The 272,587-nt window shown below is 38.0% G+C and overlaps 10 protein-coding genes across 18 annotated transcripts; 3 read left to right on the forward strand and 7 right to left on the reverse strand.

Annotated features, from left to right (window-relative positions):
* Window positions 1–20,785: 20,785 nt before the first annotated feature.
* H4C16 (H4 histone 16) lies at window positions 20,786–24,631 on the reverse strand. Its single transcript, XM_088790099.1, is given in 4 exon segments — window positions 20,786–20,957; window positions 20,959–21,160; window positions 24,332–24,459; window positions 24,576–24,631. Coding segments are annotated over 4 exon segments (510 nt in total). The 3' UTR covers window positions 20,786–20,833.
* H2AJ (H2A.J histone) lies at window positions 23,627–25,643 on the forward strand. The gene has a single exon (XM_019744804.3). The coding sequence runs from the start codon at window positions 25,082–25,084 to the stop codon at window positions 25,469–25,471; it is 390 nt and encodes a 129-aa protein (XP_019600363.1). The 5' UTR covers window positions 23,627–25,081; the 3' UTR covers window positions 25,472–25,643.
* A 10,497-nt stretch (window positions 25,644–36,140) lies between these two features.
* On the reverse strand, window positions 36,141–51,057 carry WBP11 (WW domain binding protein 11). Of its 2 annotated transcripts, none has more exons than XM_019744775.3 (12): window positions 50,917–51,057; window positions 50,376–50,523; window positions 49,835–49,866; window positions 48,588–48,681; window positions 44,465–44,661; window positions 43,423–43,556; window positions 43,006–43,205; window positions 42,269–42,460; window positions 40,230–40,331; window positions 39,532–39,819; window positions 38,337–38,519; window positions 36,141–37,157 (listed from the first exon to the last, which is right to left on the reverse strand). In XM_019744775.3, the coding sequence occupies exons 2-12, from the start codon at window positions 50,437–50,439 to the stop codon at window positions 36,724–36,726; spliced, it is 1,920 nt and encodes a 639-aa protein (XP_019600334.3). In that variant the 5' UTR covers window positions 50,440–50,523; window positions 50,917–51,057; the 3' UTR covers window positions 36,141–36,723. The 2 variants fall into 2 exon arrangements, with proteins under 2 accessions (XP_019600334.3, XP_074182083.2); XM_074325982.2 differs by having other exon boundaries at window positions 50,376–50,460; window positions 50,917–51,056.
* A 1,053-nt stretch (window positions 51,058–52,110) lies between these two features.
* C1H12orf60 (chromosome 1 C12orf60 homolog) lies at window positions 52,111–68,326 on the forward strand. Its single transcript, XM_088798120.1, is given in 7 exon segments — window positions 52,111–52,174; window positions 56,649–56,723; window positions 65,070–66,685; window positions 66,688–66,938; window positions 66,940–67,001; window positions 67,003–67,053; window positions 67,055–68,326. Coding segments are annotated over 5 exon segments (747 nt in total). The 5' UTR covers window positions 52,111–52,174; window positions 56,649–56,723; window positions 65,070–66,612; the 3' UTR covers window positions 67,365–68,326.
* PDE6H (phosphodiesterase 6H) lies at window positions 52,111–202,045 on the forward strand. 5 transcript variants are annotated; one of them, XM_088798136.1, is made up of 10 exons: window positions 52,111–52,174; window positions 56,649–56,723; window positions 107,430–107,559; window positions 140,353–140,462; window positions 140,806–140,990; window positions 142,394–142,459; window positions 153,504–153,575; window positions 192,691–192,894; window positions 193,921–193,961; window positions 196,354–196,855. In XM_088798136.1, the coding sequence occupies exons 8-10, from the start codon at window positions 192,761–192,763 to the stop codon at window positions 196,428–196,430; spliced, it is 252 nt and encodes an 83-aa protein (XP_088654262.1). In that variant the 5' UTR covers window positions 52,111–52,174; window positions 56,649–56,723; window positions 107,430–107,559; window positions 140,353–140,462; window positions 140,806–140,990; window positions 142,394–142,459; window positions 153,504–153,575; window positions 192,691–192,760; the 3' UTR covers window positions 196,431–196,855. The 5 variants fall into 5 exon arrangements, with proteins under 5 accessions (XP_088654262.1, XP_088654256.1, XP_088654258.1 ...); XM_088798130.1 differs by lacking the exons at window positions 52,111–52,174; window positions 56,649–56,723; window positions 107,430–107,559; ... (3 more) ...; window positions 153,504–153,575; window positions 196,354–196,855 and adding exons at window positions 165,149–165,278; window positions 200,792–202,045; XM_088798132.1 differs by lacking the exons at window positions 52,111–52,174; window positions 56,649–56,723; window positions 107,430–107,559; ... (3 more) ...; window positions 153,504–153,575; window positions 196,354–196,855 and adding exons at window positions 177,654–178,436; window positions 200,792–202,045.
* SMCO3 (single-pass membrane protein with coiled-coil domains 3) lies at window positions 52,168–64,163 on the reverse strand. Of its 2 annotated transcripts, none has more exons than XM_019744748.3 (2): window positions 61,480–64,163; window positions 52,168–54,922 (listed from the first exon to the last, which is right to left on the reverse strand). In XM_019744748.3, exon 2 carries the CDS (start codon window positions 54,904–54,906, stop codon window positions 54,229–54,231), a length of 678 nt encoding a protein of 225 aa, XP_019600307.2. In that variant the 5' UTR covers window positions 54,907–54,922; window positions 61,480–64,163; the 3' UTR covers window positions 52,168–54,228. The 2 variants fall into 2 exon arrangements, with proteins under 2 accessions (XP_019600307.2, XP_019600308.2); XM_019744749.3 differs by lacking the exon at window positions 61,480–64,163 and adding an exon at window positions 57,719–57,886.
* Window positions 72,385–86,511, reverse strand: ART4 (ADP-ribosyltransferase 4 (inactive) (Dombrock blood group)). The gene is made up of 3 exons (XM_019744744.3): window positions 85,811–86,511; window positions 81,273–81,978; window positions 72,385–72,993 (listed from the first exon to the last, which is right to left on the reverse strand). The coding sequence occupies exons 1-3, from the start codon at window positions 85,979–85,981 to the stop codon at window positions 72,902–72,904; spliced, it is 969 nt and encodes a 322-aa protein (XP_019600303.2). The 5' UTR covers window positions 85,982–86,511; the 3' UTR covers window positions 72,385–72,901.
* Window positions 116,877–120,224, reverse strand: MGP (matrix Gla protein). The gene is made up of 4 exons (XM_019744752.3): window positions 120,067–120,224; window positions 118,581–118,613; window positions 117,664–117,739; window positions 116,877–117,249 (listed from the first exon to the last, which is right to left on the reverse strand). The coding sequence occupies exons 1-4, from the start codon at window positions 120,125–120,127 to the stop codon at window positions 117,108–117,110; spliced, it is 312 nt and encodes a 103-aa protein (XP_019600311.1). The 5' UTR covers window positions 120,128–120,224; the 3' UTR covers window positions 116,877–117,107.
* ERP27 (endoplasmic reticulum protein 27) lies at window positions 143,804–162,770 on the reverse strand. Of its 2 annotated transcripts, XM_019744746.3 has the most exons (7): window positions 162,387–162,756; window positions 161,857–161,957; window positions 159,960–160,097; window positions 150,723–150,839; window positions 146,982–147,107; window positions 144,895–145,092; window positions 143,804–144,499 (listed from the first exon to the last, which is right to left on the reverse strand). In XM_019744746.3, exons 1-7 carry the CDS (start codon window positions 162,478–162,480, stop codon window positions 144,452–144,454), a joined length of 822 nt encoding a protein of 273 aa, XP_019600305.3. In that variant the 5' UTR covers window positions 162,481–162,756; the 3' UTR covers window positions 143,804–144,451. The 2 variants fall into 2 exon arrangements, with proteins under 2 accessions (XP_019600305.3, XP_074182084.2); XM_074325983.2 differs by lacking the exon at window positions 150,723–150,839 and having other exon boundaries at window positions 162,387–162,770.
* Window positions 163,520–179,888, reverse strand: ARHGDIB (Rho GDP dissociation inhibitor beta). 2 transcript variants are annotated; one of them, XM_019744750.3, is made up of 6 exons: window positions 179,731–179,888; window positions 170,886–171,069; window positions 170,138–170,221; window positions 167,992–168,068; window positions 164,826–164,889; window positions 163,520–164,199 (listed from the first exon to the last, which is right to left on the reverse strand). In XM_019744750.3, the coding sequence occupies exons 2-6, from the start codon at window positions 171,061–171,063 to the stop codon at window positions 164,000–164,002; spliced, it is 603 nt and encodes a 200-aa protein (XP_019600309.1). In that variant the 5' UTR covers window positions 171,064–171,069; window positions 179,731–179,888; the 3' UTR covers window positions 163,520–163,999. The 2 variants fall into 2 exon arrangements, with proteins under 2 accessions (XP_019600309.1, XP_019600310.1); XM_019744751.3 differs by lacking the exon at window positions 179,731–179,888 and adding an exon at window positions 179,382–179,526.
* Window positions 202,046–272,587: the final 70,542 nt, after the last annotated feature.

Below are 272,587 nucleotides of genomic sequence, written 5' to 3' on the forward strand. Positions count from 1 at the left end.
ACATGCTCCATCACATAAAGGAGCGGGGAGAGTGTTCCCCACTTCGTCAAAGATTGACACCGTGCTCTGGCATGGTGAGGGTCCTCCATGGTGGTGTCACGGGCAGCTGGAACTGTGGCAGCACCTGGGGGGGTGTGAGGGTGGGACTTCAATGTATTAAGAAATTGCACCTGCCCGGGGGTAGAACCTGCTGAAGATCCTCATGCTCAGTGGGCCCATAGCAATTCCCAGGAAAAACAAGCTTAATGGACAACATTCAAGACATGCCAAGCAACTTCTAGAAATATGTATCCATAGGAGCGACAAGTGAAAATGAAGTTACTACTGTTGTTGTGACTTTTGCAGTTTCCCATGTGGCGAAGTTTGGGTTAATTAAAATAGCAAATTGTAGTATAAAGTTCTTGGCACCTACGCAGTGCTTAACAACTCTTAGTTATTGTTATTCCCTGGTGCCATCCTCTAAACAGCAGCATCGAGTACTCCTTCCTCTGTGCCACTTACGGCATAGTAGGTATGTCTTCTCTAACTTTATTGGAGAATTTATTTCATTGAAATTAATTTAATTGAAAATTTTAAGTACATGCCCACTTTACTATTTTAGAAAAGATTGGTAGTGGGAAGAAATTTCAGATGTATTCAAGAAATAATTTTTAAAGTACCCCTAAAACAAATATTTGGAATCTACCACAGGAACAAGAATTTAAACTACATTTATTTGGATATGCTTTTTATTATCTGAACTATATTTATACAGTGAGCTAGCAGGATATATTTGAAAGAAAGAACAGAAGTTCTGAAATGTACAGTGATAGATATTTCTTTTCACGTTATGTATACTTTAGGAAAAATTAATTTTTCAAATGTTTAAAACTTGGCAAAATTATTTGAAGGATGAACAATTGCCTAATAAAAGAGGATTAGTTTTAAGAAGACCAACGGGGAGGAAAGCCTTCTTAATCCTTCAAGATTGTAAAAACTGTTTACCCAAAGACACATCATATTAAATGTATTAAATGGAACCACATTCCACACATATCATTCTTCTTTTAAAAATTGAAAGGAGTTTTATAGTTTTGCTATTGGAATATTATATCCATTTTGACGTTGCAGTTGTCTTTTTGTATTTTGGAACCAAGACTTTTTTCTTTTAGGTTTCGAAAGTCTTTATAGGCTTTTAAACTCTGAGACCTAGACAGTGATGGGATGACCTGATAAGTAAGGATGTAAAACAGACAGTAAGAGGCCAAGCCCATTCATAGCTGGCACACACCACATCCCTGTGAAATAAAAACCAATAGGATTTACATTGAAGTGTTTGCCAGAGAAGTGGAAGCTAAGAGTCAACAAAACAAAGTACAAAGCTGTAAATTCATCAGGAAAGAAAATACAATTACAGTGAAGATGTGAATGTGGAGGCTAGTGAGAATTCTCGGCAAAAATTTAGAGAGAACGCTGCAAGGGTGGGTTGAAACATAAACATGAAATTAGCAGGAATGATAACAATGATGTTTGCATTTTATCATGAGAGAAAGAAGAAAGTCAGAGCAAGAAATTTCTTGTGTCAATTTCCCTGTGTATTATTGCTGTATAACTGCCATCCAGGGTGAATGGTGCTATTGATGGGACTGTCTGCAGGACCCCTATGGAAAAACTGGAGGCTTAAAAAAAACAAGAGATTATGAATCTGATGTTGAAAGAAGAATGGTAGCAATAACAAAATAGTTTTGCAGTTTAATGCTTTTGAGTTTAACTTCAGGAAGGGAGGAAAAGATGACAGTAGTTGAGATACAAATTTAAGTTCTCCCCGGTCCAATTGAAGGGCTCCTAGAAACAGTGTACTCAGATGCAGAGTGTCAACAACCTAAAAACATCCAAACCTATAGAGACTTTTTATAAGAGTTTATTTGAGCCACACTAGACGACATGCTGGGAAGTAAGATCTCAAAAATGTTTTCTAGAATGACAGTTTTGCAGTTTGGAACTGACTTTTTTTTATATTCGTACACCTGGAATTAAGGAGGGAAAGTAAGAAAGATTACATGAACTGGGAGAAAACAAGGCAGAGCAATCTCTGTGATTGGATTACAGGATAATTAATAAGATGATGTGCTCTCTTGACGGTGAGTACCCTTCTGAGGGAGGTGGGGACGTGAGTCTAAAATAATTTTCCCTCTACCCTGCTGAATTTTTAGCTGAAACGCCGTCATAAAAGACAGATTAACAAGAGAAAGACAAACGGAAGTTTATTAACATGTACACTGTATGTATACACCGGAGATACCCAGAGACAAATGAGTAATTTTTGAGGCTTTGAATTCACAATTAAATACCATCTTAACAGGGAAGGGAGAGGGGGGATGTAGCCCACTTAGGGAGGAGTAAATGATTTTTTAGGAAAGATGAGTGGGCCCTAGGAAGAGCAGGTGGGACATAGTGCTAATTGTGGTGTTGACCTCTAGTCTCCTCTCCTGTGGTAAGAGTCAATCTTCTCTACTTGATGAAACTCCCAGGGAGGGGATTTATGACAATTGAGTTCTTTTTGGAAAATCTGTCTTTAGGCAGATAAGGGGAGTTCAGAGAGAGCTTCTCCCTGCGTTTGCTGTTTTTCAAGTGCCTAGAGCTCACAATAATCAATATATCAAAGCAGCATGTTTTGGGGAGGTATATTCTTTTTTATTTATTTATTATTTATTTACTTACTTATTTATTTATTTTTATTTTTATTTTTTTAAATTTATTGGGGGGGTGACAATTGTTAGTAAAATTACATAGATTTCAGGTGTATAATTCTGTATTACATCATCTATAAATCCTATTGTGAGTTCACCACCCAGAGTCAGTTCTCCTTCCATCACCATATATTTGATCCCCCTTACCCTCATCTCCCACCCCCCACCCCCCTTACCCTCTGGTAACCACTAAACTATTATCTGTGTCTATGAGTTTTTGTTTCTCATTTGTTTGTCTTGTTCTTTTGCTGTTTTTGGTTTATATACCACATATCAGTGAAATCATATGGGGAGGTGTATTCTGTTACTCATCACTGTCTACACTTTCTTCCTGGATCTCATCCATGGTTAATATCTTCAACCCTGACCTCTGCCTGAACTCAGATTCTAAAATCCAACAATCGTAATATTCCCATTGGGATACAGACCAGAAGTCTCAGATATAGCATGTCTACAACAGAGCTTGGATTACATCCCCGTAGCTTGCTCTTCTTCCAGCCTTCTCCCCCCCCAGGAAATGGAGTTCTTATCTTCCCTGTTATTCAATCAAAATCTTAAGAGTCATCTTTGATTCTTTTCTTTCCCTCACTGTCCACATCCAATAGGTAGGCAAATCCTAACAGCTTTGCTGCTACAACATTTCTAAAAAAAGGTGCACTCTATCCATCTCCATTATTACCACCCTAATCCAAACCATCATCTCTTGCCTCAGATACTATCAGAGACTCCTAACTGGTCTCTCTGCTTCAGCTTCTGTCGTCTTACAATCTGTTTCCTACACAAGAGCCAACAGATTACTTTTTAAAATACTAAATCAGATGATGTACTACTCCTTCCTAAAATTCTCAGTGGCTTGCCAGTATGTTTATAATAATGATAATAAACACATATAGCCAAACATAATCTACGTTACCAAAGGCCAAACATAATCTAAGTACTTTACATAAAGTCAATATTATAAAAATCTATGATGTCAGTTTCACTATTATCCCTATTTTTCATATGGGGAAACTAAGGCAAGCACTCTTAAATAATTTGTCTAAGGTCATAAATATATTGAGTGTGAGTTCTGGGATTCAAACCTAAGCTGTAGTCTTAAGCAGTACACTTACACCATCTCTTAGTAGAACCTGAGTTCATAACTTTACATCAGCAGTTCTTAAACTTTTGGATCTCAGGATCCCTTCTTTAAAATTACTGAGGACCCCAAGAGCTTTTGTTTAAGTGGGTTTTAACTATTGATATTTACTGCATTAAAAATAAAATAGAAAATTAAAAACATTTATTTGTTAATTCATCTTACATAACATTAAGCCCATTCATTACATGTTAACATAAATATATTTTTATGAAAAACAGCTTTATTTTCTAAAACAAAAAGTGTTGATGGGAAGAATGGCATAGTTTTACATTTTTGCAAATCCTGATGTCTTTTAAATACAAGACAGCTGGATTCTCTTTTTTTTTTTTAAGACAGCTGGATTCTTATACCTACTTGTGCATTCAATCTGTTTTAATTTATTATTTTGGGTGAAGTACATGAAGAAAACCTGTCCTCATATAGATATGTACCTGAAAAAAGGGAGGAGTATTTTAATAGCCTTTTCAGATATAGGCAAATGTTCTTTGCTTCTATACCCAAACTTGACAAGTGGTAGTTTCTTAAAGATTAGTTGCAATTTGAAATCTGCAACCATCTAAAGGAACTTTCATACTCTGATATAGTAAAAATCTATTGGACTTGGAATGAATCTTTCCCACATGCATGATTTTTAATATTATGCATTGGTAAATTTTGAATATATTGTTTCACTGAGTTATGGAGATCTTTCAAATGTTAACACATTTCATTATATGATATCAAAATACCACATTTGTCATATCACCATTGATCTCATTGGAAAAGGTTCTAAGTCAGGAAGATTTTAAGTTCATGCAGATCCAAAACATAATTTTCACTTGTATGCTTGAATTTTATCATTGGTAACAAATACTGTCAGGAGTGAAATGAAAACCTCACTAGGTTTACTTTTTTGAGAAAATACCTGCCAAACACCCAAGTCTGAATAACCATAATTTGTCTTTCGAGTGAAAATAGTTTCCTTACAAAGGTGATGAGTTCAGCTTGCAACTCAATCATACAAACGATATTTGGTGAGTGAAGAAAACAATGACTAGTATAGTTTGGCACCACTGCCTTGGTTTGTACCGAGGTTATAGTAGTTTTACTCACCATTGCTTTTAAACTATTAACACTCATGCCAACAGATGCAAAGGCAAACAGTTTACTATTCTTATGAAAATAGTTTGACTTTGCTGACTCCTTGAAGTGTCTTGAGGACCTCGCATTGAAAACTACTACTCTACATGATAATCATCTTGTCACATTGAAGGTCATATCTCCTATCACTCTCTGCCTTGCTCACACAGTTCCACCCACGTAAGGGCATTTGCCTCAGCTGTTCTCTCAGCCTGCAACTCTGCCACTTTATGACTTTATTGTTATGAGATTTCAGCTCAAATGGCACCTCCTACAGGCATTTCTTGTAATCATGCACTTTAGAGAACACCTCTTTCCCCTAGTCATTATGTTAGATTACCCTGCTTTATTTTTTTATAAAAGTTATCATTTGATATTATCTTGTGTATTAATTAATTTGCCTCCCCCAATTAGAATTTAAGCTCTATGATTTCAAGGAATTGAACTCTTATTCATTTCTGTATCTCCATCTCCTACTCGTAGAACAATGCACTCAAAATTCAATAAATAGTTATTGAATAAATACATTTGTAAAAGGACCTTGAGGGATTAGAAGAAAAGGTGGATGTGGCAGTAATTTGAAAAATACAAAGATTTATATAATTTTCAATATTAATCTCCCAATGATGACCATTAGTTCCTGACTATTATTTTCCCATTTTTCACCTTATTATAATGAGACTTTAATATTCTCACCACAATAATATAGACTCTGTATTCTTCTATTTTCCCCTTCTTGTTATTACACTTGGATGGAGTGCAAAATGTTTTAAGATATAGATGAAGAAGCTAGAAAGGCAGTTAATGTTATCCTCCTTACTTGTAAAAAAATAATAACTTATTATACAGCGTCTTTAGAGGACAGTGTAAAAGTTAAAACCTACGAACATGATCAATTTGGAGATAGTTGACATCTTTAGTATATTGAGCGTCTCATTCAGGAACATGGTAGGTCTGTCCCTTCATTAATGTGTATCTAAATGAAGTTTTCTATTATCTGCATAAGTATATTGTTCGTTATTTATTAAAATTACAAAAACTATATATTTATATCTATATATGTTTGTTATTGTAAGTAAACTGTAGGTTGTATTTTTAAAATCCCTTATTGTTTATGGATAGAAATTCAATATTTTTTATATTGATCTTGTATCTGGCAACCTTGCTAAACCATTTTTATTACACAGTAATAATATCTAGATAAAAGAAGTTTTCTGTAAATGAAAACATATCATTTACTAAATGATTTTTTCTTTTTTTACACTTTTTATTGTGTTATTTTAAATAGGAATGAGGACATTGTGCATCTTAGTTTGCCTAGGTGGAAGGTAAGACAATTTTTGTATTCTTATTTCTTCTCCTTTCTTATCCACTATTTGCACCTAACAGTATATATCTTTTGTTTCTTATTTTAAAGGTAATATATATTTTTTTAAATATCTCACCTTTAAGTATGATATTTACTGCTGGGATTTAGTTTTTATGTTTTTAGATTCTTTAATCATGTTTGTGATATTTTCTTCTATTTCTAGTTTTCCAAGTTTTAATCATAAAACTGTGCTTTGTGTTGTTTTTCTGCATCTATTGAGATAATCAAATGCTTTTCTTTTACTTTTAATAAGCAAATTACATCAGCATATTTTATCATGTTGAACTATTCCTGAAATACTTGCATTCCTGGAATGAACCCCATTTGGTCATAATATTTTCTTATTTATACATTGCTAGATTTGGTTTGCTGATATTTCATTTGGTTTCTTGCATTTATGTCTTGAGTGATATTGGTCTTTAATTTACCTTTATAATATAAGAAAGAACTGTCTTTGTCAGGTTTTGGTGTCAAGGTTATACTAATCTCATAACATGAGTTGGGGAATGTTATTTCTTTTTCTGTTCTTTGGAAGAGTTTGTATGAAATTGGAATTATCTGTTCTTGAATGTTTAGGGTGGGTATGTTTTTTTAAACAAACACAAAAATGTAAACATCACAAAGGGAAAGTTTTTTTCCCTCCTACATTAGAATTAAGAAGTTCTGTTCATTAAGTGCACTATACAGAGTGAAAATATAACTAAGAAATAATTGCAGTATGCATAATTGCCAAAGGACTAGTATTTGCAGATTACTTTAAAAAGTCTACAAATCATTAAGAACAATCAAATATAAAAATGATCTGCATAGGAAGGCGGTAGATCAGCCATCTTCCCTAGCTGCTGGCGTCTAGAATAAAGGACCCTATTCACCTCACCAATCCTTGTCGCTCTAGATTTTTGGACTCTTGTGCGGCAAGGGGCACCGAACCTAAGTTCGGTAACACCGGGACCAAACCTGGGTCCAGCACTGGGGCTCCCTCCCCCCTCCATGTGATAAAATGACCCCATCTTTAGGGAAAGATGGCCCTCCCCCCTCTTAAGGGGGTAGCCCTTTGTTCCCCTTGAGGGGGAGGAGGAACCCCCCTTTAGGGAGAGCTGGGGCTCCCGTCCCCACTTTGGGGCTCACTCCCGGGGCCCCGGGACTCACGTCACCCATCGGGTGTCCCTGCCAGGTAGAACCGGGGCTTTCCCGCCTTGTGTTTGGCCCAGGCACCACCCGGTGCCTGGTCCCTGGCACCCTGCCAGGACCGGTCCTTGGGACCCGCCCAGGGAGTCCTGGGCAACGGAAGTAGCTGTTCTTTGGACCGCCCGGGTGGGACCGGCCCCCTGACCCCTGCCTCCCCCCCACCCCGTCCCCCCCCACCCCGCATTCCCCCCCCACGTCTGGTCCCGTGACTTGCCTGGGTGGTCCCAGCAAGCCCAGTAGCGGGTCAGGTGTAAGGGTGAAATTTGATAGATCAATAATGTAATTTAAAAAAATGATCTATATAATTTCATTCTAATCATTGTTCTAGCTACCCTATATAGGTAATAATTTTATTAATTTCATTTTAATCATTCCAGTTTTTTAAATGCATTCCAGTTTTTTAGATGAAAATCTATTCTTACCTCACCTTCTTATCTACTGATATCACTTAATGGTAAAAATCTTAGAAATATTTCCTTATTTGTAACTACAGACCTTCTTTATTCTAGCTGCATAGCATTTAATCTTATAGATTTTTAAAATTATTTTATTTCAACAGTCTATTATTTTATGAACATGGATTTTTCCCAATTTGGGGCTATTAAAATATTGCTACAGTGAATAAACTTGTACATGTTATATTACAGCTGTATAAGTGTATCTGAGAAATAGAGTCCAGAAGGGAGATATCTGGATCAAAGAGTAAATGCAGGCTATAGTTTTAGTGGATATTACTCGATTGCCCACTTTGGCCTTTCATGTGAGGCATTGAGGCACTCCCACCTATAATGTGTAAGAATAACAGGTTCTTTATAGCCCCTCATGTGGAACGTCTTGTTAAGCTTTTAAATTTTTGGTTAAGAGGTGAGAAATCATATTTCAGTGGAGTTCTAATTACATTGCTCTTATTAAGAGTTGTATTAAGAATCTTTTTATAAGTTTAAAGACAATTTTCATTAACTATACAATTTTAGGATGATGGTACTAAAATTTTAGGATGATGGTTTAGGAAGATATATTCTGCTGTCTTCTGGCTTCCATTGTTCCTGTTAAGAAGTCATCTGTCTAATCATGATTCCTTTGTATTTTCTGTTTTTAAAAGTCGTCTTTTTGTCTTTTGGATTCTACCGCTCAACCATAAAGTTTCTAGGTTAATATTTATTTTTATTTATTCCCCTTGGGACTCACTGATAATTCTGATTATAAGCATTGGTTTCATCATTTCTCGATAGTGCCAATTACCAGTTCTTCAAATATTGCCTCATTCTCATTCTAGTCTTTCTTTTTGAAACTGCTATTAAACACAGGTATACCCTCTTACTTTATCCTCTACATTTCTTAGTATTTCTTTCATATTGTTTTATTTTTCCCTATCTTTGCTGCATTCTGGAAAATTTCTTCAGATTTATCTTTCGTCTTCCCTACTCTTTTTTCAACTGTGCCAAAGAAGATGCTTAACTTGTTCATTAAGAGTTAAAATTTAGGAGTGTATTTTTAGTTTCCGTAAGTTTATGCTTTTTTCTAATCTGCCAAATAAGTTTTGGTAGCTTATTTTTCATTATGTCTTTAAACCTCTCTTTTATTTTTTAAACATAACAAATTCACTTATTGCATGCTCTATAATTGCTAAATCTAGTATCTGCAAACTTTGTGGCCTGATTCTGCCATTTGTTTCTTCTGACACTTGTTTATGACGTTTGTTTGCTTGTGTGGTTAGTGATTTTTTATTGGTATCTTTGATTTTGGTTGGGCGTGAGGAATTTATCTTTGTGACTTTTTGAGGCTTACGTATAAAGAGTGTTAACCTAGAGATTGTTTTGCGCCTGATGTCTTTGGGGCACTACTAATCTGGAACGTTTTAAAAAATTGTTCTTACTTTATTTTTTTAAATTAGACTATTTATTTTGAGATAATTGAAGATTCACATGCAGTTGTAAGAAATGATAGAGATCCCACGTACCCTTTGCACAGTTTACCCAATGGTAATATCTTGCAAAACTATAGTACATATCACAACCAGAATATTGATACTGACACAGTCAAGATACAGAACATTTTTATCACAATAAGGATCTTATGCTGCCCTTTTATAGCCATACCCACTTCCCTCCTGCCACCTCATCCTTACCCCATGCTAACCTCTAGCAACCACTAATATGTTCTCAATTTCTATATATTTGCTATTTCAAAATTGTAATATACATGGAAATATACAGTACGTGTCCTTTGTGGACCGGCTTTTTTTCATTGTCATGGTATATAATCTTTTCAGATAATAAAAATACATGGAAAATACCTCAATGTATTTTAGTAAGATATCTTACCATATTATCAAATAAATAGATAATTTTCCCAAAACATTAACAAGTGCCTATGTGTATTCAAAATTATAGGTTAGAGGTTCTAGGGGTACATATATGAATCAGATTCTTGCTTTTAAGGAGTTCACAGACTACTCAGGGAAGACATACAAAATCAAATGTTATACAGTTGGTGAAATCCACTTCTAGCAATATGGCAAACTACACAATCTGAATGAATCTTCTAGCACAAATGCTGCATTACTGTGGTCACAAGAAAATAAGGCAAATCTTCAAAGGGCAAAAAATAAAAAAATAAAAGGACAGTAAAGTAACAACTGAGGATGAAGGGTAAGCAAGCATCAACTCTAGGGTTGCAACAGAGAATAAGTCTTGGGCCTCCTGTAAGGAGGCAAAGACGTAGAATCTGAGACTTTTTCACCAGGCTGGGCCACTCAAAAGCAGCTGAAGAGGTCACAATTTGATAACTGCTGGCCCAAGGGAGAAGCAAATGCTAATTTTCTCTGGAGGGCAGCATGCTCAGTCTAGCTCCTCAGGACTCACACAGATGATCATCAACCATATATTAGTTTAGAATAAAAATCTGCCAGATACATGAAGCCACAGTCTTCATATATGTCAACAGAAAAACGAAACTGAACACTAGATGTGGACTGCCATGAACTCACAATTGTCAGTTCATTCTGACGGCCAAATTATATTTCACCATAATTTATTCATCCACTCTCTTGTCAATGTGCTTTTGGTTTCTTTGTTTTTGCTACTGTGAACTGTTCTACCATGAGCTTTAGTGATCATGTGTCCTGGTACATAAGTGCTATAATTTCCCTTGGGCAAATACTCAGGAGTGGAATTGCTGGTTCAGCATATTTGTGAATCTATCTTCAAGCTCACAAGATAATGACAGCCTTTGTTTCAAAAACAGTTGAACCAATATATATTCATGTCAGCAATGTAAGCAATTTTGTGCAACATTTGCTAATGTCACTTTTAAATTCTTACCAATTTAGAGAGTGAAAAATTATATTTCATTGTGGTCTTGATTAGTAATTCCCTGAGGAATCAAACTGAAAATCTCTTCTTATGCTTATTGGCCATATTTTCCAACTGTCTTTTGGCTTATTTGAAGTAGGTTTCCATTTTTATCCAACTCTTTACCTAGTATTGCATTATACTTGGGCAACAGGACAAATTACAAAGCCAACACTAGGAGGTTCCCCAAACACTGGAAACTATTCTGGGATTTGTTCATTCTGTTTGTTCCCCAAGCCTGATGTGGCCTTGTCCTTCTCTAACTAGTCTTTAGCTCAGAACCAATGTTACCTGATCTTTGAAGATATCCCTAAGCCTGACAAAATCTGTTCTGTATACCAATAGCATTTCCTTCATACCATTCTAGTAGAGCAAATAACATACGTACAACTACATAGATATATTTTCCCTCCCTCTCTCTTTACTTGGAAAATAGATGCTTATTGATAGCAGGAACTGTGCTTTTTTCTGAATCTTCAAAAGTTAACAGTATTTGGACCAAAAGAGACATTAAATATTCAAAATTCAAAAGACCTGACTTTGCTACAGAATCCATAATGATTTCATCAGCCTTTTATTCACGTTGTAAAAGAGGTATTATAGAGAAGCTATAAATTAAGTTCTTTATTAACAAACTTTTGTAGTAAGGCGTTTTATTAGTCAACTTCAGAAAATATCAATTCTAATTTCAGATATTCTGTTGTGTTCTCAAATCCTGTGACTCAATTTTGGTTTGGAAAATATGATTACTTCAGGAATAGGTACTACCAGGGGACTCATAATCAGACAAAAATAAATATTTCCTTGCTCAAATAATTTGGTTATGTTTCTTAAAGAGCATCAAGCATGAACAAAAATAGCTATGCTATAAGAGTGAATATAAGTTCTGTTACACAGGTACAAAGAATTGAGGCCATTACCAAAAACACAAACAAAAAATTTTTTTAATTCCAGGTTAGTTTAATACTTAAGGAACAGACATTTTAAATTGCCATAAGAATACTTATTTCTATGTTTTATTGGGGTCCTAACCTTCATCCTTCATCCTCAATAATTTGATTTGTGCTACATTGGGGATTTAACAGGTACATTATCCACCTACTCAAATTCACACGTTCACACTCAACAAATATAAAGGCACAGAAGTGTGCCAGACTTTGCTGCTCCTTTTAAGTAACTCGTTTTTCGTTTTTATTTTTTTCCACTTGCATTAAAGAAAATTGAGCTTCTGGGACTGTCTCACTGCCCTAGAAATTTAATTAACACCAGCATCATAAATATACTTGAGTCTTTATGGAATAGGAGAAAGTACTTGGACGTAAAATGCCAGCAAATAGAGACAAGGCCCTCCATGGCAGAAGCAGTGGCACATAACGGTTAAGGTCAAAGGGCGTGGGATCCAACAGCGTTGGGTTCAAATCCTGGCTCCAGTTCTTTCAGCCCCCCATGAGTTTCCTCATCTGTAAAATGGTAATTAATAATAATCATTCACTGAGAAATCTATCCTTAGGCAATTTTGTCCTTGTGCAAACATCAGAGTGCTTACACAAACCCAGATGGTATGGCTTACTACACACCTAGGCTATATGATATAGCCTTTTTTCCTAGACTACAAGTCTATAGAGCATGTTACTGTACAAAACAACAGGAGGTTATGTTAAGCACAAGAGAAATGATGCAATCAGAAGACATCGTAAGAAAGAATACATTCTAAAATAATGATAAAAAAATTATAGTATAGTAAAAATATAAACCAGTAAGTCATTTATTATCATTATCAAGTATTATGTACTATACATAATTATATGTGCTTCCTATACTTTTATATAACTGGCAGCACAATAGGTCTATTTATGGCTGCATCACCACAGACACCTGAGTTATGCCTTGTGCTACGACCTTACCACAGCTGCATGAGATCACACCACATTTGGGGGTTCTAAGCCCCTTCCCTAACCCGCAGGTTAACAGATTAGTTAGTGACAAAGCCAGGAATAGAGCAAGGCCATCAAACTGAGTTCAGTCCTGCCTCCCCTCCCTACCATCCCCAGCCGGCCTCCACCGTAGGTGGGTCCCCGTCGCCAGCCCCTACAGTTGCCTCTGGAAAACGTCCTCAAACAGGGCGCCCCTGCGCTGCGCTTTGTCTGGTCCACAGCGGGATCACTAGGTAGGACCCCGCGACTATACAGCTCCCTGGCGCACACCATTTTCACCAAATTTACTAGAACCCAACCCGCCACCCATTGCCCTTCCACAGCCCAGCGGGTCGCTCTGTAAAGGGCCTTTACTTGGTAGCCAGGCTGAGACCAGATCACACGACAGTCTTCTGAGCAAAAGCTGGGCCTAGATGTTAGGCAGGACATTGCCCTACGCCCCTGGCCTCACAGTGGGCTACCTCCTGCATTACCACGGTCAGGGGCCCGAGCACCGCCGCCGGGTACTCTGGGATCCCGAAGCTCACCTGCTCCGCGCAGGTAGCTGTGTGTGGATGGTCCACGGATAGTGCAGGGGCCGCGAGCTTGACCCGGCCTTGGTCTTCGCCCGCACTGTGCATTGCATTCAGAATCTGAATTTGGTCACCTGTAATTCAAAACGTCAGCCAAGAAATAAAATATTCACACCCAGCAAGGCTCCAGCGCGCCACACTAGGATTGCGCTTCGCGCTTACTGTCTTCCCTGCAGTGGAGCATTCCTATACTGCACGCTGAGACATCGCCAGGTCTAGGAGGCCAGACCTGGGAGCTGCACTGGCACAGAACCACCGCCTCTGACGCAGGGCCCTCCCGTCCAATTGGAGGAGGTAAATCCTCTAGGCCTAATTTACATAGAAGCCACTCTTTGTAAAGTTCAGAGCCAGAGGCGAGGGCTGCTTAGAAGCCCTCTACCACTGCTAAATAACTTGGATTTTGTAGAGAAGCTTCCTTCTCCCAAAGTCCAAAGAAATAAGGCACCTCAGTGCTGCGTTAGCCACTCAGAGCTCGATTGCTCACACCTCTCCTCCACCCAAGTCCCAAACATTAAGCCTATAACAGGGATCCGCCCGCCGGAGTCCTTGCTGCAATGTTGAGTTTACTACATTTAATGGCATTTGGAACGCTTCATCAAAAGGACCTATCTGGATCCCGCATCTGTGGCGGTGGAAAGGCGGAAGGCATCCGCAGCTGCAGAGACGCAGGGGATTCCAAGACAGAACAGAGAACAGAGGGCAATTACAACTGCGGAGGCACACCCAGGGATCAGCAGTAGGTGGCAGACACAGATCTGGGATTTCAGCAGCTCAGAAATCTCCCGCCTGCCACACACACACACACACACACACACACACACACACACACACGCGGAAAATGTGCCCTAAGACTCAGGAGAACTAGACACAGGGCTGGTGGTGCTACTCTCAGTGTGCATAGGTGCAGGCAAGGGCAGAAACTGCACTGACTTTGTAGAAACTATCACCCAGACCCCTCAGCCTGCACGCATCTAAATCTGCAGTCCCAACGTCACTCTGGGCACCAGGTGACCGGCTCTGCCTGCACAATACACAAAGGAATCTTTGGTACAGCAGAGGACAGCCTGGAGATTACTTGGGGGGCTTAAGCCAAGACTGGCGCTGCATTTTTTGTTTGTTTGGTTGCTTTTTTTGTTTTGTTTTGTCTTTATATCTTTGATATCTTTGCCTGTGTTGAGTGTGGGTTATCGGTTGTTTTTACATGTGAATGTATTTGATTTTTCTTTGTTGTTGTTGTTGTTGTGCTTGGTGATTTGCTTTGTTCTGAAATTGCCCTACCAGGGCCCAGCTTAAGAGGCACAAGATTCAACACACCCAGAGGCCAACTCCAGACCAAACCAGAGTACTACCGGGTTTGACCTACAAGTGACACACCCAGAGGGAATTCTCTACAGGCACAAGAGCCCATAGGGGCCAAACCACATTTAAGTGGTCAACCCTCACTCAGCAGAACACCCTGCGGTGGGCAGAGCCAAGTCTCACAACTAGTCAGCCTAGGACTTAACCCCACCTACTCACAAGCGAAAAGCAATTAAGATCTTCTTTAACAGGACAATATACACAACACAAGAGTCATCTTTGGAGCACATGCAGAGGAGAAGAAGGAAGTAGTGCAAGTCAAATATAAAGGACACATACTACATAAGATAACCCAGCAAGAACTAAGAACTCTAGGGGATCTACCTAATACATCGAAGCAAACACAGAGAGTCAGCCAAAATGGGGAAACAAAGAAACATGTCCCAAATAAAAGAACAGAAGAAACCTCCAGAAATGAAACAGAGGTAACCAACCTATCAGAGACAGAGTTCAGAACACTGATGATAAGAATGTTTAAGGAGCTTAGAGATGACATAAAGAAGGATGTAGAAATCATAATGAACAACCAGTTAGAACTAAAGAACACAATTACTGAAATAAAGAACTCACTTGAAGGAATTACCAGCAGGTTAGATGAAGCAGAGGATCGAATCAGCGACTTAGAAGACAAGTTAGCAGAGATCACCCACAATGAAGATGGTTTAAGAGACCTCTGGGATAACATCAAGCGCAACAACATGCGCATCATAGGAATACCAGAAGGTGAAGAGAGGAAGCAAGGGATTGAGAATATATTTGAAGTAATAATGTCCAAAAATTTCCCTAACCTGATGAAGGAAACCAACATACAAGCCCAGGAAGTGCAGAGAGTTCCAACCAGGATAAATCCAAACAGGTCCACACCAAGATACATTATAGTTAAAATGGCAAAAGTTAAAGACAAAGAGAGAATCTTAAAAGCAGCAAGAGAAAGACAGAGGGTTACATACAAGGGAACTCCTATAAGACTATCAAATGACTTTTCTACAGAAACACTGAAGGCCAGGAGGGAGTGGCAGGAGATACTCAAAGTGATGGAAAACAAAGGCCGACAACCTAGATTGCTTTATCCAGCAAGGCTATCATTTAAAGTTGATGGAGAGATAAAGAGCTTCCCAGAAAAGAATAAGCTAAAGGAATTTATTACCACCAAGCCAGCATTGCAAGAAATACTAAAAGGACTTCTGTAAATAGAAGAAAGATGAAAACAATCTAACTACAAATTTAAAAATGGCAATAACTATGTACCTATCAATAACCACTTTAAATGTAAATGGATTAAATGCTCCAATCAAGAGACATAGGGTGGCCGAGTGGATAAGAAAGAAGACCCTTGTATATGCTGTATACAAGAGACTCACCTCAGATCAAAAGACACACACAGGCTGAAAGTGAAGGGTTGGAGTAAGATATTTCATGCAAATGGAAATGAGAAAAAAGCTGGAGTTGCAATATTTATATCTGACAAAACAGACTTTAAAATGAAGAACATATTAAAAGACAAAGATAGGCACTATATAATAGTAAAGGGATTGATCTGACAAGAGGACATAACCCTAGTAAACATCTATGCAGCCAACATAGGAGCACCTAAATATATAAAACAGATATTAACTGACATAAAGACAGAGATCAACAGTAACACTATCATAGTAGGGGACTTCAACACACCTCTGACAACAAGGGACAGGTCTTCGAGACAGAAAATCAATGTGGAAACAATGGCCTTAAATGTCACATTGGACCACTTGGATTTGATCAATATTTTTTCAGAGCATTTCACCCTAATGCTACAGAATACACGTTCTTCTCAAGCGCACATGGAACATTTTCCAAGATAGACCACATGTTAGGCCACAAAACAAGTCTTGATAAATTTAAGAAAATTGAAATCATACCAATTGTCTTCTCTGACCACAGTGCTATGAAATTAGAAGTGAACTACCGGAAAAAACCTGGAAGACACACCAATTCATGGAGGCTGAATAACATGTTACTAAATAATGAATGGGTCAACCAGGAGATCAAGGAAGAAATCAAAAGATATCTCGAGACAAACGAAAATGAAAACATGATGACCCAAAATCTATGGGATGATGCAAAAGCAGTCCTAAGAGGGAAATTCATAGCGTTGCAGGCCTACCTACAGAAACAAGAAAAATCACTAATCAACAGTTTATCTTCACACTTAAGGGATCTGGAAAAAGAAGAGCAAAATAAGCCCAAAGGGAGTACAAGGAAGGAGATAATAAAGATCAGAGCGGAAATAAATGAAATAGAAACCGGAAAAACAATACAAAAGATCAATGAATGCAAGAGTTGGTTCTTAGAGAAGATAAACAAAATCAACAAACCTTTAGCCAGACTCATTTAAAAAAAGAGAGGACCCAAATTAATAAAATCAGAAATGAAAGAGTAGAAGTGACAACAGACACCGCAGAAATACAAAAAATTTAAAGAAACTACTATGAGCAGCTATATGCCAACAAATTTGAAACACACTGTTCCCCAATATTCCCCAATAAAAAATCTGGAAGAAATGGACAATTTTCTGGAGGTGTACAACCTTCCAAGGCTAACACAAGAAGAAACAGAAAACCTGAAGAGACTGATTACCACCAGGGAAATTGAATCAGTAATCAATAATCTCCCAACAAACAAAAGCCCTGGACCAGATGGCTTTACAGGTGAATTTTACAAAACGTTCAAAAAAGAATTATCACCTATTCTCCACAAGCTCTTCCAAAAAATCCAGAAGGAGGGAAGACTCCCAAACACTTTTTACGAAGCCACTATCACCCTGATCCCACAATCAGACAAAGACACCACAAAAAAAGAAAACTACAGGGTGGCTGGATGGGTCAGTTGGTTAGAGCATGAGCTCTGAACAACAGGGTTGCCGGTTCGATTCCCACATGGGCCAGTGAGCTACGCCCCCTGCAACTAAAGATTGAAAACAGCAACTGGACTTGGAGCTGAGCTGTGCCCTCCACAACTAGATTGAAGGACAACGACTTGGAGCTGATGGGCCCTGGAGAAACACACTGTTCCCCAATATTCCCCAATAAAAAAAAAATTAAAAAAAAGAAAAGAAAACTACAGGCCAATATCTCTAATGAACATAGATGCAAAAAATACTCAACAAAATATTAGCAAACAGAATTCAGCAATACATTAAAAAGATCATACACCATGATCAAGTGGGATTCATCCCTGGTATGCAAGGGTGGTTCAACATCCACAAATCAATTAATGTGATACACCACATTAACAAAATGAAAAATAAAAATCACATGATCATATCGATAGATGCAGAAAAAGCATTTGATAAAATCCAGCAGCCGTTTATGATAAAAACCCTTAAGAAAGTGGGAATAGAGGGATCATATCTCAACATAATAGAGGCCATATATGATAAACCCACAGCTAACATCATACTCAATGGGGAAAAGCTAAAACCATTCCCCCTAAGATCAGGAACAAGGCAAGATTGCCCACTTTCTCCACTTGTATTCAACATAGTGCTGGAAGTTCTAGCCACAGCAATCAGACAAGAAAAAGAAATAAAAGGCATCCAGATCAGTAAGGACGAAGTAAAATTGTCATTATATGCAGATGACATGATACTATATATAAAGAACCCTAAAGACTCCACCAAGAAACTATTAGAGCTGATAGATGAATTTAGTAAAGTAGCAGCATACAAAATTAATATTCAGAAATCAGTTGCATTTGTATATACCAATAATAAAACATCAGAAGGAGAAATTAAAAAAAAAAAAACCGTTTACAATTGCTTCAAAGACTATAAAATACCTGGGAATAAATTTAACCAAAGAAGTAAAAGATCTGTACTCAGAAAATTATAAGATACTGAAGAAAGAAATGAAAGAAGATACAAATAGATGGAAACACATACCATGTTCATTGATAGGAAGAATTAATATAGTTAAAATGTCCATACTGCCTAAGGCAATATACATATTCAACGCAATTCCTATCAAACTACCAACGACGTTTTTCACAGAAATAGAACATATAATCCTAAAATTTATATGGGACTATAAAAGACCCCGGATAGCCTCAGCAATCTTTAGAAATAAGAACAAAGTGGGAGGTATAACAATACCTGACATCAAATTATACTACAAAGCTACAGTAATCAAAACAGCATGGTACTGGCATAAAAACAGACACATAGAGCAATGGAACAGAATAGAGAGTCCAGAAATAAATCCATGGCTATATGGCCATTTAATCTATGACAATGGAAGCAAGAATGTACGGTGGGGTAAAGACAGTCTATTCAATAAATGGTGCTGGGAGACCTGGACAGACACATGCAAAAAAATGAAGCTGGACTACCTCCTTACACCATGTACAAAAACAAATTCAAAATGTCTGAAAGACTTAAATTAAGATCTGAAACCATAAAATTCCTAGAAGAAAATATGAGAAGAAACTTCACAGACATTACCTGGAGTAAGATTTTTACTGATATATCTCCTCACGCAAGGGAAGTAAGAGAAAAAATAAACATGTGGGATTACATCAAACTAAAAAGATTTTCACAGCAAAGGAAACCATCAATAAAACAAAAAGGGATCCTACTGAATGGGAAAAGATATTTGCCAATGATATATCTGGTAAGGGGTTAATATCACAAATTTATTAAAAAACTCACTCAACTCCAAAAAAACAAACAACCCAATTAAAAAATGGGCAAAGGACATGAAGAGACATTTTTCTACAAAGAACATACAGATGGCAAACAGACATATGAAAAAATGCTCAAACTCACTAATCATTAGAGAAATGCAAATAAAAACCACAATGAGATACCACCTCACCCCAGTCAAAATGGCTATTATCAATAAATCAAAAAACAACAAGTGTTGGCGTGGATGTGTAGAAAAGGGAACCCTTGTGCACTGTTGGTGGGATTGCAGATTGGTGCAGCCACTATGGAAAACAGTATGGAGGTATCTCAAAAATCTGAAAATGGAACTACCTTATGATCCAGCAATTCCACTCCATGGTATCTATCCGGAGAAATCCAAAAGTCTAATTCAAAAAACTTTATGCACTCCTATGTTTATTGCAGCACTATACACAATAGCCAAGACATGGAAACAACCGAAATGCCCATCGGTAGATGACTGGATTAAGAAACTGTGGTACATTTATACAATGGAGTATTACACCGCCATAAAGAAGAAAGAAATCTTACCATTTGCAACAACATGGATGGACCTAGAGAACATTATGTTAAGTGAAGTCAGACAGAGAAAGACAAATACCATATGATCTCACTTATATGTGGAATCTAAAGAAAAGAATAAGTGAATGAACTAATCAGAACCTGTTTTGGAGACATAGAGGAAAAACTGAGGGTTGCTAGATGGGCGGGGGGTGAGGATAAGTGGGAAGGTGAGGGAATTAGAAAACAGCAGTAACCACAAGATGGCCACGGGGTTCTGAAAATTAATTTGGGGAATGTAATCAATAATGTAAAAATTTTTTAGGGTATCCAATGGACACTTGTCTCATTAGGGAGACCACCTCAGGGATGATGTAGATGCTTGATCACTGAACTATACACCTGAAGCTGAAGCTGAACAATAATGAATGTCAACTACAAGTTTGTATGCATATGTATGTGTGTGTGTGTGTGTGTGTGTATATATATATATATATATATATATATATATATATATATATATATATATACATATACATATATACATATATGTATGTACTTACAAGAAGCGGAGTACAGCATTAGGAATAGAGACAGTGGAAATGTAATGGCTCTGTGCGATGTCAGAGGGTTAGTGGATGGGGGAGGGGGTTCACACAATGTGAGGGATATAAAAGATAAACGTCTAAGTATTACTTTGTCTTGTGCACCTGAAACTAATTTTAAAAAAGTATATAAAAAAAGGACCTATCTGCATTTAGATCTAACATTCACACAATAAATAGTATTAACAACTCTTTTCTTGATGATTTTCGAGGATCGTTAAAAGGACCTTTTAAAATCTGGAGGTACTAAGCCGCAGGGACAGCTCAGCCGGCGAAGCCATACGGGCTCCAGCCGTGGCATTTCAGAGGATACACCACATCCATGGCCATGACCTGCTTGCGCTTGGCGTGCTCCGTGTAGGTCACCGCATCATAGATCACATTCTCCAAACACTTTGAGCACTCCTGGAGACTCCTCCTCATAGATGAGCCCAGAGATGCGCTTGACAGCACCTCCGCGGGCTAGATGGCGAATGGCAGGCTACCTAATGCCCTGGATGTTTTCCAGTAAGATCTTCCGGTCAGGCTTGGTGCCTCCCTTACTCAGCCCTTTGCCACCTTTACCTGGACCGTACAGCGTTGTGGCAGTGTCTCACCTGAACAAAATAGCAAACAGCTAGCAGCAGTTCCTGGGATTAGACCAGGGCTTGTGGTTCCTTGTAGCCGACAGGTTCTAAAACATCCAGAAATTGAGAAGAGCTCTAGGCTCTAGGCGACTTTAACCCCTTCCCTACAATAGTGAGTCAAGTGAGCAGTAATCAAAACTAGACTGATTTTTTTGTTTGTTTGCATTTTGGGGAAAATTTTTTGCTATTTTTGCCATTAAATTGAGGAAAGACTCAATAGAATTTATATTCCCATTTCTCAACGCTTAAAACAAAGTAGGCCAGATCCTTTGCGCACCTGGTTTCCCTCCCTCCTTCTTTCTCTGTGTCCTCCACCGCCCCGATCGCCCTTGACTCTACGTCAGGTGCGCTCGAATTCTAATTCTATTTTTCAAATAGAATGCTTACTCTTATAATAACCATTCCCAGGCTAATGTGAAAATCAATAGTAACTAGCAATGCTTTACATCTTGTTAGCTTTCAAAGCAATTGCTTTACAGCTTTTCACCTGCGGATCTTTTTAAGTCACTAGTGGGGAAAGAGGAAATTTTTTAATGGTTCTCTTTTGTGGCCCAGTGGAGAATTAAAATTCTTTCAAAAGGTCTAAACTTCCCCCTCTCGCCCTCTCCAGACTTTTCTCTTGCAGCTTCATCTGCATGATTGGCAGATTTTCCTGCCTCCTCTGTTCCCTCTCACACCAAGTGCCTATATGCTTTTCCATCAAATATCTATTTCTATGGTTATTTAGTTGAAATACTGTAAATTTCTCATTTCCACTGAAATCTGTCGTTTTGACTTCCACTTAAAAATTCAAAGTTCTTATAAAATAATGGGTACCATGATTGTGGCTTTAAACAGCAGTTTATACTACAAATCCCCAATGAGGAGGTTCTCTGTCATTTTCTTGAGAATCCCTGAACAAAGATGAAACTCGGTAGTGTCATGGCTCTAGAAGATAGAACTCTGTCTTCCCAAAAGGTTTTACTGAGAAAAAAAGGCAGTATTTAGAGGATGATTTAAAACTCTTTCCTAAGTACTTAACATCTTGAGTCAATTGTGCTCCCTGTCCCTACCTTTCTAGCATGAAAGCTTTATGGTAAATATTTATTATATATCTAAATGTTTATAATTTACCCATCACCGTAACACAAAAAGTATTTTTTTGTTGTTGTTGTTAAAGATGAATTTAAAAAGCCCTTGGAACACCTGATGGCTGAAAAAAAAAAAAATCCTGAATAGTCTGTAGTCACACAACAGCCTAGGCAACTGTCCCCCTGTGTCTTTCCTTAAGGAAAGAAGAGTCTGTAAGACTGTGCCTTTCTGGGACTCTGTTCCATCCTTGTGTTTACACCTTATGTCTCTCTATCTGGTCTCCAAAAGATGGTTTGCAGCCAAAGACAGGTAAGATATCTCACGGGAGATACAACCCAAGTCAGGTGGAACCAAGTCGAGACCCCCGACGTGATGCCTTAGAAAAATATGGGAAGGGGCCTTACCTCCCCTTCTCCCTGCCTAGGAAAAGCCACTGCTGGCTCTGGCTTTTCTCTCGCACCTGTTTGTGAGAGAAGTCGTGAAGACAATAAAGATCAGTTCTCTCCACTTATTTCAACGGGACTGTTACAATATGAGAGACTTGTCCCTGAGATGGTACATACCATAATTAAGACATCATGGGACCTTGTGCTTTGGCTGTTTACAGACAAAGGGTGATTTGAATAAACATTTTTCTGCTATGATGTATGAGTCTCACAGATCATGTAAGAAACAATGTTACTTGTATGAGTATCAATAAAAGCTTCCAGTCGGTCCAGTTAGGGGCTCCAGTCCTCTGAGACTGTGAGGCCCCCTGTTCTTCGGAGAGATTTAACTACATTAAGTCTGTTTGTTTCTTTCTTAAAAACTCAACCCAAAGCCACCCCTTCTCTCACCCTCACTGCACGTGTTGCACTGGACGCGACAATAGTCAAATAGTACTATATGATTTTAATTCTTGACTCAGTGAAAGAAAAAAAAGTCTATGAAATCTTGAAGAGTCAGGTGTCCTTATAATGGTAAAATAGGTTGGTTTATGTATATTTATATTTACTATAAGAAATCAAGATTTGAACACTTTCAAGTTAGAAATCTCTCTTGCTTACAAGAATAAAAAGAAAAACAGTGCCAATAATAATCTGTTAAAATTTTCCATGATATAGGCAAAAATTTAAGCTAAATTTACAGAACACTTTCCAGGAACATCTTATTAAAAACTGCAGAGATTTGTATGTCCATTTATTCAGTTTATCTAACAGTTATTGGATGCTTACTAATATATTTCATCTTCATAACACTTTGGGATAGGTATAGGGGTTAAATAACTTATCCAAGGTCAGCTGGTAAATGGTAGAGCCAGGATTTGGACCCAGCAGTCTGGATCCGGGATGACCACCTTAATCATGACAATATACTGCTTCTCAAACGACATTTATTGAGTCCCGAGTATAGACAGGTTAGTCATAATGCTAAGCAGTAAGGACCTATACATAAATGGTTGAAAACATTACTTCAGTAAAATTAAATCATTAGAATGGAGAGAGGATCAATTTGTTTTACATTTAAGTGGAAACTATAATCCATATAAAGTATTGTTTATTTTAATGAGTATTTAACATTATATCACGTAGCCATGTAATTTTATCATTATAGAAAATATTGAGGTAAATGAAATTATCTCGCTGAGTTAGTAGAAATTTCTACTTCAATAAAATTAATTTTGTTCCAAATTCTGTGGCTCTGCAAGGGAAATTGCTGCCGTTCTTTCTTCTTTTAGTCTTTTCATGACCTCTGAGCGCCACCGGAATGTCTTACAAACTTTATCCACCCCTGGGATCGTCTACAAGGCGACTCTCATAGTCTTCGTGGAGAACGTGATCCCAGACGCCCAGTGACCAACTAGGCTAAAAGCCAAGGCTAAGACGGCCTCAGCAACTGAACTCAGCCTGCCGGCTCTTCTGGAATCCAGGGCCTCTTTTCAGGCTCATAACCTCAAAGACAAAAGATGTTAAGTTTTGGCTAAGTGAGCTTATTCCTGCCCTCTGTGAAGAAAGCATTCCCGTCTAGTCTACCACTCTAGTTTCACGTCCCTTTGGAGCCAAGATTGGCAGCCTGTGAGCCGCACAGCTGTGCGGGGAGTCCAGCGTCATCTGGTCTAGGTCAAGTTCAGATCGCCAGCTCCATTGGAGAAGGCTCACTTGTTGGGTCGTCAGCAGGAGGGAGCCTCGAGGTTTGCAGGAGGCAAGGCACTTGCTAAAAATAACAGGCAACGTACTCTGTGCTGGGTAGGCAGAATTCGGTGTGAGTTTGTGATTTCGTTTGAGGAGCAGTGTTGCCCACAGGCTTGGGCTCTGGAGTTAGGTAACTACCTGGCTAGGATGCTGTAGGACGTGAAGAAATCCTCCTCCGCGACCTCAGGGGACATTGCTTCCTTGAGCTCTTCGTGTTTACGGAGACGGAGTAGCTCTTCTTCCGGATCTTTCTGTTTCTAACCACGGTTCCTTCATTCTTAAGACTTTATTTTCCTGGGACGGGTCGTGGACGTTGACACCTCAGGATCCAATAAACTCAAAGGAGTTCCAAACGCAGAGAACTGGTACCGGCAGATATGCAAATGAAAAGTAGCAGTTTGCTTTTTGATTGGAGAAAGCTGGAGAAGGCGGTGCCCCTGCCAGCGCTCTAATTGGGAGTAGAGACTGCCTATCATTGGTTACTCAGACAGAGGATGTTGCGGCGTCCAATGGGGAGGCGCTGCAAAGTGGCAGCAAAGTTGGTAGAGGCAGTTCCGGTGTGGTGCGTTGCGTTCCTATACTATACCTGAGTCCGAATCGCTGAGTTCTTTTTTTCTCGCTAGAGTTTTAGGCGAGAGGTGAACATGTCTGGTCGGGGAAAGCAGGGCGGCAAAGTGCGAGCAAAGGCCAAGTCCCGGTCCTCCCGCGCAGGCCTGCAGTTCCCGGTGGGCCGAGTGCACAGACTGTTGCGCAAAGGTAACTACGCGGAGCGAGTAGGCGCTGGGGCGCCGGTGTACCTGGCGGCGGTGTTGGAGTACCTGACCGCGGAGATCCTGGAGTTGGCTGGCAACGCAGCGCGTGACAACAAGAAGACCAGGATAATCCCTCGCCACCTGCAGCTCGCCATCCGCAACGACGAGGAGCTGAACAAGCTGCTGGGAAAAGTGACCATCGCTCAGGGCGGCGTCCTGCCCAACATCCAGGCCGTGCTGCTGCCCAAAAAGACGGAGAGTCAGAAGGCAAAGAGCAAGTGACCCTGACGCCGCCACCGGGGAGCTGGCTTCCCAAGCAAAGGCGCTTTTCATAGCCACTCCGAAGTGTTTTTGATTATGCTAGATGTCTTGGAGAGCCGGCGCGATCTAGTGGGGAGGTGGGCTGCGAGGGAGCCAGCGGGGTCGGGGGCCAATAAAGTCGGTGAAAATCGTGTGGTCGAGAGAGCTCTGTAGTCGCGGGGGTCTGTCGGAGACCTCTAGTACAGGTACTGGTGGGTCGGCTTGAACTACTTTCTGGGCTGCTTTGGTCCGCAGGTCACCCTCGAGGAGTTATGCGCCGATGAAGGAAACCATGAGGGACCCACTGGCCTGGACGTGGGCGGAGTTGGGAGCGTTCCCTGCTCGCCTTTAGGTAAAGAAGAGGCAGTAATATGTGCGGATGCGGCGGGAGGAATTATTTTTACGGCCTGTTCCCAGGGCCTTAGCTCTCCTGCCCTGTCTGGGCGGTTCAGGAACCAGTTCTAGGAAAGAGACGGTGGGATCGAGCTGGTCTCGGGCAGGAAGTTGTCTCTCCGGACGTACTTTTCAAAAGGTGGAGTAACTTTCTGTCTTGGAAGAGTGGCTCTGATGACACTGTGTCAACTTAAATTTTTCTTAGCCTAATAGCTGTTGTGTTTTCATGTTTTGGATATCAGATATTTTTATATACACACTTATGTTCACATTTCTTTAAAATGAAGGAAACACCCAGTAAATATGTGTAATACAGAAGCATGAGTCATGAGGTTGGAAATTTGTTCCAGACTTTCATGTTGCATAACAGTGCAGTGCCTTTAGTCATGAGTTACATATGAGCATGTTTATGAGCTTTTAAAATGATTTTCTCAAGTTTCTAGCGTCATAATGATCTTGTCTTCATCATAATACCCCTGTGGGAATGTAATAGATTTGATTTTACTTTATGACAACAAACAAATAACCAGCTTTAAGTCCATTATGTTCTTCCACTGGCCTGAAGTACCATAATGACCTCATTCCAACAATGTCTGTAGGGGTTACATTGCTTAATGGCACAGCAATGCTTTAATAAATATGTGAGATACGAGAAAAGGTAAGTGCAGCAAAGAACACAGTTCAGATAAGGAATCACATTTTAAAGTTGAATACTAGTAATCCTGTTCTGTCCTGGCTTGACCCTTCCACTTCACCCTTTTCCGCAAGCTTCATCTTGGCCCAAAGGGCCACCAAAAAGATCCTAGTTTAGATTTTATGTCTTTGAATTCATCTTTCCTGTGAGTCATAGTTTAAGGCTTCCTGGAAAAAAAGGAATAGGCTGTTCTTCACCCTTAATAGTTAGTGGTTGGCCCGTTTTCCCACATAGACGTTATTTCTTCTTCAGTATTTATGGAGCATCTCCATATGCCATACTCAGTAGCAGGTGATTGGTGTTGGGAATGCAGCTATGAATACGGCCAACTAGATTTCCACTCTTGGAGCTCACTTTTTTTCTTGGTGACTGAAGACAGGACAATGGACAAATAAAGTAATATCAGAGAAAAGATTCCCCTTTCGGCTTCTGTTAGTACTTGTGTGTCTGCTGCTTGTGGAATGAGTGTTGGGATTACTTTGCCCATGTGGTCATCTTTGCGGTGTACAAAGGTCAGGCCCCACCCACCTCTGTTAAGCAGATAGTTGCCCCTAGTTTCTGAAGAGAATAGATCCCAAAATTACCATGGGCAGGTTCCAGGATGTTCAGCTACTCCACTCCTCACCTTTCATCCAGAAGACTTCCTTGTATATAAAATAGTCATAATACCCCTTTTGAGGACTGAGACTGTTCATTTACTACACATATTAGATATATATTAAGCACTCAATAAATTAAAAGCAGTATCATTTCCTGCAGGATATGGCTTACCCTTATAGGTTAAGGCATAGGTGCAGCAAACAATAAATAATAGGATTTTTTTTTTTTTAAATGCCAAATTGTTAAGATAGTTCTGTGTTACTACTTCGGGGACATGGTGGGTATTGGAGCAAAAAAAAAAACCCCAAAAACTACATATCAAGTGTTGGTTTTGACATTTAAGTCTTAATTTCTTAAAAGATTTAAGGCTTATTACCAAAATGGTCAAGAAATGAGGACCAGGGCCATTAAGACATTTATAAGAAAAAAAAATTTTTTTTCTTTTCCCTCTGATAGTCACGAGAGTCTATCTGACCCTATTACCTGAATAGTAAGACAGGCAGAATACAAAAGTGACAGGCAGAATACAAAAGTGCAGTGATTGCCCCTATTACCACCCCACCTCCACAGCCACTGCCCTGGGCTTCTTAGGATCCCCTCAGATACTTCCCCTGCTGCAAGGTTCAAATAGTCCCTCACCATTTTTGTTTCTGAGGGTTTTGTTTTTTTTTTAACCTGAATAATTTGTGACAGTGAAAAATGCATCCTTCCTACAAAATCAATTTAGCCTATGATCCTTGACAGACAAACAGTCTTGTCAGTGTATGGTTCATTTAAAAGGCCAATATTTCAAGTACAAAGCCATATGGCAGAAGACAGTACAAAAACTGGTGGGACCTGAATTTTGATTTTTAATAGATTTATAATCCATAGTTGTATTTATGACACGCCTATTCTTTCCTGCAGAGATAAGCCATTGAGTGTGGCCAGCTGTCACTCGGGCAGGATTTATTCTTTGTTTTTTCTCTGCAGGGCCAGTCTTGCCTTTGTGTCTGTGAGAACTGGGCTGGTTAGTTTTGTCTGCCTGGAATGAAAAGGTTTCGTCTGGCCTCAAAATTGGTGATGACTGGCCTACTATATGCAAACTCTTCACAAATCCCCTTCCAATAGTTGAAAGGTTATGTACCATGGTGTTTAAGAACTCAGGCTCTCTAGAACCTGAGACAGGTTCAAATCCACTCTGTTCCTCACTAGTTGGGTGATTTTGGAACTGTTGCTAAAATCTCTTTCAACCTCAGTTTCATCTATTAAGTGGACACAATAATAGAGTTTACCTCAGTGGGTTTTGGGGAGGAGTCAATGAGATAATATGAATGAGGCACTAAGTTTCCTGTATAGATACATGCTCAGTGAATAGTAACTATTCTTATTTCTATGTGAAACTGGATTTAGAGCAAGTATCAGTAGTTATGGGACCTATTGAAATAGCTAAACATACGGCATTCTAAAAATCCTGTGACTTTTCTGGTAGAAAATCATAAAAACAAATTTAGTGGCTGTTTTACTAATTACAGGACATCCACAAATCTATAACAGAAAAGGGAGTAATACATTATTAATGCTTATGAACTGTAATTTGCACTTCTCCCCCAAGCCAATCTAGTTTGGAATTAATGGTTTGTTAAGTACACCCATGTAGATTAAAAATGGAACCTGTTTGTTCAGCAATTTATTGAGCATATATTATGTGTTATACCTAGATTGATAACCACTGCCAAGAAAAATGATTATAATAAAAAAGGTTATAATCTAGCAGATTACATGTAAAGAAAGAGAGATATCCTGGGTATTACGGTAACCAAATAGAGTTACCAGTGTCCCTCAGCCTGGTGGGAAGAATGGCACCTGATAGAGGTTTAGGTATAAGAGCAAACCTGAAATGACAGAATGTTCTAGGCAGAGAAGCAGCACAAACAACAGCACGGGGGTCAAAAAACAATGCCTGCAACTGGATGTGAATGAATCCAGGGGAAGAGGTCTGACCTAGAGATAAGAACTTGGGAGTCATGACTAAAAATGGTCAGAGTAGACTAAATCATCCAGAGGGAATATCCATATAAAGAACATATATATAGGTGTATAAGCGAATCTATGAGGGGTCTATGAGATCTAATCGACTGGCAGAAGAGGAGGAGGCTGTAAGGAGATGAGAAGACGGCCTGAAGGCCACCAGGAGACAGAGTGAAAATGGACAGAGATTTTTCACAATTTCATTCACTGTACTTCTTGACACCTCCTAATTTTGACACCTCCTAATATGCTTATAACTAGATAACATTCTTTACAGGTTCTTACATTTTCCCACATGTCAAGTGCTGACAAGTTGACTGACTTTACTAATGGTACTGGAATGGATGTGTATTTTTACCCTTTGCATTTTTACGTTGTTGCACCTACAGAAATTCGAGGTATATGTGGTGACAACAGAAACTTAAAAAAAAAAAAAAAAAAAGGCTGAAAAGAATGTCGGTCAAGAACCATTTTGAAACATCTTTTATCATTCATTTAATTGAATATAGTTTTTTACATATTTTAATTAACTTTAATTTTAAAGAAGTTATAGAAACTGATAGCTTATTAATTCATAAAAGCAATGTAGGTATTTTAGAATGCTTAAAACCTAAAATAGTTAACCCTAACAAACCAAATTTTTATAAATCAGATAATGTTTAGTTTCCCAAGAGAGGGAAATGGAGAGTAAGAGGAACAAAAAAGAAAAAGAAGAAGAAAATGAAATGAAGCCAGGTGGCTTCAGGTAGATATGAAATTACCACTGTAAAGCTTTATTTTGTTTCTTCTACAAAGAGAGGAAGAAAAGTTTAGGTGCTGAAAAACAGATTTTAAAATATATGTACATAAAAGAAATGGCAGCACATTTGGGTTAGTAACTTGGATCCTTGATAATTTTATCAAGCCATGCAATTAAAAAGCCAGCACTGCATAAATCCAAATTATGGAAACAAAAGAGAGATAAACCCTACATTGAACAAAATTATTTCTTTTAGACAAACGAGACAAGCAGTCTGTTCGTGAGAGCTTATTTGCTTCCTGCTTTAAAGTACTTTTCAAATGAACTATCTTGTTCACGTCAAAAGCCTAAGTGGCCACTGCAATTGCAAAATGTCCCTGATGAAATTGTGCCTATTAGAGAGGTAGGTGTACAAATTCCTGTTATAATGAGAAGACATGAAGGAAGCAGGTGTTTGGTCTGGAAGAGGTGCAATTTTAGGTTGTGACGACTAGGAGAAATACATGGTTTATGAAGATGTGTACTTTCTCATCCCCAGAACTTGGCCAAGGGCCAGTCATCACTGAGCCTGGGTCAAGGCAGGCAAAACTAAACAAACCAGTTCTCAGGGACACAAAGACAAGAGTGAGGAAGAAGTCTATCAGATTTAGAAATGGTGACCTGAAACAAAGTTTATCCTGAGGTCGTTGGTCTGATGGAAACTTCTGAACTCAGGCCTTGGGGGTCGTCTCAAAAACAGACTTGTCAGGCCTATGCCCATCCTCTCTACAGATTTTGCCTCTTATAGACAATACTAAATACTAAGCAAGCTAACAAGCAATGAAAACGGAATAGACTAAAAACAATTTTACTGAGGAATACTAATCTCATGAGACGGAAAATTCCAAGAGATCTTGTTCCTAGGGAAACATACGTACTAAACGCAACACTGCATTTTTTCAACGAAATGCAGGATCTCGGCTCAGCATATCCCAGCCCTGAGCAGGTGGTACCTCACACAGAGGGAATCACCAGGGATTTCAGGTGTTCCCATTGTTTCTGAGTTGAGAATCTCGGTCCAAGCAATGAGTGCTTTAGCTGATTGCTTTAGCCGAACCTGTAATTTTGTCTATGTCCTCTAGCCAAAGACCACCAAGAATATAGCTGTAGTTGAACAAGTTGGGTTTATTGCTCTTTGCATAAAGGGAGAATACTGTGGGGCAATGTGGTGTGTCTCAGAGGGTATTAGAAAGGATTTATTATAGGTTTTGGGTTTGTGCTCACTGACTTTGGGGCTTTGCCCAGAATTGCATGCTGTTGAGGTAAGTCTATGATTTGGGTAGCTTAATACATCTAATAAGGTACAAGGAATGGAGTGAGGCTAAAGCTGTAATGGGTCAACATGCTAATGTATCTTGGCTAGCATAGGGGGCTGTTTGGTCATTTTTCGTGGTTTGGACAACTCTGTTTTTGTATTCAGGCATGATTACAGAGTACTCTTGTTTTTGTTTTGATTTTTCATGGCCACAGAACAGCCTTGTCTGGTGTTGGTGTTCCGTGAAATTGTTTATATTCCACAAAAAACCACAGTGTGGCTATGTCAGGCCAACTCCTAGCAACACCAGGGCCTGGCTGATAGTCCAGGCCAGTTGTGAGCCGTCATGGGCTGCTTTCCCCTGTCTCCATAGTAAAGAAAAAACGTGACATGGAGAAGAGGGCTTGCTGAGCAATGGAAATAAACACATCTTAAAGCAAATGTTTTTACTGTGCAAGTACCAAGCTACTGTCTATGGGTATTTCAGTCCCACATTTATGTACTTTAAACATCTAACTCCTGCAGCAACATCCCCTTGTTTTCATGTTCATCGAGGAACTTTTTATCTTGAATTTATTTTTTGTGTGTGTGCGTCTTCACATAGTGTAAGACTGTTCTGGTTTCTTTAATATGATGATCCATGTATTTCTAATAATAAATTATGTTTTAAATTAAAATTTATATTCTATTTACATATACTAATATACCGGGGCTGCCAAAAAAATGTACACAAGTGGACACTTTGGTCAACGTTGCTCAAGCAGTAGTTCACCGTAATCATAAGTGTCTGGAGGCTGATGGTAACTGCTTTGAGCACCTCTTGTAATTGCAGAAGTCAAACGTGACTTGTATTCATCTTTTGTTATTGGTATATATCGAGTATTACAATTTTAATACAGTTTTCCTTCCTTAAAATGTGTATACATTTTTTGGCACCCCCTATATAATTTTATATATTTAAATGTACGTATTAAGTAAATACTATGACATTACTTTCTTCCCTTCTTCTATAATAATATCCATCTTCCCATTTGCCCAGCCTAAATAGAACCCAAAAGTTATCCTGATTTCAACTCATGTCAGAAAAAAAATTCAACCCAATAAAAATCTAGGCGTTGGTTTTCTCATTCATAAAATTAGGATAATAGTAACAATCCCTTATTATAGAGCAGTTAGTGACTAGTATATGATAAGAGCTCAATGAATGACTACTGTCATTATAATTTCGATTTCACTTTTCTCTTACCCTTTGTCTTCTTGTCTCTCATTCAGTGTTTATGATATTTACCCCCTACCTGCCTCCTGAGCCTCGTCTTTCATCCGCCTACTTAAGACTTCATAAAAATAACATGGCCTTTGTATTTGTGGGTGGTGTATTGTGTAAAACGAGACAAGATTTCAGAGCTATCCTAATATCTACTCTTCCCCTCTTCTTGCCTGAACTTGGGCTGTCACCTGCCTTCTTACTTTGCCTCCCTCCCCATTTTATTGGAGCCAAGGTTGCTGGGTACAGTGATAATGAATAATGTAGTTCATTCTGTTCTTCCTTGGACTCTAATTTTTCTTGCGATTCTGTGGACACAAACACTATCACATTCTAATTTTTCCTACAAATATAGTTATAAAAACCTTAAAGCACATTTATGTTTTTGCATCTTAAAGTACTTTTTAAGTCTTAACTCTCCTCTATATCAGCTATTTATCTCCTGAAAATGTGGTATAATTCTTACTAAATATGGTAAATTGCAATAGAAAACACTTAGCTTGTTTTTCGGCTTCAGATGCCTAACGAGGGGAAATACTATGAATAGGATAACTGGTCAAGGAAAAAACATGTATTTGGGGATCCATGGTCTTTTCTTTGCAAACTACTGATTTTTTAAAAACATGTTTTCTCTATTTGTTTGTAGTACCATGCAGGTAACCAGTTGTCAGTATTTTTAATCATTCAGAGAAAACATTTCCCTTTGTTTTTTTCAAACCTCTCTTTAAAGGGAACATACAAAAATTATAAAGTTGTGATGAATGTCTTCACTGTCATGTTGCATATATAGCCATCAGATTATTTATTTTCCAAATTGTTCATTAGCACAGGTTAAAAAAAATTCTTTATAAAACTTGGCATTGGTAAATACTGTATTCAAGGTATGAGACTGAAGTGATACAGGCATTGTTCGTCAGCTAAAATTTCCGTAAGGGCCACGAGAGTAGGGGCCCCATGTGGTTTTGCTCACCACTGTTTCCGTCACCCCCAGTAGGCTCTCAGTAACTGTCTGTGGAATAGTGTATTCTCTCTCACGCCTCCTCACCCTCAGTTATCTCGTTCCATCTGTTATCCTGTCCTTCTCCGGTTACCTTTCCCTCTCAGCAAAATGAGCAAGCCCGTTAAGCAGAACCCCTCTGCTCACCCAGTGCTCAGCCACCTGCCGTCTTACCTCTTTACTTTCCTTCAGAGCCAAACCATAAAGCTTCCTTGGATACAAGGGAATTGAAGTGGGACAGTCAGTTTGTTCTCACAGAAGTGCCAGTTCTGACCTTTGCCAGAAGCCCTTATTATTTCCAGGGATGTAAAGACAAATTTCCTCTCTGCTGATATACCTTCCTGAACCCAGGGCCTGGATGTGTAGAAATTATCTACAGCTCTGCTCAGTGACACCTTTGAGCTCCAGAGTCCTGCAGTGAGACCTGTCATCCAAACTGATTCTGGCTGAGGAACATTTTCAGGTATTAGACCTGCTCCAGTTTGAGTTCAGGACCAAACACAAGTGTGTGGTTCTATGCGGGGTGGTGATTGTGGCACTTTCTGTGGCCTGAAGTTTTACTTGCATGCAATACAAAATAAATACTAAACAATATCCCCAGTTACATATGAGATATTAAGATCACAAACTAGAATGTACAAAATGAGAATTGAAACTAAATAGAAGCTTGGAAGTTATCCAGGGCCTGAGCTGACCCCATGCCACGGCAGAGTATTATTGTGATCTTCAATTCCCATTTTATGGTACCGTAAGGCCAAGAAAAAAAGGAGTTTCCAAATGATTTTAAGAGGCGAATAATGTTAAGGAAATGGTAATGTTTATCCATACCTGATTGAAGATTTGTATCAAGCAGTGATTTCAGAGACCTGATCTGACCAGAAGTACTTTGATGAAACCATGACATGGCATTAGGATCACGACAGCAATGCCTACCCAGAATCAGAACTGATTCCTTTCCTGTAGATGCAGTTAACACGTGCAATGAGTCTGATTTTACCACTGAAAGGATTTTCAGAAAAGCAGTCAAATTAGAAAGTGATTTTATGATAAACTGTCAACAGCTTTCTTAATTAACATGCAATAGATATCCCAGGGGGAAAGAAACATTCAAGCAAGAACCTTAAAAACATTGCAGACCAAATACTGAATAATTGTTTATACTGAGATTAAATATTGATTTATGATGTAATTGTGTTCCATTCTTGCATTTGAACCATCAAAGATTCAATTCACCAGCTGACGTACGTTGATTACATTAAAACAAAAAAATCCAAAGTGGTCTGTAGAAGTGCTTTGGCAGGATTTACTTTAGTGTGAAATAAGTTAACTTCTAAGCAAAGGCACATACACAAAGATCTCAGAATCAAATTCTGAAAACCCATCAAAGAAATCAGCTGCAAGAAAATAAAACTTATTGTATTGTACTGTTTAGAATATCACCAACTTATGATAAAAGATTCATATGCAAGATATTTGAGATACAATGAATACGAGGTCTGACAATTAAGTTTGTGAACTTGTTGCAACAATGTTGCTAACCTTTTTTATTATCAGAGGGATTATTATGAATTTGTACCAACTGGGCAGTTAACCAAGTTTACTATTTGGAGTGCTCAAAAGGCTGCTTGAAAGACGATCTGAACTTTTCGCCAGCAGTTCATGGCTCTTGCATCACCGCAATGCTCTTGCATCACAGCTGTGAGGGAGTTTTTAGCCAGTAAATAACTGTATTGGAGCACCCTCCCTACTCACCTGATCTGGCCCTCAATGACTTCCTTTACCTGGAAATATGGAAAGGGAGATGTTTTGATGACATTTAGGACATCAAGCGTAATATGACAGCTGATGGCCATCCCAGAAAGTTCCAACATTGCATTGAAGGATGGACTAGGTGCTGGCATTGGTGCATAGCTTCCCAAGGGGAGCACTTCGAAGGTGACCATAGTGATATTCAGCAATGCAGTATGTAGCACTTTTTCTAGGATGAGTTCACAAACAATTGTCCAACCTTCATAGGTATGCCTAGCCTGAATTCAACACGTATGGTCTCATTGCGTGGGTGTGTCTTTGTGTATGAAATACACTGTTGGGCCACTGGATAAACCACAGGAGTCCTTTAGCTTCAATACTCTCGTTTATAACATGGGGAAAATATGTTAGTCATCCCCAAGATTACTGGGTAGATGAATTAGTTATTAAAGCACTTTGTAAAGTATCAATGCAAATTAACAGCGTTAGGCATTCTTATTCATTCGATGTGATTTAAAACGAAAAGCTTGTAAAACCAACAAATTCAAAAAAGAAAAAACTTTTCTGATTCTCTAATAGTTTTGAAATGGTTTAAAAGAATCTTTTGCCATTCAATTAGTATCAGTTCACAAAGCTCTGGGGAAGTCATCTTTGAGGATAAGCCTTACCATGTTCTTAGCAATAAATAAAACCTCTTACTCCCTCTGAAGTCAATATGATAACACTGAAGGAAAAGAATTATTTCTCTTCTTTATTCCTTAAATGTAAGACTTAGTTTTAACCACATTTTCAACAAGATTCTCAGTTTGTACCTTAAATGGTAGTTCCTTAAAGCCAAAGTTTTAAATACTTGCTTCTTTTTTGACCCTAAAATAGATACCATGTTTATACATGATCAAGAACACAGAGGATCTTGGTGTAGAACATTTATTTATTTATTCCACGAAACACTCAAAGTTTAGGTCAGTGGGAAATAATTTTAATCCAACAATTGTACATTGTCTTCCCACACATCTCGCTTTGTATTAGGAAATGACATTGTGATCCATTTCACTACAATATTACAAAATATTTACAAGAAAATATTAAAAATAATTCAAACACAAAAGACAAGATGGGGGTGAAATAAACTGTTTTTTTCCCCCAAAATCTCTATTCCAGTGCCCACAGCACACAAGAGAATCAAAAGAAATAAGTAACAAAGATCACCCTGATCACAAGTTTCCAAATGGAGAGGGGAAGAAATAGGATGAAAATGGTGGTATGAAAGGGAATGGATATTAGCAGCACTGCTTCAGTAACCAATTTATTCTCAGTGAAATACCCTCTCATATGCAATGAATTCTGAACAAGGCTAAACTTTAAGATATTCCCTCAACTGAAATTAAAAAATACCCTGCCAGTGAAAGTAGCTCTTTTGCCTAAGTTTCCTAAGAGCCTCTTTCTCCACGCACTAAAGACATGAATAGAAGTGTGTTCAGGCATCAAAAGTTGTCACAGTAACCCTTCCATCTCTTTCATGAAAGCTTCATACACATCATCCTTAGTTTGTACTGAGACCGGAACAGATGGACCAGATTTGGGGGCTGCTTTGGCAAGAGGCACAGCAGAATCATCCTCTGACTTTCTTTGGGGAACAGCAGAAGCCCCTTTATTCTCCCGACGGACCCTCAGTGCGGTGGGCACGAATCGAGTAATCTCTGCCTTGGGATTGGTGATCTGTGGCTTGGCACTGATGGTTGCTGTGGCTTTCTTCTCAATGGTGGCTGTGCTCGTGTCATCGGCCTTGGGTCGCTGAATCAGGTTGGGTGGAGCACTTAAAACTCCAGGGTTTGGCAAAGGAGCCGGTGGGAAAAGCCCAGGTGGGGCAGGTCCGAGTGGAGGCACCAAAGGTGGGCGCATCATGCCAGGACGAGGTGGGGGGATACCTAAGTGAAAGAGAAAACAGGCTGATGAACACCACAGGAACTAATAAAATGTAACTGCGATTAAGGATGTTAAAAACATAATTGACACGTTTTTAAAAATGGACAGTTTACATAAAATAAGCTGAAATAATGGCTGGTTGCTATTTGAAACTCAGGAATATATTCTAACAGTAAATATATTTTACTACAAAACAATATTTACCTTCAGTCTGTATTTTGTACTTATACCAGGAATGTTTTCTTCCTCTTAAATAACGTACTACTTTAAAATTGAAAGCAAAAACAACTGGTGTGAAATATGATTTCAAAATGGTCGAATTTCAAATTTGACAGCCCAAGAGTCTACTAGCTGTATAGTGCAGATGCTATCAGGGCCAAGGTTCGGGGTTTGATTCCTATGTACTATTTACTGATTTCCACCCCCTACCCCCCAAATGGTAACTCCATGAGTGGGGAGTAAGACTGTAACTAATCACAATCTGTCACCATTCCTGGAAAAGAATTCATGTCCCATTGATGGTTCAGACATATCATCATTTTACATAGAATTGCAGGTTTTCCTTCAAATGTCACTTATAAGACTGAAGATAAAATACCAAATTTCATCAAATCTAAGATGCTACTGCTTATACGAACTCATAAATATTTAATATACAACTAACAGGGAGAAAAAAATGTCCAAGCTGGGGAGCTTAAAAGACCTTCATATTAAACTGGGACATTTTATGTAGTAAACCAGAAATATACTGGCACACATAACAAAACCACAAGGAAATTTTCTCTCTCTCTCAACCCAGTATCAATTGCTTATCTAGCATTGATACTGGGTAGAGAGAGAGAGAGAAAAAAATCTCCCTTGTGATTTTAAATTTTAAGCTGGCACTTATGGAGATGCATGGAATGACTTGCCAATTACAAGTGAAGACCTATAAAAAAAATCTCAAATGGAGAATTTAATCCAAATGGTCTCTGCCTGGGAAAAGGCCCTCGATTGGCAGGCAGAATCAATGCAAATACTCTATATAAAAGAACTCAAGTTCAATCCAGGCCAATAACATTTTGAAAACGCCACTTTAAGACATTCCTTCATTTTAGGATATTGAATTGTGAAAACACGTCTTAGAGCCAATGTAATATATATAGTAGACAAACGTTCGTTATGGCAATTGAAAGCTTTACCTGGTGGTGCAGGGGGAGGTAGCCTTGGTGGGGGTCCCCGGGGAGGAGGGCCAGGAGGCAGGCCTGGAGGGGGGCCTGGGGGAGGCCCAGGGGGTCGGCCTGGCGGTGGGCCTGGAGGTAAAAGTCGGGGTAAAGGCCCTCGGAGTCCTGGCATTCCAGGTGGTCTCAGGAATGGAGGAGCTCCTGAAAAGAGAAAAATGATAAATTAATGTCAAACAAATACATATGAACTAGTAATTGTGGTAAAAATAAAGGTTAACTCAGATGTGGCTTGCTTTATCACTTTAACCTGAAATCAGATAACTTCAAAAACTGATTGAAACGTGTGGAAGCAGAATTCATCCAACAAGTATCTGAGCACCAGAGATAGGGTATTAAACCTCTTATGGATCATTTCTTTTTTCCCAGCACTGACATAAAGGATAGTCAGTCACAGCTCTCTTGGGCTGGAAACATACAAAGATGGTAAGAATTTTTAAATGGTGCCAACATGAGCTGAAAAAGGACTACAAAGTGAAGTGCTTCAATGATCTCCTGAAATTCATTAAGATACAGGACCACTGAGAATGACATAAAATAGGTCATTTTGCTTTGCACCAGTAGGAAAAGGATGAACTCAACTGAAGAAAACTTAGTTGGCTGAATGTAGAAGGAATAAAATCATAAAGAGCCAAGAAGTTCTATATGTTCCTTCAGACTGTAAATGAAATTTTTATACTTTTAAGCTCAACACTTGATTAATACCGATCGTTTTTGTCTCTAATTACTGTAAATATTACACTGACATCCAATAATCCCCAGACCAAAGGATAGGAGACAGTATTTACTGTATCCTAATCCCACTGCCTTCCAATTTAGAACTGGATCAAACTTGTCATACTAAAAAATAGTATTAAAGAAACTCCTGTTTACATACTCCAGTTTCTGCCTGCTAGAATCAGAACTAAAGAATGCTGAAAAAGGAAGAGCTTGGAAGAGAAAGATGGCTGTCAGAAGTATTATGAGTTGCAAATGGTGCTGTAAGAATAAACCAGTTGCACTTATCCTTTGAGAATCCTTGATTTCTTAGGGAACTGCAGTAGGAGGAAACAAGAAAACATCTATACTAATGATGTGTCTTTTTGGAATGACTTCATTGTAACCACACAGAACGTGGTTAGACTTAATTATTTATCCATAATAGGTAGATGCTTACCTGGAGGTGGTCCAGGAGGAAGGCCTGTAGGTGGTCCAGGTGGCCGTAAAGGTGGAGCAGGAGGTGGTCCAAGAGGAGGTGGTCCTGGCATGGGAGGTGCTTGTATCTGAGAAGGAGGAACAGACTGTGGGGGACCTTGTTGCTGTGAAGCAGATGTGCCATCAGAAAGAGATTCCTCTTTATGCTGTTTTTGTGATTGCTTTTCTGCTTCAGAATCATCAGAATCATCTTCATCATCGTCCTCTGAAAACTCCTCTACTTCCCGTCCTTCCTCAGGGATTTCCTGACCTGAAAGAAATTTTACACCATGTAAATGGAGTTGATTAATATTTTACAGCCTGTAAAAGAATGATGCCTGAAGACACATGCTCAATAAATGCTTTCTTAAAATTAACAGTCTTCTTCAGTAAAATACGTAAGATATGGAAGAATCAAATAGTATTCCCCTGATCTATGCTAGTAGCATAGCGAATGAGCCCAGGCTTTAGAAGACAGGCCTGGATTTAAATGCCGCTTCAACCACTTACTCGCTGTGCAACTTTGGGCAGCTTACCATAATGTCTTCAAACCTTACCTTTTATAAAACAAGGATTTGTTACTTACTTCAGGGTTGCTGGGATACTAAATGGGAAAACGTATGTAAAGAAACTGGCATGAGGAGTACCAAAAGCTGACTCACTATTCTTTCCCTGTCTTACCTGCCATTCGCAGCATCATAGCTTGAAGAGGAGTCAGCTCCTTCATGTTTTTCTTTTTCTTCCTTGATTTCCCAGGCATATCTGCAAATCGTACACTCAGACCTAAGAAGCCAGAGGAGGGAGAAAGAGAGGGGTGGATTGTCATCAGTAAAATTCATTAAATGCTTACTATAAAACAAATACTATAAATTACTGGACGTGATTGTTGCCTGTAAATTTCCTGTAAAACTGGGCAGAAAATAAGCGCAGAGAGTCATATTCAAGATAGTAAGTAACGTACCAATTGGTGGTAAATATACGTTGTACTGATTTAAAAGTTACAAATTTAAAAAAAGCTTCAAGAATACTAATAACATCTTTATGCCAATAAAATTGAGCACCCAGATAAAAACAACAGACAATTTTCTAGAAAAATGTTAAGTTACTAAAATTGGCCAAAAAAGTGGTAAGACCAGAATACACGAAAATGAAATGGAAGTCAAAGATCTACTCACCTGGCTGAAATAATTTTACAAGGAAATTCAGCCAAACATTAAGTTACAGAAATTTCCTATAAAGGGCACAGGAGGAGATGGAATGCTATCCAGAACTCATGAAGCTAGCATAACACTGGTACCAAAACTAACCTACTGGCCAACATAAAATACAAGCTTGAAGAGACAGTGTTCAAAAAAAAAAAAAAAAAGGGGGAACCATAACCACCTAAGGTTGGTCCCAGACATGCAAGATGGTTTAACGTTAGAAAAGCTATCAATGCAATCCATTACAATAAACAACTTAAAATAACAACATCCCCCAATAGATGCTTAAAAAGTATTTACGTATGATAAAAGCTTTTAGTAAACTAGGACTAGAAGGGAACTTCTTAACCTGACAAAGGCTATCCTCTAGACACGTTTAAACATCATGCTAAACGGTGAAATGTTAGGAGCATTCTTAGTTGGTAAACATTTACAAGAGGATAGGAATTCCACAAGAGAAGGGCTTTAGTTTTGTTAACAGCCTTAGAGTCTACAAACATGCCCTGCATGTAGTAAAAACTCAATAAATATTAGCTGAATGAATGTTCAATCAGAACAGCCATTTTAAGCCAGTGTGCACTGATGAGTACATGTTAAGAAAAACCAGTTGGCAGAAAGAGAAAAATGAGGCAAAGACCACACCGTCCCAGAAGAAATGGAGTTGCTGTGGCTCTAATGGCTTCCTACTTTCCAGTGCTAGCTCCTGTGTAAGGGCCCTCTGTAATTTTTCATTACAAGCTCTCCTTATCTACCCTTCTAAACTAACTTTCTGATTTATAACCAAACCTTTAAGAAATAGGTGAAAAATTATCACCATTACAAATACTAACAGTAGTATTACTAACACATATATACTGTGTTGTAGGCTACAAAACCAATCCCAAAGGAAGCCAACGCTATTGGGGCGTGACAGAGTATACATTTTCATATTGCTCACTACCTGTAACAATGCTTAAAATTCTTGATGAATGTCGTAACTACTTTTTAAAAGAACATGTAACTCAGTCTAAATTTATAGTAAACATGTAATACACATTATGAATATATTATGTTCCCATTAGTGATGACTCCACTTACAAGCATGCCTCCATTATAATTATGGTTCTGGTTCTTATACCATGAACACAAAATTTAAAGAGCGTCAAATGTAGATATTTAAATAGAATGATTAAAAAACAATGTGAACATGGTTTTCTCAATATAGTTATGTGGTTATTCTCCTTTCTTTCCTATACACACCCATGAGGACATCTTCATGCTGTTGAAGAGCTATTATCTTTTTCCCCAAAAGTTAACATTAGACATTTTTATTACAAATACTGCTTTTTTCTTTGCATCCATCGAGTACTTACTATGCGTCAAGAACTTTGATTCTGCTGAGATATAAAGATGAATACAGCTATGATCCCTCTTCTCAAGCTCACAACACAATTACTTTCAGAGATGCATTAATACATCAGGACCGTTGGCTGTGTGCTAATTAATAATCAATACCACAGAACTTTCATCTGTACATACCTGACTTCTTTTCTTCATTGTTTTCTCTTTCATTATCATCACGGTGCACAAATTCATCCCCTTCACTTTCTCCATCTGATCTGTCAGTGTCGCTGTCGTCAGTACTGTCATCGTGCTTATCTTGATCCATATCCTCAGGATAGCCGTCATCTTCACTGGTGCTGGAAATGTCATCATCATGACTCCGTTGAGCTTAAAAGGGGGCAGGGAACAGTAATGTGATTGACTGGATTCTCTATTACATGGTACGCCGAAACACAGAAAATTATGCTATGTAACTTACAATAATTTGTTTTTAAAATTTCTGTATATGAGCTCAGCTGTTCACATAGTCTGATAGTATTTTCATTTGGCAGCAGTTTAAAATATTCAAACTAGAAAACAAACTGCTTAGGAAGTTGTATACACATACATACACAATCAGTGTGACTGTATATAATACTCTAGTCTGATGATAATAAAGCTGAAAGGGAAACAGGAATCCAAGTCTTAGGGAATTGGTAGTAAGAGAGTGACATCTCTAAGAAAAGCCTAATTTAAAACACAACAAACATTTTATACTTCATTATGTATGATGCTTTTACTTGGGTAGATCCTATGCTGTATCAATCTTTAGTATGTACACGGTATCGTTTACATCCCAAGTTCTGAGGGGGGTGAACAGGACGTTAAACAGGGCCCACATGAAAAATGATAGTGGAAAGGTTATAAGAGCAAAAGGAACAGTCACTACTTACCAAGTTCGGGACTATATAACATGTCTTCGTCGCGCCGACGAGGGGGAAGATCTAGGGCAAAGCCCACTTTACGGCCATACATTTGTAGGACTTGAGGGGGAGGTGGACCGGGAGGAGGACCGGGAGGCTTCCTGCCAGGGGGCAAACGTGGAACACCATGTCCAAGAAGAGGAAGGATAGAAACTGCCCGAGTTGGAGGTCTGTCAAGAAAATTTCACAGTAATCACGTTAACAGTGATGAGGTCTTTACTTGTTCTTCTAAACAATTTTCAAGGGATCTCTTATTTCATATTTATTTCAAATGAGGCACTGCTTACATTCACGTTGTCTTTTATTTCCCATTACATTAATTTTGGCACTGGATAGTCAAGACGTGCTTCTACTACATGCTAGTTGATTTTGCTACCACTTCCTTACCCATAGGCTGAGGTCTTCTTAAGGATGGACGGTGGCTGGGCACCAGGAAGGGGAATGTCCTGGATCAGGATGTTGGAAGGAGCGTGTGGCATGTCTGGCAAAGGAATGCTCTCCACTTCCACATGCTGAGCATTCTGAAACACAGGGAATGGGATCTTTCAATAGGAGGATAAGAGGAACTCACACACTCAACACTAAAATTCAACGTTAGCTGTTTCATACTCTGGATCCGCTTTCCACCTAGCACAAATATCACAGACAAACAAGAACAGCAAGCCTCATCAAGATTTCTAGTCTGTCAACGAATTGAAAAAAAATCTTTATCTCCTCTAAAAAACTAAAACCTAGCTGTTTTTCTCACCCTGTTATCAACTAATACTTTTTCGTTATGGTTTGAAATAGCTGCTGTTCAGAGAAGTCCAACTATTAAAATATCTAGCACCAAAGCCATCCTATTTAATATTCCGGATGATAGGTATCAATTAACTCAGAAATAGTGTATATTCAATGGCAGAGCTTGGGCTCTAAAATTATTTCTGCCACAGATTAGCTGTATGACTGAGCAAGTTACCTTAGTTTCCTTTTCTATAAAATGGGACCCATACTGCCCACTTAACAAAAATTATAGCACTTGGTTTTTTTACATTTTCATTTTGAGGAAAAATTTACAAGGAAATGTGAAAATCCAACGAGTTTTGATAAATGCACGTATATCATACTCCCTCTCAGTCAATCCCTAACACTGTCCCAAGGCAAGGACTGTTACCAATTTTTCCCTCCATAGATTAGATTTGCTTATTTCAGAATTTCATACAAATGGAATCATAACTACAAAAGCAGCTTAGTATGTTTTTGAGATTTAAAAATACCTTGGCTGTTTCTAGTTTTTGGCTATGATTATGTTGGCAGATGGATTAATTTTTCTTGTGTATGTTTAATCTGACAAGAAATTGCCAAGAGATTCAACATGATCAATTTCTCCACTAACAATTTTTAAGAACAAATATAACATTTTAGTTTCTCTCAAAAGAAACTTGAGTACCTTGACAGCATCAAAATATTGGCTAAGTTGAGCCCTCTTCTGTTCATATTCTACTTCTAGCTTTCTCAGTTCTTTGTAAATATCGGGATTCTCTTTTTCATAGAGTCGTAGAATACGTTCAAAGGTTTCACGCAGCTTTTTACGCTTGTCTTTCAGCACCTTCTCATTTAACTGTGGCTGTTGCACTGGGTTAAACTCTGAGAGAAGAGAGCAGATTATGGAATTAAACATTAAAAGGTCACTTCATTTAGGTATCAAGACTGTCATTTAATAAAAATCTCCTTATATGCTAAAATTTTTAAAAGGGAGTTCGACACCAGATATACTCTTCAATTTCAAAAGAACTGAAATATTTATTAAAATTCCATCTTTTTAACATGGCCATGAATTTTACTGTCTCTTCTAAGAAATGTCACTTAAGTAACTGATGTTCATTATTACTGTAAAAGAAATCCACTTTCACTCCTCGATGCTAACAACCTGATATAGTGAAGCTTCAGCCAGACAGACCTGGGTTTACATACTATGCTGGCTCTGTCATTCAATTCTGAGATCTTGGACACTTTACTTGAATTCTCATGTTTAACCTCTTTATCTGGGGAAACAGGGGCATCAGCTACTTCATAACAGAGCTCTGATGATTAAATGGGATCATAAATAAAGTATCTAGTGGTGTCTGGCTCATATTACTTTTACAACAGAATGGTGTTGTCTCACTACCATATAAGCCTTTTTCTTCTCATGTGTTCAACATGGGGCTTAATTTCCGGTCTTCTGCCCCAAGAGAAATCAGCACAAGACTCCCAGGCCTGCCGTGTCCATCATACCTGCTCCTCCATCCCTCTTGCCAGTGACTGACTCAGAGATCACATGGTGTATGATCCAAATTGGGACCAGATCCTTCTCTGATTTTTTAACACAGATGTGTGAGAGAGATGCTCTCACAAGCAAGGATGAAATAAACCTTGAGCTATCAGTGGCCTTGTAGCCCAACTACCACTACCGTGTTTCCCCGAAAATAAGACCTAGCCGGACCATCAGCTCTAATGCGTCTTTTGGAGCAAAAATTAATATAAGACCCAGTCTTATTTTACTATGAGACTGGGTTTTATATAATATAATACTGGGTCTTATATTAATTTTTGCTCCAAAAGACGCATTAGAGCTGATGGTCCGGCTAGGTCTTATTTTCGGGGAAACACGGTAATTCACACACATATTCCACCTCCCATCCCAAGAAGTTCATTAACAATATGGTGAATAAAGCTAACAGACAAAAGGCCAGACAGATGGATAAATGGACAGTCTTGATAATGATATCTGCATTTTCAAGGTCAGCTTCCCTCTGGTATTTCTCAATTATGGGACTCAATGTATCTTTTTTTCTGCTTAAACTCAGTTTGTACTGAGTTTTTTTAAAGCTTTTATTTATTTTTGTTTTTCTAGGACCCATCAGCTCCAAGTCCAGTAGTTGTTTCAATCTAGTTGTGGAGGGCACAGCTCACAGTGGCCCAGTGTGGGGATCGAACTGGCAACCTTGTTAAGAGCACTGTGCTTTAACCAACAGAGCTAACTGGCTACCCCTGTACTGAGTTTTATAAATTGTAATTAGAGTGCTGATAAACAATGTTACTTTCTCCCTTTTCCTTTTTTTTTTTTTAATTTTTATTGGGGAATATTGGGGAACTATGTTTTTCCAGGACCTATCAGCTCCATGTCAAGTCGTTTTCAATCTAGTTGTGGGGGGTGCAGCTCAGCTCCAAGTGAAGTTGTTGTTTTCAATCTAGTTGTGGAAGGTGCAGCTCAGCTCCAGGTCAAGTCATTGTTTTCAATCTAATTGTGGAAGGCGCAGCTCACTGGCCCATGTGGGAATCGAACTGATGACCTTGATGTTATGAGCACTGCGCTCTAACCATTCAGGCATCTGGCCGCCCTCCTTTTTCTTAAAGAATAACCAATCTAATTATTTTCTTCTCTAAATCCTATTAGCTAGCATAGTTATTCAAAACCAGAAGGTACAGTCTTATATACCACAGTATTCCTTAGTGTGATTAAGAAAACTATTGAATGCCTCAGTTTTAATCCCAGCATTGCTACTTAACAGTGCGACCTTGAGAAAGGTAGATAATCCGTGTTGAGTTTCCTCGTCTGTAAAACAGGGACAGTACACCTACCTCCAAAAAGTTGTGAGGATTAAATGAGAACATTAAAAAAAAAAAAAAAAATGATACACAGCAAGGTAAGAGATCAACAAGCTTCAGAAGCTTCAGTTACTATTATTATCTCCTTTTAAAACTGATGAGACAGATAGAGTTAACAGGAGCAAGCTTGTGAGCTAGGAGGATGAGACGGGCAGAGTTATGAGTTAGCAGGAAGGAGCTTAAAAATTAATCGCTTGGCTCTGAATCCCCTGGCTAGCACTGTACCTGTAAGCTGACAAGCGTCTTATATCCATCATAGATGGGAACAGAACAGTTCCCAGGCGAGGCCAACTGCAATGGCAACCCCCTGCGAGCTAACAAATACCCATCATAATATCATAGATGGGAACAGAACGGTTCCCGGAAAAAGCCCCCTACAAGCTGATAAGCACCCTGCATCAATCATGGATGGGAATGGGACGGTTCCCAGAGGAGGCCAATTGTAACAGCAACCGCCTGCAAGCTGACAAGCATCCTACATCCTACATAGAAAAATATAAAACCCAGCACACAAACCCGCGGTAGCTGTTTACTCTAGACTCTGCCCCTAGCAACTTCTCTGCCATTGCTTCTGACTTCTACCCTTCTGTCTGGGCACACTCCTCTTCTCTAGACATTGCCACGGCACCCTTGCTGCCCAACTTTCAATAACCTTTTCTTGCTTTCCTCCTTTTCTGAATCTCGTGAATTCTTTCACGTTCTGTGTATGACCAGGGGTATTTCTACATCAATACAAAAATCACATAAATCAGTTTAGGGTCATTTAATCGGTAACATCCTAATACTCCAGGAACAGCAATTGTCCTTACTGAAATTTATAGCAGAGGCAACAAGTGGATCAGTTACAGCTGAACTGGGAAAGATTTGGCATCATGTAGCCTGACCCAGAACTCTTGCCAGGCTTGCTGCACAGACTGCCACATTATTTTAGTTACTATTAATACCGTAACCCCACATAACTGGATTTTTTGGAACTCCAATTAATACATCATTGAGGAGATCCACTGTTAACTCTTTCACTTATGTTTTTGGGCAAACTACTAAAACTGTTTTGGTACCTTTGTAAACAAAACTTGTAAAGACACTTTAATATGCTAAATAAAAAAAGTGGTAGGAGGCAGAAGACAGAATTGGCAAAAATTTGATAGCTAAAAGCACATAGGAATTAAGTAGACTTCTATTTTTGCATGTTTGAAAACTTCCATTAAAAAAACAAAAATTAAAAATCCCACGTTCTAACATTAAGAAATAGGTATTCGTGGGTTGGGATAAAATTTCCAGTGGCAGCATCACAGATGATTGTCAATCAACTTTAAAAGCAAGGAAAGATAACATGCATTTACCTCATGATTCCAGTTTTGACAAAGCAGTTATAATGAAGATGCATATGATGAGACTGAATTAAAATTATTCTATAAAATGTGAAAAAGGGGGGAAATCCTAATCTAGTATTTTATAAAATGTGATTTTAAGTATTTGATGATTTCTTCTATCTTCTACATCCTTACTAAGCAATCAAGTATCTTTTTAGGTTCTCATTGGAAAACATGGGAAACTGATATATTCATAGTGGCCTATTATTTAGATTTACATGGTAGCTGCCAACATTAAAAAACAAAACAAGACAAACAAAACCCCAAGGTGATTTCAAAAACCCGATTTCAGTCTTCTCTCAAAAAAATGAGCTGGCCAAAGTGAGCTTTCATTACCTCATAACAATTAGCTCTAGCTAAATAATGGCTATCCTCTTATTCTAGATGAGACTTTCAGTTTATAATAGCTCCCCACCATTTCGTCTTCCTGACACTAAAACTAAATTCAAGTGTCAAATGCCATCATGCTTTTCTTTTTCTTATGCCTGCCTGCCCATGTATCAGACTGTTATCCCTGCTATAAAATCTAGCCTTTTTATAAATTCTTACCCATTTCATCCAATTTCTCCATGTCCCGGATAATCTGTTTGGGATCCTTCATCTTCAAAACTGCAGCTCGTACCATCATGCGTTGTTTTTTGTTCTTAGAAAAAGAAAAGAGCAGTATGTCAAAAAGCTGGACACTCATGAGTTTTTCAATTTGCTTCAAAAATCTAAGTTGAAGTTGAACTTCTTGATATGATCATTTGTTTCAACTAGCAACAGCTATGTAATTTTTTACTCTCAAAAAAATGTTTCAACTTTAGACAAAAAGGTAAATGTTATTTATTAGATGTGCTTTCTGAGGCAAGTATCTAAAGCAGTTACAAAAAAAAAAAAAAAAAAAAAAAAAAAATTGCAGTTTTTTTTGTTTTAAACAGGTTTCAGCTATATTCTAAAGGTATATATTCAAGTTTTATAGGATTTATTGCTAAACAATGTAACAAGAACACACAATTGAAAACAATTAAAAATCTGAGTTTTCTTAATGTGATACTAAAAGGTAAATCCTTTCTTATTCTGGGGGAAGCACTTTGTCATCAACTCAACAGCTCTATAACCAGGAAAATGAATGCACAAAGCTAGTTAGCATCACATTTATTTACAGCCACTAATTCAGTAGCTTTTAACAAAGCAGTATGTTTTAATAACTAATAAAAAAAGAATTACTTTCAAAAGTGTATTATTTAACTCACTGGGAAAGATATTCAAATAAACAATGTTACAATAACCCATCATGAGTTTATCAGCAAGGTTATTTAGTTTTGTTTCCAAGTACAAAAGGTCCCAGACTTTCCAATATTCGGCTTACGATTTTTTTTTTTTACTTTACCATAGTGCCAAAGGCACTTGCATTCAGTAGAAATTGTACTTCAAAATTTGATCTTTTTCTCGGCTAGCCATGCAGTATGATAGTCTCTCATGATGCTGGGCAGTGGCAGAGAGATGATTTTGCCTAACTGGAGGCTAATGTCAGTGTTCTGAACACATTTAAAGTATACCAGGCTAAACTATGATGTTTGGTAGGCTAGGTGTATTAAATGCATTTTCAACTTAAGATATATTCAGCTTACAATGGGTTTTTTGGGACATAACTCCATTGTAACAAGGAGCAGCTATATGGTACTTTAGTACATTTTATGGTTCTGGCAAGTAACTGGAAATGTTATTTGGAAATCTACTAATCCCAAATGATAAAATGTGCCAAACAACACTTAATACGCTTAATAGCTGATTTGATGCATCTGAAATCATACCTTCTTTAGTTCTCTCTTCCGGGCTTCTTTTCCTAGAGAAAGAGAGAGAAAACTTTCAAACCTTGAACATTATTATAACATTTCCTCAATTTAATACAATTCTTATTGTGAGAGGCTGTCCTGCACTGTAGGACATTCAGAAGCACCCCTGGCCTCTACCTACTAGATGCTAGTAGCACCCTTCTAATTTTGTCAACCAAAATGTCTCGAGAAATTTTAAGCTTAAGGAAGAACTAGGAACCTGATGAAAAAAGATGTCATAAAATACTAAAGAACTTGCAGAACTAATTTATTCAAAATTCCAAATACAAAAATAAAGTTTTAAGCCAATTCCAAGTCAATCAAATTAGAAATATGCACACAATTTTTTTTTGCATGTTTTAAAGTTTTAATCATGTGCCCACAAGAACACTGTATAACTTTATACAACCAATTCCTAGCACTGCTAATCTTGAAATTAGGACGTCATGAAATAGATTTCCTAATGCTTGCAATTTTTACCACTCCTCTTCTTCATCATTCCACATTCATGGATACTTACGGGCTTGGTCTGTGGGGTTCATAAATTTCCCACTCTTGGTGGATGATGTAGATCTCCGTCCCATGTTGACAATCTGTGTGGTTCACTTGTTCATTAAAAAAATAAAATAAAATAACCAAAAGCTGCATCAAAGTAAGAACGTCCAAGCCTGTAGAAAATTTGTATGAGTTTATTAGAGCTTATCCGAGCCAAACTGACAACCTGCCTGTCATCAAGATCTCAAAAATGCCCTGGAGAATGAGTTTTGCAGTCCTGTTTATACTTTAGAGTGAAGGCTGGACCCTAAGGAAGATTACTTTAAGGTGGGAAAAAGCAAGGCAGGGAAATTTCTATGCCGGGATTACAGGATAGTTAACAAGATTATGTGCTCCCCTGAGGGTCATTAAGCCTCTGACAGGTCTGGGAAAAAGAGCAATTTCAAAACTATGTTAACCTAGATGCACAGAAGCAATGGACAGGGCTGGCTTAACGCAAAGATAAACCTTTTACAAGAGAAGTTATAGGCCCGAGGTAAACTTTTTAGTAGACCATACAATTATACCTTTCCTTCTTTATGAAGATCTTATCAGACAAGTTTGTTATTAGTTAATGTCTCTTTCAGCAAGTGTTCAATTGCCTTGACTTCTGCGAAATGCTTCCAAGTTGTTCCAGTGGCAACTACTTTACCCTGTCAAGGATTTCCTTCTTATAAAACCTGGGTGTGGGGGAGAAGAGGCAGAAGCAAGCAAAATTAGTACAAATACAAGCTCTCATATCTTTGATGGCCCGCATCTTTTTTGCTTTCCTCTCTCAATTACCCTCAGGCTCTTGTTTTGACCCACCTTCCCCAACCTGAAACAGAATACGAATTACAGAAAATTTTTAGAGAGGAAACTGGGGCCTTGGTCTGCGCAAACTGCCATTATGTCTTGAAACAGAAGCGACAGGGAAATCGGGCCACAAAACCGTGGGGGGACCTCTAGACAACCAAAGAAGCTCCAAGGGGACGGGGCCCGGATCCACCAAAGGCCAACAGTAGCTGCAACTGCCGAAACCATAGCGACGGTTGAACCTGACTCGAAGTACAAACATCAAACCTAAGGCTATCGACGAGCAGTCAACGTGCACAGACAGGAGGCGGCGCTAACCGACTTGGGGGAGTCAGCCGCTTAACCGCGCTGGTCGCCGCTCCGCCCCAGGCTCGGGGATCCTCCAGTCGGCTACCCGGGGGACCCAACCGCGGAGAGGAAAAACGGGGCCGAGGCCTTGTGTCCCCGAGGCAACCGCGCGTGCCCCACGAAGGAACGGGAAAGATGAAGAATCCGATTGGCACAATCCCGCACACTCACACTTCTGCTGGGCTCTAGGCCTACAAGAAGCGGGGAGAGGACGATTTTCGGCCTCTTGTACTTGGTAGGGGCCTTCACCTCTGCCTCCCGGTCAGCTATCCAGCAACCGCCATCTTGAAACCTCGCGCCCCTCCGCCATTCCTACGTCACTTCCTATCCCTGTAGGCCGACGAACTCAGGGTTTCTCCGCCCTGGAACCATAGAAAGTACCCATAGAACCATAGAAAGAACTCCAGGACCAGAGTCTCTTCCGCTCCAATACAGTACCGAATTGGTTGGTTATCGACTAAGAGCCCGCCCTCATTACGCAGCACCTTGATTGACACTTCCGTAGACCAATGGAAATAAGAAAAAGAAGCCGCTCGGATATAAGATCGGCTATAAGCCGCTCTTGGAAAGGCGGCATTCTGACCTAGTTTCCGGGAGTTTCATTTATTGCGCTGCGCGAGCCCGGCGAGTATAAGCTAGAAGGTGTGTTGTGCTCTTTCGGCCTCTTGGAGTTGTGTTAGTTCTATGACTTTCTTTTTTTTCGTGACGTAGGCTAGTGCGATCTTTTGGGAGTGTCTGTTTGAAAACGAATTCCCAAATAATAATTGCTACTGTGTTTGCGCTGTGCTAGAGTCCTGACCGTCAGAAAGCTCGGTAGTTTATAGTCACACAGAACATTTTGTAGCCCTGAGCAAATCAGTGCCCATATTACAGGGCCAGATTGCTAATCTACAGGATTAGTACTTTGAAAAGGAAATGGGATACATGTGCTGTTAGTTTTACATTTACGACGGGCGAGGTTATACTGGCTTCTGGTCTTTTCACCAGCCCAAAATCCTCTATGATGTCACTGTACATGCGGGATTATTTCCTTAGCTCCATTCTTCGTCCTTTCCTTTTCTGTCCGCTTTTTCTCTATGACACCTCCCCTGTCTTTTCACCTTGAAGGAAACTTTTTATATTTAAAAATTCTATTGTTAAAGGAGACGCTTGTTTATTTCTGATCTTAATCTGAATATCCCTGATAGGAAAATATGTTAGATATAGGCCAATTCTTAATATCAATTATAAATAGTACAAAATACTGATGCAGATACATAGTAACTTTTAGCAGAATATTTAAATGTGCACTTAACTATACATTTGTCCCTTTCCTAAACTAACCTTTGTCTTAGGAAATTCTTGATTTGATTTTAGACTGAATTTTGAGTCCCAGAAAGAACAATAAAAAGATCTTGTAGTTTAAAGCTTATAAATCAGGTAATAAAAAAGTTTAATTTTGCAGGTGAACTAAATTGTGATGTTTTGCAATGAATTTTAAAAAATAATGATAGAAAGAAAATTATTACATTTGAAAAATTCAAGTATTTCATCTAGATATTTTAATTTTTAAGATGCTGAAATTTTCAAATTTCAAGAATCAACTATAACACATTCTTGCATCAACAGCTTATTAATAATTTTACAAGTAGAATCTGAGAGCCTCAATGGGAATTAAAAGTTGGTGCAGGATTTAGGAAACAAACACGTGCATCTTCAGAAATTCAACTGAACCATTAGGCCTCCATAGCCTCTAGATTTTTCTGAAAGTAGGTAATTAATGAAATGGGCCACCTAAAGCTTTATATACAATGACAACTTCCTCCATTCTGCTAGTATTGAAAATGAAATTTCTTTTTTCTGAAAAATCATAAGGTAATAAATTATGACTTTCCTCTAAAATTCTTAAAAGTTGCTACTTCCTCTCCTGTATCCTAGATGCATTTTATGCATGTGTAGCTGGGATTTGCTTTGTTTGTTTTTTAAATGTTCCAGAGTGTTCAAACATTCACTTGAGGGATATTTAATCATCACACCACAGTTGGTCAGGTTGGTTGAAATTATAGAAACAAAACCTTTTTATCTTTTTAGTTTTAAATTTTGTCTTTTAAAAATCCATCCAAATTATAGTGTATAATTAGAAGTTTCCAGAACCATTGCCTCCTTTCATCGTTGAAGTAGATTGTTACAAGCCATATTTCAGTCTCTTCCAGTTTACAGAAAGTTGAATTTAAACTGATGGTCAAACTTATGGTAGTATTTCTATTCCTTTAGAAGGCCTGTGGTTTGTGTTCAGTCAGAAGTTACTAAGTATGTCCCCATAGAACTAAATGATGTCTGAAGTAGAAATGAAAATTTCTGCATTCAATGTAAATTTTAAGAATTTTGATAGGGAATTAAAAAAGGAAAAGGTAACCCCATACACCTCCTGCTCTATAATATCATTTACGCTAATGTTGACCTGATAGCAGAGTGAGAAGAATCTTCGGATATAATCTTCTATTTCACAGGATCTAGTACCAACTGATCCAGGCATTCATTGTTGATGCAAAACTCTCGAGTCATCTAGTTTTAGCATCTGTAATTCCTCTTTCCAGGTTGTTTACCGTACTTATGTATCTGTTGGAAGCATATGGAAAATAAACCTAATCAAAGAAACAAAGCACTGTTATTGAGAGAGAAGCAGAAAATATTCCAGTGGCAAATAAAGTGGCTATTTATTTCATTTGGTGTTCCACTGTGTTGGCGACCTCAGTAATGGCATGATGATATTTTTCTGAGGCTGACTTGAATTCCACCAGATGCTTTTCATAACTTTTGATGGCTGCTTGAAGCTGTGTTTTCTCCACTGCTCCCAGGATGGCACGGAAGATCATATCTATGCCAAGGCCAAGAACAGCAACTCCTATACTACCAAGGAGGGAAACACTAATTTGAGCTAACACAGTGACCAACTTGTTAATTATGCCACTTGTGACATTTGAGCCCACGAGTTTAACAGCCACTGCACTGGCTGCAGAAGTAGCTTCTCCCAGGATGACTGAAATAACCTTTTGTACAATTGCAATTTTCTCTGTTTCCTTTTCCTTAATATCCTGAAGTTTTCTATAAAGGGTAGGCTCTAGTTTATCTTTTAGTGCTGCATCAACCTTTTGCAATTCCTTTTGGATTTTCATCACAGCTTGGATGATGATATCACAGTTTTCTTTGATGGTGCCATCTCTTTTCATCTCAATGGAAGCCAGCCTGCACCCCAAATGCGTATTTAAAACCCCAATCAACTTATTGGTGGCATAGAAGCTGTCAGACAAGCAGTCAAGGAGCTGTTGGTGAAGATGGTTTACTTCTTCCCGCCTCCTTGGGTTGTCTGGGTAGAGTAAGTCACTGTGAGCCATATTTCAGATATGATCTCTGAAAAACAAAATGGTAAATTTTCACTAAAAATCTTGAAAAATATCTCCTGTCTGCTTAGATTTGACCAGGAAACCTTTTACTTCATGAATAGCAAAGCAGCAATGTGCTATGTAAGGAATTCCTCAGAAAACTCAATGGGTTCTTGAAAACAATTATTTTTATGAAACTTGGAGTCAGTGTGTGGAAATGTGGGCACCAGAATATAACCTATTGATGCGTTAATTAAGGCATCGTTACACTTTGTGGTGGGTGAAGTCGTAGATAGGAAATACTTGTGTTTATCAAGCATCTGATTATTAATAAATAAATGTGATTATTTCCAAGTAATGTCTAATAACATTTGAAACAGAACACAGTTGGAAATGGTGAGCTCTTGATAACCGGTGCTCCTTTATTTCTCCAACTTTTGGTCACCACACTGCAAAGAACGTCCAGATTTATTTCTCTGATACTTGGAGTTAAATTAGTAGGGCCAGAAAAATATTAAGATCTCTGAGTTTACAGGGCTATTTATATATAATTTTGTTTGAATTAATTTACAATATTAATTTGTGACTTAATTTGCAATATTTAAATCACTATATCTTTACAGGCAAATTACTTGTTCTCTAAACCTAAGGGACATTGAAAGGCAAATATAACAATAGAATCTTTACAAAAAATCCTTGTGATGAGACTATACAGTTAAGATGCCTTGGATTAAAATCTCACTTGAGAAAATGGGCATGGCGCGAGGGACAGTGCAGTCATGACTGCCTCTGATTCTCTATTTGCAAAGTTCATAAATGAAAATATTTAGAATGGTCTGTATTGCACTTGGCCATCATTAAGATAATTTAGAATTAGCCTTGGAAAGAAGATAATGCCATTTCACAGAAGTATTAAGGAATAATTAGCAAGAGTACCATAGAATGAATAAAATAAGCCTGGTAGGAGCCTTTTGAGTTTACACTTCTGGCTCAGAGTACCATGCGGAGAAAAAAGGAATAAGCATGTGCTTCTGAGTTTATTTGGGTGAAAGTTTGAGCCCAGTAAGAACAATGTTAATATGCTTATGTTGAGTAGGCTTACTATGTGCCTGGCACATTTATTTTTCCTTTAAACCCTTGGGAGAAAAGAAAGAGAAAATGGAGTTCTCTATATCTATGTGGGATCTGGCACATTCTCTCTATGAGTAAGCAATATCTTGATTAACTTGGGCTCTATCTTAGGACCATATTCTTAACCTAGATATGGGGAACCTGAGAAACATGGAATGACGGAGTGAAGGTGTTTTTCTTTCAAGAAAGTAAACATGAAAATAATCTATCCTCCAAGTCATAAAGATGTAATTTAGGAATGGAGAGGGGACCATTTTTAAAAAATGGATTAGGAACATGATCATTTAATGATGTTTAATTTAGAAAACTGCACTGATACTCCTGGTGGCATAAACTTATATCATAGTCAGAAATTCATTTTTATCTTTGATTCAGATCTAGTACACACATACACAAGTGCACACACATCCAAGCAACAGACATAAATTTCCCTAAGACAGTACTTAGAAAAATAATTCTATATAAAGACATCGTTTGTTGAGGGTCTATTAAATATTCCCCAAATTCATCATTGGGTTGCAAACTGCAATTTTATAACCACAAATTTGAACTTTGATTTCTCTTTTTTCTTCTAGGAATTTTCCATTAAACTTTTTTTTCTTTTTTTGGCTCCCACTTTTCAGATCTTCCCATGAAATGAAAACTATGGTTTCTGATTGAAATCAGATCGCCAACTACATCCCTATTTAGATATTAAGGTAAGAGGAGTCTTTCTTAGTTTGAAAAAGTGGAAAGTATTTCTAGCAGCTATCATATGCTATTATCTGAATTCATAATAAATGAACCTTCCTCCTGGATGGGAGGTTGAATGCTTCCAAGTGATCAGTTTTTTCCCAATTAATTTATTGTTTTAATACAGCTTGACAAATTAATCATAAAATATGCCTGAAAGACTGAACAGGTGAGGCTAATTATTTTTTCAGGATAAGTAATGATGGGACTTTTTCCTCCTCAAATATAAAAATACTATAAAAACACAATATTAACCACTATTGTGCAGATTTGAAAGAGTAGATGGACTCATGGAACAAAAGTCTCCCAAGCAGATCCTTCTATATATTTGATGTACTATATAATGTAGAATCTCAAATTGATGGTAATTGAAATTATTATTCCATAAATGATCCTGGCATAATGAGCTAGTTTGGGGCTTTAAAAGTTAATTTAAAATGTTATCGGCGTAATATATGTAAAAAAATAAACTAATAGCTAAAAGAAAATGGATCATTTTCAAATGTCTGTATGGAAACCAATGGAAAAAAAAGTCATATCAAAATTTGACTAACAAAAATGACCATGTAAAAAGAACTAAACACAAATTGGGGAAAATTTAAGAAAAATGAAGAAGTATGAATTTTTAAAGACTTGTTATTAATAAGGAAAATAGTAATCTAACAGCTAAATGAGCAAACAACTCTGAACAGACAGTAAAAGAAGAAATAGTAGCTAATTGATGAAAAGAAATTCAATCTTACCAGAAATCAAAGACACAGTACTTTTTAAACTACAAAAGTAATATTTTCTTTCTTTACATACTCAAGCCCTTGCACATACACTATTATACCCAGATGATCCAGACATCAACCCATAATTTTGTGCCAATAAAAAGTTTGAGTAAGAGACAGCATGATGTGCCCAGAATTATTTTTCATATCTAATGAAAAAGGACTTTTATTTTCTGACTCAGGCTTACCTTCCTAGCTCTTTTTTCCTTGGGGAAGGGTATTAGGAGGGTTCCATACGCAAATATCTTCAGCAGGCCTGCCACCTTACCTGCACCAGTACTGAATATAGTTCAAGATTGTTTCTATCCCAAGTGTGAGATAAATGCTAGAGAATGAGGTGGAGGAAAGGTAGGGTTTTAAGGTGAAACTAATGAATTATTTCTTGGACAGGTGAAATTTGAAGAGCCTGGTGAAAGAAGCAATTTAATAATTCAGTAACAATTTATCTAATGGAGTAGTGAGTGTTTTACAGTGTATAAGGTAGTTTGATAGGCTCTGTAGAGCACACAAAAATGAAAAAGGTATGGTCCTTGCTTTCATGGTATTTCTAATCTAGTTAAGAAGTTAAGATATTTAAAATTACATGTCAAGTTGAAAGTACTGTCTTTCAAAACTACAGATAGAGGTGGTGCTTGATTTGTGCAAATTCAAATTTTAAACAGCTCACACTTTTAATATATATTGACACTGGGTCCATATGGAGACATTCAGTCATCCAAGGAGGGTTAATGATTTGCACTCTTTCAATTTGTTACTCTTAAATATGTGCTTGATATTTAGAGGAGTGGTTATACACCTCTTGGAAAACCATTGTTGGTAATGTCCAGTGTCTCCACTATTGCCCATGACAATTTAGTTCTGACTCTCAAATTGCTTACTTCACTCAGCAAAATGAAAGCCTTTCAATTAATTGGAGTCACCCTTCTTAAAGACCCTAGTTGTTGCTTAGGCATGCCTAAGTGATAGCTTACTAACAGTATACAGAGGGTGCTGAAAAAAGGTATGCACATTTTAAGAAGGAAAACTGTATTAAAATTGTAATACTCAATATATGCAACAATAAAAGATGACTACAAGTCATGTTTGACTTCTGCAACTAAAGAGGTGCTCAGAGTGGTTACCATCAGCGTCCAGACACTTCTGATTACGGCGAACTACTGCTTGAGCAACGTTGACCAAAGTGTCCACTTGTATACATTTTTTTTTGCTCTCCCCCACCCCCTGGTATAGTACTATACCTATAAGGAGCTCTGGACCATATTCTTTTTCTAGCTTGTTAAATTTTCAGTTATGACATTTTAAATATTGACTTTAAAATTCAATCTTTTAAAAATCATGTTAAAGTCATTTTAAAAGTGACTTTTCAAGATTGGCACCAGCAGGTAGCTAAATGGTCTGCTTAATCTAGTTCTGATTACCTGCACCTTTTGTATGGTAAATGCGAACTTTTACATTATTTACTTTCACATGATAGTACTCCCTGTCAGTGTAAAATTCACTTTGGGACGTTACCATCCACTTCTGTACAGGAGAGTTTGTGCTGTTACTTGCATATTTTATTGCAGTGGCTCATTGAAATAGATTCTATAGAACCTTGGGGCAGCCTGATGGGGAATTTCTAGCCAGCAGGGGGAGCTATTGGTTTCTGGCACGCCTATTTCATCTCAGCCTATGCAGAAGCAGCAGTGTGCTTTCTTGTGTTGCTTTATTTGGGCTGTGGATGGGTAAAATTTGATGAGTGTTCTGCCGCTAAAACAGTTTGGAGATCACATGTATTTTGCTGTTTCATAAAATGAACAAATTTGGAGACTAGCTTCAGATGGATTCTTATTGAATCCATGTCAATTTTGTTGAGTTGAGAAGTAAACATTCAAGATTAAAGAGCATATTAGAAAAGGCAGAAATATTTTGATGATTTTATCTAAAAGTTAAGTTTTATTTAGTGATACTATACAGTTGTTTTAATTTTTCTGGAAAGGAACCATCTTACAAAATGAAAATGTATTGATTATCAAATATTCAAATAAAAAATCCTCAGGATACTTTTGTGAATAATAGTAGTACATTGACTGTCAAGTGCTGTAGAAATTTAAAGAGAGAAATTAATATTAGTGGAAGCTTCATGGACAAAGTGACATGTGATATGTGCTTTGGTAGATGGTTGAATTATAACATGAAATTAAAAGATTTGATAAAGTATTTTAAAATATAAGGTCAATAGCACTGACATATAAACACTTTAAAATATAGGAGGAAAAACACCCATAAACCTATATCTTGGTGTTTTTGTTGTTGTTCCTTTCTAAAGTTTGTTTGAATGTATAAGTATTTTCACAAAGTTTTAATGTAAATAGAATTTTCATATCACATTAATTTACTTAAACATTTACCCATATTTCTAGTTTTATAATCATTTTATTGGTTATATAAAATATTCCATAAGCTATCTTTACCATAATTTAATAAATCCCCAATTGTTTCACTATCATAATAGTCTAACGAACATTTTAATACACAGTTTTTTCCTCCCTTCAATTATCTGGATTATTTCCTCAGGAAAAATTTACAGAAAAATTATATAATTAACGGGAATAAAAACTTTTATTACTTTTGGTATGTGTTGGAAGTTGCATTCCAAAAACTTTTACATTGCCATCAAAAATACATTTTTACAGGAGGACATTGGATGTGTTTCAAAGTCAAAGATGATTCTGTTAAATATTGATTTGGGGAGCATACAGTTAAATTTCAAAAAGAAGAGTTCTTGCCTTTGTAGAAATACATACTGAAAATATTAACAACGAGATGATGCGATCTCTGAGATTTGCTTTCAAGTAACCTATAATAGAAGCGAAAGTGGAGTAGGGTTATAGAGGAAATGAGATGGACCTTGTTTTTATAACTTTTGAAACTGGGTTATGGGTACGTGGGAGTTTGTTATATTAATATCTTCACATTTGAGTGTGTTTGAACTTTTCCCATAATAACAATTTAAAAAAGGAAGAAAGAAAGAAAAATCATGACCCTGTCTAAACCTTTGATGTTTAATTTTTAGTGCTCTCTGAGGTTTTACATTTATCTCTGCTGTCACTTTTCCTCACTATCTATATTAGGTCCGGCTATCATACAAGGTTCATTTATTTGGGAGTGTGGGAACGGGATATAGGTAAACTCAGAGGTTTTTCAGGAGAAAACAACAGCTACTGACTAGTTCTGAGCCTCCTTCTTTAATTTAAATCAAAACCATGGCCTTTAATTAAAAAAAATAAAAAGCTGATCACTGTATGATCACACTTTCTGCTGTAACTTTTTCTAAAGAATACCGTGTTTCCCCGAAAATAAGATCTAACCAGGCTATCAGCTCTAATGCGTCTTTTGGAGCAAAAATTAATATAAAACCCGGTATTGTATTATATTATATTATATTTTATTATAAAAATAGTAGACAATGTTTCTTGCTCTCACGAAGGGAACAGTCTATTTGGAGACACACAGTAAATTCCCAATGATATTTAAATGTAATAACTTATGAAGGAGCATAAACACTATACATTAACAAGTATTAGATTGCACATTCATTCTTTTACAGCTACTGAGTGCTTATATTAATGTTAAAGCATAAATGGAAATTGAACAATCTTTGCAAACAATACACAGTCACACAGGTGTCATTTCATCCTTAATCCTTTCTAAAATTGATGTCTTTACTGCTTTATCTTCCTCTCTGACTTAATCAGTTATATAAGCTATCATTTTTCTATTTTCTCTGGTGTCTTCAGAGAAATAAGAAAAAAGAGCATGCCATGGGATCTTCTTAGACAAAGTTGTTTTGTTACTTTATTATGCTTAATGGCTAGGACTCAAGACTGACATGTTATTTCAAATTGCCTATAGTATTGAGAAACAAGAGTATTATATCAGTACTAATAGAAATATCCATGTTGCTTACCTTGCTGTGTTTCTGAGTTCAGTAGTCCCAGCACTTGTTTAGCAATATTGTTGACGCGCTTTTTCATCTGGTTTCATCTGGATGTTTCTGGTGGAATGTGATGACTTACAAGCTTTGCTAGTCTCTGCTGGGTCCCTCTGCCTGTCTGGTTTATAGACTATTTCTGCATGGTTTAGTTCTCAGAATTCTTCTATTTCCCTGATTAATATAAAATTAGTACAGATTAAATGATATAATTTGAAAGAGTGATAAAGTGGGAAAACTTATTTTTCTGTTCTTTAATGTTGAAAAGTGCTATAACACTGAGCTAATTGAATTTAGTAGAGAAGACGGTTCTTTGATGACAGCTCTCAGATTTGGGGATTTCATCTTGTCAGTTATTCCAGATATTGTTTCCTTTAGCTTCTGTTGCATTTGTACTTCCATCTGTTGCTGATTGCCTTGTTTAGGTTCCCAAGAGATATAAATCCAAATATATTTATAGCCAAATGTCGGTTTTTTTGTGTGCTACTGATTCCTCTGCTCTTTATCACTATCTTTCTTGTTATCTTGGTGAATTGTCTTGATAATATAAAAACCTTAAAGACCAGCTTGACTCTTTTCCCTTAAAGTTTATATCAGTCTTCCATGCTTCTTCCTCTGGATATTGTCCTAATCCCCATTGATTTCTCTACAACAAAGGCACCTCAGAAGCAGGAGAAATCACTTAGTCCAGTATAATTTTGTAGAAAGATCGCAAGCTTTAGAATTAAGATAGATCTGATTTTATGAACCCAAAGTACCACTTACTAACCATGTAACACTGGGAAAGTCACTTACTCTCTCCACATATTTTCATTGGTGTAATGTGAGTATGAATACATAATTTATGGATTGTCATAAGTATTAAATGAGATAATGCATGGAAATCACTTGCATAGTGCCGATATATGGCAAAAACTTATTAAATGGTAGCTTTTCTTTTTATTAACAGTGATAATTTCTGTTGTTATTGGGTGGGAAGAGGATACAGAACTAAGATGCTAGCTAGGAGACTTGTAAAATCTAAAGGTGCTGTCTTATTATAGTCCTAAAGAAGGGCTAAGTGGGATATTACTTTACTTTTGTCCCAGTGGGTCAATTTGCACTCAATGTATCCTAGGATCCACCATGTAGGGACATGGGAGAAAAATAAAAAAGCACATGTGGTCAATAGATCTGAACTAGGTAAGGATGGATAAGTAAGATTTCTATAGATGTGTAGGGGTTAAGGTATAGAATAGATAATATCCACAGGGAATACTGTGAACAAAGGAGCTGAACAAAAAATTGTGGAGAATGTTCAGGGGACAAAATTAGTCCTATGCTGGTGGTACAAGGTATTTGTGAGAGCTGTGAAGAGAGGGCAAGTAATGAAACACTGAGAGGAGTTTGTAGATGGTCTTAAATGCCATGCCAGGAAATTTATTTTATTCTCTAGGCAATACTGAAGCATTAAAGGTTTTTGATTGTGGGTTAACACTAGGAGGTTTAGATTTCAGACAGGTCACTTTACATAAACTGGATTAGTTGGTATGGACAATAAATATGGGTCACCGACTCCAATGCCTACAGTAGCCAGACAAGATGCATAAGTAATTGAAACATTTAGTATAAGATAAAAGGATGTAGAGGGTGAATGTCCAGTCTAAAGAGGACAACTTCAGCTCTCAGTAGTTTTTCCAACTACGAACCTGGGCTTAGTGCTGTCAGTTAATCTTTTTTCAGTAATCTATAGAAATGAAAATATCTGTCTTTCACTTTTTAAATTTGGCAACTGATATATGAATTTTGAAAACTCATATGTTAAGCAGAGCACATTTGCTGGTTGGATTTTGCCTGTGGACTGCATTTATGACCTCTGGACTAAATGTGAGACTATGAAAATTGTCTAGATGATAGGTTACTGGAATAGTAGTTATGGGACTGCCCTGGAGGGGATATAAATAGAAATAAGTTCAGAGAGAATTAACAAGTCTTAGGGACAGATTTAATATGGAGAAGAGAAAATGAAAGTGGATTTTGAGCTTCAACAATGTAGCAAATGTTAAGAGGAGAAAGTTTTTTGAGGAGACAAGTTCAGTTTTTGGATACATTGTGTAGAATATACTGGTGTAATTACCTATAGAGATGACCAACAGGTAATTGAAAATGTAAACCTGGAGATCATGAGAACTGCTGAGGCTACACGGGGAGATTTAGGAGTCATCTGTATTCAGATGGCTTCTGTGGTTATGGGGACAGCTGAGATCTCCAAGGGAGAAAGTGTAGAATATAATGAGGGCCAAAGACATGGTAAGGCTTAGGAGACTTACTGAGCTTAGGACACTGGAGAGCTATTGGTGCTACAGGGAGGAAGAGAAGCCTGTGAAAAAAATAAAGCTTAGGATACAGAAGGACCAGAGTTGTGCAACATCATGGAGGCCTCAGGAAGAGAAAATTTCAAAGTAGGAAGAGGTATTCAGTAATTTTAAGTAATGCGGAGACCTCACGATGGTTAAGGCCTGGAAATAGGCCAACAGAATTGATAATTAGAAGTTATTGGTGCCTTACAGGAAAATAATGGGGGACAGAATACGTTAAAATGATGTAAAAAATTTCTTTTTTGAGAAATTTGAGAATTAAAGGAAAGAATGAGATGGAATCATTACTTGAAGGGAAATGAAGGTCAAACTTTCTTTCTTTTCTTTTTTTTTTTTTTTTTTAAATAAATGAGTAGGGAACTGAGTGTTTATGTAGTAGTTAAAGAAAAAGGAACAATTAAGAGGGAGGGATGGAGGATGAAAGATGTAATAGTCAGTTTGGGCTGCCATAACAAAATACTATAGACTGGGTGGTTAAACAGGAAATTTATTTTCTCACAGTTCTGGAGGCTGGGAATCTAGGATCACGGTGCCAGCCCATTCAGTTTTGGGGGAGGGCTCTCTTCCTGGGTTGCAGGCAGTCATCTTACTATGTCCTCACATGGAGGAAAGAGCATGTGAGAGAGCTGTCTGGTGTTTCCTCTTACATGGTCACTAATCCTGTTGTTATCAGGGTCCTGCCCTTATGACTTCATTTAACCTTAATTACCTTCTTGTATGCCCTGTCTCCAAATACAATATACTGAGGGTTAGGATGTTAGCATATGAATTTTGGGGGACATGATTTAGTCCATAGCACAAGAGAAAGGGGAGATGATTGATAGAGCAGCATTCTCAAGGATATACAGAAAGATGGGATCATGAACATTGGTTAGTGACATGAATACTCCTCTCTATAGCAGAAGAGGAAGAGTTGTAATGAAAGTACAGAAGCACTTTTAGACAGGACAGACTCTTTGGGAGTTTGTATCAGATGATCTTAATCTTTGAAATGCTGCATTCTCTACTTCCTAGGTTTGCTGTTCTCCACCTTTCAGAGTTTTCTGATAGTTATCTGCGGTTTTTGCGTTGTTGAAATCTGCTATTTGATGTTGGAATACATTCTTAAATAAATGTGGTTATGTTATACATCATTTTAATGCACATTTCTCGCTCTATGTTTTTTGGCTAATGACTTATTACTTGCTCTTTATTTTATATATATTTTAGACTATGGAAATGATGTTAGACATAAAGCAAATTTGAGCGATTTTCTTATTTGAGTTCAAAATGGGTCGTAAAGCAGCGGAGACAACTCACAACATCAACAACACATTTGGCCCAGGAACTGCTAAAGAATGTACAGCGCAGTGGTGGTTTAAGAAGTTTTGGAAAGGAGACAAGCGCCTTGAAGATGAGGAGCGTAGTGACCGGCCATCGGAAGTTGACAACGACCAACTGAGAGCCATCATCGAAGCTGATCCTCTTACAACTACACGAGAAGTTGCCGAAGAACTCAACGTCGACCATTCTATGGTCGTTTGGCATTTGAAGCAAATTGGAAAGGTGAAAAAGCTTGACAAGTGGGTTTATCATGAGCTGACTGCAAGTAAAAATTTGTAATTTTGAAGTATCGTCTTCTCTTATTCCACACAACAACAATGAACCATTTCTCGAACAGATTGCGTGCGACGGAAAGTGGATTTTATACAACTGGCGATGACCAGCTCAGAGGGTGGACCGAGAAGAAGCTCTAAAGCACTTCCCAAAGCCACACTTGCACCAAAAAAAGGTCATGTTCACTGTTTGGTGGTCTACTGCTGGTCTGATCCACTATAGCTTTCTGAATCCTGGCAAAACCATTACATCTGAGAAGTATGCTCAGCAAATTGATGAGATGCTGTGAAAACTGCAATGCTTGCAACCAGCCTTGTCAACAGAAAGGGTCCAATTCTTCTCCACAATGCCCGACCACACATTGCACAACCAATGCTTCAAAAATTGAATGTATTGGGCTATGAAGTTTTGCCTCATCTGCCATATTCACCTGACCTCTCGCCAACCGACTACCACTTCTTCAAGCATCTCGACAACTTTTTGCAGGGAAAACACTTCCACAACCATCAGGATGCACATAATGCTTTCCAAGAGTTCGTCGAATCCTGAAGCACAGATTTGTACGCTATAGGAATAAACAAACTTATTTCTCATTGGCAAAAATGTGTTGATTGTAATGGTTCCTATTTTAATTAATAAAGATATGTTTGAGCCTAGTTCTAATGATTTGAAATTCACAGTCCAAAACCGCAATTACCTTTGCACCAACCTAACACATATTCGGTCTAGTATTTTTAGTTGTAATCAGCAGGAAAGATTCTATGGAGTGTGCTTGCTCTATTTTAACTAGAACCAGAGCTCCTTTGTGTAATTTTTAATACTTTATCCAATCTTCTCCACTAGATTGGATAGTTATTGAGGATAATACCTGAGAATAGTGTCACTCTATATATCAGCATATCCATTTCCAGATCCAGCACACAATATTTGATATGTGGTTTAAATTCAATGAAAAACCCCTATTCTACTGTTTTCATAATTTTTGGTATTATTTTTTTATTAAAGCACAAGATCATTTCTGCCTTAAAGCTTGTGTAGCTTTCCAACCATTGACAGGAGTTATCTTCACATTTAGATTATACTTTGAGTCTCTTTATGGATAACAGATATATGCATGCACTTATAGTTTTCATTTGGATTTCTGCTTTGTTTTGCAATGCTGAACATTTTTGTTATAGAAATGTCTTCAGAGTCTGAAAAGGATAAAGAGAGGCTGGTTTAAGCTGCCAAACATTCTTTCACTTGTAAGATTTTGCTTCCTTCACATACACACTTAGCAGATTGTTTAACAGCAGTATGAATACTCAGATCATCTCAATGACTATGGAAAAAGATGGTTATGTTAAGGATATCATTGAACAAATGCTCAAAATTTTTAAGGAGATGCAACCTGTAGTGGATGCAAAGGACAAAATGCAAAATAAACTTTTAGTTTCCAAAATTGCAACAGCTTTGTGTAGAGTGGTTGAGAAAAGTACCAATGCAAGTAAAGGAGTTGCATCAGTTTGCTAAAGAAGTGTTCCAAGATGTTCATGTACCAATCATTGTCTTTGCTGAATGGTGGTAACCATGTTGGGTGTTTGGAATCTTCTCTCACTCTTGATGAAGTATCCCATCATGAATCTTCAGTTACATGACTTTTATAGAAAAGACACCAAAGAGTAATCAGATGCCTGCCTCCACGTCTTAGAAAAACCCAAGTGCAGGTTCATGCAAACCACTACAGTGGACACCTTGAAAAAGTCGCAGGATGCATGAAAACCTGAGAATGCCAAGAATACCATGGAGTCCGCTGCAGATTAGTTAGAGCAAATTGTCAAAACTATGGGACCAATCTTAGACATCTGCCAAAAAGTCGCAGAGACTATAAAAACCAATATTTCTGAGTTTAAGAAAGCAAATGACTAGTAGGAGTGCAACAGAAGTGCTCATTTCTGTCAGAAAATCAATTCAAATCCTGTGAGTTTTGACAGCACTTTCTAAGACCTTTGATGTCCAACATGTGGTCTGTTGGGACCTTGGTGGAAAGGGTAGTCACTTCGCAAACCATTACCTCAAGTTTTGCTGTATTCAAATAAAAATAATCAAAGAAAGCCTGCTTGAAATGGAAGTTACTAAAAAGAATACGTATATTGTTAAAAAATCAAGGTAGTATTACATTTGAGGATGTTTCTAAACATATTTCATCTTAAAGGATAATTGAAATAGCCTTAAACTAATTTCCACTTTTAGCAATTCTGTTTCTAGTTATTACAGTGCAAAGTCCAGGTAAACGTAAACGTTATCATTAGATAATATGGCAAAAACAACTGTTCAGGGTTAGGAAACAATAAAATAACCCTTTGCATTTTTGTCACTCTTACACCAACTTCTATATACATCATAATATAGCTTATTCTATTGCCTATCATAAGCACTCAATACTTTTGATATGATTTATCCAGAAATAAAGAACAATGAATGAGGAATAATAGAATTTTCTTGCTTAAATGCATAAGACCAAAGTAGATGACTTATTCTCATTTGTTCCGTACTGAGGTCTTATAATTAGGAGATATTAGAGGCTGAAAAATTGAGTTTCTCTAACCTTTCACAGTGAAAAGACCGTAACACATGTAGAAGTAGGAGGTCTGCGACGTGCTTGTATTGGGGAAGAAAAGTTAGACAAGTCTATCTGCCTACCATAAAGTCTTTGGCTTTCATGCATTGTAAATAGTGTATGCTCTCAAGGTTGTCCTATTTCATGTGATACCTAATAGGAACTTTGTTGAAAATAAGAAAATTAATAACTGTAGTTCTTTATTGGAATTTTCCTTCTGAAAATACCCAAGTTGTTTTCCTCATTTAAATATTTTCTCATTTAAAATTTAAAATTTCACTTTTCTCCTATAAAAAGAAAAAATTTCTCTATACCTTGTTCTAAGAAAAAAGTCTGAAGCATGAGAAACTAAAAGGGAAAGACTTTGAGTGTGAGCATTTGATGGAGAGGGAGGAAGAAGATACTCCATGTATTTTTTTAGCCTGCCATGCAAGCACTTCCACCAAGGTTGCCAGATAACCTCCTTAGTCATGGCTACTTTAAAGTTGCACTTCTGTTTGCCGGAGCCAAGAGCTCAGCTCCAAAGCCAGAGCTGTCATTGTAATTACTACTGGAATCTTAACTAAGGACTCCCTTGTTCCCCAATAGTAGGACCTTCAGAAAGTCCCGTGGCAAGGCTCAAGGAGATTTTGACAATTTCCAGGGCTTAGAGGGATTGGAAAAGGCAAGAGTTTGAATACATCAACTCTGCGTTTTGTGTTAGCTCCAGTGCTGAAACCTGGCTCATTTGCAATAGCTATCCATTAATAGCTGTCTTATTTTGAGGAGAATCTTGGGCTGATCCATTTGCTCCCCTCCCCTCAAAAATACATATATATAGATGGGAGGAGGAAGTGCAGCTCTCACTTCGCTACTTTCTCTGAATCGGTATGTGTCTGGAGTTTCATGCTCTTCTCTTGGTTTTAGGATTGTGTCCCACAGTGTTTTAACAGCTGGGGGCTTCACATGGAGATGAATGGGACAAGGACCAAGAGAAATCCTGGGTCAGTCTTTCTGTGAAATGACTGAAAGAACGAGTGGTAGCAGTTCAAGGGAAGTCTCACCATAGTGCCAATGGGGATAGTGGCTGGTGTTAGAGATGGGTGGTTTTCAGATGCCGGTGGCTCTTGTGAGACTGGCCATCATTCACAGTGCCTCTCACAGACATTTTCCTGCCAGAGGGCCCCACAGGTCTGCCCCCTCTGACGACTTCTTGTCTGTTGCTGCTTCTCAGCTTGCGGAAATATTAGAGGAAAGCTGTATTCTTCTCAAACCTGTTACTCTTAAATGGTGTTTTTCTCAAATACTTCTGTTTTGAGTTCCTCTCATTTACTCTCAATTCATTCAGGTTTTAAAGAACAAAGTGGGGGAAGGTTCACTTGTTTTTATCTGATGCCTCATCTCATTCCTCCTCTAAGGCCATGAGTACAGTATGGCTCATGTTTGAATGAACACAAGTGGGGAGAAAAAAGATAACTGTCATAAAGCACCACAAAACAAAACGTATGGTCATTTACTATAAAATAGTAAAAGGAAGAAAATACAGAAAGTCCTGTAATACCCCCCCCCGACCCCCCCCCGCCCCCACTTTTTATCAGTTGCCAACGCATGCGGCCGCATCTTGGGATCCCTGAAAGCATTTACCTAAATAAATCTCTGGTGAATTTTACCAAATCAAGAACTAGTTCATTCAATGTCAGTCCATTTGATTCAAATCATTAGACAACTTAGGCCAAGCATCCTGATTCTCCAAGCAAATCAAACTCTAAAAAATTTTCTTTCACTGGATTGATTTTTTTTTTTTTTTAAGAGTAAGTAGAGAACTTCAGGACAAGCAGATAGGCATGTTAGAACATTGTATTATAAAGATGAAAATAAAGTAATAAATGGAGCCAGAGTATTGTTTTGTATACGCAAAAAGGAGAGGTGCATGCGTTACTTTAATAAACTTATTGTAGAGATAAATACTATGCAACCTTATGGGGCATTGCCGTCTCTTTTAAGAATCCATGTGAATTTATGCACATATGAGGGTCCATTTATCTTCAGAAGATATCCCAGACCAGCAAAGGAACAGAAATTACAGAGAATGTCTCATAACTGGCCTCCTAAAATTTTATGAACTTAGACTTTTAATCAGTTTAAATCAGCGGTCCACTTTATAGACTTCTTCCTCAAAAACGTGAGACTGCAAGCAGAGACCGAGGGAATGCAAAGTATGTATGTTCCTCCTTAACTAAACCCACAAATCTACTTGATTCAAGAGAATCATTTCTATCTCCAGAGATTTGTTCTGGAAATCAGCAGCAGCAGGGAGAAGAACTAAGTTATCTTTAAAAAACTTGGTTATTCCCTTAAGGATTATATCACATAAGTCAGAAGCGTGGAGGGCTTATTAAACACAGGTTTCTGGGTTGCTGACTCCACAGATTTGGGTTTTGGCCTTAGAATTTGCATTGCTAACATGGTCTTCAAGGATGCTGCTGCTGGTGATACTGGGGGCATGCTTTAAGAGTTACTGATTCAGGAGAATTGTCTTACTCAGAAAACTGATATGGAGATCTAATGCTTTAGGCTGGCTTTTTAGCTTAACTGAGTGGCTTAGCTTTCACTCCACTCCACATTACTCCTTCACTCTGGCAGACCCGGCTATTTTCTGACCCTTACATACATCAGTCATTTCTGTCTCACCTCCCTTTTCTACACAGCTCTGTTTCCCACCCATCTGAGGCCCCTCCCCCTAGCCTTTTCTCCAATAGAACGCAATATTCAACCCCAGGCCAGAGGAATCTTGTTTTTTTCTCTAAACTCAAGTGCTTGTTATATGTACTCATTTTGTAACAATGTTACTCATATAACAACATTGTTATATGTACCCCAAGCTCTTGATACATACACTGGCTTACTGTTTTTTCTCCTTCCTCTCGCCCCTTGCTCCTACCCCAATGTCCCAAGGACTCACTCGCTCAAGTGCTGCCTCCTCCTTGAAGTGTTCCTGACTTCTCTTGCCAAGAAGAAATCTCTCTTCTGAACTTTCATGAATGGAAAGCTTGATTTTCCTCTTTGTTTTGGTATTTCCTTTGTCACTTAATTTCTCCCAAGAGACGATAAATTCACGAAAGATCTGGCCTACTGTATTCAAATTTCATTCCCCAAAGTGCTTTGTAGATAGTAGTATGGCTCAATAAATGCATTTATATGGCACAGAAAAAATATGTACGAGATGTTGGGAGGCCATTCCCAGCACATTTCACCACTGCCTCACCAATAAAAATTTACTGCCAAGCTTGTTCCTGGAGCCATGCCCCCAGCACTCATTACTAGGTAGTCACTAACCTGCCAAGTTCCTGTGCAATGAAGCATAGAAATTATCTTTATGGAAATTCTGTGCTTGCCTTATTGGATGTACAGGCCGATGCAAGCTAGGTGACAGATGTGCAGTTGGCCCTGTTATTTTCAAAATCCCAATGTAAAGAAGGATAACTTTAGATGGCTGAATTCTATAGCAGGTGATTTTATGCAGTTAAGTCCCCATTGAGTCTCTTCTGTCAGGGCACAGGCCCTTTAGGAAGTTCTACTGGGGTTAGATGAGCTGATTTTCACTTTTGTTGTTTCTTATGCAAACCTCAGAGGGACTAAGTAGTGTGGACTTCGGGAAATCAAGGTTATGAAGCTAGCTATCACCTTCACTCCCTTTAGCCCAGTATTCTTTGGAGATGAGATAGAGCAGTCCACCCTCCCCCCGCCCATTGCTCCAACGATGTTGTAAAACCAGAGAGAAGAGTTGGAGAACATTCCCAGGTATGAAGTTTGATGATTTATGCTTCTTAATTGTTTGCATGTAGCAGGGACTCAATATATCTTTCATTTTTGCTTGATAATTAGATGGAGTTTTAAAAAAAATTTTATCTCCACACATCCACATGCTTTCCTAATGTATGTAAATTTGTGGCGAATACTTAAAATCCAATTTGCCACAAAATTTTCTGTAAATTAACATGAGTTTAAATTTCAACTTTTGTAATGGTTTAGGAACATTACACCCCATTACTGGCAGTGAGTGAGATTTCACTAACATCTTTCCCTTGTATTTCTCAAGTTTCCGTGTTTCCTCCCATCTGTGACTACACTAATTTGGCCTTGGATACTGATAAAAAATCTCTGATGAAAATTCACTCCTTAGTTTTATCTCTGGGGCTCAAAGCTTTTCTATTTGATGAAGAATTTGTCCTTTGCTTTCTAACTCAAGCTTCTCTGAATTTTTCCTATTGAGGACTGAATAAAATAAGGGAGTGTCCTTATAGTCATCATAACTCCTTCAACTGCTTGAGACAGAAAATTTAATTCAAATTATTTAAGCAAAAGTATAGTTTATTGATTCATGTAATGAAAAAGCCCACAGTATCCATTTTAGGCACAGCTGGATCTAGCGGTTCATGCACTCTCATCAGGAATCAGTTTCTTTTCACGTCTCAGCTCCTCCATTGTGTGAGCTCCATTCTCAGGGAGGTAGGGTCTCCCTTCCTGGCGGCAAATAGCTGCTAGAGGCTCTAGGGGCATACTCTGTTTTCATTAATCTCCACTCAAACAAACAAACAAAGCTCCCATCTCACTCCCAATCCCAGTGCCAAAAAAAGTACCCTGAAGTTATCTCACAGACTGTGATTGGGTTATTTTCTACCCCAGCATGGACCTCTGTGTTCATGGAGAAGATGGATACTGAGTTACAGGCCCTCTCATAGGCAAGTGGGCTGAGCCAGCGCTGCATCAGATGCTGGTGGGGGGCAGAGTGATTCCCCAAGGGTGTTCAGGGTGCCCTGACTGGAATAAAGCAAAAGGGTACAGGAAAAGCAAACGACAGTTTCCTTTATACCCCACTTTTAGAAGAGATGATGGCACTGATCAAAACAGAGAGAGCAGCAGTAACTACAGGAGCAGGCGTACACGTTATGCTGGAAGCTGTAAAAACAAACAAAAAAGTTAGAAATGTTTGAGCTAGCAGAGAGTTTTTTAACTACCTCATTTCTCCTTTGACTAACATTTATTAAAAATTTTTTTTTCTTAAATCTCTCTCTCTCTCTATCTCTCTCTCTCTTTTTAAGGAGGGCACAGCTCACAGTGGCCCATGTGGGGATCGAAAACGGCAACCCTGGTGTTATCAGCACCCGCTCTAACCAACTGAGCTAACCGGCTACCTCTGATTAACATTTTTTAACTTAGAAAATTTCTAATAAAAATATTTGAAGTTAGCTACTTTTAATAAAGTATTCTCTGAGATTTTTCTAACTAACAGAACTCAGCTTGCTTATTTTGCATGTGATGAAACAGGCACCAGGAGGTTAAGAGATTTACTTCAGGCTACCCAGCTAGTTGGTGGTAGAGATCCCCTGATTTTCGGTCTATATTATTATCAGTGTTATCACCACCACCATTATCTCCATCTTAATTATCATCTTCATCTCCATTATGAAAGCTAACATTGATTAAGTAATTTATTCTGTGCTAAGATCTGTTTTAAGCACTTGCTATAAATTAACTCATTTAATCCTCACTACAAACCTATGAGGAAATTATTCTCATTATCCTCAGTTTTTAGTTGATAAAACTGTGACACAGAGGTGTGAAGAAAATTGCCAAACTTCACACACCTAGTATGTAGTGCCGGCAGCATCCAAACTCACAGTCTCACCCAACTCTGTATTTTCAAGCACTATATTATCTATCCATATAGTGTATGTCCTCATAGAATTTTTCTTTTTTTTTTTTACTATAAGGTGGGCAAAAAGTATTTATACAGTCTTGCTTGGTATGTGTGTGTACTGCCTACACACAACATGCTCTTCACAGGAAGTAGGGAAAGGTTAGCATCCAGTTAGGTATGGTTGTTGGAAGCAAAACTTGAATACCAAATAATTATTGTCAGGGAATACAATGGGGTGTGGATATAGAATGCGATGGAAGATGGAAACTTTAAAAAAAAAAAATGCTCTAAATAAAGAGTGGAATCTCCTCTTCAACCAGACTTCACTGATTATTAGGATAGAAAAGATGTTTGAGGTAGGAAAACATTCCGCTCTGTGATTGCCTCAATATTTAACCATATTGTTTGATGGGATGACCAGATGATGGAGAAATATTTTCCCATTGCTTTCATGATATGTCACATGATATATAAACTTTTTGTTTCTAAAGAATTTCTATTTGGCATTATGTATCTATCTACATATCTATATCTATATCTATATATCAACAATAATTTTCACATCCCCACCCCCAGTTTTCACCAATAATAGTAGACAAGGAAAATTAATAGTACATATTTCTAAGATTTTGTCAGTTTGTGTTAAATTTGTATTATCTGAATTCTCACAGGGACCTAGGAACCAATACCACTTTAGCAGGTCACTCAGAATGATTCTCAAACTTTTGGTTTTGTTTTCTCTTCCCTGAGACTAGAGAATACAAGGCCCTCCAACCCCACCCTTTCTCACTTTCTAATGGGGTAAGATTCTACTGAATAGATAACAGAAAATACTGATCCACAGGGAGGCAATGTAGCAGAAAAAGATAGTGATTTTTGGAAGTGATTAGTCTTGGTGTTGAAGTTCTGCCCCTAACTGTTTGACTTGACCATGCTAGTTACTTTCTTTGGGTCTCAGTTTTTTCACCTGTAGAATGAGACCATCTCAAGGTTTTTGGAAATACTGTGATCACTACCACTGCTCTTCACTTTACATCACTGCTATTATGAAGATGATGCTCAAATAAGAGACAAACACATAGCCATTATTATGTTGTAATTATTCTCATCTTTCAAAACCACCTCATAAGCCCCCTTTCAGAATAAGCAGGATACTAAAAAATCTTAATTTTATTTTCTCAGGTTAAAATAACTTTTCTAACTCTTGTTACTTTTTCTCAACCTCTCTTATGGTCATTATCATTTCTACCTCTATTAATTTTTTTTTTCCACAGACAATATACCAGGCGTGCCAAAAAAAAGTACACATTTTAAGAGATGTTATCTATGTATTACTTTTCGAAGTTGAATTGTATTACGGTAGCAATGTGCAGTATGATGTTTGCTCAAAAGATGGCGTTAATCAAATGAATGTTAGCATCATTCATTGTATTACAATTTTGCTACCGGTTTTTCCTTTCTTAAAATGTGTATACATTTTTTGGGCACCCTCTGTATTTAGGAATATAAATGAAAAACAAATCTGTGAATTTAATTACAATGTACAAAATCTTTCATTTGAGAATAACTTGCATTAATCTTACTGTTGTATTTGGCTTTACTTCTCTTTTGGACTATCTGTCTAGCCAGTGCTTTTTATTTCCTCTGTACCCTAGTGCAGTGGTTTTCAAATTGGAGGTTGTAATCCATTAATGTTTGTGACATCAGTTTTGTAGGCCACGACCATCACTTTTAATAATGTAATAAAATAGAATAAAAAACACTAGAGTTACACTGCATGTGTAAAGATTAACTATTGTCTTGTTACATATACATTTGTGTGTGTGTATTTATGTATATGCGAAGTGAATTATAATGTGAATAGTGACAGTCACAGAAGACTGAAGCTAATGATGGATCTCAGTAACATTTTTGAATGGACAAATATCCTGAAAGCCATCTATAGAGGCAATTGTCCTGGACTTTTTGTTCAAAAATATGGGAAAGGGTCCTACTTTTGTCATTTATAAACTGTTTGAATAATCTTACATAAATCATTTAAACTCTCTAAATCTCAGTATTCACATTAGTATAGTGGGGTCAATAATCCAATATACAGGGTGATTGCAAGAATTAAACAGATAATGTGTGTGCAAGTCTTTTGTAAACTAAATTGCCACACAAATGTCATTTTATTGGTGTCTTATAACCTAATTTTGGTCATCTCTGCCTTCAGGTATACAGTCTGGGGAGAAATATATAATTATTACACCTTTTATTTCAGGAAGTCTAAGTCTGTAAATTATATGACTGTTCAGAAAGAAATAGTCAATCTCTTGAAAAAAAGCCAAAAAAGGTAAAACTGACATGCAGTATATGTAGTTAATTTAGTATTTTGAGACAAATGCTATCTATATAGACTCTTTCTGTTAAAATGCAGAGAGTAGTGAGCATTAATGTTTTAGAACGTTAGCTAGGAAAAAGTTGGCACTCAAAAGATGGTAAACATTATTTCTTGTGTCTCTTCCTTTGTTCTATTCTTACTGTCAATATCACTGACACACACATTTGTGCCGTTAAACTATTATTCCGCTTCCACGTACAAAGTTCTTTTCCAGAGTTTTCAGTTGTGTTTAAGAGGGCGTACACCGCTTGCTATCACAACATTCCCTCTAGGAAAGTATTATCCACATTTTATAAATGAAGAAACAGGCTCAGAGGTTGTCATTTGTATGCAAGGCCACATAGCTACTAACATATGCCCGGCTCTTACTGGCTCTGAAGTCTGTTCTCTTTCCACTGTTACGTGTTCTTCCAGATTCATTCAATTATGTGTTCCTTCTTTCATTCATTTGTGTGAGACAGAACTACTTCGAGGTGAATGTGATGCTACAAGTAGGGAAAACTGATTTGAGAAAACTGAAGCCCAGAGTAAAAGAAAACAGGAAACAGGAAGTGAAAATAAATAATGATAATAGTAGCTTAAATGTTTTGAGTACTTACTTGCATGTGTCACATACTATCCTAAGGGCTTTTACATGCATTGATTCATTTTATCCTCCCCAAATTCTTATAAGGTAGGTTTTTATTAAAAAATTATTGCTATTTTACATATAAAGAAACAGGCACAGAGAGACTAAGCCATTTGCCCATGTTCTCACTGCTACCAACTGGTAAGGTTAACATGTAAAACCAGGCTTACTACAAACAATTGGCTATATTTTTTTCTAGAAACATGCTTAAGAATTTTGATTATGTGAAACATTTTGACAAATAAATCCCTCTTCTTTGTGAATCCAGCGATACAGAACAGAGCATGTATTTGTGTGTCTACAGATTTTTGGCACAGATTATTTTGCTGGAGGAGCAACATTTAAGGGCAAATAACTAACATACTTTGAGTCTTACAATGGGCACGAAAACATCTGTTTCTATGGTAACCAGTATAGGTCATGCGAGGGGTGAGAGAAGAATTAAAAAAGGAAAGCTGTTGGTTTAGAATGTCTTAAACAATTTTTCTTTTGCAAACTCACTTCTTTAAATGTATTATATTATAATTTGACCTCTTGACTCTCTAAAGATGACAGATTCCTGAAAACTGTGAACTTGAGAACAGCAGCTATAAGTTAACAACCAATTTTGAAATAAATTGAAGGGCTAGAATACTCTTTAATCTACTGTCTCTTCATTGGGAGAATTACAGTGTTTTGGCTGGCCAGTTTTAAAGGTCTTTATGTTGTCTTTCAAATATGATGTCTGCCAGATTAAGGGAACAGGAGAGGAACCAAGGGTCACTGGCTCATAGAGACTTTTGGGGATATAGACTAGCTTGTGGCTTCTGCTAGGGAAAAAAAGTGAAAGGAAAAAAAAAAGTGAAAGGATAAGAAACAGTTTCCTGAGAGGATTCCATTTAGTGCTTCAGAATACCATGTGTGAATTCCCTAGGCTGAGGTGAGTCATACAGTCCAGATGATTGGGAGAGGTGAGGTGGAAAGTAGAAGTTATCCAGAAAATCAGGTCCGAGCAGGGTACAAGGAGAAGCAGAACATATCACCCCAAAATATGCCTCTTTGGCATGAGGATTATTTTGAGATGAAGGCAATCAAGAGCAGACTCAGGAAAAACTTTTTATCTTCCCTTTATCTGCCTAAAAAATTTTAGAAATAGGCTCTATACCAGGAAGAGTGCTACTACCAGAGATAACTTTTTCATCTGAGACACTTACCTGCATGGCAGGGCAAACATTTGTTTACCAAACGTTTGCTCTTTTCCTGTGAATTGTCTTCCTCCCCTTTGAAGCCCCAGACCCCTGTCCCTTTTCTTAGCTCAATATGGTATATAAGTCTCAATTGCCCGGCTGCCTTTGAGTATCATAATTTTATGGGGCTCTTGTATATATGAAATTAATTGTTTTCCCCTCGTCAATCTGTCTTTTTATTAGAGTAGGGAGGATCTCAGCCAAGAACCTAGAAGGGTAGAGGGAAAATTATTTTTCTTCCCCTGCAGTACATTGATCTTAGACCAGGGGTGTCCAAACTGTGGCCCATGGGCCAACTGCGGCCTGCAATCCATTTTTAATTGGCCCGCAGCAAATTCCAAAAATATATTTAGTTTACTTAAATAAACCAGGTGAGGCAATACGTACTTCACCTCGAGTGAGTGGCCCTGCTGTTTGTGTATTTTACCGCATATGGCCCTTGGTGAAAAACGTTGAAAATGTTTGGACACCCCTGTCTTAGACCATCCCATTGAAGGACTCCCAGATAAGAAAGACACATCACTTCCTTCCTCCCATTGTTCATGTATAGATCAATCCCATACTGCTCCTGGATGTTGGGATAGATAGAGTATTATTCATCAGTTCACAGAAATGACTTAAGGAAGGTTTCAGACATAGCTTACTCACTGACACAAAACATTGAAGTTAATAGCTGAGAGTATTCTGAAGCCAATCATACTTTTTTAAATTAGTAGAGCTAAGTGGTTGTTTTGTTCTGTCCATTCCAAGTCTATATAGCCCTTTGTCCTCAACTAAAGTGACTGTGCTAACAACCAGCCAATGGCAGAAGAGGCTTAGGTAAGGTGGAACCAGAGGATGAAGCAGACTTCTCTGCAACCTTCAGTCAGAGCCCAGAGTCAAACGACAAATGTCATCCTTACAGCTCAAGCTTATTGTTCTCCCTCTTACACTCTCCCAGGTAGTTTTATAGCTGTGTTGGCTGGGAAGACACTTTAATTCTAGCTCTTGGCCTATCATACAGTGTCTCTAACTAAAACATTACCCTCCAAGACCAGTGGTATTTTTATTCTGCCATTTACAATCTTGTTTCCCAAGGCTGCACAAGCTGCTAATCGGTGAATTTCTAAGAAAAATAATAGCTATGGTAACTCACTTGCAGGTGACCACATTTCAGGTCATTTACATTGTGGCTACTGCTCCTTGGTCTTGACTAGGGGTTGAGCCTTCTAGAATATTTTCTCGTTCTAGCGAATATTGGAACTGTTTTTAGTCAATTGAGTTATATGGTCACTTGACCCAAGGCCCAGCTCACTCAGAGCCATGAAAGAGAATGCTTCATTTATTGACTCACTTTTTCAACAAATATAGATTAAGCATCTCTGTCAAAGGACTAAAGTTAATAATAGTTAGCACTTATTTACCCTTTATGGTATGCTAGGGAGTGTAGAAATAATTTAGTATTTTGTTTTACTTTATCTTCACAAGAGCCCTTTGGGGTTCTATTATGATGCTCATTAAGAAACTTAGAGAGTTTAAGCAACTTGACAGAACACAGCTAAAAACTGATGGTACAAGCTGGATATGAATCCAGATAGGGTGGCTCTGGGGTCAGACTGCCCGGATTCCATGCCAGGCTCTTAAAAACTGTGTAGTCAAGTTCCCGCTCACTAAGAGCTTACAGAGCAACACACAAAATAATTGATTCCCTTAAGTATGATTCATGACTTCAACTATCCAATCAAGACCAACCAAGCTTCCAGACTCTAGTAATATGCATGGCTACCCCAGCTAAGCCTTAATTCGAAACCAAGCTGAAGTTGTGTTTGAATAATTTCACCACAGGAAAGCGAAGATCATTAGTTTGGGGCAGGGGTGTGTGTGTGGGGGTGTCTTGAAATATTTGAGTGTGACAGAACATGGGTAATTGTTTCTATTATATATTCCTCTCCCTCAGTTTCCTACCCCTTAACATAAATATTGTATGCTTTTTCACTTAATATATTTTACTGTGCTGGTTAATCTCGTTGCTTCATGATAAGAATGAAGCAACAGTGTCCTAGTCAGGTGTACTTCCGAAGAATCCCGCAACCTGACTATGGATGTTCTCATTTTTTACTAAACCTCACTGTTTCCTTCATATTCTATTCTAGTTGTTCATTCTCACAAACACCGATCTCTTGTGTCTATGGGGCAGATATGCGTTTCCCTCACACTGCTGCCTACCACTGCCAAAGAGAGGCGGATAAAATGGAATCAGCCATGTGATTTTCTAAAAAAGAGCGTAACAGTTTTCTTTTGTATTGTGGTACCTCTGATTTCTCCTGCTTCAGTTCATTTTCCACAACATCATCGTGCTGTTGCTAAAATATTGATCTTATTGATGCTCCACTCCTTAAAACATCTAATGACTTCTCCTTACCTACAGCATAAAGTTTGAAAGTCCTGAGCATGAAGTACATGAGTTTTTACAAGTGGACCCCATCAGAACCCTCCTATTCACTTTCTCCTCCTAGCCCCCTCCTACCTCCGACACATCCTACGTTCTAGCCATCGGGAATTTTGGAGATTCCCTACAGTCACTAGGCTGCTTGAAATGCATTCAGCATTTGCTGTTTTCTGCTTAAATGACGACCTTGTTTTTCTCTCCTTTCACTGAAAACCTCCATTCCTACTTCAAGTCCCATGTGATCCTCTACTGTTAGGTCTTCTCCACTTTCTGTAGCGAGAATGAGTAGCTTCCTGCCTGAGCAGCCACAACCATTGCTTAAACACTGAGTGTTTTACTTTGTACTTTAGTGTGTAGACACTTGTTCCTGTTTCTGTTTCTCATTAGTCTAAAAATCCTCTTGGATAGTAGTTTTGCTGTATTCCTTTTACATTGCCCAGGGCCCCCATCCTAATTCCCAGAACATAGAAGGCAATTGACAGATAAGAGTGAGTGACTAAATCATGCCTCCTGCTTTACTTTTAGCATTCCTTATTCATGAAATGACCATGACAGAAAATTTTGAGCGATAAGATGAAAATGCTGTATGTTATGTGCTATCTTTTCCAGTAGAGGCTTATTCTCTCTGTCTAGTATGCCCGTATATTAGTGCCATTGCAGAAATACATTTTCCTCGAGGTAGTTAAGGAGAAAGAAGAGGGGAAACCAAGAAATAAGTCAGGTTTCCTCTAATCTGTCAGTTCCTCCATTGCTGTAGGCCAATTTCCATGTTTTTGGCCTTTCCCCCCCATGCCCACTCAGAAAAATAACTTTTATAAAAGAACAGTAGTCTGTGATCCAGATATGAATTCAATTCAGATCAATAATAGTACCTTTTAGCAGCTGACAGTTATATGTGCTCAGATTTCCAGCTGACCGCAGTTGCAACCAATTTCCTCTTGGGTGGTAGCTCATGTTTACAACTTCAAACAACTCATAGGGAGGGACCAGGACCTCCTTCTTGAGAGAGAAGGTTTGCACAGGTACACCCAGGCAGGTAAATATGGTAAACAGAGTTTGGTTCCCAAACTTCTGTGCCTCTTTTCTAAGGAGGGAGAAGGATAGGAATTGGCCAAATCGAATGGTGGCGCCTGTGGAGGCTTCCAAGTAGGAATCAGCCTCATGATGCACCTCGTAACACTCAGAGACATTCTCCTTGGCAGTTCCTTTCCTCAGCAGCTGGATTGCTGAGGTCAGGTAGTAATGAAGATATTTGAAATGGAATGATTGTTCATATTGCCGTGGAGATGTGGCAGCAGTGGCCATGGCTTTAGTGAACTCAGAGTGAACGTTTTTGTTCAATGTGTAAACCAAGATGGCCACAGCATGTGTGATAGTCACATCCTTAGGGAGAGCTTCACTTCGGCTCAACCAGGTTAAGTGGGCAGAATTCCAGGCCCTGGAATAATTCCTTTGGGCTTCTACTTCTTTTGCGAAATAATTCTCTTGACTTAGCTCCTCCATGACCTGTTGGCTGCAGCCTTGGTACTGATCATCAAAGGAATGTGGTGTCAAGTCAAAGTCGATTTTAATTGCAGCCTGTAAGAAAAGAAAAATCTTGATTTTAATTGTGAAATCAGATAGCAAATGTGGGAGCAGATTTTCTGGGCTCTGCAAGGCAAGGTATCCCCTGAAACCCGAATTTGCTGAAGTAAGTTTCACTAATAATCATTACACTGCTCTAGTCCTTCCTGCATCAGTGACTTGTGTTAGAGAGTGAGGTTGGGTTGATAAATATCACTGAAAGCTCAAAAAATACTCAAATCCCCAGGGAGGAAATGACCCTTTTGTATCACCAAAATCACAGTATTTTTTATTTTTGCATATTGAGTACATTGAAGAAAACAATAACCTTAAAGTTTACCTAGAGTTTCTGTTTCCTCTATTGACCCCCTTCACATTCTCAAATGGGTGTTTGAAGGAATGTCTTTTTTATAAATACCTAAAAGCTATAGTAAACATTTGAACTTTGTTTAAGAAAATACTTAAATGATGAGTAATGTTAGGTTCTCCAAGGGGATCCCCAGTAAATAACAGCCCTCTCCTCTGCCTACGTTCTGAAAAAAAATTTAGGAAAAAATGAGCAAATATGAAGGCTAAAATATCATTTTTTTATTATTGAATATTGTCATGTTGGGGCATACATTTTCAGGTCTGACGGTGAATGGGCATGTTAAGAGTAAACCCCAGAATGAGGCAGACTTGCCCACTCAGCTACAGGCAGTACTGGATTGTGGTCTGCTCAGGTAGGGTTCTTGTCATGGAGGAACTCTGACCCCCTACCCTTTGCCATCAAGCTAGTTCCCAGGAGGAAGAAAAATAAGAGTCAAACTCAGCATATCCAGTTATTCTTCCTGATATTGCCAGTCAAGTAAATTTGCCCACCTCCAGGGAAGAGGAGTGAGTAAAGTGTTGAACAGTGGTAGGAAGTGTGCATAGAAAGTCCCTCCTCTTAAAAACCAGGAGTGGGAAAAACACATTTTCTAATGCATAGTCAATTGAATATTACTTATGGATAATATAGTGCATGTTAAACTGGAGTTAGAAATTTGAATACCAGTTCATTAAGTATCATCAGTCCGTCATATAGAGCTATATTTCAGTGATCTACATCCCAAGGTATTTCCTGCTTGGCAAAGAAATGATGCTTTTCTAACCAACAGTATTCATTAAGGAATATATTAAGAGGTAAGATTCTATCCAGTCAATGTCAAGGATGTTGTGCGTGGAACTCAAATAACTGCTAAAACCATCCAGTTGTGTATGAATTAGAACAACTTTTTAAGACTGCTTAAACAATTTTAACCAGTAACTTTCTTTTGAGTGTACAAATATGATCATTCATAAGTCAATTGTTTTATTAGAGGTGACGATAGAGTTAAAGACCAAGTTTTCCAGTTTTCTGGATAAGTACGATTTGTATAAAGTTATTCTGCAGTTGGTATGTTTGGAGCTGGCAGTTAATTTTTACTCGCGGCGCTCTGTTCCAAGTGCAATTACAATATGTGTTGTTAGTGAATGTTTTCCAAACCATTTTAAGGAAGCAACCAGCAATGCCCTCCACCCCACCCTAGAGAGAGGAGAGAGAGAGAGAGAGAGAGAGAGAGAGAGAGAGAACAGAGTTCTTCATGTTGAAATTTTTCTGGAATGTCAGATCACAACCTGGCAATTTTAGTCATTAAAATACCTCTTGAGACAGTGGAAAGGGGAAAATGAGACTCTACTGTCATATGCCCTAACCATTAACTCTTTTTCAACAGGTTTACAAATAAATTGAGAGACTCTTAAGCTAAAATAAAACAAATTCAATAATACCATGCCTTGTCAAGATGTGATAAACTCTAAAACTTTAATATATTACTAGATCTCAAATATGTAGACTATCATCTTTTAACATTAGGTTCCTTTTCATTATATAGAACTTTAAATTATAATACTTCTTTTGAGTTGGTCTATATGATACAGCCTGAAGCGAAATAGACTTGGTTTCTTAGAAGAAAACATAGGTAGTAAACCCTCAGACATTACACTTAGTAATATTTTTTATTGATATTTCTCCACGGGCAAGGGAAACAAAAGAAAAACAAATAGGACTACATCAAATGAAAAAGTTTTTGCACAGCAAAGGAAATGCATCAACAAAATGAAAAGGCATCCTATTAAATGGGAGAAGATATTTGCCAATGATACATCTATAAGGAGTTAATATCCAAAATCTATAAAAAATTCATATAGCACAACACCAAAAAAAATCCAATTAAAAAATGGGCAGAGGACCTGAATAGGCATTTCTCCAAAGAGGACTTACAGATGGCCAATAGACATGTGAGAAGATGTTCAATGTCACTAACCATCAGAGAAATGCAAATAAAAACCACAATGAGATATCACCTCACATATGTCAGGCTAGCTATCATCAATAAATCAACAAACAAGTGTTGGTGAAGATGTGGAGAAAAGGGACCACTTTTGCACTGTTGGTGGGATTACAAATTGGTGCAGCCACTACGGAAAACAGTATTAGTTTCAGGTGTACAGCATAGTGGTTAGACATTTATATAATAAGTCTAGTACCCATCTGACACTGTAGTTTTTATAATACTATTGACTATATTCCCTATACTGTACTTTATATCCCTGTGACTGTCCTGTAACTACCAACTTGTACTTCTTAATCCCTTCATCTTTCTCACCCAGCCCCCTCAATCCCCCTCCCATCTAGTAACCATCAGTCTGTTTCCTATGAGTCTGGGGTTTCCTCAAGAAATTAAAAATAGAGCTACCTTATGATCCAGCAATTCTACTCCTGGGTATTTATCCAAAGAAATTCAAAACACTAACTGGGGAGGATATATGCACCCCTATCTTCACTATTTACGATAGGCAAGATATGGAAACTATCTAAATGCCCATCAATAGACAATTGGGTAAAGAAATTGTGGTACATATATACAATAGAATATTACTCTGCTATAAAAAAGAATGAACTATTACCATTTGTCACAACATGGATGAACCTAGAGGGTATTATGCTTTAGGAAATAAGTCAGACGGAGAAAGAGAAATACCACGTGATTTCACTTGGAATCTAAAGAACAAAGTAAACGAACAAAATAGAAACAGACTCACAGGGAACAAACTGATGGTTACTAGATGGGAGGGGGGTTGGAGGGGCTGGGTGAGAAAGATGAAGGGATTAAGAAGTACAAATTGGTAGTTACAGGACAGTCACAGAGATGTAAAGTACAGTATAGGGAATATAGTCAATAGTATTGTAAAAACTACAGCGTCTGATGGGTACTAGACTTATTATATAAATGACTATCCACTATGCTGTACACCTGAAACTAATATAATATTGAATGTCAAATATAAATTTAAAAAATAGCCATGGAAATGAGTCATGCAGCATGGGGAATATAGTCAATAATGTTGTAATAACTGTTACAGTGTCGGGTGGGTGGTAGACTTGTTGGGGTTATCACTTTGTGAGTTGTGTAAATGTCTGATCACTATGTTGTTCTGTGTGCCTGAAACTAATAAAAAAATTAATTAAAAAAGCAAACAGACTTGGTTTATTTTGCATTATTTGTCCTACAAAAGCAGTGTTTCACTTAAATTTTGTAGAGAATCAAGAAAATAACGCTATACCTCCAGCTTACATAATGCCACATTTATAAACTTAAAGAATTCCACAATTTTAAGTAATTCTTTCCCACACTCTTCGCTAATATTACTTGTTAAAATAGCTGAATGAAATTAGATCCCAGGTGCCTCCAGTTCCCCGAAAGCTTGTCAGCAGGAGAACGCCCTATTGGAGCTTTGATGATAAGAGTTCACCTCCTCAATTGTGCCCCAACTCGGAACTCACCGTGGGTCTCTGCAGGCCAGAGAACAGCAGCAGGAGAGGAAGTTGCACTTGAAGGAGCCAGATTCCCCTCACAGGAGCTGCAGTGGTCCGGGGAAGAGTCTTCCTGCGTCTGTTGGTCAATGGACAGCATTTGTTTGTGTTAGAAGTATTTCTTTGCTCTTGCAGCTTCATCCTGAAAATGAGTTCTCAGAGTTCTCCTTTGGGTTTTTTTTTTGCGTGAGTCTCAGCAAGAACCTTCCTTGCTGATGTCTATCTACGTGGAGACTTCCACTACCACCACTAACTAGTAGCAGTTTTTTCTGAGGGAAGAGATCAACTCTAACTTAACTGCAAAGCCGAAATCTCTGAAATAGCCAGACTTGTGCACCAAACAAGGGGTTCTAAAGTGAACTGAAATTAGTTTCCAATTAAAAAAAAAAAATCCTTGATCTCATCTGTATGCGGAAGAATTCCAAAGGACTGATAAGAGTGAAGTTCAACAGCTCAGCCTCGACTTTCTCAGAAGGCAGGAAAAGGCACACACTATACAGTGTTTGGGGCCAAGTGGTATTATCTTGAGCGGCAGGCTTTCATTGCGAGTGATATGATTGGCCTGTGAAGGTCGCCACCTCAAGATGGGCCTTTGCCAGCCTGGTCTGGTGCTGCTAATAGGCCCTGCCAGGAAAGGGTTGTCATGAAGCAGCGCTACCTTTTAGAGTTACTGTCCAAAAGAAGGTTCTCTTTGCTGCTTTTGCACGACACCTTTGACACTCTCCAATCCAGGAATTATACCTGTTGGGGTCAGAGCTCTTCCCATCAGGGAAGGTATTGCATCCATCCATACTACTTCAGTCTGTAGTGAATCCTAACGCCTGCTGTCTAAGGCAGCCTCTGACCAGCTGACACATCAGAAACAGGCTCCAGTGTGCGAAACTATTCCAGCACTGGTATTCTGTTGAACACTCTCTCTTCAGGCGCTTCCCTTTCTAATCTGAACATCCTTCCTCTGTTCCCAACCCCTGCGATACTTGTTTTTCTTGCGGATCTTTTCCATTCACACTTCCTGATTCATTATTGTACTGTAAAGGGAAACTAAATGTGGTTGTTGGAAATTCTGGTATTTCTTTAAGCACCCTGAAATATTTTTTAATCTAAATTTTCTGATGATCATAGCAGTTCTGTCTGATTACAAAAGTTCAGAATATCTAGAAAAGTATAAAGGAGGAAACAGAATTACCCATAACCCGTAACCTGGAGAAAGGTACTATTCAGCCTTAAATTTTGGTGTTATACACACACACATAGACATTCTAGGACTGAAATAATATAACATGCAATTTTTCATACTGTTTTTCCTCTTAACATTTTAATGTATGCATGTTCCCATATAATTTAATACCTACTGAAAAGAGAATTTTTTATGGTTGCACCATAGCCCACCATGGTGCAACCATATTCTACCTTGGGTGCTACCCATGCAATGGAATCTGGCATGGATCCATGGACAAGACGGTCTCAGAAGCCGATTGATTAGTGACTCTTGAGAAAAACTTCAGTTTAATTCCTGGCTCTACTACTTCTTAATGTTTGACCTTGGGCAAAGTCCTCAATCTCTCTGTTCCTCAGTTTCCTCATATGTTAAGGGCAGATAATAATAGTACATACCTCATTGAATGCTTTGGTACATTCATAACCCTTAAAACAGCTTCTGGCACCAAGAAACTGTTCTATAAGGGCAAACAATTATCAATTTTTACCAAAGTTTATTTCAGCTTTGTCCTATTGTGAGTAATGATTTGTGAACATGTTTTGCACGTAAATCTTTGTGTGCTTGCAATTTTAAGACACATTCTAGAGATGCGACCACTAACCAATGAAATGTATATTTTTTGGACTTAATGGAAAACACTAGAGTATATGAAAATATCCCTTTAAGACTTTAAACATTTTTAACATTTCTCATTATCAACTGTTAATCTGAGATATTGAGGCGTCATGAAGAGAACTAGAATTAGAGTCTGAAAACTTGGATTATTGATCTAGTTCTATAACTTGCTGGCTGAGTTAAAAAAAATGAGTAAGCTGTGCCGAGCCTCAGTTTCCTCAACTTTAGAGTTGTCAGAAGTAAATAAGGAAATAATAATTATTGGGACTGTGCTGTGCTTCAAGGCCTTTTACTGTGTTTTCTCAACCTGTAAGGCAACTGTGAAAAGGAGATATTCGCTGGTGCATTTGCTGAGTCCCTGTGAGGTTAAATTACTTGTCAGTGATAACAGGCCCTTTCCTCTCGCCCCTGTGGCCCACGATCTCCATAAATTCAGGAGTGTAAGTGTCATTTTATTGTCTTGAATTATTTTGCTAGTTTTCCTAATGTGACTGCCATTTCCAGAGTAAGACCACGAGGGGGCAGCAGGGGCCTTTGTAATCTTTTTACACAAGGGGAGAGGGGAAGAAGGAAAGGAGATGAGACAGAGAGAAAGGGGGAGGGTGGGGAGGGAAGAGAGAGAACACCAACAATAAATGGGGGTAGGGAAAGGCCAGAGATCTGGTGTGTGAATGTGTGTACAGCTTTAAATTAAAAAAAGTTTTCTAACAGTATTTAGAGCCATTAAAAGATCACCTTTTGCCTTGAGAACTATTTTATGAAAGTTCCCTTGTGATAATTTAATTTTAGTTTTAGAGCATGGGGTTCACTCAGTTATCATTTTCTTGATGATACCCAGTTCTTCCAAATGCAATCTATTCGTGCTGTCTTGACGGGTAAAAGTGGTGTGGGTTTGGAAGTCTCACAGGACTGTGTTGACACTTTGCCTCCACATGGCTTCCTAGCTTTTGTGAATTTGAACAAGTCATGTTAGTTCTCCATCTCATGTTCTTTACATCTAAAGGTAGACATGATGACACCAATCTTGCAGGGCTATGTTAACAATGACATTGAGATGCTCTATAAAATATGGAATGGATCCATGAACTACACTGTCTTGGAAATAGATTGATTAGTGAGTAGCACATGGGCTCTTGAGAAACACACCTGATTCAATTCCTAGTTTTATCCCTTGCTTGATGTTTGACCTTGGACAAGGTAATTGCCTCTGTGCTCCTCAGTTTCCTAATGCCACTAACACTTTGTAGGTCCTCAAAGCACGTTGGCTGTCTTTATACTCAGATCTTTGAGGACCAAGAACTCAAAGAGTGTCCAACAGAGTGAAAGTTAATTTTTATTTTTTTTGTGTGTAAACAGCTGCTTAGGAAAAGATTTTTCCAGTTTTCTAGAATAAATTCTAGACATTCTAGACTAGGTTTCTCAAGCTACTTTCAGAGCGTGGGTTGAAGTAGTCACTAGAGAGGTTTGCCTAGGAGGGAATTGTGTCTTTTGTCACTAGCCTTAAGATTTGGAAATGTCTCTTAGTATTTCCTGTTTGGATCTTGTTGAACTTCTTCAGACTTATGTCAATTTAATGGGGTGTTTTACTGCCAGAGATTCTTGTAATTTAAAGGACTGTAGTTTGATAAAGATCCCAAATTTTGATAGAATGTTGTTAACATTTTAACTTGTCAGTTCTTTTCTATCTTCAGTAGGCTTACAGAAGTGAGCAAAACTGCCTCGACCATGGCATATTTTTTATAGTTTTATTTAGATAAAATTTTTAAATTTACAGAAACATTGCAAGGTGCTGTACAAGGAACATACTCGTTTATCCAAGGAACTCTCATTAGCCCTATTCACATTCATTGATTGTTCATATTTTCCCCACTTGCTCTATCATTCACTCTTTTTTTTCCAAACCACTTGAGAGTTGCAGACAACATACTCCTTGTTAAAAGATAAACTGAGGTATATTGAAAATTTTAAGAGTTTATTTGAGCAAAAATCAATTTGAATCGAGCAGTGCATTGATAACGAAGCAGCAGCAATCTGGTTGCTTTGTGGTAGCCGAGTGTAATTGATACGATTGCTTCATGGGAGTAGAAATCTCCAAAAAATTTTCCAATATATTTATTGAGAAAAGTCTGCACATAAGTAGACTTGTGCATTTGTAATTCATGTTGTTCAAGAGTTAACTGTATTTGATCAGCTATAGATTTGGTTGTCTGAGGTTTTGATTTCTTAACCTTGAGACCTTTACAGGCTTAAATTTTTGTTTGCTTATGTAGGCTGATAAGCAATTAGAACCTCTTCAGTCTAATGGCCTCCTTATTTAATTAATTTAACACCTGTAGGGACAGAACATTTTTTTATTCTTTAGGTCCTTTGGCTGGTCTAACAATCAAATCGACAGGTTAACAGAAGAAAACAAATTTAATTTTGTATGTACAGAGCCCCATAAAAATGAGACCCAAAGACAGTCAGGCAATTGACGCTATATGTCATCCCGAACTAAGGAACAGGATAGGGGTCTGGGGCTTTAGAGGGGAGGAAGACAGTTCACTGGAAGACGAGCGGGGATGTTTGGTAATCAGACATTTGCCCTGCCACGCACGTCTGTCAGACAAAAATGTTATCTCTGCTAACAGCTCTCTTTCTGGAACAGGCTCTCTATCTAAGTTCTTTTAGACAGTTAAGGAGAGGTAAAAGTTTTTCCTGAGTCTGCTGGGTCTTGATTGCCTTCAGCTCAAAATAATCCACATGCCAAAATGGCACATTTTGGGGTGGCCTGTTCTGGTCCCCTTCATGTCCTTTATGTTTACCTACGTCAGAGCTTGGCGAGCTTCCACGTCGGTGCACACAGCTACCTGTCAGGACAGAAGCTCCTGCATTCAGGACCCTTCTGGACCTGGCTCTGTGTACTTCTTCATCTGGCTGCTCATTTGTATTCTTTACAGGAACACTGGTAAATATAAGCAAATGTTCCTCTGAGTTCTGTGAGCCACTCCAGCAAACTAATCAAACCCAAGGAGGGGGGCGTGGGCACCTCTGATTAAGAGCCAGTCAGTTAGAAGTACAGGTAACAACCTGCACTGGTGATTAGCATGTGAAATGGGGGAAGTCAGCCTAGTAAGACTGAACCCTTAACCTGTGGGATCTGATCCAATCTCCATGTAGGTTGTAGGACTCCAGGTAGATTGAATTGAACTGTAGGACACCTAGCTGGTGTTGCAGAATTGCTTGAAGTGTGGAAAACCCACACATCTGGTGTCGGAAGTGAAGTTGTAGCACAATATTGAGAGTAAGGAGACACACAGGGCAGTGCTTTCCTTTACAGTCTCCACACAATGGTTGGCACTCAATAAGTGTTGGTTGAATGAATGAATGAATGAATGAATGAATGCTTTCAAACTTTCATTAACTGGGCATTCTCCACCACCCCCAGAAGTTGACACTTGTACTGGAAGTACAAATTGGAAGAGCTAGTATTTCTAACAACTTCTAGTCATTTGTTCAAGTTTATTTCTCTCAAGGGACATGGAAGAATTAAAAAATGAATAAATAAAAAGAAAACAAGAAAGGAAGAAGGAAGCAAGAAAAAATAAGAGGAAAAAAGTAATAGAAAAAAAGAAAGAAACAAACAAAAGATAACTTTAAAAAATTTACTGAGACATCTTATGAAGTTGCTACAGTTCTATCCACTTTTTCCTTTGCTGATACATGTACCTGCTTTGACTGAGGCAATATTATCTTTGAGGATGAAGCAATGTATGGAAGGAGACCTGATGACTAGGAAACTTAGAGCAGGAGGAGAAGTTAGAAAGGGCCTGGGCTGGGCAAATAGGACAGAATTACTGGTGGCTCAGAAGAGGATGTGAGACCCAGGCTCACATTAAGGCATAGGTCCAAGGACTATGGCTGGGTCTGTCCACAGCTCTGGATACACAATGGGCAGTAGAAGGTCCAACATAACTCTGGGACCATCTCAACACTTGGGGGGAATAGAGGGATTGAGAGTATTAGACAAGGGAGTAGCCATCCATCCATGCATTTGTTTATCACATTTTCTGAGCTCTGTTGAGGCCCAGGGGATTCAGCAGTAACCAACCAGATACAGTTCTAGCTTTCAAGGAACTTACACCTATATAATTGAAGTTCAGCTAATAGGTAACAGGCGCTTAACAGTTAGGAGGAGATTCAGGCAAAAAGCTCAATTTCCCTAGAGATATGAAACAAAAGATTAATTAGCTATAGGATGAAGATTACAATGGAGGTATAATCCTAAAATCATCAATTTTTAGTAGAGAATGGAAGCTATAAAATTTTCAAGGCATGGTTGGGATTGAGAGTACTGAAAGTTAATTATATTTCCAGAGAGGGGTCTGTGATCCCAGATAAATCCTGAGAGAAAGGAGCAACTGAGAGGACGTACGTCCAACACCAGGATCCGGGGCCCCTGGTCCCTTTGTGGTGCCAGCTACCTATGCAGCCATCTGGAAATGAGCAGGACTGGGCTTTTCAGAAGTGGAAGGCGTGGGCCCATCTGCGGGAAGGTGAAGATGGCAGAAATGGGAGAGGAAGCAAGAAAAGAGCTGCATTATGACATGAGAAGCCCTGCAGTTTGATTCTAGTGAGCTTTCTGACATTTCTATTTAGAGGTTTTAAAAATTGTGTGTGTGTGTGTGTGTGTGTGTGTGTGTGTGAGATAATATAACATTTGGGGGGCAAGTATTCTCCATGACACAGAGTTTTCTATTGAATGGTGTTCCTTCACTTTCTATACTTTCCCACTTTGGCCCATGTTTGGATTGAAGTCCTGATTGTGTCTTACGTACATCGAGCTTGCATGTTCAGCGCTCCATGGGTTAGCAGTTGTCGGTCACTTCCACGCTTGTGTTAACTCCCGGACTCCATTGAAATCAAGACACTTTTGTTTTGGTATAATGGTTTTCCATTCAATAGTCTTTCCATTTTGTTCATTAAGATGCAATGAGCTGGAGGGCTTTTTACCAGGTTTGTATCTGTACCCTGTGTGGTCAGCCCCTTCCTTTTATTTCCTACATGACATGTGTCTCCTCCTCAGGACTTCTAGAAAGGTATAATTCATGGAGGGTGACTCCTACTTTTCTCCTGATTGTTGTAGTGAGGTAATGCTTCCTGCGGCTCAGATGTCTACCTCTTGAGCTGTCTTGTAACCCATTAACCCCCCAGTGACACTGGCTTTTATCCTATCTCTTATTTCTTTGGGATCACAAACTACTCCCTAGAAATATAATTAACTTCCAGTACCCTCAGTCCTGACTGTGTCTTGAGAAATTTGTAGCTTCTGTGCTCTACTGAAAATTGATGGCCTTTCTCCCCCACCTAGATATTGCCTCTCTAAAAAGCGAGGTGAAGTGTGGGTTTACTGTCCATTGCTGTTCCTTGAGAGGTGGGAAGAGTGAGTTCTCTTTTCATGGAATGGTGCTGAGGACAGAGGATAATCCATGCTGTACTTATTTTTCCTCTAGGTTCTGTGACTATCTGATGTCAAATCCATTTTACCAACTTAAAGACTAATTTTCTTTGAAAAACTCTCAACTACTTGAAAAATTAATATTCAATTCAAACATAATATTGGTTTTATTCTATAAAATTTATAACCCTGGCATCATGTTGACAGAATTTTTACTCTTCCCTTGCTTGCAGACGTGTTACAAATATTCTTATATTATTTAACAATGAATGGTACAAATGAATCATAGTTCTCTAATTGTTACCTTATTTTCTTTTTCACTGACCAGAGAAAATGTTTCAGCCTATTTTACCCCAAATGTATAACTATCAAATAACACATGTTATTACATCAGTTTCGTCTAATTCCCTATTCATTCACTATTGTTTTGAATAATCTCTGATCTGTGGTAGCCAAATTTCCCCCGTTCCCCACTGTTCTTTTCTAATATTTGAAGGTACTGTTCTGTTCTTTCAAGTTTTTCCTTTCCAGACTCAACATTCTGACTCAGCTGTTCCTCAGCCTCTATCTTCTTGCCATCTTCCTTGTTCTGAATTTCAGTAAGTCAGTGACTCTTCAGAAATACGGCAACAGGGCACCACACGTGTGTCTAATCAGTGGGTCTAAATGCTTCTTTTGTTCTGAATGCTCTCCTTCTACTGTTGCAAACTAAGGTGAAGAGGCTTTTCTCTGGAAATTATGTCATTCTTTTGACTCATTGAATTTGTACCTATTAGAAATCATAAGTCATTCCACATGAACTTCTATTATTGTCAGATATCACCAATCCTATGCACCTGCAAATTTGAAGTATATTTAGCAAGCTCAATTTTAGGACCTTACATTTATGCATACTTAGCCTCTTTCTTTTAACTTGTCAATGACTTCATAAATCCTGATTCTGATATAAACTGTTATGAATATTCAGTTCAGATCAAACCATTACCTAAATAGCATTTTCAAAGTCTAGTCTTGGTAAGGGCAGAAACCATATTTTTTTTCCACTACTTTATCATCTATGCTTATAGCTCCTGTCGCTGAAATAAGTCCTCAATAAATTTTTGTTGGGTACATTTTTTTAAATATAGGTGACTAAATCTATGCTTGCCAAATACTAGGCTAAGCATTTTATAATATATTCTTACTTAATCCTGCCAATAATTTGTGAGTAGGTATTCTAATCCCTTTTTTACAGTTGGGCATATTGACACTCAGGTAGGCAATGTGCCTTGTCCAACATTTCTCAGTTAGTTCAAAGCAAACAATAGATTTAAACCAGGTCTCTGACTCCTCATTAGTGAGTATTTGCACTAAACTGCACTATGTTGGAAAGCTGAAGATGACCCTCTAAACCAGGGGTGTCCAAACTTTTTTCAACGTTTTTCACCAAGGGCCATATTCGATAAAATACACAAACAGCCGGGCCATCACTCGAGGTGAAGTACGTATTGCCTCACCTGGTTTATTTAAGTAAACTAAATATATTTTTGGAATTTGCTGTGGACCAATTAACAATGGATCATGGGCCACAGTTGGCCCGCGGGCCGCAGTTTGGACACCCCTGCTCTAAACCAACAAAACTACCACCAACATTTATTAGATATTGTCTATATACCAGATATTGTGCTAAGTACTGTATATATTTAATCTCACTTAATTCCCCTCAACCATCCTTTTAGATAATAGTATTATGATTACTCCCAATTTGCTGATGAACTGAGGCTTAAAAGTAACTAAAGGAACTTCCTTCCTATTGCTGTTTCCTCTTGTTCTCCAGTTCCTTTGTTGGGATGAAGTGTGTGGAGCGGTATGTTGTCCTTTTGTCCTCACTCTCCTGACTTGTGTTTATGACCCCTTGTACTCTAAATCTACTTTCCTGAAGTGGTGGTACAAACATGTTTTTTTCTTATCTAGAAGATTTTTCTATGTTTGATTCTTGTCCATATGAAACTATAGTACCTAGTGGCTCCTTTCTGACTCAGCATACTTCTCTGAACTTGACAGTATTTGTCAAATTCACAAACCCTGATGTGCAGAGTTTGTGATTCTCTGATACTATCTAGATGAATTCTAGACACAGTTTTAATATCTCTTGGCCAGGTTTACAGTCTTGATGTTTAAGTTCTCAATGGCATTATCTCTTTCAAGTCCTTGCATGATCAAAGGACACAGTGTTTAAGAGACAGGTGGAAGGGGGTTTCACTCCTAACTTTTTTTAGTCTAATGACAGACACTAGGCATATTATTTATCTTCTCTGAGTCTCAGATTACACGTTTGGAAAATGCAGTTAATACTGTCAACCTCAAATTGTCATTATTAGTATTGAATAAACTAAGTTTGTAGGGTTTAAGACGGTGCTCAATGAATGGCAGTTACTACTATAGCTTTTATTACTATGATTATTATTGTGTAGAAGGAAGTTGGTTAGACCCAAATTGATATCTTTGTTGTTCTTAGCACCATACGCTAGTCATCAGATCAAACAAGTCAAAATCATCTACACCTGATAGAGTCCAGACAAATGACCTCACTTTTCATATATCTATGTTTTCAGTTGTAGTCCGTTAGTTGACTGCTTAGCAAAGACCTTGGGGTGGAGGATAAAGAGATTTAAGGATCAATGAGGGGCCTTTAGTGTTCTTTTAAATGTTAAATTATATAATTCCTTTAAGTTGCAACTGCTCAACATTTTATTATTGTTCACTTTTCCTTTTTTTAAAGCAATTATGAGTGTTGTAAAGATTATTATTTTTCTCTTATAGAAAAAAATATATGTACATTTTGCAAATAGATGTTTTGTAATTTCAATGTATATTTAACATTTGATTGTAAAAGTATTAATTGATAGACATCACGTTATTATTCAAATGTAGAGAGTCATAAGAATATTTTAACTGAGATGTAACATAGGTTTTCTGGACCTGGAATACAGTTTCACTACTTAATTAATAGTATTTTTTTCCCCTTAATTAAAACAAAGAAATGTGCCTTTAAATGTTGTTTCAGGCTGGAAGATCTTAGGTAAAACCCTAATTGCCTTCAAGGAAAACATAATTTTCCAGCCAGCTTAATATAACCACACAGTTCTACATTCATGTAAATTGTGTACAAAAACAGAACTGTACTGTAATATTGAGAAGGAAAGTTTCGGTCAAGCTGGATTTTGACTACAGTTACATAAACATTGACATTTTGTGATTAATCACCAGGTAAACAGTCACATCAAAAGTTCAGTGTGAGCGTTGTTTTCTTATTGGCCTAGCAGAACAGATTGGTATGATTCTCTCGATTTGAATTGCGAGGTTCTGGAGTCAGCTAGGGCATAAGAAGTGGACAACTAAGCACGTGGCCTTTTCTACTTGCTTGCTTGTGCCTGATTTTCCTTGAACTTAATAGGGGCTTACAGGCTATAGCTGGGGAGATGTCTGAAAAGGCAATTGTCTATGGAAAGGTTGATACATGACTTTTGTGTATCAGGCTACCATGACTTGACTGCAGATTTTTTCCTCAGGGGAGATTCTGGGTTGGGGAATGGGTTGAAGAGTCTGACACAGGGTTACCTTTTACCTAGATGGAAATGGTGGTGGTGGAAGGAAGGGCAAACAAAGGGAAATGAAAGACACTGGAGAAAAACAAACCTATTTTAGGAATTTCCCTTGAGTTGGTCCTTTGTATGATGAAGAGTCTTCCATTCTCAGATTTAGGTTAGAAGTATTGAATTATTAGAAAACACAGATACATAAATCAGTATATTTTTACATTGATGTGTATAACATATAAGAAACTCCTATTTTAAAGATTAATGTTAGAAATTTTTTAAAAAGTGACTTAAGAGTTGCTAAAAAGTGGTGTTTACTAGTGTATATTTTTACAAGTTCTATATCTAGAAGTATGTAATAGTGTAGATAAAAATATCTAACCTGGGTCAACCTTTCTATGTATGTTTTCCCCTCTCATGTACTAAATATGCACTTGGCAATTCAAAAATTCTCATCATCCAACTTAATCCCTATAATAACCCATAAGGTAGGTAGAACAGATATTATTAACCTTATTTTCTAAGTAGGAAACTGTGGGTTAAATAGGCTAAATAACTTTAAGTAACACATAACTAGTAAGTGTTAGGACTAGTATAACACCCACATCTACTATCTACTGTTTTTAACCCCCAAATCATTTCTACTATATCACATGGACCATCGCAAAATAAAATGTGTAATACATATTTATATTACTTTAATTACATTTGAGATTATGAGACATGACCTACTTAGAGACTAACAGAAATTCTTTCCTTCCTTGTCAAACTCTTAATTATTACCTTTATTTGACCACATTTAATTCACAACCCAGGGCTACGGTTACGAGACCTAAAGAATTACATCAGATATTCAAAAAACAAAATCCAAGCTCCAAATATTCTCATCTAAATTATATGCATAATTTGTACACATTAACAAAGAGTCAAAAATTGGGCCTAAAATGCCAAATAGTTACTTAATTTCATTTCTGTGACCATTCACCAATCTAACAGCTCAATTATAATCATATCATTATTTACCTGTCATTACATGCTCATTCTATTCATCCTGGAATACCTCATTTCCTTCAGCTTGTTTTTTTTGCATTTTATACTGTACAATCATCTCCCTCTTCTGAATGAAATGGGGGCTAACAGCTGGTTTTATGAATATAAGTATTGGCTTAATGTATCTCTCCCCTTTGAGCATAGATAAAAATCATAGAACATTGGGAGAGAGGTTCAAGATGGCATATTATGTAAATGCTATGCCTACCGCATTAGATCACACCAAAATTACAAATAAATTATAGAACAATTTGAAGACTAGCTGAACAGAACCTGAATAGCTAAGGATATAAAGAAGAGACCACATCGAGACTGGTAGGAGGGGCAGAGATGCAAAATGGGCTGACCCCAAATGCACAGATAATGGTTGAGCACCAGGAGGGACACCTTGGTGGCAGAGGTCCCCCTGGAAGAGAGAGGGGTCCCAGCCCCACACTGGGCTCCCCAACCCAGGGGTCCTGTGCCAGGAATAGGAATTCCCACATCTGTCAGTGAGAATCAGTTAGCACTCTGTCTGCCCATCCTGGTGAAATGGAAGGTGGCTGGAAACCCAGATGCCCTCTTAACGGGCCCACCCACAGACTCACTCGCACTCACCTGGTCTCTGGTGAAGGGGCGGCAACTTGAGAAGTGCTAGAGACATACGGGGGAAGACTGAGTTGTGTGGCTTTGAAGTGAGGGCTGGAGTAGCCATTTTCCCTCTGTGGAGCCTGCCTCATGTGTAGCCTACAGGAGAGTGCCATATTTTCTATGTTGAACCCTCTCCTAAAGCGCCAAACCTGAGACCGCACTAGTCTGGTAAAATCTGCGCATGTGCACCACCTTGATGACGCTCTGGGTCCCCGCCCTGCATAGCTAGTACTATATTGCCTGGGGCACTGTCAGCTACTGAGTGGCCAGCCCCACCCCACAAACTGCAGAAGCCTTTTATAGCAGCGGACTGCTCATGGTGGCCCGAGGAACTTTTGGTTGTGGACAGTGAGCCACAGCCTCTCTTGGGTGCTGTCAGGGACCTGCAGGCCTCATGTGAGTGGTGGCTGGCTGCCGTGTTCTCAGGGCATTTTTGCACAGTGGTCACAGGCCCAGACTGATGTGAGAACCGAAATCACATTAACTTTGTAAAAAACATTGCCCACAACCCGCAGCTCCCTGGAACCCTGCCCCACCCACCTACAGCTGCATTGCCTGGGGCACTCTTAGTGTCTGAGCAGCCAGCCCTGCCCCACACACTTTGGAAGCCTTTTATAGGAGTGGACAGCCTATGGCTGTCTGAGGAACATTTGGTGGTGGACAGTGGGCCACAATTTGTTCTGCAGCCTCTCTTGGGCTACTCTCAGGGATCTGCAAACATGAGGAAAGTGGTGGCTATCTGCGTGTTCTCAGGGCATTTTGTGAAGTGGTCACAGGCCAGGCACTGGTGCAAGAACTGAACCTGCATTAACTTTATAAAAACCACTGGCCATGCCTTGTGACTCCCTGGGATCCTGCCCCACCCAGCGAAATGGAGGCAGCCAACCTACCAGAGACAGAGTTTAAAATAGTGGTTATAAGAATGCTTAAGGAACTTAGTGAGAATTTCAACAAAGAGATAGTAAGCATAAAGAAGGATATAGAAACCATAAAAAAGATTCAGTCAGAAATAAAGAGTACAATAATTGAAATGAAGAATACACTAAAAGGAATCAGTAGCAGATTAAATGAAGAAGAGAATCAAATCAGAGGTTTAGAAGACTAGGTAGCAGAAAACCCCCAATCGGAACAACAGAAAGAAAAAAAAGAATTAAAAAACAAACAAAAAACAAAGATGGTTTAAGGGACCTCTAAGACATCAAGCATAACAACATTCACATCATAGGAGTACCAGAAAGATAAGAGAGGGAGAAAGGGATCTAGTACTTATTTGAAGAAATAATGACTGAAAACTAACTTGGTGAAGGAAATAGACATATAAGCCCAGGAAGTGAAAAGAGTCCCAAACAAGATGAACCCAAACAGTCCCACCCCAAAACACATTATAAGTAGAATGGCAAAGGTTGAAAACAAAGAGAGAATCCTAAAAGCAGCAAGAGAAAGACAACCAATTACTTGTCAGGGAGGTCCCATAAGACTGTTAGCTGATTTCTCAACAGCAACTTTGCAGATCAGAGGGTGAGTGGCAGGAAATATTCAAAGTAATGAAAACCAAGGCTCTACAACTGAGACTTCTCTACCCAGCAAGGCTATCATTTAAAATTGAAGGAGAGATAAAGAGCTTCCCAGACAAGAAGAAGCTAAAGAAATACATTACCACCAAACCAGTATTATAAGAAATGTTGCTAGGACTCCTTTAAGCAGAAGAAAGGAGAAAACAAACGAAGATGAAAAATATAAATAATAAAGGTAATAACTATACCTATCAGTAATCACTTTAATTGTAAATGGATTAAATGCTCCAATCAAAAGACATAGGGTAACAAAATGGATAACAAAACAAGACCCATGCATGTGCTGTCTACAAGAGAACCACCTTTGATAAAAAAACACACATAGACTGAAAGTAAAAGATGGAAAATATATTTCACACAACTGGAAATGCAAAAAAAGCAATACTTATATCAGACAAAATAGATTTTAAACAAAGACTATAATAAGAGACAAAGAAGGGTATTACATAACAATAAAGGGATCAATCCAACAAGAGGACATCACTCTGGTAAACATTTGTGTATCCAACATAGGAGCACTTAATATATAAAGCAAATATTGACCAACATAAAGACAGAGGTCAAGAGTAACACAAATATAGTGGGGGACTTTAACACCCCACGGACATCAATGGACAGATCTCCCAGACAGAAAATGAACATGAAACATTGGCCTTAAATGACACACTAGACCAGGTGGATTTAATTGATATTTTTAGAGCATTTCCCCCCCAAAGCAGCAGGATATACATTATTTTCAAGTGCACATGGAACATTTTCCAAGATAGACCAGATGTTAGGCCACAAAACAAGTCTCAATAAATTTAAGAAGATTGAAATCATATCGGGTATCTTCTCTGACCACAATAGTATGAAACTAGAAATTAATTACAAAAACAAACAAACAAACAAACAAACAAACAAACAAAAAAACACAACCCCAGAAAGACACCCAAACACATGGAGGCTAAATAACATGCTACTAAATAATGAATGATTCAACAATGAGATCAAGGAAGAAATCAAAAGGTACCTTAGACAAACAAAAATGAAAACACAATGACCCAAAATCTATGGGACACAGCGAAAGTCCTAAGAGGGAAATTCAAAAGAAACAAGAAAAATGTCAAATAAACAGTCTAACTTTACACCTAAGGGAACTGGAAAAAGGACAGCAAACAAAGCCCAAAGTGAGTACAAGGAAGGAAATAATAAATATCAGAGCGGAAATAAATGACATAGATGCTAAAAAAAGCCCCCCAAAACCAAAATATACAAAAGATCAGTGAAACCTTTTTTTTGAAAAGATAAACAAAATTGACAAACCTTTAACCAGACTCTTCAAGAGAAAAAGAGAGAGGACCCAAATAAATAAAATCAGAATGAAAGAGAAGTGACCACCAATGCCACAGAAATACAAAAAAAAAAAATAAGAAAATACAATGAGCAACTGTAAGTCAACAGATTGGACAATCTGGATGAAATGGGTAAATTCCTAGAAGCATACAATCTTCGAAGGTTGAATCAAGTAGAAACAGAAAATCTGAACAGACTGATTACTACCAACGAAATAGAATCAGTAATCAACAAGCTCCCAACAAACAAAAGTCCTGGACCAGATATCTTCATAGGTGATATTTACCAAACATTCAAAAAAGGATTAATTCCTATTTTCCTCAAACTGTTCAAAAAAATCCAAGAGGGAGGGCTTCCAAGCTCATTTTACTAGGCCTCCATTACCCTGATTCCAAAACCAGACAAAGACATTACAAAAGAAAGGAAAATAAAACTATAGGTTGATATCCCTAATGAACACAGTTGCAGTAATCCTCAACAAAATATTCGCAAACCAAATTCAACAATACATAAAAAAGATCATACACATGATCAATTGGGATTCATTCCTGGTATGTAAGGTTGGTTCAATATCTGCAAATCAATTAACGTGATACACCACATAAACACAATGAAAAATAAAAATCATTTGGTCATATCAATAGATGCAGAAAAAGCACTTGACAAAATCCAGCATCCATTTATGGTAAAAACTCATCAAAGTGGGATTAGAGGGACCATGTCAACATAATAAAGGCCATATATGGCAAACCCACAGCTAACATACTCAGGGGGGAAGAGCTAAAACCATTCTCCTTAAGAGCAGGAGTAAGGATGCCCACATTCACCACTTTTATTTAACATAGTACTGCAAGTCCTAGGCACAGCAGTCAGAGAAGAAAAAGAAATAAAAGGCATCCAAATTGGAAAGGAAGAAGTAAAACTCATTATTTGCAGATGACATGATGCTATATATAGAAAACTCAAAAGATTCCACCAATAAACTATTAGAACTGATAAATGAATTTAGTAAAGTAGCAGGACACAAAATTAGTATTCAGAAATCAATTGCATTTTTATACACCAATATTGAACTACCAGCAAGAGAACTACCAGCAAGAAGAAAACAGTCCCATTTACAATTGAATAAAAAAATAAAATTCTTAGGAATAAATTTAACCAAGGAAGTATTAGGTTGATGCAAAAGTAGTTGCAGTTTTTGCAATTATTTTTAACCTTTTAAACCACAATTAGTTTTGCACCAACCTAATAAAACACCTGTACTCAGAAAATTATAAGACATTGAAGAAAGAAATTAAAAAAGATACAAATAAATGGAAACATATACCATGCTCATGGATAAGAAGAATTAATATAGTTTAAATGTCCATACTACACAAAGCAATATATATATATATATATATATATATATATATATATATATATATATATATATTCCATGCAATCACTATCAAAATGACAATCGTATTCTTCACAGAACTAGAACAAATAATACTAAAATATATATGGAACTATGAATGACCTCGAATAACCATGGCGATCCTAAGAAAGAACAAATCTAGGGCTTATACTACCTGAGTATATCAAATTATACTAGAAGGCTATAGTAATCAAAACAGCATGCTATTGGCATAAAAACAGACACATAGATCAATGGAACAGAATAGAAAGCCCAGAAATAAACCTATGCTTATATGGGCAAGTAATCTATGACAAAGGAAACAAGAATTTACATTGGGATAAAGACCGTCTATTCAATAAGTGGTGCTGGGAAAACTGGACAGACACATGCAAAAAAATGAAACCGGACCACCTTCTTACTCCATATACAAGTTTAAACTCAAAATGGACTAAAGACTTCAATGTAAGACCCGAAAACATAAAACTCCTACAAGAAAATACAGGAATAAACCCTCAGACATTACCCTTAGTAATATTTTTGCTCGTATATCTCCTCAGGCAAGGGATACAAAAGGCAAAATAACAAATGAGACTATATCAAACTAAAAAGTTTTTTTCACAGCAAAGGAAAACATTAACAAAACTGAAAAGACAGCCCACTGAATGGGAGACGATATTTGCCAATAATATATCTGATAAGGGCTAATCTCCAAAATTTATATAAAAAAAATTACAACTCAACACCAAAAAAACCAAACAATCCAATTAAAAAATGGGCAGAGGACCTGGATAGACATTTCTCCAAAGAAACATACAGATGGCCAACAGATATATGAAAAGATGCTCAATGCCACTAATCATTAGAGAAATGAAAATAAAAACCACAATGTGATACCACCTCAACTATGGTCAGAATGGCTATCATCAATAAATCAAGAAAGAAGTGCTGGTGAGGATGTGGAGAAAAGGGAACCCATGTGCACTGTTGGTGGGATTGTGGGTTGGTGCAGCCACTATGAAAAACAGTATGGAGTTTCCTCAAAAAATTAAAAATAGAACTACTTTATGACCTGACAATTACACTCCTGGGTATTTATCAAAAGAAATCCAAAACACTAATTTGAAAAAATACATGCACCTGTATGTTCACTGCAGTGCTAGTCACAATAGCCAAGATATGGAAACAACCAAAATGCCCATCAATAGATGATTGGATAAAGAAATGGAGGTACATTTACACAATGGAGTATTACTCTGCCATAAAGAAATGAAACCTTACCATTTGCAACAATATGGCTAGATCTAGAGGGTATTATGCTAAGTGAAATAAGTCATACTGAGTAAGACGAATATCATATGATCTCACTTATATGTGGAATATAAAGAACAGAATAAACTAACAAACAAAACATAGACTCATAGATACAGAGAACAAACTGATGGTTGCTAGATGGGAAGGGGGTTGAGGGGATAGGTGAGAAAGGTGAAGGGCATTAGGAAGTTCAAATTAGTAGTTACAAAATAGTCACAGGGATGTGAAATACAGTATGGGGAATATAGTTAATAATGTTTTAAAAACTGAAAAACTAAAATCATAGAATATTAAGGTTTGAAGTTTCATCTGGTCTATCTGACAATCTATTCCAGGGATCTCCTTTGTCCCCGTCAAGTGGTGTTATCCCCATACTTAAATATATCCCATGATGAGAAAAGGGCTAACTTCACAGCTCTTTTCAAATTTGAACTTGTCTCTTAGATTTTGCATTCATTGAAACAAAATGTTCTCCCTGTGTTTTTCACCCTTTGTTCATAGTATTATACTACCCTCAGGATAACATATAAATGGTTTTTCTTCCCTTCGTGTTATATCTTTGCATGTTTGAACCTAGAGGTTATACATACATCCCTGCTCAAACCCAAATAATGCTCAATTTCTTCAACCATTGGTCATATTAGCTTGGTTTTAAATCCCTTTCCTTTTCATGTTCATTCTCCTCTAGCAATAGTGCCTTGATCTCCAGAGCCCATCTTTGGGCTATAAAATAGAGCCATAAAATGATCCAGGGTAAAGACAACCATTCTGAGCTTTCTAACAGGGAGGGGTGTGTCATGTGAGATTATGGCATGAGGAGAGGTCAAACAAAGGAGGGGGCTGCTCTTCTAATTTTAGCTGACTTGGTTCTAGTTACTGGGACACAAGAGGACATGGAGAGGGATATTGAAAATAACCGCCAGGTATGCTTAGAGAGGTATAGATGGGGTGAAGGTTGAGTTGTTGAGTTACATTCCATGCCCTCTTCAGGAGGAGTAAGCTTTCTATCCCACCATTCCCAAAGTCATATGCCCAGCAAAACTTTAATTAATGATGAATTGTGGAAACAAAGCCAACCCAATTGGGTAACATCCAGAAACCTTCATTTTAGTGCATCCACTCACTTCTTTTGACTTATTTTGCATTTGATTTGGTAGTTGAAGCCAAAAAAAGACATTTTGTTAATTCTTTTTGAAAGCCCAGATTTATATGTGTACCAGGGCTAGCAGAACCAGAAAAGCTTCTTTGGTAGATAAACTAAGTATACGGAGTGGTCTCTCATGAATCTTGGAAATCTTATAAATATGGGTACAGGAAAAACTTTGTAGAATACATAGGGCTAGCTCTAGAGCTTGAGTATCTAAATACCCACTTTATCCTGTCAAGATCTTATTTAGCATCTGCAAGTAATATCTGTTTGCTTTTAATATGAAGGAAATAAATCATGTCATTGTTTAACATTGTAAGGTATGTGCACACCAGGCAGGCACAGACCTGTGTTATGACTTTGAAGCTTTCTAACTGTAGCATTTGCAAACCCATTTCAGCTTGTGGAAAACCATGGACATATTTTGGTTTGGCTCAGAGCCTTCTTTTCATCTTCCAGGTCACTGAGTGCACAGGAAAAAAAAACAAAAAACAAAAAAAACAAAGAAAAAAACCCACACTAAATATTTTTGAAGCACAGGTTTCTTTTTCTCTCTTGCAAAACTAAAATTCAATTATTCGATTTGGTTCAAGGGATCTAGTTTGTTTCAAGACAGCAGACTCTATCACTTAAAAATGCTTTTTAGATTGATTTCAAACATGTGACTTTATGATTCCCAAGGAAGTTTTATGAGAAACTGAAAAATGACTGCGAAGGAATTTTTCATTCTAAACAACTTTTCTAGCATTAAGGTTGGGTCTTCTCTCTTCTATGCTGTTGAATGTCTGGTCAGTGTGCAAACATTGTCCATGTCTAGTTTTGCCTTTGCAAAAAGACTCTCAAGCATCTTACTTGCAGTGGATAAGAGAATATTCAGGTATTGAAAATTGAGTTCCAGTGTTGGTTTTACTTTTATCTTACTAACTTACTGACTTGAACCTCGCTAACTTTCAGTTTTCACACCTCTTGATTATGAATAATAATACCTGCTTTGCCTACAACCCATAGATGCTGTTAGTACAAGTGGAAATGTATGTTTGTGAAAGCATTTAAAATAAATGCATTTATAAATACGGAAAGTTAATACTATACATCTAGGGCTCCCAGGGCAGAAGTAAAGGCAGAGTTTGTGTGAGATCCTGAATTGGGTTTGCATTAAGCTGGGTCAGCGGAGGGTTATTGCCTCTCCTCTTTCTCTCATTACCTCCCTCCCCCTCCCCCGCATATACATACACACTTGTGTGAGTGTGAATATCTCTATTCTAGGTCTGTATCCACAGCTGTCGCTCTAGAGGATAGGTCTAGCATGCTTCTCCTTCAAACTAACCTTGACTTCTTGTAGATACTGGGAATATGCAGGGGACTCCAGAAACCAGTAATTCCCAGGGGTCCAGAGAGGCTTCAGGTTCCTCCTCGGCTAGAGAATCCTTCCAGGACCAGGTTGGTCTGGGTCTCTTTTTCCATTACATTTGGTTCACAGCTGGAGAAACCTGCCTAGTTGTTCAGCTGGCAAAGAAGAGCCTCTGTCCTTGTTGGTAGACTGCGTTGCTTCTTTATAATATGATTTGAGAGGTTCTCTGGGAGCCATGCCCCAAAACATCTTGTTCAGGAGCTTGTCTTGCTGCCTTGGAGGTCACTATTTGAGACTAATTTTTTTGTGTCAACATAGTTCTCTCCAAATTCTATTTTTAAAATACAGACATCTTGGAAAGACAAAGGCAGACTTATTTCCAACAGTTGTAGGGAGGGAGCAGATAGAAAAAGAGAAACTGGAAGGGAAAACTGTGGATGCTTAAGGCAATATTTTCCTTCTTTGTCATAGTTCTTTCGCAGACTGCCCTCGGGTCAGGTCTTCCGATGCCAAAGCACATTTAGTACCTGCCTACCGTGGACTCAGAGCTCTGGAGTGGGGAGGAGTGAGTAAGGCCTGGCCTGGGAAGTCCTCTAAAAAGCACTTTATCCAGGAGATTTCATCTGATTAGTTATAAACCTTTAATGAACTTTCTTCGCCATCTGTCCTCATGGCCCAGTTAGCTGGATTTACACTGGATTATATATTAGCTAACATTATGTAGCCCCTGATAACTCAGTTAGGCATTTTGAATGCTATGAGAATAAAGCAAGGAGGGCCAAGTTACTGACCGCAGATATCACATGTAATAAACTTATCGGCTCCCGAAATGTGTCTTGGGATCGCTGGTATAGCAAGCAAGACTCATGGGGATGCATGTGCCACAGCAGGTAATGCAGTTGCTTCAAAGTGAATTTTAATGCAAAGCACTCTTTTCTAGGGCTGCCATCCACACCTTCCCTCACTCCACTCTTTTGGCTTTTTCCTTCTGATGAATCTGTTCCTAATTCCTGTTGGTCAACATATTTTATCCAAAGGTATAGATGAAGACATTCTCATCCAATTTTCAGGTAAGTCACATCTCCAAGAAAGAGCTAATATAATAAATATAATGACAAAGTTATCTCAACTATATAATTCAACAAAATGACATTTAAAAAGGGATAAAATGTACTTTTCATCTAGACTATAAAATGTACTCACAGGACAGGATGGGGGATGATATGGTTTGCTTGAAGTTTATGTTAAAAATACCTGAAAGTTATAATAGGCCTTGAGAAGCAACCATGAGAGAAACAAATGCAGGCATAGACTCCCCCAGAGATGCAAGGTTTGGGCCATAAGCAGTCACAATTAGTCACTCTCAGACAATGTGTTGTGCTTCACATTAGGTTCTACAGGACAGATGCTGATAAACTAGAATATATTCAGAAAAATGAATGGGGGTGGGGTGTGATATAAGCAAGATAGTGAAGTAAGAAGCCCTGTACCCTCCTTCTTCCTACAAACACATCAATTCAGCAACAATTTCCAGACAAATTCCCATTGTGAAAAATCCAGAAATGATTTGAAATTTTCTTTTCATATCAATGAAAAAAATGACCCAATTCCATGTGTTCTATTTGCCATGATTCTAAGACAGCAAACCTATACAATATATTTTTTTGTTGTGGTAACCACACTTAATGTAAGAGCTACCCATTAACCAATTTTTAAAATTGTACAATACTGAGAGTTTTGAGCTCCTGGTCACCATGCCTTTCTCAGACCATGGCTGATATACCAGGTCACCATGCTCATGAAAAAAAACACACCAATTTATTTTACAAATAGAGTTTGTGTTTCTGTTTGAAAAAAATAAAATAAAATAAATGAATGAATAAAAATAAAAAGATGAAAAAAAAGATGCATGAGAGTGTAAAGGTATCTGAGTAACATATCAAATGTGGAAGTTTGAAAAGATAAAAAGATAAATGAGGCAGTAGAATATATAATTCTGTTTTGTTCTAGAGAGAACAATTAAGGTCAAAAGGTTTAAGTTGATTCAACGTAAGAAAAGTTTCTATCCTAACAATTAGTTATCCAAAATGAGCTGGGATATCATGTCATGTACACACCTTCATAAAACTGGAGTTTTAAGTGCAAACTCAATGACCATCTACTACTGTGTGGCCATATTGTATGTCATAGAGTAGGTATATGATAAATATTTGTCAAATAGATTTGTCAAATATTTGTCAAATAAACACATGGTAGGCATGCTATAAAAAGAAAGACTGAGAGGTTGGGCTTGACTAGAAAATCTAAAATAATATTGTGCAAGATGTTGATGAATGCCCTTTGGAAAGAATGTTCTGTTGTCAAATTATCTTGTGAACCCCTATGTTAAATAGACTCAAACAGATTCCTTTATTGATGGACCACACAGAGGGTTTAATATTTAAAATTTTATGCATATATATGCATAAAATTTTATACACACACACGTGTATAAATCTCCAAGAGGAGATATATAAAGACAGTAGAACTTATCTGGGTGTAAAATAACTTTTATCAAGATACTGACTGGAACATTATTACACAGAATACTCGTTTGGGAAACACTGGTCAGAATTTGCTCCGTTATTTGCTCTGACTTTTAATTCCTTTCTGTTTTCAAAAAGATGATTTTTTTTTTTGTATATATGTTTCTACTGTACTTTGTAGTTCTAGACACCTTTTTCTGGATACTGTGCTGTTCTATAGAAACGTATTTACCAGTTTACTGAAAATTTATCTCCTCTTTCTTAGCTCTGTAATATCTTCTTGGTATATTCTCACGTTTGAAGTCTAATTCACTCCAGGAGTAATTCATAGCATTTATGATTTTTCTTAGAATACTTTTAAAATACAAAATCATCATCCTTTAGGAATCTTTCCAAGACTCTTTGTAAGGAGGAAAATTCTCTCTCAGAATGTTTAAAACCATGTGTCCACATGTATGCAAATCATTTTTCTACTTTATTACAGGTTTGTGGTCAGAAGGAGTGGTCATTATCCTTAGATGAATTGAGTAGAGACAAATTGTGTGTATTGCTCTCTCCAAAGTAGTCAGAGTGTTTCTAGGCAAACACCATAAAAATCTGTATTAACTGAGAAAAGAGCACATTTCTTGAACAGTATTTTTCAAAGCTTAACCTCATGTTTTAACAACCCCAGATGACTTATGTGCCTGGCTTTCTTGTTTGTTGGTTAGCTTTCAATGCCTGAATTCAGAGAAATGAAAGGTGGAAAAAAATGCCAACAGGTCACCCAGTTCATTTCTCTAAAAGAAATTCACAGATGAATCTTATGATATAGTTGCTAACGTTGACCTACTTGGATAATTGCATTGAGGGTTGCATTGAGGATAGTTATTGAGGGTTGCATTTTTTCCCCCTTCTTCCACCTCCACACTGTCACTCTGGTTCAAGCCGTTGTTTTCTCAGTCTATTTGTGTAGGACACAGCTCCCTGGCCCAACCTGGTATTATGAGCCTTGGGCTTACCCCCCCCTCCCAAGGCAGTCGGTCACTGGTCGTAGGTCGGCTGCTCAGAACAGCTCATGGCAGCTCTCACTGGCTGCTCATGCTGGCCACCAGCTGCTCCTGGCAGCACACGGTAGCCTACAGCAGCACACAGCAGGCGGTGGCAGCCCATGGCAGCTCACGCCAACCTCCAGCTCCAGGGGGAGCTGTTGTTCACAATCTTAGCTGTAGAGGGCGCAGCTCACTGGCCCATGTGGGAACCGAACCTGCAACCTCGGCATTAGGAGTGCGGCGCTCCATCCACCTGAGCCACCAGGCCCAAGGGTTGCATTTTTAAATCAGAAAAATTGGGACCAATTTCAACCATAGGATGAATTTAGAGACCACTAAGAGATTGCCATATCGTGTGTGTGTGTGTGTGTGTGTGTGTGTGTGTGTACGTATATTTATAAACTGAGCAATTAGGCCATGACACATTCTGGCTTTTAAACATTGTATTGGCAAGGGAAGGAAGATAAGAAAGAAGAAATCACAAGACCAAAATACGCCAGTGTCAGAGAAGGGGCTAGATTTTCATACTCCTGCATTGACCAATTTTTTGGGATGTGGGCTGCTTCTGGAAAGGGATGTCACTTGGGACAAGTTGCTTTCTTCAGCTGTGGATAATTTTAGGAGAGAAACTCAGCCAGATGAAAGCCATCCACTGCCCGCATCTGAGGGAATGGATGAAAGATGGAATCTGGATGAAGCATCACAGCATCAGTTACAGTCCACATTTGCACTGTGACATCCACTTGCTTCATACAGTATGTTCCAGGAACAGCTTCCCCAGGATTTGGTTGGTCTCTTTTCTGGGAAAAATTACAATACTAGGTAGATTCTAGTCACACTTTCCTGGATGCTGTGGCTGTTTTATAGAAATACATTTCCCATTTTTAGTGTAACAACTATTCACTCTTTTCTAATTCTCTAATTTCTCCTTTGGATATTCTTCTATTTGAAGCCTAGTTCATTCCTAGGGGCAAGTCAGAATACTGATGAAGATTAGTGGGACAAACTACAGCCCCTGCAACTCATAGTTAGCACATCTGGTGGTCTAGGTGTCTAACATGGTAAGTGAAATAGATCCCCATTCCTGAGAGTTGTGAGTTCCTGGTTGCTATGCTCTTCCTGGACCATGGCTGATATACTTGTCCCTTTACTATCATGCTTGAGTAGAGAAATATCAAGAGATATTCCAATGGATTACTTGGGTATCAAATGCATTTTTCCTTTCGTAGGTTCAGAAGCCCTACCTTCTTCTGGTAAACATGTTCAATTAGGAAAGATGACTCCTTTACTTGTTAATTAGACTCTTAGTATGAAGAACCTTGTTTTATTGACCAACAGGCATTTAAAAAAATTGACAAACAAGCATTTGAAGTGATTGGGCAGCAGCTAGAGCTTAAATGGGACTCTTCTAATGTCCCATGGTGAAAGTGTTCCCTCTCTGTGAAATAGGATTTCCTGGCCCAGCGATATTAGAATTTTAGGAAAGGAAAATATAAATTCTTCATGTGGGTTACAGAATATGATAAATAGAGCCACTCCTGCCTCCATACCATAGTTTTCAGACCCATGTATTCTACCTATTGGGAGCATACTACCATATAATGCTTGGTAGTTTAGGGTGTGTAAAACATCCTGGATATAGTGCCCTATTCTTGCAGGAAAAGCAGAGTGGATTAATATATTCTGTTCTGAATTAATATCAATTGCCAGGGATTCTTACTAGTGGAGGGGGCGTGGCAGAAAGTATATCTGGCAGTAGTCAGACAGGTTGTAATGTCTGGGTTCTAGAGGAGGACCACCTAGGTTAATATTGGGAAACCTAGTTTATGAATAAAAGAGGGGAGGTAATCTAGGCAAAGATCAGGGTTCAAAAACAAAATGAGTTCAGGGTAGAATTTACTCTCATGAGAGTTCTAAATTATAACAAGGAACTAGGCCTGAAACCTTAGGAGAGAGGAATTGAAGTAGGCTATTAATAATGGATACTAAGGTACCAAGGGTAACCAAGGTACTAAAGAACTTGGCCACAGAGCAATAGAATACTTGCAGATTTCTTTTATTGAAAAGGTAGAGGTAGGGATGAAAATAGTGCTTGAACATACTACTACTCTATACAAGTAATATAACTTGTATAAAGCTCTATAAAGTATATAACGTTAACTCCATCCTAATTGGGATACTTTTATAACTGTATAAAAATATGGCTGCATGAATTCCATACTCAGTTGAGCATGAAAGCTAAAATTATGAATTTTCCTTAAGCCAAAATGTACTTCCTTGGCCTAGTCTCCTGAAACTGCATGCTTCATCAGCGTAGGTAGACAGGGCATGGTGGAGAAGGAAGGAAGAATGGGGTGAGTTCAAGTTGGCCACTGCTATCAATAGTTTTTGGTTATATGTCCTGCTGGCTGCTTTCAAGGTAAAGTGGGACTCCCCATAGAGATATTGTCTTGTCATTTATTAATATCCAGAATGTAGTAGATTACAATAATAGTAATAGTAATAGTATAATAGAAAATAACAGTGTAAGTAGCTAACAATTATTAAGCACTTACTCTATATCAGGCAGTGTTTTGTGCACCTTTCATGTATTCATTTATTTAATGTTTACAACAAGTCTAAGGTCAGTATTAGAATTATCTTATTTTACAGATAAGGAAACTGAAGCCTACTGAGATTAATTAATTTGCCCAAGAATGACATCTTTTCTAAGTGGTAGAACTGGGAGGCCTACTTCCAAAGTCTGTAATATCAAACACTATGTTATAATGCTAAATTAATTTTATGGGATGGTAGCAGAGCATTCTGCTTGTGTTGAAACACTCATTTGTTCCTAAAGTGTACTACTTTGTGAAAAGCCTTACCGAGGTGATTAAAAGGGGAAGAAAATAAGGCCTGTGACCTATCAATTCATGTGCCTTAGACCTGAAAAACCAAATTATATTTAAAAAATTAATGGAACTAAGTATATGACTATAAAATTTTGACTAAGGTGTAAGCTACATTAAACATAGCTTTATCAGATTGGAAAGTGTGACTATTCATAATGAGAAATTGGTACAAATATATGGACCATTTTTACATAGCTCTTCTTAAAAATTGGCTTAAGAAATTATATTTAATGAGGTCACTACAAGTAAATTTCTCAAGAGAATAGAATTACCTACCCTTAGAGCAGTCATTTAGTTTCTAAGCTCACAAATTCCTCAATCTAGAATGAGGAGGTTGAGTTAGATTATTGCCCAACTGCTTGCCAGCTCAAAAACTATGAATCTAGTGCTGTGTAATGAATAAAACAAGAGGTCTGGAGCGAGAAGATCCTGGCCCCACTATTGGCCACCTCAATGACTGTCGTAGGTCTGGTTCCCTGGGAAACAGATGCTAAGACACAAAGATTTGTAAGCAGGTGGTTTATTGGGTAGTACCCTTGGCTATAACACATCAGAGGGATGAGGGAAGTAGGACTAAGCAGAGTAAGTATTTGAACTATTAGGCAGCTGAAATAAATGTGTCAGCCAATTCTCTGGGGGAACACTGAGGCTGGGATGACCATTCAGAGTGCCTGATTTCATGGGCTTTCAGCCAACATGGAGTTTCAGGGACGGGATTTACCCTCTCTTCAGAAACAACTAAAGAATACATATAAAACAATGGTTTTCAAGAGATGAGAAACAAAGTGAGTCCCATGATTACTCCAGCTTATTGTCTCAAGAGCTTTTCCAGGCCATGGCTCAGGAAAGGGGAACCAGGATGGAATCTAGTGGTTGTTTTTGAGATTGAGTTCAAAGTTCTGGAAGAATATGGTGACTGTATTTCACATGGCAAAATAATGAAGAGGACAGAGCTACAGAGAAAGGGATCTCTGAATATCTGTGGAAGGCATCCCTCATGTATATAGCAGAGAACTGATTGGCACATTTATGTGAAGAAATGGCCATCCAAGGAGAATTGAGGGAACAGTGGCTGGCACTAACTCAGGGCTGGGATTATTGTTTGTTCTTACCACCCATTCATGTGACATTGGGTATAGTACTCAGAAGGCCTTGCTTCAGTATGGGGGAAATAATTGGCTCTAGACAAATACTGCATTAGTCCCACTTTAAAAGCATGACTTAAAATAATCAAGTTTTGCCTAAATGATTTAACTGCATCCCAGAACAATGCCCAAGAATATTTATAGAATATCCAACAAACAAAAGGTAAAATTTAGAATGTTTGGCATCAAATAAAAGATTGGCAGGTATTCAAAGAAGTAGGAAATTATGATTTATAATGAGTAGAATAATCAACCAATTAAAACCAACCTTGGAGTGATAAAGATATTGGAATTAGCAGATAAGGACATTAAACTAGTTATTATAACTTTTAAAAATGTTGAGACGTGGAAAATATGAGAACACTCAAATCAAATTTCTAGAGATGAAAACTATAACATCTGAGATGAAACATACACTAAATAGGATTAAAAGTAAATTAGATACTGCTGAAGATAAAGTTAGTAAACTTTTAGACACATTAAAAGAAAGTGTCAAAAATTAAACACGGAAAAAAGCAACTTAGAAAAATAAAAGTGATATCAGGGAACTGTGGTGCAACGTCAGATTACCTACATATATGTCACTGCAGTCTCCAAAGAAAAAATAATGACTGAAAATTTCTATATTTAATGCAATCCAAGAAGCTCAATAAATCCCAATAACAAGAAAAATAAGGAAAACCACATCAAGGTACATTATAATCAATTTGGTCAAACCAATGATAAAGAGAAAAACCTTGGAAGCATCCCAGAGGTAAAAGATACAGTACATACAGGGGAACAAAGATGAGGATTACAACAGATTTTATATTAGAAACAATGAAAGCTAAAAGACGGTGGGACAACATCTTAAAAGAATTAAAAGAAAAAAAATTAGCAACGTTGAATTCTGTATACAATGAAAATATCTTTCAAATATGAAGGTAGACTTTCAAAACTTGAAGAATCCAGCAGACCTGCAGTATGAGAAATGTTAAAGGAAGTCATTCAGGCAGAAGGAAAATGACATCAGATGGAAATCTGGATGTACACAAAAGGATGACCACCAGAAGAGGAGCACCAGAAGTAGAAACTATGCGTAAATGTATGAGACACTTTTGTATTATCTAAACCGTTTACAAATAATTGTTTAAAGCAAAAATAATAAAAATGTACTATAGGATCTATAACAGATGTAGAAATAAAAAAAAATAATTGAATTGTTTAGACTACTTACATGTAGTGAGATTATCAAGATAGATTTAAGTCTATTTTGCCATTTGTTTTAAAATTTTCTATTTTATTTTTGTTCCCCCTTCCCTCCATATTTTCCCTTCTTTTAGATTATTTGACATTGATGCATAATAGGTGAGAAACAAAAGAGGTAAGCTCTATAGCTACTCAGTTTACTTTCTGGAGAGTTTTGAGGTCATGGGACAGAAAATGGAAACCAGGCAAACTCACCCTTCTAAATTGAAGAGACAGAGCTGGGAATCTGGAGAAGTGGCTAGCAATTCAAAGAAGGGTACCAGAGAGGATAAAGATGCATACAGAGAGGGCTCTAGAGATCTGTAGAGAGCTGCACTCAAGTCCTTACTTAGCTTGAAACATCAGCTGCCAATATTTGCGGTGGCCAGGGGCAGTCTGAGTGGCACACCCCTGGCATCTATTGCAATGTCTTCAGGAAGTTACCTCCCTAAGTTTCAATTTTACCATCTATTCCATGTTATCCATCTTCTGAGTTGTTGTAAGATCTAATGAATATGCAAAAGAGCTTGGAAAATTCTAAAACACTTATCATGGCATTAATATGACAATGGTTTAAGTTATAAAACACACATTATTATGAATCTAACAGTCTCAGAACTGAGTAATCACTCCCAGGCATGGCTACTCTGTTGTTTATTCAGCTTTCATCAGATAATCTTTGTGAACAGAAAATAGTACCAAGGCTATAGAGAGAGAAAAAAAAATTGCAGTTCCAGTGTTTGCCCTCAAAGAAATTACCATAATTCAAACAAATATACATAATAAGAAATTTTAATCAAAACATGAATTGAATAATAACATTGTACTTGACTCTACATAAATTCTTGAACAGCTGGATACTGGCTTCAGTAGAGTGATGGAAGCTGGGTGGATTTAATCATCTCTGATTTCATAAATTGCTTGAGTTTTGTACAGAATTTTTAAGGCATAGAAAGGAGATGAAGGCAGTGGGCCTGCCAGAAGTAATGGATATAAAGGGTGGGCCTGAACAAGTTCTCACGGACAAGAAGAACAAGGTCAGACTTGGGGTAGAGAGGCCCTGGCCTCTGCCCCTAACTGCCAAGCAGAAGACTCTGGAACTTCATTTCCTCGTCAGCAAACCAAGTCTAATGGAGCTCTAGCGTCTTCTGGCTCCAAAATTCCACGATTGCATTATTTAAAAATCTCCGGCAATTCTGAAACTAAACATGTTCTTGCCCAAGTAAGAGTAAAAACTGTGGCATCTTAGGAAGTAACATTTAGGTCAGGGTCAGAAATCCACGCAGAAGGAATTTAGGGGCCATTTAAAGTTGAAGAGCAGGAACATCAATCGTCTATGTTTGAAAATCATTGAGAACACCTAATAGGAAGAATCATTCACTGACCCCAAGGTAGAGACTCTAGACAAATTATGGCTGGGAGAATGCCTTCCAAGGTTCATTCTTTCTGTGCAGTTATGCTTCTAATCAGTACTAGAACATCATTAACAGAATCTCCTATGCTGGGTTAGGTGGGCCATGATTTAAATATCGTAGCATTTTTCCAGAAGAAATCAGGCTTACAAAATGGAAGTATCCAACCAGAAGTTTATTATGTTAATAATCGCACATCGGAACTCTCCTTAGAGCTTCACTACTCTGCACTTCCATTACTTATCAATCTGGGAACAGGAAGGTGGCGTGCAGCCAGATGGGAACATTTAAGAAACAAGCAATTTGTATGTTTATATGGTTCAGTGATGCTACTGCAAGGGAATACAAAACCAGGCGCCAGGCTCTGGAAAGAGACTTTTTCCAATCTCATTTGCCACCTCGGCGCTGCCGGAAGTAGCGATTGTAGGCAGCATTGTATCCATAAACCATGGCATAGCGTTCACACAGTTTGTAGTCATCACACGCTTCCCGATTGAACTCGTAGGCAGGCTTAGTGCGTTCTCGGATTCTAGGAAGTGGGGAAAAAGAAGAGATCCCGATTGAGAAGCATAAAGAGAGTGGAGAAATAAGAAACAGAAAAAATTAATAAGAAAATATCAGAGAAAGAGCCTATTTGCCCCCAATATAAAGAAATATTTGAAGAACAGGGAGGAAAGGTAGAATGGGGAATTTTTAAAAATGAAAACAGAAATTTTCCTTCTGTCTTCCTTTACGTCCTCCCTCCATCTCATTTTTGAGTCTTTCACGGAATAGTCTTCTAGAAATTCAGTTGTTTTCTGTATATTGTTTTTAAATTCTTTGATTTGGGGGATACAATTAGAAAATTATACGTATGATTTTAAAAAACCTGTCTCTCACTCCTTTCAGATCTGGGATGCTACACTGGGAATAATGAGTTCCCCCATTAAGTTTTCTCACCCACCTCTCTTGGGCTTTAGCTCTCCATCTCTGTTGCTGGGATATAAAGGTATTAGCGTTTCTCCTGTTGATGAAGGGACCTGAAAACAGAAATCAATAATTGCAGTTTTAGGGAAACAGTAGCTGAAAATATTTCCGTGCATATTCCCTAACACAAATATGTTTGAAAGCTTATTAACTCGTGCGTTTTCTGTATCTAGAGATATGTGAAAAATCAAAGGGGGAGATATGCAGATTTCATAAACTGCTTGATAAAAGTAATTAACAACCCTATATGTGTCTTAGAGACTTGTCACATTGGCCACTGCAAGTTTTGTTTGTTTGCCTTTGGGCAATCACTTTGCCTTTCTCAATTTTGGTATTCCTATTCAGTGTGTTAATTTTAATTCCTTTGAGGAGAAATTCTCTCTGTCCTGAGAACTTGTAACGCATACCTTGAGATTAATAGTAAATGAACAGTTTAAACATGATAAAAATAATGAGCAAATTGAAAATGAGAGCGATATGTTATTTCCTCCTGTACTCAGTCTTTATAAATTCAATAGCATTCAACAGAATGTTGACGTCTGTGGTCTCCCAGCTGACTTCGCCTCCATTTCTGTACTTTGCCATTTGTCATTACTCCTTGTTTTCCATCTGTGGGGTTGATGTAGTGCCAACCTAAATTTTCCAAATGAGATTTTATGGCTCCTAAGTATGCTGAATGCAGTTTAAATGCCATATTACACCACTTCACGCTTAAAAAAAAATTGCTCATTTGGTGATATTTTATAGTCATTGGATTTTAAAATTTACTTTAGTTTTCCAAAAGAGGCCCTCTTTTTCCTCCCTGTTATATGTATTACCATTTTGTCTGTTTAAGAAGAGGGAGCGATTCTTTAATACATGAGATTTAAATAAGGAAGTCAAATATTCACTTACTGATTTCATAGGATTCCATACTTTCATGAGACTCTGGAATTAAACAAAAAGATTCATTTTATTGTTATTTATCACACGTTGCAATAGTCTAAATATAGGGAAGGAGGGAGAGTAAAGAGCCAAAACGATGTGAGGCATATATTTAGCAATATGGTGATTACAAATTACAGGCATTTGGAATTTGTGAGTTGTTTCTCTAGCTCTGTCTTTGCTGTGGAAACGTCTACACTTTAGTTTCTGTGATGTTGAAGAAGTTAGTGAACACAGTCTTGGCTAAAATGTCCCAGGGGCTGTGAGGTTTGCAGGCTACTGAAATAATACATTCAAGTGCTGCACAAAGGTCTCCAGAGAGCTGTCTTCTCTGGTTAACCTGGGACCTGTCTGAGCGCAGGGTTGAGGAAGGGACAGAAGGGTCTAGAGGACAGCCAGGTTTCTCCAGGCAGGCTGGGCAGATGCTCAGCTGGCCTTTCCCAGGATGGGCTTCTAGGAGGTTCCAAAAGCCTCTTAAGAACCTGTGTTAAATTGGCAGCCACAGAAACCACTGACTCCAGCTCCCAGCTCACACTGGGCACAATTCCAGTTCAGAGAAAGAACTGAGATGATGCCAAAGCAGAAGGTTTCTTCTTTCTGCCGCTCTCCTTTCTACCTTCCCAGCAGGTAAGTTTGGCAATAAGAGGCTTATATCTGTAAGCAAGTGAATTTGCTTGAAAAGTTCAAAAGGAGATGAAGAAACCAAATCTTCTAAAACAGAAACCTCGTGAATAATTTCAAGAGTTAGGAACAAAATACATACAGTTGCTAATATAATTTAGGCTTAAAAACAACTGAAATACCCAGATTATTGATGCATAAGACTGAATGATATAAATAATTTTGCTTCAGATTTTCTTTCATAAACTTTGAACAGGTATTTTTTACAACATGTAGAAATCAGGCAAAATTTATCTTTTTTCAGTAGAAATTATGAACTCTATTTTTCTCTGAGATTCTTTAAATGTAAAATTTCATTTTTAAATTAATTCACCAAACACATGTAGTAAGTTTGTGAGATTGTCCTGTCCCTAGAGGGAGCTTATAGTTACTTAACACTTCACGTGGAAACTGAATTTTTAAAGGTAAGCAATTCGACCAATATCCTTAACCAATTGTTACCAAATTCTAAATAAACATCCTTAAAAATGAGAACTCTGGGGCTGGAAATCTCATATCTTATTTCTGAAATAGCAAAGTTTCCAGGTTTATAGTGACTTACCACAGAACGGACTTGCCTGGTAAGTTGCATATAAAAGTCTGGATATTTAGGACATAGAAAAGTCTTGATGGAACAGACCTGGGGCTTGAGACTTGGGAAATGTTCAATTAATAGTATTTTGAGATTATAATAGAGAGAGGGGCAAGAAGAGGAGGAAGGAGAGCGAAAATCATAGTAAACTGAAGTCGGGGCAGAAAAGAAAACCAGAGAGATGACAAGAGAAAGGTTTCTCACCATAACACAAAGCTGCCACGGCCAGGGCAGCCAGAATGGAGAGAAGCAGCAGAGTCTTCATGGTCTGTCCGTGGTCCAGTGGGTCAGTCTCACCGCCTTGTGCAGCAGCTGTGGGGAGAGAGGTTCCTTCAGGCTGTTAGTGAAAGGCTGTGGAGTTTTTATAAGAACTAGAGAAGCTGAAAGGGGAGGAACCAGTGGGAGGGGGCCTGAGAAGGTGGGGACTGGTTGGCACTAATCTAGCCCTGGGACTTTTCCCAAATATTCATTCCTTCCAGATATTATCAAGTTGGGGTGGGCAGCTTTCCCTCACTCCTGGATGTGACTGTGCTATGGCAGGATGCTGCTCTGGTGCACAAGTTGTGGCCGTCCTAGGTTTGGGGCCAGACCTGGGCAAAGGTCCACGGAGAAGGGAGTTGCCGCAAACACGTGTTTGCCTTTCTAATTCCTTCTCAGATCTACCCTTCGGGCCCTGACAGCGGGCCTTTCAGGTTTGGTCCTCAAACAGAGCCATAGTGTTCTGCTCGCTGCCCTGATGGGTGGCTGAGATGTTCTGGGGAAGAAAGGACCTCACTTCTTCTGCTGTTCTAATTTAGACTTACGTTCCCACTAGGGCTGAACTACCCAGCCTGGACCCATTGGGCATTCGCCTGGTGATACGCACGCACCTTAGGCATTTTTCAAGTGCTCGCTAGGGTAGAGATGTTCATGACCCTGCGAGTGAGTTCTGTTTCCTCCTGTGGCGCCGTTGTAACTTGTCCATCCAGTTTTGTGACCTGAGTCCAAACCTGTGGCCTAACGCTCTCTTGGGCTGGATATCACCTATCTAAAGTGCAGCATGGATAAGGGGGTACCCATCTCATTTTCTGAAGACATTATCCTGACAACTAATGAATTCAATATGCTTTTAGTGAGTGGCACATGAGATGCAAGGTACTGTGCTAGGTGCTGTAGGGGATCTAGAAACAAACAAGACGTGTCCCTAAGGAGGTAAGTAATAGCTGCTTACTTTGTTCTTGAGCTGTCATGTATCCTCAAACACAGACTTTCACAAACACATATTTCCACTATACCCTCAGTATCAGAAGTGCAGTTTCTTTTTTTGTAGGAGATGGATTGCAATTTGGTGCCTGTTGTTATGCTATAGACTGAGTTTTTTTCTTGAACAGTTAGTAAACCTTTTCTATCAGAAGTGTCTCTGTTGCCTGGGTACCCAGGTGTCTTCTTAGCAGACAAATAGACTTGAGTCACAGAGCAGCAGATTGTAGAAAAGCTAAAGCTACAGGATCTCTGACTCTTGGGCTGGAACAGCAAAAGCGCTGGGCTGGGGGTGGGTGGGTATCATTTTCAATAATGATTTATTTCAAGGAACAGTGACGAACAACTAGGTGGGGCCTCGTATCTCATTGTGTCTTATTGGGCTGGACTGTCCCCCACAACTTGCACCCTATGAAGAGTTTTTATAAATACTAAAGGATTCCCTGTTAAAGGAAACAACTCATTTGTAATCTGAAGGATTAGTGAGTTCTGAAGGACCAATAAAATTCAGATTGTCCCCCCAGATTTTTTTATATTAAGGGAAATATTCTTTGTGATAAAATATTAAAGGAGACAATGTATGTCCATCTCTGTTAAATTCAATCATCATGATTTCCACTCACAAGATTTCTGGTTGTTCTTCTCTTTAAATCACAAACTTGCTGTCAGTGTTGGCTTCTGTGCCCCTTTTCCAAGATAAATCATTGAAATCATTACATTGTCAATAAATAATTTAAAGTGCAAAAGTCAGTTTACCATGCCACGTGGTTGGGTGGGGAACAAGCTAGCCATGGCTTGTTCAAATAGTAGTTTGAGTATATGTACTCAATTCAGTAATCCCCAGTTAACACAATATGAAACAAGTTTAGTTTTAGTGTTTCACCCCTAAAATGATTAGGTTACTCACCTCCCCCTCACTCCATCTCCAGAATTAAAGAGAATTTCCTCTTTTCCAGCTATAATCATGTGCTTTGTAATATACATTAACTCAATCTCTTTCAGCCAGATTCCAGATGTCTCCTCTACTCTCAAGTTGAAATGGCAACTAGGCTTTGTCAGCCTTCCGACATCACAGTTGTTTATTTTTACACTCTCTGAATTCAGACTTGAAAATCTTCTATTTCTCTTTCTAACTTAAGTTTTACTTTTTTTTATAAGTCATTTTTATCACTGCTTCCACTGGATTTCCTAAAATTTTAAGCATTTCTCTTTATCATCTTGCTTTTTGTATGACTAACAGTTTCTGTTGGGAGCTGTTTCTCACCAGTCACTCATCTTTCCTTTTTATTGTGTTTCCATCAGTTCCTGGCTTCTCCTATGCTAAATCCCATTTATACGTGATTCATAAAAATTACTAATGTGTGTGAAAATTCAGAGCCCTTTTTTCTCTTCTCCCATGTCACTCCCCATCGCAAAGACAATTTTGTGAGCACCAGCTCCGGTTATGCCTTTGTATAAAGAGGACTTGTGATGAGCCAGGGTGGGGGCTTCATGGTGGGGGATGGAAAGGGCTAAGATTGACTCATCTGAGAGAAGAGAAGAAATAGAGGTAGGAGAAAAGTGGAGGGTAAGAAATGAGAAGAGCCTTGTAGATTTGGTTTGCTGGATGGGAGAGTTTTAGGTAGAGACTGAGTTGTAAAGAGAAAAACTTTGAGGCAGCTGTAGGAGGTGAGACATACTAAAAGTGAGAAATGGGAAAAGGCAAATAAGGGTTGCTTTGGTTATGCACAGGATTGTTTGCCATTGTAAACATTAAGAATTGCCAGAAAAATACTGAAAATGTTTTTAATTAATGTTGGCTGCTAGTTTGTATTTTCTTAATTGGGATATCTTGTAAAGACTAGACCACATGAAGCTCCAACTTATATTTCCATTTTAAATCGTTATAAAAGACATTTATACAGATATTTTCCCTAACTAAAGGGGAGTTTCTTCAGTGGGGAGAATATTTGAAGACACTCCCAGAAGTGAACAACAAAGATATGAAAGAGACATTGATATGATTGCTATTTTTTTTTTGATTGTACAAGAATATCATTGAAATTGGTAATGTGGTATAACCCAGGTAACAAAACCACAGAGTAATACAAGGTCATCTATTCTACCTGCCCTCAGGTGGAAAAGAGAAGTGTGACCACACCTTTCAGGGCCAGAAATAGCCTCATGGTTTTTAGTCCTTCATTATCTATCTATCTATCTATGTATCTATCTATCTATCTATCTGTCTATCTATCTATCTATCTATCTATCTATCTATCTATCTATCTATCTATCTACCCACTCATCTAACAAATGTATTGAGCATCTATTGTGTGCCAATTCTAAGCTGAAAATATAGTGGAGAAAAATACAGATTTGGAACCTAGTCTCATGAATCAAGAGTGCTCTTTGATCACAAACTTTAATTAGTGTTCCTCTTTAAAATTTTTTTTAAGCAGCCAATTGACCCTAGTGACCTTAGAGACCAAGTGATATGTTTTCTCTTTGGGCTTACCTTTTTATGGGCACTCAGGAACATCTTTGCTTGCAGAACACTGCAAAAAGCACTGAGGACAAGCTCAGATAATCCTGAATTCAGGGAGTGAATGAAGGAGAGGAAACATTGGCAGAGCTGCCAGGACTTACCATGGGGAGAAGCTTCTCAGAAAAGTATATTTGCTGGAGGATACACCGAAAGAGTTATCCCTTTTCTATAATATTTCCATGATGAAAATAATGACACAGTAATAATAAAGTTAATGTATTTCTCCACCAATTCTATCTCCTCCTCTCTCATCCCTTATTTTTTCTCTAACTCTTTTTCAGACTGCTAGACATGTTGTCGCTTTGAGGAATTTTCCTGGCTTCAGTCCGATTTTTTTTTTCTGTTCCATGAGATTCAGCTTTATTTACAGAATGCTGGTTTTATGGAGCTCACATTATTATTTTACTGACAGCACTAAAATCCTTCCTCTTGCCAGAAAAGGAAAAAGGCAAAGGAGAAAACAATTAGGAAGCAGCAGCCCTGAAAATGAAAACAGAAATCACTTTCTAGGACATCAAAAGACAATGACATGAGAGACAGACATCGAGCCAAATTCCTGGGTTGGTGCCGGCCTCTTGGTTCTGTTCTTTTAAGAGAAGTCCCATGGATGGATTCTGCGTCTCAGATTTCTTGATTGACATAGCTTCCCATGCACCCAGTCCCCCAGTCCTTTTCTTAATTTGTCTTAGCTGAACTAAGTGAAAATAGATGATTGTCAAACTCAGGTTTGGGAGCAGCAGCTAGGGAATCATGGGCAGAAACTTCTGGGGAACAGTGGGGAAGCCTGCATGTTGAATAAACTGAGCTCCCGGTTCAGAACAGCTGTAATTTTCTTTTCTTCCCATATAGATAATTTCTCTGCCCCTTTTCTTTCTGTTAAAAGCTTCAGTCTTTAAATAAGACAGCAGATAGCAAATGAAAATTATACAACTATCCAAGTAATATTATCATACATCAAATGCTTGCTATCTACTGGGTGCCATGAGAATCACTTTTTATTTATTGTATTATTTGCTTGTCATAATTATCCTACAAACTGAGTATAATTACCCACATGCTATATATGAGAAAATTAGGCCTAAAGAGGTTATATATTTTATCCAAGTTCATACAGCAACTAAATGGCAAAAGCAGGATTCAAACACAGGGCTAGGACTGTTTGATTTCAAAGAACATAATTTTAAGCACTGATATATAATCATGCAGTATTTCCTAAGTTTAAATAATACTGTGATGGTGTCTACAGGGATTCTTGAGTCCCCAGTTTCAGAGCTAATGATAAAATTATATAAAGATATACACATTTAAAATGCTAATTTCTTCAATATCCTTTAAAACAGGACAATAGGAATTAAAGATTTGTATATTGTTACTTAAGCCCATATAGTTAAATGACTTAAAAATTGGAGAAAGGATGAACTTGGTATTGGAATCCCAGTCCCCTTTTCTCTAGCCAGCACTCTGCATACTAAATTATCTGTCCAAACAAGCTCCAAGTCAAATAGGTTGCTTTCCAAAACCTTTCAGTTTACTCCAGGAAAAACCAGGTCTCATCCCAGTCTATGAATACTCATGTTTGCTAACTGTCATCTGTCACTAACTCTGTTTTGGTATAAGGCTTTGCAGTGTCTGCAAAGTCAGTCTCTACATTTATTTAGACCCCAAGCAAAACTGGAAATCTAGGTTCAATTTCTGACAAGCTTCTTCAACTCAAAGCAAAACTCATAGAACATTGGATGGATTAAATACAACAATAAAGGTAGAGCTTCTAGATCAATGGCTGGCATGTAATGCTGTGGAGCGGGTGTGTGCAGGTACCCGTGCACGCGCGCGCACACACACGCACGCGCCCCATATATTGTTTCAAAAAAGATTGGTTTAACTCCATTGGTTTGCTGTGACTTCCATTTTCCCCCAGTAGTAGAGGAACAATCGATTCCTGAGGCTGACCAAAGCAGAGGAAAAATGCAAAAAGTGGGAGTAATTGAATCAGCAAGGTCTCCAACAGGAATCAAATTGAAATCTGAAAGAACTCAGTTTAGTTCTGAAAATGCCAAATCGTTTCATTCTCTTTTTAAACATGAGTTTGACTAGACTTCTATAACTTTATGCTTCTAGATTATTTTATCCTTGGAATAGATAAACAAGATAAATTATTACGTAATCTAGTGTTTGAAGGAACACTCTGTTCTTAATGCTATTGTGCAAGAGATGCTATTAGGCTAGGGCTGTTGACTGGTTTCTGGATGTCCATCCCTGGGCCTAAAAACCACTTAGCAAGATGCCTTGCAAAAGCTCAGTTCACATCACTGCCTGCTGAGTGGGCCCTGTCTGCTGTTAGTTATTTCCCAGTGTAGTCAGATAACTTCATTTGAGTTGGAAGTTGATATGCTTTGAAATGCTTGGCACAAAAATGTTAATCTTTTTAGCTAGGGTTTGGTCAGTGAGAGAAAAATCTTGTAGAAGAGATATGAAATTCTGCAATTCCTCTTCTTTGTTTCATCTAGTCATTGCAAACCCTGGAAATAAGATGAAATTCAGAAAAAAAAAGTTTAGAGAAGACAAAGGAAAAATTTTCAGATTAATATTTGGGAGAGTTTAGTACAGAACATGCCTCTGCTGATCAAGCTACAAAGTGAACAGGCTGTGACATAAGTCATTGTTTCCACATCTGATCTCTTCCTGATAGAATTGTGATGGAAAATAATGCAGTGACATGTGGGTTGGGATGACCTGTGGAAATTTAATTCAGCCCTGCCCAGTGGCGTTTGCTTCAGCAGTCTTATAACCAGTTATTGTCTGAACATTGGCTTATGTAGCAATTCAACTAAATTAGTTTATTATTCTCTTCGTGAAATAGCAATATTTCTCAGACGTTTCCAGATAATAACATGTCAAATTAAATTATAGTGTAAATACATGAAGAACTATACTCTTTCTTCAATGAAAATCACTTGAATAGCAAGAATTCCTCTGGAAGAGTAAAACAAGAAATGTTCCCTTATTGTGTGTGGAATGTAAATTCTCCCCTTACATACTTGTCTTTATGTCTCAGTTTTTACACATTGACCTACCAGAGTGGGCCTGTGTATGTAACATGAGGGTGTATAAAGAAACTGACTCCATGTACAGCACCAAATGTGTGCAGACTATAGATCAAGGGGAAGAAAACAAGAGTATCTGAAAGATTGCTAAAGGGCAGAATTAATTATTTCATTAAATTTAAAGTGAAAAATTAATATTTATTAATAGTGTCTCATTTCTTTTCTCCATTTTTTTTCCCAGTCTACCTAAAGAAGCCTCTTATTTATGCCAATAGCTTAATACAAAGCACTTTTTTTAGTTTGAAAGGAAAAACATGACTGTCTGTCTATAAGTAATGTATAAAAGGTTAATGATGAAAAAGAGAGGCCATGGCTATCCAAAAGCTTCTCCTCTCTCTCTATATGCAATTTTTTTTTTTTTTTTTTTACATTCACCGAACATTTACTGAATAGATGAAAGGGAGAAAATTTTGTACCATTTTTGCTTTTCCCAGAAGCTGTACTGTATTTGTTGGAATGAATTTCAGGACTTTCTTCCCATCTTCAGATGATGAAGACATATGAAACTTCCTCACCAGGTCAGCAGCCAAAGCTGGAGGATTTGTGGTGATACATGTTTCGAAGCCAGAGATTATTGGGAAAGAGAACTCAGATACAGGTATTGGCTGTTCTCTATAGCACGGACCCTCAAGAAAAGCTGTGTTTAAATTTTGGTGCCAGAAATAAATCAACCAGACAATGGTGGAAAAGTAAAAATGTTCTCGGAACAACTGGCGGTAAATTTTGACCTAAGCTAGTCTGGCAACCTTAACTTGGCTTTCTCAGCCCCTGTATTTGGCCTACATATTGTGTTTTGTACCTGGACTCACCCCTTTTAGGGACAGGCACAGGTCATCTGGCTGGGATTTTTCCTGTGTGTGCTAAAAGATAAGCACAAAAACTGACTCACTGCTCTTGCCAGCATGTCTTTCTGTTGCACAAAAAGAAAGCAACAACATGGGCTGCCATGAATACATTTGGCAAGCCTGACTTGTAGGAATGACTTCCATATGGTGTGAGATTAGATTTAGTGATTCAAACACAGGGCAGTTAAAGAATCCTAAGGCGTTTTGAATGTCCTGAAAGAGAAGATCAAGAAAGAAAAATATACTGAAACATTTCAGTGATGCTGTAAGTAAATTTATACAGGCATATAGCCTATTATTTAAACTATCTGGGGATTAAACGATGCTTTTAAGGATAAAATTCCCACTAACGAAAGAGGCAATTCTTATTACTCTTCAAATAGGACCAGAAATAAAAGGTATGTAAACAACTGAACAAATCTATAAAAAATTCATATATGTACATGTATATAAAATGTAGCCTAAAATATCTTGATATAGAGGATATAATTATTTTTATAAGGTTCATATGGGGAAGTGGAAGCTCAGAGCTGTCAACTGACTTTTCCGAAAGGATGCCTTGGGCTTTACCTGACTTAGAACAGTTCTCTGTGTACATATTTATGTTCCTGGGTACTCCTATATCATTTGTACTAGATTGCATATCATTTACATAAGGTTTTCGATATCTAAAGAGTGAATATTATGTTCAAGTCCTATCTGTATTCTAATGTAACACATGCCACATTTCCTGGCAAATAGCAAGCACTTAATAATTATTTGCTAAATAGAATTTATAAAAACAAGTTAACATTTCAGTGACAGGGCAATTTCTAAGCACAATAATAATAATTCATTTACTTGCTCATTTATTTTACAAATACTTATAAACTACCTACTCTATTCCAGACACTGTATTAATTAGAATTAATATCGGCCCTCAACAAAATTACAGTCTGTAGAGGGATAGGAAGATATAGTATAGACAATTATAAATACTGTGAGAAATTATTTATTGTATAAAAAAAGTATACTGTAGAAAATAGTTCCTAATATAGTGATAATTCTAGTTAATGTAAATGGACCAAACTCACCAATTAAATACAGACTATCAGAATAATTTTTAGAAAGAAGTCTAATATGTGGTCTTTAAATAACACACTTAAGACAAAAGATGTAGAAAGGTTTAAAATAAAAGAATGGAAAAATTATTTCAAGCAAGTTTGAACCAAAGGAGAGTTGGAGTATCAGTCTTAATGTCTGACAAAATAGAAGTCAAGGAAAAATATCAAAAAGGACAATGGAGTATGTTTTATGCTGGAAAAAAATGCCCGTAGAACAGGAAAATGTAACCATCATTAACCATCATGAGAGGTACACTTAACATTTCAACACACGTGCATCCCACCTTGCAACTCAAGAATTAATCAAATAATAAGTTATAGAAGTTCAGAGATAAACAAATTCTAAAACTGTTTTTTTAAACATACCTTTCTTTAAAACTCGGAAAGTGCTCACCAAACAAAGAATGCTTACTTTTCTGTCATATTTTCAAAATATTCTCCATCACGTGACAAAGGAAGCTTCATTAATTCCAAAGTATCAATGTAATGTAGGCTACATTTTTTTTTTACCATAATGCAATAAACTTAGAATTTAATGTCAAAAGGATAGCTTAAAAAAGCCAAACATGTAATATGTTTATATTCAAAATTAAAAGTATTACCAAAGAATCCCTATGAAAAAAATGAAATAAAGGATTAAAGGAACTAAAGGAATACTTATATCTGAATAATAATGAGAGCATTACATAAAATTTGTGAGAGATAATCGAATTAGTGCCGAGAATGCATAGTTTTACATACATTAATCAGAAAACAAAAGAGGTTGAAAACAAATGAGCTAAGCTTGCAACTCAAGAAGTTGGAAAAAGAACAGAACAACCCAAGAGAAGAAGAAACGGAATAATAAGGATACAGTAAGAAAACAATGAAATAGAGAACAAAATGTAATATAGATGACATTTATAGAAACTGATTGTTTGAAAGACAAATAAGAAAGATATCTCTGCAGACACAAAAGTGTTAAACCCAGAACTGGCACAGAAGAAATAGGAAATTTGAACGGATCAATAAATGCCAAAGAAATAAAAATGGCCACCAAATAGCCCCTTCCTAGCCCCACAACCTAGATGGCTTTCCAGTACAGCCCTAGGAACCTGAGAAATAGTTTCTATCTTATACAAGTTGTTCCACAAAATTAAAAAAGTAAATTAAATATGTTTAGCTCATTTTTAATTTAGACTAGTGAGCTCTTGATTTTAAAGCCAGAAAGAAAATTATAGGCCTATTTCAATTATGAATGTGGATACTACAATCCTAAATAAAATACTAGCTAACACAGTGTAAAAAAAAATTAAAAACTGTAATACTGATCAGGTAGGTTTTTAACAGGAATGCAAACATTTTTTATCATCAGAAAATGTATCAATGTTATTCACCACAATAATAGTTCAAAAGAAAAATTATATGATTATCTCAATTGATGAAGAAAAAGAATCTGCATCATGATTACGTATATCCTTTGATTTTATATATTGATTTTATATTTATATAAAACATTTATACAAATAGATGTATTTGTAATATATTTCTATTATATATATTTAAATAAAGTTATATAATTATATAACTATGTTAACTCTATAAGTTATAAAGTAGAATGAGGCTTTGTGTATTAAAAGGGACAAGATCTTAAGTGTTCTCAGCACACACACACATAACTATGTGAGGTGATAGTTGAGTTGTTTAACTTGACTGTGGTAATCATTTTACAATGCATATTAAATCACCACATTGTATACCTTAAAAAATCATGTTGTACAACCTAAATATATATAACTATTATTTGTCAGTCATACCTCAATAAAACTGGAAAAAAAAAAAAAAGACACAAGACAAGGCCGGGGAATTAGACAGGACCATATGAAAATGCCAAAGATCCAACTTTTTTAAATCTTAAAGGTACCATATTTTGCCGTGTATAGTGCATACTCTTTCGCCCAAATTTGTGAGGGGAAAAATAAGGATACTCGTTATATACATGGATTGTACTAATTCCATATCTTTATAAATGTTTTTAATTCTTTTATTTATGCTTGTGAGTTAAAAGTGTAACTCTAGAAATCAATAACGATATCTGTATGCAAAATAATACCCTGGAATATGATAAATGGTGTTGTTGAATTTAAGATGAACTTGCAACAACGAAGAGTTCTTGGCCTTCTATGATGCGTAAATAGCGTAATTTTGTTAACCGGTATATACAATTCCTTGTACCTTGTATCTGTTCTTGTGTTTTGTAATTATTTGTTACATAAAATTTCTTGTACCAAATATGTTAAAAAATAAATGCTAAAATTCCTTTATAATACAAAAAATAAGTACTTAAATGTAAACAAATAAAATTTTGAATTAAAAAATTAAAGCAAAAGATTTTTTCCCTGTAAATTTGGGCCAAAAACGTGGGTATGCATTAGACAAGGGAGCGCATTATACACAGCAAAATACGGTAATTGGAAACCATTGAAGAACTTTAAGGAGAGAGACATAATTAGATTATGTCTTTAAAAAATGGGTCTGGCTGCATTGTGGAGAATTGATTGGAAAGGGGCAAGAGTTAATGCAGGAAACTCACTTGGAGGCAGTCATTGTAGTAACTTAGTGCTAGGTTTTGGTAGTTTAAACTCAGATGATGTTGAAAAGGAAGAAAGCAAGAGGGATACGTGAAAGTTGCTTAAAAGGTAATGTTGAATCAATGAATGTCGAGGTAAAAGTGTTGTGTCAAAGATTTCTCCTTTGTTTCTGGATTGCACAATTGGTGCTAATCTAGTTCACAGTTTGCAGGGGAAAATAAAAATGGGTATAATGAGTTAATATGTTTTTGTAATATTTCGATAGAAAAATAGAGGAAGTGGTTGGGGTCCAGTGTCTGATCTGAACTGGAAATATAAATTTGGGAGTCATCAGCCAATGCAAATAAAACACATTTATTTTTCAAAAGAAATGAAAATACACTTTTCCCTAAATGGTTTCCCAAATGTCTTCTTCCACAGAATGAACTGCTTTCTCTGCATGACTGGATGAAGGCGATGAGTCCTTAGGGTTAAGTGCCTGTCATTTTCTTATGCTTACTATTTTTAACTTCTTCATGAGTAACAGTAATAAAACCAAACAATATATTGCACAATCTTAACAAAATTAAGTTATATATAGAGAGGTTAAGTCCATTGCGCTGATTCCCTCAGAGTAGGTGATCAGTACATATTTGTTGTTTGACCAAGTCACACTAAAAGTATTGCTAAATCATTTTAATGATGGCTTATAGTTGAGTTTGTTGTAAGAAAGATGACTGTAACCATAAGACATAAACACTTTTATTCTCCCATTAAAAAGACAAGAGAAAGCCCCTCCCACTCTGGAGAGGCTGACTTTGGCTGCATAGTTAAGTGACCTGGCATAACCTCACACCCATAGTTTTCGTCTGTCACTTATCCTTTGGTGGGCCATGGGCCTTCTCGGCTAATATAATTTGGCAAACACAAAGTGTTTTATGAGACACGCAATGTGGAAAGAACTCTTTAATTTTGAAAAAAGATTTTGCCAATGGTTTTAACCACTCACCTTCCCAAATAGTATGCCTCAGTCAAATTCATTTACAAATATCTTGTATTTTCCATGTTTTTTTCCATTCCCTCTCTAGGGACCAAGGACTTGGCATGAATCCTAGCTAGCCTCATGGGATCAGGCTGAGTAATCAGCTGGAAGGACCAGAAAAAGACAATACTTAAGGACAAGTTAAAATTATTATCAAGGAAAGGGAGTCAAGGGATAAAACCAGAGGAACAATTTACATCTTGTGTCTTAAGGTAGAGTTTGGGATTGTAGATGGGAAAATGCAACAAGTCAAGGGATCAACAATAGGTCTCTGAGCTAATGCAAGGATGCACGGAATCAAGAATATGGATAAAGGTCCAGAATGTAGTTCTGGATAAAGCAAGGGTGTCAGGAGTTTGTTCTACTGGGCCTGTGCCCCTTTGCTTCACACACACCCTTCTTTTGAAATGCTTTCCTTTCCCTTTGCCCATCTAAATCTTTTTTGTTTTCTGTGGAGCAGCTCAAGTCCTATGTCTTATATGACAACCAATATAATATTTAATTGGTCTGAGAACAATTGGGTGAAAATCTCTTTCTTAATAAAAATACAAGTCAATGTAGTAGGTTTGTTTTAGGAGGTAAATTTTACAACCTTTCATGTGTCTCGAAGCATATTGCCTCCTTTTCCCCAGAACTTTCAGAGAATTTTTCTCTTCTTTTGAAAATTTTCCATTTTCAGGAAACAATTACCAAAGATATTTTAGTCATATATTTAAATTTAAGGTATTATATCCTTATTGCTTATAAACCCACTTGAGGTTAGGAATCATGTTTTACTTACATTGTTTTATATACTTTTTAATAATACTAATGTCTATTATTTATTAAGTGCCAATTATATTCCAGATACTTCACCTATATTATTTTTAATTTTCATAAAAACCTTTCCAAGTATGCATGTCATCCCCATTTTGGGCTTCGAAGGGTTAAGTTGCTCAAAGATACAACCAGTAAATGCTGGTGTTGAGATCTGAACTCTCTCCACTACTCCAGCCTGCCTTGGAATATCTGTTGACTTTACTAATCTGAGTTTTTGGTGACAAAGTTTATGTCCCCATCTCCTAGAGCTTCTGTGAACGTCTCCAGAGCCAGTCTACACAGAAACCAATGTGTGTGTGTGTGTGTGTGTGTGTGTGTGTGTGTGTGTGTGTGAGAGAGAGAGAGAGAGAGAGAGAGAGAGACACCAACATTTTGTGCTCCCTAATTTCATATAAGAAAAGCTCCAGTTTCTTCTTTTTTGGTTTTCATCTTCTTTTTTGCCTTCACTGTTCTTTGTCCATTTCCTTGTTCATAAACACTCATTTATTTAAAAAATGAGTTTTCTTATATCATACTTCAACCCTTTCTCCCATCTCCCTGATGTAATTTTCCATCAGGAAATGCTTGGTCTCATGTATATTTACAATTTTCCAAAGGCTCTTTAGGTAACTAGCTAAATTCCGAAAAGTGAATTTGTCTAGCAGGGGCTAATTTGAATGGCTTTCCTAGAGGAAAAAGTATATGTATACAGTTTCTTAAACGAGAAAACCAATAGGTTTCAATAAATTTATTCTTCCAGGAAACCAAGCTAATTTTCTAAACTGAAATGGTAGATTCTATGGTGTTGCTTGAACTGTTCAGATCTGACCCTTGCTGTCCTCCAACTCAAAAACCGTCTCCGGGCCCCAGAAAGACCGGTCAGCCTCCTCTGACTGGTCATTGTGATGTGCTCACACATTTTCAGATCAGCAATCAACTATCCAGTGGTAGAAATAAACTACTGAAAACAGGTTTTTGGGTGTCTCTCAGATACATAAAGTATGTATTGAGTCCTCACTGTGTGTTATATGCCTTTAAAAGAAAGTTACATATTATATTACAGACACACACACACAGAGGGTGCCAAAAAAATGTATACACATTTTAAGAAAGGCAAAAACTACTAAAATTATAATAATATATACCGATCACAAAAGATGGATGCAAGTCACGTTTGACTTCTGCAGTTACAAGGGGGGCTCAAAGTGGTTGCCATCAGCATAATTTTACTACAGTTTTTTTCCTTTCTGAAAATGTATATACATGTTTTTTGGCACCGTGTGTGTGTGTGTGTGTGTATAAAATTAATAGTGGCCACAGATGTGATTAATGCTGTATTAGTTGAGGCCTGTACCATGTGCTAAGGGAGCCCAGAGGCTTGAGGAAGGCTGCAGAGAGACTCATTTGAGAAGGGCCCTTGATAGTTCTTGAGGGGCTGCCAACTGGGGAAGGTGGGGTCGGTATTCTAGGTAGAAAGAACAGCTAGTACCTTAGCACAAAACAGGGGGAAAAAGAAAAAAGACCAAAACAAAGAACACTTGTGAAATGTGTGACATCTGCCCATTTTGGGACACTCCTCAAATATATGATTGATGCTTGCTCTGTGCCAAGTGATGTTCCCAGTCCTTAACTTGGGCTATTTCATTTACTCTTCACAATAAACCTAGCAGAGTAGTTCTGTTGTTATTCCCAATTTTCCTTGTAGAAACTACGGCACAGAGAAATTAGGAAACGTGTGAGTTTGCACAGTTCTTAAGTAGTAAAACCAGGCTGTCTGACCCCAGAGCTATGTGCCATGTTACATTGCCATCTGTCAGGCTCTTCCCCGTGTTTGCCGAAGATCTAGAAATCATTATTAATGCAGTTCCTTTTGCAGGCACTTGTGTTCTTCATTAATCATACACCTCTGTATTTTTATAACACTTCACAAAATCTCCTGAGGAGAAAAGGAAGAGGCAGACCCAAAAGGAAAGGAAAACCCTCAGAGGTGGAGGGAGAAGGCTGATAATAAACTTGACCTGGATTTAGTCATAGATCTGAATACCCTGTTGGGATGGGAAGTGATAAAGGCTCTCCATTCTTAATTAACGCTAGCAGAGCAGTGAGTGCTGAAAACTACGGAATGCAAAATTCAGACGAAAATGTGTCTCATTCCCTAGGATTAATGTGCCAACTCTTATAAAAGAAAGATAAAAGAAATGAGCGTTCAGATACTTAACTTTTTGTCATGTTCAGCTTGTATTACTGTTAGATGTCTTTAAGAACATCTTGTAGTCTTGGCTTTATTATTCACAAAGGGGTGAGGTGTTCTACATGGATCTGGGGCAATAACCACATGTGGGAGCCCCGGATTCCAAGGGAATTTTGGGAGCGGATTTGTGAGAAAAGAATGAAGAGGAAGCAAGAAGGAGGATGTTTATTTTTAATAAAGAGACCCTGCCCTAACTTCCTGAACTCAAACCAGTCTAGACTTGTTTTTTCCATTTTACACAATGTCCGCAACAACAGAATAAATTTATTAAAACCAAACAAACTGGGGGTTGAGTTTTGGCATCTAAATTCAGACAGAAATAGAATAATTTGCTTTTGAGTTGAGTCTAGTGGCTGCATTACAAACCAGTGGTAGATTAAGGTTGTATTGGCCTTAACTGAACCAAAGTTATTTTCACTATGAGGAGACAATGGCAAGGCAAAATGTCTGGCCTGGTGCCCAGGATGTGAACTCGTTAGTTCACCACTTCTGCCCCCTTTTCCTTCAATTTTCAGAACTCAAACTATGAGTTAAAAGAATCCTTACAGTCATTTTTCCCATCACCTTATTTTGTGTGGAGGAAACTGAGACTCAGAGAAATTAGCTGTTCTTCTCTTTCCAGTCATAGCATTCGATGAAACAATATGTTGCTAAATTACCCGACAGTTCCTCCCAAAGGGGAGATGCAGTTTGGGCGTCCGGGTTGGGAAACATAATGTGGGAACAGTTCAATTTGCATACACTTGAGGATAAATTCACAGAGTCATCTCTGTTAATGGACAGATTCTGTTTTGAAGATTTTCTAGTTTTCTCCCATTTCCTTCTTAGCCATTTTACGCTGCCTTTTATGGTGCTTCAGCATCTAGACAAGGGTGCATTTGTGTATGTGTGTGTGTGCGTGTGTGTGTTTGTGGAGTGCTGATTCATAGGAGTTTCTGAGTCTAGGCCAAAGTCAATGTGTATTTTTACATTTCAGAATGCTTTCCATTCCATTTCATTTTATCCCTACTATATACGCTTGTGAGGAGATTGAAAGTTAAAATTAACTCCATTTCACATGTAAGGAAAATGAGACAGAGTGATGTTCCCAAGATGACATGATGAATTTAATGAGGACGTATGGACTCGAACCCAAATATCCTCTCTTGATTCAGTTTTCTGAACAGCAGGCCACACTTTCCCACCGTTCCCTTTTATTACTATGAATTAAAGAAGTTACGCAATAAATGAATACTGGAAGGTACATATGCTCCTATCTTCATTTTACAATAGATGCTTCTAGTTAATTTGTTTGGGCTAATTTTGAAGAGCCATATGACATTTGGAATCCTAACGGTCACTTCTTCTCTGGATCCTGTTGTTTTAAAATTTAGCTTTCCATGCCTAGACTAAAGAGACAGATCCTTTCATTGCCTCTTTGTGATTAATGGTCCTCCATGTCTGATTATTCTAACGAACAATCATTTTATTTTGACAAGACATCTTAAATGATACTTAATGACAGTCTTTTATGTGCCGAGCAGAGAAATAACTCTAATGGAAAGGATAGCTGCTTGGAGACATGGCTTTTTCCTTAGGAGATTTGCTAGTCCCTTGAAGTTTCTTCCCTTTCATACAACTGTGACCATTTTGCTCAGATCTTAGAGGCTTGACCTCTTTATTAGAAAGAAAACCAAAAACAAAAAAACTTTTATCTTGATGGATTTTTGAGTATTTGTTTTTTTAAGGGGTTTGTCTCATACAGAAACATAGTCAAGAATTTGTTGCGGTGCATGAGAAATTAATATTAGTTCCAAAAACAAAACAGCCTTTGCTGTGGTTTGGGTTCTATTCTGTTTTTGGTGACTAAGAACTGTAATATATGGCCTCTTCCAAATACATCCCTTTTAAGGTCCTGCTTGATGGTTATCACAGCTTTCCTCATTCATTCATTCGTTATCTAGGAACAAAGCCCTTTTAAGTTTATTCTTAAAATTTGTATTTTTTCTTGGAACTTGAAAACATTGTGCTTAAAACTAGACATTTTGAGGAATGTGTGGAAATTGTGTTTTGTGACTTGAGCTTTTTGGAAATGGCTATGCTAAGATACTAAGATATCATTGGAATCACACAGATTGGGACATGGTGACTTACTCCTTGAGGAAACTGATGAACTTGAATAGTCTATAATTTAACAAATTGGAAATGAGAATCGGGAAGGAGAACTAGAGGGTCGTAAGCTGATGACAGTTCTAAAACTGTAGCCCTCGGTAAATTGTGATTTTAACACTTGCTTTGGCTTCTGTAGTTACATCCAGCCTGAAACTCACTGGCTGCTGTTCTTTTCCCAATAGTAGCTGCTCCAGCAGAGCAATGATTGCCCTTTAAGCCCTCACCTTCAAGCCAACATCACATTATTGGCTACTACCATTCTTGTATTTCACAATCATGTAAAGACCTTACCACAAACCACATGCCTGTGCATGAACACCTAACATTTCCACTTGTTGACTGACCTAGCCCCTTCCCTTCTCCAGCCCTGGCATATCATTAGTGGTGGGAAAGGGAAAAAAGCACTTGGAGTGCACAGCATGAATCAATCCAAGAGAGGCTGCAGGTCTAAGGAGTTAAATCACAAGTATTTCCCATTTTTATTCTGTGGCATGTTTGCCAGAATGTGGTGGAGTGCCCTTTGGAACTAGTAAGATTCTCATGGTCATGGTACGAAGCGTAGAGATTGCAGGACAATGCCAGAACTTTCATGTACTGTCCAATATGTATTCCCTTCCTTCCAGATACTTCTTTTCCTGATCATGCCCCTTTGTGCTCAGCCCTCATACGATAACTCAGTCTGCCTCAACCTCTGTCTCACGTAGTGACCTGGAACAACATCCTTGGAAGAGATGAAGACGGAGGAAGTAGAGCAGAGGTCATGAGTTGGAAGGGTGGGTAATTATTAGCAAGAAGGTGGGTGTGCCAGAAAGAATGAGGAGCAGGAAGTGGAGACAAGAAGGTAAGGTACTGTTGCCTGTGGACATAAACGGAAATGATATTTAGCAAGAAAGATGACAGGCTCCATGGAATTTAGCTGTTATAAATAAGCATTATGGTCAGAATTTAGAGTTGAATCTAACTAGTTTTTGCCCACTTCTAAATTACTATTCAAATCTTTGCTTCCTCTGTATTGAGTATACATCATTATCATCACCATCATTAAAATGTTTGAATATCTACTAAGTGTATTAGAAATTCAGAACATGTCAGAAGAGGTCATCGAGAGGAGATGACCTGTGAGCTGGACCTGGGCCTCCTTCCTCCTTCCCTTGTCCTTGGGATGTACGTACTGCCCACCATTCCCATAGCCAGAGCTGTTTCAAGGACATACCCTGACACAGTAAGGTGTTGTTAGAAGCATCTGGAATGCATACATGACTGAACCTTGTTAAGGCCTCTACATAAACGTATAAGATTCTGGTGAGTGGGTGCAGAGATCTACTTGTTTTGTGGCCACCCAAGACCGGCCTCAAAAGTGCTCTTGTTTATTAAAACTGCCATCTACCAATCTGGAGTGGTCTGCCTTTTCCTTCAGTCTCACCTTGCTCTCTGTGCACGGGGCCCAGTTGCAGATCTCACCTGGGGAACTCCCAAGTTTGCACACCATTCCTCACATTCCCTGTGAATTTCGTATTTGTCCTACACTGGGGAACCAGATTCCTGAGGATGGGAGGGTTCAAGTCAGGATTGTGCTTTGTGGGGTCTCCTCTATTTCCTGACACATCTTCATCTCACGGTAGAGATACTCAATAAATGCTTGATGAAGGGCTTCATGAGTGGATGACAAAGTGCTGTTCCCGGAATTAATACAGGCACATATTCTCTCCCAACCCCAATTCAATGAAGGTACTACATATTTTATTTGATAAACGTATTCGTTCCTCATTCTTTTGCCTAGCATTAGTGCAGTGACTATGGTAGCCTGAAAGAAGATACTTTTCTAGTGCGTGTGTAGTAGGTGCCGGGGTGAACTTCAGGGATCACCCCCATCTTCTTCAGATCAGAAGCGCTCTCCCCCGTCTTAGCCTGTTCAGGCTGCTATAACTACATACCACAGACGGAGTGGCTTATGAGCAACAGGAATTTATCTCTCATGGTTCCGGAGGCTGGAAGTTTGAGATCAGGGTGCCAGTGTAGTCAGGTGAGCAGCCTCTTCTGGGCTGCAAACGTCTAATTGTATTTTCACCTGGAGAAGAGGAAAGAATCTCTGGGGCCTCTTTTATAAAGGCACTCGTTCTATTCCTGAGGACTCTGCTTTCATGATCTAATCACTTCTTCCCAAAGCTCCCACTTCCTAATGCCATCATATTGCGCATTAGGATTTAACATATGAATTTGGGGGACACACAAACACATTGAGACCACGGCACCCTGCTGCTGGGTGTGTTGACAGATGATCGCACCTAACTGAGTCCCACTCAGAAACTCCAGCCCAGAGATCGACCTCTGCTGAGGTGAGAGCCCTCTTGCCTGGGATCACACACCTCTCCTGTGTGCAGCCTGCATCAAGCATTCGGTGTGAGGGTGTGAAGGCCTGGCCCACAGTCTCTCTGCAAAGACATATCATGGGGTGATCTGAGCCTTGGTTGTGATTACATCGCAGCCCCACTTCTCCTTCTGCCCGATCCTACTGTCTTTATTTCCCCTCAAGTCCCAAGAGCACTCCCTAATAAACTTCCTGCGAGGAAATTTAGTCTCAGAGTCTTCTTTCTGGGAAACTTGACCTCTAACACAACATGTTTGTTAATTTTAAAACTCTTACTTCACCACAGTTAGAATGATGTCAAGTCTCATCTATTTTTTCTTCCTCAAGCTTAGGCTAATACCGCGTTACCATATTAAGACCAGAGGATCTCAGGTAGAAATTGAATCCTGCTATTAAGACTTAGTGCAATTGTGTGGACAATAGAACATTAAAGTCTGGATACCACACAACTTTTCATAACCTATAGAAGTAAGTTAACCCCTTAACCCCTCATTCTCCCTTACCTTCCTCTCCTAGTTGACACAGAAACAATGACCTGTGCTTGCAGAACGGAAAGAAAACAATGACACACTGACCTATATTAGAAAGAATTTGAAGGATGATGAGCCTCCTTCAAATTTACAAAGGTATAATTTTAAAATTCATTTGTTGCTTTGATTTCTAGAGTACCGAAACGCAAAAGAAGTTTTTAACTTTTCCTTTTTCTATTCTCTAGTTTTATCCATGTGAAAGTACTGCAGTTAGGAGTATGAGTCAGATACACCCCACTTCCTGTTATGTTTTTCTCTGCTTAGAAAACCAGATACTTTCAGAAAGGTGAAATAAATAGGACTGGTTCCAAACTCAGTTGTGAAATAAAGTTTGTTCATGATGAGCCTCTTCCCTTTTGTGGTAGACTCTTTCCTTTTGCGGCTTCTCTTCCCTTGACACCTCAGCCCCTTACCAGCCTCCTGTTTTTCCTCTCCACAGCATCCCTTTTCTTTTTCCAGCTTCCCTGTTGTGCTGTTCTCTGTTCATGACCCAGAATCAGTCTGATGGCTTCCATGCTGCCTGCTGTCATGACAACTGAAATGTCCCTGTTCCGTAGCTCATGACCCAAGGCCAACTTTGCGCTCTCAGGAGGCAATTTTGCCTAGCACCGTTTTAGTTGATTTGTAAGTATTTAAATGAATGAATGAGTATATGAATAAATACACTGCTCTCTCTTTATACACCACTTAGCGCCCATCCTACCCTCAGCCTCCCAAGGTGTAGGTGTATTAATAGGGGCCTGATAAAGACAGCATGCCTTCCTTTACAGCATGACCAAACTAGGTGAGGTGGGAGAGGAATCCCAGGACAGGTGGTTTTTAAAGTATTCTATTAACTACAAGCTTCTGATGTTTTGACATCTGGGGCCTTGCTGACCCTGGAGAGATTGTTCCTCCCAGGGCTAAACAACTCACCTGCTAGAGTGTGTTTCTTATGAGAACCCAACCAATCCAGAGCCTACGCCAACCGCCTCCTTTACTGAGCTTTCACAGGGCTCTCACACTTGGGACCACCATCCACCTGCCCTACTCACCCCAGAACCAGGTTCCAGACAACTCAGGACAGCTCTTATGCCTTAGAGCCTGCTGAAATTTTTCAAACTAGCCAACCTTGCCTACCCTGCCTTGCCTGTTCCTTCCTGCAGAAACCACAACAAAGCCTCTTGCCCCTAATTTCCTCTTGCTCCTTCTGTCTCCTGACCAACCATGGTACTTCCCTATGTGACCCTGTGTGGCATAGCCATTCCCTCCTATTGTCTTTTCAATGGCAATAGCCTCCTGATCTGTTGGTCTTACCACACCTGAAGAATAATAAAACTTTTTTTTAAAGTTATCTCAAATACTACTCTAATCTCAAGTATGAGGTTTCCCATCCTAATTCTTTTAAGATCCGGAAGGAAGCTGCTCCCTCTCCATAAATTCTGACAATTGAAGAAATGACTTTTACTCAGAGAGTCAGTCTAGTATTAAATAAAGAAAAGAAAAGTAATGACAGATTTACTTAATATGTATTATCACCCTAGGGTCTCAAAAATCCTATAAATTATTGTTTTATCCTCAAAAAATTGAAGTTCAAAGACAGAAAGTAGTTTTCTCAAGGTCACAAAGCCACACAGAGTCTCACAGAAGAGGTGAGACTCAAACACAAACTTTCCTGGCGTTCCTCTGACTCATGCCTTGCTCCCACGCCTTCCATCTATCATAGTCTTCCAAACCTTCCAATGTCTTCTACAAAGTTCTCTTGTATAACATCATTTCCTTCATACTTTAAAGAGAAACTATGGCAGTGTTTCCAACTAGGGCCAATAAATAATTCCACAATAAAAAATAACTGAGATACAGACAGGTAGATAGATATCGGTAGCTATTTCAACAATAATACAGCCTTGGGGAGATGAACATGGAGTTTTAGGAACACTGCTGAAAGACAGAAGATCTAGAAATTACAGAAATGGATAATATTAAGTCTGATATTTAATGTAGGAATTAAAACATTTAGAAAATGCTTTTTTTTTTTTTTTTTAAAGGAATTTCATTTTTTGGTCATGATTCCCCGGAGCTACAAAGAACAGGGTTGGCTGTGAAGAAAACAGGTAAAGCATATCTTGCAGTTTTGAAAAAACACACTGAGAAGGAATACTTAAATTTAATACTGTAAAGATAAAAATAAGCATACGAAAGACAATATATGGTAAAATTATTATTGAATGGCATCAAGCAGCAAAATACACTGTAAAGATGTTAAGAACTACGTGGGCAGAGTTGACCATCGTTATTGGAGGGAACACTCCAAATAAAATATTTGAAAAATTAACCCAATATTGAACAAAATGTAACTCATGGAAATTTATTCATTAGTATTTACCAAATTTCTACAATACATAGTTTGGAATTTCACTATTTTAAACAAGAAAGAGGAAAAGTTGAGAGAGAAAAATAATAAAGTGAATCAAATGACTTGGAAATAAAAAATAAATAAATTGGTGAGACGGATTGTGAGTGAGGAGGAAATACTGGGTAAGGGGGCTTAAAAGCAAGCAGCCTGGGGTTGAAGTTGCTATTTGGAGATGGTGATTGGCAGCTGTTAAGAATTTCCATGGACTGTGGGTAAGAAGAAATAAGCTTGTATGGCTGGGGGACCTCAGCTGGATATCAGGAAGAATTTCCTGACTGTAAAATGTCAAGAGCTCTGGTTTACAGGATCAAAGAGAGGCTTCTGGGATATGCCTATCCTTGGAGTATTTTTCAGTCTCAAGTAAGAGACTGGGTGGTTTTCTGCAGCCCTGTGGAGGGACTGGATGGCTTCCTTAGTTTAGAATCCACCAGTCTCATGTTGCTGAGAGGCGTGCCGTACACTGCTGCTTTCATAGTGTCCTTGCCAGCTGCTGACTCCCAGCTCAGAGGCTGTGGAGTTTTCCCCACAGAAAGGAACAACTAAGTCTTTCACTCTCTGATCGGTCCTTAGGTGTACACTGTGGGTTTTTTTTTTTTTAGCTCTTCAGCACTTAGATACTTTCCATCTGAGCCAAGGGCCTTCTGGGAACAATGTGGCATCTGTGTGTTGATAGTAACAGCCTGTGAGTCAGAGACACTCAGTCAAACTCTCCCTCCCACATGGGCTGGGTTGCACACCTCACCTGCAATAATCTACACGCTTAGTCAGCACTAGCGGGCCCCAGGGCCAGGTGACCCCCTCCTGCTGCCCCTTCCCCAACCTGTTACCTGACTTGATTATGAGCTCCTTGGCCACATTTACCCTCATCCTCATGCACGATGGTCTCTGCCCACCTCCCATCCCACCCACAGAGTGAACACATTAGTGGTTCATTGGCCTGAACTAAACAGTGGGCACTGAAGGGTGAGGTACATATTGCTTAGTTGGGCAACTGGGTATTTACAAAAGGTTTGGCCTGCAAAGAGATGCCAGTCTTTTCCTATAACATTATTGCCTTTTATTTATTATGCGGTTGTGGATTTACATGGGGAATTAGGAACGCTAAACAAGCATAGAATTTTTACATGGTCTCTTTCTGCTGAGTTCACAAACTTGGGAACATCATTTGACTTCTGGCAAAAAGACAAATCCAGAAAGGTGTTTAAAACCATCCTTTTGTTCTTGGCCCTGAGTCAGAGATGGGGACGTGCTGCTGAGGAAAGGAGAGTTTCAACCCTCAGGTAACCCTAATAGAGAAGAAACTATGTTGTGTTGTAAGTCATGTGCAGAGTCCAAATTCAATATTCAATGACAAATCAGAACAATCTCCCTCAAGGTACGTCCTCCTTCATAGTGGTCTTACAATATTTCTCTTAAAGTCTCCACCCAGTGGTCTTACAATGGTTCTGTAGTGTATGGGCCTGCATGGTCTGAATGCAAAAGAGAAAACTGGATGGGTAGTGAGAGAGTATGGGAAAAGTAAAAGAAAGGACAAAGAGAGTCAATTAAATTTTGAGGAACAAAATGGAGCGCTGCGTGTGCGTGTAGGGCCTGATGATGCTGCTGTTTAGTGTCTCTTGAGTTTTGAGTTGCCCTTCTTTATTCAGCATAAAGTAGATACTTGGTGGTATACAGCAGTATCAGGGAGACCTCAGAGTTCCACTTTTGGAGTCTTGTCTTCTGATTCATGATTTTCTCTCTGGAAAACATCATGACACTTATATTTAGATTTGGAGTCCACTCTTGTTTTTGAGTTTTGAGATTAGCAAACTGAGCTATTTAGTTACTCCTGTAAGTCCTAAACCTACCGGCAGTTTTTCTCTCATGAGCTCTTTAGATGGAATTTGATTTGTTTCTCATTGATATTGTACACAGCGTGGTGAAATCCAAAATTCAGTTCCTTTGAATAGGCAAGACCTTTCCAAAAATGCTTCTGTAGGTCTATTCCCATGATTTATCCTAACAAGCATCATATACCTTTTCTCTTAATCAAATTCAGTGGAGCCCAAAGAATTTTTATTCAACAGAAAAGAAAAGACATGTAGAGAGGAAGAAAGCTCGCTCGGCCTGTTTTCCCTGTAGTCTCACACTTACCGGCCGTTTCCCTTCTAGGAATCCATCACAAAAGTTTTGCACGTTCTCTACTGAAACTTCTGCCATGGGCAGTGTATCCCACTCGTCATCTAGAGTCCGGTAAATTGCTAGAGCAGGCAGTTGAGACTCCTTTAATTTGAAAAATGATGTCACCTTGCCATTTTCCTTCACACCACTGTCCACCAGAATAAAGAGAATCTGCAGTTGGGGAAGTTTGAAAGAGAAAGATCTATCTGAGGTCCCAGGGAGATGGACACCTTGTAATTGTGGCAGATGGTCTTGACTTAATTTGTGGTTTCTGCCACACAATTTAAATCTCAATTGAATTAGAATGAATTTGTTTTCACTTTGCATTGCTTAAGAATTTTATCCCTTTGATCAGGTTGATTTAATTTTTTTATTAGTTTCAGGTGTACAAAACAATATAGTGATTAGACATGTATATGCCTCACAAAGTGATAACCCCAATAAGTCTATTACCCACCTGACACTGTTCATAGTTATTAGAATATTATTGACTATATTTCTTATGCTGTAGTATATATCCCAGTGACTATTTTTTGAAATTACAGTTGACATCCAATGTTATTTTATATTAGTTTCAGGTGTACAGCATAGTGGTTAGACATTTATATAATTTATGAAGTGATCCCCCCGATAAGTCTAGTACCCATCTGACACCATACCTAGTTTTTACAACATTATTGACTATCTTCCCCAGACTGTATTTTACATCTTCATGACTCTTTTGTAACTACCTATCTGTGCTTCCCAATCCCTTCACCTTTCTCACCCCCCACCCACCTAATAACCATCAGTTTGTTCTCTGTATCTATGGGTCTGTTTCTGTTTTGTTATTTCATTTATTTTGTTCTTTAGATTCCACATATATGTGAGATCATATGGTATTTGTCTTTCTCAGTCTGACTTATTTCACTTAGCATAATACCCTCTGGATCCATCCATGTTGTCACAAATGGAAAGATTTCATTCTTTTTTTATGGCAGAGTAAGATACATGCACCCCTATATTCACTGCAGTGCTATTTCCAAAGCCAAGATATGGAAACAACTGAAATGCCCATCAATAAACGATTGGATAAAGAAATTGTGGTACATATATACAATGGAATATGAGGTTGATTTACTTTTAAGAACATAGAATTAGAAGAGACTTTAGTGATTAACTAAGGGAGAAAGTAGAATCTAATGATGAAAAGGGAAGAATGAGTTTTGAATTTTGCCTCAGGTACTTTCTAGCCATGTGATTCTGAGCACATTACTCAGCCTCTCTGAGGCTCAGTGTTCTCATGAGCAAAATGGGCTTTGGTTGGGGGGAGATTCCATGAGAGGATGCATTTAGTATTGCTAGTACAGTTTTTGGCATGTAGTAAGTGCTTGAAAAATGTTAACTATTATATATGATTAAATCAAACCTCTACCCAAAGTAGAAATCTTTTTTGATATTCTGCTTAGAGGATCAACTCCATTCACTAATACAGAAAACTTCCAGTGTTAAGTAAGCAACTACCAGAAAGTCAGCTTATTTTGTCACCAGCTAGTTCTTGTCATTGAACGGGGGTCTTAGTACAGAGCAGTAACCTGGAAGTGGTGGAAGTTGAACAAGTTCAGTGCTATCAAGCAGAACTGCATGAAGTAGGGAAGGGAAATAAATTTTTATTGGACATCCAGTGGGCATCAGGTACGTGATAGGTGTTTGACACGAGAAATAAACTCTGAGGTCTAAAACGGTAAGCGATTATGGCAAGGAGAAAACAAATTGTGGCTAACAGGTGATTTTTATTTTCAGTATCTTTGTAGTCTCTATTTTTGCTCCACTTCTCAATGCAGAAAAAAAGAAGTAGACTTACCACTAATGGAATATATGATTGTACAGGTCTGTAATAGTACAACATATCTTGCCTTTCATTTTAAATCAGAGTAATGTGATTTATTATGTGCCAGTTCGTATTTTATCTTTTAAGCATACTTGTTTTCCTTATTTACCTCAATTTGCTGACCCCATATTGCTTTTTCTAGTGTCCTTGTGCTGAGTTTTCATAAGGGTGTCTCCCATGCCAGACTTACCTTCCCCTGGAAGAGCTTAGCTGCCTTCTGGTACCTGAGTATGATTTCTTCATACTCGGGGGAGGCCTTGTTCATTATCAGGAGAAGATGAATCTGAATCATGCTGTTAAATATGCCAACCACAGTCTGGCAAATCGAAATGTGTTATAGTAGAATGAAAGCGAGAGGGAGAAAAAACAACAACAACAACGAAACACCCATCAGTGGCAACCCAGCGAATAGGTAGACTGAAACATAAATGAGAGCTGTCCGTCAATAACACAAATGGTAACTAGCCTCCAAGATGACTCTCAGTAAGTCTCACCCTCTCGTTTTCATGCACTGGTGCAGATCCCTTTTCCCCACACTGAATAAGGCTGACCTGAGTAACCAGTGGGATGTTGCAGAAATGATGGAGGGTGACTTGCAAGGATTAAGTCATAAAAGACATAGTGGTTTCTGCCTTGCTTTTATATACTCACTCTGGGGAAAGCCAGTCCCAATGTTAGATACTCAAGCAGCCCTATGGAGAGATTCACGGGGCATGGAACTAAGGCCGCCTACTAAGAGCCAGCACTGACTTGCCAGTCATGTGACTGAGCCATCGTGGAAGCAGATCCTCCAGCCCCAGTCACACCTTCAGATGAGATTGCCTCCCTGCTCAATGACTGCAGCCTCACAAGATGCCCCAGATTAGAAGCACCTAGCCTCGCCACTCCCAAATTGTTGACTCACAGAAACTGTATGAGATAATCAATTTTTACTGTTTTAAGCTGCTAAATTTTGGGGTAATCTGATACCTATCAATAGACAGAAAATATACTATGTAATATATTAGTCACTTTTCTCAATTCCTCTTAGGTTGCAAGAGCAGTCAGATACATTTAAAATGTGGCTTTTGACTACATATTAGTAGTGCATGCTTTTGAGTGCTTACTATCTGCCGGGCACTGTTTTCAGGTCTCCACATACAGTAATTAATTTAATCCTCAAACTTCCAGTTTTATAAATGAGAAAATTGAGGCACAAACTTTCCCAAAGTCACATGGAATTCACACCAGGCTGTCGGGCTCCACAGTCCATGCTTCTAACCATCAGGATATATTGCCTCATATATCGCTGATTACAAAACCCTGTCTAAACCGTTCAAACCTAAACGTGGTTGAATCAGTCTGTCTTGGGTCAGCAATAAGATAAGCTCTTCAGGAGACCAGAAACATTTTTTTTTTTTCTGATTACAGATGGTGATTCCATGATTCCCCACGCACCATGAAGTTGTCAGTGATGGAGGGGAGTGGGATAGCCATGAGCCAGAGTGAGGAGAGGAGAAAGAGAGTGAAACTGTGGCACTGGCTCCCTTCATTACACTTTCCAGAAACAGTGCTGCAAATGTTGCTGTTTTAAACAAATCCCTTTCCAATCCACCTCTCCGTTCTAAATACAAAAACCATTGCTGTAAAACCAGCATGTGCAGAGGAAGACAGAGTATGGTGGGTTAACGAACCACTGGGCAGAGTCCCAGGCTGGTGGGGAGGGGAGCTACACACTGCTCTGTAGAGACTCTTTAGGTTTATTGGGCCACATGTAGTCAAGGAGAGCTTAGTGGGTTCTTTCCCAAAAGTTTCTCTCTAGAGTTTAAAACCAGTTTTTAGATTTTAAATTTGAGAGATTAGACGTTAAATAATTGTCTCTTGTTTGACTAGATTCAGCTACTTAAATTTAGAGCATGCATCTGCCCTCCTAGAACAGGCATGGAAGATAATTCTTGGGAAGAGTCAAGAAATGAAAGCTAGAGAGTCAGAAGGTACAGTTGTCTTAGCAGAAGGGATTGGGCAGAGCAAAAGTGATTAGCTTACTTCTAATAGACAGCCTGGTTTTTCACCTTGAAGCCAAGTATTGAGTGTGTGCATTAGGCCAAATAACGTGGCTGTGAGTTTCTGCCCTGTTGCTACTGGTGCAAACGTTTGAACCAGAAGCCGATGAGCAATAGCTGTAGTAGTGGGGGGCAGGTCTCCAAATGAGAAAAGTACTACTTTTGGGAAATGAAGAAGTCATAATAAAAGTTGAACTTGCTTCTGTAAAGAAATTTTTACCTAATTTCTTCTTGATGTGGTTTGCCTTCACTACTAATGTGGAATTTAAAAAATTATGTCATTGTTCTCTAAGGTAAGAGATGGCCCAGATGTAAGAACTCAGGAAAGCCAATCCTTGCCCCTGTCTTAGTTAGCCTGCAGAACTCCAGGACCCTGGGCCCACAAACCCAGGGACCATAATCATTTTTTCTGGTCCAACATGTATTCCTGGCAGCTCTATAGGCAGAAGGACCAGATTGATGATGTTCTAGGAGAAAAATGCCTTTCTGATCTTTGCTGCCAACACCCCCAGGGTGCATGTGTTTGGCATCTTAGCAAAAGTGGAAATGGAGTCACCACTCTACAGAGACAAACATGGTGTGAGAAGTGGAGAGGAATTTAGTCAACAGGAAAATGGGTGTTTTCTATTGAAGGCTGTGTAGGGCAATGGAAAAATGACAGGATTCAGTCAGACAGACCAGTCATGAGAAAAGCAGGGACAAATGCAGAGGGCTGTCTCTGAAGCTCAAATTACTAGTCCTATGGTCCTGAGGAAGTTATTTCACTTTTCTGAATTCCCATTTCCTCTCCCGTAAAATGGAAATTCACAATATGAACGAATGCATCCTGCGTTAAAATTTCTGCCTTCCCTCTTGCTTTTTCTACTTACTCACTGTGTGATCTTGAATAAGTCACTTGGATCTTGAATGTTCTACTGTATAAAATGGACATCCTAATTTCCTCTCTTCTACCTCAAAAAATCAATGCAAGGATTAAATGAGAATGTGGTGGGAAAGGGCACTGTAATTCCTGAAAATCACCACCTGCGTGTAAAACAGAGAATGCACAGCAATTCTGAGCTGATGTCGATCACTGGAAATTAATACTTCATCACTCTATGATCTCTGTCAGGGAAAATAAAAGGCAGGCCATATAAGATAACTCTATAAGCTACAGAGTGACAGAAGGCCTGAACATTATGAGGACAGGTGGACCTCCACCTTCACCCAGGCTGCATATGATGTGAGACAAACCTAGAAAGAAAGCTGAAGCATCGTGAGTGTCTGGGGGCCTGCAGATGGTGTCAGACCTGGTCTTTTTCGTTACTGGTCTACAAGGATGTAGGCACAGAAAATGGGAAAAAGTGTATAAACACTTCTATAGAAATTTTACATAGCTGTGACATCCAAATATGTGATCAGATCTTTATTTTTAAAGATTATTTTCTCTATTAATTTATTTTACTGCATTTTACAAAAGTATTAGTTCCAGATACTTTAGGGAGAAAATGGACCTACAGCATAGATTGCAATCTCATTTGAGAAATGTAGTCTAGATGTTGCTAGATCAGACAGAGTTGCCTTCGCTGAACACTCTCAGGCATCAAAACTCGGAAGTTTTTGAATCAGTCACCTTAACTTTGATTTATGGCTCTCTTTCTTATCAGTCATGTGATAGGTCGTTTAACTTTTCTGATTCTCTTTCTTTCTTTGCTGAATAGGGCCAAGTCTGTCAATCTTAAAGCTTGTAGTAAGGATCGCAACATAAAAAGCTAGGTGTTCAATTAATGGAAGTTACTCAATTATTGATCAAAGGATTAGAACTCCTGGAGGAAAAGATCTCTGCTATGAAGCAAGTACCCTCCCTGATCCAGGGACATTTGGGGCTGGAGACAAGGACCGTTGTTTACCACAGGGTTGTACTCTGTCACCAAGTGGAGACTGTTGATCTCAATGAAACGGCTTAATATTGTGGCATCAATGCTTTCGGTCTCTTCACTGTCTAAATCCAGTTGTTTGTTATCCACCTGGGCAACACAAAAAGGATAAAATTGTCACTGTTCTGTCTTTATTCATTCCTTCATCAATGTTTCTGGACTATGTACCATGTGTCAGGCACCGACTAAAGCTCCCAAAACAGATAGGTAAATAGCAGGTAATGCTCTCTTCCCTCGAGGAACACACTGTCCTGTGGAATATAGAGAAGGGAAGAGAAATGTCCCACAGAATGTGGCAAGTGCCGTCACAGGGAAATCACAGGCCCATATGTCATCTAAGGAGGAGCAGAAAAGCATTCAGGAAGAGATAGCTCCCGTAGAAGCCTAAAAATGTGTGTATACATTTTCTATGTAGATCTTCTTATCATTCAGTTCAAAATGTTTTTAATTTCTGTTCTTACTTCTCCTCTAAACTATTGTTATTTAGAGGTATTTCTTAATTTTAAAGTAAGAGTCTCAGGTTATTGACTTCAAGCGTAAGTTCTACATTTCATATCGTTGGTCAACTTCTATGTATATTATATGTGCCCTAAAAATTATGTGTATTCTACGGTTTTTGAATGCAATATTCTGTATGTGCACATGAGATCACATGGCTAATTTTATAGTTCAAATTTTCTATATAATTGATTTTTTTAGCTAGCTTATTCTATCAAGAGAGCAATGTTAAAATCTCCCACTATGATTGTGGGTTTAACCATTTTTCTTATAATTCTGACGGTTATCCTGTCTGCTTATATATTTTTAGGCTATGTATTAGATAAATGCAAATTTAGAATTGTTAAATCTTCTGGGAAAATTGAAACTTTATCATTATGTAGGGTCATTCTTTATCTTTAAGGATGCTTGTTGCCTCAAAGACTGACTACTCTGTCTAATGTTAATATACGTATTCAGCTTTCTTTGAGAAGTGTTTGCATGCTATATCTGTCATCTTATCTTTATATTTACTTGTGTCCCTGTGTCATTATGTTTTAATTTTGTGTCCCTTATAAAAAACATATTGTTACATTTTTAAATACAGTCTGATAGTGTCTTTTAATTGGATTATTTTTGTGTAATGTAATTACTAATATCTGTAATTAAATGTGCATTTTTCATTCAGTCTGCCTGTTCCAAATTCCACTTTCCTTCATTTCCGGCCTATTTTGAATTGATTGAGTCCTTTGTATTATTCCTTCTTTCCCTTTATGGACTTAGAAGTTACACAGGCTTTAATTATTCTCTTAGGGATTACTGGCATGCATTAATCTTTACTTAGCAGAATCTTTACTTATCAGAATCTAATATTAATTGGCAGTTTTATCCTCTTCTTGGACAATATAGACATTAGAACATTCTAAAATGGTTTACCTCCTTCCAACTCCATTCCCTGGCCCACACTCAAGATTTACAGGAGATTATTGTTACATGTTTTAATTCTAAATCTCACAAGACATTGTTATCATTGTCATATAGTCAGTGTATATTTACATTCATGTCCATAATTATATTTTAGTTTCTTTTCATTTCTTCCTGCATTTTGAGCTTCTATCTGTGATTTTTTTCCCCCCTCTGCCTGTAGGTATTTCCTTTAGCATAAATTAGTTCTCTTGGGTGACATATTCTCTCAGTTTGGTGGTTTCAAATATCTTTATTTCACCTTAATTTTTGAAGCCTGTTTTGCTGAGGGTAGAATTCTCAGTTGATAGTTATTCTCTTTCAGTTTTTTGCAAGATACAATTCTTTATATTCTGCATTCCACTCTTTCTATTGAGAAGTCATCTGTGAACCTTAGTATTACTCTTTTGAGATTACTTTGAGGGTAATTGTTTTTCTCTGATTTCAGAGTTTTCTCGTTTTCTTTGAGTTTCAGCTATTATACTATGGTATAACTTAGGGTGGATTATATGTATGATTTTATATATATAATTATATATGTGTACAAGTGTGCGTATATTTATATATTCATATATGATAATCCTAATCCATTTTCAGGAATTGAGATCACTTGAATCTGTGCTGCAGCCCTTGGTAGAAGGGGGCTGACCTACTTATGGTTCATCCTTGATTTTAGGGTATTGCTCTTTAAGGTCTAAAATGGAGCAAAAGGTATTTTATTAGAATTGACTCCTACTTTCCTCTTCTGGGCCCTGGGCTCCAATATTTACTTTTCTGGCTCTTGAAGGGTCTCAGAAGTACCAATAAACCTCTCAGCCTCTTGGCCGCTGCTTCTAGAACTCACAAAAGCCTCCCAGATGAAAAGCACTCCCAATACAGGCTTTACCTTGTGGGTTTCTGTCTTCTAGACCTTAATCCAAACACATTCTTCTCTGATGTTAGTTCTTTGAATCTCCTGTTTTTTGGACCAGCTTTAAAGAAATTGTCTTTGGTGGAAGAGATTGTCTAGTTACCTAGTCTATTATCCCAGATCTACATTTTAGAACCACCTTTCCACTATACTCAGATATATTAAAGTATTGGGCTTTATATGGCCAATCATTGCTGCCAGAGTTTCCCATTCCTCTCCCCCAGTCTACTCATGCCCATAAAGACACAGGGTGATGCTCCCATCACCCATAGCAACTATGCCTACAGATAAAATGATCAGGGATAGGTCCTGAAAAATTGTTTCCTAAAATGGTTTGGATCATCACTTTTGAGATCTCTTGGGCATCTCTTTAACTTCTTTCCCTTATGTCTTATACCAATCAGGTCTTGCCATGGATCAGAACCATTCTTTTACCCCCAAGATACTTTCTCCCCGCCTAGCCAGCAAAGTCAGAGGTAAGTATACTTTGGTTTATGCATGAGAGAATTCAGGCAAAGGTAAATTAAAGTCACTAAACAGTAAGAGTCCAAGATTGACCTTTATTGTCATCCCTATGACGACTACTATTGCCTGTTTTTCACTTCTTTTGTTGAAGATGGTCTCCCACTGGGTTAGCGAAAAGCCATATGAACCTCCAAGAAGCTCAATGCACTCTTTATGGTTAATTTTATTACTTTTCTGTATATCCAGTCATTCTCTTATAATCCATTTGTTTATGAATTATTTACTGAGTGCCTTCTATATGTTATGCACCGAGGCACAGACGTGCTGACATTCACTCAGATAGCGATTTAATTACTTTATTTTTTATGACTGTTTTTTTGCAACTCAAATTTATGAAATAAATAAATGCCGAGGTACAGAAAATGTTTGTATTTCAAAAAAAAAATTTTTGAAAACAATTCATGAAACCACAGGATATTTTAAACTGTGAACTCCCTTTGTATATATAATTGTTTTAAAATTCACAAAGTTCTGAGTAGACAGCTTTGGGCAGATATATAAAAGCAAGAGAAAAAGTCTTCTTAGGTGGAGTCTTTGCTCACCCAGCCATCCTCCCTGCCCACGTCAATAAGAGTGAGGAGAGGAGAGAAATAAAATGAGCTCACAGACCTTAGCTGCTGCTTAAGGCTTGGTTTGCCAGCTGGCATGTCTCCTTCACACTTAAGGGTTTGCTAATTGCAACCATCAAAATCATCATTATTATAATCACAATCAAGGCCTTTTTAATATTTAATATGTCCGAATACTTCCTGATTATTTTTCTAGGAGCTCACAAGCCTGGCGCCTGTGCCTCAGCTGACTTAGCGATGCTCTGGGCCAGGAGCCCCCTCCCTCTGGCTGCCTTTTCCAGGCAGTCCCTCACATTTCCCAGAACAGGGAGAACAGGAAACGCCAGTTACTTCAGGTGTTTCTGGACTTGAGGAATGCAGCATAGTGGAGGTGGACGATGTGAAGTGGTGATAACATTCTCTAAGAAGCAAAGAGCTTTAATAAAAACCACCCTCCTAAAGTCTCTCCAATCTCTACTGCTTCTTTTAACGATACAGGCCTGATTATTTCACTGTTTCTTAAACTAATAAACTCCGGAACATTCATGTGTAGGGTTCCTGGAAACAACATCCGAACAGGAAATCTCCCTTCTTTAAAGGGAATTATTTGCATAATTCACTGGAAAGAAAATCTGACCCTAGAACCAAGAGTTGGGAAAAAATTTTTTTAATATATTTTTTCTAGTTTTTGGGAAGAATGTTACTAGAGATATATTATTTTTCTCTCCAATTAGACACCAGAAGAAAAGCATAAACAGTAAACCCGAAGGATTGCCACCTTACAATATAATTTTCAAGTTCCCTAAGAGTATCTGAAGTGGATTAGTTTATGTTTTGACACTACTTCTGTCATACCAATAGATTTGGTCACTCCTTCTCTGTTAATTAATATTTCAGCAATATCCCTTTGAGTTCCTAAGTATTTCTCTAATCAACAACCCAGCTTTTCACAAAATGTATTAAAATCATCTTAGTTGACATCGCAGTTATATATTAAATATCTTGGATTGCACTGAGAAGTCATTTGTTAAAAAAGTGCCCTCATGTCCCTGGGTTTGTTTTTATAAGCTGCTTAATTTACCATATATTTGGTAAATATAGACTTAAAAAAATACTTAATAATTTGACATAGCTTACTTTTTGCATTTCCTATCAATTTATTTTTATGCACTAGTTCCTGCTGATTTTCTTTGTTTGTCAAGGTGTGTTTTGTATAATAGGTATCCAAAAAATACCTATAAAAGGAATGAAAGAATGTCTCCACTGTGTTTCCATTCTTATCCCATTGGGTTAAAATTAGGCTAATTATATTTCTTAAAATAGAAGTGATTGAGAACACCCAAAGCAGGTTATACATACAAATAATATCTGAAATGGCATTTTAGGACAGGCTCATGGTTGATTTAACCCAGGATTACCTCTGTTAGGGCAACAGTAGGAGTCCTGATGGATAGTCTGGAGGGTCTTACAAAAGTCCCGGTGCCATACCTGATAAACAGACAGGCTGTCGTACACAACTAATTATTGTTCCATTTTTCTTACATTTTTCCTGATGATATTTATGTAATCAGCCTGTATTATTTCTGGACAGTGATGTGTTCCATGAATATAGCATTTGCTGGCTTCTTACTGCTCCAGTATTTCAAGCATCCTGTAGTGTCATCTCATTAGTCTTATTATTTTTTCACTTATCATTTCAATTTTTTTCTAAATATGTTCTTACAGTTGAATAGTCTCTATGTTTCAATTCTGAAATTTCTTTGACAAAATATGTAATGGCTACATTACATCTTGAGAAAGAATCCTGGGGTTCAACAAATAGCGCCAAGGGGATAGACAAATGTTTCAGGAGACAGTGGTTTAAAAAAAAAAAAAAAAAAAAAAGCAGGCTTTGGAATGAGGGGCATTAGAGTAGATAGAATTTTGGAGTAACAAAACAAAAAGATTTTCATTAGGAATAAGTGCCTTAGAAAGTCACTATGATATCATAGAGAACACATGCTTTGGAGTCGGCAACACTGGATAAGAACCAGATGTCTGTTGTGTCATAATTGTGAGACTTTGGACAACAGAATCGATCTCATGGAACTTTAGTTTCCTTGTTGATTATGCAGTGATCATAATTATTTCATCAGATTCTTGTGAGAATTAAATGCTAGAACATTGAAAAACACCGTGCATAGTGTCTGTCATAAATTAGGCACTAAAACAAACAAGCAGAACAAACTAGCGATCTAAGATGAAAGTAGGTACCAGAAACTTTGCAACAGGTTCACTGTTCCCCAATATAAAGAAAAATAATTTGGATTGATGTTCTCTTTTCAAAAAGAAAAAAAAAAAATGTTATCCTGAACTCCCTCCTGAATAACAGTTCTACTAAAACATGGACTCAGCTGTTGAAAGTGTAAGCTGAGGATAAAATGTTTATCTAAAAGCTGTCAAGGCATAACTTGAATCTCTCCCAAACCTGCAAATGGAGTAGAGCAGGAACCAGTGTGTTTGTTTTTGGTATGGCACATCAATAATCTTGTCCACAGAAGTCCCAAGAGTTCGTTCAGAACAGGACTGTGTCTAGTGGTAAATACAAAACAGATGCTAAAGAAGAGTGGACAGCTCTGGGAAGTCATCAACAAGCCTTTATAAAGAATACATTGTAAGCAAAGCCAGTGTGCCCATTAGAGGTTGCAAAGTCTGTAGAGACACTGAAGCAACAGCACTTGCTTTTCTGCTCCTGGTGTGTATCTTGGTGGAACCAAGACTTTCAAAGCAGGTTTTCGTAAGATCTAGAAGCAAAAAACTGGGAAAGAAGTACTTGTGGAACTGTAGCTGGTTAGGATTTTTGTATGGAAAGGTTACTACCGATGGATCAGCAGTAAGACGAAAGGCCTTAACCTAACCTTCCATATCGTTCTTAGCAAAGCTTTTCACAGAAGAGCTTGATTTCATCCTATTTCACAATGGTGAGAATGCAAACATGCAACTGGTATCCAGGTGGGGAAAAGGTTACTGAAGGGACTCATGCACCTTCAGATAGACTTTTGGAGGTGAATCAGTTCCTCAAACCCTTTCTGAGTGTCTTCTGGGTACCAGAGACATATTGTAGACTTTTGGGAAACAACGATGAGTAAGTCATGGTTTGTGCCCTTGAATAGGAATAGCTCCTGGTCTAGTGGGGCAAAAGGTGAGACAGACACAGAAGTACACGACCTGAACTATAAAATGGAAATGGAAATAGAGATATGGAAGTCTAGAGGACTAGTTAGGCCAATTTGGAGATTCCAGGGAGGCTTTCTGAAGGACAAGATGCCTAACGATTCACTGGAATGTGAGGAGGAGTCAGCTGGGTGAGGCTATGTGAAAGGGGACACGTAGAGGGCAGTGGCATTCCAGGCAGAGGAATGACCTGTGTGAAATAATGGAATTGTATCCTCATACTGTGGATAGTTGAGTACTGAGAGGGTGAAGTCCAGGGTGAGCATGTGCTGGAAAAGGAAGCAGAGAAGCAGGTAGTGGCCAGGTCATGAAAGACTATAAGTTTAAATATCTTGATTTTGATGTTTTAAGAAATGGGGAATATTTAAGAAGGGAGTGCTACAGTCAGATTTCCGTTTTAAATTCATCGTTGTACCAATCTAGAAGTTACATATGAAGTAGTAAAGAGAGATCAATTAAGAAGCTATGGAAATTGTCTATGCCAAACATGCCATGAATCTAAAAGAGGAATGAAGCAGAGTGAAGGAGAATGCAGGTTCAATAAGGTAGGCAATACCATTGGCAAAAAGTAGAGATTGAAAGAACACAGCCATTCAATAAAACAGTGTTGTAGAGGGAAGAACACAATTCTGCAGGTGCAGATGATAAATTCATGTTAAGACTGTAGTGCTTGTGAGGGTATCCAGATAGTTATATACACCAAGCATCTGAATCATGAGAGAGGTCCAGGCTAGAGACAAAACACACCAAATTCTCAGCAAACACAAGAAAGAAGTATATCCCCTAGGGATTACACATCCGTTAATTAACTGACTCATTCATATATTCATTTATTCAGTGAACACTGGATGAGCACCTGTTACATGGCAGGCGCTTTTTTTAGACTCTGTGGTTGAAATAGTGAACCAAAGAGCCTCTGCCTCCACGAAGCCTGGGTTCCATAACCTAGATTGGGAACAGCATCGGGCCGGGCAGTAGTGTAAATGGAGGAAGAGAAGGTCTCAAGGAGACTAAGAAAAGAAGAGGAGGACCAGGAGAAGTAGGCTCCTAGAAGTCAAGGAAAGAGAGAAGATGAAACAGAAAAGAGTGGTCACCATGTCAAACATGGCTGAGATATTCAGTAAAATAAGACCTGAAAAATGTTCATTGGATTGGAAACACGGACACATGCTGATCTGTGTGAAAGCGGTTTTAATGGAGTGCAGCGTATAAACTGGACAGCAATGCATTTAAGAACTTAAAGAAAGTTGGAGACACTGAATATAAAATACATGTAAGAGAGATTTGGACGAGATAGAGAGGATGGAAGCTAGATGAGGAAGGACATTCAGTCCAGAAATCTTATAATTTTATCTTTTGCTCCATTTCTCATTTACAGTGGACTCTGGTCATCTTTACCTTGATATTCCACCAATAATACAAATTCAACAACCAGCAACAGCATAATAAATCTCTATTTCTGTATGCACCCTCACTATTCTTATAGGCCCTAGCTTTAAGCTTTGCCTCTTTTCCATCATTTAGATATCTAATCCTTGTAAGACCTGCTTTTTCTTCACTTTCTATTGCTACCTCTCTATACTGACCCTTAGTACATGGTCTATTTTGCCAGCCTAATGAAGGTTCTCTCCATTCTTACCTTTTTGCCAAAAAATCCATTCTGCCCATCACTGCCAAAATAATGTTGCTAAAACAAATTCCTGTTCATGTTACTCCCCTGAGCTACAGGCTTTAGGAGATTTCCAGTGCCAACGAAATTAAGTAAAAACCTGTCAAGCTGGTATTCAAATTTCTACACAGTATGGTTCTAATCAAGTGTCTCTGTCTTATATTCATTTCCCCAAATCATGTACCTTGAGATCCAATCAAATTGGCCCGATCACTGTTTCCTAAGTTACTTATTTTTAATCCCACCATGGCCATAAATTCCAGTTCACATCATTGAAATTTTATCTGTCCTTTAAATCCCAGTTCAGTTGTCTCCTTTATAAAATTTTTTTTTTTTTGGTCAGAATTCCTACTTTTATCCTCTGAACACTTGTAATATTTTATCCGTAGTGATGCTTTTTGTATTATAGATACGTTTACAATCTCTGCTGTCTTTTAAGATCTATGAGATCATGTACTTAACATATTTTTATTATTAATATCTTCCATATGGCATACAGTCATTATTTAATACATGTTTGACAAATGTATGTGACCTCCCAAAGATATAATAATATAAAATTTTAGAGGCCAGAATGATCTTAGAGATGATATGGTTAAACCATTTTATATTATAGATGAAAGAATTGGAGCTAGGAAATGTTAAGTCACCTGCCCAGGTCACATGGCTGGTCAGTGACAAAGCAGTGCTACAGATCTCGTCAGTCGACTCTCAGTCCAGACCTCTTTCCATTTCACCACAGCATCTCGTTGGGAAGCTTGAGTCGAGCCATCATCCTTGTTATTGTTGTCCCTGACTTTGGCAACCACCTTAGCGTTAAAGGCATAGATTTCTTTCTAGTCTCTTTGTGCGTCCACAACCCAAGGAAACACTGGGAGGAGGCTTGAACCGCCCCTCCAACTTACCAGACGAAAGAGAGAAATGGTGTTCCCAGTGACGTTGTAGTGGGCCCAAACCTCGGAATCATTGCTTATTCCAAATGACACATCCTGGAATTTTTGCACCATGCTATGGAATATGGACACTGCGGGTATTTCCAAATCCTAAAAACAAGGGGGAAAGGAAACCCCACAGAGGTTATTTTGGAGGGGAGAGACATAGACACAGAATAGAGAGTAGAAATATGCTCACTCAAATCAGAAATCATTGACAGACTTGATTTAGTGTCCAGTGAAACATTTGCTTCCAAGAATGCAGACTAAATTTGCAGTGGCATTGCTGAATTTTCCAGACTTGGGTGGGTTAATTGGTAACTACAAAGTTGTGGCTAAGCCTGGGACTCTTGCCTGGCCTTACCATAGAACTTGCAATTTATTACTCGCTGAGAGGGGCCTCAAAATCGCAGGGCTCCTCAAAGTTGGGCTGCACTGTCCTTGATATACCTGAGGAGGCACTATGTTAGGACCAATTTGTGGAGGCAAAGAGAAATGCAAAAATAAGAAATAGGTGTTATTAAAAGGGCCAAAAAAGAAATGAAAATGGAAGCTTAGACGTTTTGTTAACAAAAGTTTTGTGCAGGGTGTGGAAGACCATTCCTCCTTCTGTGTGTAAAGCTTGAGGTATCGCCCGTGGAAGTGACTATTCAAATACTGTGTTGCTCCAGCCGTGGAACCCAGGCCTGCAGGACGGAGCAAGGGAGCCACTTCTGAGTGATGAGTCCAGTCCTGCCATAGCAAGCTGGCGTCCTTTTCCCTGTGTCACAGGACCATTGCCCACAGCAGTTCCAGGTGATAAACAGGAGGGAACATATTCTTCCCTGCCGTCTCTCTGGGCTGAGAGAGGAGATGTGCGAAGAGAAAAGAAGATGGCTAGCCTTGCATCTGGGGTCACACAGAGGGAGCTGGTACCTTGCTCATCCAAAAGGGTGTGTGCAGTTCATTTGAGGCCATGAACAATTATTCACCTAGACTTCTCCCCTTTTATTCTGCTCCTTAGAATGGAACTGCTCATAGATCAAATGCCGGCATCTAGTGGCTGCTTAAGTTATAGCTGCACACTCCTCCAGTTCCACTTCCTTGCCCCTCCCTGCCTTTCTGAGGGCGGCTGTTTTTGTCTACAGCTCAGATCTCTCATCACTGAAAAATGTGCTCCCCCCTTTCCCTCCCCCATTTGCATCTCATCGCAGCTATTTCCAGCTGTGTACACAGAATCGACAGGGTGATGGTGAGTTGGAATTACTGAATGGAAACAGACAAGGTCTGCAATGAGAGAGAAGGGGCTTGATCAGCTCTGAGAATCACCAGATGTTACCTCCAGAGAAAGATAAAAATGCTGGAATGATGCCGTCTCATTTATGGCTGCTTTCATTAGTCAGGCAGCCAGTCTGGAAGATGGAGGCTAACACCTTCAATATACAAAATGTCATCTCTTCAACATTTCAGAGCAAAAAAAAAAGAAAAGAAAAAAAAAAAAAGGAGAAAGAAGAATGTGGGATGACCTATTTGGTAAGGCTTTAGACAGAGCTGACTATTGACTAATGCTTTGCCTGAATGACAGAAGTTGGCTTTACTCTGGCCCCTGCCTCAGCAATCAGATACTGACTTAAGCTTCAGAGCATCCATAGATGAGGAGACCCAGCTAGCAGCCTCAGAACTCTTGAAGCAAGCTTGAGAAAGACATAATTCAGAGACTTGGAATGTCTAGAAATTGAGAGATCTCGAATGACAAAGCTGAAGGCAGACTCTGTGCCCCTTGGCGTCTGATGTAGTGTCATCTGGCCAGCAGGTGTCTGCTGTGGCTCCTTTGAAATAGAACACTTCTGGTTCTTTGTGGGAAGACAGCAAGCGGGGTATCTGGACAAACCTGGAAGAAGCCTATGACAGCCACTTCAGCAGCAGCAATGAATTCCATGGCAGCTGGGACATCTGTGAGCCACACAGGTCCCTGGGAAGCACCGGGACCATCTACACACACACACACACACACACACACACACACACACACACACACGGGGGAGGATGAGAGAGAGAGAGAGAGAGAGACACAGAGAGAGAGAGAGAGAGTTAGGGACTGAGTGGAGAAGCAGCTCTTAAAAAATGAGGGCATCTATGCTTTTCTCCCTACGGTTAAGGAGATCTAGGGGTACAATTATCATTCCAAAGCTTTATTGATTTACTTTTTGCCAACATATGGAGGGTGACCCCAGATTATGGCCTCCCTCTGAAGGACAATGCCAGACATCCCTCGCCTCCACTATGCAACACAGGTCTTTAGCCTGTATTTCCTGGAAATTTTTCTAGATTTTGGGAGAAAGTACCCAGAGTACTACCGGGTTCCCTTCCCTTCTCCTAACACTTTCACCCTGTGGTCACCCAAGGGCTTTTTTCTTTTACCTGAGGATTCCTGAATTTCTGCAGCAATATCTGGGGACAGCTCACACGTGATGAGAAATAATAGGAACAGGCACCTGGATGGCGCAGCTTCCATAGTTCTGCTCTTGCTCCTGCTCCAACCCCTGGCCTTTGGGTTTGGGGATCCCGAGGCAGGGCAGCCCGCTCAGCAGTTCATTGGCTGTGGTATTCTTAGTACTCTGGGAACTGTGCAGCTGGCCCTAAGGGGACCTTCAACTTCTGAGATAAAAGACCAAGTTCGGTGATGGGGCCTCAGAACAAAACCAACCAGAACAAAGTCAGGTCAGTTCATTTAAATAAGAAAAAGTATTCTATGCCAAGTATAAGCACTAGGGATACAAAAATGGTTAGGATCTTATCCAGCTTCTCCCAGCTTAGATTGTTAATGCGAGAGATGGACAAATAAACAGGTTGTTTAAATATAAAATAGAAAGTAATAAAAAATTGGGAAACTCCTAGGGTGCTATGAGAATCCAGACTATGGCCATTTAGGACAATGGTGGGGTTCGGTGAAGGCTTTCTTCCTGAAGGGGATGCCCGAGCAGAGTCTTGAGTAAATAATTTTGCCAGGCAACAAAAAGATGGAAAGGGAGTTTCATGTAAAGAGCCAAAGCACAGAGATGCAAATGTAACATGTAAGAATTGTTAGTCATTGAGTATTACAAACAGAAGAGAATTGATCAATATGGGCAAAAAGGCATGCGAGGGCCAGATCTCAGGGGCCCTTACCACTAAACATAGGAGCTTTAATTTTATTTTGTAGGTGATGGGAAGCCATTGAAAGATTTTAAGCAGGAGAGAAAGAAACAATGTCTGATTTGGCCCACAGGTACCTACAGAACTCTAAGATTCCCATAGGCAGCGGGATATATAGGTCTCAAGGTTAGGAAAAATTTTCATATGATAATACCATAAAATAAAACAAATTGAGACATTTACCGTATCATATTTTAAGTGTTGATTGCCCACGGCACTGGAACAGGGGGACCAAACTGTTGCCAGTGACGTAAATGCCTCCTCCACTGTGCCCGCCCCACCCCCTCTGAGGAAACTCACGAATGTGAACCATCCAGTTCCATATTTGTTCAAGCGAAGAAAATAGGGAAGCACGGATCTCAGTTAGGTCATACAATTGTTTTATTTTTACTCGTTTGTGCTGTTTATATGGTCTCCCAGAAAAGAAGAACTTAACGGGCAGGGAATGTGACTAGGGACCTTCACTGAGCCAGCAGCAACCACAGAAGAACCCAGGGCTGGGAATGAGCACTGGAACCCCAGGCAAAGGGATGGGTAGTGATCAATCGTTTGCCCATTTCCTGACCTCTAGTTGCTCACATGGGAGAAAGAGAAGAAATATTAAATGAATGTGTGTTGAGGTGGAGAACGTCAAAGATCTGGCCAGGATGAGGAATCAAAAAAAGTGGGCAGGATTAAAGCCTGGGTTTTAAGCGTCCAGTGCTAGGGACCATGTTGAGAAAGTGTGTGGGAGAAGATGCATCAATAGGAGAATGTGGGGCCCCGCCGTGATCAGAAAGGACATGACTAAAAGGGTTCTTGCAGGTGGCAAGTGTAGGGCTGGGGATGGGAGGATGTGCTCATTCTGTCCACTCCTTCTTAATGGACAGGTTCCACTCCCAGGTGAGGTGGTCATGCTTGTCATCGTCGGTGAAGAAGGACTTGTTGTGGTAGGTGCCTCGGGCCAGCATGCCCTTGGGAGCCTCCTCAGTCGGAGTCAGGAACTCATACTCCTCTGGCCGAGGCCCATAGCTGCCAACCATAAACGTGGCTTTATCCACTGGGAAGAAGGAGAAGGTCATTAGCATAAGAGTCCAATAGAGGAACAACAAACACATTACCTAAATGTACTATTATTGGTTTCAATTAGACAGATCTCTCAATTCTAGAAAGAGGGTTTTTTTTTGTTGTTGTTGTTGTTGTTTTTGTTTCTATGTCTTTGTTTAGGAAATTAACATCCACCTCCAGCCTCCCCCTCCTCCATGCTACTCCCAACTCCCATTCTCAACAAACACATGTAATTATATTAGACTTTCCTGTCTTGGGTTTCTCTGACACCCATGTTTTATGCCTGGGAACTGCTTTATTTATTTAGTTTTTAACTTTTGAGAGTACTTTTATGTACTTTATTTTATTCACAATTATCTTGATTACTCATCCCCTTTGTAAGTGATAAAGTTGAATTCCAGAAGCTCAGTGCCAACTCTGTCTAATCTAGGGTCTCCTGAATGGAGGCCTTCCCGTTAACATCTAGGTCAAAGGTGTATTTTGTGCCCTTTCCTAGGGTGAGTGTCCACAGCTTTTGTCAGATTCGTAAGTGAGTTATGCCTAAAATTTGCTAATACCTAGAAGTTTAAGTAGCAGGGGAAGCAGGCTTTGGGACGGTGTCAGGTAGAGACCCCTTACCTTTCACCCCAGTCCGGTAGGTGTGCTGAACGTATTTCAGGCCTGACACAATATCCTTGTTCACCTGTAGGTAGGTGGAAGGATCCAAGCAATTCAGATTAAAAAGACGCTTTCATTTTTACTCATCATTCATTCTGATCCTACCTAGCCGAGTCTTCTCTGAGGATGAAAGGACTGAAATTCAGTTCAGAATAAATGTTACTATTATCATTGAGTGTGGCGGTGTGCCAGAGAACAGAGAGAGGCATTCACAAAACTCAATGTGGCCAGTCTGTTTTTAATAATCGGATACTGGGATCCTGGGTTTTGGGGAGGGGGTGGTTAATGAAAACATGGTCTCAAAGTTCTTTGTTACATTTCTCCTTCCTCAATAGTGCAAAGAATGGTCTCGAGCTTCCCCTTCCTCATACTGCTGGCCAGAAGACGGTCCTCGTCTTAGAAAAGGTTACAAAGGTACCAATGGAAAATATTATGTAAACGTCAGAAAATCCTAACCTCAGACATGATCCACCTAGCATAAGGAAAACAAACAACAAGGAGAAAAGCCATCATGGAAAATCAGGTCTAGAAGATGGTTGCAATATAACTGGAGTCTAGAGATGAGGGGCCACACAAAAACATCCTTCCCATATAAAAACAACGGGTGAAATCCACTTGCGTCTGGCAAGTGTTTTGGATGTCTGTCATTTTCAGACATTGTCTGACGTCTTGCCACTTTCCCAGACCTCTCAAAAAAATTCACTAAAGCAGAATGAAAATATAGAGTCCAAGCATTTTGTTTTCCCATGAGTCATTTTACCTAGGATTGAACTGGGTTGTCCATTAATTTTATTCAGTGGTCATGTTTATACAAACAAATTAAAGTGGACATTGCATCATCACCTGGAAGGCTTGGTTCACTGTTTGTCACTATGAAGAATTAGAAAATTCTTCATAAAATTTATTTATATAATTAATATAATTAATTAAGTAGAATTAAATCTTCAAATAATTTCTCCCCTTTATGTTTTGGACAAAATAATTAAACCAATCAGTCAGTGCTACACTTTGTTTTGTTGGTAGCGAGGTAGCGTAGCTGTGACTATGGCCAGTTTATTAGGTTCTAGACTGTCAGTACAATCTGCAACAGAATGAAAACAACTTAATTGAAGAAATTGTGAGAAAATGAAATGCAAACTTCCTAATTACTCCGACTCCCACATGTGGCTCATAGGAATAGGGAAAATGAATGAATCTTTCTAGAATTCTCTACGCTGGTCCCTTGAGCCCAGTAGGAGATGCGGTCTGCTGGGAAAAAGACCTAAAAACAGGACTGGTGGTGGAGTAGCAATCAGGACTTCAAAACAGAGTCTCCTGTGTTTCTATTGCTCCATAGAATGTGCATTTAATATAAACATGTTTGAAATGGGTGAAAGAAAAATATGGATAGTTCTAGTATTCTTGTTCTCTGCTTGCACGTCCCTCTGCATTGACTCTTCCACACCAGGGGAAGAAGCCTTGGTGACGTGAATAGAAGTGAGAGCTGTAGAAATCAGAGCTGCATTTCTTTGGGAGGCCAAAGGAAAAGGGTGGGGGGGGGGGAGAGTAAAAGAACCATCCCAGGCCAAGATTTTGGAAAGTGTTGTGAAGTCTCAGGGGAGAAAGAAAAGAACACTGAGAACAACTAAGAGAGATAAAGAAAGACGAATTTAGGATGTGTTGCTGGTGTTACAAATGCAAACCTTCTCCGATATTTTTCAAGAGATATCAGTAAAGATTTAAATTGCTTTTTCAATTATTTTCAGTTTTTAACTGGTGTTTCTTCTAACTATAGGTCTTTGCTGGGACAGGACACAGGGTAGTTCAGGTTTGTGTGAGTTACACACAAAGAATGATGGTTCTCCTGTTAGAGACAAGGCCAAACCTTGCAGTGAATGTGACGTGAAAATCCCTTTCTGTGCCTCCTCCTCCATCACCTTAATGTGTAACCCTGACTACTGAGAACCCACACCACTCAGCCTTCTCAGCCTTTCCAACAGAAGTCCATGCTCCAGACCTTTCCTTCCCATATCAGTCACATAAAAATTTACCTGTCATGTTTCACTTGATAAAAACTGGCTTACTAAATTGACAAATAAAGGCAGTAGCATTCATGATAAAACATTGGACTGATGTATAACCTATTCTAGGCATATTTGGTTACAGTGCCTCACCAAACTCTGAGGTGCTTTAGTAATAAATAGAACTACAGGAAACAGGGAAGTGAACCATAGCTCAGTGTCTATTATAGAGGAGGTATCAACACATGTTTTCAGAATGAAATTATTTTGAGGCATGTTTGTATGTGGTGAGTGATCGTCCTTAGACCTGGAATCACAGTCTGCACCTGGGGGAAGAAGGCCTGGTGTGCAGATAGGGGGGTAGGTGGGGCCTTCCTTGGTGGCGCCCGTACTGTGGAGGAAATGGCTGAGTGGGCAACCACAGCAAATATAAGCAATTGAGAGCAAGCAGTGACTTCCTGACTTCTTTGGTTTCAAAGTCCAGGTTATTTTTCTCCTTGATTTTGGCTGCTCACTATATGTGCCTATTCACTATATGTCAGTTTATCTCCTATTCAGTTTTGCACTTACATCTCCATCTGCTCCACACCTAAATTGTAATTTCCAGTTATTAACCAAAGACTACACTCCCTGGGTTTATGTAATTACCGAGCAAGTAGAGCTGAGACTCTATTTGTTCTTTCTTTTCCTATTAATTGATTCATTCATTTATGAATTTCTCAATAAATATTCACTAAATATATACCATTCACAAAGTTTTGTGTAACATATTGGAAACGGGGGATATGTAATCTCTCCCTATCTCAAGGTGCTTAGGCTGTATAGGGCAGAAAGGACACAAATGATGTAAAACAGAGGAGTGTGTGCCTTGTGGATTTGCGTATTAGAAATTCACAGAGAGAAGATCCCATTGGCTTAAGTGCAGAGGGTCCTGGTTGGGAAAAGGCAGGAAGCAAGAGTGGGTCTCAACAGTAGGGCCCGGAGTCGGGGAGAGCATAGTCCAGGTGCAGAGAAAACAAACGAACAAAAGGTTTGCCAACACGATAATGCAAGAAATTTGATTCTTTCTTCCTCTGATTATAGGAAGGACTTAAGTTTTATAAAAACATACAGGGCAAAGTACTTACTTTGAAGTGAATTTTGACTCTATATTCAACACCTTCCTTTAGCACAAAAGTCTCTTTCTTGAGGGCCTCGAGATCACCTGTAGAGGTGGAGTTTAATTAGAAAGACTTTATTTTCCTCAGAGGGAGACATACAGATCAATGAAGTTCAAGCTCCAGAGCCGTTTACTGGGCCCTTCAGGGCACCATGGTCCATAGGGCTGTCAGCTCAAATACTGGAGGTTACTGACTGCACAAACACACCCTTGAAATGCCTGGAATCTTATAGCTACAAATGAAAGAAATGGGATATAATTTGACAACGACCCTAAGAATATACAAGACGTTATCAGTAATAAGTTATGTACAAAAGTAAGTCTTTTTCTAATTGTCAATAATAAAAACAAGCGTTAATCAACTATCCCAGAGGAAAGTCTGAACTACCTTTCCATTCTCTCTATTGCAAATGACATTACATATTGCGGTCAAACGAAAAGACAAAGAATATGCCCCTACGTCTCAAATAAAGAAATATAGGGAAAATATTATATAAAAGTACCAGCTATTTGTTTTGTAGATGTGGTCATGTTTGTGGCATTTTGTAACTTTTAAACTTTTACTTGCTTTGGTTCTTTTTTATCATTCTAAATGAATTTTCACTTTGTACTTGATTTTGAATTTGTATTTGCAATTGCATATTATTTTCCTTAAGGAAAGTCACTTAAGTTATAAAAGCTTTAGGCCCCGTAAAACTGGAATCTGCCCTTAATTCCTGCACCCCGGTTAGAGAAGTAATCATTCTCTGTTCTTTGCCCAATTGATCCTGTGTAATTTGACATTCAGGAATGAGTGTGTGTGTGTGTGCGCGTGCGTGTATGTGTGTATGTGTGTGTTTTGCACAGTTCTGTACATGCTTCATGCACAGAGCTGGTGCCAGTATCAGAAAACCAAAGTTGGGTTTCCTGCTGCTGGGAAAGGAATAGAGACCAAATTTTCCCTGCAATATCAACCAAACTCTTCTAAAGAGAACAAATTTCCTCAGTGCTAATTCAGACCTTATCTTGCAAAATAACATCTGTACCTGGTAACATTACACAATTTCACACAGGAAGAGGCCTGAGTCCTGGTGAGAGAGTTTCTCTCCCGGAGAGATGCTAGATTGTGGGGGTAGTTGAATTTGTGTCTGCTCTAATGATTTCAGTTGAAGAGGAAGTGTGTCTTCTCAGCCTCTGATTTCCTCCCTCTGACAAAAAAGCCCTTTTAAGGTAAAGAGTAGTTAATTCCTGCAAGAGGGGAACTACTTTATTCCTAAGCCTACTGTTCTAGAGTCTACTTTGTTCTGTGTCATGATCCATTTTTTGAATCTGGATATATATATATATATCCATATATATATAATGTATATATATGTGGATATAATATTATATATGTGTTTTTTCCTTCACTAAATACCTGCCTTTAATGCGCCCAAATTCCTAGCTTTGTGGCCCTTTCTTTAGTTCTCTGAGATGCCCATTTCTCCAACTACTCATCTTCCTAGTCTCTCCTTATCTCCTCAAGACTTAAGTCTCAGGAAAGGACTTGACTCTTATTACAATAAAGTGAAAGAAAATAACATCTTAATTTGTACATTTTTTGGGGGGAGGGGGAATGCTTATTTAAAAGAATCAGAACTTTAAGCTACAATTATATGTTTAACAGTGGAATTCCTAGCATTATTTGGGAGGTTTTAGATTGCTACTTGTCTTCAGGTAAGTTCTACAGCTGATATAAGATAAATACTTGCTTTGATGTTTAGACTGTATGAATAATACAATTCCAGAAGCATACAGCTTGCTTCTTAATACTTTAAAACTTTTACATGAATAGTAATTCTCTTGCTATCTATCGTGTGCAGATAAAAATCGGAGGTAAACATGACACAAGTAAATATATCCAGTACTTACTTATGCCCGCACACTCTTCAATGAACTAGAGACAGAGGTTGGGCTTGTGATTGAGCATGGTAAATACTATGCACCCTGAGAGCTGTGATGTGTGAGCTGGTCCCAGCATATGTATCTCTGGGGTTCACCTTACTAGGGTTTCTCCTGCTGGGACAAGGAACAAAGGACAAGTTTTCCCAGTTATATCATTAGCTCCTTTGAACAGAACAGATGTGTCCACTTACCAGTGAGGTCCATGGTGATTGGTCCTGGGGCACTTGCACAAACCAGGGTAAGGCGGGTGACAGTGACATTGGGGGCTGTTGGATCTGCAGGATTCAAAAGGGAATGTAAGCACAAGGAAGAGACATGTGTGTACAGTGTGCGTGTGCATTCCAAGTAGGAGAGAGAGAACATAAAAAGAAAATTGATAATCTCTATCTGCAGTAGAAACAGAAAATGGAAGTGGCAGATTCACCTCACGTGGTCTTACTGTCCTTATGAATTACAGCGATACCATTTCTGCTGCAAGTACTTATGGATCCACCTTACTTAGCAGTGAACATTTCTTGAGTGGTTATGGCTAGGGATTCTACTAGTTGGGCCCTGCGCATCCATACCTTTGGGCCATGTCTTAGTCTGCCATTGTGTATGTGGAAGAGACGAAAAGTTAGGTTAGGAGTGAGGTGGAGAAAGAGAAGAAGGAGAGAAAATGTGAGTGAGAATGGAGAGAATAGAATTCTAGGTGGTAGGCTGAAATTCTTTCTCAGTCCTCCCTATGTGTTATTTTTGCTTGTTTCAATGCAGACTTGCACCTTCTCTCCAAAGAAGACTTAGTTATACAGTTCTTAACTTTATTCAGCGTATATAAATTGTGTGTCACTCACTTCACCCTGGAAGCACTTGGTAGCCTTGCCTTTGCACTGGCTACTGAATAGCCTGAATGCCTTATCCGGGACCCTCCACCTGACCCCCATCCCCGTACACACACACCTGCCACCACAGGACCATCCCCCAGGAGCGTTTTCTTGTACTTAATTAGACTTTCATCATCTTTGTCCATCTCCTGCAGCTCTTTCAGGGACTTCTGAGGTGGAGGCTTGTAATTGAGCTTGCCATCCAGCTCGTCATCATCCTCTTCCAGGTGTGGTTCTGGGGCCTTTTCAGTCATTTTGATCTGTTTCAGAGAGAGAGGACAATCGTCCATTAGCCAAAAGTCAGTAGGTATGAACAATATTTACGGGGCTTTTGTTAGCACCTTCTTTGCCCTAATGGACTTCTGTAATTGTGAGAGATTTCTCAGGATATTTTCCCCTAATTCCACCTCATTCTATTTCATGAAATAAGAATATAATACTGTCCAGCCTTTTTTCTGACATGCCTAAATTTTCGCATTCTGTGACAAGTTCCTCCTATTCACTGAATAAAACCGATAAAAAAGAAATGAAGCATTTGTGAGTTGCATAGTACAAGTGAAGTAACATAACACAAGCAGGCCTGAATACTGAGCGAATAGCCCCAGTTCAAACAGTTACAGAAATTATCACAGTCCTCCAAATCCAGCCAGCTTTGCTAGTGTCAAAGCTGGCAGCATGCACAGACCCCCTTGTGATGGTTCCAAGAGATAGATGGAGTACTTGCCCAAGAAGCCCAATTAATGGGCTTTTTCCCATCAATTGCATCTTTCCCTGAACTCCTGCAATACCTCAAAGGTGACTCATGAGAAGTGTGGACCCCTGTGATATCTCCCAAGGTGTCTGAATGGTTTCTACCCAATACTGCTCATAATTCCTTCAGGGCACGTACTAGGTTCTGTGTTTCTCTTGAATCTCCCGTAACACTTGACTACTTCAAGCATTTTATTAGCATTCATTGATCGATTTATTAGGTTCCATATGTAAAAATCATCTATTCTTCTGAGTTGACACAAAATAGCAAAATACTCATTAAATTTCTCCAGACAAAACTATAACTATGTCTTTACTACCCTTCCATGTATCTCCCATTTTTGGACTCACCTCCTTTTTAGTACCCCAACCCTCCACCCTCAGATTTCCAGTGACCATGCTCTAAGACCTCACGTGGGCATACCCTGAAGTCTGTCTTCTTCTGTCATCATCTACATTTACTTGTTTTGTGTTTAAAAAATTGAAGGGCGATCTAATTATTCACTTAAGTGTTAATGACTAAATAATAGATCTAAAAATTATTCCCTTAGGGCATGAGCTTTTCATAGTAAGAGCTTTTCATAGCCGAGATGAACCTTTGAGGTGATATATTCCAATCCCTCATCTAATCATTGAGAAAATTGAACCCAGAGGTTAAGAGAATTGCCCAACTTCTCAAAGCTGGATGAGATGCAATGTCCTAATGAAGAGGAAGAAACTACTGGAATAATTTCAGGCCCTCGTGGCTGGCAACAATGGAGCGATTTGGGGAAACAAGGGAGATATTTGGGCAAGGAGATCATGTCCTGATTTCCTTCAGTTCCACCCTAAAGATAACTCCTCCCCTGCCTGTAGCTAAAGGCTTCATTGCTCCAAAGTGGTACAACTATAAGACAATATCGTCACATCTCATCCTGAGTGACTTTGCAAAACCCTATAAAGTGCCCTGAGAGTGAAACTATCTCTGGCCAAAATTGGTTGTAGTTTTGAGTTTCGATGTCACTATCATTGGCAACAGGAAGAAAAATAATTAGGAAGTAAAGCCAGGCAAAAACAATGTTAACAGAAAAAAGAAGAGAAAAAGAAATGATCTCTCTCGGCTCATTAATTCTCTCCTAGCAAAATAGCAAGCTAAATACTATGAGCCTGATCAACCCTGAAAACAGCATTGCAATGCCTAGGTCCACTTCCTGTGCAGGAAGGAAATATGTAGGCCTGTTCCTATGGCAACTCTTGCTTCAGCTGAAGAAGTAGCACCACTCAAAGCTGAGCTTCTAGAGAACAGCACAATAAACATAGTCACTAACTCAACTTGTATTCCAAACAACACTCAGGGAAAGTGAATGAACTGGTTGGAAAAATGATGAAGGATGCAGTAAGTGGAGGTGTAGATTACAATTATTAAGCGGCAGATGAAGAGGAACCCAGAAGAGACTAAGCAGATGAGACAGGTTCTCTTTTGGTGACAGCCAGGAGCCTGGTCAGATACCAAGGGTGGAGGTCACGTAACACACCTGTGGATGGAGCATCAGGAAGGTTAGGTACAGGTGAGGGCATCTCAGGCCCCATGGACAAGCCTTTCCAGAATATATTGCTTGGTTCTAACAAGTCATCTGCTTGAAGTCTGACTATCAGATGATGACAGGCACCCAGCCACTACCTAGCTCAAGGTGATTTCAGTAACCTGCAGGGAATTGTAATTCTGTACTCTAGCATCTCAATTTTGAAAGGAGAATGAGGGAGAGAGATTGAGAGAGACAGACAGAAAGATTTGGTAGAGGACAGGATCTGTTAACCTCTAACAGTGTGATCACTGGCAAGATCATTGATCTGTCTTCTAGATCTCGATCAACTTATTAATAAATATGAGACTTATGCCAGTTATAAATTTCCTTGGTTCTTTGCAATCAGATGCAATAATTGCTTCATAAAAATGAGACAGCAATTTATTTAATGATATTGAAGAGTAGAGGATAATATGGGATTACTGTATGAAATGGTTGCAGTGAAAAAGAGGAAAGCCAGGACCACATTAAAATAATTTGCTCTAATTATATAGCATAAGAAAAAGAGATGTGAGACCAGCTGCCCAAACCAGCTCATTCTGGAAAGCTAATTAAAAAGAGATGAAAATCATAATATGGCAAATAAAGGACTGGAAAAGCAGTTCTCAAGGAAAAAAGCAAAATTAGGGTCACAAGTATTTTGTGAGCACCTACTGTTTACAAGACACTATGCTTTAGCACATACTGATGTTGAAGTTGCTCTCCAAAGTGGAGAGGGGTTGGAGGGTGAGCAATCTAACTATACTAAAAAGACGCAGATTGTTTGACCAATTTTTGGAGATTACAGGTCTCTTTAAACATCTGATAAAAGTCATGGTCCTTTTAAAAGAAAAAAAGGAATAAGCCCATGAAACTGTGCATCGATCCAGGGGTTCATGGACCCCTGAAGTCCTTCAGAGACTTTCCTGAAGCCCAAGATTAGGAACATGACCTCGAAACTGTAGCTTTTTGAAACATGAAGCAAAAAGTTGAGGAAACTTGCTTCTCTTTGAGGCCTCGCCAGATCAATGACACAGCTTAGCCTCAAACCAAGGACAATGTCTATGAATATTGGGTATGTGGAAGCAGGAGCAGATATCAGGTAACACTTGCATCTGAGGGGGCATGACCACACAGCCTGGCAGAGGAGCAAAGGTGCCCAGGGAGCATTCTGTGGTCAATCTACTTGATTTTGGATAATTATCTCTTTGCTGAACTAGGCCTCTCCACGTGTGGTTTTGGTTCTTGCTTTGACACTAACTAACTAGCTGTGACCCCCACCCCAGCAAATGTTTCCACTACTGTGGATCTTTCTTTCCTCATCTTGGGTGGCAAGGGGTGAGAGCAGACCATCTCTAGGTGCTTTCATTTTCTAAGGCCTCTATCTGCTGTTTCTCCTGACGTGCAGTGTCAGCTAAGTTGCCATTCAGTTACCTAATTTCTGTTACTGTGTATATAAGAGACTATCTATTTCTGTTTTAGTATTTCAAATTCATGCGAATTCTCAAAAGATGCTGCATTTTAAATTTCACAATTCATCTCTGGGGCTCTGGGGACCCATGAACTCTCCCAAAGCCTTAGCCATAAATGGTTTATATAGTTTGACACTGATTTCCCAAACTATATACATATGTGTATATTTAGCCACAAATGTCAGTTTTTTTTTAAATTTATACCTCATTTTTGGGTGCTTGCTAAAGTGAAAAACAGAACTTTTATGGAAATTCTATAGCCTACTTTCTAATCTCATCATCTAAAAAACAACTGGCTTTATTATTGCTGATGATAATTATAATAGTTATCATACAAAGGTACTAAATGTTTTCATGAGGATAATTTCACTTAGTCCTCACTACAGATCAGGAAACTCTTTCACAGATTCAGGTAAATAACTTGCCCAAGAAGACATAGTGTGTAAAGGGCAGAGGGCAGGTTGTCTGACTTGTAGGCAGTACACTCGGTTGCTTCAGTTATCTTTATCAAGAAATAATAATGAAATCATAGAGCTCGTTCGTTATTTTGGGAATCTCTCCAGGGGTGCACTGGCAGAGGTAAATGATTCTTTGCAACACTGCAGGAACGGCGATAGCAAAGCAGAGAAGTGTCACAAAAAGAGAGTCAGTGCAATTCTGCCCCCATGTCACGTTGCACAAGTCTCAACCTGTCTGAGCTCTAGTTTCGTCTTCTGCAAAATGAAATCGTTGCCTTAGAAGATTTCTGAGGTCTGTTCTTAATTCAGAGACTCTAGTGCTCCTTCAAAGAAGTCTATGCAATGAGAAAGAAAAGGAGGAAATGGAGGTGGGGTCGGGGAGAAATCAGCCCATCAGCATAGAACATTTTGGTTGGGCTTTTCTCACCTTTCAGTTGCCCACTGTTCCACAAAGTGCAGGGTTGTTTTGCTTGTTTGCTTTGTTGTATGTTGTTTTTGACCTTGGGTCTTTATACAGGAAAGGTGAAATGGAGCATTAACATTTATATCGAGGTTCATATGGGCTCTGTCAGGCCCTAAAGCACATATGGCTTCTTTTCATGTGCTTACTACTCCAGTTAGCTCTATTTTCTGCATCCCAGATGCTTACACAGATGGATTTTCACAGTGGAACCCTCATACTCCCATGTCTGCTACTCAGTGAAACAATATCAAGGATTAGATGTGTGAGTTAGAGTCTTAATCTTTTCCGGCTCAATTAAAATGCCACATTAAATTAAGATGGCTACTCGTGGCATGAGTATGACTTAGCACAAATTTGTGTTTTCCCTTGCAAATTCAGTGGGATTTCCAAGGCACTGAAAGTGAAAGACTTGTGAATTTACACCAATCTCAGGACAGGGCACACTTGTTTAGTTTGTTAATGCAGTTACAAATATGTTGAGGGCAAGAAAAGATGAAACTCTTTTGAGTGTAGATGAAACAAATCACCTAATTTAGAGAAAGGTGATCTTCACGTCTACTGGAACATGCACTTTGAGTCCGATGGAGGAGAGATTCAAAATGTGGTTTTGCACTTGACTTATTACAGGCATTAAGCAAGTTTTTAATCTCACTGAGTCCAGTTTTTCCACCAGTAAGGTAGGAATGATAATCTTTCTTTATGGGGTTGAAGAGCTGGAGAAACGTATGAAAAATTCTAGGACGATACTTGTCAAGAGTAGATGGTCAATAACTTTGCATTCCCTTCCTCTCCTCCCTTCCCTGCAATGCTGTCTGTTTTGTGGCATAGTTTCAGTGAAGCGAAGTAACTGACTGCCCAGGTACTGAATGCTTTCCCTTGGATTTGCAGTGTTGACAATATCCACTCCTTCCGCCTTAAAAATAGATTTTGTTTCTTTGAGGAGCACGGAAGAGACGAAAATCTGGGAATTGCAAGGATTGTTTATTAACTGAATCAACCTTGAAATGGACTGTCACTATTCTATGTCTTTAAAAAAACTTTCACATGAACAATTTAATTTTAGATTCTATTTATTACTCCCTTTCCTAATTGAAGCCAGAGGTCGCTCTGTGAATGATGAGAAAGGATAGAAAACACAGGCATAGCTAATGGAGAGAATTCAGTCTAAGTCTGGGAGCAAAATACTGTGGAGACTTGATTCATGGCCGAAAGTTGCCAGATCAGGCATCTACAAGCATGGGCCATGAATATTAGATAAAAGAGGCAGACGAGAGAGAGAGAGAGAGAGAGAGAGAGAGAGAGAGAGAGAGAGAGAGAGAGAGAGAGAGAGAGAGAGAGAAATGTGGAAGTACCAAAAGTAGGGGCTTTCCATCAGAGAAGTACCTATGTAAGTAAATAACAGCATTCTCCCGCACCCTGTCAACACCCCCCACACACACACACATTGACTAGATTCTGTGCTACACTCCCCATATCTGGGACTGCAGCTTTAGAGCAGGTCATGGATTGTTGAGCCATGTCTGAAGGACTGCCGACATTTCAGAGCTAGTCTAGGATTTAGGTCTGCATTACCACCTGCCTAGTGATTTGGCTTATTTGTGTATCCCTTGGGACACCAGAAGCTGTCTGGGTTCTGGAGTCCTCCCTGCTGTCTCAGGTTTCCCTAGTGACACGAGGGCATTGGTGCTTCCTGGGATCCTCAGGGCTGCTCTCTACCACTTCAGCCCCGTGAGGAACATTTGAAGCTGCAAAGCTGAATGAGAAGAACCAGCCCAGAGCCTGAGAGGACTGCGTCTTTTTAGATACAATAAACATTGTAATCAACCCCGAGGAAGGTACAAATTACTAGAAGCAGAATTCTTTAAGATTTCCTTTGGTAAGAGAAACGGTACATTATTTCTTGTTTGCACATTCATTGTAGTATATACTCTTCTGTTCCAGATTCAGATGCAAACGGAGGGAGAACTCACCTCTCCTTAAACTGAAGTCACTGTGCTAGGTATTTTCACAAATATTTATTTTGAATAATCCTTAAAGAAAACTGCATTAAGGAAGCCCTTACGAGGCAAAAGATTATACTTCAGTAATGCAATACGGTTTTAAATGAAGCATGAATAATTAGAGAGAAGTAAAGAATTTTTATTACCACTTGTGGTTAGAATATCAACCCTTTTAAGAAAATTAAGTGGATTTTTACCAGCTCTAGCTGTGGAAACCAGAGTAAGTAACACAGCACAGAATGATTGAGTAAGTGTTTATTGAAGGGATAAATGGTGAAGTTTCAGGAGCAACATGAGACCTATCTCTCGAATTGCCAGTGAGGACTCTAATCCAGGATCCTGGGCAGTGATAACACTGACCCAAGAACGAGGATGCTCAGAATGTGAGATTAAAGAACATTCGTCCCATGGGACATTTCCTAAAATGTCCTTCCTTCTGAGGCATTGTAGCTCTTGTTTTTCTTTTTCCCAGCAGTCAAATCACTTAACACTTGTGAGACTTACTGTCCTCCCTGTGTCCTCTCAGGATTCAAATTTAAAAGTTTTAACCACCAGGCCTGACACACAGAAGGCACCTCACATATGTTGGCTCTCTATCTGCTTAATGTTTAATCCTCAGGATATCTCTCTCCCTGGTCGCTGAAGTTTGTGATGTCCTGTGCTCCCATACATTGGCCCAGGCCCTCATTTTTTCTGCTACACTGACATGGCCGTGCTGAGCTTCCGCTGAAAAGAGAATCTTTATGTTGCTCAGAACATACTTCCCTAGGAACAAACTCACGCTGTCCCAGACAAAGAAGAACCACCTTCCCCTGCCTGGGAGATGCCAGCCAGTTTTTGTTTGGCTATAACATGGTTATTCTGCATGGGCTGGATTTGTGTAAGTCACATGGGTGGAGAATGAACTGTTCTCTTAGGATTCTACACATCTCACAAAAGGGTAAGATAATCCTGTTACTACTGGTGTGAGATCTGGGTTTGGGAAGGATATGTTCTTGTCAATTTAATAAAACAAAGCAATGGCAGGGATGAGTGACACCTGTGACCGATCCCCCCAGAGCTTACACAGACCTCTTGATTTCCCTTGCCCGATCATCCCTGCCGTGAGGACCCAATGTGCTAACCCTGGGGGACTATGGGAGCTCCATGTGACAGCAGCCTGCTTCTTCCCACCTTGAACAGAAGGACAGCTCTGGGTTTATCAGACCCACACCACAGGTTACCGGAAGCCTAGAGTTTAATTGCAAACTACCTTTATAAAACATGCTGACTAGGCTGTCCTCGAAAAAGGAAGAAAGTATTTCATGTCATGCCTGAAGCACTTTTAATGGCGGCCAAACTATGACCTTGACAGTTTGAAGGCACGCTGACCAGGTGTCCTGACTGGGCCCACTTGAATTTTTCTAGAATCTCTCTCTTAAATTAGTTGGTGTCTTCTGTGTTTGCTTTTAGTTCTCACAGATGTAAAGCCCTATACTGTGGCAACAACAGCAATGATCTTTCCGCCCATCTCACTGCAGGAATTTAATGCACGGTTTTTGTTAGTGGTAGTAATTTTATCCCTGGGTGACTGATGAGTAAATAAGAGTGCATTCTACTGTACTTCCCTCTCGATAGTTAAATTCCATCGTACTCTAAGGAAGGCTTTCATTATGTCTTTCTCTTATATCACCAGAAAAATTCTTTAGTGGAAAATGGTTTAATGTTTGACAGCTTTGGACCTTTTTTTTTTTTTTCCTGTTCAACCAGTCTCTTTAAATCTACTTAAAAACAGGAAACCACACATCTCCACCCCAGCACCAACCCGCCATCCACCAACACGTTCCATATCAGTTCGGATCTACAGTCTTTTTGCTTCTAAGTTTGGCCTGATGCCTGCTCCTACCTTGTAGGAAACCCCTTCGGGCACCTCCCGGTGGCTTTATTCATAGCCCAGCTCCAGAACAGTCAGGATTTCATCTCCGGGGCTGCAGCACCCACGCTCCGCTCCCTCACCAAGTTGCCTCCCTGAGTCATTGCCACCATTCCCTGCTCTCACTTCCCCTTCTATGCAGAACTGTCCCAGCAGCTTTCTTACTAGTGCTTTCTTATCATCGTTTGTTTTAAAGAGGAACCACCACTCTAAAAAAAAAAAAAATAAACTGTAGAGATAGGGTTGTAGACTAGTTTAAAGATTTCCAATATTTCTCTGTGCCCACCTGTAGCCTCCCCCACCCTGCGGTATTTCAACTTACATTCAGTGGTTCACGTCTCTGTCCGGGGTGCTTCTGTCTCTCAACTCTGACTTCTGAGTACTGGCAGTTAGAACAGGAAGGAAGTTAGTGAGAAAAAAAAATTTTTTTTAAACCTACTAGAAGAGGAAACCCTGGGCTGTCTCAAATCCTGTTCTGCACTGCATATCTCTTGATCAGCTAACTCTGAGCAGCATTCTTGTCAATTATTGGCACATGTGGGAGCATGACTGCCCATGTGAACATGGATATGTGTGGATGTTCATGTAAGGATATGCAGCCTATAGCTATGAGTGCTATGAATAATTGTGTGGCTATATCTAAAAATCAAGTCATTTCAGTACATAAGCATACCGAGACAACTAGTCTAAAACTAGTAGCAATGAATTCATTCACAGGCTTTACTTTGTATCACTAACTTCTGTTCCTGTGGGGTCTCTGCCAGCTTCTTTATCAGCCAGATACGTTGAAAGTTTGCTGGCAGTGAATGTAGGGTGTCAAGAAACTATGTATGTTAACTGCATATATTTCGCCCTAAATTTTAAATTTTGTCCTTAAACAGAGCTTTAGAATTTTGTTGGTCATAATTTCAAGAGGCAGCTTTGTATTGCAACACAAACAACCAAAGGTTATTTGTTGCCATTTTTCACCACTTTTTCTTTTTAAATTAAAAAAGGCCAAAGTACTGCTTTGAATTAAACCTAAGAATGAAAATTACAAAATAAAGTAAAACTTCATTAATTCATAGTCTTCTGCCTCAGAATTTGTGATAATTTAACAAGTGCTAAAATTGACTTTGTACCATATTTGAGGAAATGGTTTGTGAAGTAATTTAAGTGGGAACAAGTTGCAGAGGCCATATTTAAACCATTCGAGGTAACAAAGTTTTTAAGCACCCAAGCCACTTTACTCATTTCCATAGATGCTGCCTATAATAAATTCTTATTGATATTAATAGCTCAATACCAGTATTTACATTGTTTCAATAGGTTTAGAGCTGACTAATCAAGCAAGTATGTTTGGAGTAACTGACATTTATTTTGCTGTCATTTAAACGTACTGCATTTTGTTTACTTCATTCTGTAAATTGATGCCACCAGACATATTCTGTCCTTAGTGTAACTGAAACAATCAAGGAGATGGTGGTCATTTGGTGGGAGAAAAGAGATTAATCTATAAAAGTATAAAAAGGAAAAGAGTATATAATTAAAAATTAGTAAAAGTGTAGAAAACCAAATACAGATTTAGTTATAAATTTCAGAATGATATAAGTAGAAGATAGCACTTGAAACAAAGTGTCTGACTGTATTATAAATAAAAGTGAATATTAATTTACACGGAAGACAGTACATTTTGCAGCTCAAGACGGGACACAGTTCTTTCAATGACATTAGCTGAGTCCCTCGTTTCTTCCAGGTACTGTTCTAAGCACTGGTGAGAGCAGTAGAAAATAGACAAAATCTCTGCTCTCCTGTGGATCTTACATGGTAAGGGAGACAGACAATTAAAAAATAACATGGGTAGAATAAATTATTTGGAACAAGAAAGATTTAAAAATCAAAATGGTAGATTCATGGTCTATGTGCTACTCTTATGCTATTAGGGAAAAAGACCTCACTAGTCAAACAGGGCTTTTTCTTTTTTTTTTCTGCTAAGCCCAATGTATCGTCACAATTTTCTTAATGCACTGCTTTCTGCACAGATGTTGGAAGGTATGGAAGCCCCTTAAGAAATGTCCACAAAATCAGTATGTGTGTGTGCAGTGTGTGTATGTTTATTGGGTGAGGAGAGAGCATTCATAACTTTCATCAAATTCTCTTGCTACCAATGCCTGTCATGGTAGTAATAATGCTCTTACGTTAAGGCTCTTAACTGTGTAATGCCAAATGATATCAACAGAATTTAGAAACCTGCAGAGGAATTTCCAGAAAAACGATCAAATCTTTGAAGTATTTTCCAGCTTTTCTTTGCTCTTATAGTATATGACTGAAGGGTACATTCTAGGCAAACCTTCCATTGGGCCGAAGGTTCCTTTGCCGGGAGCCTGCAAAAGTGACACGTGACTGCAGACTGTTGAGACTTCCCCTTTCTTTGCAGATATATTTCTAGGAGGCTATAAGTACAGATCATAAACTTTGAGAGAAAGACTTTCTGCCCTGAAAGATGTCCATTCTGAAATGTGTCCTTGAGGCACAAACAGTAGCCTGGGGTGGAGGGAAGAGCTGTAGTTCAGGCAGACATCCTGGCTCTGTCTCTTCCTGTCAGTGTGTCTTTGGGCTAATGCTTTCATTTCTCTGACCCTCAGTTTTCTCATCTGTAGAAGAGGGATGGTACCACCTTTAGTGTTGTTGGAAGGGTTGGACATAATGTATGAGAAAGCATCCAGCAAGTTTCTGCTCTCAGAGTAAGTGCTCGATAAATGGTTCAGGCTAAGAAAATCATCAGTCATCATCACTTCCTCATCACGTTTTGATTGTTATTACTGCACAGCAAATATTAGAATGACTAGAAAAGAGTCTTTTTCATTAAAGTACTCACAAGCATCCTGCATACATCTCAAATCTTACCCCTCCTTCTTTAAAGCCTTCCATTACTGATCCAGGATTTTTTTTTTTTTATGAACTTTTGGATTGTGCGTTGTTCATACAATGTAATTTTGTACTTTAGTAAACATTGCCTTGTATTATTAACTGATTGTTACTAGACTTACTTCTCCACCCAAATATAAAATGTATGAGAAAATTGCTGTCTTTCATACCTCATATTCTTTGGCATGCCTTGACTGAATCATGCCAGAATTTGAGTAAAATTCTTCAGTAGAAGTTTATCTGTATAAATTAGACAGAAATGTCTACATTATGCCATCCCCCACCCCCATTCCTTTCCTGTAGTGAGACTGTTGCCTTGGGGAAGAACGAACATGCATACGGTTATCTGTCTGCAGGAGTCGCTGACATTGACTTTACTTTTTGTATATATTAAGCTACATTATGCAAGATTTCTTAGCCTTAGCATAAAGACTCATGTCTAAATACAAACCCCTTGCTGGGTATGTGATTTGCAAATATTTTCTTCCAGTATGTAATTTGTCTTTTCATTCTCTTATCAGAGTTTTTCAGATAAGTTTTTAATTTTAATGAAGTCAAATATATCAGTTTTTTCCTGTTACAAATTATACTTTCACTGGAAAGTCTAAGACCTTTTTGCTTATTCCAAGGCCCCGAAGATTTTCTCCTATTTTTTTTCTAAAAGTTTATAGTTTTACAATCTACATTTAAGACTATGATACATTATGAGCTAGTTTTTGTATAAGGTGTGAGGTTTAGGTGTGGAGTTTTAGGTGCATAAGGTGTGAGGTTTAGATTAAGATTTGTTTTGTTGTTGCTGTTGTTTATAGATGCCCATGGACAAAATGTCCGCGCTCAGCACCATTTGTCTCCAGATACTCATTCTCTAATGCCATTTGTTGAACAGACCATCACTTGTCTACTGATTTTCTTTTATACCTTTGTCAAAAATTAATTGGGTATTTTTGTGTAGGTCTGTATCTAGGCTCTCTATTCTGTTTCCTTGATCTGTGTGTCTGTCCTGTGGTTAATACTCCACTACCTTGACTACTGTAGCTATATAGTAAGTTTTAACATTAGGAAGAGTGATTTCTCCCCTCTTACTTTCTTCTTTTTTCAAAATTGTTTTGGCTATTCTAAGGTCTTCTGGTTCCACATAAATTTTAGAATTAACTTACTTATGTCTTCAGAAAACTTTTGCTGGAATTATATAGGAATTGCAATAAACATAAATCAATTTAAAGAGAATTGACACCTTCAGTATTTTGAATCTTGCAATCCATAAACATGGTATGTTTCTCCAACCATTTAGGTTTTGATTTCTTCAGTCGTCATTTGGTAGTTTTTTAATCATACAAATCCTATACATGTTTTGTTAGATTTATACCTGTGTATTTTATTTTATTTAGAGTGATTATAAATGCACTACTTCTATTATTAATATTATTATTTTAAAATGTAAACATATATACTAGAATTTATTTACACCTGATAACAATTGTTTCCCCTTCAAACATGTTATATCTGGAGGCCATTTGCCTATTTCAATCATTTTTTTCTTTCTTTTTTAAAAATTGAGGTATAATTGACATACAACATTATGTTAATTTCAGGTCCACAAATAATGATTCACTATGTGTATATGAGAAATGATCACCACAATAAGTCTAGTTAACGTCTGTTACCATACATAGTTACAACATTTTTTTCTTGTGATAAGAACTTTTAAGATCTTCTCTCTGAGCAACTTTCAAATATGCAATACTGTACAGTACTATTAACTATGCTAATAGTCACCATGCTAAACATTATATCCCCATGACTTATTTATTTTATAACTGTAAGTTTGTACCTTTTGACCCTATTCACCCATTTTGCCCAATCCCCTCCCTCCACCTCTGGCAACCTCTAATTCACCAATTCGTTCTCTGTAACTATGAGCTTTTTTCTTTTTTCTTTCTTTTTTTAAATATTTCACATATAAGTGAGATCATATGGTATTTGGCTTCCTCTATCTGACTTATTTCACTTAGCATAATGCCCTCAAGATCCATGTATATTGTCACAACTGGCAAGATTTCCTTCTTTTTTATGGAAGAGTAACATTCCATTGTATGTATGTATATGTGTGTATATATACTCACTCACATTTTCCTTATCCGTTTATCCAGACACGGACACTTATGTTGTTTCCATATCTTTGTTATTGTAAATTATGTTGCAATAATGTGGATGAATGCATCTTTTTACGTTAGCGTTTTCGTTTTCTTTGGATAAATACCCAGAAGTGGAATTGCTGGATTGTGTGGTAGTTCCATTTTTAATTTTTTGAGAAACCTCCATACTGTTTTCTATTGTGGCTGCTCCACCAACAGCTCACAAGGGTTCCCTTTTCTCCACATCCTTACCAACACTTATTTCTTTTATTTTTGATAATGGCCATTTTAATAGGTGTGAAGTGATATCTCATTGTGGTTGTGATTTATAATTTCCCTGATGATTAGTGATGTGGAGCATCTATCTGTTCATGTACCTATTGACCATCTGTATATCTTCTATGGAAAAATGTTTATTCAGATATTCCTCCCATTTTTATGGGATTGTATGTTTTTTTACTATTGAGTTGTATGATTTCGTTATATATTTTAGATATTGACCCATCGTCAGATGTATGAATTGCAAATATTTTCTCCCATTCCATAGGCTGCCTTTTCATTTTGTTGATGGTTTCCTTTTCTTAATTTGATGTCTTTCCACTTATTTATTTTTGCTTCTGTTGCCTTTGTTTTTGGAGTCAAATCCAAAAAATCATCACCAAGACTAATGTCAAGGAGCTTACCACCTATGTTTTCTTTTCTAGGAGTTGTACAGTTTCTTAAGGTCTTACATTCAAGTCTTTAACTCCATTTTGAGTTTATTTTTATGTTTGGTGTCAGATAGTGGTCCAATTTCATTCTTTTCACGTGGCTATCCAGTTTTTCCTTTCCCTACCTTTAAAAATCAGTTTCTACTTGTTCACTGTTATGTATAAATGCAATTGGTTTTTTGTGTATTGGTTTAGTATCCTTCAACCTTGCTGAACTCACTTATTAGTTATAGAAAGGTTTTTAAATGTAGATTCCTTAGTACTTTCTCTGTAGAGAATCCTGTCATTTGTAAATAGAAACAGCTTTATTTATTTTTTCATTTCAGTTCCACATATATGCTTTCTATTTTCTTTTTTTAATGCCTGATTGTATTGGGTAAGACTTCCAGAACCATGTAGACTAAGAGTGATGAGAGAAGATATCCTTGACTTGTGCCTGATTTTGGAGAGAAAACATTCAGTTTTTCACAATTATGATGTTAACTGTAGGTTTTTTGTTGATGCTCTTTATGCGTTCTCCTCTATTTCTAGTTTGCTGAGAGTTTTTATCATGAATGGGTACTGGATTTTCGTCAAATGCTTGTTCTGCATCAATTAATATTATACAAATTTTCTTCTTTAGTCTGTTGATATAGTACGTTATGTTGACTTAATTTTGTATATTGAACATGTCTTGCATATATGGAATAAATCCCACTTGATCATGGTGTATTATTATTTTTATACATTGCTCTATTTAATTTGCTAATGCTAAGGATTTTTACATCTAAATTCATGAGCAATATAGGTTGGCATTTTTTCCTTTTTACAGTATTTGGTGTCAAAAAATTCATGACAGTAAAAACTGGCCTCATGAAATGAGTTGGGAATGTTCTCTCCTTTCTCTATTCTGAAAGAGAATCTTATATTTTTAATTAGTAAGTTATTTTTCAAGGTTAACAATGGTGTTCTGGACAATCCATGGTAGGATACTAAGGGAAAGAGGGGTCAGCCTTATACATTCTTCTTTCACAATAGTGTGTTTCTCTCTGGAGTCCACTGTGCATTAGTCAGAATTGGAAACTCAGTCTAGGAGATTTCAAATGTGGCTTTGATGTGTATCTTCCTACTCACTGGTATTTTAAGAAACACTAAAGAAAGATTAGAGATTAGCACTTGTGTAAGCAGCTTATAGGACAGCTAAAATTTTACTTACTTTCTAATTACTGCCCTTTAACTCTTTTCCTGTGTATAATTAATAATACTTTTCCATCTCTTAGATGGAATCAAGAATTATAGAGCTATGGAACATAGACTTTTTAAAAAAGCATTTTGTGATATTTAGTTTTACAATTTGCATGAGTAAAACACTCTCTGTGGTGTTCAGTTTTATGAGTTTTGATGAATGCATAGAGTTGTATACCCATCACTACAATCAAGATACCAAATAGTTCCTTCATCTTTCAAAAATCCGTTGCATTTTCCCTTTATAGTCAACTCCTTCCCTCAACCCCTGGCAACCACTGATTTGTTCTCCAACCCTATAGTTTTGCCTTTTTCAAAATGCCATAAATGAAATCAGACAGTATAAACTTTTGACTCTGTATTCTTTAACTTAATTAAATATGTTTAATATTCATCTATGTCACTATATTTATCAATTTATTCTTTTTTGTTTTTGGCCCAGCAAGTTTCCTGCTGGCTTTATTTCTCATGTCTGTGAAATCTTAGAGTGCCAACACATCCAAAGTTCTACTAGAGAAATTCCTTGGTGATTGATCACCTTGTGTAGAGCAATGTGACCCTATTGCCTGGTGGATGAGATCAGAGATAGGCAACTGACCAAAAGTCAGCCATCACGAGGCTAGCTAATGACCAATGAAATGACCTGGTAGAAGAGCTCTGTCCAACAGAGGCAGTGTGTATTGACTGCTGATTGGCCAGCCCACTCAAATTCCCCAAGTAGAGTCATAATGAGCAGCCACTTTCAACAGGGAACAGTGGATATATTCTCTGAAGATACAAGATGATCAGATCTTTAGAACTTCACAGGGGCTTGAGCACTGTATCCTTCTCCACAAAGCCTTGCTGAGGGTTCCTGAATTCCCTGTCTTCCATAATCCCCTGGTATCCCATACTTTTGCTCTTTTCATTGTACTTTCTCTCTAGATGTTCAAAAATTCCTTCTTTTTGTCATTTCCTTTCTGTCTCAAGAACTGCCTTTATTATTCACTTTAGGAGAGTTTTTCAAAATAAATACTTGTTTTTTTCCATGTACCTGTAACTCCTCACTCCCCACTCTCCTGGATCTCCCTAGGAGGGGCAAGAGTTGTGGCAAAGCACCCTCCCCGCCAACATTGAGAATCACTGGGTTATAAATCCTGTTGTTGATAAAGGTGGTTTATCTCTCTCAAGAGTGTTGAATGCCAAAAAATTGAGGACCCTGGCATGCGAAATCATTCCTTTTATATATGTGGAAACAGACTCAAAGAGGTGACAATGCTCTCACATAGCAGAGACTGGTAAAAGCAAGCCTACACAAGGGTCTAAAAATAGCACTTCTCAAACACTGATGTGCAAACAAATCCCCTTGGTACCTTGTTAAAATGCATATTCTAACGCAGTAAGCCTGGAGAAGTGTCTGATATCCTGCATTTCTAACGCGTCCCCAGGTGCTGCTCATGCAGTTGTACTGTGAGTAGCAACATTATTGCTCTTTCCACTGCCTTTTATGAATTGCGGTCCTTCACCTTCATTCTCAAAGAAATGAAAAATGTGTGAGGGTGTGTCAGATAATCATGGAAATATCTATATGCTTCGTGTGTAGGAGTAAAGGAAGATGTGATTGGTAATAGAGACCCAGTGGAGGACATGGAAAGACCCACCCAGAGACGAAACACTCTGCTGGCTCTGAAAGGTGTTTACTGCCTTCAAAATCACCGAGTTTTGGTAAAGACCACAGGAAAGCTTACAAACAAAACAAAACAAACAAATAAACAAAAATCCCCTTAAGCTGTGTGTCCATGTAATCTGCTTGGGGCTTCAGGATAAGAATCTTTCCCTGCTTACGAGGGATAAATTGACCTTCTTTCTCTACAATCTTATGGAGTACAATTCTCTAACAAGTAACCATTTACAGATGGCGCTCTGAAACTCCCTGGCAAGGGATGAGAGTGGCCAGCAATGCATGGTCCATGCCTGCTTTGTTGGAGTATAGGAGAAAGACAGCTGAATATGCAAGGCTTTTCTAAGCTTGAGACTGGCTTCTAGCTCTAATACTAACTTGATATGCAGTCTTGAATAAATCACTTAATTTCTCCATGACAAATTTGTCAGAAGAGTTTAATGATACTGTTATGTGGACTAGGTCTATTTAAAACTGTATTAAAACTATTTAAATACTAGTGGCTCAATGCAATTGGAAGACAGAAGCCAAGTGTCCCACTGAATTGGGTTATAGCTTGAGCCTTATACCCTGAAGCCTTTGGCTATGGGTGTAATCCAGCAATTAATTCTCAAATATATGTCATCAGTGAAAAGTTCCCAGCTATCACTTAGGCTCTTTCACTGTCAAGTATCACTGAATTTTATGTCATTCCTGATTTGTAGACCTATCTTTCTGAGGAAATAGATGCAATGCCAGTTAGGGAGAGAGAATGTATACTTTTCAGTGTCACTGCTCACATGATCACACACCCACTGCAGCAGGGGGCACTGTGGTTCACTCTCTTCTTTTCAGTTATCTAGAGTCCCATAAAAATTACGTCATAGTGAGTGTGTGTGTGTGTGTGTGTGTGTGTGTGTGTGAGAGAGAGAGAGAGAGAGAGAGAGAGAGAGAGAGAGAGAGAGAGAGAGAGAGAGAGGTTGTATACATGAGTTTGTATCAGGAAAAGGAAGGCATGGAGGTAACAATTGAAGGTGGAGCAGGACAAAAGATCTTGCGTCACAAACTGCAAATCTACTCTTGGATAGTAACACTTCGTATGTATTTGTGAATTCAATATCTATTTACTGACAGGAGATAGCCTAAGTCAGTTTTGTAAGAGTAGGCAATGATCAGAGACTCCTAAGCCTATCCTAATCTCACCCCATATTCTTTCCACTTCTTTGCACCTGGGTTGCTAAGCCGATGACAGTAAGATTAGGCAGCATGAGGGTATTGCAGAGAGATAAGTCAGGATGCAAAGATCCTTTATCCATCTACTGTGAAGAAGGCAACTGGACAGCTTGTAGGAGCACCATTCAGCTCTGTGAGTATTTCTCAACTTCTGGTGAGTTTAAGCAGAATATAATCAAAGGGCTTTGGGGGTGGGCTGGGGTTGGTTGGCTCCAAAACAAAGAAATGGGAAAAGAGAACACACCAAACCTGTGGGCCTGGACAGGGGCTGGGAACGCAAACAGAAGGAAACATGAGGGGAATACACCCAGACTTCCTTATGATGCCATGTGACCATCTAATAAGTGAATCTTTGTTATTGCAAGCTCACTACAAACCTTCATTACTACATTCGTTTAGAAGGAACCAAAGCAGACCATCCCTTTTTTTGTGGCTCCATAGAAAACAGTTTTCTGGGAAAGGAGTGATCTAGGGCACTAAATAACCACAGAGCAAACAGGTCTTTACTCGCAGGTTGTGCTTGAAAACTTGGCTCAGGCACCAGGAAGCTGTCATGAGAGTGTGAGGAGAAGGCCAAGGAGAGCCAGAGCCCGTGTGGGAACGACCGCACTGCAGTGCAGTAGCTTAGCACGCTGCCTCTGAGGCTGAAGTGTTTGTTCCAATCTGAAGCAAGGTATTTGCTGGACTTTTGTGTTTGTTTCTTCATGGCTTTGGTTTGGGTTTTCCTTAGTTCTCCAAATTATTCGATTCTCTCTGCCTCAGTAGGACCCTGGGTGACATTTATGGACCCAACCCCATCAGTGGAGGAAACAGTATTCTTGCATCTATTTCTTCCCCACTCTCTCTCTTAGTCCATCAACATTAACATTATCTGCCCATATCTTTGCTGAGAAAGAGGGAACAGGAAGTGCAGGGTGATAATGACAGCATCAGAAAGGCTGACCCAAGAACCTTCTGACACTGCTTTTCCTTTGCTAGAATTTATGGCGGATCATTGTCCGTAGCTTTCTACAGTTGATCTCTGCTGCCTCAGGTCTACGGAGGCACTAACCCCACTTCCCTGTAAAACTATGCCTTGCAATGCTACCTCCAAAGTCACTTAGCCAGTTTTGTGGAGCAGGAGTTTGAAACTATGTCTACTTGATTCTAAAGCATACTCTTGTTGTACTGTATTACCCCCCAAAGGGTAATCTGATTAATTAGGGTTACCTTAGGCCCTCACAAATTATTATCATTTTTTTTAGTATAAGTGGGTACCATTAAATATTTGGAATATACTGATACTAAAAAATCTGTTGTTTATCTGAAATTCAATTGAGCTGGGTGTCCTGTATTTTTTAATTGCTAAATTTGACAATCCTAGTCCTAGTGGGCTCTCTAGATGAAAGAATTCTTTCTACTTTGAAAGAATTGGGAAATCCCAAAAACTTGATGTAAGAGACATTCTCTAGTTATTCTCTGTGGGTTTGGCAGAACTGGGATGTGTTACTTACTGGTGGCACACTCTGAGAATAATGCTGCTTTTGGCTGCCCACCAGTGATTCACATGGTCTGAACCACACTTGGGAGAGGCACGAACACTGCCTGTTTACCAGAGCAGGAGAGGGCCCCCAACACAGGTACTGGGTTCAGTGAGCAGAGGAGCTGGCAGCTCATTTCCTGAAATCACTGAGGGCTTTGTAAGGTGAAGATCAGCTGATGCCTTCTGTATGGTTTGATGGACAAGGTCACAATCTTACATTCAAAGTATTAGTTCAATTTCTTAATTTGTGTATTCACTCATTTGACAAATATACCTGGCATATGTACTACGTGCCAGGCACTGTTGTAAGTTCTGTGGCTACAGAAATCAACAAACACTGATAAAGCAGCCTCATGGAGCATAGTCCCGTGTGGTGGGCGGGGAATTAGGACAAAATCCATACCATGAGCAGGTGATTCAGGGGTCTGGCCAGGCGTCACCATCCCTGGGACCAGCTCCCAGATCAGTCAGTTTTCTATTAAATAAGTTGAGGACTGAGGAGAGGATGGAAATAGTAATTGGGAAAAGGAAAATAAGGAAAAATCTTGGAGGCAAGGATAATAATTCAACATGATTTTGAAAGCAATAAGAACAAGTTGATGAAATTATACAATATAAGATTTGGGGGATGTGCAATGTGGCAGAAAGGAAGATGGTTAGCACAGGCCAGAAATTGTCAGGGATAATTGAAGCTAAGAATACCAGCATAAATCTATAATGGGTGAAATAAGGAATTCTACGAAAACAAAGCTTATGGAAGGAGTCGGCTCAAGGTGAGAGCTAAGTCTACTTGGAAGTTCTTTGAATCTTTTCACAATCTTCTTTCCCAGGGTAAATATTGTCAACTTTTGTGATAGAAAAGGAGAGAGGAAAAAATAAATCCTTTAGCTTAACATATTTATTTTTTAAACTTACCTTTGTTAATCATGTTCTTTTGTTTGTACTTAAAGAATAACAATGTACATGTCTGTAGCTAAAGTAAAAGTCTGAGAAAACCATACTGGGTAGATACATGATTTGGATGGAAGAAACTATGAAAGATTTCTGAAAAATGTGTGGCTGAAGAACCGCATGTCTGGATATGGAGTGAAATCACAAACTGACTAGTTAATCACTCTGTATTGACTTCCCTATTCGTGTGTGTGTGTATGTTGGGATGTATTGAATACTTTCACAGGTATTGGTAGACCTGATTCAGAGCTCCCCGTGTCCAAATGACTACATTGTCATCCCCCAGAACTGGAAGAGAAGCCTCTGGATCACGTGAGGGTTAATAGAAAGACTATAAAGAACAAAGGTCATAAAAAATGGGTCAATAAACACTTAGAGTCAGGTTATTTTGCGACTGGATGAAATAACATGAAAGCTTAAGTAACATGAAAGTGCTGTAAAGACGGTAGATATCCTTTAGTCCCTTTTCCTCCCTTTACAGATGGGGGAACTGGTAACCACAGAGCGGAAGTAAGCCATTCTAATACATTCACATAGAAAGCTAGTGGCAGATTTTTTGGAACAACATATATACCTAGATTTTTGAAATCTATCTATTGTCAGTTTATATTAGACTATATGGAGGGCCTCCATTGATTTATACCACATTTTCTTTCTTTTTTATTATTAGTTTCAGGTGTACAAAACAAGATAATGATTAGACATTTACACCCCTCATGAAGTGAAAACCTCAACAAGTCTACTATCCCTCTGACATTGTACATAGTGATTACAATACCATTTGATTATATTCCCTATGCTGTACTTTACATCCCGAGTGTGCCATATTTTCTTTAAACCCCTTTAAAAGATAACTTCTCCCCTATTATGTCAATGCAAAACACTTGGCTCTTTATCAAGGTGCTTTTCTTTCCCAGTTAACGGTGAAGGTCTAATAAGCAATGTTCCTCATACCTTGCAGGGTTTTCTTTTTCTCTCTCGCTGTCTAAGGAGCCTGAAGGAGAATCATCAGTCATCCAAGGACCATCAGAATGAGTGAAAATACTACTTTGGTTCCTCCAGCTTCAAACCAGGGTCCCACCACCCTACACAAAGGCCCCCCCAAATTCAAGCAGAGGCAGACTCGCCAATTCAAGAGCAAGCCTCCCAAGAAAGGTGTGAAAGGGTAAGATCAAAATGAAAAAAACTCTATTGCTTTTTTCCTCCCACGAGATTGCTTTGGTTTTGAGATTTAATGTTCACAATATTAAATAGACTTACAAAAATTTCCACCACATTTTCTGTTTTCCTCTCTACCACAATCTTTGCTGAATCATGATTTTTAGCCCTGGAATACTTCTTCTGTCAGCTCCCAGGTCTATGGCCAAACATAACATGGCAAATGGACCCTTTCATAGTAACCTTTGACTTGCCCTTCCTGACTTTTCTTGACCACTCTCTTTCACTAATACACCCCATGCTGTAATCTGGAATACAGAACCAATGGCCACTTCCAGAACTCAGTTTATTTTTATGGCTTCAAATCTAATGTCTTAAGTTCTTTATTTTGCTCTTTTTTTCCTTTGGCAAAGTCTTACTTGTTTTCAACACCCACTTATATGTTAATTTCTTCCCAAAGCCATTAGTGACTCTCTTAGACAAACAGTATTATTACTTCCATGTTTGCATTTTGTACATTCAGCTATCATAACTTGTAATATTTTATATTGTGTTTATTTTCATCCGTTTCCCAAAACTGAGCTCCCTCCGAGAAAATTTGTGTTTTCCTTAACTCCCTGTGTCTAACACAGTGGCTGGCACCTAGTAGATGCATAATAAATGTTTTTGGGTAACTAAATGAATGGATGAATTAATCATTTTAATGCCATTCACATTGCTGTCTCATTTTAATTTCTATTTAAAAAAATGGTGCTTGACTGAATTTCTCCACTGAAAATTCTTTCTAACTCTCGATTGTCTTAGGTTAAATTTTTACAGGGGGTAGAATATCTCTGCACTGGGACACACTGTCTAACACCTGCCTGAGTGGCATTTTCTTTGCCCTAATTCAATGCAAACAAAAGGAGTTTCTCAAATACAAAAGCCTAAACCTTTCCTTCTTCCCCCTTGAGTCAGGAAACTCTCCACGTGAGTCATTCCAGGACCCATTTGCTGTGATCTCAGCTAATTTCTCTTTTATTTTCCCCCGTAGGTTTGGAGATGACATTCCGGGCATGGAGGGGCTAGGAACAGGTAAGCCACCCAAAGACTTGAGTGAGGACTTTACACTTGACATTTCTACTTTTTATCTGCTTTAAGCCTTAAGGGGCCGTTGAAAGTTACCAGGAAAACCTAAGGCAGCAGATCCTTTAAAGACCTAGAAATGTGAGGTTTTAATTTGACCTCCTAAGTAAGTACCATGTTTCCCTGAAAATAAGACCAGGTCTTATATTAATTTTTTCTCCAAAAGACGCATTAGGGCTTATGTTCAGGAGACGTCATCCTGAAAAATCATGCTAGGGCTTATTTTCCGGTTAGGTCTTATTTTCGGGGAAACACAGTATGTGTGTGCTCAGATGCAAATACTCTAAAACAACCCAGGGCAGGCCCAAAGTTTAATGAATCTTCTTGTTTTGTTGAACAACTCTTGAGGGAATATAATGGTGAATTGTAGACTTTCATGGTAGAAGGATTCTCAAAGTTAGTCTAGACAAACTTTTTTTATTTTTCAGAAGAGAAATCTGAGACATAGAGGAATTAAGTGACAATCTGAGGCCACAAGTGAGGTACTGGAAACAAGGGTGGGGCCTGGAAAACCTTTCTACTTTACCAGGCTAACCACTCCCTTACCAAGTTCCTCTTTTTACACATACCCTGGCACCCAGAACAGGATCCTACATATTGAAAGCATCCAACACAGTATTTTTAAATTGCCTAGAAATTTTATTCATTAGGTAATGAATGCAAATTGCTGCATATTCCTTTTAAAAAACTAACAGGCTTTATTTTTTTAGAGCAATTTTAGGTTTACAGAAAAATTAAGCAGCGATTACAGTTTCTATATACCACCTCTGCCACCTTCCTCCCCCTGTACGTAGTTTCTCTTATTATTAATATCTTACAATAGTATAGTATGTTTGTAACAACTGATGAATCAATATTGATACCTTATTATTAACTAAAGTTCATAGCTTACATTAGGGTTCATTCTTTGTGTTGCTGTCCAGTTCTATGGATTTTGACAAATGCAATGTCATAGATCCACCCTTGTAGGTTCATACAGAATAGTTTCACCGTCTCCAGAATCCCCTATGCTCCATCTGTTCAACTCCCGCTCCCCGCAAACTGCTGACAACCTCTAATCTTTTATTGTCTCTATAATTTGGCCTTTCCCAGATTGCCATATAGTTAGAATAATACCGTACATAGCTTTTCTAGACTGGCTTCTTTCACTTAACAATATTTATTCATTTAAGTTTCCTCCATGTCTTTACATGACTTGATAGCTCATTGATTTTTGTCACTGAATAACGTATTTCACTGTATAGTTATATCATAGTTTGTTTATCTTATTGAAGGACATCCTGGTTGCTTCCAAGTTTTGGCAATTATGAATAAAGCTGCTGTAACACCCCAGTGCAGGATTTTGTGTGGACATAAGTTATCGGCTCATCCAATACACTTTTGATAAATGGTGGCACTCACAGTAATTGGGGTCCTTAACAGGCAATTCTCAGTGTATTTGCTGCTTGCAGTCAAATGTCACTTCTGTGATCTCAAATAAAATTTCTAGCCACTTTACGAAGCTGATGTGCTATTTTTCTAAATCAACTGCCTCTATATTTTGACCAGCTCTATTAAGACTGGAAAATTCACTTTGGGCTCTGGATGATATGCTCAACTCTGCCAACATATTTGGAATAATAGAAAAGAGGTTTATGTCGAGAGAAGGTCTGGGGTCTTTGACCTGGTTCTCGTCTCATCTCTACCACTGTGTGATTTTTTGCTAGGTGTGTGACCTTTCTGGGTATCAGCCAGCTTCTGTGTAACTCGGGGACAAAAATGTCTTATTGCCTCATGCAAGGGACTGGATTAGCGGATACCCTGAGGTCACTTCTCAATATGCGATTGGATGTAGGCATTTCAAAATGTACAGGAAGTGAAGAGTGAGTCAGAGAAGCCCAAGGAACCCGTAGGGATTGGTAGGGGTTAAGGAGACGGTGGGTTTTCAGATCACGGGAATTTAAAGCACTCCTATTTCTCATTTTAATCCCTGGCTTGACTAAAATTCCACTTCTGTTCCCTCCTAGTGTTTGTACTTTGGGGAGGCACCACATGATGTACCCCCACAGGGTAGCCCCAGTCAAAAGCCTTGGGTCACCTCCCCAAAGAGGATGCAAAGTAAAACCAACAAAGATACCTGGAGGGGCATGTTCTGGGGGCATCAGGGCTCTGCAGAGGATTAATGAAGCAATTGTTCCGATCTTTTCCGGATTTCAGGGCCATTCTAGATAACTTCCCAGTCACCTGTACAATGAATCGGAAAGAGGAGTGAGGTGTCTTTGCCTGAAGTATGTCTTTTTGAGCAGAAGAGGCTCTCCTGGGGGTGAGGTTGGCTTCTAAGTTCTTCTGCCCTCTCTTGCAGATATCACGGTGATTTGCCCCTGGGAGGCATTCAGCCACCTGGAATTGCATGAGCTCGCTCAGTTTGGGATCATTTGAAGCACGAGAGGCTCTGCCATTCTCAAGAGTATCCACTGTAACTTTGCTTACATTTGCCCTATTGATTTATCTACCAGAGTCTTGAAGTTCAGTCTTGTTCGGAAGAGGTTTCTTTTGCTTACATAGTCATTTCCTATATGTTACTATTATCATAAGAATTCTCTTTGTGTCAGACTCTGTCATGTAGTTTAGTTTAGCTCAGAATAGTGGCTGAAAATTGATTTTTGTTAGGGCATTTCAAACTTTTCCACCTTTTCCTATCAGCTGGTGAGAAGTCATCAGTATTTCCCTAAATTTTGTTTATTTGTTAAGTCCTTCAAATCTCTCTCTGCTAGGGATTCTTTATGATTAGTAGTAGGTTTTTAAGATAACATTTATGTCACTCCCCTCCCCTTCTCATTTAATAAAGGAGATATTTACCTGGACTCTTAGGCTGAAGTTGTGTTAAATTGTGTATGCAAATATCTGATGCCCTGCTCTAAAAAAAAAAAAGAAGAAAAAAAAAAAAAGAAGAAGGCACAGTCATGCAGGAAGTAAGCACAGCACAGTGGATGCGAAAGAGCATAGGATTAAGAGTCAAGTCCTGATTCTTCTTTGTAACTTTGTGAATCGCATACTCTCTAGCTCTAAGTGTTATTGAACTAGGCTAGCCCTGAAGTCCTATGTGGCTTGAAACTATACAGCTTTAAGTTGGTGGAAGCCTGGAGATTTAAACTCAGGGCTCTGATACGTGGGCCTTCTTTTTAGTGCCTGATTCAGTTGATTGAAAAGATTTATAGTATACGCTACAGTTTAGACTCAGATGTAAAGGCTAGGTAGTGGAACCCTAAAAAAAATAATGGTTGTTTGCTTCACCCCTGAGGTTGTGTCAAATGTCGTGTGCACATAGTATCTTTCCCCAACACTATCAAGGCAATTGTGCAAGTCAGATGCCGCCTGTCTGACTTGGATGTATAGGGTACTAGCAGTGTTAATTTCTTCATTCCAGTTTTGTAATCTGTGGTAAAAGAATGGAGTAAATTAACTGAAAAGAGAGGCAGGATGACGGAGAAGAAAGACATTTGGATTTTAATCCTGGCTCCACCATTAAATGGCTCTGTAATTTTGGGCAAAGTTTTCATTCTTTGAAAGTTCCATTTTGCCTGAATTCAATAATCTAAGGTTCATGGTAGCAATAAATTCTGTGACTTGGAGTTCCTCAGAGTCCAAACATGGGAACTAGAGGCTCAGCACTCAAGAAAATTTCTTCTGCGGCAAGCTCTGTGCTATTTTGCACAACTGACCTAGTTTCCTTATGGCCAGAAAACTAGATGCCCAGAGAACATGTCTGGATGGGGAGGGGGTAAGGAATTCCAGACCATGGGAATTTAAAGCACTCCTATTTCTCATTTTGCCCTTGGCCTGATTAGAATTCCATGTTTCCCCCCTCTTTAGTGGAAAAAAATACAAAAGGAAAAGGAAGGTATAAATTCAAAAGTGGAATCATAACATGTTAGGAGTGTGGTAGTAACGTGTGTTCCCCTTCCAGCAAGAGCTCCTGTCTCCGCCCATGCCTCTGTTTTCCAGTCAGTGGCTCCATTTGACCACCAGAGTCTTCAGTTTCCATTTGTTCATCCTGGTGTACCTCTCAGTAGGGAGGTCTGGTTTCTTCAGCTGGGTGAGACTCTGGTCCACATTTGCCTTACTTTGCAAAAGTTACTCTAAACATGAAGCAATCGCATTGACAAAACAGAATACACCCAAAGGAACATATCCAGTGACCAGAACGGAGAAGGATCTAGAAACCATGTTACATGAGGAACTGTTGAAGGAACAGATAATATTTAACCCAGAGGAGAAAATGATAATTGCCAGTCAATATTTAAAAAGTTGTAACAAACAGGATGAAGCGGACCTATTTGATGTAGGATTCTAGCATTTAGTGGTAAGCTACTATAGATATAATGTAAAGCCCATTCAAATTCTAGGATTGTATTCGTTCTCCTAAATCCTGCCATTTCTTTCACTTCCAACAAGAAACAAGAAAATCCTTATTATAGGAATAGCACATATGAAAGAGATAAAGGTAAATCATTATCTCCATCAAAATTCTGGCAGCAGAAATACCATATTAAGAGTAATTGAGACAGTTTAACAAAGGAACTATTTACAAAGGCTTGGGAAACTCTTTCCAAGTACCTTTAAGGAGTATCCATAAAGGTTCTTCAGTAACTTGGGGTTAGCAATAGTTTTGGGGCTACAACATTACCAACCATAGGCCTGAAGGAACCCCAGAAGGTCTGCTCTTACTATAAAAGGATCCCCCGAGATGGCTGTAGCTTTCAGTAGAGAGACACCGCCGACCCACAGTGATACTATGGGTAATTAGGCAGGAATGGGGGTCAAGATAACAAATATCTTCAATGTTGTTCTTCTCCCATTCTCTACTCTCCTGTCGATGCCTCCCATTGGATAAATCCAACTGGAAGTTAGAAGGCAAAGGGGCCCATTGACATGGTCAGTCAAGTTCACTTCCAATAGCAAAGATCAAGTAGAGAAGGGCAGAGAGGGGATGTGAAAGGGCAAATGGGAAACACCCAGCATAGGAGTATTATCGAAGAACAGATGTTATTCATCAGCCAGCGATTTTTAGTTAGAGTTGGGAAATAACATGGATATGTTGAAAACCTCCAAAGTTGATTCTGATGCAAATGATTGGAATAGTGGAAGGACAATGTTAAATAAGAAGAGCACAATAGACAAATGAGAACAATTGCAGAAGGAAATTATCAGAGAACTTAAGGATTTGGTAGATTTTTTGAACTGATCTGACACTTTCTTGATGATAAGAGACACTGAGGATCTCTTACTAAAAACACAAAATTTGGGACCCATTCTAAAATTTCTGAATCAGAGTCTCGAAGTGAGAGATCTTAGAATGTGTATTTTTATAAGGGCTACAGGTGATTCTCATATTTGTGTCAGTTTGAAAACACTGATGGGGTCCAAGCTTACGTTTTAAACATTAGGAATTAGTTAATTCCTAACTCGTTACCACCCAGTGGCTGATGTAACCAGTTCTGCTTGTCCCCAGTAACACGTAACATGTGTGAGAACAGGGACTAACTAACATTCATGCATTCTGACATACCGGTACTGTTTTGTTGATTAATAAAATAGACATTCCTCTCTAACCCAATTAAAAGCTTCTTCAATTGCAAAGCATGTGAGAGAGTTTAAAATGTAAGTGTTGGACTGAAACAATTCTAAGAAGTATAGGGCCAAAGAGGTACTAGTATTATTCCCAGGGCTGACCTCTTGCCATTGCCTCACATGGCCACCTTTCCTCTGTATGTCACTGTCCTCATCGGGAGTGGGCGGCACCAGGGAGGGAGAGAGCTTTGTGTCAGCAGGTGGAGGCAGTGGCCACTACCTATCCGCTCCCCCTTTCTTATGTGTTTGCATGATTGGGTAGAAGTGGAGGTTGATGGTGCTGGTGACGTAGTTACTAACCCCCATTCTAGAGCTCAGTAGCTTCCAGTCAGAGCAGAAAATAGTACAGAAGGAGAACAGGTTCCTCTGGAGTGTCCTATACGAGGCAAATATACACAGTTGTTATTAAACAATTACCACTGTGCTGTTGACCTCTACTTTTTTTTTTTTTTTTTTTTTTTTTGCACAATGAGAAAAGCAAGAATCACCATAAATTGAGGAAAGAAGAGAGAGTATTTTCTCCATAACTAAGAAGTGAAGGGAAAACATAGATAAGAATGATCAATAAGACCAATATTTAGCGCAAGAAGAAAAACTATCACACAAGACTGAACAACACAAATACTAAGATTGTGAGAACTAAGAAAAGAGAACACAAAATTGTTTTAAAGAGAGAAACAGGAAAGCACATGTTTTATAAAAGGCTAGAGGGAAAGGCTTATCCAGGTCACAAAATTGTGTGTGTGTATGTGTGTGTAAACTGGCATAGTGCTTTTGCAACTCTAGATGAATTGTTTGACTTTCTTCCTATGTCTTGAAGGCAAAGTCAGACTGACAAACACTTAAATTTAAAAGCAAGAATCATGAACTGATTGTCTGTACCAGTCACACCATTTTTTTATGGTGAAACAACCGGAAGGCCGGGGTTCTTCCTGTCTCTGCTACACAGTCAGCTAATTCCCTTATCTTCCTTGGGCTCAATGTTTGAGAATAAAGCAAGGATAGTGGACTAAATCATCACCAATTCTCTAAGTACCGAGTAATAAATCTAACATACAAGACGAACAAGCCATTCTCTTTATGATCAGAAGTTGTAAGACACTGAACCCCAGTTTGTAGTCCTTTTCAGAATGTGTGTGTTTAACCACTTTCCTCCCGCATTTCTCCAGGGCCCAGCAATCAAATCAAATCATGTACAGTACTGCCACCTGCTGTAATGCATGAACACTTCACGAACACTTGGAAGATGGAACCATGTCTCGTAGAAGACTTTTAAATCCATTGAGCTAATTTTGAATTTATTCCCACTCAACTAATTTAAACTGCTATACTACTTGGCTTTCCATGTCTATCTATGTCTATCCATGCACAAGATAAAGATGAGCATATAGAAGTGAACACAGTACGAGGTAAGTTTTTCACTTCCATCCAGTGCCCGATGGCCCACTCCCATTTTCAGTCAATCCCTGGCATCAGTTTGTTGTGAATACTTCCAGAGACAATCCGTGCATAAACATATTTACGTGTACACACTGTTATTCTAGGCTGTGCACTCAGTGTCTGGCATGCAGCCAGGCAGATAGTAAGCACTCAATTGATACTTGTTGAATGAATGAATGAATGAATGAATGAATGAATGAATGAATGAATAGTGAATTAGAAGACTCTGGCCCTCACATTCCTCTCTTAACCTAAAGGTTGGCCTTGTATTCATGAGAGCTCACTTGGCAAAACTGACAAAATACAATGCTGACCTTGATGTTTGGAGGTTCAGCATTTTTAAGCTCAGCTGAAGCTTCCACATATACTCTCTCTCTTCCTAAAAGTCAAGAAACTGCCTAAGAAATTTTAGACACATATCTACTAGCACCTTGTTGGCACATTCTTCACTGGTTTAGTAGAGTTCTCTTGCTCCAATTTTTTAAAGAATCCTTATATGGCAAATTCATCTTTTTGTTTTCTATTAGAGACCACAAGGATTTAGAGCGTGTTAACTCAGCTTTATTATATAACATACTGTCTAGAGGAAGAGAGAAAGGCATTGGGGATAATCAGTTGCGGAGTTAATTCACAAAGTTTCTGGTTTTGTCCTTTACATTTCTAATGCTCACCTCTTCTATTAATACCCTTGAACGTGCTTAGGGAACCACCAGGGTGGCCAACTTGGTCTCACACTTCAGAATCTGATGTGGCCAATTGCCTTGATGCTGTAATCATTCTTATTTTTAATTATGTGGTTCCACACATCTGCCCTTTGAAATCAGGCAGTCTCATTTTACAGATAATGCCCGGAGAAAGTGAGTGACATCCTCTAGAATCACAGAGGGGTGGGCCATGAATGAGAATCTGGGAGATGACCAATTCCTGGCTTAAAACTTCAGCTCCTGTTATGGATTTCCCCATGTTTTTCATAGCAAACACTGACAGAACTAACAAACAAACAACAACAAAAAAATACATATACATATATATTATACATATAATATATAAACATATACATAAATAAAATAGACATATATAGTATTATTAATGTATACATTATGTATGTATATGTAATATGTATACTATATGCACATATGTATATGTAATATGTATACTATATAAACATATGTCTACATGCATATATATATACTATATATAAAAAAATATGTATACATAGTATATATATGTATTTGTGTGTGTGTGTTCTCAGATGAGGCAGTAGAAAAATTTTTGTAGGAGGGAAAGAATAAATTAATATTTACTTAACACATCCTATGTGCCTGATGATTTAGATTAATCCATTAAGTCCTGAGAATAACAATGCTATATATATATATATATATAATTAATACCATTTTATGTTACAGGACAGTAAGACTTAGGGGGGTTAAAATAGCAGAGCTATGATTAAAATGCTGGTTTTTCAACAGAAATTGAAAAGTTCTTTTAAATATATCTACTATTCGTACAAGATTAAAAAGGACTTAAACTAGCTTAAACAGTGAAGTATAAATTATCAGTTTCATGAAAATGCAAAAAGCAGTACTGTTTGGAGATATTCTGGGAATAAGATATATATGGCCTTAATTAAAACATATTCAATTATATGAGGACATTTCTACTTGAAGTTTAGAGAAATTATTGTAAATTTAATAAACATTTTTAGTATCAACGGTTTTTGAAACTCTGTGTGTTGGCTTGAATCATATCCTCCCCCAAAAGATATGCTGACATCTTAGCCCTTGGTACCTGTGAAGGTGGCCTTATTTGGAAATAGGATCTTTGTAGATGTAAGTAAGTTAAGATGAGTTCACACTGGAGTAGGGTGGGCCCATAGTCCAATATGAGTGTTGTCCTTAAAGAATAGGCGAATTTGGATATAGGTACAGACGCACACAGGGAAGATGGCCATGCAGAGATGAAGGCAGAGATTGAAAGTATGCTGCTATAACAAAGACTTGCCTGATACCACCAGAAGCTGGATGGGGCAAGGAAAGGTCCCTCCCTAGAGGCTTTGGAGGGAGCACGATTTCAGACTCTAGCCTTCAGAACTGTGAGAGAATAAATTTCTGTTGTTTTACGTCACCCCGTCTGTGGTACTTTGTTTTGGCAGCCCTAATGGCTTTTGTTATAGGAGTGTATTAGGAAACCAAAACACTCTGTTATGTCTTAAAAGGGATACAAAGGCTTATTATTTATTCATTCATCGATTTTTTTTTCTTTTAGCACCAGTTTGTGCCAGGTTCTCTTGTGAAAGGACAAAAACAGATGTCGTCCCCCAGCAGTTACACTCTAGTTGGGGGAAAATGCATTAACCAAAATGACATAGAAAAATAAAATTTTAACCGTGGTAAAGTCTATAATTATTTGTGGTACATAAAACTACAAGTGTATATAATGGGGAAATAAATAACCATGTAAGGTTGTCCGGACAGACATCCTTGAAGAAATGACAATTAAAGCGTGAGCCAAAAGAAAAGTATAATTATCTAGATGACGGGATAATGAAGGTGTGGTGTAGATGAGAATATACCAGGCATAGGTCAAGCACATGCAAAGGCCCAAGGCAGTAGTGAGCCTGGCAAGTTCAAGGAACTGAACAAAGATCATTGCAGTGGGATCTAGAGAAGCAGAGGGAACACATTGCAAGAGGAGAAAGAGGGAGTCAGACAATTTGTGCCTTATAAGCCATGCCAAGAATTAGACCTTTGTTCATCCATGCTAAGAGAATGGAAGAGAAAGTCACAGTACACAAGTTTAGTCCAAAGAAAACAGCCAGCGGCTGAGGGTGGGTTTGTACCTAAGTACATCCTGGGTTCTTCCTACTTAGAATATCCTATGTTCCAAGGCCCAGGGAAGAGAGGCTATAATCAAATATTGTGTCACTGGAATCTGGGGGAAATATTAAGAGGACCAGGGAGCATGAGCATATTCAAACTTGGGTGACTGCAACTACAGCAGCTCAGAGGAAGTTTCCCAGAAACACCACATAAAAGCAACATGAGCAACATCTGCATCTTTGGGAGCTGACATTGCCCAAGAGCCCAAGCAATACAGAAATTCATCCTGTGGACCACACCATCATCTCCTGCCTGAGTTTCCAGGTTGCCCTGCTGACAGCTTGCCTTAAACATTTCAGACTTGCTTAACCAGCCCCTCCAATAGCACATGTCTATTTCTTGCAATAAATGTCTTAATTCATTCTGTGTTGGAGTGCTAATACAGAAATGAAGTTGCTAAGAGGTTTGGTTGTTGAAGCATCTGAAAGGGATGTCAGAAATAGATGGAGTTGTTAGGGTAGTGGGCAGCAGACTGAACTTCCCACAGTGGTAGTAGAGATTCAAACCAGAAAGGTATAGCTTTGTGATTGTTATTTTTATTTATGTTTTACACTTTATTTTGACATTCAACATTATTTTATATTAGTTTCAGGTGTACAGCATAGTGGTTAGACATTTATATAATATAAGAATCAATCCCTCTGACAAATCCAGTATCCACCTGGCACTATGCAGTTATTACCATATTATTGACTATATTCTCTATGCTTTACTTTACCTCCCTGTGACTATTTTGTAACTACAAATTTGTACTTCTTAATACCTTCACCATCTTCAACCTGCCCCCAACTCCCTCCCATCTATTAGCTCAATAAATCCTAATACTCATCTGACACCACGCATAGTTATTACAATATTATTGACTATATCCCTTATGCTATACCTACATCCCCATGACTACTTTGTAATAACAAATTTGTACTTCTTAATCCCTCCCTATTTGTCACTCATTCCCAACGCCTCTCCCACCTGGCGACCATCAAAATGTTTTCTGTATCAATGAGTTTGTTACTGTTTTGTTATTTAGATTTCATATATAAACGAAATCACATTGCATCTGTCTTTCTGTATCTGACACTCCACGCAGTATGGATGGACTCAGGTCCATCCATACAACTGCAGATGGCAAGAACCCCCTTACATCCATGGCTGAGCAATATTCCCTTGTATTTATGTACTACCCACTCTTTATCCATTCATCCATTGACAGACACCCAGGCTACCTCCACATCTTGGCTATTATAAACAACACTACAATGAACATATGGGTGCATTTATCCCCTCGAAGTAGTGTTTTGGGTTTCTTCAGATAAATATCCAGAAGTGAGATCACTGGGTCCTTCTTTGTCTCTTGTTTTAAAGTCTATTTTGTCTGGTGTAAGTATTGCTACCTCAGCTTTTTGTTTGTTTGCACTTTCATGAAATATCTTTTTTCCCATCACTTTACTTTCAGTCTGTCTTTGGATCTGAAGTTTCTCTTGTAGGCAGCATATGTAAGGGTTTTAGTTTCTTATTCAGCCACCCTATCTTTTGATTGGAGCATTTAATTCATTTACATTTAAAGTAATTGTTGATAGATATGTAGTTATTGCCATTTTATTCATATTTTTTCTCTCCTCCATTCCCCTTCCTTTTTGTCTTAAAGAAGTCCCTCTAAGATTCCTCGTAATACTTTTTTGGTGGGGATGAACTCTTTTAGCGTTTTTTGTTTGTTTGTTTGTTTGTTTTTTGTCTGGGAAGCTCTTCATCTGTCTTTCAATTGTAAATGATAGCTTTGCTGAGTAGAATAATCTTGGTTGTAAGTCTTGTCTTTTCATCACTTTGAATATTTCCTGCCAATCCCTTGTGTCCTGCAAAGTTTGTGTTGAGAAATCAGCACAGTATTATGGGACCTCCCTTGGAGGTAACTAACTGCTTTTCTCTTGCTGCCTTTAAGATGCTCTGTTTGTCTTTAAGCATTTTAATTATGATGTGTCTTGCTGTGGGCCTCTTTGGGTTCATCTTGTTTGGGACTCTCTGAGCTTTCTGGGCTTGTGTATTTATTTCCTTTGCCAGGTAAGGGAAGTTTTCAGTCATTACTTCTTCAAATAGGTTTTTATTCTTTGTTTTCTCTTTTTCTTCTGGTACTCCTATGATGTGAATATTCGTATGCTTGATATTGTCCCAGAGACCCCTTAAACTCCTTATTTTTGGGGATTCTTTTTTCCTTTTGATGTTCTGATTGGGTGTGTTCTGCTACCTTATCTTCTAAATTGCTGATTTGATCCTCTGCTTCATCTAATCTACTATTGATTCCCTATAATGTATTCTTCGCTTCAATTTTTGTATTCTTATTTCTGAATGGTTGTTTTTTATGTTTCCTATCTCTTTTTTGAAGTTCTCTCTGAGATTATTGAGCATCCTTATAACCAGTGTTTGGAACTCTGCATCTGGTAGATTGCTGGTCTCCATTTTGTTTAGTTCTTTTTCTGGAGCTTTGTTCTGTTCTTTTATTTGTGACATGTTTCTTTGTCTCCACATTTTGGCTGCCCCCTTGTGTTTATTTCTATGTAGGGCTGCTATGCCTCCTGGTTTTAGTAGAGTGGTCTTAAGTAGTAGGTGTCCTGAGGGAACCAGTGGTACAGTCTCTCTTGTCACCAGAGCCTGGTGCTCCAGGTGTGTCTCTTGTGTGCATGGTGTGTGCCTTCCTGTTGTAGTTGAGCACTGGTTGCTGTTTGTACATCAGTGGGGGGATTGAACCTCAAGCTGATTGGTTGTGAGGACTGGCTATGACTATAGTGGAATAGTTGTGGTGCAAGGACTGACCCTATAGAGTAGGGTTTGCTTTAGTGGGGTTCTGGTGTCTTCCCAGTCTGCCCTTTGGGTGTGTCATCCTTGGATGTGGCTGGGTGAAGCTACAGCATGGTTCAAAACTAGTCACCAGATGTGACAGTCCTGGAGCCTTCTGAGAGGGGATATGCTGTATGCCAAGTTTAGCTGCAGCCTGTGCCATGCCCGGAGCCACTTGGTATGAGCCACAAAGGAATTTGGAGATGGTTGCTGCCTGAACTGGGCCTGGAGGCGCTTTGAGAGGCCAATCTGCAAACCAAGGCCAGGTGCTGCTAGTGCTGGGCTTAGGGTTTCTCAGTCAGAGGAATGGGACACATTGAAGCCAGATGCTGCTTGTTTGGGTTTTGTGAACCTTTGAGAGATTTTAGAAAACTCCACAGCATGAGCTAACATAGGTTGTTTGTACAGAAAAGCCACTGGAAGCAACTTGGGTGTGCCCAAAATTTGGATAGGGCGGGGTCTCGGAATCACTAGGGCAGGGCAGATGAAAGGTGATAGCTGATTTGATGGAGATTCATATATAGCGTCTGCAGGCAGAGAAGGGGAGGGCTCAGCAAAGAAACAATGGCTTCTACCAGCTCCTCCTCATGGGAGAAGGCTGCCCCTTCAGCCCTCACCCTGAGGCTAGATAATTCAGTTCCTCTCCATATGTCCCTGGTGCCTTTTGAGCTGCTTCCTCAGCACTGGAGCTCAGAGCAGGTGAATCTGTCAGAAGGTAAGTCCATGTGTGGACTTTTTGATAGGAATGCATAGGACTGCAGGTGCCCTCCAGCTCACTCAGCCACAATGTCTGCTGGTTTTCACAGCCAGAAGTTATGGGGACTTCTCTTTCCAGCACTAGAACCCTGGGCAGGTGAGCCTTGTGTGGTGCTGGCACCCTCCAGTCCTCTGGGGCGGGGGGGACCTCTGCAGCCAAGATATCTCCCCCGATTTCTGATGGTCACACACAGGTGTGGGACCAGCCCATGCCATTTTTCTACCCCTCCTATCAGTCTCACGGTGGCTTCCTCTGTATATTCTTAGTTGTAGGGCTTTGGTTCAGCTAGACTTCAGGCAATTCTCAATGATGGTTGTTCTGTAGTTTAGTTATAATTGATGTGGTCTTGAGAGGAGGTTATCACAGGTTTTACCTTCTCTGCCACCTTGGTTCTATGACTTATTTTGAAAATACATTAATATTCAAGTTGCTCTGACTTGTGGCAATGCAAATTCAACACCGTTGGAGATTAAGTAAATGCTTGAAGGTTGGGGAAAGGTGAACCTTGGTCTCTGGGTGTTACTTATGGCCTTATTGGACTTTTGCTCAAAATGTTTCTCTTTGTTGTTTATCCTCTGTAATTTCTACCAGCAAGACAAGAGTATTAAAAAGCCAAAAAAAAAAAAAAAAAAAAAAAGAAAGAAAAAAAGAAAAGAAAAAAAGTCTATATAACTGGACTTAGACTGCCATCTTGTGGATGTTTAGCAGAGGCTTTAGATTTTATTCACTGCATGCACTCATTTTACAGAAGAAAAAACTTGATGCCCAAAGGATAAAATAACTGATCACTCATGATATTTTTATTTGGCCAATCTGATGGGCCATTTTGATACATCAGCTGTGTGCTCCTACCAAGCTCAGTAATGGAATAAGATGGTGTAAGTCACAGGTTAGACAGGAGATTTGGGGTGAGAATAAAGATAGTTCAGAAATGGGATGAGGCTGAGGGATGGTTCGTAATATATTATTTTATTACAAAATTAGTGTTATATGTCAGTGTAAAAATACATGTTTCATAAAACTAAAGAGCTTATTACAAAGTGTCCACTATACCCTTTCTATTCTCCACTTCCTAGAAGCAACCCTTTATCTGCTTCTATTTTTTATCTTCTTGTAGTTACCACTATGACTTTAAATAGTAGAATTATACCTTTATTTAGTTAATATTTATTGATTTTATATATATATGTGTGTGTGTGTATAGATAGATAGATATAGATAGATAGATAGATAGATAGATAGATAGATAGATAGAGTCCCTGCCATAAAGATGAGATGCTAACTTATCCCACCGGCTACTTTCCCTATTCATTCTCATTACCTAAATTCAATATTTAGATCTCCTGTTGGTTGTCACTACCATGTTTCCCCCAAAATAAGACCGGGTCTTATATTTTGATTTTTGCTCCAAAAGATGCACTAGGGCTTAAGTTCAGGGGATATCATGCAGAAAAATCACTCTATGGCTTATTTTCCGGTTATGTCTTATTTTCGGGGAAACACGGTATAATTTCAATCATATAGTTCAACTGATATTTCTTCTTCCATCAGCTTTAGTCATTATCTTGCAATTTTGCTTATTAGGATGAGACGCTTAGGTTCTTTACCTCTCCCTTCAACTTTCTTCTTTTCCACACTCTGTCAGCCTCACCTTTTAAAAAAAAAGAAATTACATACATACATACACATATATATATATATATATATATATATATATATATATATATATATATATATATATATTCTGGGTTTTTAGCCTTAACATTCTGTTCATTAACCTTACATGAAGTTTCTGTATCTTTCCTATAAATTGATTCTAAAAGCAAAACTAACTAGCAGCAGTTGCATTATAACTGTGATTATTAGTATTTTTTTTTTTAAAGGAGGGCCAAGTAGTGTGCTTAGAAAACATTTCCTAGTCTATCCATTCAATGTCTACATTTCTGGGCTGCTTAGTGGAACATCTTTTCAACATCAACGTCAAAAAATGAATCTCTGTTCTTACATGTTTATCAATTACTTAGTCCTGTAAGGGTTTGTTTTGTTTACTTGTTTATTTCCCTCTTGTTTTTTCAATTGTCCTTTTTTCTCTTTTTTTGGCAAAATAATTAAAAAAAATGATATGCCTGTGTCATCTCCTCAAGTTCATCTAGCTGCCTGATTATTTTGTCCATTGCACCTCTGACTTTCTTGTGGGGAGACACCCTACCAGAGCCTCTATCTTACTGAGCCACATTGCACTGGTGGTTTTCCAAGCTTGTAGATAGCTCTGTCATCCTAGACACACTCTTTTCTAGATCACATTTGTGTTTTCCTTTCTGGAAATGTTTATGACTATTTTTTACCATTGGTACTATAAAATTTACAAGGATTTTTCACTCATCTTTCTCAGCAATTAGGGAACAATTTTTCTGCCAAAAACTTTGACTTTCTCAGTTTGGGGGATTTTTTTCCTAATGTTTCTTTGATAATACCCTCTTCTCCATTTTCTCTGTTCCCTCTCTCTCTGGAATTCTAATTAAAAAAATGTGTTCTCTATTTCTTTTATATTTTCTCTTGTATTTCTCTATATCATTTTGCATACATTTTTAGATATTCCTATCCTTTATTTTCCTATCATTTTATTGATTTTTTTCCATCCTGTTTTTAAACTGTTTCATGTTCTCTGCTTGCTCCTTTTCCTTCACCTCCTGTTCATGAATGTAAAAAATTTTTTAATAACCAAGTTCTCTGTTTTCCTCTGTGGTTATTTTATATATATATGTATATAATTTTTTTTTCTTTCTTTATGCTGCTGGTTTTTCTTACATGTTTAGTCATGTTTGGTTTGTCTCTTCATACTTAAGAATGAGGGATGGTAGCTGGTATAGGCTCCTTCCCTGCTACATTGGTTTCCAATATTGGTTTCCAGACAGGCTGCTCCACTAAGTGGAAATTCTGAGGGGTGAGTTCTATTTACACAGGTGGAGCTTGTGGAATGGCAAGTTTAGCTTTATAATGAGAAGATGTGGAGATGGCTGACAGGTGGGGTTTTCCCCAAAAGTCAGAGCAAGGAGACTTTACTATGGGTCCCAACATTCCATTAGAAGCCTTAGCTCCCCAGATGGGTTGCAAATGTCTGCAATGAGAGAGGTAGAGAAAGGAACATTTAACTGCCATACCTCTTTTCTGTTTGTATTTTCAGAAAATTTTTTTCCAGGTTCCAGACCAGTCTTTCCCTCTGAGCCCAGAATCCCTCTGAGATTCTAGCTGACAGGTTGTGGCACCCCCCACTCTCCACATTCAGCCCCCTCATGCAACATTCCAGGTTATGGCTTCCTTTGCTATGGTCCATCAATATACTATCATGTGTTTTCTGTTGTCCAGGGATTCATTGAAATCTCTCATCTATTGATTATCTTAGTCCCCTATTCTTGCCTTTTCCTTGGTGTGTGTGTGTGTGTGTGTGTGTGTGTGTGTGTGTGTGTGTGTGTTTCTGAACTATTTCAGTGTGTTCTAGGAGGTGCAGAATATTGATGCATGTACCCAGCCCAGCATCTTGAACAATTTAGATTCCCTTTCATGTTAAAATCTTCTATTTCATTAGTGCTAGTATGTTTTTCTAATTCTAAATAAAGTATTCTTCCCTGCGTTTGGTTTTAAGACATTGGTTTCATAATATGGAAATTATTTCATATCTACTTTTTAGAATAGGGATTTACAAAGGAACTTGGAGCTAGTTCTTATTTCTTCCAATTAATAAATCAATAACCAGCTGAGGACCTCCATATGTTCTGGAACAGATGTGCACTGTGATACACAGAAAATCTTGCATATTGTTGCTGCTGCTGGGAGTTTAAATGACAGTAGCAGGAACACAATTATTCAAGAAAAAAAGAAATCCGTAAAAGAGATCATATAATTAAATCCTAAAGTGTATGAAATAGGCTGATTGTCCTGTATGCTCTCTTAAAAGAGTGAGAGGACTGCAGATTGTGTGGATGGCTTCCTAAAGGAGAGAGGACCTGAGTTGGCAGGAGGTGGGAACCTTAGTCAAAGAGAAGGTGGGCAGCTGGGGATGATCAAGGCACATTCACAGGCCCATGAGGCAATTAAGGAGTCCAACCTATTATGGTCTAATGAGTGAGACAAAAGCCAATCAAATGTGTGGAATCACTTCTTTAGCCAATAAACATTAATCAAGCATCCCGGATGTGCTAGGTATTGTGTCAGACATTGAACTGGTAGAACAGGGAAAAAGATGTGTGAAAGCAGTTCATATCCCTTACTCGTCTATGTAAGTAGACACAGTTGGTGGAAGCATGGAAATATAGGTAAAGACAGCTCCATTTTATGTCTGTCAGTTTCCTCATTTGTAAAATAAGGAGGCTCGATGAAGTGATAGCATCTCTAAGCCTTCTTTCAATGATTACAACTTATTATTTAAAGAATCACACTTAGAAATACTTAAAGTTGGGGGTCTATTCTTTTTTGGATCTAGAATCTTTCAAACTGTTGGAAACGAATGGCAAGGGTATGCAGAGTTGAATTAATCAATATTCGTTAGTTTTTCAATGATAACTATTACTATATAGCAATATAATGATTAAAACTTTCACCAGGAATTGATTTTGTAACATTGTAACAGCATTAAAGCACTTATTACTAAGACAATCGTATTGTGAAAACATAGAAGGACTGTGGATTTGAACAGATCTAAACTTACTCTTCTTAGCTGATCAAACAATTGCAAAGGTCACTGGGGAAATGGGAAAGGTAGGGAGATCATATCCAGAAGTTTAGCAACATTATCATGGAAAGGAGCTTGGTTAGGGGCGTCAGCATCTCATCCCAGAGAAACAGAAGCAAATTTGTCTGTTTCTTCCTTTTCCAGCATGGTCGGCTAATTCTTAGCGTGTGTCCACGAGGGAAATTATCTAAAGACTGTAGAGAAAATACAGAAGTCATACCTTGATTTCTAACATCCCCTTCTCTCAGATCCAAAGTGCCCTAAAATGCATCTATATTCCCCATCCCCTTAATGTGCTTATCAGGGAAACTATATTCCAGAATTGTATAATTTTGACATTTGATGTTTATTGATTAGTAATGTATTCAGCTGCAAATGACAGGAAATGTGTCTATTGGTTTAAATAAAAAAAAGAAAACATTTTACTGTTTTGTTTTAATCATAAAAAAGGAGATGAAAGGTATGGAGATGCTAGTGACAGTTCAGTAGCTCAAAGATGTCAGGGGTGCTAAAAGATGTCACTGCCAATTCCTCTGGATTTTCATGTCCTTTTTTGCAAGACTGCAGAATGTCTGCTTCAGCACCAGCCATCACATTCCTGTTCAGCACCAGCCATCACATTCATGAAGTACACTTTTGCTTATGGATCAGACCTGTATCACACGATTACCTCTAAGTGAAGGAGACCAGAAAGCTTTGCAGTTGCTATACACAGAGACTACAAGGATGAAGGGGGTGAGGATGAATTTTGGGTAGACGATAACCAATGTCTGCCCCATTATTCCATAAATCAGCAGCATACTTTGAATAAATAAATTCTTCATCTTACGGATTTCCCCCACAAGTATTTTCCCAGGTAGTTTATTGATTGATATTCATTCACTTATCCATTCAATAAATATGTTAAGCCTTACTCAGAGTCAGGCACTATACACAATGCTGATAAGACATATCCTGTTCCCTCAGGGAACAGATAAACTGGAACAAGGGAAGAATACCTAAATCAGATGGAAGTAGGCACAGAATGGGAGAAGGCACTCTCATGTTTGGGGAACATAAAGACAAAAGAAACTCTCAATCCAGTGGCAGGAGACAGACAAGGGGGGTAAGAGATCTGATAGATGTCTCTGTTACCTTAATTCTTCCATTATTTAGGGCTTCAGGACCAGGAAATCATTGCTTTTCTAATCCATTTTAAAACTTAGATATTTTGCAGACCTACCATTTTATATTACTCAATGCTCAGGCCCTTAGAAACGGCCTGATCTAATCTCTACATGCTTTCCTTAGGATTTCTGGTAAACACACACACACACACACACACACACACACACACACACACATGCACACACACACTTACACTCTTGATTACTATTCTCCACATTTCAGTAGTCATGGTACCTAGAAGATACGAAACAAGTTGGAGTGAAGGCATCTGTGATATTTTTCTCACAGTAAAAATATAACAGTTAAAATAACTATCTTATAATATTATTATATTATTTTATCTAGGTAACTTAACTGTATGCTAAGCTACACATAGGGGGTTTGCCACTGAAGCTTTAAAAAAGGGCCAGTCCCTGAAACATCTCTTCTGGGTTTCATTTTCTCCTACAAAACCTGCGCCTGCAGCTCATCACCATATCTCTGTGGGAGGGATCACTCCAGAAACCCACGGGACACAAGAGCAGGCTCAGAAGAGTGTACTGCCGCCCACCCACCTCAGTGTGCTGGGCTCCAGCTGATGTATTTGTGCTTCAGCTCTTTCCAGGAAGCAGTAAATCTTAGGTCTTATTGTCTTATCAGAGACACGATGTCAACCAGGCTGCTTTGTATGAGCCACTGACAGCTGGAATGATGGGTTACGAAAGCTGGAAAGTTAATGTAAAATGTCAATCCAGGTGAATTGGAGCTATTAGTTATTTTTAGAAAATTTCCCGTGTGTTTGTCACCTTAAGAAAAGGAAGTGGATTGAATGCCCCGTTTCCTTTGGACCTAGCACTACTAGCCATTTGTTACGTATTTGTTTGTTGTCTACACCGTTAAAATATAAGCTCCACATGGGCAGGGGATTTGTCTGTCTTATTCACTGTTATAGCCATCTCAGCATCTTGAAAAATGCCTGAAAATAGAAGGCTGTCAATACATGCTTCTTGGGTGAATAAAGACATAAGTAAATGAAAGAGATGAATATTTGTGTGTGTGAATGGTTGCAAAGATCAATATGGCACAGAGGCTTCCCTTCTCTAGACACAGCAATGCTGTTCTTTGTTTGCAAACTGCAGGTGCTGGTGGAAGCACCTGCTGTAATTTGTGACTCTGCCTGAGTTTACTTGAAGGGTTTGCTAAGAAGATACTATACTAATTTATGAGGCTGCCATCTCTCCAACACCCCTCTCCAGACTCAGATTTGTGACACGGGGACTGGGAGGCTAGGAAATGTCGTTGGGCTTCTTGGAGGAGGAGGCGCTGGGGGCAGGCTGTGAAGCAGAGGGAGGCGAGGCGGGAGGGAGGAGTTCCTGTTCCCGTGAGCAGCATCCCCCAGGGACGCTGCCCTGCTCTTGGCAGCGGTAGCTGTGCTGGTTCTGTGCTGCAGTTCTTTCTACGCTCCCCCTACTGTCTGCGGAGGCGTCAACACCAGCCAGGCACGGCCAGGCACGGCCTGACGGGGCTCCAAAGCGCCCCTGCTCCTTTCCAATTCCTCTCCCTATTCTGCCTTCCTTGGGGTGGTCTCTGCTTCTGGAAATGATCTCCGTATTACCTCAATGTCCGCTTTTTACACTTGTAGTCTAATTTAGCCAATTCCTTATAGCTGATTATAATTAATTTATAATACATTTTATCTGTTAAATTAATTAGTATGCTTTCTGAACTGGACTCTGATGGATAAAGAGTCTCATTATGTTCTTTATCCTACAGCTATTTGTGTTTCTACAAATTCTGTATTTCAAAGCTCTAACAATTTGCCACAGACTTGCAGGACTTCTTTTAATTTAATTCTAATTGCAGGAATTTTTTTTATTTAAAAGTGTTTTTTCTGATAGTGGGTATTTAAACACGTAAAACAAATGGAGATATGAGCAGAATATAAATGCCATAATCCCCTTTATCAATTTTAACACATTTTAGTTGGATTAATGTTCTCTTACATTTAAAAGCACCTCTTTTAAAAAATGCAACATAAAAAACTCAGTGGTCCATAAATTCTGAGCGCATCCCTTTCTATGATGTTTGAGGAGGGAAAAACTTCCTATAGATTTATAATCCTATCCCAGTTGGATAAAAACATTTTAAAAAAAAGGAACAATTTGAGTTCCCTTAGATGTAGTAGGAAATCACTTTGGAATGCTGTGTTATCTTTTTTTTCAGTTTGCAATTGTTTTTATTCTTGTTTGGTCCTTTAATTTAAGAGAGAGAGAGAGAGAGAGAGAGAGAGAAAGAGAGAGAAAATTAGAATATTCCCACCTTCTGGAGCTAATAGAATGGTCCTTAGTGTGGTTATAGAGAGAAGGTTGTCAGAATGCCTCTCCAGAACAGTCAAGTTGGTGGAAGTAAGGCAGGCAGAGCTAAGAGAGCACTAAGTAATAATTCAAAATAATATAATAATTCAAAATAAAATAACCCTAATCATTATTCTAAATAAAAAATAAATCCAAATAATAGTAGTAACATAATAACAGCAAGCACTGTTTGCTCTCTTATGGTGTGCGAGGTCCTTCAGTTGTATTAACGCATTTAGTCTTCACAACTACTGTCCATTTTACCAACGAGCATACTGACACAGCTTGTCCAACTCAGTGCTTTGATATAAATTCATGAAGTTTTGTCCTCAGAGCTTATGTGATTGATCATTACATAATGCTTCCCTCAAGCGAAAGTGACTCTCCTCAGTTAACGTATGCAGATACTTGCTAATATTTGATACTCCTTAGTGCTGGAAGGCCATTGCACGTAGTTATCTGTGGGAGCCCCTCTGAATGCAGATGGGACCCACCACCAACCAGTCCTCATCAGGACACTGTCATTACAGCTAAGATGTCAGAACAGACATTAACTTCTTTTTGAGAAGCATTTCCAGTCACTGATCATATATAAGGGCTACATGTGACTTACAGTCTTCCATACAATTCCTTGAACTCTGCTGTGAAGGTTAAAGGCTCCTTCTATTTATATGAATTGCTTTTATGGGAAAAGTTAACTTGAAGCTAACTTGAGAAAAAAACACACAAACCTCTGGAGGCTGAGTAACCTGTAACCTGACTTCTTCACAAAGCAACTGACATGAAGAAACTGGGTTTTCTTTTGAATTTGTCATGGTTTTTCAAGACTGCTCAGATTGTTGAGTTGTATTTTTAATTTTACTGCTGGCTTAGGGGATGAACTAGTTGTTCTGATCTGAGCAGTTTTAGGGTCTAGCAAGAGCTTACATCATGCTACAGGAATCAATTTAAAAACGTTGTTTACTTCAAGATTCTAATTGACACATAAATTTAGCAGCTACAGAATTACAGATAGCATCACCAAAAAGCTATCAGCTATTCTCTTAGAGATGATATTTATAAATGGAATATAATTACCACCTGGGAGTATGCTGTTTCCAGCACTAGAAGCAATAAAACTAAAGCAATAAAGAATTTTCTACTAGTTCTCCTGGGAGAAGGAGGCCTCCGGCATAATTAGAAAGAGGCCGGAGCAAGTTGTGGGGCTGGGAAGGGGAAAGAAGGAAGAAGAGAGGCGGATCAAGAGAGAGACTCGGCTCTTCCACACAGTGGGTTTAGTCCAGGCTGCTCTAAAAGAGCAGAGGCTGGTGCCTGGAGACCAAAAGTTTCTTGCCCTTATGGCAGGATCCTTCCCCCTCACCCCACCCCCAAGTATTTTTCCAACCTGGTAGAAACTGTCTTGCAGGAATGCTTTACTCACAGATGTTTTCCCAAAAGATGCTTTCTCTTCCCCCCACCCCCAATAACTGGATTTAAACAATTTTTTTAAATAAAATGAATACAACCCCAACAAGCTTGATAATATATAGCTTCTGTCCTTGAAGTTTAAATTCAGGTAGTAAATATTTACTGAGCAGCTACTATATGCAAGACATTTTCCTAGGTATTTTGAGAGATACCAGGATGAATAATATATGATCCTTGTCCTCAAGAAACTGAAGACTAAAAAGGGGAGAGAAGACTTGTAATACTGCAATCACTAATACTGACTGCTCTGTGCCAGGCGGTGTTGTCAGGGCTTTAGATATATTATCTCATTTAAACCTCAGAGCAACCCTAAGGGAGGATGTCGTTGTTATTTAATGTAATAGATGAGGAAACTGAGGTAGAGCATTATTAAATAACTTGTTCAATGTTAGACAGCAAACATAAATTGAACCTTGAGAGAGCGGGGGTGAAATATTTGCCTTAAAGTTATATAGTAAATCAATGTCAGAGCTTGGGCTATAATTCAGTTGGAGTCCCCTGAGTCTCAGCACCAGGCTCCTTTTATTAAACTATGGAGTCTTTTTGTTTTCTCCTTAGTAATGAATGGGACTAGAAGAGATTGCCACACTCCGTCCGAGACTCCTGGTTTCTTATCCTGAAAAAGCAATCAACTTTAACTCAAACTTTGTTTTTCTAAAGAGCCTCGAAAAGTATTTGCTAAGAGTTTTATGGAACCTTGAGCAAAGAACTGTTTGTACAAATCCTGTTTTGAAAGCGTTTTCTGGCTAGAACTAATATAAACCTACATTTACTGTTGACTTTAGGATGGCCTCCATATGAATATCGGTTTGTGAAGTTTATTTATTTTTTTAAAAAATCACTCATGCGTCTAAAAATGTATATTTTAGTTTAGCACATTAGAATCAAAGTTCATTAAATAGTGTTTTTATTGGGAAAATTGGTTTTATTTACCTAAATATCTAAAGCATAATGTAAAAGGAATACATTAATTTTTAAAACATCTTCTAAGCATGTTAATTTTTCTAAATGATTTTTACAACATCAGGAGGGCTGATTACCATCAACCTGGACCCTTAGACAAAAGTGAATGGCAGTTGGTCTCTCTTTAATACCCTATTTTTGACCTGTCCTCCTCATCTTGTTTGCATTCCCCTCAGTTCCTGGGTCACTGTATTTGTCCTCCAATTACTTGGGATGTCTTGTTCCTATGCTTTCAGCTGCCACTGAAGTTGCACTATATTCTATTTCATCCTCTCACATTTTATGATTTTTTCCGACTATTCAAGGAGATGGTTTCACGTACACATCAATTAGTGCTGATGAGTATAATGGTTTCCTAGGGCTGCTGTGACAAAGTACCACCACCTGGGTGGCTTACAACAGCAGAAATTACTATTCTCTCACTGTTCAGGAGGCGGGAAGTCCAAAGCCCAGGTGTTGGCAGGACTGTGCTCGCTCTGAAGGCTGGAGGGGAAGAAAAAGCCTCTGGTGGCTTGGGTACTTCTCGTGCTCTTACCTGTAGCTCATCCCTTCAGTCTCTGTGTCTTTCTTCCCAGCGTTTCCTCTGTCTCTGTGCCCGAAGCTCCTTCTCTCTTCTCTGATAAAGACACCAGTCATTGGGTTTATGGTCCACTCTAATCTACTATAACCTCATTTTAACTAATTATTTCTGCCAAGACGCCATTTCCAAATAAGGGCACATTCTGAGGTTCCAGATGGACATGAATTTTTGGTGATTCAACTCAGTCCAGTGGGCTAATGTGAAGGGAAAGGCTTCTCAACAAAACAAGTATTGGTTTAATTTGAGAGGAATTGTAAGGTTTCTTTGGTCCTGAATGAGTTCTACTATTTTGTCCTAGTTTTTGTCTCCCTTTGTGGCTGATTAGAAATGTCCAATGAACTCCTTGGGTGTGACACCATCTCAAAAAGCCATGGTGACAAATGCTCGTGCTACTCAAGAGAAGAGAGAGGGTTACCTTCACTTCACTATCTTCCTGAAGAGCAAACTGAATTAAGTATGTCTTGAAAGGAAATGATTGTTAGAAAAAAGAAGAGAAGGTAGCTTGAGCATAGCGAAATATTTGAGTCTTTAGTGTCAGATGTAGGAGTTCAACTCTCAGTGCTGCCTTGTACTAGTTTCCTAATCATGGGCAACTCTCAGCGGCAATCTTGGGGGCAATTGAATTTACATCCAGGGTGAGTTACTTTTAGGATTAAAGAAAGACACAGTAGGTATTAAAAAAATAATGACTACTATGCTTCCAGTAACAACAATCATAATCATCATAATAATGCCAAAAGGGAATAAGGTTGCTACATAAAAGAGATGACATCTAAAACACATTGCACCTTTTTATATTTTTGAGAAAGGTAATCCTATATTCCACACCTAAGAAGGGGACAGTAGGCTTCTTGAGAATGCTGAAGCAAAAGATTCAGTATTTATGGGGCTGGCCAAACCTCCCTTGTAAACTGTGGTTCAGTTTCCCAGCATCTCACCCTTGGCAGAGGACCAGTGTTGGACCTGCTAAGTCCCAGCGTCCAGACCTAACCCTCCCTAACATGGCACAAATTCCACTACTATGTGGGCCTCCCTTCTCACAATAATTTTACTGTGTTGGGATGGCAGCTCTAAACATTAAAAGAAGGTGAGAAGATGCCACTTACAATGAGAATTAATGTATAGAAATAGGAGTATTTCTAAGTGGCCAGCCAGCTTTTTCAGGCAGGATTTTTAGTGTATATACAAACTTCAGGTTTTTTTTTCTTTTCTTTTTTTCCACCAACTGGTAGGCCAACTTCTTTCTTACTGCCTCTCAGTCACTCCCATTAGTCCCTGGTTTCTAAAATAGAGTGCCTAGATAATCATCAGAACTTGCCATGATTTATGCCTGGGCATGGCTTAGTCCCCAAAACCTAGTAATACCTCAGAGAAACCTCTGATGAGCAGTCTTTCCACACCCAACTCTGGTCTCCGTATTTCAGGTTTCTGGCCTTCTGTCTTAGGCTCCTTGGTGCATTTCTTGCCTCTCCTGATCTCCTCCCCAAATTGCTACCACCATCATCACCAACCTGGCGCCACAGACAGTGGCCCTGCCGTTGGCTTGTAAGTGCAAAGTGTTCAGGCAGAGCTGTCTTTTTAACAAATGCTCACTAGGGAGCAGCACATTGAAAGGTTTGAAGCCATTGCTTACCCTTTCTTGGGGTGGATTCACTTAACCACAGTAATGTATTATAAAGGTAAAATGCGTACTTTCACATGAAGTTCTTACGTGAGTAGTTTGACTACACTTTCAGGACAAAAACAGTCAGATAATGATACTTACCTGACACTCACTAGTTAGAAATTTAACCAGCCTCTGCGGGAAGGTAAATTAGGAATGGTGTTTGCTATATGGAGGTCAAAATACATCTTTTCCCCCCTCATCCTAAATGACCTCCTTTGTTCCACTTTGAGGAAAAATATTAAGAAAAATGTTCTGCCACGTAGTTCTCTCCATTTCCTTCATTTTATCCTTATTTGAAATATGTACTACTGCCAACAGTGAAGGATTTTCTAAGCAAAACAAAAATTTGTCTTTGCCAAAGGATTAAAAAAAGGTCAGTCATTAGAAGAGTCTCCAATAATGAATTGAAACTAATATAGCCCTAAATCCCTCTTTTCTTGGTATGATCCTTAAGTTTTGATCTCGAAATGGAAAAACAAGAAGAAATTGTTTATGTTCTATATATTACACTAGCCAATGCCACAGATAGAACTTAATTTAAGAAAAAGAACTTCTATGACCTTTTAATATCACCTGAAAATAATTTCCTACTTTCTCTTTTTTTCTGAAAGTCACACACACACACACACACACACACACACACACACACACACACACACACATAGTGTGGCTCAAAATTGATTATGGAAAGGAGAAATGTCAGGAGAGTTCGATCCCATTTACCTCAGTAAATGAATTAGATTGTAACTGGTAGGTTACAGTTAATTGGGATAAAAGCTCAAATGTAGTTTTCCATGTGTAGTGGCAACTAGAACTTAGATCGTCCTATAGTTCCAATCCTAGTACAAAAGGAGAGGGAAGAAGTGGTGTACACGTAGTGTTCTTAGAGCATAAAGAAGCAGTGAGAGAACACAGAGAAAACTCGAGTCCCACTGCAGCTAAAACTGGAACGTGACCAAGCAGAGGGCATAGAAAAGTGTCAAATGCAAAACAGGAGACCAGGAGATAGACAGCAAAGAGTGGTCCCTGAATTTAACTAAGTGAGAGGGGAAACATCTGTTTGGATTCAAAGAATTGGGGTTGGAAAGCAAGAAGTTTAAGACAAACGTTCTCTCAAAAAACATGTTAGAATTAAGTGATGATAACTCATTCAAAATATTGTAACTACGTGTCATAAACATGAAAGTGGAGGGACAGTGGGGTGAGAGGATGTCTTTGTCGTTTGAGCTAGTCCCACATGAGGGTACACGGAACCAAGAAGAACAGGACTGATGATGTCAGAACAAGAAGAATAGAAGCTTGCAGCTGACAGCAAATTGTTCTTTGTCCTTGAGAAAAAATGAAATTGGGCACTGCTGGTTAGAAATGTAAATGGCACAGGTCTCAAGATGAAGGTGTTAGAACATTTTATTCCATAAATGGAATGACATTAGCTGACTCAAGGTCATCTAAGGTCAGTAAGCTCACCTCTGGAAGTAGGAGGCTCACTGTGGGACACACGTAACAAACCTTCAGTGTCTCTGAGATGGAAAATCCTGTGGTCACATCCACTTTTCTGCTTTGCTCTCGCAGTAAGTCTCTGCTATGGTGCCATGAAACAACCTCACAAAGTTAATGTAGTTTTAGGGTGTCAAGAATTATCAGTTAACACAATCCAAGTGGCTATAGCTTTCATGTCTTGACTGAAAACCGCACCACATGCACCACCCTGCTACCCTCCCCTTCTATTATCTTCTCTGACCATCTTGGTCACAAAAAGTCTTGCCATTGGTTAGTCTTATGGATAAATGCTTGTAATAAACATTGTGGTACATTATTGCTCTAAGCCAAGGTTTCTCAACCTTGACATCTGGAGTACAATTGACGCTTGGGGTTAGGCAAGCCTTTGTCTTGGGGTGCTGTCCTGTGCGTTGTAGGAAGATCCATGGTCTCTACCCATTAGATGCCAATAGTGCAAAATGTCTCCAGACACTATCAAAGGTCCCCTGTGGGGCGAAATCTCCCTGGTTGAGAGCCACTGTACTTAAGTAGTATCTCCCATTAGTTCCTTCTGAATTGGCTCCAATACTCTAGCAGGGCATTGAGAGAATGAGAGGTTTCTGGAGCTCAGGAAAATCAGTAGCTCAGGAAGCCTCAGGAAGTGTCTACGAAGGGTAAATACAAACTAGCTATCATAGGGCAGAGATACCTTCCAGAGAGCCACAAGAAGACTGGAGGAGGGGAAGGCAGGGATGAGGAGCAGAAAGAAAGATAACTGAAAGAAAGGTGAAATACTGAGAACGACATGACATTCACCACAGGACTTATCCAGATAACCAGAGGGGGAAACCACAATAGAAAGTCAGAAAAACGAAGGTTCTGATCTCCACCCCACGCACATCTTGGTCTTCAGATCATGGGCTATTCTTAGTTTCCTTATCTATAAAATGTAACTATGTTTCCAGAACTGATTATCTCAGATTGTTGTGTTCAGATTGTTGTGAGAACATACTTTGTAATTGTGTTCTCTAAAAAAGTGTCGAAAATTACTATCTTTGCATAGCATGTCTCACATGTAAGTTGGGAGGCTAAGAAGATGTAACTCAAAACTGCAGAGGGCCAGGGGATAGAAAGAGTCAGCTCCATTCTAGAGTAGAGCATGCAGTCTGATGAAAACCCAGGTCACGCTCTATAATCTAACCCTGGATTCCTGGGCATCAGGAACCATTAGGAAGGGTATCCAAGAGTATAAAGTTTTATCTGACCAGATAAGAGAGTACAATTCAACTGTTAGCCTCTTCCATATAAAGGAGTTTCTATTCATCTCAACTTACATGATGGGTCTTTCCAAAAAGGAAATCTTAACAAATCTCTGTAAGAAGGCTACAGTGCAGCCCGTATCAAGTGTTCTGATGGTGAAAAGAAGTGTTCTTGCCTGACAAACTTAGAAAGATATTTTTAGGTAATTCTGTACACAGAATAATTATATTGTGTTTTTTTCTCCTTAGATCCTGTATGGAGAGCTGATAAAATCTTTCTTAAAGCATTTAAAAAGATTTTTTTTTTTATGACTAGGATTGGCTAGTAGAGGGGAACAAGTGAAAACACCAGGTTGAAAACCTAAGGCAACAAAACTTTTTTGAACTTTCTAAAAGGTTATGTTGAGGGTCAGTTTAACTTTTAAGGAAAGATTTAGTGCTTATTTGCTCAACTCTAGTAAAAATAACTAAACATATTTGCCCACGGGTGTCTAGACTTTTGTACCTGGCCAAAGGAAGAACCACATCAGCTAAGATTAAGTCAGTTTTTACCAGAATATCTGCCTAGCAGAATTGAGGAATGCAAGTCTAAGCACAAAGACTGGATTATCCCCATCTTCTGTTTACATAGGAACCTGGACATGACCCTTTCTCATTTTTATTTTCTTTTCTTGTTGACCAAACTACAAATAAAAATGTGTGGAAATGTGCTTTAGGCTTTCTATTTCTGAAATGCTGTTGGAAACTGCACTCATACTAAGTTGGAAACTGAGAGCTTAATTATAGTAAACTCTATAGTGTAGGAGGTAGCCATCAGACGCTGAGATAGCAGACTGCTTTTCTTTGTTTCTGGTCTTTGGAGGTTGATTCTAACCCTTGTCTTTTATACTTCTCCCTCTTTTCATCTCCCAAACAAGAGAACTAATATATTTGCAAAACATTGTTACCGCACTCATCTCCTGGGGGATAATTAATAAGTAACCACAGTTTAATGATACAAGGAATAGAATTGCTTGCAGCCAGAAAAACAAAGGTGACTTGAAGAATGTTACAAGATTTTAAGGAAAATAAGTGCTCTAAACTGACATCAGGCATTTGCTTTATTTCTGTCAAATGCTAGTATTTCAATAAATGTATCCCAGAACAATACGTAGAGTAGAGCAGTGTTAGCTTTTGATGGTGAGGTTAGTTGAAAAATGGGGGAGGTAATCTGAGTTAGTGGGTTTCCTATCACTGAATGATTTCTAATGAGAAGAATGGTTTCTTCCATGTTAAGGAAACCCACAGAATAGATGGGCAAAACCTTTTGATACCTACTTACCTTGAAATTGTCTGATTTATATGTGTTGTTGGATTCTTAGAACTTTTACGGTAAAAACACTGAAACTATGTTTAAAAAAGAGTTACATTTTATATGGTACAACATAGATGAATCTTGAGGACGATTGGCCAGTCAGAAAAAGACAAGTACTGTGTGATTCCATTTGCAGGTATCTAAAGTAGTCAAACTCATAGAAACAGGGTGTAGAATGGTGGTTGCCAGGGCTTGTGTGGAGGGAGAAATAGGGAGTTGTTGTTCAGTAGGTAGACTTTCAGTGTCTCAAGATGTGAAAGCCCCAGACAACGGTTTCACACCAGTGTGAATAGACTTAACATTAGGGAACTGTACACATAAAAATGATTAAGATGGTGAACTTTATGTTATTTTTTACTATAATTAAAAATAAAAAAGTATTAAAATTTATTTTAAATGAGCTGGCAAAGAAAAGGACTTTTAAAAAAATCTGGGCAAGACTAGTTGAATAGGAGCACAAAATTGGTGGTAATAGCTGAGCAAGTGTGATGGTGTTAGTCTATCAGGTAAGCTTTCAGATCAGAGAGTGAAAAGTACTCAATTTTGAGGACATTGAGAGGAAAGAACAACAATTCTGCTGTTCAGTGTCTGTTACATGACCTAGAAAAAACATATATCATGAAATCATTTAATACATATTTACTGAATAACTGGGGGAGGGCAATTATTGTGTGAGGTGCTGGGGATTCATCAGTGAAAAAGAGTGACTTCCATTTCACACCTCAGTCTATTGCAATCCCCCCATGCCGAGACTGTCAATGACCTCCTAGTAACTCAATAATTAGAATCATGTTTCACAGTGTCTCATTGATTATTTCTTCCATCTTAAAACGTTCTCTTCTATCAGCTTCCATGACATCACCCTCACCCAGTTCTTTTCCCACTAGAGCTGCCTCCTCGGCCTGTTCCCTAAATATTGGTATTCTCCAAGCTCTGATCCTAGGCCCCCATTTCTTTTCAACACACACTCCCTTGGAAATCTCATCAATTAGCCAATGACTCCAAATCTTATCTCCAGCTCAAAATTCTTTTTCTGGGTTCCAGAATATTACATGTCACATACTACTAGATAGCTCTACCAGAATGTCCCAAACTCAACATTTTAAAAACTCAATTTAGCCTCTTTTCTGATGGCCTTCTCTTTTTACATGCGCTATAGGAAATGACGTCATTAATTCAATTGCCCACGTCAGAAACCAGGAGTCACTCTACATTTCTTCTTTTATCTTTTCCTCACTTAGAATCACCCAGTTTGGTAATTTCATTTCTACCAATTTTTAAATATGAGCCATCAGCGCCTTCATCCTGCTGTCACTGCTTGAGTTCTCATTTGAACGCTCTCATTAGAGTTGTTTCAATAGACTCATCAGTTTCCACCTACCTAGCTTTGACATTCCTTAATCCATCTGACACCTTGCTATCAGAATGACCCTGGCATACAAATCTGATCATGTTGTTTTCTCTGTGTAAAATTCTTTAGTGGCTCATAACCTATAAGATACAATTTTTACACTTTTCCCATGTGTTTCAGGTTCTTCTTGGCCCTCTTCTCAAGCACCGTGTCTTACTTACATTACCTTTGCATCCTATTCTCAAGCACAATTGACCTTTCTAGATTGAGACCACTCAGCTTGCTTTCACTTCTGAACCACTGCACATCATTTCCTTTGACTGAAATACTCTCCTGTAAACTTGTTTGAGGAAATCTTGTATGAAAGAGAATGCACTTTTCTTAGCCATATGGAGTCTTATTTGTAGGTGGTTTATGACTCTTATTATTGTAGTAATTTTAAAAGTACATAAATATAGGGGGACTCTATACTTCCTGCTCCATTTTTCCGTAACCCTACTAAAGGTACTAAAAAATAGTCTGTTAATTATGCATTTAAAAAGTACACCCGGGTTTCTGAAAACAGGCAAGTAATTAGCATACTTCCCATCTCTATCTGTTTTATTACACGCCTTCTGTGTTGGTTCTGAACACAAGAACATTGAGAAAGTAAAGTAAAGATGATATTAGTGAAACACAGGCAGACACTTTTTTTCTTGGCTTTCATTGTTAGTGCCAAGCATTACTGGGAAAGAACAGGTGATTCTCAGGATACTCATGAAAATTTTGTCTCTCTACAAAGTGGGATAGATTGTCAAATGAGCTAGCACCCTCATGTTCTTGGAAGCAAATTCATAACCTGCCATTTAAAGAAAAGTGTTTGTTAGCAACTGTACATCTTCTAAGAAGAAAAATCCTAATGGCCATAACATTACTTTTGAAAAAATTAGTATTAACGCCAATGATGCTGCTGATAATGATAGCAGCAGTGAACATTTGTTGAAAGCCTACTATGTGCCAAGAACTCAGCATGAAGTAGATATCGTCACTTTTATCTCCATTTTTCTGCTGAAGGCTCACAAAGATTTAGTCTCCTGGTGAAGGTCACATAGGTTTTCAATAAGACTATAATATGAAAGACTCCTTGGTGTTATAGTTACTACTGCCTCTAAGAGAATGTAGAAACAGAGAGTTCAGAACTTCTTAGAACCAGACACATCAAATGGTTTTTATTTCTTTACTCCTAAAGCTTGTTCTCATTTCAAGAGACTGTACCACTTCAGCCAAAAAGTGTGCGGGAGACCTTTATCATCATGCTTTAAAATGCAGATTCTAAGAGACCTTTCGCTTCCGCCATCTCTACAGAGCCGGGGTAGTGAGGGGAAGCTACATGAAAAATAAACATCTGATAATAAGTATTCTCTGCCTTGGGCAACACCTTCCTTTGAATTTAAAAGAGAGAGAAAAGAGCATATCTCTGTTGTGAATGTAGGGAGGGAAAAATCCATGCAACTCAGATCCTTTGGTTCGAGATGCACACAGAACAACAAAGTGAATGTGAGACTGCTTTTTACAGAACTGAAACTCTTTTTCTGGCGTAGGCAGAATACAAAATGAAATGATTTTGGGGGCAGCGTTTGTGAAAAGAAAATTAGTTATCTTGATGTTCCAAACAAGATAGAACATAACCAGACTTACACTGCTTACAAAAGCCATTTGGCGCTGTTGGAACGCAGAGAAAGCCTTGAAGGGGACGCTTAAATGGATGACTCACAGCCTCTTTCTTTTCTGCAGCCAGGCACACAAGGGCAGTGGGATTTCACAGAGAGTTTTCCCTGTGAGAACAAAGGTACAATGTTCTGACATTTTATCGTGCTTTATTTTTTCCTAGTCCCAGTCACAATTTATTCTCATGACAAATTTGTGATGGCAATAAAGCAGGTATGTTATCCCTATTTATCCGAGAAAAATAACAGACCTGGTGAGGTTGTCTTAGTTGAATTTGGGGAGTTAAGGAGTGGGAATTGTACTAGAACCAGGAATGTTTAGATTCATACAGTACTCATTGCTCATTAGGTCAAAGAAAATATATGCAGAGGAAAACAAGGCACAAACCCCCCAAAATTCCTTCCTAGATTTGTGGAGTAAGTGTCTTATTTTGGGTTCTTCAGAAACAGACCCTAATATAAGGATTTCAAGGCAAGAAGTTTGGTTGGGAGATGATTCCAGGAAAAATCAGTTGGAGAGTGGGAAATTGAGAAAGGGAAGGCAGGTCAGTCAATAAAGGGTGTGTGATAATCCCATCTGTTCTTTGTTACTGAAGCTTAATTCTACTGGGGGACTTCCTGGGAGTCAATGTAGAAAATGCACTTCATATTTTGCTCAAGAGATGAGGGCTAAGGGATTCTGTAGAGATGGGTGTAAAGGGGGAACATTGACTTCCCAGCACCTATAGCCAGGTTTATGCAGGCTCCAGCCTGCAGACAAAGCCCTCCGACAGTGGAAAATTGGGTGGTTTTCATGCCAATGACAAGATCATAAGAGGTGTGGGTGGGTACTGATGGTGTCTACATCATAGTATCTCCAGCAAAGGTCAAGAGTGGAGGAAAGAATCGAAGGAGTAGGCATAGGAAATCTCATTCTTGAATGGACAAGCAGAGTATATTATCATAATTAATTGAGTTTTCTTAGCATCAGAGGTACTATCAGAAGACCTCTTTTAAAAATTTTTAATAAACCTTTGTTGAAAGATTTGTTGAAATTAACCTCCCTCTTCCCCCTTCCTTAAACCCTGGCTACCATAGATCTATTCTCCATTTCTAAAATTTTCTTTTAAAAATTTAAAAATGTTATACAAATGTAATCATATAGTATGATCCTTTTGGGATTGGATTGTTTTAATTGGCCTAATTCTCTGTAAATTCATTCAAGTTGTTGCATTCCTTTGCATTGCTGAGTAGTATTTTATGGTATGGATGTAACACAATGTGTTTAACCATTTAGCTGTTGAAAAACACCTGGGATTTTTGTTAGTTTCTTGCTCTTATGAATAAAGCTGCTATGACCATTTGTGTATAGGCTTATGTGTGAATATACGATTTCATTTCTTATAGTCAGCTGATGGTAGTTTTATGTTCAGCTGATGGTAGTTTTATGTTTCGATTTTTACTTAATTGTTTTCCAAAGTGGCTTCATCGTTTTACATTCATATCAGAAAGGTATGAGTGATCCAATTTCTCTGCATACTCACTAGCTTTTGGTGTTGTCACTATTTTTTGTTTTAGCCATTTAATGGGTATGTTGCTTTATCTCTTTATTATTTCAATTTTTATTTCACTAATTGCTAATGATGTTGAACATATTTTCATGCGCTTCTGGATGCAAGGACTTTGTTGGATATGTGATTTACAAATATATTCTCTGAGTCTGTAATTTGTCTTTTCTGTCTTTTAACAGGGGATTTTGTGGACTAAAGTTCTCATTTTTGATTAAATCCAATTTATTAATTTTTCCATTTATGAGTGTGCTTTTGGTGTCAAGTTGAAAAACTCTTTGGCGAGTCCTAAGTTCCAAATATTTTATCCTACATTCTTTTCTAGAAATTTTATAATTTTACATTTAAGTCTATGACCCATTTTTGTATAAGTTAAATTCTGTATAAATTAATTTTTATACAAGATGTGAGATATAGGTTGAGGTTCATTTTTTTGTTAATGAATACTCATTGCTCCAGTACCATTTACTGAAAAAGCAACTCTTCCTCCATTGAATGCTTTAGCTCATTTGTCAAAAATCAAGTGGACATTTTTGTGTGGGTCAGTTTCTGGGTTCTCCATCCTATTCTATTAATCTTTATGTCTATCCCTCTGTCAGTACTATACTCTCTTGGTTATTTCAGCTATGTAGTAAGCCTGATTGTTTCAGCTATGTAGTAAGCTATGTACTAACTCACTTGATTATTTTACTTACATTGGGAAGAATGAGTCCTCCCATTTTATTTTTAATTTTCAAAGCTATTTTGAAAAAACGATGGACTAGAGCCTTTCTTTTTCTAATAATTTTAGGGTAAGTTTGTCTATGTCTACATGAAATATTTTGAGATTTTGATAGAAATTTTGATAAACATATAGATAAATTCAGAGAGAATTGACATATTTACTATCTGGAGTTTTACTATCTATGAACATGGTATGTTTCTTCCAAATATTTAAGTTTTCTTTGATTTTTTCTCAGCATTTTATAATTTACACACACAGATCCAATACACGGTTGATTACATTTATATCTAAGTATTTCATTTTCTTTTGAGCCATTGTAAATGGTATTGCATGTTTTATTTCAGTTTCTCCTTGTTCACTGTCAATACAAAGAAGTACAGTTGTTTTTGTGCATGTGCTGACCATGGCTCCTGTGAGTCTGCTAAATTGTCCTAGGAGGTTTTATTTTATTTTGTAGATTCCTTGGAATTTTCTTTATATACATAATGCCATCTGTAAGCAGAGGTAATTTTATTTCTTTCCTTCCAATCTTTATGTCTTTTATTTCATGCCTATTAATACAACAGCTAAAATTTCAAGTTCTATGTTAAATAAAAGTGGTGAGAATGGATATCATTGCCTTGTTTTTGATCTTAGAGGAGAAGCATTCTTTCACCATTTAATATGATGTTGGCTCTCGGTTCTTTGCAGATGTTCATTATGAGGTTGCAAGAGTCTTCCTCTATTCCTACTGTACTGAGATATTTTATCATGAATGGAAGTTAAAGTACGTCCATTTTTTTTCTGTGTTAATTGACATGATCATATGATTTCTTTCTTTGGCAGGTTACTATGTGAATTAGATTGATTAATTCTTGAATATTGAACCAGCTTATAAACATGAAATAAATGCTACTTGGTTGTATTATTCATTTTGTTAAATGAAATAATTTAATTCAGACTTATGAAAATTTTGTTGAGTTTCCAGAATTCTGCTTCTCACTAGGATCTGAGAGTTTTAGATACGTGGAACCTACAACAAACAGATTTTTATTTTCTCCTGCCAGGCCTGGTCTGTCTTACTTGTATGAAGGAAATGGGATTTTAGAGATACTGGAGAGGGTCCCTCCATACTTGTTCTCGTGCTTGTTGATGACTGAAAAATTTTAAGAGGGGACAAATTATTTCATTTTACAATTGGAAATAAACAGCTTAAAATAGAAAACACCTATGGGAAAAATATATCGGCAGGTTTTAACCTTGGGGAAAGTAATAATGCAGACATCTCTAATTTTGGCCACTATGAATAGCAACATGTATAAATGTTGGGCCTTTGACACCCCTCCTCGCTACCCATCATCCCTGCATTTCCCATCTTTCACGCATTATTAACACATAGTACATCAAAGCCCCATTGTCAGACAAATCTTAAAAATGTTTAAAATCTGAGAAATTTGTTTTATAAAATTTTAACATGAATGTGTAACATAAATAAAACATATAAATCTGCGTTGTTCTCGTAGAAAGAAGTGGGATTCTAGGGAGGAGACTCAAGCCAAATTTCTCTTACTCTGCCAGCAGTTTATACACCACTCTTCTAACCCCTGCTACTCTGAAAAATATGTAGGATGATTGCTTGAGGGGAGAGGAAATAAGAAAGGTAATTTCTTTTTTCCTAGAATTACATAAATTTAAAAAGCTAATCAAAGTTACTGCTATCGTCACTCTCTATAATAACTTCTGGAACCAAAATAAAACGGAATGATGTGCAGGACTAGAGAAAGAGAAGGTCTGAGCAGAAATTATGTTGATGTCAGTGACATAATTAGAATTAGATACGCTCCGATTCTAAGTTTTGACCTCAAACAGGAAGTTTTCTCTGTGAGCCTCAATCCCCTCCCTTTCTCTACATTTGATGCTGTCCTTCTGTATCACTGTGCGTCCAGTGACTTTCATTTGATTACAATCTATTTTTGGAGAGGAGATTTTGAGGAATTCTTGGAGCTAAAGTTTTAAAGTAATTGTCACTACATAGTAGATATATGCAACACATGTAATACAAATCTAGAAGTGACAATACAAATATAGAACTTATGCGAGGGTAGTGAGGTGGTGGCATTTTCTTTCCCTATGAATTTTGAAAATAATATAGTCAAACTTAGAGTTTGAAGCTTAGTAAATTGTATACTTTAAAGCTTTGATAAGAAAAAAAAAGATGTAACTGTAATTTGAGTTTGTCCAATTTACCCTCTTTCAGAGAGAAGGGAACACAAGACTCCTCCGCTACCACAGAGAAAATAAGGACATTTTCAATCTAGACTCAATAACTGTAAAAGACAAAGAAGGAAAGGACTGTTCTGGCATAGTGGAAAGAGTCCAGTATTTTTAGGTAGAATGTTTATATTCCATGCCTGGACTTGGAATTAAGCGCTAATATATAAGTTTGAACAAATCACCACATTTCTCTAGCTACAATTTTCTCTTCTATAGAAGATAATATTTCCCTTAAAATGTACATTATTAGGTGCTTCAAAGTTGCATTGGCATCTTTCACGTTAGTGGAGAGCTATTTCCTGTATGAAACTAAATAGCTATTTGCATCTGATGGAAATAATCTCCGGGCCTTACTGATGAAAACATTTTATGCATTGGTTCCTGAATTTGACCAAGCGTGGAAGTTTTAAACACAGAGATTTAGATCCATCCCTAACTAAGTGAATCAGAATTTCCATTGGCAGGATCCAAGACTCAATATTTTAAAAAGCTCTCCAAGGTGATTTCGATGATTGTCCAGATTTGGGGAGACCAGTGTTTTTCAAACTTTAAAGTGCATGTGATTCATGCAAGCCTCTTGTAAAAATGGAGGTTCTAATTCAGTAGACCTGGGATGGGTGCTGAGACTCTGCATGTCTAAGGAGCTCCCAGGGGTTGCAGATGCTGTGGGTTGGAGCGAGAGCATCACTCGTTAGGTAGCAAGGGTTTAGACCTCCTTGGGGTCTTCCTCTCTCTGAGAGGGCAGGTCACACACTGTCGAGGAGGTTCTATCTAGGAAAAGAAATATGACTGCAGCCAGAGACCCTTTAGTTTGTATTTCTGATGGCAAAAGAACCATAAATTATTTCTGGCAGGACTAAAATGTAAATGGTTGCATGTGTACTTAAAATGTCAACTCCATGAAAGCATTAAAAGAAAGAAAGCAGTTGATCAAATATCATTCCTTGTTTTTATGAGATATTCTGGGAGGAAGGGACAGGAGTCACAGTTTGTTTTGCATATCCATGCACACGACAACTTGATTATTATCTTATAACAATTTAGAATCATTTTGGACAATGGTCTGGGTAATAAAATTCCTTTTTTTTATTGGAAGATTTCCTCAACAATGAAAACTTACTGGGAAATTCCATGTTTAATCAACTTCTTATAAGTATTAAAATAGGGTTAGAAAAACATTTTTAAAAAATTCAAACAAACTTCTGATTTTTAAAATTAAGTGAATGTAAAAAGCAATCTCATTTTGATGAATTTATCGGGAGCCAGGATCTCATCTTCATCTTTGTATGTTCAAAACATTATGTTGTAAAAAGTTAACCATAATATCGATGTTCTTAATTTACACTAAAAAAAATAAAGCCGTCAGGTACAACAGTTGTTTTTTTCTTCTACTCTATGTATATTGTCCTGCAGGCATACCCAGATGATGTTATCCAGAGGCATGGTCTCAGAACAGAGGAATTAATTATATGATTTAAATGCTTAATATCATTCCATTCTGATCATTTTATGCTTCAGTCTTCACAATGATAAACACATCCTCTTGTGTTCATCCTCTACAATGGATAAACACATACCAGTTCAATCTGAATGGTGGATGGGACATATGATGGGACAGTCTGTCAGGATGCTGTACTCTAGACAGTGAATGATAAAGTCAGTGTTTCTTATTTTATGCATTCTACCTAAAAATACTGGAATCTTTCCACTATGCTAGAACTGTGCTTTCCTTCTTTGTCTTTTACAGTTATTGAGTCTAGATTGAAATTTTCCTTATTGCTCTGTGGTAGGGGAGGAAATGGGCAGAAGCCCCCTTTCCACAGCTTCTCATCCTAAAAACACACTGAATAGTACTTTTCTCTCGATTTGGGAGAGTAGAATAGATTTGTTCTTACTTCTCTGTTTATGGCTAATTATGATCAGCATTTTGTTCAAGATTTCCTATTTGTTTTGTGATATTTATTATCTTTTCTTTTACTAGCCGACAAACTCAATTCCATTTTCTTATCCCCTCGATAGGGACCCACTGTAGTATCTGTAATAGATGTTTTTTCACTCCACCTTCTACACGTGTTCTAATCTTTGAAAAATGTAAAGAGTGATTTTTTCAGTTTAATGCTTACAAATTTAATGTAAAATAAATACAAAAATATACCATGAATATGGTAATTCTGTATATGATAAACTTAGAAACTCAAATTCAAAGACGAAAAGAATAACTTAAAAAAAAAGATATTGGAAGAACTGGTTAGCCATTTGGAGAAAAGTGAAATTTTCTCCAAATCATATATTATAAACTAAGAAAAATTACAAAAAGATTAGTACCATAAAAATGGAATTGAACAAGGTCTGGAAAAAATTATGTGCAAATTCCTTTTTTCACCAAGGTATAGAGAAAATCTTCCCAATAGAGTCAAAATTCAGAAGTAATAAATGTTGATAAATTTGATCATAATAAAACAAAACAAACTTCTGTGTGGCAAAAACCAAAAGACAAATGACACAGTGGGGAAATATTGTTGCAATTTTTGTCACAGAAAATGGCTAATAACCCTAACAGATGACAATCTCCTAGCTATCAATAAGAAAAAAGAACAACTTGATTTAAAAAATGGGCAAAAATACAGGCAGTTCTCAAAAAAGAATGACAATGATCCTTGATGAATGATGAATGTGAAAAAGTACTGCTCAACCTTACTCATAAAGTGAGCAATACAAATTAAAACCATGCTGAGATACTCTTTCTAATCATCAGTTTTGCAGCATAGTCTGTTGGCGTGGCTCCAGGCAGGCAGACTCTCTCATACTTTACTAGTGAGAATGCAAAATGGTGCAACTCTTATAGAGGAGAATTTGAATGCAGTTAGTAAAATTCCAACTAAAATTTCCCCTTTGACTTAGAAATCTCACTTTTGGAAATCTATCACAAACCTAAATTTGCAAAAGTAAACTGTGACATAGATACAAGATTATTCATTGCGGCATTATTTGTAATAGCAAATAATGTGGGGTAGGGGGGTGGAGGCCAAAAAATTTGTTAGGAGATATTTAGTATCTCCTAACATTAAATTTGAATGGGAAATATCACTAAAATTCATGGTTTTTTCTTTATAAATATATATTTCTTCACTCCACTTTAAAAAAGACCTAAAAATAATGATAAGTCAGGAACAAAAAGCATACACAATGCCCAGATTGTGATTTCTAAGTAATATTTCCCACTGCAAGGGGCCAGGTTTCTTTAGGGAAATGACTGATTCCAGGTCTGGGACAGGAAATATATAAAACAAATTTGCATATCTTATGCCAGAAAGCAAGGAAGTTATCAACTCTTAATAAGATTGTATCAAAAGGACAAAGAAGCCACCTTGAAGGGGCTCCCACTGCCCAAATTAAGACCATTTTAGCAGCCCCCCCAATGTCTGCACCTGACTAAAACATATTGAATATATGAATATCATGAATTTGTAAGTGATATGAACCATGAAGACTAAGATGCCAATGGGGGAAAAAAAGGCAAAATAGAATAGAAAACTTACTGGCTGCTATTGAGTGTTGCTCGCCTAACGATTCAACATTGAAAACCAATAGATTATATCCAATGTATAATCTAGTGGAAATATGGGGAAAGAAGGGCACATTAAATGACATCACGAAGAAGCCTTCAGTCACATCTGGAGTGTGGGGTATTTTATAAGACAAATAATCTTGTTTTTTAAACAAATCAATAACATTACAAAAATAAGGTTGGGAGTGTTCTAAATTAAGAAACTTAGACTTTCTAGGTAAAAATCGAACACATTGAGTAAGCCGAGTTTGCATCTGATTAAAACAAAAAAATTCTAAATGTATTATTTTGGAACAATTTGACCTATTTGAAAGTAGACTGGGTTTAGATAATACTAAGAAATCATTGGTAATTTAGTTAGGTATAAAAATGATATTTTTTGTAAGAAAAATATTCATGTTATCATTACTATAATCCTTATTATTTTGAGATTCATTCTAAAGTAGGTCAAGATCAAATCTCATGGTGTCTGCGATTTACTTATTAAAAAAACTTACAATAAAAGGGGATATATGGAAGAGAGGAAACAAATACAGCAACGTGCTGATAAATGTTGATGCTTTAACTCTCTATTTTTGTTGTACTCTGGATCTTTTTGTTTGAAATTTTCTTTAAAAGTGATTATCACCCAGTAAGACCAGGCAAGAACTGAGGAGAAATAGGGGAGCAAGGCTGGAAGCTGGACCAGAGCCTGAGCTGGGGTCCAGGATGCTGCGTGGCAAGGGGACTGCTGACCAAGCAGGTTACCGATACAACGAAGGCTGAGCCTGGCCACGGCCCCTGGGGAGCATGTGAAGGGGTGTTTCTGCCCAAAAGGCAGTGCTTTACAGAGAAATACTAACATTCCAGGCAGAAGTTCCCACTGGAAATTAGGGCAAAGCTGGTCTCAACAGACCAGATCACTGGAGGCAGGAAGATAATGTGGCCAAGCTTAATATAAGGTTTCATCCTTTTTTGATTATTTCAGGATAAAATAAAATTAACAAATAATGTATGTGTTCAATTTCTAATTGAAGCAAGTTACAATTGTTTCTGGCATTTACTCAATGAGATAGAAAAAATTATGATTGCTATTCCTTATAATAACTTCTTATATATTAAAAGACATAATGAATTTACTTCTCAACCTTCTATTCAGATTCAAAAATTAGAATTCCATTGGCCTTTTCTTATGTTTTGCCCCCCAATCCCTTCATTATTTTTCTTCTTTCCAAGTCTCAAGATGTAAATTTTAATTACAGAGCACGTCTAAATACCATATAAATGTCAGTAAATCTTAAAGGAAAGGTACAGGGACTGAACGAAGAACAAGAATTCCGCATAGTAATAGGAGTCAAAGGAGTCAGGTGGACAGATGGTTTATGGAATTGGCTTGTCACTAAAGATAGCATCTCAAATAACACTGGCATTTTTAACAAAGGGAAACTGTCATTAGGGAGAGTATAATGCTATGTCCTGCATCCAGAGGTAGAAATGATCTTTCTTTTTTTTTTCTTTTTAAAATTAGAAGGCAGAAGTCTGAAGAAAAAGTGTTTGCTTGTGTGGAGTCCCTGTCAGGCTGAGCAGGGTTTGTCAACTGGATTTCATGTAGGGTCTACTCCTTCCAAGTGGGGAACCCCTGCCTCCATCTCCAAGACAGGACTTTTTATCCTTCCATTGCCTCAAATCCAGAAACTTCTTTCTTCATGGAGTGTTTCCTTACCCATCTTGATCTCTTTTTCTCTGTCTCTTTTTCCACTTTAATGCAGTCTGAAGCCCAAGCAAGTAAAGCTTTCTTGAAATGTGTAAGCTGAGAGATACTGGGTTTTATAGATGGTTCTTACTTTTTTGCTTCATGGAAATGGAAAATTACGAATAAATTTCCTCTGCTTAAGAATGAGAAATCACATATAGAAGAGAAGAAAAATGGGGGAGGGGAACAAACATAATCTGTCCTAATTTTCTTTTGAATTGAAATATACACTATGTTCAGTATCTGTGGGTTTGTTCTTAGACAATAAACCAGGTGCAGTGCATTTATGCAACCAGTATGATGTGGCTTGACAAAAATAAACATTAGGAAAATGGACTTCCTCATTTTGGTATGTGTAATATTATACAGTAATTTTTAATTTTTATTTTAGTACCTGTACATGGTTGAAAAATTTAGATAGCCGCAAAGGCATATAGTAAACACAGATACATGCACAGAGCAGTCCCAAGACCCACTTTCCCAATATATTGAAAATTGTTTTTCAATATTTTATGCTATTACTTCTAGTATTTACTTCTAGTATTGCTTCTAATATTTACTTCCATAATTCTGAGCAGTATGCTTATTGGTTTATGTCTTGATTTTTTTTCAAATTAGAATATTGTGTGATGGCTTGCTACTCTGTAAGATGACGATTTAGTTCTTTCATGTTACACCCTGTTCCCATGTACTTCTGCGTCCCCATCATCCCAACATACGTAATTAACAAATTTTAGTTACATCAGTGTTAACTCTGGTTTCGATTATTAGGACTATGAACGTGTTGTTCACTGAGGCACTTGGTATACTATGATTACATTTTTTGTGTAACATTTAATTTCTCCTGGAGTTAATAATTGGCTCTTTTTTCATTTGTTTTAGTTTTCTATGTATTTAGAAACTTCCAAAGGTGAGAGAAAGCATGAACCTCACTGTGCCTCTGAGGGCACAGGTTTGGAAGCATCAACCACAGCTTGTTTCACTGGCTGAGAGCAGTTCTCCAGCTGGCAAGTATGTGGGGTCAGTGGGAACTGCTTTTAGGAGACAGGATTGTAGGTAGTATGTGGCTTAGTGCTAAAATGCCTTGGGATCTTAGTGAGATGCAGAAATAAGTAAAAAGGCCGCAGAAAAAGAAGGGTGATCAATGTTGCTTAGAGAAGTTGCATGTTAAAAATGAGAGACACTCTACTTGTAAGAAGCACCAGTTGTTGTATGAGAAATAATTTTCTCTAAATTCATGCCTAAGAAGCTAACTACGTACATCAAACTCTAAGAGAAAAGGGAAATAAGACTTTTTAAATATGTGGGATCTGGGGGCAAAAATGAAAGCTCATAGAGAATGGAATGTCTCCAATGCTCTGTCTGAAGATGAGGCAGTGTGTATTGATAGATTCCTCCCCCCCGGCCCCAGATGGGAGAAGCATGTATGACCATTTCCCTCTCAGTGTGAAGTTTCTTGGAAATGAGTTTCGCTCATAGATTGTGAGCTATAGACTTCTGTTCATAGACTGAATGGCATCCTGATCCCCTGAAGGCAAGACATTTTTCCCTTTATCTCATACTTCCTCTCTACCCTTCTTTCCAAGATCATACCGATCGTTGGCCTCGGTATACTTTCACAGATATGAGTAGTCTTGAGTTCTTGAACATACCTTTTTCCCTAGGACTTTGTCCATAGGGGCCAAGGATTTGTTTTATGTTTTATGGGTATTAGACCAGCTATGTGATAGCCTATATCCTGTTCAGTATGACTAGAAAAGAGATACACACAAATTTTAAAGTTGAAATAACAATTTAGGGGGTGCCAGTAGAAGACAGTACAAGATGCAGTGGCTGCTGAAGAAAGCCAGGTTAAGTGGCTATCCTCTGAGTTGAGCTAAAGACAAAAGTGATTTTGAACTTAAGATTTTTAATGCATAAGAAGGACATTCTCTCTAGGAATTTAATTCTCTTTGGCAACTTTATCTTTGGAGGGTGTGTATATTATTGATTTTCAGGGCACTGTAGCATTTGGAAATATTATTGATGTTGTCATTTGGGTATCACATATAACCTTGGAGAAGTTACAGTGGATAAAGTCACTGAACATAATTTGAAATAAGAAATAAAATTAAGTTGACTTTTTATATAGACAAAATAACTTTGAGTTAGTTAATGTTCTGTTCTGATCCATATTAAAGCATTTTTGGGGCAACCACTGAAGTGGCCTTTCATGAAGTTAGGAGAAAATACCAGGGCAATGGTGGAAGTGGGCATGGCACCATGAAGGATCGCTATGAGGGCCAGTCACACTCCTGGTGGACCAGAGGCTTGGCTGTAAAGTCTCCTGCTTATGATAAAACAAACATTTGTGGAATATTGATGGCATTGCATGATGCAACATTGTTGTTTTGGCCCAGAGACAAAGATATTTCAATTTTCCATCACACCTGGGGAAATAGGAGAGTGTTAACGTCGTACTTCACACACTTGCCTGCTCCTCTCTTCAGGTAGAGGGTGAATAATCCAAATCTGTGCATTCATTGGGTCATGGATTTTTATTCATTGGTGTGGTATTTTGCTTTAAAACTAGGAAAATGGCACCATTCAGTCAAAAACGGTGGTTGATTTACCTTGTTCTTCTAGTCCCCTTAACAAAAGAGAAAGATAGAAGCTTTTCTGGAAGACCCCCTAAGTCTCCTCTTTCTCTACTCTTGTTTCTTAGCCTGTAATTGATTGAGTAAATCAGACCAGCCCTGCCTACTTTTGATGTCTTCAGTTTGTGGTTGGGGAAAAAAAGTCAGTCTTGCCAAAAACCACTGTACTTTCGGAGAGAAATGAACACTTGACTGACCATAAGTAAATGTGACATTTTAAGTCTAGTTAGCTATAATCTCCTTGTACTTATTCTCTATTACTTATAGGAAGATGAGTCTTACCATTTTTTCCTCAAAGCTTCCCAACCTGTTGAGTGACTATGAAGTAACTTGAGCTACTGCACTTGTAGCTAGCTGCCAAGCATGTGGCCACAGCTGTAGGCACCTTGGTAGGCCACGATGACAAGCATGTGGCAAAGAGGGGCTCAATCCTGGATTAGAATCATCTGGAGTATTTAAACAAATTATGATTCCTGGCCCTATTCCCCAGAGACTTGACTTAATTGGACTAAGTTGGGGACTCAACCTCAATGTTTTGATAAAACTCCAGGAGTTTCTAATATGCAGCCAGAGTTGAGACCTAAGTAAAATTAGAAGCTGAACAGCAAATACTCTTACTTCACCTGAAACAGGCAAAGAACAAGGGTGCTCAGTAATCCGAATGCTACTTTAATTTAGGCTCCCTTTTTCCTTTCCCATGTATTCACACTAGTATCCTCAGGGAAGAGGGGAAGAACTATCATTAATATTTTATATACTTCATATGTTTCAAGAGCTGTAAAGGGTATAGTCTCAGATGTTTAATCATCACCACAGTAGTTGTAGTTTTGAAGAATCAAAAGCTAAAGGCAGAATAATTTCCCCCAGACCACACTGGTAAGTGGAAAAATAGGATTAGAACACTGGTCAGTTTGAATTACTCCATTATTTTATTTCAAACTTGGTAAATAGTTTTTAAATTTTTTATTTCAGGATTGTAGCTTCATTTAACTTTTTTCATATTTGCCCCTTTTTTAAGAAGATGAAAAGAGTAAAAATGCTTTTATTCCATTATTTTTTGTTATAAGTCAAGGGTACAATCTCACCTTGATTATTACCTCTAGTTCCCCAAATGCCAGAGGTGGTATAGTTTAGTGGTTAAAGGGGCATGGGTTTTGGAGCCAGACTGTGTTGGTTCAAATCTCAGCCCTGCTACCTGTGTAAATTTGAGAAATTTACTTTATGCCTCTATGCCTCAATTTTCCCATCTGAAAAGTGGGGATGGTATTTTTTTGCTTTGTTCTGAGGATTAAATATGCTAATATAGACTAAGTGTTCAGAACAGCATCATAATTAATCAAATGTCAGTTATTACCTTTGTGCTGATGAATAAATACATAAACTAGAGAAAATACTGTTGCTACAATGGTGCTTTACTAATATAATCTTCACTAGAGTAGAAGACACCATAAGACAAGTTGATTCTAGACCCTTAATGGATTAAGGATTTGGTCATTGAAAGACTTATAAGGAATTAGAAGGTTCTTGAGCATTTGCTGTAGGTCTGGCACTATACTAAGTGCTAACATTTTATTATCCACAACTCTAGGATTTCCCAATTGTATAGCTGAGGAAATGTTCTTGCACACTATACTATTTAAAAGATTGAGGGAAGAATCACTTATATAGCTTCTTTTCCACATTTGTTTAAGTGTTAATTTTAATTATACTGGATTGTTGGTTTTAGGTATTGCATACTAAAAATTTCCCACTAATCTACCTATGCTTCCATCTTTTGCTCTATACCCTTTCATCATTTTCATCCGCTTAGGAAATGGCTGTTACTTCCTACTAGCCTAAATAAAGTTTCCTAGGCTAAATGTATTGCAAGCTACCCAAATATTTTTACTTTATGGTGGAACACAAACCAAACCTAGTTCGACTGCAGGTGTGAAAACTCGTGAGCCTTGGCAGAACTGACAAATTCTTCTTGCATGTAGAGTAAGCTGAATGTTTCGGATTGCCTCTTGGGTAGGATTGTGGTTTAGGAAACTTGAAACCTGTAAAGATGGCCATATGCTAATCCTTGGAGCTAGAGGCTTTGAAAGTCTCTACAGAACCTCTGTAGGCCAGCTTCATGACTCCAATGGTTGTTTGCAAAATAAGTAAATAAGTGGCTAATATTCTATGCTAGTTACAAGTGCTATAGCTTATTTGATGTGTTGGTTTAAAAAGTAAATGTATGAGTTTGAAACTTGTCTCATAGAGTCTTGTGAATTCTCTCTGAGTATAGATCATTGTGAGAGAATATTTTAAATATATCTTGGCGAGAATACCAATGTGTACCTGTGATTTGTAAAATTCCTTTTCTTAATTTGCTTTGATGTAACAATGTCATTACCTGGGTTGCTAGCTCTTAATTTACAATCAATTTTTATATCTTCTATCACTCATTATAGAAATATAAAATTATTCAAGTATGCTGAGTATTTCTTATTTATAAATTTATAAATAAGTGTTTAAGTAGATAAAATATCTGACCAACATGAGTTTACAGTTTAGATAACAAGACAATACACACAATATGGACAATATACAGGACAGTATAAATATTCAATGCCACAAATTTCAAAGATAAGACATATGATCAAATAAGGCTTCAAAGAAAGCAATGGTTTGGAAGAAAAGGTTTTATTTGTTGTTACATGGGAATGAAATGGACAAAGGCATTGCTACGGGAATGTTAGGGATGATCACGAACAGTAAGAAGATAGGTCAGCTGGAGGAAAGGTTTGTGTTCAATTTCAAACACTTTTTAAGAAAAGCTTTTATAAATTTACTTGCCCTTCTGATGAAATCCTATTCAAAAACACAAAAGTCTTTTGGAGTTCCTTTTCTAATAATGTACTTCAAGAACATATCTTTTATCCTAACTTTTGTCACCGAACTTTTGTTTATAACACTCGTTAGTACTGACCTCTGGGACTATTCTTTTCTGTAGTGGTAGAAGGCTGGGGACTATATTTTCACTGGTCACTGTTTACCATCAATCTAGTTTTGTGTTTTTGTCACATTAATGATGCTGAAGAGCTCGTCTTTATCCAACATGAGGCTGTTTACTGTCCTTTGCTGATGAACTTTGGTTCTCTTGTAGGAAGTCATATGTGGCATTTTTTTCTCTCTCTTTCTCCTCCTAATAACTGGGTGGAGGTGGCTAGATGACTGTAAGAAAACCTGAAAATAATCCTTAGAATACTAAGGATGGGCCTACTTCTTGCTTTCTCAAAGTAATAGTAATAGAGACTTACTCAGTTCAGCCCTTCTTCTAGCCCAAAGCATCATTATGACATTACGGTGAAGGGTATGAATTCTGGAGCCAAATTGCCTTAGTTTGAATCCTGGCTTCACCATTTTCTAGCATTGTTGATGTGGTCAAAATATTTGGTTTCTCAGTACATCTGTACTTTTCTCTCTAAAAGTTCTTTTCAAGAACTTTCTTGAATTGTTCTGAAAGATTCAAATAATTAATTCATGCCTTTTAAAAAGGGCACAAAGAACACAAATTGTTATGTAATTATAGTTCAGTTTACATATTTTTACTTTCTAATTTTTTTCTATCACTGAAAATTTACCACTATGCAGGATAAATAGAATTGCCACAACTTTAAATGAACGTTGACAGGCTTTTACATATTTGCTGATTAAAAAAAATTCACCCTATTATATTCACCCCTTTATGGAATTGTGGTAGTTTTACATTGCTCTGAATAAACAACTGTGTCCTTATTTCCAGCTACTATCTAAAATGTATTCTACTAGTTACAATGACTTACTTTGCTGGGAGACTTTCAGGGTTCTTTCTACCTTGCTTCCCCATTTGCTAAGAGAGAAGGAAAAGCAAAGGATTTTCTCTCGTCTCTCTGACCCCTCCTTCATCTCCCCGCTTCTCTCACCCTGCCACACACAGACATATTGACACTGATTTATCTTCAGGAGAATATAATAAGAAAACATGAATAAGGACTTTTAGTCTTCCACATTTGAACTTTTGGACTTAACTTTAAACAAATTTGGCATATGTTAGCCATATGTTTAAATGTCAGCCAAGTAGTTAGATGTCTAATATTCAAACATAAGCTGCAAAGTTTAGAATTGCAGTAGGAAATTTCCTTCTTGTTCAGAGTAGGGCTCAGACAGTGGAGTTTTATGTGGTATGATCTGAAGGGCACCAGACAGCCTTTTCTCTCTGTCCAAAGAATATCCACCTTTGCCCTCCTGTTCTCAGTGTCTCTTCCTTTACTAATTACTTATTGGGGGAAAATGGCAGACTTGCATCTAAAGCAAATTAGATAATTAGATTACTTTCTGTCCAGGGAGGATTAGGAAACATGAAAACATCCAGTATATTAGAGCACTTAAGGCAAGATTGGAGAGAGAGAGAGAAAAAGAGAGAGAGAGAGAGAGAAACCTGAATTAATCTTTGCCCAAATGATTCCCTTGCTTAAAGAGTTTCTGTTTTTACTTATTTCTAAAATTCTTTGCAGGCAGATTGGTACAGCATAAGCCTCACTATGTTATCAGACAGGTAGGCAATTGATGGTTACCTTTTAGAATATGAAACCATCATGACTGCTAAGAATCAAACAAGATTAGCTATATCCAAAGACTATTCTAATGGAGGCAAGGACAGGAGTATTTCCCTTTGAGAAATGATCTAACACTTAATGTCCATGATATTAGAATGAAAAAAAGATTCGCTTAATGGAAAAATAGGGGTAGAGAAACTACTCATCGTTTAAGCTTAAATTATCCCTTTGTTTCTTCAAAGGTGATGCCATTTGTTTTTATCTTTTGTTGCCAATGAAGTGCAAGTATAGAAGGAAATTCACAAACTATCTGCAAACTTCTTGAGGGTCCAGTTCATAACCAGCTATGAGAGACAGACCCAACCAAACGTCATTATTCAAAGTGTTTTATTTCCATATATTCTCACTTGTGTCAGTAACAATGGCAACAAACTGAACTTTTTCTTGTTTCAATTTATCCTTTGGAAAGCATTTGTATTTTGGCATAACTTAATTTATAATGTATCCATTGGTCTTATCTCTAACCAGTGTTTTGGGGTCTTAGGATTTTTTTTTTTTTTAACTTTAAGCTAAGTCTGTCCTGATTAGAAAGATACAGCAATATACTTTTTGAACCATTATGTCCACAAGCAGGTAAAAGAGCTTTTGAGTCATCTAGGTACATGTGATGCTTCAGTCACATGGAGAAATACTTTCACACACAGGTGACTGACTCCACTAGGGCTGGTTAAACCAAGGTGTCATAGGTTGGATTTGCTTTGGGGCTATGAATTGTTTATGGAAGGAGAAAAGATAGACTATAAACACTGTAGGTTAAAAACTTAATTCAGTTGTGGATGTGGTAAAAAACACAAATAGCAAAACATGGGTCTTGAAGCTTGCCTGGCTAAGGTTCAAATCTTGCCTCTGCCATTAGTTGTTACGTACCTTTGAGCAAGTTACTTAAACTTGGAATGTCAGTTTCACTTCTTTACATACAGATATAAAAAATATTCCTCAAGGGCTAGTGTAACAAGGTAATAAACTAAAACATGAAATGTAGGTGAGTTGTAAACCTTTAGTAAATAGTAGGTACTAACATTAAGGTTGTGGATTCCTAATTTTTTAAATCCACTTACTATCTACCACCATCGTGATGAGTCTACACAGCACTTACTTGTTTTTTATCCATGCACTTGATGAATTAGATTGCATTATTCTGAAAATTATAAAAGTAGACTCAAGCTACTTTTGTCAGCCTTCTTTTTTGTAAATTGTGCTGTATTGTCAATATAAGGATACTTAATATTCAAGTGGAATTCTCCAAAACACTTTGCTCTGTAAGACATTCATTGGGGACATTGTCCCATGGACCTTTTGGCTCTTCTAATAGTTTATCTTATTTTAACTTAATAAGTTGGCTGATATTTCTGTTAAAATCTTTCTTCAATGGCTGTTGGTTTCCTCAATTCACAAGATGTCCCAGGACATTACTACTCTATTGGAAAAAAAGATTTAAGCATCAATTAGAGCATATAAATGTAAATAATGTACATTTTTGTAGGGTTTACCATTTGCATTTACTTTAGAAATATTTACTGTAAGAACAAAGCAAGGAAAGGCCAGAGATGGGAGCAGTACCTCAATAATTCCACTCTCTATTTTCACATGGATTCTGGAATCACCACTGCCTCATGTCCTCTCAAAATTATTCAATGCATTCATCAGAATTGGAATTAATATGGATAAGAATCTTCATTAAAATAAAATTGACTAAAATAACTTAAGTGCTAAAATAGTTCTACAAATTCAGTTTCAATCTGAATGAGCCGAGTTTGGGGGCTCATTTATTAAAACATCTTTAGGTTGGTGTGGGGCTTGTCTCTGGCATTTTAGGGACGTAAATTGATATTCTAACTAAAGTTGAAAGCTAAATGGAAGTAGCTACCATAATGGACTGTCTGTCTTCTGTGAGCTATAGGTTTAAACCACATATTTTCTAACTTTAAATAATTAAAAAAAATACATTATTATTCCTGTTTAGAGAATTTATATTTGTATTTATTGCACATATGGAACAAATTTTAAATGAGTGAGAATAGGACTGATCTAGTCTAATCCTGGTTTTACCTCCATTTTCTTGGAAAAAAATTTTCTTTTCTGATTCATTTTGGGTCAACTGCTTTACCTCAGGGATTTAAATTCTTGATCTTTAGGCTTTTTATATTAAAGGCTTTTAGATTTGCTATTTCCCTTGGCAACCAGCTTTAATTGCACAAATAAGAGTTCTTTCTGTGATCATAAACTAAAAAGGCTGTTTGTAGTTTGCTTTTTAAAATATTCCCTCTCATCTAAGATCTCTCATGTTCTTTCATGTTAAAAAAGCAGAAATTAGTCATTGCTATACAGGATGTCCCTCTAATTTGAAGTTCTAAGTATATCTTTTTTTCCCTGTGAGGTGGTTTTTGTTACTTGACTCAGTGACAAATTGTAACATTTGTATACTGTCTCACTGATTATAAATCACTTACATATTCTCATTTGGACTTTATAATAAGCCTATGAAATAGTAGAATCACTTATTGAACCTCTGGCATGTAGTAAGTTCTTAAATATTGACTGAATGAAATGTAGATATTAATGGATTATTTTTTAAAATAGGTATTCAAAACTAAGAAGTGAAAATAATTTTGTAGGTCACTAGGTATAATTTGGACTCATTTTCAACTTTTTTTAGATATCAGGGCAGGATTTTTTCTACCATATGATACCACACGGATGATATTTGTGGCTTCAGGTTTTGTTATTGTTGTTAAGGTACAAATTACATAGAGTGAAATGTCAATAAATTCTCTCAATTTTCTCTATATTAATACTACTTTATTAAGAGAGTAGAATATTTTCACTGGGTTGCCTCACCCCATCTCTTTTCCCTTCTCTCAGCACTTGAAAAAAGTGTCATTCTATTGTCTTCTGGTCTTCTTTGTTTTGATGATAATCCATCTGGGATTAACATCATTGTTTTCTTGCATGTAATATTTTTATCTGGTTGTTTTCAATATTTTCTATTTATTCTTTATTCTCAGCAGTATGTCAATAATGTGCCTAGTTGGGGTTTTCTTTCTATTTGTCCTGTTTGGAGTTTATTGAGATTCTTGGATTTCTATGTTATTGTTCTTCATAAAATTTGGGAACTTTTCAGCCTTTATGTTTTCAAATGTGTTTTCTTCCCCCACACTCTTTTCTCCTAGGATTTGAATTACGTGTATATTAGACCATTTTCTATTGTCTCCCAGGTCACTGAGGCTCTATATTTTAATCCTGTATTTTAGATTTCTATTGTTCTATCTTCAAATTTACTAACCTTTTCCTTGATTTTCTTCAGTCTGTTTTTATGCTCATTGAGTGACTATTTCTTTTCAAAGTTGTCAATATCAATTCTAGAATTTTTTCTCGTTCTTTATCTTATTTTAAAAAATGTCTTCCTTTTTTTTTTCCTGCTAAAAGTTCATTTTTGGTCTGAATGGATTAACAATTTTTTCTTTAAAGCCTAGACCATTTTTATAATAGATGTTTTAAAGTCATGGTCTGCTATTTGCAATATCTTGTTTCATTTGTTTTACGTGACTTTATTTTCCCTGGTGATTGGTCACATTTTCTTGCTCATTTGCCTGTCCAGTAATGTTTGATTGTATATTGCACATTCTGGATACTATGTAGTTATATCTGGATTTTATCACCCTTCATATTGTTAGGGCAGGAAATTAATTTACTAGTAGATCAGCTCCATCTTTTAGAAGTTTGTTTTTAAGCTTTTTAAGAGTGCTTCTAGAGTTTGCACTATATGTTTTCAGCAAGGTTTCTCCATTCTGGCTGGTCAGAATTTCTATGTCTCTGTATAGCTCTAGAAACTCCACTCAGTTTATATTTCCCAGCATCCCTAGCACCTCTGCTCTGGAAGATTTCACTTATCTTTGTTCTTTGTCCCTTTCTCCCTTTCTCCCTTCTTTCCTTCCCTCTCTCCCTCCCTCCTTTCCTCCCTCCCTCCCTCCTTCCTTCCTTCTATAGCATTCTTCTCTCTGGTAGCTTGCCTTACAAATTCCACCCAACGTGGCAATATCAAAGTCTGTTACGAGGTTATTGAGACCCATGGAACCTCCTTGAGGTTTCCTCTCCCTGTACTTCAGTCAGGAAAGTGCCCTAGTCAAAGAATTAAGATCATTGTTGGGCTTATCTCATGTATTTTTCTCTCTGAGGAATTCTCCTCTCTAAGGAATCTCAAGCCTATGGCTCTATCATCTGGAAATAGATTCCTTCTATATTTTGTTCCATTTTACAAATCATACAAATCTTACTTTCTACTCATCTTTTCTGTCTTGCATAACTTAAATAAGCTTAAACTTCTAGGAGAATTTTCTTGCTTCCCTAGACCAGTGGTTCTCAAAGTATAGGTCTTAGACAAGTAGTATCAACATTATTTGGAGACTTGTTAGAAATAAAAATGTAATGGCCTCATCCAAGACATGCTAAATCAAAAACTGTGGGTTTGGGGACAATCTACACATATCTACATTTTTTTCTTTTTTTTAAGCAAGCTGCAGGGATTCTGGTGTGCCGTGAAGTTTAGCTACTACCCTGTCATGTGTCTTCCTATATGTCTCCATATACCATCCTTAATTCTAATTATTTGATTGATTGCTTAGCTTCCTCCTTAAGTTCTGTGAAAATAAGAAATATGTCTCATATTTATCTGATTTCCAAAGTGATGTTTGATACAAAGTGAATTCTTGTGCTATATTTGGGTCACATGCTTTGCCTCCATTTCTTAGCATGATTCTTTTTCCTTATATTCCAGAGGGCCTATATTTTCTCCCAAGACTATTGGGAGAATATTCAATATTTTCTCTTCAAGACTATTTTGAACACGGAAGCAATTTTTTTTTTTTTAAATGACTTTAGATGGTTGCATTTCATGAGATTTTTCACACTTTTTCCTTCACAGAGGAAAAAAAAATTGACTAAGATATCTGATAATTTCTTTATGGAGTAAAGCTATTTCACGAAGCATTATCTTTGTAGTTTTAAATTTGATTACTCCTTTTAGGTTGAAGTACACAGGAGGAAAACCTCCCTTTCAAAGAAATGCTGCCTTCAAGTGTTTTAGCAGTTGCAGTTAGACCAGGCCCTGGTGGAAAAAAGATGGCTTCAGGATATAGTTGTTTTCCTGTCCTGGAAGTAGGGTCATAATATCATAGTGTCTCAGGGACCAAGAAAGTAAGGAACTTCTGCTCAGTGTAATTGAAAGCACATTCAGCTAAAGATTGGGTGGTAAAGTTCTAGGTCTATTTCAGGAACTAAGCTAAATTACTGTGGGGAAGTTACAGAACCTTTTAAACCTCAGTTGCATTATCTGTAAAATAAACACGATGTTTTGGATCTCTCCTATGTGAAAACTGTTTTCTAGCACCTTCCTTATCTCTTCTGGATCCTCAGTTTCTTCTTCTCGACTGGAATATTCCTAAGAGCCTACAGATTTTCCAATATTTCTTATTTTTTTCATCTCTCTCTCTCTCTCTGTCTCTCTCTCTCTTTAACCTTGTATCTCCCTACCACTCCAAGAAGTAGCTTACCATTCAGTTAAAAAAATAGTTGTTCTACTGGGTGTTCCATTAAAAATGATTTAAAAGAGGAAGGAATGGGAGACTTTGAATCTATAGCATAAATCTTGTCATGAATCCTAATAAATCCTAAACTTGTCCTAAGTTGTATATTGAGTATCCTTTTGATTACCTTATGGCCTCATTTCATACACTGCTATGGCATTTATCCGTTCTCAACTTTAATACCAAAAAGGATACATATACATTTAAAAAAATGTAGTATATATTTAGATGTCATTAGAAAGTGGGAAGTTTACTGCTTTTTTTCTTTTTTTATAATTAAAAATATTTTAAAATTACAGTTGACATACAATATTATATTAGTTTCAGGTGTACAGTTTACTGGTTTTTCTGTGTGGACTGTCTGCATGTACAAATCTACCTTTCATCTTTTGTCTTTTCTAAATCTAATCAGAAGCTTTTCTTTAATCGGTGGACACATTGTCATACAAGCTTGCTTCTAATATCAGCAGATTCAGAAACATAGCTTAGGATCCTTGTTTATGCTTTATAATTTTTAATTTTATAATTAAATTATATGTATAATTTAATGCTTTATAATTTATATATATAACATATATAATTGCATAAAATTATATGTATAATATATATAAACATATGTAATATAATGCTTTATAATTTATAATTTTATGCTTTATAATTTAATATATGCCAATTTATTGCTTTGCTAGAAATAACCACAGTGGACAATATTTTGTTAAATGTTTACCATTGTTATAGGCATCCTAAGTATCATTTTCTTAATAGCAAACATTGAAAATGTTAACAGCAAATGCTTGTTTATGCCTCAGTTTTTTTTCTTATGTGAAATCTAAGCTGTATGAATAAAATGAGAACTTTTACTTTCTCAGGCAAATCTGTTTTCAGTATGGCCACAGAGAAATTGGTTACCATGACTGCAAGATTAGTTGCCCATTCATTCACTTATTAAATTACTGTCTAACAATAGTCATTCCTACTTCCTGGCCCAGGGACATGATTTGACCTTTCATTTGAATTGCTAAATAAAATTATAAATTCATGTATTCATTGTCCTATTTGAGAAGACTTTTTTGTGTGCTTCCTTGCTTGTCAAAGTTAATTTTGGAAGGGTTGATTGTAGTCTATCTGAGCTCTCAAGGGTGGAGTCATAGGTTTATTGGTATCACAAGGAACCATAAAGATAATTGACTGACTATAATGGAAAATGACGTTTCTTTCCTATGAAAATTATAACATGTTGATGAATGTCTGATGTTGACATTACTACTACTCATGTATGGGATTTTGCATATTTCTTGAAATGAATTCAATCAAATCATCTAGTAATAACCAGATTCATTCTACTTATTGTTAAAAGAAACCCTCACAAATGAAGTTTGAAATAAAATTGTATTAGCTATTTATTTTGGCTCTGATGGTCAAAATCTTCACATTAAAAACAATGCTTTTAGAAATAAGAAACATACACAATATTTTCCACATTGTTTTGATTACTTAATACTTCTACTCTCCTAATACTCTATAGAATCCTGTGAGGTAAAGAAAGGTATTGAAAACTCTGAGCCTCTGGGGGAAGATGTAAAATTAATTCATTAAAATGAAGTATAATGCATTATAATTCTTATAAACACAGAAAGAATAATCGATTGAAATGATTGAAAGAGTTGATTTGGGTGATATTGGTACCAAAAGAAGTCAGGAATACTTGATATGTTTGCCTTCATTTAATTTAAGACTTTTCTGCGTATATTAGTCTCCCCTTTTGTAAAATGCCTGTGTAACACTGTCATTAGAACCATCTGAAGACTTGAAAAGAAAATGATGAATGAGTAAATGCAATGCTAAATATTACTGCTAACCACAAATATTTATAAACTAGTGCTAGTTTAATGTGTGTATACCAGAGCATACTAGCTCAAAGATTAAGTTGTGGAATCATCCAGCCATTATGAACTTCAGGAATGTCACATATCCTTTCTGGTCTCAGTTTCCTACGTTATAAACCAAGGATATTAGAGTAGATGGTATCTACTAGAATCTAGATTCTAGATTCTTTCTGGTATGTAATCTTCTACTTTGAGTTTCATAGAAAAGGTGTCTATTATCTTTCTTGTCACAATATTGATCATATGAGTTTACATAGGTCTTCATGAAATTTCAAAAACATTTGACAAATATGCTAAATATGTTAGACTTCAAATCTAGCTTAGGAAAGGCCTAATTCTATTTTCAACAACAACGACAAACTTTTCAAACCAGAATGGTAACATCTACCAACACTGAAAGTGAGATTGTCATTTTTCTGTTGAATTTAATTATGGATATAAAATATAACTAAGAGCCCAATTCTGCTTGGAGCTGGTGACTATTGTAGTGGAACTTATCGAAAAAAGGAAACAAACTATCCTAACCCCCCACTAGTGATGTCTAGCCCTTAAATACAAATGCTTCATTATCTTAAAGTATAAAATGCTTCTCACTCTTGCCCTTATCCAGTGCCCTTCTGTTATTTATCTACTCTGGCATGTTAACTTTTTTATTTGACTAATGAGTAAATTGAGATTGAAATAGGAATGTACAGGGATTTGTGTTTAGGTAGTATGAATAAAAAATGGCTAGCAGTTTGTACTGTTTTTTACTATTTCAAGAAGGCAGTGTTTATCTTCTCTGCAATGTTTAGGAATAAAACAGCTTTCCGTCAAACACAAACATACATGTGTGACCTTAAAATAAGGTGGTTAGGACATGGGAAGAGTCTGTGGGTGTTGTGTAGTCTTCTGTTTTTATCCAAACCCAAATGGATCTATAGCTAGATCGCTCAGGAAAACTACAGAAGAAATTGATGTCTCCTTGACTCCCGAGATGTACAATCCTAATGACTGTAGAGAAATAACAGTGTTACGTCCTTTCTTCCATACACTTATAATCCTCAATATTTCTATCACAGTTTCCTGTAATTAGTAGGATCCTTGCAATCCTCTTACTTTATGAAGAAGTATAATTTACAATGTATAACTAAATGAAAGGAGTATTTAGCAGGATTTGAGGACAAAATTTCTGTCACAGGGTTTAAAAAAAAGATTGATTGGAGCAAATTTCTAAAGCATCTGACAGTTTAATTAATCCCAAAGGCGTTCTGCTATAAACAACTTATACTAGATTTATGGTTTTGTTAGCCAGTGTAGACATATGTGTCTATATCATTTCATGAATAACTACAGTAAGTCCTCACCTAGCATCATCGATAGGCTCTTTGACTTTAAGTGAAATGATGTATAACGAAACCAATTTACCATAGGCTAATTGATATAAACAAGAGGTAAGTTCCTCTGGCATCTCATCGATGTTTTAATGAAATGACATTGAACAAAATTATGTTATTTGAGTACCTGCTGTAATTATATTTAACAATGACAAATTTCTATGCCAAACCAGTTTTGCCTATATGTATGTATTACTTGCTCCCAATCTGTACAGTATGACAGATGGCCTGCCATTTTCATTCTGCGTGTTTTTTTGCGTGATCTTTCTTGAAACATTTGCCCTTCTTTCATCCCCTAAACAGCCACACTGAGCTGGCTTTTTTGCTCAGCTTTCAAGATGCAGTTCCAGTGTTCATTCTCTGCCCCAAAGCTTTGAGTCCCTCTCATACCCATCTTGCTGTGTGGATCAGGTCCTATATCTACAATTACCTCTATCAGTACACAACATTACAACATCAGTATCAATAAAATGCTATAATTTGTCTTTTTCCTCCAGTAGACTCTGAACTCTGAGAGCAGAACTTTGTCTCATTCATCTTTGTATCAAGTGTAGCCAACAGAACACATAGGAAGAGGTCCAGAGTTGTGGTCCTAAACTTTCTCTTAGGGTTGTGCCTCAAATATCAGCTTCGTTGAAACTATGGAATTATTGAAATAGTATTGAGCTAAGCATTTCTGTTATTATTTTGTAGAAAATTGAGAGCAATTTACCTAACATCTGTGGAAATTCCTTGTTTTCCCCCAAATTCTTCCCCAAGACGTACTTACCAGTTCACACGCTCTGTAAAGACAAAGGCAGAGTCTGATGCATCTGTGTAGACTTTGCAGTGCTCTGGACACAGCTGATAAATATTTTCTTGAGTAATTGTTTATCACTCATGTCAGATTGAAAGTCCTATTAGTATCTTAAGTACAATTTTTCTGCCCCCCATCAACTAGATTTTGAGGATGCCCTTTTTGTGCTTATAAGAGTTGAATATTTTATTATAAACACCTAGCACAAATATATCCCTTAGAGAATATTTATTTGTTTACAGAGAAAAGAAAACCTTGCTCAGGGTTGGAAACTGGAATGCCTGAGCACGGTGGCAAGCAGGAAGATAAAGCAACAAATAAGACAGTTTTCTCTGCAAAAGAAGGGGTAAGAGTGAGTGAGAGGAGTCAGACGACTGGAAGGCTGGGGCCTGTGAAGAATAATGTCAGAGAGAAACCATGTAGATTTAGGTACAGGAAAATCCTTTCTAAGACTAGAATCTTGCTTCAGTATAGAACCCCTTTCCGTCACCCACAAATCTTCAGTTGAAACTGACTGCATTCATGAATAATTTGGGTGAGTGTTTTATATTTTGCTTTACTTTGATCTTTAGAATTTGAAAAAGATTGTGTTGCACATTGAGACCCAAAAATCAAGGACAAGTGAGATCAGGTATCAGGAGACAGACGTGGCCACAAGAACAATACACAGTCATTTTGAGATGAGCTGTAGACGTCCCTAGGCTATGGGAATTCTGAAATATTTTATCTGGATCTGATAGCAGGGAGGGTCTCAGTTAATAACTAGATAGCAGTGGCATTTACTAAGTACCACTTTACAACTATTGTTAATTGTAGTTTCTTATTTTCTTGGTATAGTTGAGCTTCTCAGGATGGAATCATATCTTATACATTTTTTGGTTTTTCTTCTCCCATCTCTAAAACACAGACAAGTGACTTATAGGGTGAAGTTTATAATTGGTTAGTTTGAATGAAGGGAATGAATACATTAATACATTTAAGTTATTTCCTCACATTTTACAGCCAATAAATGATCAGATTCACTCTGATTTCAAAGTACATTGTTAAAAATTGGGTGCAGGAAGGGAACCTACTAAATGTGTTGTCGGTAATATAGATTCTGGAAAACAATTAGACCAGTAGTTTTTCAGATTTTAGCTTGCTTCAGAATTAGCTAGAGGGTTTATTAAAACAGATTCTGAGGGCTCCGCACAGAGTTTCTCATTCAGTAGATCTGGGGTGGGGCCTAAGACTTTTGCATTTCTCACAAGTTCCCAGGAGACACTGGTGCAGCTGACCTGCAAACCACACTCCGGGAACCGCTGATCCAGGTGATATATTAAAACAGAGTGTTCTTCACAGAAAGCGTAGCAGGAACACTTTGTTCTTGAAATGCGTAAAATATCCTTCACTGCCCATTAGCATCACAAAGCAGAAGGTCCTCATATTGTACATCCTGAGCTCTGCCACCCACTCAGTGTGACCTTAGGTAAACCACAAAATCTGTTTGTACTTAAGCTTCTTCTTATGAGGGGGTGCACGGTAACTTTCATATTCCGTCAGCTCTTCCCACTTTTTCTAGGATGAAAGCTGTCTGACGACAGAATTGAAAGTACTTACATCTTTTATGAAGAACTAAGAATTAACTAAGCTCTAGTGATTCAGTAACATTTTCTCCCAGAAGCTTTTGTTATAATAGTCTATCATCAGCCAGACCCTGGAAAAGTAACACACTAATATTGAGTATAACTAAAACCAGAAATTGACCTTGATCAATCTTGTATGCCTTTTCTAGTATGAGGATATTGGACGTGCCTGATTTAGAGTAGGGTGTAGTCTCCTTCCACATCATGTGAGGGCAGGCTGCAAGAGGAATGGAGCAGCTGGCTTCTCTGTCTGTACCCCAGGAACGCCTCAGCTCTTGGGAGCTGTGCCTATTAGTTCAGATAGAACAGCCATCTAGCATGAATGAAATAACTTTCCCCTTCCCCAAGGTCTTGAAGCAAAAACATTTCAAACTCAGTATCTTTTTTCTGTGATAAAACAAAGTTCATGTTTTAAACTCAGCCACGTGGGATAAAGATATTTTATTGTAGTCTTTTCTCAAAAAGATTCAAATTCTCTAGAGACAGATGCCTTTTGGGGGCTCTGTATATGCAGAAGTTGGTTTGTGAATTTACAATAATCCCATAATCTGAAGGCATAAGCAAGGCCTAGTGATTAATTTTGAATTTCTCTGGATGGTGATATGTAGGCATTTTAGCTAATTGTGAGCATTTCAAGTTTATTTTCTCACCCTGAGTCTAGATGCTTGTTGATTTGTTTCTTAATGGTTGACATTGATTCATAGTGTCTGGAGAAAATTGATTCTATTTCTCTTTCTATCATTTGGTGTGGGACAGAGCTTTGAAAGGAGTTGAGTCCCAAGTTTGGCCTCCTATGTCTGTGGAGTTCTCAGGCCTTGCATAGGAACTCGTGCAGCATCAGGGAGTCACGCTGATGTTGAACAGCTCTAATATTGAGTTTTCTGCTCTACATTTTTGTAAGTTCTTTGCATTGGACTGACATGTGGATTCTGGCAGGCAGGAGGAAATGACATGGACAGTAACAGAGAGCAACATTTTAATGAAAATCACGGAACTCTTAGAGCAATCATATACTTTTAGACACAAATTACCTTTCCTTGATATCATGACAAAAGTGTATTTATGAGTAGGATGACCGTAGATGCCATTTTACCTGGGGTAATCTTTGTTTACGCCTACGTGTGTGTGTATGTATGTGTGTGTTTATTTGTATTTTCTTGACAAACTTATTAATAATACTGTCTTTTGCTACAAAGAGCTTCAGTTTGGATGGGAAATGTGGTCAACTTATTTATTAGCAGTGCCAACCATATTCAAACAACCACATATTTGTATGTAAATTAAATTAGTTATAAACATTTTCTGATTACTTTTATGCTTATAGTTTCTAAAACACTGGGACAGCAACAAATACTCAGCAAATAATCAGCCTCTGATTCAAAGAGGGTCCCCAAGAGACACACTGATGGTTTAATGGCCATGAAACATAAGATGTGGCATCTAGGAGACCAGTCCAGTTAGGGATGACTGGAAATTTATGACCGATTGTTTGTATGTGTGGAAAAAAATGACTTAACATTATACTAACGACATTTTGAATTATTAATATCTCTGTCTGCAGTGCTGAGTTATTCAGGAAAGAGGGAGGAATTGTTATGGGTGATATTTATAGGTAAGAGGGGCCATTACGTAAGGAAGAGCAAAAAGTTTCTCAATGAAAGGGGTCTTCCCTCTGCAGTTCATTATTTGTTAATGTTTATTTTTATCTACTTCTGTTCATTATCTACTTAAGCCATAGGTACTACCTCCCAGTATCAATAAATGTCATAATTTTGTCATAAAAATGATATTTTGACAAGCGCTTTTCTGGTTTCGAGTACATGAAATAGTTAGCACCAACTTTGTTTGTACTGTCTTAAGCCCTTTATTTTATAAAGAAATAATTGAAAGTTCAGTAAAGAAACACAAAACCATTACACAAACGGAGACTCAGAATAAATAGGATATGTTATGATGGTGCAGAGGGTATGACTTGTGAAATTTTAAAGGCATTTAAGTAGGGACAACTAGAATGTGCTTGCTATTTGGGCCTTCAAATGACGTACACAAAGCCTGTGCTCAGTGCTTATGTGCCAAATGTCAACCTGAGGAGCACTCATGCCAAATGCTCAAACTGTTGCCATATTTGCACTGCAATTAAACAACTGGCCCAATAACAAACCTCCTTTTTATTTATGAGTCTGTTTATCAGAGGCAGGGGCCATTTTACTCTGCACGGAATGAAGTTGCTTTCTGGAAATTCTGGGCGTAGGAACAGAGAAGGAAGAAGAGACTGAAGAAACTAATGCTCAGAGAACATGAGAAGAAATTGTGATTAATGTAACTGGCATTAAATATCACCATTTTGAAAAATCCAAAAAGCTATCAATTATATAATTGTCTTTCTTCAGGCTAAATATTTAATTGGAAAGCAAGTAAGTACATTCTGGCAATTTTTAAAAGCTCCTTTTCCCTCGGAAAGATATTAAAACATTGAGGGGCATGGAACTATGGGAATCTTTGCCTTCCACGTTCCTGGCAGGATGACAGTAGCTAAACTTGACCAGGCAAAGAATTTGGCAACAGCAGAATGGTAGCCTCTGGCCTCCTTACCCTTTCTTCTCAGAAGTAGTAATTTTTCTTTTTCCATTTACCCAGGCCAGGTTAGCAAGTAGCACTTTTCATACATACAATTGTCATAAAAAGCTACTAAAATACTGTGTTCCTGAAGCATTCAAGAGATACTCACTGAGGAAAGGATTCCTATTTGTAGAATTTTAGGCAAGAAGGGGAACTAGAAAATATTCATTTTCTCATTGAAGGAAGCAAGCTTTCCTTGCTGTGAAATTCAACGTAGGAAAATTTGAGTTAGTGTAAATGATATTAGAACAGCCATAGAAGTCTATTACTAAAGCCTTTTATTTTGTCTGAACTCTCGAGGAAAGGTGAGAGTATAATGAAGGAAACAGAGAGCCGGAAAAGTTTCATGGACTAAAGCTCACCCAGATGGGAGCAAAGTCAGAACTCAGACTGGGCTCTCAACTCTTACACTTGCATGCTCTTCTCTATATAAGTACCTTCCATAGCTCAGATACATACAAATTGTCAGTAGAAGTATTTTCATAGAAACTAGATAAGGCTGGTTTCCAACTGTTTGAAAAGCTAATGTGACCCTACGTGATACTCAAATGAACATTTTGTGAATACACCTAAATGATTGGAGATGATTCTTCTCCATTTGTTAAAATTCTTTTAATATATAAAGAACGAGCTCTGTATTCTCTCCAAACAGAATTGATCTAAATGAAAACAAACAAACACGAACCTGGTACATAAACCTGTCCAGACTAATTAAATCTATCTGTGGGGAATGAGCAAGAGCTTGTTACTGGGAGGGCATGATTTGTTAGGGCTGCCATAACACAGACTGGAAGCTTAAACAACAGGAATTTATTTTTGTACAGTTCTGGAGGCTCGAGGTCTGCGATCAAGCTGTCTTCAGGCTTGATTTCTCCTGAGGTTTCTCTCCTTGGCTTGCAGATGGCTGCCTTGCTATATTCTCACACGGTCATCCTTCTCTCTGTGTTGCCTGTCTCCTAATCTCCTCTTCTTACAAGGACATCAGTCATATTGGATTAGCCTCCCCTCCCCAATGACTTCAGTTTACCTTAACTCCCCTTTTAAAGGCTCTGCTTCTAAACAGAGTCACATTTTGAGGTATTGGGGTTAAGACTTCAACACATGAATTTGTGTGTGTGTGTGTGTGTGTGTGGGGGGGGCACAATTCAGCTCCTAACAGCAAATCTGGGTTAGAAGTGCTACTTCAGGGGATCCCTAGGCTGCTCAAAGGCACTGCACATTTGGGAATGCTGGGAACAAACTTCATGTAATTCATAATTGTGCTAATAACAGGCTGAGTCTTGAAGGCAGTCTCTGTTAGAAGTCAAGAGCTCAAAGCCATGAAGCAGTAAGGGATGCTGGAAATGTATAGGATTTGCCAACAGCAAAGGCAGCTCTTTTGACTGGCAGTTATATGAACTTAGGTGAGTAATTTAACCATTTTTACTTTTCTTATCTGAAAAACAAGGATGGCATCTATCTCATAGGTTAGTTTTATAGACTAACTATGATAATATTTGAAGTGATTAATATAGGGACAGATAGCAGTACCCAAATATTAGTAACAATAGGAATCCAGCCCTCCTTCTGCTACTTATTACTGCATACCTGTATTCCTTTTCAATGGCTGCTGTAATAAATTACCAAAAACTTAGGGACCTAAAACAGCACTCATTGATTAGTTCTGAAGGTCAGAAGTCTAACATGCTTCTCATTGGGATCAAATCCCGTGTCAGTGGGCTGCATTCCTTTCTGGAGGTGCTAAGGGAGAATATATTTCCTTGTCCTTTCCAGCTGCTAGAGGCTGCTTGCATTTCTTGGCTCTTGGTTCCCTTCCTCCGTATGCAAAGGCAGCAATGGTGGGTCTAGTCAATATCTCCCTGACCTTGTCTTTGTTGTGGTCTCATCTCTTTCTCTGACTCTAGCCAGGGAAGTCTCTGCTTGTAAGGACCCACATGATTAGATTGGACCCATCGGGACAATCCAGGATAATTTCCCTATCTCAATGTTTTCTGCTTAATTGCATTTGCCAGGTCCCTTTTGCCACATAAGGTGACACATACACAGGTTCACAATAACGAAGGTCATTATTCTGCCTACCACAGTATGCTTGGACACATTTTCTCGAAACCAATTCTTTCACAATAAAATGGAGATGTTACTGTCACTGCCCTTACCTTGAGTGGTTTGTTGTAAAACTTTAATACATGATATTAAACATGATGCTGAGATTAATGCCATATTCTAAGATTCCTGAAAGTCACACTTATTGAGCTGGTTCTAAGATAAACTAATGATATATTCTGGAAGTACACATACATTTTTGTCTTGGTATGTTTCTCTTCCCCAACAGGCATGTAGAGGCCAGTGCTGCTCAGTGCATGGGAAGTGAGGAGATAGCCAATACATACCAGACTTTATTATATATTCACGCAATATGAGACAGCACTTCAGAATTTGGGTTTCACAGTGAAATGTATCAGAGTTTAATCTTTGCTTTGCTATTATTTACTATCTAAGTGACTTTGGGAAATTGTTACCTTATATATACCTTCATTTTCATCTGTGACACGGTGGCAATATCTAATTTATAGATTTGATTTGGGGATTAAAGAAAATATTGCATGAAATGCATGTATCACAATGTCTAGCATACATAAAGCACTCAATATTTAAGTTTTGTTATATTTTGTCTTCAGCTTTCCAAATGGCTTATGTGAAGAAAATGGGAAAGGGGAATAATTTAGATTGTTAATAACTAGTGAAAATGAGTTTTTCCTTTCCTTTGTGAAGACCCAAAGGTATTTATAGGAAGCAAACATGGTGAGCAAATTAAAAATGTAGTTTCCAGGTGTTTCCCCTTTCCTCCCCATCAAAGATGGTTTCAGCTTTCTTTTTCTTTATTATCAGTTTCTTTCTCTGTATTGCCCATCAAAATAAAGGTCTGTCACCTTTAGATTTGTTCTGAGCTTTTAATAATGCAGAATCTGGGGAAATGAAAGGAGAAAGGGTGGAGAGTTATTATTTTTTTTTTTTGGGGGGGGGAGGATTTGAGCAAAAATGTGCCAGAGGAACTATACTAGGAGTAAAAGAAGAAAGGGGATTTTAAAAAGTATTATCATGAACTATGTATTCACTTTAAAATATTAAGAAATACAATTAAGAAGTGATTACTTTGAAATTAAGTTTTAGTTATGAACCTATCCATTTGCTATGCAGCAAATTATGATAGGCTAGGTTCACAATATAGCAGATATTGAGAGAGATTGAGAGGGAGGGAGAGAGGAAAAAAAGACAGCGTGAAAGAGACACTGAAAGAAAAAGTGGATTTGAATAGGGAAAGGGAGGGAGTTGTAAGAGAAACTGCTTCTTTCAGACTTCTGACGGTTTGAACCCTGTAATATAAGTTGGTTGTATCCATACTCAACTACTCAGAGTTCACGTTCAGGTCATATTTTAAGCAAAGCAAGACCACAGATCAATTTGCTAACCTCAGATTTTAAAAAGTCTAAACAACCACGTTATTTTGGGTCCCACGGAAACAAATAACTGACTTTACTAACCGGACATTTTTAAGCTGGTGGCTTTGGCTCCGTAGTCACAACTAGAACCAGGGATCAAAACCAAGCCTTGATTGTGACTCTGGATGCAGACATGTCAAAAAAAAAGTGACATTTTCATCTTGGACAAAGATCACAGATTATATGCTCCCAAATTTTAAATTTTGGCTTTGTCACTGGGCTATAATTCTAGTTCTGATATATTGCTCCTTCCCCTGCCTCCTGTTCTGGAAACAAGGGCAATTTTCATTGAGAGATTAAATATATCCGGGTAGCTGATGTCAGGTGTCTCTTATTTATGGATCAGATGCTGGATGCTAGTGTGTTTTTTTTTTAAGTTCCTAACTGCATCCTTCGGCGCTCATTAATATAAAAGGTGGAAGTTGTAGTAACTAAAGATCAGGAGAACTACAATTCTTATTTCAATTTAATACAACTACTGCAAATGATACCAAGGTTTTAGAAGACTCTGTCCTTGGGGCTATTGAAACAAACATCAAAACAAGGCATGACTCCTATAATTAAAAGAATGATGCTCTGGTTCATGAGACTGACAAAAACATACATCATCACAATGCAAGTTAAAAAGTGATCATTATAAGCAAGTAATGTGAGAAAACAAAGAAGGAAGAGTAGAAAGGTCAGTGAAAGTTTCACTGAAAAGGTGATATTTAAGCTGACTCTTTAATATTAAGTAGTATTTATTTTTAATACTGTATATAGTTCATCTTTCTTATCCTAAAACTTATGCGTGGGCAGGTTACTTGGCAGTGCTCCATAATCTAGTAAGAGACAACACTAGCATTTTATTAGTCTTTTTTATGAATAGTTCTTACATTTTACGTATCTCATGGTTGAGATTTATCTGTATAATTTATATTCCATTTATCTTTTTTAAAAAGGTCATAAGCATGCTCCCATGTATTTTAAAATTTTGTCAATAATATTACAATGTCTATATAAGATATATTTGCCTATACTATAATTTTAAACAAATTCTTTGTAACTGGATATAATTTTTGTTTGCTTGTTTTTTATTGTTGAGATGAAACTTAACAGTGCCATTAATATCTTTGATATTATGTCTTTTAAAAATTTCCTTAAAATAGTTTTCTAGAAATGGACTCTTGAGTATAAACACTTTAAGGTATAAAGAGACAGATATAGAAATAGTGTTCCAGGTACAGGTAGCAGCATAATCACAGGCAGGTTATTTCACCAGTTGTGAAAATAACTGTGGAAAAATAAATTTCATCTAGACAGAGTATTGTGAATGTAGAGATGATTTTTCACATAGATTCTATGTGAATATAGAATATAGAATATAACAAAAATAAAGCAGACGTCTGCAAGAATATTTAAAATTATAAACAACATTGTATTTCCCTGAATATAGTATTTTACAAAGATAAGATGTCTCAGAACTGGAGAAAGAGGAAATTTACAGCTAGTCTAGGTGGGCAGAGAGATGAGAATTATAAGTAAAAAGTGATTTTAAGATGGGATGGGGAATCTGCTAGTTGTATAACTTTCTCATGGAGAGAATCCAGATAGCTAAACACAGAGTATGCAGAGGCTCTGATTCAAAAATCACAAAAAGAAAGAGTTAACAATGAGGTCACTGGACAAATAAAATTCACACAGAGAATCTAAAAAGGATCTTATTTTTCTAAGGATGAAATAATGGGAATAAAAGAGGAGAAATGCAAGACTACCCAGGAATGGGCCTTGAGGTAGTTCTTTTGGTGAGAACAGAGGCATCACAGGAATAACCTTGGGAAGAATTTCTAGGATCTTCTAAAGGGAGCTGAGGTTGACTGCTGGTGACATAAAACTACTTCAGATCTTACAGAGGTATCTCTTCTCAGGTCAGGAAATACCAGTGTGCTCCAATCCATTCACAAGGAATGGAGAGTTGAGAATCCCTACCTACCAGTTGGTGATGACCATAATTGGAGAAAAACACAAGGGCAGGCTATATTCTTTAGCCAGAAACGATCCTTTTTTACCTGTGGGTGACAGTAGCAAAGAGAAACACATCTACCAGCACACTAGCAGTTTCACATAGAGCTCCATTTTGTCTGCTTCAATGGTTTAGAAACAAAACAAACAAACAAAAAAAAACCCACCCCATTCTGTCTAGGTTCCCATTCTCCTAGAACTAGAGCCACTCTTTCTTAGAGGGAAATTACAATATATTATCTAGGTGGAGCTGGTCTCTCCAGCCAGAAGGGTTGACAGCAAACATGGTCTTGAGCAATCACAGTACCCAACCTATTGACCACAGTGAATCGTTTAAGGGTGGATCTAATGCCCACATCAGGACACTCAAGGTCTATAGGCTTTTTCCCAGCAGAAAATTTCACTAAATCTCTCTCTTTTCCCTGGGCTGACTAGTCGCTGTTTTTTTCTGTTTTGTGGATGGAGAGACAGAATCCTATTGTACTTTAATTCCATGGATCCATCCATGCCTAAAGCCCTTATCCTTGACCTTCCCGATCATGCTTATGCCAGGTTGCATAGTTTCTGTCAGCTTTGACTGAAAATGTACAGTACTGGCTAATACAGGTCATGTATTTCTTATGTGCCAAAGAAATGAGTTTGTTAAAAAAAAAAGGCAATTTTTATTTGGAAGATTCTATATTGAAAGGAGAAAGTAAAATACATAGTATTCTCTCTTGAGCCATTAGATTTTGAGTTCCTCAGAAGCCCCATGATAGAAGAACATGCCTCAGACAAGTTCAGGGACCCTGAGTAATGAAAACAAGACTAGATGGTCAAATACCCTTATGAGTATTTATTAAGTTCACAAAAATCAGACAAATTAAACCTTGAGTAAACAAAATATTATTGATTTTTAAAGTAAGCTTTAGTGAGGATGAGGAAGGAGCCCCAGGGAAGTGGCAGCAACAAGCGGACCTACAACACAAAGAGAACAGGGAGGAAACTAGGCTTCAAGGCAAACAATATGCTCCCCATTACACCACTGAAAAGAAGAAGAGATTAGGAGAGCTGCTCAACCCATACTATGAACCTCCCCAGTGGAAGAGTAGCCATTTTGAGAGAAAAGAACATGAATGACAATTTTCTTGATGGTGAAACTTTGAAAATGGATTGACTTTAAATGGGAAGAATTTCTTACCTAGAATACAACTTTGACTAGTGGGATAAAGCCCTTTGAGGAGGATGTGAATTTGGGATATGAGGGAAAAAAAATCTCTCCCCCCAAACTGGATCTAAAAGGGCAGGCAGTAAAAGGACTGGCTGAACTGGACCAGCTCCTTAACTGGTCCAGTGAAAAATCAGCTGAATTTCCAGATTTCACTTCCATGACATCAGCTGAATTTCCAGATTTCTATGAACCTGAGGAACAGATGAGCCTATGCCAAGCAGCAGAAAATGAAAAGGACAGGGTTGGCCAGGGAGTTCTGACAGATGAAGATGAAAAAGAACTTGAAAACTTGGCTGTGAGGGATTTGGAACTAAAGAAAATAGCTGAAAGTTCTGTGGTGACCAAAGGGTCATTGGAGCAAAGGTCAGTATTAAGAAGGAGCCTTCACATTATCTATTTCCCACCACTTCACTGAAAGACACCATTTATTTACCCAAAGGAAGAGAGTAGAATTTATCATTCGTTAAGTGTTTGACACGATTGGAATTGTCTTTAATTTTTGCCAGAATGCTCTTGAAAATAAAAATAGCATGACTTGTAACATATTGTTTCTAGCAAAATAGACATTTAAACATACTTATAACCCTGACTATGCTACCATTCTTGAAAAAAAAAAGTCTCAATTTAAAATAATAAAAGATTCACCTGAGGAAAAAAATAAAGTGAGCTTTGGCGTAATTAATATCTTATAATTAATTTCTATATGCTATTCTTTGCTTACTAAAATGTGTATCTCTCCTCTACATTTTCAATAAAGTGGTTGTAAATTTGTTTTGCTTTGTTGCATCCTAAGAGATGTTAAGTCTTAATAAGTTGCCATAGGGAATTGAGTGCTCAGCTGTGTCAGGATAGCCTGGGGATTCTTACAGTCCCCCAAGCTATGTAGAGATGGGATATGCTGCCTTCCTATTAGTGTACTCCTAGTAGATTTTGACCAAGATGGTCCCAGAAGAAAGGGATATTTACTTATGGGTTCAGATTTTTCCCCTCATGATTGACTCTTGACTCTTTAAGATAGAACATGATTTGCAACATGGAAGTGACATCTGGGGGTTGGCAGTACAGTGTAGCTTAGTTTTAGGCTAACCAGAATTCAGATGCAACAGTGTGGTTTGTGGGCCCAGTGATTACAGTTGGTGAGAAGAGTTCCAATCTGCTTTAGTTGCTCATGATGGTTGATGGTCATGATCAGATCATTTATCAGCATCCTACATTTGTCCGGCATAATTTCTGTTCCCCACTCTGACTTGTGATTTTAATGGATTGTCTCTAGCCAAGATGGTGGCTGGAGACAGGATGTTGATTCATTGTTATTAATTTCGACTGTGAAGACAACCACAGCAGCGTATCTCCTGTTTTTTTTTTTCATTGTCCCTGAGAAACCTGGATGGGTAGATAGTGCTTTGCCTGCTTTGTTCTCACATATCCTTTGATTGTATTTCTTGTCTCCCGTAAAAGTTTTCATTTGGTGCTCTGGTTGACTGGGTGCATAATATTTACTATTAACGAGGAATTAGAGTAATGAAGCTAAGCTAGCAAACTGGAGACCCACTTTTTTGCAAAAAAATCAATATGGATGTGAAATACCCTAATTTTCCTTAGAAAAATAGTTTGGAAAATGTTGCATAGATAATTAAATCTCAGTTCACCTATTTCTATTGTTTTTCCAAGGTCCAATAGAATAGGTTGGCTAGAAAAATTAGCAAAGCGAATTTTAAAATTCAAGTTGCAATTTATTTGGCTTAAGGATAAAAGCAGATAAATGGAAGCTGATGTCCCTTCTTATAAGAGGAACGGAGAAGACTAGCACATTGCTAATTTGGTTGTGGTTGCTGAGTTTATTATATGTTTATACCGCTGACTTAAGGACTTCATACAGAGAAAATGTAGCAACAGACAAGCGTTGCTCTTTAATCTACAAAATATGCCCTGTTTTTAGCTTGGCACTAAAAATGAGCAGGTGGCATCACTTGATGTAGTAGATGAAGTCTGGAAAACGTGTTCGCAAATTGAATTATTAAAAAACACATATTGAATTTTCTGGAGGTGGACAATTTTTAAGGGGAATTCTGCAATGATTTTTTTTCTTTAAGGTAAAGCTAACAATTCTTTTTATAAATTTAATCCTAATATTTCAATTGTAAAACAGTATAGTATATCAGGGACCAGGAGAATGTAACCTAGCCATCCAGGGACCTGTGTTCCAACTCCATTGCTATTTCATTACTTTGCCATAGAATTGAGAGGGTTGTGGTAAGTGATTTCTAAGAACACATTCACATCTAAAATTAAGGATTCTAATTTCAGTTTTTTTAGTGAATGGATTTGTTCAAGTAAAGGAGAATTTAGACTCGAAAGATGTGGAAATATTCTACAGCTACATTGTCCAACACAGCAGTCGCTAACCACATGTAGCTATTGGGCTCTGGAAATATGTTTGATCCAAATTGAGATGCACAGGAAGTGTTAAGCACACATCAGATTTCAAAAACTGAGTAAAAAAAATTATTAGATATCCCATGAATTAATAATTTTTATATTGACTATGTGTTGCAATGGTAGTATCTTAGATATATTGGATTAAATAAAACATATTAAATGAGTTCTGTGTGTTTCTTTTTTACTTTAAATGTAAACCTTTTTAATTTCAAAAACTAAAATTCAGGCAATTAATAATACTCTAATAAATTTAAAATAGAAAAATGTTAACTTCCATATATGGCTCACATTATGTTTTTCTTGGGCAGCTGTACTCAAATGAGAGCATATGCTACAAAGGAACCCTCCTGAAGAGCAAAGAACTCTCCATCACTGGTGTTGTTCAAGGTAAGCCTTGACGATGTAGGAGGAATTCTTTGAAGGTAAGATGAAAACATTATTTCCTAAAATACAGTTCACAGAGCACTAGTTGTGAGGTGCATCACCACAGCCAATGTGTAGGCGACATTGTGCTACTACACCCCCCTTACTGATGAACAACATTTCATTAGCACAGCGAAGTTCAAAGAAGCCATGCAGCAATGAAGCCTGCTTTTCTGGCATTAATCCACTGCTTCCCAAATTCATTTGAAACAGAATTCCCCCTGCTACACACACACACTTTTTTTAAACGATAACTAGGAGCACTCTAGAGACTCAAAAAGTTGCTTTAGGAAGTGTTGGTGGATTAGACACTCACCAAGTCCCTTTTGTCTGTTTTGTAGTTATAGGCACTTTATAGGAACTCATCTCCTATAAACTGTACTTGCTTCTGAGTATGTGTGTTTCTTTTCTAATAATTCTTTCCTCTAGTTTACATAAAATATGTTCTTTCACTTTTCTAGGCTATTTGAAATATCTCCGGTCACATGTGTTTGTGTTATCAATCATCCTCTTAAAATTTCTTAATTTGCTCCACTCCCCAAAAAAGGTATATAGTCAAAGATTCAAGGGATGGAGGTGGGGAACACTAGCATGTGTGGAAGAGATAAAGAAGGAGAGGTGAGAGGATGCTGAAAATATATTTGTCCTTTTTGAAATGTGCTATGAAAAGTGCTATGTTATGGGTTAAACAGGTTATTGGGGACTAGCTGGAAAACCAAAATATGATTTACAACTTTGCTTTCCAGCAAAATTATATTCAGCATTCCAAAAAGCCAATTTACAAGCAAATATTAGGAACATAAATCCTAGTTGGACGCTAGCAGTATATAGATTGACCCAGAAGCTCAGGAAACAGAAGTAATCAATATCCTGCATCTGTTTCAGTGTCTTAGCTTGCTTTTTGCAATAAGCCCTTTGCTTCCCCAAGCAGCGAGAAGATGAAGAGGATGATAGAACAGAAGATTTTATGACAATGTTTATACTTGCAGAATCTCACAAATCACAAAAGAACATCAAGAAAGCATCATCAAGCACTTCCCTAGGTTACTAAAGAGTGAGGTTTTTATTCTCTAAAATACTCTTTCATAGAATAAACCAAATTATTTTCTTCTCTCATAAAACACGTAAGGAGTAGACTGACACACACACACGCTTCTAAATTCAAAAAGCCCAAGCATTCATTCATGGTTCCTCAGGAAAAATAAAAGGGTTTGGATTCACAAGAGAATAGAATGACACATTCGCTTGCAATGGCTCGCCACTGATTGGAGGTGCTTCAGCCAGGGAGTCTGAAATGGTACAGGAGCATGGAGAATTTAAGTGAAACCATTATTTTAAAACAAAAGATTGATACTTTATTAGGAGTAGAAAAGATGCAAATTATAAACCTATTCTGAGACGTCGAACATTTGTTTTGAATAGATGTCAGGATGGTTTTCTTTAATTTGCCCTCCTTGCTGAATTCCCAAATGACCAATGTTTCTTTTTCTAATCAGAATTTTTGAGGTATAATGTACATACAATAAATAAACCAACTTTAATTTTACAAATTGACAAGTTTTAGAAAATGCATATAGTCATATAACTACCACAATAATCACGATACAGGGTATTTTCACTCCCTCATGCCCTCTGTGGTCTATTCCCACCTGTTAACCTTCAGATTCTGGTGACTACAGCTCTGCTTTTACTATTGTTTTCCTTTTCTAGAATTTTGTATAGATGCAATGTTATCATATGTAGTGTCTTGTGTCTGGCTTCTTCTGCTTAGCATAATGCTTTGAGAATCATCCAATAATTTGCATTTTTTATTGTTTAGTAATATTTCATGGTGAAGATACACCATAATTTATTCATTCACCTATTGATGGAAAGTTGAGTCGCCAGTTTTTTGGCAATTATGCATAAAGCTACCATCAATGTTAGCAGACAGGTCTTTATGTGAACATGGATTTTCATTTGTCTTGGGACATATTTAGGAACAGGGTTGCTGAGTTGTATATGTTTAACTTTATAATTAACTGAAAGACCGTTTTACAAAATGACTGTATCATTTTTCATTTCCAGTGGACATGTATGAGAGTTCCTGGATATAGACAACCTCACTGACCTTTGTATTGTCTGTCTTTATAAATTTTAGCCATTATATTGGGTGTGTACTGGTAACACATTGTCATTTTAATGTGCATTTCTTTAATGTCTTTAACATTGTCTTTAATGTCTTTGACATTCTTTACCATTGAACATCTTTTCATGTAATTATTTGTATGTCTGCTTTGGTGAATTATCTACTCGAAACTTTTGCCCAGTATTATAACCATATTTTTTATCTTGTTAAGTTCTAATAGTTCTATATATCTTTTGGATATGCATTCTTGATGAGTTATATATTTTCCACATATGTGTCTCCCAGTCTTGCATGCTGTGGCATTTTCTTAGCTTTTTAAAATGAAAAATTTGTAAATTTTGCTTTTATTTGTGCCTGTTGCATTCTAAGAGATCCTTGCCAACTCAAGGTCACAAAGATTTGCTCCCTTAAGATTGTTTTCTTATGGAAGTTTTATAGTTTTAGTTCTTATATTTAGGTCAATGATCCATTTAGAATTAATTTTTGTATATGATGCGAAGTATGGGTTGATTTATCTGTTTTGCAGATGGATATGAAATTGTTCCAGCATTATTTGTTGAAAAGAATATTCTTTTCCCTTTGAATTTTCTTGGTGCTTTCATCAAAAATCCATCAACCATATAAGTGAGGTTTTGTCTGTGGCCTTTATATTCTGTTCCATAGATCTATATGTCTATTTTTACACTAACAACATGCTATATTGATTAGTGTAACTTTATAATAAACATTTAAAATCAGGTAGGTGTAATATAAAAATAGAACCATATATATAGGGATACAGAAATTGCTAAATGGAGCATTTCAAACCTATAAAGAAAATATATTTATATTGTTTTTTTGTTGTTGTTGTATTTATTTATTTATTTATTTATTTATTTATTTATTTATTTTTCCCTCAGTATCTTCCAATAGGTTATTAACTTAGGACAACTAAATTTAACATTACTATGATTGAATTTGACCCAATGAACTGGCTACTTTCTTATTATCCTCAACGTGGGCATAGGCTGTTTTAATAAGTAAGCTTGGTTGGTATTATACATACTTAGAACCCAAGATGTTGTGTTTGTTTATGTACGTGTAAGTATTACACATACTATTTAAAAGGGAGGTCCCGAATTATGGGCTCCTTCTCTCAGTGCTCTGAGGCATATGAGTACAAACACAATACATAGAAATAAAATTTTTTGAATCTTAAAAGAAAAGGAAAGCAACCAGAAACAGCAAACATTGGTAGTGGTAGCGCGGTGATAACCCATCATTATTATTCAAGAACACACAGGTTTCCATCATTAAAATACTGTTTAAAAAACAACTGTTTATAACCTTCCTATGTGGAGAAGCCAGGAGCGTGAAAGGAATAACTAATTTGTATTTGTACAATCTCCTGTTCTTCTGTAATTACCAGTTGGGACTTAAGCCAGTGGTTCTATGGTGTTTTAACAGGTCTGGATTTGTATGCATATGTCTGGGGAAGTTGCTGGTGTTGGTGACTGTAAATTTTACTTCCTTAGTGTTTGACCCAAGATGGCACCCAGGTAGTCATTATGTCTCTTTAGGAGCTTTCTCTTAATAGGAACTGGCTGAGCTTCATCCCCAAGTATAGGTAAGAAAATAAATGAGATTGTGATTCTAGAAGATGGGACCATTTGAAAAACAATCTTAATCTGCTTTCATTTTCCCTACCCTGTCTAAATGGACATTACTGAAAGTCAATCACAGCTAAGTTACTACTTGGTCCTTTAATACGTAATTACCTAAATTTAGTGCAGTTTTATGAATTTTTGCCTTTTTTTTTCTTACCTCCAAACCCCTTATTCTTTTTCTTTCTTTTAATTCCTTCCCTCTGTTATCTCTTCCAGTTTTTCTTGAAGAATGGTATATGTGGCTCTCTAACCTACTTTGAATTGTTACACTTAGCAACACCTTTTGTGTCTCCATATCTTGATTTCATTCTAGTCCTTTGACCTAGAATGTTTTCACCATCTTTCTCTCCTGAATAACTTGTATATATTTTTCAAGGTTCAGCTCAGACACAATGAAATGGACTAACTTGTGTCAAGTTATATGTCTGACTTATATAAATACTTGTTAATATCTGAATGAAAGCATCAGTGAAGCAAGTCTTTCCTAAATGTTCTCCTTTCTGTGTCTGCATCCCCACAGCTCAAGAACAAGAGCCACATCTCAGCCTATTAATATTCTACAGGTATCAGTATGGGCTCCAGGGTCTGACTTTGCCTTTCTGGGTTAAATCCTGGCTCTCTCCATTAAAAGGCTGTGCAAACTCATTTTTTCTTGTGGCTCAATACCTTCATCCCTACAATGTAATC

The sequence above is a fragment of the Rhinolophus sinicus genome, chromosome 1 (genome assembly GCF_057876585.1).
Source record: "Rhinolophus sinicus isolate RSI-liver-muscle chromosome 1, RSI-T2T, whole genome shotgun sequence".
In the NCBI taxonomy this organism is placed as follows: Eukaryota; Metazoa; Chordata; class Mammalia; order Chiroptera; family Rhinolophidae; genus Rhinolophus; species Rhinolophus sinicus.

Bases quoted from the DNA above. Each gene is read 5' to 3' on its own strand.
- H2AJ (XM_019744804.3), top strand. From the start codon at position 25,082: ATGTCTGGTCGGGGAAAGCAGGGCGGCAAAGTGCGAGCAAAGGCCAAG.
- WBP11 (XM_019744775.3), bottom strand. From the start codon at position 50,439: ATGGGACGGAGATCTACATCATCCACCAAGAGTGGGAAATTTATGAAC. The intron at 48,682-49,834 runs GTATGATTTCAG...TCTTTTTCTAAG, and splicing joins GGAAGAGAGAACTAAAGAAG to AACAAAAAACAACGCATGAT. The intron at 42,461-43,005 runs GTAAGTAGTGAC...CCCCCTTTTAAG, and splicing joins GTTATATAGTCCCGAACTTG to CTCAACGGAGTCATGATGAT.
- SMCO3 (XM_019744748.3), bottom strand. From the start codon at position 54,906: ATGGCTCACAGTGACTTACTCTACCCAGACAACCCAAGGAGGCGGGAA.
- ART4 (XM_019744744.3), bottom strand. From the start codon at position 85,981: ATGAAGCTGCAAGAGCAAAGAAATACTTCTAACACAAACAAATGCTGT. The intron at 81,979-85,810 runs GTGAGTTCCGAG...CTTTTCTTACAG, and splicing joins CTGGCCTGCAGAGACCCACG to GCTGCAATTAAAATCGACTT. The intron at 72,994-81,272 runs GTACTATTATTG...TTGTTTTTACAG, and splicing joins TAACTGTCAGCTGCTAAAAG to CTTCCAGCATAACGTGTACG.
- MGP (XM_019744752.3), bottom strand. From the start codon at position 120,127: ATGAAGACTCTGCTGCTTCTCTCCATTCTGGCTGCCCTGGCCGTGGCA. The intron at 118,614-120,066 runs GTGAGAAACCTT...GTTTAATTCCAG, and splicing joins CGTGGCAGCTTTGTGTTATG to AGTCTCATGAAAGTATGGAA. The intron at 117,250-117,663 runs GTGGGTGAGAAA...CCCACTTCCTAG, and splicing joins AGAGCTAAAGCCCAAGAGAG to AATCCGAGAACGCACTAAGC.
- ERP27 (XM_019744746.3), bottom strand. From the start codon at position 162,480: ATGGAAGCTGCGCCATCCAGGTGCCTGTTCCTATTATTTCTCATCACG. The intron at 160,098-161,856 runs GTTTGTCCAGAT...CCTTGTTTTTAG, and splicing joins CTGTCATAGGCTTCTTCCAG to GATTTGGAAATACCCGCAGT. The intron at 144,500-144,894 runs GTAAGTGTGAGA...GATGTTTTCCAG, and splicing joins TCCTAGAAGGGAAACGGCCG to AGAGAAAATCATGAATCAGA.
- ARHGDIB (XM_019744750.3), bottom strand. From the start codon at position 171,063: ATGACTGAAAAGGCCCCAGAACCACACCTGGAAGAGGATGATGACGAG. The intron at 168,069-170,137 runs GTAAGTGGACAC...CCACCTCTACAG, and splicing joins AATCACCATGGACCTCACTG to GTGATCTCGAGGCCCTCAAG. The intron at 164,890-167,991 runs GTAAGTACTTTG...ACCTACCTACAG, and splicing joins GAGTCAAAATTCACTTCAAA to GTGAACAAGGATATTGTGTC.
- PDE6H (XM_088798130.1), top strand. From the start codon at position 192,761: ATGAGTGAAAATACTACTTTGGTTCCTCCAGCTTCAAACCAGGGTCCC. The intron at 192,895-193,920 runs GTAAGATCAAAA...TTTCCCCCGTAG, and splicing joins CCCAAGAAAGGTGTGAAAGG to GTTTGGAGATGACATTCCGG. The intron at 193,962-200,791 runs GTAAGCCACCCA...GCATTTCTCCAG, and splicing joins CATGGAGGGGCTAGGAACAG to GGCCCAGCAATCAAATCAAA.